Raw genomic sequence first — 222,219 nt, 5'->3', positions numbered from 1 at the left:
ATATTATTCTCTTAATTCAGTTCATTTTCCTCCACATTTATTGATATAAATCCTTTCACATTTCTCTATAAACTGTCATATTCATAATTTCTTACTGTACAATATTCCATTCCATTTCTATATCCCATATCCCCCCAGCCATTCCCCAGTTGAGAGGTGCCTACATTATTTTCAGTTCTTTGTTACCACAAAGAGTGTTGCTATGAATGATTTGAAACCTATTGGGCCTTTAACTCGGTTTCAGACTTCCTCTGAGTACTTGAACTTTCTTTTTTAAGTTTTTTTGAGATTGTAGACATTTGGTTTCTCCAAAGGATTTTGTGGTTATTTTTTCTTATTCTATAAAGTACTTCTTAGAGATTTGATTGGTATAGAGCTAAATATGTACACAAATGAAGGGAATATCATCATTTAAAATGTTATATGGGCCTATCCCATTAAGAAGGACTGAATATCACATTATTTGTCTTCCTTTATTTTTATAATGTATTTGTAGACATATTGATATCAATCTTGCTAGTGTCTTTATTGGTTAGATCCCAGGTATTTTTTGATGCATTTTGTAGTGCTTTTTTGAATGGAATTTCTTTTATCATTATTTTTCCTTTTTTTAAATATTAGAATCATTAAGAAATTCTGGTGCAGCTAGGTGGTGTGGTGGATAGAGTACCTGGCCTGAAGTCAGGAAGACTCATCATTCTGAGTTCAAAGCTGGCCTCAGACACTTATTATACACACACATATAAACACATACACATGTGTGTGTGTTATATATATATATATATATATATATATATATATATATATATATAATTTGTGGAAGGAAATGGCAAACTATTCCAATATCTTTTGCCAAGAAAACCCCAAATGGGGTCACAAAAAGTTGACTATAACCCAGGGCCAAACAACAACAAGGGATGCTTTTTATCTCCATATTTATTTTATTAGGGTCCTGAGACTTTGCTGAAGCTGTTAGTCTTCTTAATCAGTTTTTTCACTGATATTCTGGGGTTGAAACATATGCGTTTGTTGACTTAAGCTTATGAAAAAAAGTAAAGTCACTGTATTCATTATGCCACCATTATTTGATGCAAACATAAACTCTGTCTAATATTTCAATGGAAGCTCAATTTGTTAGCACGAGGGTAAAGGCTACCTTGAGAACCACCAGAGGGCAGCATTTGTGTTGTCAGTCTATAGAGAGAATTGGATTCAGACTTGAACAGAACTGAAGAGGGAGGGGAGGGTTGTGGGGAGGGAGACAGAAGGAGAGAAAGGGAAAGAGAGAGGGAGAGAGAGAAGGACAGAGAGAAGGAGAGAGAGAGAGAGGCAGAGAGAGATAGGGAGGGAGAGAGAGTAAGGCAGAAACAGAGAGAGGGAAGGAGGGAGGGAGAGAGAGGACAGAGAGATGGAGAGAGAGATAGGGAGAGAGAGAAGGAGAGAGAGGGAGAGAGAGAGGGAGAAGGAAGGAGAGAGGGAAAGAGAGAAGGTAAGAGAGGGAGAGAGAGAAGGTGAGAGAGGGGGAGAGAGGGGGGGAGAGAGAGAGAGGGAGAGGGAGAGAGAGAAAAAGAGGGGGAGAGGGATAGAGAGAAAAAGAGGGGGAGAGAGAGAGGGAGAGGGAAGGAGAGAGGGAGAGAGAGAAGGTGAGAGAGGGAGAAAGAGAGAGAGAGGGTGAGAGAGAGAGAGAGAGGGAGGGAGAGGGAGAGAGAGAAAGAGAGGGAGGGAGAGGGAGAGAGAGAAAGAGAGGGAGAGAGGGAGAGAGAAAGAGGGAGGGAGAGAGAGAGAGAGAGAGGAAGAATATAATAGGTCAATATTCCCTTTTACAAGAGGGAGAGTGACAGAGACAGGCAGACAGAGAGAGACAGATATAGAGAGATGGAGAGACAGAGACAGAAACAGAGATAAGGAGGGAGAGAGACAGAAACTGAGAGGAGAGAGACAGAGAAGAAGGGAGAGGGAGAGGGAAGGGAAGGAGCGGGAAAGAGAAGGAGAGAAAGGGAAAGAGAGGCAGAGAGAGGGAGAGGGAGGGAGAGAGAGGGGAAGAGTATAATAGATAAATATTCCCTTTTACAAGAGGGAGAGGGAGAGTGAGAGACAGACAGAGGGAGACAGAGACAGACAGAGACAGAGAGATGGAGAGACAGAGACAGAAACAGAGAGGAGAGAGAGAGAGAAGAAGGGAAAGGGAGAGGGAAGGGAGGAAGGGAGGGGGAGAGAGAGACAGAGAGAGACTGAGCTTTCCCAAATTCCTCTCCATTTCCTAATGCCTTCCCTCTGAGATGACCTCCCACTGGACAATATGTATAAGCATACCTTCCACATCTTCTGGGTTAGGGGGAACTTCATCCCTGGGATCTGAAAAAGCTGCTTATAATTTTTTCACCTTCCCTTCCTATCAGAGAAGGTCCAAAATTTTTTTTCCTTTTCTGGGATATTTACAGCACCTTATTGTAAAATTTAGATTAAGTATTTGGCCATAGGCTATATGTAAGTGAATTTAAGTAAAAGTACTGTCTGAAAAAACAAATTTAAAGTATGAAAAATATTAGAATAAAAATTGAGGAGAATAATACTGAATGTTCTGTACAGGTAATATTATACATAACAGTAATACATTTTATGGGCTTATGAGTTTCTAAACTTTTCAAGATCTCTCTCTGTTTTTAGCCTTTGTGTGTTGTCTGCTGGCTTTCCTGTTCTTTCACAAACTTTAACTCCAGAAAAGAAATTGTGTATATTTGTGATACTAAAAGATAAAATATGTTGACATTATAAAATATTACACATATATATTTATGCAGTTCTGAGTTTCTAAACTTTTTCTGTCATCTGCTGGTCTTTCTTCTGCAAAACTCTCCACCTAAATATTCCCATTTAATTTCTTAACCCCAACCATGATATATCAAAACTGTGATGGAAAAAGTCACCATGTGGCAGGGATATCTGTATTATGTAGGTACAAAGTTGTTTGTCTGTGGTTTTCCGCTTTAGAATGTGAGCAACAACTTGAAGACTCAGACCCTGTTTTTGCCTTCCTTTTACTTTGCTGTTGTTCTGCCACGTCTGCCTCTTCAGGACCCAGTTTGGAGTTTTCTTTGCAAAGATACTGGAGTGGTTTACCATTTTATTCTCCAGCTCATTTTACAGATGAGGAAACTGAGGCCAACAGGGTAAAGTGACTTTTCCAAGGTCACACAGCTGGTAAGTGTTTGAGGCCAGATTTGAACTCTTCTTCAGTCGAGGGCTCTATCCATTCTACCACCTAGCTGCCCAATATTGTTTATATACCCAGTGCCAGGCACAGTGTTTGTTGAATAACAAAATATTTTAGTGAAGGCAATGTTAGGTGGAGTATGCCAAGACAATTGTGAGATTTATTTTGTTTTTAATCATCGAGGAAGTAAAACATATACAAGTCACTATTTAGGTAATGATAAAAGACAGTATATGATCAAAGGCCCAAATGAATACACTTGGAGTTAAAAAAAAATGATGTAATAGTGAGGGAAGATTTTGTGGAGAAGGTGGTCCTTGAATTGGGCCTCAAAAGAGGGAAAGATTTTATAATTTGGAAACACAATTTGAGAAGGACAGATAAGTGGCTCAGTGGATAGAGAGCCAAGTCTGGAGATGAGAAGTACTGGATTCAAATCTGACCTCAGACACTTCCTAGCTGGGTGACCCTGAACAAGTCACTTAATCTCCATTGCCTAGCCCTCCCTGCTCTTTTGCCTTGGAACCCTTACTTAGTATCAATTCTAAGACAGAAGGTAAGGGTAAAAAAAAAAGGTTATACTTCAAATTGATTAGATATTTTAAAAATAAGTTATGCATAAAAGAGATCCACAAATACAAGTACATTCCTTTTTTTCCTGTTTTACTCTGGATATGGAGTTGCCTATTTTATTTGGTCTTTGTTAAATTAAGAATAAAAATACATTTTTAATTAAAATAAAAAAAAAAGCCAAAGGCCAGGTACAGATTCCCAGGTTGCCTGTTTTAGTATCAGTTCTAATACGGAAAAGTGGCAAAGACTAGGCAGTCAGGGTGAAGTGATTTGCCCAAGGACACCCAGCTAGGAAGTATCTGAGGTCAAATTTGAACCCAGGACTTCCCCCACTTCAGATCTGGTGTTCTATCCACTGTGCTACCTAGTTGCTCCACATCACTTAATTTTTAAAAAAACTCTTACCTTCTGTCTTGGAATCAATACTGTGTATTGGTTCCAAGGTAGAAGAGTGGTAAGGGCTAGGCAATGGGGGTCAAGTGATTTGCCCAGGGTCACACAGCTAGGAAGTGTCTGAGGTCAGATTTGAACCCAAGACCTCCCATCTTTAGGCCTGGCCCTCAATCCACTGAGCTACCTAGCTGCCCCTCACCTAATTTTTGATGGTCATTTATGTCTTTATAATCACTGCTTCCCTTTCTAGACATTCATTTTCCATCCCTTTAGTAATCCACTTTCCCAAGAATTGGAGTCAAGCTCACTGGTTGATAGTTTAAAGATTCCTTTCTCTTTCTCTTTAATAAAAATCAAAACAACCTGTCCTTCTACAATCTTGTGTCACTTCTCCTGTTTTATATGATCTTTCAAATAATTCTAATAACTATCTGAAATCCCATCACAAGCTCTACTAATCCCTGAGGATATGGTTCTTTTTGGATTTATTAAGGCCAGCTAGGTGCTGGCTCCTTGCTTATTTCTTTGCTTATCTTAGTAATAATTGAGTAGCTAGTTGGCACCATGGATAGAGTGTCCAGCCTGGAGTCAGGAAGACTCATTTTCCTGAATTCAAATCTAGCTTTAGACACCTATTAACTGGGTGCTGCTGGACGAGTCAACCCTGTTTGTCTGTTTTCTCAGCTGTAAAATGAATTGGAGAAGGAAATGGTAAACCACTACAGTGGCAAAGAAAACCCCAAATGGGTTTCACAAAATGTTGGACATTACCGAGCAACAACAACAAAACTAGTAATTTCCCCAATACTCATCTTGTGAGGTTTTTGTGAAGAGAATGCATTGGGATATTTTAAGTGTATTATTATTTGTCCTCTTTTAGTTTTGGTGTCTTCATTTGTAAAATGGGAATAATAATACCTATGAGAATTACTTAATTGGATGGGTATGAAGAATCAGCTTTATAAATTGCAAATTACTGAAGAAATGTGAACTTCTATTATTAATGCCTTTGCTACTAGAAAAGATTGTGAAATCTGCCTCTTCTCTTTATAAAGAAAGCCTGTCTCTCTTACTAAGGATGATCCCTAATGGAGCCTGCCTGGATATAAATGAATGAAGTCGACAACTGCCTAAAGGGTTTCAATTTCATTATCTGTGAAATAAAGGGTTATGAGTAAAGGTAGAGGTTCTCTAGGATTCTTTCTAGCTTTATCGATCTATAACTATTTATTTTCTAAAACTTCCTCAGAGGGGAGAGAAGCTTTAAGGTAGGAAGATAGAGACAGGATAGAAGTTTTAGATATCATGAGGGGAATGACGGAGTCAAATTAGAGATATGAGTGGCAGGAATGAGTCTTTATTAATTATCCATAAACCACAGCCAAGCTTTGATCAAAGGACCCTTCCAAAGGCTTTTACCAGTCCAGAGATCCAGATTCAATATCACACAGGTCAGAGAGATGATAAAGATTAGAAATGGAGCCTGGCCCAAGGCCAGGCTCCAGCAAGGATAGCCATCAGCTAGCCTGAAAGAGAGAGAGAGGAGGAGCTTGCTGGGCTATATATAATCTTTGATATGCAAATATACACAGTACATAGGGATGATTCTCATTGGTTAATGACAAGGTATAGGTGTGGTTTCTCTTAACCAGGTGAGCACAAAGAAACCTGTGTTACCGTCTAACCTGGGGGAAGCTGGGGTCAAGGGTCAGAGGTTTTCCCAGCCATGTGCAATACTGAGCATGCTCAAGACCGAGCATGCTCTCTTCTAAGGCAATCTGTACATACCAACTGTTCCCCTTGCCCATAGCTAGGGGTGGATTGCTACATTTTCATAGAATTTTGGATCTAAAATGGAAAGAGATCTTGGAAGCTATTTTGTCCATGCCCTTCATGAGATAGATGAGAAAACTGAGGCCCCCAAAAGTTAATGGTTTGCACAAGGACAATCAGGGTTTCAATCCAGGGCTCTTTATAATATGATTCCAATTTCCTCATGTGTCAAATGAGCTGGAAAAGGAAAGGTAAACCACTCCAGTACCTTAGCCAAGAAAATCCCAAATGGGGTCATGAAGAGTTGGACATGACTGAAATGACTGAATAATAAAAAATTATGGATCCAGTGGTTCCTATCAGAGACTCTACATGGAGTGCTTTCACTTAATTTGCTTAATGGGAATTGTTTTCCTTCCTCCCTCCCTCCCTCCCTCCCTTCCTTCCTTCCTTCCTTCCTTCCTTCCTTCCTTCCTTCCTTCCTTCCTTCCTTCCTTCCTTCCTTCCCTCTCCTAGGGCTACTGGCATGTTTTTAAAAGTGAAAACAAGATACAGACCCAGGAATTGAAAGAAATAAAGAATTGGTGATCATTATCTTCAAGGTTAACATGCTCTAATGTACTGCAAACACTCATTTCATGTTTCAGAATTTTTTTTTTAAACCCTTACCTTCCGTCTTGGAGTCAATACTGTGTATTGGCTCCAAGGCAGAAGATTGGTAAGGGCTAGGCAACAGGGGTCAAGTGACTTGCCCAGGGTCACACAGCTGGAAAGTGTCTGAGGCCAGATTTGAACCTAGGACCTCCCGTCTCTAGGCCTGGCTCTCAATCCACTGAGCTACCCAGCTGCCCCCTATGTTTCAGAATTTTTAAGTCAATGATTTTATGTGTGTTGGCATTTGGATTATTTGTAACAGCCTTTTGGGTAAAACCTGCTTAGAAACAGAACTGGTGTTGTCGATTTGGATTTCTTAGCTCTGTTGGAGGAATCAGCTTTAAATTAACAGTAGCAATCAGAAAAAAAGAGGCCTGTCATTTACTTTTATTTTTAAAACAGCTTGTAATGGGAATTGTTGAGGAGAAACACAAAAGGAAAAACAACATTAAAATATGAAGAGTTGACCTCAAATTTTTTCTTTTTCTTTTCTTTTCTTTTTCTAAGCAGGATGATATAGTAGAAAGAATTAGGAAAATGGAGTCACGAAAATTCGATTTGAATCCTGGCTGCAATACTTACTAGCTATATCATCCTGGGCAATCCTGTGGCTTCCATGAGTCTGGATTGCTCATCCATTAAAATGGGGATATTAGTACTTGAACTATCTATATCTACTTCATGGGGTTGCTGTGAGGAACATTTTTTATAAATGTCAAAATATTAACATATGGCTGATTTCATTCTCTTGCATAAATCCCCCCCCCCTTTTTTAAGCCTTTACCTTCCATCTTAGAATCAATACTGTGCATTGGTTCCAAGGCAAAAGAGTGATATGGACTAGGCAATGGGGGTTAAGTGACTTGCCCAGGGTCACACATCTAGGAAGTCTTACCTTCTATCTTAGAATCAATACTGTGTATTGATTCCAAGGCAGAAGAGTGGTAATGGGGGTTAAGTGACTTGCCCAGGGTCACACAGCTAGGAAGTGTCTAGGCCATATTTGAACCCAAGACCTCCTATCTCTGGGCCTGGCTCTCAATCCACTGCACCCAGCTGCCCCTAAAGAATTTCTAAAGAAATGTTTCTTACGATGACTTTTCTTTATTCTTCAAACTTTATTTAGAATTATAGAATGTCACAGATGGAATGTACTTAGAAGTCATCTAGGGCAAAGCCCTAATTTTGCAGAAAAAGAAAGTGACATAGATCACACAGCTAATTAGTGGCAGAAACTAGATTAGAATTCAAGTCTTCCAATTGCAAGTTCAGCTCTTTTTTTTAATGCTAGACTGTAATTTTTGTTCTTTTTTTCTTTCTGAATTTAACAAATACTCCCCCTGCTGCCCTGTGAACTTTTTAAAATATCAAGGAGAACAGATAACTAGGATAGTCCATGGAAACCATGAATTTCTGTGTTCTTTTTTTTTTTTTGAGAGATTATAGGAACTGCCAGCAGCTCCTATATAAGGAACCTGTGGGTGGTGACCTGAGAAGGATATTGGAGGCTAGAGGAATATGGATGGGAGGTATACAAGGCAGTTAGAGGGAAAGACCCAGGAATAAAGACTCAGAGACCACAAGTTAAAACACATGGGGAGCCGTGAGCTCCGTAATTACCTCTCTAGAAAAAGAAAGCAAGTGGAGAAATTACAAGTATGAGAAGCAAGAGAACATACATGGAGCTGAGAACTCTGGGACATCCCCCATGGGCCAGATTGGCCAAGAGATTAATGGGAAATATGTGGTGCAACTGCGTTACACGAATCAAGCAGACATGAGGAGCAATATAGGCAAGACCTAAGAGGACAGAGTGTAAGAGACAAGAGGGAGAGCGAGTGCAAGAGAGACAAGGCAGGAGAAGTAAGAGAGGGCTCACACATGTTCCCCAACTTTTATTGGAGATTTTAGGAATGCCAAGTGGGAGGTGATTAATGAATAGGTGACATGATGTAGGTTTTGACATTGATTTGACAATGATGGAATCAAAGAGGAGGAGAGTAATCGAACCCACACTTTGCAAATGAATTTACCCTGAGCCAGGGCATCATGGCTGGCAATGCCCAGCCCAGGAATTTGCTTGTCCTTTGCACTTGTCCTTTGGACTGTCCCTTTCCATACAATGAACATTAAGTGATCTGACCATAGGTCTGGTAAATGAATATACAGGATACAATATCAATACATCAATCATATTTCCAAGATGCTAACATGCCTGGTATGCTACAAAAGAACAAAAAGACAAAAAAAACCCTCACCTTTGGTCTTAGGTATCTATTCTAAGGTGAAAGAACAACTGGGGTTAAGTGACTTGCCCAGGGTCACACAATTAGGAAGTGTCTGAGGTCATATTTCTTTTTAAATACATGACTTTCATACATGCCTTGATAGTCTGTGACCTGGAACAGCTTATGAAACTAAATTTTAGTTCACTTCATGCCTTGATCATCTAACTGGTCTTCTTGCCTTGAATCTCTCTCCATTCCTTATGCCCTCCCATGTAACTCCAGTGGCTCCCTATTACTTCTAGGATCAAACATAAATTCTTCTCTTTGACATTTAAAGCCCTTCACAAATTGGTGCCTTCCTACCTTTCCATCTTTCTATATTTCCTGGGGGTAAGGGGAGAGGATAGGAGGTTGGAACCAGAGGCTGGCCACTCTGTTCTCTTCAAAGAGAGAGAGGCGGGGGCTGCGGGGAGGGGAGAGAGTGAGAGAGAAAGAGAGACAGACAGACAGACAGGCAGACAGAGACAGTCAGAGACACAGAGAGAGAGACAGAGAAAGAGAGAGAGACGGACAGACAGACAGAGAAAGACAGAGACATACAGAGAGAGACAGAGAGAGAGAGACAGAGAAAGAGAGAGAGAAAGAGACACACACACAGACACAGAGAGACAGAGAGACAGACAGACAGAGACAGTCAGACAGAGACAGTCAGACAGAGACACAGAGAGAGACACAGAGAAAGAGAGAGAGAGAGAGAGAGAGAGAGAGAGAGAGAGAGAGAGAGAGAGAGAGAGAGAGAGAGAGAGAGAGAGAGAGAGAGAGATTTAGGCTATAATTTATACCCATCTGCTCCTTTAAATATTGTTAGTCTACCCAGTGGAATTAGGGGAGGGGGGAAGGGGGAGAGGGAAAGAATATGATTCTTGTAACCAAGGAATAATGTTCTAAATTGACTAAATAAAATTTTCAAAAAAAAAGAAGGAATAAATAAGGATGAACGTGGTGAACTCCCAATAAAATAATAATTAATTGAAAAAATATATTGTTAGTCTAGGGCAAATAATGTTTAGGTTCAAGCTGAGCTCCTGATCTTTGTCTTTAATGGGAAAGGAGTTCTACAAGCACTCTATCCAAGGCTCAGGGAATTCTTCCTATCAGATGCCAGTTACACAATGAACACATGTAGCAAGTAGCAGATAAACTCATTTATTCAAAATATAGTCATCAGAAGTCAGAGAAAGTATACATATGAGATTCTATACCAGACAACAAGATTACATACCAGACCATACCCAGAGAGAATGAGTTCTCCCTTTCAGGAGTGAAATAATTTACCTCAACCAAGAGAGCATCTTAAAGCTCATCCAAGGGGAATCTTCCCAAAGTCTCTCATGTCCTAAACCTGGAATAAATAGGGACATGATGGAAATGCTGGCTTCTCTGAAGGTCTTCCCAGGTCTTTCTTTCTTCAATGATCTTAAGAGAATCTGGAATGGCACGACTTCTCTCAGGAAGTTAGAAGCCAGAAGACCAGGATTTCAGTTCTTTCTAGCTCATATCAACTCCATCACTGGACAGGTGGGAACATTGAATAATCAGTTTTCACCAAATTGGAGAGCCCTACGTAAAAGTGCTTTGAGGCTTGGGGTATGCCTGTATTTACTTGTGAACAAGTATCATTCCAGTGGAATGTAAGCTCCCTGAAAGCAGAAATTTTTATTATTTTTGTTGGTTTGTTTTTGTCTTTATCTACCCAGTACCTAGCAAGATGGCCTGTATGAGTGGGCACATACTTTGTTGAACTGAATTGGTTTTATTTATTTGAGATAAATCTCATGTATTAGTACTTAGACTTTTAAAAAAAATCACAATATGGAGGAATAGTGGAATGAAGTTAATGTATTGCCAAAGCCTTCATTTTATGAATTTAAACGTTCATAGGATTCAGTTAGAAGGAATCTTACAGTTCATCTTGTATGAAAACTTGCTTGTTTTGCAGATAAGAAACTGAGGCTCAGAATGGTTAAATAACTTATCCAAGGCTGTGAAATTGGTAAAGATCAAAGTCAATATTCAGTCTCAGGTCTTTCAGCTCAAAATTCTATACTTTTCCCACTATCTTTTGGCCAATTTGATTGCCTGCTTAGATGTCATTCTCATGGGTTTGTGATATCCTTTTTTCTTTTTAATTTTATTTATTTATTCCTTCATTTATTTTGTGATTTTTTTAGTCTTAAAAAATTTAAATTTAATTAATTTAGAATATTTCTCCATGGTTATGTGATTCATGTTCTTTCTCTCCCCTCCTCCCACCCAACTCCCATAGCCAACATGAAATTTCACTGGGTTTTACATGTGTCATTGATCAAGGCCTATTCCCAGATTATTGATATTTGTACTGGGATGATCGTTTAGAGTCTACATCCCTAATAAAATCCCCTTCAACCCATGTGATCAAGCAGTTGTTTTACTTCTGTGTTTCTACTCCTACAGTTCTTCCTCTGGATTATTTTGTGATATTTTAACACATATGCACACACATGCACATAATACCAGTTTTTGAGGATCTATTTATATTTGTAGTAATATACTTGAAATGAATATGGCATATGTTTTCTAGCAAAATGCAGAAATATGTATTCTTGGATTATATAAAATGAAGTATATACCTATTTGTGACATTGTGAATACAGCTATAAGCTATCTGCAAAGAGGAAAATGAATGTTAAAAGCAGCATATACTTTAGTATTCTTTGAAAGAATCCATCTTATCTTTAGTAATAAGCTCCAGGAATTTTTAAGTTATTTGAAGAAAATAATAAAGGACTTCAGCATCAGAGTCTGTCAGGATAGTATAAAGTATAAGAATCAAATTAAATAAATTTCTTCCCCTATCAGTGACAGCCCTGAATTAGAGCTGCCTTAGTCAAGGTGGCTCAGTGGATGGAAAGTCTGGTCTGGAGATAGGAGGTGCTGAGTTCTAACTTGACCTCAGACATTTCCTAGTTGTTTAATCTGACTTGTATCTGCCTTGGAACTGACTTCTGCCTTGGAACCAATACTTACTACCAATTTTAAGACAGAAGTAAGAGATTTTTTAAAACAAAGGAAAGAAAAATGGCCCTCTGGTGTGTCGTGCTATGCTCAGTTTTTTTTTTTTTATTTAGGTTTGTTATTTTATCTTCAATTTTGGTCATCTTCTCACTGCATTATTTCTAGGAGGCACAAGTTCTTGGTCTCTGAGTGTTTATACTGTTCACTCACTGTCCCTGACCAGCTGACCTCCCGCAAGGTATGCTTTAAAAGTTCAGCAACAGAGGCCTGGAAGCGAGCCTGGAACTTCTTACTAATCAAGACATAAAGAAGAGGGTTCAGGCAGCTGTTGAAGAAGGCCAGCCCGGTAGAGATGGGGAGTCCGGCCTGAAGCACGTGGTGGTAGGCGCTGCTGTGGTGAATGGACAGCTCCCAAATGCTAAAGAGGTGGAAGGGGGTCCAACAAATGATGAAGGCCAGCACCACGGCCAGGATGGTCCAGAAGTGCCTGCTGGAGGTCAGGGCGGCTCGTCTCTTCACCTGGAGGGCAAGAAGCGAGTAACAGATGATCATGGTGAGCAGGGGAAGCAGGTAACCCAACACAAATTTTATCCAGGTCAGAGCGTGATGCCTCATTAAAACAATGCTGTCGTCACTCTGGTGGAAATTGTTGTAGCAGATGGTGTGGTTGTTGTGCTCCAGGGTTTCTCGGAAGTACAGGGCAGGGCCGGCGATCAGACCGGCCACCAGCCAGATGATGCCAATGGCACAGAGGGCGTTCTTCAGGGTCCGGTGGCGCTGAGAGAAGACGGGGTGGATCAGATGAACGTAACGGTCCAGGCTGATCACCGTTAGGAAGAACACGCTGGCAAACATGTTCAGCAAAGCGATGAAGGAGTTGGCTTTACACAACCAGGTGCCAAAGGGCCAGTGGAAATTCATGGCCACGTAGGAGATATAAAGAGGCAGGAAGAGAAGAAAGACGAAATCTGCAACGGCCAGATTGAGGAACCAGAGAGTGGCAACTGTCTTTTCCCATTTAAACCCGGTGAACCAGATGACAATGGCGTTTCCTGGCACCCCAAGCACAAACGCTAGGCTATATAATACAAGAGAAATCCACTGCGCAGGTCCCAGGCGAGACCTCTCTTCCAATTCCAATTCCTGTTGGAAATATTCAGAGGCATAGGTGTAATTCTCGAATTCATCAAAGACATATTCAATCTCTTCCATGATAGTTTGCTGCCTGGAAAATAAGGAAATTGTAAAACGAGTTTAAAAAAGAGAGAGAGAGAAACTTCCTTTGATAATGAGTACAAACGAAAGGACATTTTCATCATGGTAGACTTGGAGGACCCAAGTTGGGATGACTTCCATGACGAGGACGCTAGAGGGAGACCTACTTCGCATGGTTGCTGGAATGGCTGACAAGGGCAGAATTTCTCACTTGCTGCATTTGTGTGTCCAAACAGAATTATCTGAGGAACTGCCTCTGCAACTGGTCCTTCCCAAATCCCCGTCTCCACAGCTGTCAATCTTAGAAATCCTTAACTCTTCAGCTGTCAATTATTGCTGGGGCCATCTTTAACTGCCTCTCCACAGTGGTCAGTCTTAGAAGCTCTTTCTCTATAGCCATATTGGACCCCAACCTCTTTTCTGCCATTATTTCCCCAGGCTTCCTAGTTGACTTTGGTCAAAGGTCTCTACAGTTCACCAGAACTGCTTAAGCTTTTAGTGCTTTTATTTTTTTTAAAGCTTTATACCATCGAAATCATATGCCAGATACCTGTAATCAGATCTAATTTTTTCTATGGCTCTTGTTTGACCTAAGAAATATAAAAAATGGCCACCCAGGCTGTGGGCCATATTTTTTCCCTCCCCTTCTACAAGTTGAGGTCCTCAGTGTTGACTCCCATCTAGATAAGAATAAATTATTTAAAATTACCTCACCCCAGGGTATATATAGGGAGATGAGACACCCTTAAAGGGTCTTCACTTTTTGCTGCCTCCTTCTGGGATTTGGAACAAATTCATTCTTCTCTTTCCTGTGGAATGGGATGGAATGTATGTTTCTCAAATAAAACATCTGACCTGTCTAAATATACCCAAATAAGACTAGGATGGCAGCCTGCTTTAAATCTCAAAGACCTTTTTGTTGATTATTTATCTATTATTGTTTATCTTCTTGGCAGCAAGTATCTGGGCACACAAATTTTCTGGAGACTTGGCAGAGCCTCCATTTGGGAGGTAAAAGGAAGAGGTATAGTTTGGCTCTCTATGACATTTCTGAAAGGTTTTTTTTTTTGTGCCTTTGACAATAAATTCTGACATAGACTGGACTTTTTTTTTTTTAGTTTGAAATTAGCTTTTATTTTTACCTTAAAATAAATGTGTTTAACACTTTTTTGCAAAATCAAAACTGAGAACATTTAGAAAGAGTGGTAAGCATTTTATTTTTCTCTGAAATCTAATAATATAAATATCACAATTTAATTTCCCTCTCTAAAAATCTCTCTCTCCATGTCCCCCTTATTAAGACATCAGTTCCTTCTTTTCCTCTTTGATGTTGCCTCCTTTCTGGTTTTTTCCCATTAATATCTCTAAAACATCAAATATTTTTGCATATATCATTTCTTCTTTTTATCGATATGGATATTTCACAATTCTATCTCTTTCTCTTTTCCTCTCCCCTGCGCCCACTACCTCCCCAAACATATTAAACACATATAGTTGTCCAAATCTATTAGAAAATTGTATAGTCTGAGTGGAATTCTTAAAACAATCCCTCCAAGTTGGTGGCCTGACCTGAAGGATTTGAAGAGGCCCACTTCCCAAAGAGACCCAGGTGCTGTGGGCCTAGAAAAATTGTGAAAGGATTCAATGTTCCATTTACCTATCTATACCCCAATGGTATTATTTCATTTGGAATACAATGCCATTTACTACTCAGAACCAATTAATTTCTGATCTATTTTTATTCATAGATGTAATGCTTATAGACTGCCTTCTGAGCAGGCATCCCAGAGAGTACATGAGCTGTAAGATATTGCCAACAGCATGGGTAGATGACTACAAATCTATAAAGTCAAATCTATAATAATAATCAGATCAATGACTAATTACATTTAGTCATAATTAGATTTTTCAGAGGCCAGATTGACATTTAGCATGTAGTGGGAAATTTGTTATTCAGAAAAAAATTCTTAAGGTTTATTTTAATCCCCCGAAGTTATGTTATTTAGACATAATCTATATTACTATACTCCAAAAATGTACTTGTCATCCTTGTACCAGTAAAGCTTACATCAGAATTTTGTGATAAATTTTCTGCATCTTACAAAGTCCAGACAGAATACATAGAAATTAAAAAGAAAAAGTAAATCAGACATTCAGACTTTATATAGTCACAATATTTCTTTCTCTTTCTAATTGCCTTCTTTTTTCTTTCTCTTTTCCTTTCTTTTTTCTCTTTCATCTTCTTTTTGACTGTTTCCTTACTAGCTCCCTCTCTCCTCCTTTCTTTCTTTCCTTCCTTCCTTCCCTCCCTCCCTCCTTCCTTCTCTCTCTCTTTCTGATTCTATCTGCTTATCTCTATCTCCCCCCATCTCTGTCTCTGTCTCTCTCTCCCTCATCCTTCCCCCCCTCTCCCTTTCTCTCTTTACTCCCCTCCATCATCCCCCCCTCTCTCTGCAGAGACCCAAGAGTTTAGTTTTAGGTCTCTTCTACTCTGGGGATCAAATCAATTTGATGCACTTTCCTTTATCCTAATAGCTTTTCTTTAGCTCTCTTTCTTTCACCACATCTTCTATCATCATTCTTGGCTAAGGTGAAGATTTGGATGAGAAGAGAGGAAAAAGCTTTTTCTTGAATTCTCAGTTAAATTTGAGAAAGTTTTTCTCTAGTGTGAGAGGTTAAATATTATAATAGCAGTGAGATAACTTTCCAAAATTTTGGGGATATAGCCAAAGTAGTCCTTGATGAAAAATGGAAAAACTTATTTAAACTAATACAGAGTGAAATCAGCAGAACCAGTAGAACAATTTATACTATAACAGTAATATTATAAAAATAAACAAATTTGAAAATTTATGTAAATCAATGAAGAATGAAATGAACCAAACCAGAAAATTCATACAATAACAACACTGTAAAGACAAACAAATTTGAAAGATATAAGAACTGTCAACAATGCAATGGCCATTCATGATTCTAGAAGACCAGTGATGGAATAAGTTTTCCATTACAGAGACATGGCAGAATTAAAGCAAAGAATGAGGTATGTATTTTTGCATATGCTCCTTGCTTGATTACCTATTTGTTACAAGAAAATTAAAATTCATTTTTCTTTTTAAATGGAATAGGGGATAGGAAGGAGATTAAATTGATTTCAGCTTAAAAAAAACAGATGGGAGATGTTACAGATATAAAATGTTTGCATTCATTTTCAGATAAGGTCAGTATATTTTAGATTTTCTTAATAGTTTTATTTTATTATAGGAGATCTCTCATGAAGGGAAAGAGAACTATAAATGTTTGTAATGTAAAAACAAGACAAATCAATAAAACTATTTAAAAATCATAATGTTTAGATTATACCATATTCCTAAAGTCACCCTGGGCAAGTCACTTATCCTGATTGGCCTCAGTTTCTTCACCTCTAAAATGATCTAGAGAAGGAAATGGCAAATCAGTGTAGTATCTTTGCTAAGAAACCCCCAAATAGGGTCACAAAGAGTGGGATACAATTGAAAAACAACTGAACAACAAAAAACAACAATAAAGATGCTAAAGACCCATGGCAGAGAATTTTTGAATTCTGAGTTCAGAAAATGAATGGTGAGCATGGGGATGATAAATTTATAGATATATGAGAGAAGCCTGCTTTGCTTGGTAAATATCAGATTAGGTTCATTTACAAAGAATTTCATTCTTGAGGATATAAAATACTTGATTAGTGAACTTTGTGGATAGCTTGTTTTGTAAGATCTAGGGGTCTTCCTGGGGAGGAGAACTTGACCTATTTTAAAAAAGAAGCATGGGTGGAGATCTGTGACACATAAAAAATATTTGGCATCAATGATGTCCTTAAGTTCTCTTTGGATGAATGTCCTGAGGGAAAGATTACAGGGTATAAGGGCAAAGAGATGTTTTCTAAAGGCACCCAGGCTAGCCACAAACAAGGAGGAGAGGATGTTGATGTTCAAGAACCTGAATTCCATTTCTATCTTTGACACTACCTAGATAACCTTGAACAAGTTGCTTAATCTCTTCAGGCCTCAAAATGAGGGGATTGGATGAGATGGCTTCCGAGTTAACCTCCAGTTCATTTCTGATTGGATGTTATTGTTTAGTGATTTACAATCATATCTGACTCTGTGACACCATGTGGGGTTTTCTTGGCAAAGACAATGGGAGTGGTTTGCTATTTCCTTCTCTAGTTCATTTGAAAGATGAGGAAACTGAGTCAAGCAGGGTTAAGTAAAGTTAAGTGACTTGCCTGAGGTCCCAAAGCTAGGAAATATCTAAGGTAAGATTTGAACTCAGGTGCCCTATCCACTGTGCCACCTAGATTGGTAAGTTACTCGAGGGTATTTCCTCAGCCCAGTGACAGTAGAACCTTGCATGTCCCTAATCATTAGATCTTTCTGTCTTTCAGCATCTTTGCTATCCATGCTAATTGATACCTGATAAATGAATGATCAATGTCTACCAATGAGACCAATGCCACCCTTGCTAAACTTGAGGCTACTGAGGACTAATGTTGCCAGGATTCAGTGGTGTCATCTGTGGGTGCTGAAACCTAAAGTTGGTTAGCAGGTTTCAATTCAGATCAAATGGCTAGGAATGTGTTTCCTCCTGATTTCCTTCATCTTTCTTATTATTCATTTTTCAGCTGTGTCTGACTCTTTAGGATCCCATTTAGGATTTTCTTGGCAAAGATACTGAAGTGCTCACTTTACAGATGAGGAAACTGAGGCAAACAGGGTTAAGTGACTTGGTCAGATTCAAGTAGCTAGTAAATGCAACTGAAAGGACAAAGGATATCCTTGCCCCCAGGAAACTGTTCCAAAGTCGGTTCAAAGACAACAATAAAAATGCCATTCCCCCTGGAACAGGAGGGTTTGGGTGTAGTTCTATAGAGTGGGAGTAAGGCAGGGAGTAGACATTGGTTGCTAAGAATAAGTTATTTTGAAGCTGGGATACATTAATAGAATTATAATGCCCAAGATGAAGGTAGGTAAGCGTGCCATTGTACTCAGACAACATCTGGATCTTTGTGCTTGATTTTGAGTGCCACATGCTACAGGGGACATTGACAAATGAGAGTATGTCCAGAGAAGAGAGCTGCCATGATGATGGTTCTGGAAACCACATCATTCGAAGAATAGTTAAGGGACCTGAGGGTGCATAGCCTAAATAAAAGGATGCTGAGAATGAGGGGAAATGAGAATGGTAATTATTTTCAAATGCTTGAAAGGTTTACTATATGGAATCAGAATAGATTTGTTCTTCATTGTTCAAGAAAGAACAATGATCACCACTGAACTGAACTATAGGAAAATAGATTTTAATTTACAGGAAGTTTAATGAAAAAACTTTGTAACATGAGAACTACCCAACAACAGAACGGGCTGCTTTATCAGGTAACTCACTCCAGTCACTGAAAGTATTTAAGCAGAGAATGGCCCTCTGCCAGGGATGTTGTACAAGGAATCCATCCATGGGATGAAAAGATTCTCTGATTGACAAGAAGTCTTCATTTTGACTTTTCCAGCTTCTCTTCCAAAGAAAGGAAAAGTTTTAGGCACTGGGAATTCCTTCAGGCTTTCTTCAACATTAAATTGGGATTAGGAATAAGGATATATACAATTCCACAGATAGGGGTCTGGAATAAAAGACAGTATGGAGTTAACTAGGCCAGTCCTCTCTTTGGGATACAGAGATTATTTTCATAGCTAGCATTTATATTGCACCTTCTATGTGCTAGGTAGGCACTGTGCTAAGCCTTGATACTTTCAACAACCCTAGAAAGTAATTGCTATGATTATTCCCATTTTATAGTCCAGCAAAATGAGGCAAATAGGGGGCAGTTGGGTGACTCAGTGGATTGAGAGCCAGGCTTAGAGACAGGAGGTCCTGGGTTCAAATATGGCCTTAGACACTTCCTAGCTGTGTGACCCTGGGCAAGTCACTTAACCCCCATTGCCTAGCCCTTACCACTTTTCTGCCTTGGAATCAATACACAATATTTATTCTAAGATGGAAGGTAAGGTTTAAAAAAAAATGAGGCAAATAAAGGTTAAGTGACTTGCCCAAGGTCATATACCTAGTGTTTAAAGTTAGATTTGAAATCAGATCTTTCTGACTCTAAGGGTAGTGCTCTGTCCCCTTACACCACCTATCTCAATTTTTTTTTTTGGTGGTCATATTACCACCTCCTTCAGTCAACTTGGCATTAAAATTTAATTCCAAAAAAGAATATTGGCTAGCTTTTGGGTACACAAATATTTCATTTAATTTTTAAGCAATGATGATTCCCTTGTTGGGCAGGAAAGAGGCTGAAGAGATTTCATTTGTCATGAGTCGGTTGGTTCTTGCTTCTAGCTAGGGTGGAACTAGATTAACTTCTCTTGATATAATTCTGGGATAAGGCTCTTCTCAGAAAAGGTCTTCGAACACATTGTGTTCAAAGACTGTGCCGGTCTACCATGCTCTTGAAAAACTAAAGAAAGAGGATGCGGTGAGAGCAAATTTAGAAAGCTCTCTCCCATCCCTCAGTCATTTGGATCAATAAATGCAACCTTTACAGTTGTCCAGACTGAAGTAAATAATGAAAAAGAGTAGTTGCTGGGGCAGGGGATGGAAAAGTGAGCAGGAATGACTGAAGGGATCTAGATTTAAATTTGTTTTTGTGAATCTTGCAGGTTAATCAAAATAAAAATTACTTTAAACATCATTGGGAACACCAATCAGGAAAAAGGAGGTCCAGGGTAGTGGTACATCTCTGTGTTATTCTAAGAGGGTGATGTATTATAGGGATCGAGGGCTTTTAAGTAGGATTCCCCCCCCCCCCCCACACACACACCTTATCTTCTCTCTTAGAATCAATCAATAATAAAAAGAGCAGAAGTCAGAAAAACAATAAGAACCAGGCAATGGGGATTAAGTGACTTGCCCAGGAACTAGGAAATGTCTGAGGACACATTTGAACTCAGTACCTCCAATCTCTAGTCCTGGCTTTCTATCCATTGATCCACTTAGATACCCCTTAAGAAGGATTAAAAAAAAATCCCTACCCACAGCTGGTAGCTTTGATAGCATATCTATTTTGGTGCAGCATCTTAACTCACGGCCTGATTACCATAATGGATCTAGAAAGGCAGGAGGGGAAATGTTTGGAAATATGTGTGAAGGAAATTACTTAGGGGATGTATTACTACTATTAGCTCCAGGGTGCCCAAACCTAAGATGATTCAGAAAGACCTTCCCAACATCACAGAGACTTTAGAAATTCTCCCCAGCATCACAAGGATTTTGGAAGATTGATCATTCTAGGATGACAATTTGGGGACTGGACTGTTCATAGACATTCAGGAAAATAACTTTTGGGGAGTCCTAATGGCCTTGAGGAAGAAACTTCTATTTGAGTTTTGGGGTACCACGTAGGTGAAGTGGAAAAGTGAGAGCAGGATAAAAACAGATGAATGCATAGACAAGAGAACAAGAGGGGATGAAACATAGATGAAACAAGGAAGAGTTGGCAGGGGTGGCAGTTGGGAAGAGAGAGGGCTAGTCATCAGGTCCTTTATTTTGGGGAAGAAAAATCCTTGTTTTTTTCAGGACACAGCACAGGAAAAATTTCAACCAGTTAAAATTTCAGTCCCTTTCATCAGCAATGTCCTCTCAGGTTTATGTGGGGAAAGGGCTAATGGTGGCCTTGCAGGTTCTGTTTATTTATCAGTGTTTCTTGTTTCTAAAATATAACATGGCCATTGATAATGATTCTCTTGAAGCCTTGAATCCTAGTGCCCCCTTTGGTACTTTTTTGGGCAGCTGGGTGACAGAGTGGAAAGAATGTTGGATCTGGAGTCAGGAAGACTCCTCTTCCTAAGTTCGAATCTGATCTCAGACACTTACTAGCTGTATGATCCCGGGCAAATCACGTAACCCTCTTTGACTCAGTTCCTCATCTGCAAAATAAACTGGAGAAGAAAATGGCAGATCAATCTAGTATCTTTGAAGAAAACCCCAAATGGAGTCGCAAAGAGTCTGACTTGACAACTCTTGAAGCCTTTACATCCACAATTTGCAATTCCATGGGAGAAGAGAGTTCCCAAATTTTACTCTGTAGTGGGGACCAAGATAAGTAAAGACTTACTGCAGCATGGGTAATTGAATGAGATTTTTCTGAAGCACAATCATTGGACTGAATTTGAACCTTGAGAGAGAATAAGGAAAAGAGCCATTGCAAAGAGGGATTAGGTTGATGTGGTTGTTTGTGAGGACAGCTGAAAGATCAGGAATCAAAGTGCCAAAACTCTAAAAGGCTCTACTACAAATTAATTATTTCACACAACAAAGTTTAGGCTATAATAATTACACTAATCTTGGGGCACTTACACTTGACTGTCTTGATGTGGCTTGCAGGAAAGCAAGAAAGGATCTCCTCTCCTCATTCATCAGGAGGTTGGGGCCAGGGGTCAGCCACTCATTTCTCCTCAGGGAGAGACGACCAGCCTAGAATTATATCTGTCTGCTTCCCTAAATATTATTAGTCTAGGGGAAATAATATTGAGGTTTGAGCTAAATTCCCAATGGCTATTCATTAACAGGAAAGAGTAGACCTTAACCTTCATATCCAAGGCTTGAGCCCAATTCTCACCATACAAATAGTCCTTCAAGCAAGGGGTTACATATTTATTTAGCACTTTACAATTCACAAAAACATATTGTCCCCTTTGATCTTCAGCAACAACTCTATAAAATGGATAGAGCTATTTGTTTGGTTTTTTTTTAAGATAAGAAAGCCAAGGCTAAGAGTGTTTAAATGTTTTATACAAGGTTACACAGCTAGTAAGTGGCGGAGTGGGACTTAGAATTTTGCCTGCACAATATGGACAAGGGAATGGATGATACCACTCTAATCAGGCTACTTTTTCACTTGAAAACAACAATAACCTAGCTGACAAATCCCATTTATTTTACTGCTGTTAAAATGAAGCTTTCATAGCTTAAAAGTGCATTTTTGGGATGCCCCCCTGTACCACACTGTCTTACCAAGATATAACATTCCAGGGGTTGGGGAGCAAGGTGACTCAATGGATAGAGCATCAGGTCTGGAGATGGGAAGTCCTGGATTCAAATATGACTTCAGACCCTTCCTAGCTGTGTGATCCTGGGCAAGTCACTTAACCTTCATTCCCTAGACCTTACTACTCTCTTCTGCTTTAGAAACTATACATAGTATTGATTCCAAAACAGAAGAAAAGGGTTAAAAAAATAGTACTCCCTCCCAATTCTAGAAAAGGATGCAGGTCAGTGAATAGAGTGCTAGACCTCGAGTCAGGAAGACCCGAGTTCAAATCTGACTTCAGACACTTACTATGTGACCTGGGCAAGTCACTAAAACCTCAGTTTCCCTCCGTTTTCTCATCTGTAAAGTAGGGATAATAATAGTACCAGTCTTCTAGGGATATTATGAGACTCAAATGTAAAATGCTTAGCACAATGCCTGGTATACAGTAAGTACTATATAAATGTTAGCTATTATTGTCATTATCATTAGACTCCAGACCAACTATCTTGTGGAAAGCAACAGGATATAGTTGGTGGAACTAGAGCTATGAGACATGAGTAAATTTCTTAATATTTGTGAACCTCAGTTACCTCATCTCTAAAATATAAGTTGTGGGTGGATGTGAAGCCCAAATGAATGAATATATTTAATGCTGCATAAATGGAGTTATTATTGTGGTATCCTACATTCCTGCCTAGATTTTTTGCTAATAAAGGTTATAGGAATTTGCTGTTTCATATAATATAATATATTTCTATTCCCTCATTTTTTGTTATACTTACTATCTTTGACTCAATGTCAAATTTTCTATATTGAAGATGATAAAACAAAATTTTTATTTGTGCCTAGTGATTTTAACTAGGTTATGGGAACTCACCTTCCTAAATCCAGTTTTCAATCTTGGTCATACATAGCAGCTCCTAATCCCCAAACATGCATTTTCATAGATAAAAATTTCTGGCTGGGAATATGAAAACTTTTTATCAGAGAGAATGTGATCATTGACTTTGGAAACCATAGAGATCCAGGTTAGAGCATGCTTACTTCTATGCAGAAGGCAGAATACTTAGACTCTGAGAAAAACCGAGTTAATTTAGTCATTTCTGATTCTGCAATCCCATTGGAGGTTTTCTTGGCAAAGATATTGGAGACTTCTTCTTCTCATTTTACAAATGAGGAAATGGAGGCAAATTGGATTAAGAGACTTCCCCATGATCACATAGCTGGATTTGAACTCAGGCTTTCCTGACTCCCAACACTATATCCACTGTACCACCTAGCTGACCCTAAAAAACCTGATTTACCTCTGCTATTGTATTATGGGTATTTCTCATATATAAACACAAGCTCATCCATAAAGAGAGTTTAATCCTGTGTGTGATTCTGGGCAAGTTACTTAAGACAGTAAAATGCAAAGAAAGTTCAACCTGTATTAGTAGAGGGTGTTTCCTTACCTAGGAATCCCTAATAGCAATGAGATCACAGGTCTTATCTCTATCCTACATAATATCTACCTAATAATGATTTGTTAAGGAACAGAGTCTCAGAGAAGTTAAATGATAAAGGAGGGACAGCTAGTGGATAGAGCACCAAGCCTGGAATTGGGAGGAGTTGGATCACACACCCAGTATGAGTCAGAGACAGGAGTAGAAGATATGTCTTTCTGGCTTCAAGACAAGACCAGAGGAGCAGCTAAGTAGCCCAGTGGATAGAGAACCAAGTTTGGAATCAGGAGGAGCTGGGTTCAAATCTGACTTCAGACACTTTCTAGCTTTATGATCTTGAGCAAGTCACTTAACTCTGTTTGCCTTGCCTTTGCCCAATTGTTACTAGGACAGAGAGGAAGAGCTATTAAAAAAAAAAAAGACTGACTTTCTATCCACCATATCAAACTGACTCTTTGTTGCCATTATTGAAATCATTTCAAATTCTAATCTATAAAATAAAGATGATAGTAGAATTGGTCCCATAGGTCTGTTGAAACAACAAAATGAGATAATGGATGTAAACCACTTTGCAAACCTGTCCTAGTATGGAAAGACAGAGAGTAGGGTAACCAAAAAGTTGATAACTCCTTAAAAATACAGCTTATTCTTTACACCTAGCAGATTGGCCAATATGACAGTAAAGGAAAATAATGAATGTTGGTAGGGATGTGGCAAAAATGGGACACTATTGGGACAACTGGTGGAGTTGTGAACTGATCCAACATCCTGGAAGGCAATTTGGAATTATGCCCAAAGGGCTTTAAAAGAATGCATGCCCTTTGATCCAGCCATAGCACTGCTGAGTCTGTATCCCAAAGAGATTTTTAAAAAATGAGAAAGGACCAGTTTGAAGAAAAATATTTGTAGCTGCTCTTTTTGTGGTGGCAAAAAATTGGAAACTAAAGGAATGTCCCTCAGTTGGGGAACAGATAAACAAATTGTCGTAGATGATGGTGATGGAATAGTATTTGTTGTAAGGAATGATGAACAGGATGATTTCAGAAAGAGCTGGAAAGACCTACATAAACTGATGTGGAGTGAAATGAGCAGAACCAGAACATCATACACAGAAACTGTATTATTGTGGGACAATCAAATGTGATAGATTTTGCTACTAGCAGCAATACAATGATCCAGGACAATCCTGGGGGCCTTACGAGAAAGGACATTATCTACATCCAGAGAAAGAACTGTGGGAGTAGAAATGCAGAAGAAAAATGATTTATCATGTCTTTATTTGGGTAAATGATTTGAGATTTTGTTTTTAAAAGTTTACTCTGTTACAAAAATGAACAATATGGAAATAGGATTTGAGTAATAATTTACAAAAATCCAGTGGAATTGCTTGTCAGCTCTGGTAGTGTGGAGGGAGACAACATGAATCATGTAACCTTGGAAAACTTAAGTGTAAGTTTGTTACTAAAATAAAATAAAGTTTTAAAAAATACAGTTTACTTCCCCCTACAATCCTGTCTATCTAGATATTGATATACTAGACATAAATATACTAGCCATAATTGAGATTGTTGGTCTATAACTCCTTAGCTAGGAAACTGTGTAGATAATAGCTTCCCCTCATAACAACCTTGGAAATGGCATTGATTCCATGGTGCATCTCAACCTTCTAAATCATGGTTAGTCTGTACTATCCTTGGGGGACACTTCGATTCTTGGCTATCTATTCTGCTACAAAAAAGTTAATGGGAAGCTATAGCCCACAATGTAAGATGGGCTCTGATCCAAGTTCCCACTTCTCCCCTTTATTCTAAACCAACCCCTTGTCTCCCAAAGAAAGGGAAAGCCATTTTCCTGAAGAGTAAGAAATTTCTGCGAATACTCCAGAACGTTCTGAATCCAAGCCAAGTCATACAAGTCATCCTGCTCAAGAAAATTGGTAAGTGAACTCTGTGATGGGTAGAGAAGAGGGAAAACTTCTATTTATAGCAAGAGCAACAAAAAAGGTCAGGAATTGAATGGTTTTGTCAGCTTGGCAAAGGGTGAAGGGATCAAAAAGAGAGCCTAGAAATTTCTGAACTTTGAGTAATTTCTGAACTTTGGAGTGGAATTTTTCAGAAAGTTTTTTTTAGGAAGAAGTGAGGGATAAAATGAGATGGTGGCAAAAAAGTCAACAAAACACTATACAGAGGATTAACTTGTCCAGCAAAGTATGAGTTCTCTGGGCTGATTTATTTTCTGTGAAGATTCAGGCATGCAAAAATAACATTACTAGTTTTGGTAGCACTGAAATTGGACAATGGATCTTAGGAAGATTCTTTCTGTTTTTGTTTGTTTGTTTGTTTTTGTTTTTTAATACAACAACTAGGTATCTGAAGCCAAATTTGAACTCAATCTTCCTGACCCCAGGCTTTTCACTCTATCTATTGACCTACCAATCTGTGTCCTATTCTGGAATTGGGAGGGAGTACTATCTTTTTTTTTTTTAATACTTAACTTCCATCTTAGAATCACCACTATGTATTGGTTCCAAAGCAGAAGAGCAGTGAGGGCTAGGCAATGGAGGGTAAGTGACTTGCTCAGGGTTACACAGCTAGGAAGTGCCGGGGGCCAGATTTGAACCTAGGACCTGCCATCTTTAGGCTTGACTCTCAATCCATGGCCACCCAGCTGAGCCCAGGGACTCTTTTTATAAGACTCAGATTGAAGTGTTTCTTAGAAGAAATATGAGCTGAGAAAGTAATATTTTCCCTTAGCATCCTCTCTCTCCTGCTACACTTAAGGGAAGGAGCCTCCCAATAGGATTAGAACATTGCAAAGGCAGGATAGCTAAATAGCTGGCTCCTTTTCATTCTTTTCTCTGTGGCCCAATCATCCCTTAGTCCTCTGTGGTTCCAAAGTATCTTTATTTTTTTCCCTGCCAGATAATAATAGCTGACTTTCATATAATATTTTAAGATTTAAAAGTACATGACATACACTTTCTCATTTGTACCTAACAGCACCCTTGTGGGATAACTTGTCATTATCCCCTTCCAGATGAGGTTTGAAAAACTGCATGTAATAATAACACATCAAAGAAGTGCTGAAGATGGAATTCAAACCCAAGTCTCTCCTGACGCTCAGTTCATTAGGTTTTCTATTACACTATTCTGACTAGATGTTCTTAGAACCGTGGATAACATAACCACAGGGATCCCACAGGTCCCACATGCAGATCAGAGTCTACTCTGATCCTGGGTTCTTACTGAGATGGTCAAGGTCTTATCTTGTACTGTTCTAGGGTTGTAGTCAAGGCCAGCACAAGCTTACCAAACTTCTGATCCCAAAACACAACAGAGAAATGAGAGAATAGGATATATAGGGTGTGGGGGTGATATTACTAGGATAACCCATCAAATCCTATAGTTCTAAGGCAGAAGAGCAGTGGGGTCTAGGCAATTGAGGTTGTGACTTGCCTGGGGTGGTGTCACACAGCTAGGAAGTATCTGAGGCCATATTTGAACCCAGGACCTCCCATCTCCAGGCCTGGAATTCTATCCACTGAGCCGCCCCTGCTCCTAAACTGTGTTTTTCATAGAAATGTTCTTATACTACTTTCTAACAGTTTGAGATTTGATTCACTTGTCATAAATCATTTCTATTCTCCAAAAATTAGAGCATCTACTTGGGAGTGATTCAATCCACTGCAATGCATCAGTGAAATAGAGCACTGGCTTTTAATTAGTCTGATGAACAAGCATGATTTGATGGGCAGTCTTAGTAATACCAGTACCTTACCCTATGTATCCTACACTCTCTTTTCTCTGTTGCTTTTTGGGGTCAGCAGTTTGGTAGACTGTAAGAGTTTCATTTTGTTGGGCTGCCAGGTATTGGTTTATTGGTATTGGCTTTGCATTTTATAGAGCTAAAGGATATGAACTAGAAATACAGACATGCCTTTGGATAGAATCTACTGATGAAGTGTAAGTGATCTGTGAGAGACTGAGAGTGTTAGGCCAGTCTGGATTGTTTAGGATTTGAACTCAGTGATTCCTGATTCCAGGTCTGGTGCTCTACCCTCTATGCTACCTAGCTACCCTATGCTTCTAGTAAGCCCATTGAGACAATACAAAATTAGAGGCATCCCAGCTTAATACACAGCTGTGATGGGAGATCTGTGACTTATTTCCAAGACTTTTCAGAATCTCCAAGGGCTCAGCTTATTCCATGTCCATCCAGGGTTCTAATGGTAAAATGGAAACCAGAAGTCTACTTCTTCCCTCTTGCATACATCTCAGCTAAAAAGTTTCCATTTTTTTTTCTACCTAAAAGAGACATTTAATCTGAGACCTTGTGAGACTGACTGGCTTTAGTTTCATCCTGCTGTATATCAGGCAAAATACTATAGTGGAAAGAGCAGCCAGCTGAGTGTCAGTAGAATTGGACTCTGGCTCCAGCTTTATCACCAACTAACTACCTTTGTGTGTGATCTTGGGTAAATCCTTTCCCCATTCTGATCTTTCGGTTCTTCCTCTGTATGTTCATGAGGGTTGCACATAGCATTTATAGAACTTCCCAGCCCGATCCTGGTCAGCTCATGCTTGGGGCTTGATTATTCTGGGGAGTACAAAGTACAAAGCTCCCTGCTGCTTCTGGCCAGGCATGTGTGACTTGGTGAAGGACAAAAAGATCTCTTCAGCAACCCTGTAGACTGATTTATATTCTGATCAAGTTAAGTCTCAACCACCTTGAAGAGCAAAACTGTAGCTCTAATTTAGTGATTCCTGTTTGAAGTCAGTCACAGTGCTCACTTGGGTTTTGCATTTAATGTTTCTTTTGGGTGTGTAGGAAATAAATAGCTGTCTCCTACCTACTTGATTATATTTCTGTTATTTTTAATCTTTCTATTTGAGGAGAACCTAGACATGAGTTCAAATCTCAGCTTTAAGTAATTTCCCTATGTCCTTTGACATGGAATATGTAAAGAGTGCAAGCATATAAGAAAAGGAATCTAATGCCCTTGTTAGCAGTCAGGCTCCTACAGGACTCAATTCAGTCCAGACTGCATGCAAAAATTCAGAGAAAAGGGACTTCTTAGTGGGTAGGAAAAGGGTTACAGTGCCCTCGTCCTTCTAGACTCATTGGTGTTTTACAATGTTATATATAAAGTGAAGGAGTTGTGGGAGATGGCCTCTACACTCCCTTTTGGCTATAAGTCTCCAATTCTGTCTTTGATCTTACTCAACCATGTGGCAAGCAAGCTTCACAAAGAGGAACAATGTCTTCTAGGTCTTTTGCTAGCTGTTCTCTTCCCTCCTCCTACTCTGAACACATGCATACACACACACACACACACACACACACACACACACGCACAGAGTTCATTCAATTAGCAATTCTTCAATAGTAGACTCATAGACTTAGAGCATTAGAGCCCAAAGACTCAAAGATCATTTAGTCTAACCTCCTCATTTACAGATGAGGAACTGATGCCTAGAGGAGAGGTGAATGACCCAAGGTCACAGAGGAAGAAAGCATTTAAGAATGATTTGTTAACTAATTTTTGTTCATTGGATCCAAAAGCTGTGGCAAGTATATCCACCAGGGAAAAACATTCTGCAAACCTAAAACCAGATCCCACCAAGCAGACACACTGCGCCTCATTCATAATGACCTTCTTCCACCTAGAAAAACATAGACAAGGCAATCTTCTTTCCCTGTTTCAATCAGATATGTGGGAAATGTCTCTGTCTCTTGTCTCTGGTCTCTGTCCCCCCCCCCCCCAACTCCCCTCCCCAACCTCACCTGTGATTTCATCATAATTCTTGATGAGAAAACTCTCCCTACCAATATATATCTGCAACAATTCCTGGAGAGCTGGTTGGGGCACTAAGAAGTTTGGGTGACTTACTTGGGATCACATAGCCAGGGGTATCTGGGATGGGACTTCAGGTTAGGTTCCTACTGACTCCTAGGTCAACTCTCTATCCCGTCTCTACATCATGCTGCCTTGCTCACTTTGTTTTTCTAGGAATATTTCCTGCACATATTTCAGGTTTTGAGAGAGCCAGGCTTGTGCAATCAAACAGCCCGTAGGGGATTTCATTCCGAACAGAAGATACTAGTACCACCCTGGTGAGTCATTTTTCATAAAATATAACATCTGCAAGAAAAGGTTATAAACATGCAGCAGTGCCCAAAACATTTGGAAAGAGAGCAGAATTATGCTAAAAAGAATTTCTACTTACCAATTAAATTATTCTTTAATGTTTAAATTTGTTGGCTGGATATCAAGAAAAGAAAACATTTGGACAAATGACTAATCTTGCTTTTTCCTCTCTTTTTCTCCTTTCCCAAATGAAAAAGACTTTGGTTTGTTTTTTAAAAGCTGAATTTGAACTCTATTTCAAAGACTCTTCCTTATGGTTAAATCATTGTTTATAGTACCCTGTTTTGTTCTCATTCTTCCTTGCTTCCATTTACCTACCTTCAGATCAGAGTTGGAATGAAAAGGAAGAAAGTAATTCTGGATTCTCTTGGCCATGCCATTATGCAAATAGTTGGCAAAGATAAAAGATTATGCAGCAATAATTGTCTGGGTTCTCTGAGTAAATCATTTAATTTTCCACCCGCCTTCTTTTTTCACTTTCAATATCGTTGCCTATGTCCCAAAAAGGACACTGACTTTGAGGCGATTGGACATAAACCTTCAAATATGGATAGTTTATGGTGGCGGAAACTCATGAGAGAGATGGATGGATGGCCACAGATTTGAGCTGTTCCCAATGGCCTCAGGGTCAGGGCAGCCCAAATACCAAGTTTTTTCTGGTCACTCTGGAGTCAAGAAAATATCCAGAGAGATCTTGGCACCTACACAAGCCACACAATACATCTTGGTAGAAATGAAATGCAAACATTTTATATCCTGGTTGAAAAGACTTATGGAAAGAACTTAGTAAAAAAGCCATCTTGTCCAATAGTTTAAAAAATGAATCAACTCAAATATTAGAACAATTTCTAACAGTTTACTCTGTAACATTTTCTCTCAAACAAGGCAAAGCAACCCTCAGAACTGAGGAGGATGTTAAGCTTAAAATATAAGCCTATTTCTCAGGCATCCCAGTCCAACAGGTCACCTGACAATTTGTTACAAAGAAATAGTTCATTATTTCATCTTTTAACTCTTCTGAAAACACCCCCAAAAGTAGTAGGTATTGCAGTTTACAAGATATATTTTGAGTTTAAAATGTTTTTTCATTCTCCAAGTTTCCAAAGATGATGAAAGTTTTATAAAAAGAGAGGTTTAGGACTATCCTTTCTCTTAGACCTTAAGTATGTATTCTGGAAAAGGAAATGGCAAATCAGTTATCTTTGCCAAGAAAACCCCAAATGGAGGCAGCGAGAGTTGGTTGCAATTGAAACAACTGAACAACAAGAAGTAGGTATTGCCACCACACTGACCTGGGAGGAATGATTCACACAGCACAAAAGCACCCCAGAGTTCTTCAGGCAATAACTATCATCCTTCTCCTCAAAACCTTCTTGATAATCATTTCTCCTGCAGCATTAGGTTCTGCATAATGGTTGCCTCTAGCTTCTCCTTCTTGACAAGTCCTCCTCCTTGGAATGGACATGGTAGAGATTTTCCTGAGCCAAGTTGCAAGCTCTGGACATTTTCCCAAGAGGCACTTACACAATATTATCTAATTCTTTGCTCCATGCTTCCTAGTAGTCCAAAAGAGTCTGTGTAGGTGTGTCTCAGGCCTGTCTCAACCACACCTCTTTTGCATTTTAACCAGCATTAACTATTCCTCCAGGACCCAGAGGGTTAGTGACCTGGAGAACCTCACACACTAAATTATTCAGTTTAAATACCTTTGGGAACAATCTGTCTAGATCCAAGATTTTGCTTTAATACCATGTGTTCAAGATGTCCTAGTTCTTATAGTTGTTGCATTAGGTGAATATGCATAATTCTAATTCTAATCCAGTTATTCTCTTACTGATCAATTTCTTCCCCCCCCCCCCCCAGTTTTAAAAATTTTCTTTCTCTTTATTTATTATCTTTAGAAAATCTTACCTTGTGCTGCCTCCAAATCAACACTAAGTGTTGGTTCCAAGGCAGAAGAGTGGTAAGGACTAGGCAATGGGGGTTAAGTGACTTTTCAGGGTCACACAGCTAGGAAGTGTCTGAGATCAAATTTGAACCCAGGACCTTCCATCTCTAGGACTGATTTTTAATCCACTGAGTCACTTGGCTGCCCCCCTTTTAAAAAATGTATTTATTTATTTATTACATGAAAACACCCAGTTAACTCCCTCTCTCTCTCTTCTACCCTACATTAGAGAAGGTATCATTTGCTAAAAAGAGTGTCTTCCTTATTTCTATTTACAGTTCTTTCTGTGGAGATGTCATGATTTAAACAATATTTCTGTTGCTCTGTATAATGTTCTCATTTCACTCTTAATAATTTCATGATTCTGTTTTTGAGAATTAACCTGTTCCTCATTTCTTCTAGCACAGAAGTGTTCCATCACAATTATATCCCATGACTTGTTTAGTCATTCCCCGATTGATGGGTATCCCTTTAAATTCCAGTTTTTTGCCACCACAAAGGGAGCTGCTGTAAATATTTTGGAATATATAGGGTTTTTTCCTTTTCCCCTGATCATCTTATTATCATATTAATTATTATATTATCACATTAAACCTAATAATGATATTGCTAGTTGAAAAGGTATATGTAGTTTTATAACTCTTTGAGTATAATTTTAAATTTTCTCCAAAATGATTGGATCAGTTCCCAGTTCTACCAACAGTGTATTAGTGCACTCATTTTTCCATTCCCTCTAACATTTGTCATTTTGATCTTTTATCATTTTATCAAATCTGATAGGTATGAAATGATATCTGAGTTGTTTTGATTTGCAATTCTCTAATATATTATGACTTAGAGCATTTTTATATAGTTATATATAGCTCTGAAAAACTATTTATTCATTTCTTTGACCATTTATCAATTGGGGAATGGCTCATATTTTTATATATTTGAGAAAGTTCTCTATATATTTTAGATATGAGACCTCTGCCTATAAAACTCTTTCCCCCAACTTACTGTTTTCCTTCTGATTTGGGCTACATTAGTTTTATTTGTACAAAACCTTTTCAGTTTAATGTATTCAAAATTATCCATTTTATATCTCACAATGCTTTCTGTCTCCTGTTTATTCATAAATTCTTTGCCTATCCATAAATCTTATAGGTATTATGTTCCCTGTTCTTCTGATTTGCTTATGATGTCTCTCTTTATGCCTAGGTCATATATTAATTTATCTTGATCTTATATTGGTCGATGGTGTAAGATATTGGCCGAACTAAGTTTCTGCCAGACTGACTTCCTGGTTTCCCAACAATTTTTACCAAATAGTAAATTATTATTCCCAGAGCTTGGATCTTTACTTTTCTCAAATACAGGGTTACTATAATACACAAAGTTACTGATCTCTTTCTATTGAGTGTCCCACCCAATGCTAATTAACCCCCCTCCCCAAAACAGCATTTTACATACTTTCTTAAGAGCAGAGAATTTTTTTTGGTTCTTCTTGTCTTTCTTTAGAACTGCAGTGCTTAACACAATGTCTGGCACACAGTAGTTGCTTAAATAGATGTTTGTTTAAATGACTAGATTTTTATTGTTGGGGATGAGATACTGAGAGAACTGAGAGGAATTTTTTTTCTAATTAATTGTAAAAAATAGAATTTTTATTAGTCTAGGTATTGGCTACCAAAGAACCAGATGAAATTCCTTCAAACTGAAATTTTCATTCAATAGGAAGGCTGCCTCTGAGGAAGACTATTGTTCAGATGAGGACTATGATGAACACATACCATCAACTAGTTCAGATACAGAGGCAAGGGAGAATGGAATAAGCATTTTTATTTGTAAAATTTTGTGGGGAATAAGTATATATTAAGCACCTACTACGTGTTAGGCACTATGCTAAACACTTTATAAATATTATCTCACTCAACAATCTTATGAAGTTGTTTAGATGTTTTTAATAACATCTAACTCTTTGTGACCCCTTTTTTTGGTTTTCTTGACAAAGATACTGGTGTGGTTTGCCCTTTCCTTCTCCAGATGATTTCACAAATGAGGAAACTGAGGCAAATAAGGTTAAATGACTTGCCCAGAGCCACACAACTCGTAAGTGCCTGAGGCCAAATTTGAATTCAGATCTTTTTGACTCCAGGCACAGGACTCTGCCACCCTATGAGGTAGGCGTTATTATTATCTTCATTTTATAATTGAGGAAACTGAGGAAAGCAGAGGATAAGTGACTCGTTCAGGATAACACAGCTAAGTATCTGAGACTAAATTGGAACTCTGGTTTTAATGACCCCCTCCACCCCACCCCCAAAACTCAAGCTATATCCACTGTGCCACCTAGCTTCTTGACTAGGCAGCTAGACACAAGGTCACAAGAAAGCCAGATGGAGCCAAAATATGTTTATTTATGTAACAAGTTTCCTGAATATAATCACAAATGTTGAATTATGTATATCCTAATTATAGCATTTCCTGAAATTTGCTACTTTTTATTGCTTTGCTATTTAGGTGTCTTTGACTATGTATCAGTGGTGTGTAAACACTATTGCTTCATTTGTCTATTATTCTGTTATTCATTGTATTGCTACTTATTTGCATGTATTTTAATATTTAATTAAGCATGATCTGTTATTCCATTGGCCTATTGATAAGGCAGCACCAGTGTGAATTGTTTTGCTGTGTTTTTTTGTATTCTATGGATAATGCATATATTTCTGGGTTATGTCCTTATAATTTAGACTAATAGTCACTGAAGCAGCTTGTCAAGTGATACTCTGCATTCTGCTCTCTCTCTCTCTCTCTCCTTTGACTTTCTCTCTGTCTGTCTCTCTCTGTCTCTCTGTCTCCCCTTCTCTCACTGAATCTCTCCTTCTCTCTCTCTCTTTCTCTATTTGCCTCTCTCTCATTTTCTCTCTCTCTCTCCTTCCCATCTCTGTCTCTGCCAACCATTATCTTCTGCCTTAGAATTAATACTAAGTAGAGTTCTAAGGCAGAAGAGTGGCTCTGTAATTGGGATTAATTGACTTACCCAGGAAAACACAACTAAGATGTATCTGAGGTCAAATTTGAACCCAGGACTTCTTAGCTCTCTCTCCACTGAGCCACCTAGCTGCCCCTGCTCTGTCTCTTGCAATTATTGGGGATGTATAGTTGCTGTGGATGGTATCTTGAGATGATCACTTAAGATAATGATGATTGGTTTTTAAGTATAAATGTTTATGACTTGTATATTTGCAGATATCAACTATCCACTTTTGATTTTGCAAGAAACTCAACTTTTTTTTTTTTTTGTGAAAGGCAACCCTTTGTTAGAAAGCAAACCCTTGAGGGGAAAGACTGATTTTTGGATGGATTGATTTTGACTCATAAGATTAGCTTTTCTTCCTTTGGCAAATGGAGTTATGGATAGGAGAATCAGAGCCAGGCAAGTAGAAAGGCTGGGTGTTTTGATCATAATATGGAATAGCTACTGAGAGAGTCTACAAGAATATTTGGATTCAATTTATACAGTAGGAGCATCAGTGCTGAAGACTCATATCTCTGAGGGAGCTAAAGTTAGTCCAAAAGATGGGCTGGATCTGGACCCCTCATACTTCCTAGCAAAGCCCTTTCCTTCCTTTCTAGCTAGCCAATCATGCAAGCCAGGGAATTCCTTTATCTATTGCTTTCAATTTAGATCTCATTTTGCTGTTGTTGTTGAATCATTTCAGAGTCTTCCTGACCCAATTTAGGGTTTTCTTGATAAAAATACTGGAGTGATTTGCTGTTCTCCAGCTCATTTGACAGTGACAGAAATAAAGGCAAATAGGGTTAAATGGTTTGCCCAGGGTTATATAGCTAGTGAGTTCTGAAGCCAGATTTGAACTCTTGAAGATGAGTCTTCCTGACTCCAGCCTTTGGCCAGAAGAAATGTTAACATGTGTATATTTTATTTACATTCAAATAGAGGAGTGATAAGATAGAGAGAATTCCTTATTCTAGAGAAACAAAAGCTTTGATCAACTGGCCTGATTTGGGAGCTCAGAGCTGTTAGGACCAAATGAGAGAACTGTAATTAGACTGTATAAGCCTGGTGTATTAATTTGGGATTCACCAGCTAGAGATAGATCTTGAGCCAGTGGGAGCAGCAGGGTGAGAGGCAGTCAAACATAGTAAGCTTAATTCCCTTTTTAAACCACTGGCTATCATTAAAAACAACAATAACACCCTTACCTTCCATTTCAGAATTAATACTAAGCATTGGTTCCAAGTCAAATGAACCATAAGGGCTAGGTAACTGGGGTTAATTGACTTGTCCAGGATCACATGGCTAGAATATGTCCGAGTCCACATTTGAACCCAGGACTTCCTGGCTTCTTGCCCTGGTTCTTAATCCATTGACTCCTGACTATCATTTTGGATGGGCTGATTTTGAAAGGAAATCATAGGAGGAAGTAGGTAAAAGAAAGCAAACTGATCTTCTAAGAGAAATAAAAATAAACAAATATACATAGTTAAGATACTGAGTGCCTCTGTTGTAGAGGAAGGGATATAGAAATCTTTTACCCTTGAATTTCCTGCTTTGGCCTTTGTTCCTCTCCTTATTCTCCAGTCCACTTCAAAAATCATCAGTTCCAATATTCTCATTTTGCAGATGAGGAAATTAAAGATTGAGAGGGTTTTCAGTAAAACTAGAGCAATTCTAGAGAAAAAAAATCCTGTCTTTAGTTCAAGTGTTTTAAAAGTAAATGATCCCTCCCTCATCAAGAATCAAGATTGGGATTTGACGTGTATATTTCTGACATAGAGTAATAGGCTTCAGAGACAATAGAGTCCTTGACTCCAGCTGATCTAGATGAGAAATAATAGCCTTGAGTCAGACCCAGCCTCAAGGAGAGTGTGGGACAGGAATGGCTTAGCAAAGGAACAAGAAAGGACCATAGATAGGGAGTCACTGAGAAGATGGATGTCTGACAGTGGGTTAGTACCTGTAAACACATGTGGTAACAAGTCATCACACCTGCCTCTTGAGAGAACTCACCTTTCCAAGGAAACTGCTGAGAAGCTGAGCAGTGAATGAATCCAGGGGAACCTGTGGACGAATGAAGAGAGTAGCAGTTGGGAAGAGATAAGGTGACCATGACTAGAGCAGAGAATTTCCTCCTACGGGACATTTGAGACAAATTTGGAAGGAGCCAACGAGGGCATTCTCATTGCAGCACAGAGACACTAAACCTTGTTACTTGCTTTGCCTTTATATGTACTACCATACCTCATCCTCAGGACAAGTTTTACAGGTTGCAGGGCTATAGGCCAAATGGAAAAATGAGCTCATTTGTTTGAAGAGGCAATGACGGAGACTGAGGAACTGGATGGATGTTGTTATTGAGTTGCTGGTCCCCAGGTATAGTCTGAGAGTCCCAGGATGCTTATTCCTTCCTTCCTGTGGACCATAGTTAGTAATTTCTGTGCAAAGACAGTAACAGCTCTGGGCAGGGAGACCGAAAATGACTGAGGTCCCATGTGAAGTGGCAGAAATGCAGGCAGGGGTGCTCAGCTTTCATAGTGAATGGAATAAAGATAGGTTTTTTGTACATCTATAAGCTTTCTTGACTAAATATCATGTTCTTCTTCAATATATTTGGGTCAGAGAGTCTAAGAATAGACTTGTTGACTATTCTAAAATTCCAGTCCTGACAAAAGTATTTGTTTTAAAGCAAAATATTTGGCAGCTTTCCTTCCTTTTCCCAAACATCCTTTAGGGATCATGGGGGATGGGGATGGGTGTGGAATCAAGATGGCAACTTAGTAGCAGCAAAAGCCAAAACCTCTCTGACTATCCTTCCATACTAATCTAAGTGCTTTAAAAAGACAGGAATCCAAACACCCTTTAGGTTCCAAGTCCCCTTAAGCCTTCTTCATTCCTATTTTTCCTTACTTTTTCCCTGACTTAATTTTCCCTAAAGATTTTTGACTTTTTGGTTTTCCAAATAAATTTTATTACTATTGTCAAGTTCTATGAAAAACATCTTGGTAGTTTGGTCTGAAACTAAATCTGCAAATTAATTTAGGTAATACCATAATTTTAATTGTGTTGGCATGACCTAATTATGAACAATGACTATCTCTCCCTAATAGATGTGGGGTCAAAGGAAATGAAAAGGCAAGTAAAAAAAAAGAAATGTAAACTATCAGCAACCATATAAAATAAAGCTCCAAATGATCGAAAATAAAAGTCAAAGAAATTAAACCAACTCTAACGTTTCACCCCATATTCATAAGACTGACAAAAATAACAATGGTAAATATTGAGGGGAGGCTATGATATTGGCACATTAATAGTCAGTTGGTGTGGCCACCGAGAGATTAAACCATTCTAGTAAACATACTATGAAGTACATTAAAATGTTTGAAACTAGACTCTAAGAGCTACTCTATAGCATATACCCTTTGACCCACTAATATCACTATTGAGGATATATCCTAAGAAAGTCAAAGAGAAGGAACATTTTTCATATATGAAAAAAATTTATAACATTTTTTATATGTAGTTAAAAATTAAAGAAAATTAGATTCTCATCAATTGGGGAATGGTAGAACCAATTGTGGCATATGAATATAATGGAATGTATTCTAAAAATGACAAAGATGAAGAATTTAGAAAAACTTAGAAAGATTTATATGAATTGATTTAGAAATAAAGTAAGAAGATCCAGGAGAACAATGAACACAATGACTACAATAATGTAAAGGAAAGCAGCACTGAGACGTAACAGAACTTTCATCAATTTTGACTTCAGATATATAGCCATCCCTTCTTTCATCAGAAAGGAGATGCTACAGACGAACTATTCAGCATAAGTTATCAGATGTAACCATATATTGAATTGTTTTGCTTAACTATATTGGTTATGAGAGAGTTCAAATGTGGAGGGAAGTGGAAGTGATCTTTTTATTTTTAAGAGTATTAATAAGACATTTGTTTAATAAAAGAAAGAAAATGGAGGAGTTGAACTTTGATTATCTCTAAAACTTTTCCTAGCTTTCTTTTTAAGCCCTTACATTCTGTCTCAGAATTGATACTAAACTGTACCAACTACCAAGGCAGAAGAGCAGAATTAAGTAACTTGTCCAAGGTCATACAACTAGGAAGTATTTAACGTCAGATTTGAGTCCAGATCCTCCCTTCTCCTAGGCTTGTCACCCTGTCCACTGAATCACCTATCTGCCCCTTTTCCTAGCTTTTTGATCTTATGTTCCTATGATTAGTAAGTCAATAAATCAATAAGAATTTATTAAGTGTTTGCTATGTACCAGATACTGAGTTAAGCCATGGGGATAAAAAGAAAAACAGAAATAGTTCCTAACTCCTTTAATTCTGGTGTCTTTTCACTGAAATTCTCTCCAATTTATCAGAATATACCTTGTTCAACATAAGTGTCTCCTTTAGATTGTAAGTTCCTTGAGAGTAAAAACTGTTTCTGCCTTTCTTTGAATCCCCAGGCACAGTGCCCAGCATACAGAAAGCACTTAATAAATGCCTGCTGACTTGAAGGACCTTACATTCTAATTGGTGAGGCTGAATGCCAATGATTTTACACATACAAGAAATTTATAGGACAAATAGGAGGTAAAGATGGAAAGTCTTCATAGTGGGGGGAGTTGGGGAGGTGAGAGAGGCCTTTTTTAGAAGGCAAAATTTAAACTGAGACATGAATGAAATCAGGAAAGCCGGGAAGAGGAGGCAACGAGAGAGAATATTCTAGAAATGGAATCCAGGAAAGGGAGTCAAGGATCTTATTAGACTTGCTAACTTGGCAATAGAGTGGAAAGAGATCTGCCTCTCTTTTAACTGTTATAATAAATGACTTAATATTTTTAAAGCTGCTGGAACTTCTTGGAATAGAAAATGGCACATTTTCTAGAACAAAATCTTTCTAAGAACTACAAAATGATTCTATTTGAGGTTTACATAGCACTTTTTCTCTGAAGATTAAGGAGATCTTATTTTTACTGGTAGCTCTTAAATATTAGAAGAAGTTAAATTTTTGCTGGGAGAGGGGAGGTTAAGTTGAAATTATCAGGTTTGTGGACTAATGGTGGGGGAGGGGTGGGGTGGGGAATTAACTAAATTCAGGGGCAGCTAATTGGTCAGTGAATAGAGCACCAGGCCTAGAGATGGGAAGTCCAGCGTTCAAATTTGGCCTCAGACATTTCATAGTTGTATGATCCTGGGCAGTTCAGCCCAGTTTTCTAGCCCATACTGCTCCTCTGTCTTGGAACCAATAATCAGGAAAGAAAGAAAGAAAAAGAAAGAAAGGAAGGAAGGAAGAAAGGATGGAAGGAAGAGAAAGAAGGAAGGAAGAGAAAGAAAGGATGGAAGGAAGGAAGGAAGGAAGGAAGGAAGGAAGGAAGGAAGGAAGGAAGGAAGGAAGAAAAAAATTTCTTCAGGATCCCTTATACCTACTTCTGCAAAGAAGAGAAGTACAAAAGTAAAGACTAAATAGATTAGGTTTTGAGACCTGATAATATTAGTTTAAATACCAAGACTGAAAGCATAAGAACTGAGTTGACTCCTTAGTGTTTATTGTTTATTTCCAGGAATATCACCAATATGGGTAATCCCTCCACTAACATACGTTGCAAACCTTCTATAACTTAGGGTACAGACTTCCTGAAATCCTGTGGCTAAAAGCAGTCTATTTTTAAAAAAAAAACTTCTCACCTTCCATCTTAGAATCAATACTATATATTAGTTCTAAGGCAAAATAGCAATAAAGACTAGGCAATGAGGATTAAGTCACACAGCTAGGAAGTGTCTGAGGTCAGATTTGAACCCAGGATCTCCCATCTTTAGGACTGACTTTCTTTCCACTGAGTCACCTACCTGCCCCACAAGGGTTAAAAACAAACTGTACCTTTGGCCAACCTTCTGGTGAAGAGCCCTTCAGCACCTAGTTCTGGCCAGGACTTGTATGACCAGTCCTTTTCCTACTAGGACGTAACGTGTCTTGTATGTCAGATGCGGAGTTTGTAACTGGGGCCAAATTCAAGTCTTTCCAGTTTATTAAGACCTGCTAGAACTTGTGTTTTGCTAGCATCATCCGTCAGAATGCAGTGCCAATTATACCTAAGAGTGATAATTTAGTAGAACTCCTACCCTAGTAGGTTAAAATGATAATAATTGGCATTTAAGGTTGGCAAAGTGCTTTTCTTAAATTATTTGATCAGATTATATATTTGATTAAATGCATTTATTTATTCCAACAAGCATGACATTATTATTGTTAGTCATGACAGTGCACATCTGAGTGTTTCTGAATTAAGTCCAAGATCAATGGTTCATAGCAACAACAACAATAGTTTCCATATACCACTTTAATGCTTGCAAAGCACTTTATATACTTTTTCTCTGGAGCCTGACAGCCATCTAAAAGGGTAGGTGATACAGGCATTATCCCCACTTTACAGATGATAAAACTGAGTCTCTAAGAGGATAAGTCACATAGCTAGCAAGTGCTAGAGGTGGAATTTACATCCATATCTTCCTGATTTGCAGTCCAGCAGTCTAGCCACTATACCACAAAAATCCTTTGAATATGGAGAGATGATATTTTGCAAAAGAAATGAGTTTGCAAGCAAGTGCCTTAGAAGCGGCGGAGCAGTGAAGACAGGAGAGAGCCTGATTGGAATCTTGGAGAAGGAGTTTCTGGGAGTTCCTCATGAACTCTGAGGAGGGAGCCAACTCTGAGACCTTTACTCCAGCACTTGGAAGTGAAACCCACTCCAGCCAAGGATTTCCTATCAAATTTGAGATCTACAAAGTCCTGAAATCTTTCCTGTCACATGGAGAAGAACAAGACCAAAGAGGGAGCAAATTCATACTGTTTAGTTTACCTTAAGGGGTAATTCCCTGAGGTAGACAGAGCCACTCCTAATTCCTGACTTTCTCACCTGCTTCAGCTAATATCTAGAGACTTAATGCTTTCGTTGATTAGCTTAGGATTAGACAGCACAGGAAAGACATTTTCCACAGAGAGGAGATCCTCTTTAGCTGAAGGCTGACCAGACTTGACATGGATGCTTGTTTCATCAGTTTAGGGAAACCTTACACCCTCTTTCCTGATCCTATCCCTGTTTACTTCATACAAATAAATTATATAACACTGAGAAGCAATCAGATCCATCAAACAGAACCGGAAGGGGGGGGGGGGAAGCAGTCTTTTGGTTTTTATTCTGGAGAGAGGGTTCTACCTCGACTGGGGTGAGCCAAATTCCCAGTCAACTGTCACTGACCTCTAGCTCTCTCTCAGGTTAGCACTCTGCAAATAGGGAGAACATCTTAAACTGACTAGGTTACATAAACCCCTCGTCCACCATCTATACCATCGCCCAAGGTGTTTAACTCCCATTTTACAGTGTGCCTTAGTATCCCCTTTTATAACATGAGGATTTAAAAGAAAATACAAAACATTTCATGACTTCCCCATATGGTAATCATTGTTCCCTCAGCACCACCTGATTTTCAAAATACTTAAGGACAAAATGAAAAAAAGCATGATATACCTCTGCAATGAAAGACTCTTTGCAATAATTTCACAGCACCCAAGGGATCTATAGTCTTTAGGTCAAGAACTACTATCAAGCACGATAGATATAATTGTAATTCCAAATTCTAGTTACTATCACATCTGGAAAACAGATAAAAAAAATGGGCAGTGATACTTTCTTATAGATGTGTTTGCAAGAGTCATAGTAAAAGAGATGATTAATTCTGCCTAGGCACTATTTCTGCAACTTGGGTAGCTGGAAGAGAATAGGTGGAACAGGACTAGATCCTTAGGTTTTCTCCATTAAAATACTCCTTAGGGGGCAGCTGGGTAGCTCAGTGGATTGAGAGCCAGGCCTAGAGACAGGAGGTCCTAGGTTCAAATCTGGCCTCAGACACTTCCTAGCTGTGTGACCCTGGGCAAGTCACTTGACCCCCATTGCCTAGCCCTTACCACTCTTCTGCCTTGGAGCCAATACTGTGTATTGAGAAGACAGAAGGTAAGGGTTTTAAAAAAAATACTCCTTAAAACAATGGCATACTAAAGAGACCAAAGATAGAGGAAAAGGACCTACTTGTACACAAATATTTATAACCACTCTTTTTGCAGTGGCAAAGAGCTGAAAACTAATTGGCTAAACAAGTTTAGTATGTGATTACTGGGTGGAATACTATTGTCCTATAATAAATAATGAGCAAGATGATTTCAGAAAATCTGGAAAGACTTACATGAACTGATGCAAAGTGTAGTGAGCAGAACCAGAAGAACATTATATACAATGGCAGCAATATTTTTTGAAGAATTGTGAATGATGGGGAAAGCTAGAGGGCTCAATAGAATGAAAGCCAGGTCTAGAGGTGGGAGGTCCGAGGTTCAAATCTGGCCTCAGACATTTCCCAGCTTTGTGACCCTGGGCAAGTCACTTAATCTCCATTGCCTAGCCCTTACCACTCTTCTGCCTTCCAAGGCAGAAGGTAAGGGTTAAAAAAAATTATTTTTAAATAAAAAAGAATTATGAATGATCTGGTTATTTTCAACAATGTAATGATCCAAGACTCATGATGAAAAATGCCATCTGCCCCCCCAAGAAAGAATGGATAGAATGTAAATGCAGACCTAAACGTACAATATTACACTTTCTTTTTTTTTCCATTTAAGAGTACTTCCACAAAATTACTAATATGGAAAAATGTTTTACATGGTTGAATGTGTAAAACCTATATCAGATTGCTTATCAGTGGGAGGAGAAAAGGAAAGAAGGGAGAGAATTTAGAACTCAAAACTGAAAAAAAAAGTAATGTTAAAAATTGTTTTTACATGTAAATGGTGGAAAAATAAAATGTTATCTAAAAAGCAAAAAAGGATAAAGGAGCTCCCAGGTCCAGATTCTGGTTCCTCAGAAGGAAGTAATGTCTTCAGCAAGTTCTTGGAGGCAATACCACCAAGATGATACTATAAATTAAAGGACTAAGAAAGCCAAATCCAGAAAATCTGGATCTTGAGTGAGTTGTTAGGACAGTATAGTTCTGAAGAGAAACTGAAACATCTATTCTTCAGTCCCACCAAGTGACTCCTGCTTTAATGTTTTAAGTATCCACCTCTTGGGGAGAATTTAATATATGATGGGCTACTGTATCATATTTTAAGGATTTTTTCCCAATGAACATGTGATCCTTTTTGCATTTTAAACTGTTCCTTTAAGGTGGAGGACATAAATAACTACTCCATACCTGAATTACTTTGTACACTAAGTGCCTTACAAGAAAGGTCTTTGTTATTGTCTAGGCATGTAATTAAAAAAAAAAAACCCTTACCTTTCATCTTAGAATAAATACTATATATTGGTTCTGTAAGAGCAGTTCCAAGTCAGAACAGCACTAAGGGCTAAGCAATGGAGATTAAGTGAGTTGTCCAGGTCACACAGCTAGGAAGTGTCTGAGGTCAGATTCAAACCCAGGATCTCCTGCCTCTAATCTTGATTCTCAATCCACTGAGCCCCACAGCAGCTCTGGACATGAATCATTCTTTTTTTTTTTAAACCCTTACTTTCCATCTTGGAGTCAATACTGTGTATTGGCTTCAAGGCAGAAGAATGGTAAGGGCTAGGCAATGGAGGTTAAGTGACTTGCCCAGGGTCACAAAGCTGGGAAGTGTCTGAGGCCAGATTTGAACCTAGGACTTCCTGTCTCTAGGCCTGGCTCTCATTCCACTGAGCTACCTAGCTGCCCCCTGACATGAATCATTCTTAAGCTTTGTTTTTATATTAGTTCCCAGAAATTCACTTAAAAAAATATATTCGTCTACCCACTCACCCAGAGTTCAACTCTGGGCTGGGGGTATAATAAACCAGAGAATGTGAGATTATGTCTGACCCTTTTCTTAGGGGTCAGCCACTTCCAGGACTAAACCTGGTCTTCGTGAGCTGAGCACTGGATCCCCTTGATGAAAAGTGAGTGACCTGCCAGGTTCTAGATTTCACATACCCTTACATGCCTTCACTTACATCAACTTCTTTCCTTTCATTGCCGCCTCCTTAGTTTTACCAGCTCACCTGCCATCATCTTGTTTTCTAACTCTTCCTATTTTCTCTGCCTACATTTTTGCCCTATTTGTTTCATCATCCTATCCTTCCCCTACTTAAAAAAAATTCATCCAGAGTTGTCAAAACCAAGGGCAGCTCTTGAAGCACAGTCTGAAAAACAACCTGAAACATAAACTGATTTTACTTTGCCAAACTGTTCTCTTCGGAATCTATTATTAAAGAGTCCTTACAGAAAGGGGGAAAACATCGGTATATCTATGTTGAAAAGCAGCAACTGCTTTGGGCATCCAGCTTATTTAATGTTCAACAGCTGTAATCCAAGAGCTGATTTTATCACATTATTTGTGGTTAGTTTAGATAATGTTTTTTGGATCTGTATTTATTACTAAAAGAAATGTCAGCTGAGTGATACTACTCTAAGTGTATTCAGATCATGGTTTTCTGTTTCTAATGTTAAGCTGTGTTCATCCTTTACGAAGTAATTACAATGTAATGATGCTCTGATTACCTTCTATTAAGGGGAGTTTATTTAGTTTGTACCAAATGATTTGTGTAGATTTATTTTTTCTCCCCAATGACTATTGGTTTTATAGAATTGAGTTTCTTGTTGTCACAATCTTCTATGAGAGAGAAAAGACCAAATGTCTGTTCCAACAAAAGAAAGCATTTTTTTTCCCCAAAAAAGTTCAGAGGTGGTTCTTTCCCCCTTTAATTTGACAAATGAATTCATTTTTTTGCTGACGTCCTAAAGATCACAAATCATCTTTTAAGAAAGTGGTGAGTCTGTCACTGAAAGAGTTGATCCCTTTGGCACAGAAATAAATAGACCATTAAAATGAATTATTCTGAATATTATTTGGAGCTGATATAAAAGTGAGAATAGCTAAAAGTAAGTTTAGAGCAGCACCTGGTAAGTCAGATGGTGAATAAGTATTTTAGTGCTCGCTGTGTGCTAGCCACCATGCTAAAGTCCTGGAGATACAAAGGCAAAAAGACAGTCCTATTGTTAAGGAGTGAACAGTCTAATGGAATCTCATTATCAAGTAGCCATTCTAATATAGAAGAGCTGTAAGGGCTAGGCAATAAGGGTTAAGTGACTTGCCCAGAGTCTCATAGCTAGGAAGTGTCCTAGGTCCTTCTGACTCCATACCTGTTGCTCTACCCACTAGGCTACTTACTTGGCCCTTCACTTTGTTCCCAAGTGCAAGTCATACAGGTATATGGATTGCAGCCACTTGTTTTTCCAAAGCTTTAGCAGTGATTTTGAGGAGACAAAGTAAGAAAATCCTAATTATCAAGTCTATTTGTTTTTGTTTTCACGGCCTTTGTTTTTTAAAGGTGGTAAAAATTTTTTTTTGAGAACTGAGAGGAGATATCTCTCATTCCAGAGAATTTGCTAATTCTTTTTATGTCTTTAGTTAGATCAAGAACTGTTATCATTAGTAGGGGAAAAGTGAAGATGGCTTCTTGCTAGGTAGATATTATTAATATCAACCAGGTATAGTATGAACTTTTATATATACCATGTTTTGTTCTTAGTAAGTAGAAATCCTTTCATGCCATTTCAGGTATAAAGAACAAATGATGGCTAGATGGAAGCTAGATGGCTCTCTAGATAGGGAAACACAGTTGGAGTCAAGGGGACCTGGGCTCATATCTGGTTTCAGACACTTCCTAGCTGTGTGACTTTGGGTAAGTCACTTAACCCCAATTGCCTAGCCCTTACCACACACTCTTCTGCCTTGTGCCATTGATCAAGACCTATTTCCATATTACTGATATTTGCACTAGGATGTTCATTTAGAGTCTACATCCCCAATCATATCCCCATCAACCCATGTATTCAAGCAGTTGTTGTTTTTTCTTCTGTATTTCTATTCCCACAGTTCTTCTTCTGGATGTGGATAATGTTCTTTCTCATATGTCCCTCTGGATTGTCCTGAATCATTGCATTGCTACTAGTAGGGAAGTCCATTACATTGGATTGTACCACAGTGTATTAGTCTCTGTGTATAATGTTCTCCTGGTTCTGCTCCTCTCACTCTGCATCAATTCCTGGAAGTCTTTCCAGTTCCCATGAAATTCCTCCAAATTATTATTCCTTTGAGCACAATAGTATTCCATCACCAACAGATTCCACACTTGGTTGAGCTATTCCTCAATTGGAGGGCATCCCCTCATTTTTAAGGAAGTTTCCCAAACAGAATATAATAGGATGATACATATTTTATCAAATGAATCAAGTTCATTTTCCAGTAGGGATTGGATCTGTCTCTTTCCAGTTTTGAAGTATGTCACCTGGCTAGACTGCCTTACTTAAGAGTCATGTATTAAGTGTGAGGCAGAGATTTCTCCTGAAATATAATCAAGTGATTTTTTTTTTCCATTGAAGTTTTGGCAGAAGAACCAAACTGAAGAGGACAATTTGGTAAAAATAACACAAAACAAAAAATGTCAGATGTTATTCAGTCTTTTTATGACAACTCACCATGTCTTTCAAACTGCAGTACAAAAAAACACAAATCACTTTCTTCAAGAGGAACTGAAATTATTTGTTTGATTATTTCAATTCAAACCCTGAACTCAATATTTTTCTCTTGCAAATTCAATTAGTCCTCCATATTTGCCTGCTTCTTTCAATGCTACTATTCAGTTAAATCCTTGGAGATTTAACTGTGTTTCCTAATTTCCCAGCCTCCCATAGTGAATAAATCATTATGCCAATTATTTTTTCCTAATGTCACTTATATCCATAAACTCCTCTTTCCATTTCTGTTGTTGCTATTCTAGTTCAAACCTTCATCATTTTTGTGCTGAGGTTTTGCTTTTTTTTTTTTTAACCCTTACTTTCATCGTAGAATTGATTATAAGTATCATTTCCAAGGCAGAAGAGCAGTAAGGCTAGGAAATTGGGGTTAAGTGACTTGCTCAGGCTCACACAGCTCAAAAATATCTGAGGCTCGATTTGAACCCAGGATCTCCAGTCTCTAGACCGGGCTGTTATTGTGCTACCTACCTAACTTCCCTACAGATGGGCCTTTTTCCTTTATCTTTGATCTCTTTGGTAATGGTACCGATAGGTCAAAAGGTATTCACAATTTAGTAGCTTTTTGGGCATAGTTTCAAATTGCTTTCCTAGAGTGACTGGGCCAGTTCAATGCTCCATTAACCATGCCTTAGCATGCTCTTTTCCTGTAACATCCCATAGCGTTAAGTTCTACAATGAAATTTGCAAAAGAAGGAGCAGAAGATCTCAAAAGTGAAATTCTAAGAACATGAAAATAAATGATTACAATTTAGAAGACATGAGGGAACTATCTAAAGAGATATGAAGATCAATTTAAATTTTTAAAAGAAAGACTATATGAAGTGATGCAAAATGAACTGAGCAGAACCAGGATAATGTGGCACACAGGAACAACAATAATGTAAACTGTGAATGACTTAACTATTTTTGACAAGGCAAGGATCCAGGACAACTCCAAGGTATTCATGGTGAAAAAAGCTATCCGCCATCATAGAAGGAAGAGACAGAGAATGAATGCACATTGGAGCAAACCATTCTTTACTATTTCCTCTATGCATTTTTCTCTAGTGTAAGTAATATGCCTCTTGTTTCACAACATATCAAAAAGAGAAGTACGTATTATATGACAATATATGTACAGACAGATTACCTGCCTTCTTGGGGAAGTGGGAGAGGTAGGTGGGTGGGGGGAGAAGAATGAGATCTATATTTGATTTTATTTTTTATTAAGCTTCTCCCTTCCTTCCCCACACCATAAATTGCATTATCTGGTAAACAGATTGCATATATAAATTTTGTCTTTTGTGTTTCTACTTCTCAGTTCATTCTTTGGAGGTGAAAATTCACAAGTTATTCTTCAACTATTAAATCTGTAACTGTATAAAGAACCATTTCCTTGGTTCTACTCATTTCACTCTTCATTATCTCATGTAGTTCTTTTCAAGTTTCTGCTCATCATTTGTTATGGTGCAGTAGTATTCCATCATCATCATATACTACAATTTGTTTAGCTATTCCTCCATTGATGAACATCCCTTTGATTGCCAATTCTTTGCCATCACAAAGAGAGCTGCTATAAATATTTTGGAATATGCAGGTTCTTTTCTTTGTTCCCTGATCTACTTTGGGAAATAGACCCAGCAGTGGTATTACTGGGTGGACATAGATTTTTTAAAAAAACTTTTAACTTCCATCTTGGAATCAATACTATGTATTGGCTCAAAAGTGGAAGAGTGGTAATGATTAGCTAATGGGGGTTAAGTAACTTGCCTAGGGTCCCACAGCTAGAAAGTATCTGAGGTCATATTTTAACTCAGAATCTCTCACCTCCAGGCCTGACTCTTAATCCACTGATTTACCTAGTTGCCCCATGAGACACAGATTTCTTAACATAGCTAATTTGAGAATTTGTTTCTCTTGGATAAGCATATTTATCATAATTTATTACATATTTATAACCAATCTATTAAATTATTATTATGTTACGTGTAAAAATAAATATGCTTAAAAAAAGAAACAATACAAAAAAGATTACTGGAGAAAAGGGGCAAATTTCTATAAGAATATTGAGTATAGGAGCACTAAAATTCAGAATGAATTTGGGTGAAAAATGAATTCTTAGGTAAGTAAGACTGATCTTTCCTTTAGCTCTGTCAGGAAGAATAGAGGATAGTGTGCAACAACAAACATTTATTAAATATTTACTATGTGCCAGGCACTGTACCTTGTGCTGGGAACACAAATACAAGCAGAAATAAGTTATTCCTGCCTTCAAAGATATTAATTTTAATAAGGTAAGACAATTCATAAAAAGCTATTGAAAAGATGTGTGTGAGGAAACAATGGAAAAATGATATAAGGTGATGGTGAAAAGGTAGAACCATTCAATGCTTATTTTCCTTCTGTATTTCTCTACTGAAAATTGCTCTTTGAACACAAAAGAACAGAAATAGATAACAGAATAATTGTTAAGATAGCCTACTTTTGATGTACTCAAGTTGTCAGGTCCAGAGGAAATCCCTTCTCCAAGTCCTCCAATATAGATATAATTGCTAAGTAGGCAATCTTTGCCAGAGTGTAGAGAATGGGAGAGGAGTCAGAGGACTGGAGAGAGCAAATATCTTGATAGTCAAAAAAACTTAAGAGAGTAGTGTTAAAGGGATTTTCTTAATTTCTCCCTCTGTCTAGTGGATCAAAGAACTGACAGGTTCAGTGAGCAGTGAGCCAGAGCTGAAGATTCAGTTATCAAAGAGACCGGGACACTGAGGAGAGGAAGTAGGAGCTGCTTTCTGGCAGGGAGGTTATAAAAGGGGAGTTGGTCAGTGAGGAGATAAAAAGAAGTAGCCACTGAAGGAAGGGGCCTTTTGTCTCTAGGATCTCTAGAGAGCAGGAGGTCTGACTCTCAGACAAGGGGCTGCTGGCAGTTGGTTGGTGACATGTTGGCTGTCTATTGTTTTAGGGAGTTAGTTAGTTAGTGAATATTTTACAGATAGAGTAGAATAGATTAAGCCTGGTATGCCAGGCAGAAGAACCTGTCCTGAGAAGACAGTTAGAGATAGTTTTAGGAAATTTTAGGTAGTTATTAGGAATTATTTATTAGTGAGACTTAGTATAGGTAGATTTATAGGGTATAAAATTAATAATCTCTCTTTTTCTCTTTTCTGTTTTTCCATATGTACTTCTTTCTAAATTAAACAAAGTTTTTATTAAAACTGCTCTCCTCACTTTGTCAAACTCCTTAATTTAACCCTTACAATACAGTAGGTAAACAATAGGTCAATGAGCTCAGCTTTGATTATTGACCAAATTCTAGAATATATTTTTATAAGATGATTGTTGTTTGTCCTTCATTATCAAAGAGAGCCAATGACATCATGAGTCTTGACTTTCACTTGAATTAGATTTAAGTGAGGCAGAACTGCATAAAGTCATCAGTCTCATTCCCTCTTCTAATTGTCCAGGCAGGGAGATTTGGACATAGTTGGAAGGCCAAACCTAAGGAATAGTCATTAATAACTTGATATCAATTTGGAAGGAAGTACCCAGGAAGGAGGGAAGGAAGGAAAGAAGGAAGGAAGAAAGAAAGAAATGAAGGAAGGAAGGAAGAAAGAAAGAAAAGGAAGGAAGGAAGGAATAAAAAGAAGAGAAAAGGAGAGAGAGAATTATTTTGTGTATTTTGTGTTATCTGGACATACTAACAACATAGAAATTCTCCTGACCACCTGGTGACCTAATTAGAAAGTCCCCAATCACTATGCAAGGACATAGTAAAGTGGATGGTCTCTTTCCTCCACTGTTGTAACTGTTATTTGTTGTCCTTGGATAAGAGACTGCAGTTTGGTCTAAAGGGACTATTTTCACAATAGTAAAAACATTTGGTCTTTTTTTGTTTGCTGTCCTTGAACAGGGAACATTTTCTTATTCTAATCATAAATCCTGTCGCTTGTTTTTCAAATATTCTCCTTTTCTTCCTTCTCCAATTCCTCTCTTTTGTCACCCACTCCTCTTCTGTGAAATGTTTTACTTTTTTTGTTGTTTTTAATTGTTTACCTTCTGTCTTAGAATTGATACTGAGTATTGGTTCCAAGGCAGAAGGGCAATAAGGGCTAGGCAGTGTCACAACTGGGAAGTGTCTGAGGCCACATTTGAACCCAGGACCCTCCATCTCCAGGCCTAGTCCTCTATCCACTGAGCCACCTAGCTGCCCTTCCTTTATTTTTAAAACCATTGCTTGCATAAAAGGTTTTAAAACTAAATCTCCACATTAGGATTTGAATTTGTGATCAGCACGAGTAGATTCACTTAAGACATTAATAAATCTCTTTACTTTCAGTTTGGTTCTTGTCTGATACAACACCACCTAGAAAAGATGGGTGGAAACTGCAAGAAACAGATTTAATGATTCTGTTTTGGAAAAACTTCCTAACAATTGCATAGCAGTTAGTGCCACTGATTGGGAAAAGTTGATTCATATGAATCATGGGTTGAATTTATGACTTCTAAAGTCTCTTACAACTTTGAGATTCTGTGATTCTCTGGCCATAGGAATTTGACAAAAGTGCACCACCAGAGCTTCTTGTCAGTCAAGTAAGTAGCCCAAAGAATAAAGACTGAGGACCCCATCAGCATTCAAAGCAGAGGGCTGCTGAATCAGGCAGGTACAGCACAGATTCAGGGAAAATCTGGGTGACAGTCTCTGGGGGCTGTGGCAGAAACTTCTAGCTGGACCAAAGCAGAGATTTATAAAAAAGGAAGATATATTGAGAGGAAACAGGTGAGGCAGAGATCTGGACCAGATATATAGCCAGTGGATAATTTGGTTTTGCTCTGTACTAGAAGCATGCCTTTGCCTCCGTGGCTAAGGGAGGTCCATGTCTTCCCATTCTGCTTGCCTAAAAGAGCTTAACTGAGTTTTTACTTGCAGTTACCATATCATACTTCACCTTATACTGTTAAGAGAGTTTTAATAAATTTCTCCCTTTTTCTATAAAAGAGGAAAAGGAGCAGTACGATTTCTCAAAAACTCCCACTCCCCAAATTTAACCCTGCCCAATACCTAGCTGCCAAATTGATTTTTTAAAAATAAACTTTTTTAAAAACCTTTCTGTAGGGTTAGGCAAAGGCTAGTGTCTTGCCCAGGGTCACACAGCCAAGAATAGTCTGAGACAAGCAGCTCTTCCCCATTAAAATAAAATTTAAACAGTTTTTCTTCTCTTTTAAGGGGAAGTTACTATGGGATTATTTGTTAAGTAATTGATAAGTCAAAATATATCAATAATGAAAAAAAAGAAAGCCATTTGTCTTAAAAATTTTTTAATCTCTATTTTCTGTCTTAGAGTGGATTGGAGTTAAGGAAATTGTCCAGAGGTTAAGGAACTTGGGGTTGAGGAACTTGCAATTGGGGTTAAGGAACTTGCCCAGCGTCACACAGTTAGAAAATGTTTGAGGACATATTTGAACCCAGGACCTCTCATCTCCAGTCCAGGTGCTCTGTTCACTGAATCACCCAACTGTCCCCAGTTTGGTCTTAAGATACCATTTTGCACAGTTGAACTGATCTACAGGAGCCCTCCTAGAGAGCTGCTTGTTCCTCTCTTGGAAACTTTTGGGGACTCTGAGGATGAGGTGATTCATCATTTGGGCATATCAGAGATGATGAACTTCTGGCTGCTTCCATGCTCCATGCTGAAGGGCGTAGGTACTCTGAAATAGTGATACAATCACTGGCTGCTGCCCTAGAGGAGGTGATGACAAAGTGGACCTTTTTAAAGGAAAGAAAACTTACATCACAATTTCTATTGCTTGCACTCTCCCATGCAGTAAGGAATGAGTTCTGTTTCTAGTCTCCCCTGAGGGGACATAGAGCCCCCCATCTTATCAGTGTTTGAATGGCCCTGACTGAGCTTTCCTCTTGTGTTAAAAAAAATAATGATCTGAATGGGGGGGGGAGAGTACAAGTCAGTTACCAACTGCCATTCTGGTCAGTTACAAACTGAGAGAGGAGACTGTACTAGGGCTATCAGCAATAGGTTCTAGCCATCTTGTATCGTGTCTAGCTGCAAGCAAAGCTTGTGGGGACAACAACCATTTTCTAACTGTTAACTCCTGGCAGTTAGAGCCTAGAAAAGATCTAATGGGAAACATGTTACAACTAATACTTTGGTCACCTGTGCTAGGAATAATTGCCATTTATTGGGGCTACTGTATCATTTATAATACAGTGGCAGGGATGATTGACAATGTTCTGGGGACATTAACCAATATGACTATGGGATCGACACAGTTGCCAATGAATTATCTAGATGTGAATTACCTCTGGCAAATCATACCCCAAGTCAATGTTGTGTTTGTGGCAGTGACTAACATCTTAACGAATATCAAAGCTGGTGCCAACCTGATTTTCCTAAAGAAAACTGTAAATGCTCTAGTTGTTGATAAAAGATTAGAGACATTGTTTGGTCAGATCCCTATTATAACTGAGATGTACCAGAATTACATGCAGAGAAAACAAAGCATGGGTAAGGGAACCGATGAGGAGACTGGGGACATGATGAGACAGACTAATAAGGACTATGTAGCTACTAATACTAATTCTGGGACATCATTAGGTGCAGTAGGGGGAAATGACCTTGCAAATAACATACAAGCACCAATTAATGCATCTGCTAACAATCTTGCAAATGTATCAAAAGCTCAAAAGATTATGCCTTTGCATGATGTAGCTAAGGTCACTGATAACTCTGGCATTTTACATGCAAAGGTTCATAAGTCATTCACCACTCATGACTTAAAGTCTTTACATAAACGAATGCCTAAATTTTTATTAGAGCCTCATCTCACAATTAAAGAACTGAAAAGAACATTTTGCCTCTATGAACCAGATTTTGAGGATGTAGAAATTCTTTTATCTGAACTTTTTACATCCCAGGAACATAAAAATTTTATTGAGCAAACTAGAAAAGATTCTTCACTCATAAGCTGGCTAGAAGTTTTTGAAGATCTGGATTTTTCTAATCCAAGATCAATGGCTTATCTAAGAAAATGCCATGAGGATCTATTGTAGGGAATGAAGCAATTGTCAGAAAGACCCAATGCATGGGGAAAATTTGACAGATTATTCCAAGAAAAATTGAACATCCAAGCTCATTTATTCATCACCTTATTGAAAAAACTGAGGGACTGTTAGGTTTTAGCCCTTATTCAAAAGAAGCAGAAGTACACACAAGAAGACAATTTCTCAAGAGCTGTGATAAGCACTTGAGAGATTTCTTCAAGAATTATTGCCCTTAGTTTGACACCATCTCACTTAATGAACTTAGAGATATTGCTACCTATCTTCATGATAACAAGGTAGATCAAGAAAGCGAAAAGAATGATCTAAAGAAAAAACTCCAAGAGACCTCTGAAATATTAAGGCAGAAAGAATTAGAGGAGGTTAAAAACCTGGCTACAATTAAGACATTTAACAGACGAACCACACAGTATAGACAGACACCCCAAAGTCAACAGAGGGTGCAAAGAGATAACAGGACTTGCTTTTTATGTTTTCGTCAAGGACACATAGTAAGAAACTGCCCGATTAAACATCGCTATGAACAAGGCCAAAATAAGAGAGATGGGAAAGGTAAAAATGCATATTATCAGGGAAAAGTATATAATAACAAAAACTATGGGAGACAGGACTCTAACAGCAAGCAGTGTTGCTCTCACTGCAGACTTAGAGAACAGGAGACCCCAGACCTGAAATCCATGGAAGCAGCAATAGCTTCTGGAGCAAAACCCTGTTATTCAGAAGTTGGAGGGAGAAATAAGCATTATACCGCATGATGCCAGGCTCTAGTACTATCTAGTAAAAAAGAGACAAATTTGGAGGGTACCCCAGGGTGGAAAATGAGGGCATAAGCATAAAGGGAAAAAAGGGAGATGGTAGAAAGGAAAATGAAAACTTTAAACTTTTAGTGGTGGAAAAACAGAGAGTTCAGCAAGATGCCAAGGGAAGCAACTTAAGTACAAACCAAAAAGCTATTATTAAAGAGGAAAAATGAAATTGCACAGATAATAGTAGACATGAAACATGACATTTATGGCTCACAATACATAGGCACACAAAACTGCATGGAGAACAGCAAAGAACAGATTACATCCTTTTTGAAATTTTTTTAGTGTGCAGAATGGATCTAGGTAGTGGAAAATCAAACAGGGCTAGCAAATGTTTCAAACAGCAACTTAATTATCCAGACCATTCTGACAAGATAGCCAAATGACACATTGTTACAAGAGACTTTGGAGCTGATACATTTGTACATCTAAGAGGGGAAAGAAAGGAAAATGAGGGAAGAACTAATTTAAACCCAAAAGCCAAAGACTTTTACCCACGAAATCCTATAACACTCAAAGATACCAGTTCTGGGGATGGGTTTAGCACAGATCAATATCAAACTTCCAATGACTTTATATTCCCTGAACCAGAGACTGCAAAACAATGTAAGGGAGTAGGAACAGAATAGTCTTTGATAGTGAAACCTCATCCAAGCAGTTCTCAAACTGAAATTAATACAAACACAAACCTTTCCTCTGATCAAGCTGTTAGCTCACAGACAGCAGTGGTCCAAAGTGATACAAGTGTATTACAAACCCTGGGGCAAGAAAGTAAAGATGATAATGGGAAACCTGTGCATGCAAACAACAGAAAAGCTAGTTTGCAATATGAGGCAGAGATACAAGAACCCTATGTATAGATCAAAGTGGGAGATTAAAATTACAAGACTCTCATTGATATAGGGGCAAGTGGATCTGTATTGAAGTAATTCCCAGAAGATACCACCATAGAGGGAATGGTTTCTATGTCAACAGATTCACAAGAGGGAGTAGATACACAAGGACCTGAACCAAAAGATACGGTAGAACCTGTGCACTCCAGTAACATAATAGCAGTTCTACAGGAAGCAGTAAACCCACAAGAATCAAATTTGTCACCACAGAACACAGAATTAGAGCATATTACTGGGCAACAGCTAGAAAAGGAATGTGGGAAAAGGGGGTCCCTATCTCTAAACCCTTTTCCTCCCTCCTCAAGTTTGGGGGGAACTCAGGCCTTGGCAGCCTGAGCCCCCCTGAGAGAAAGTCAGGTTGATTCACCCCTGGGCAACAGGAGTTGAGGTAAAGTCTGCTCAGGTTTCTTTTCAGAAAGTTCCTTCAATTGGGAAGTGTTGGGGGGAAAGATTTCTAGTCTCCAGCAGGAAAAATGGGTAACCCTCAGGAGAAAGTCTTTTCCCCAACATCTCTCTTTGAAGTCTCAAGACTGAAAGACCCTCACTGTTCTCCTCACCAGATTCTTCTCTCTTCAGTATTCCCACTCCTGGGCCCGTCCCCTGTCGAGGTGATCAATTTCATATACTCTTCAGTCTGGTACTTTTTCTCTAGTGCCAGCCTCTATCATACTCTGGGCCCCTGGCTGTATTTTTTACTTTCTGTTTTCTTTCCTGAGGAGACGACTGTAGCTCTAGATGTTGATATTTCTAGGCTTGATGGGAATCCTGAGAGTTTGAGAATCCTGGAACTACTGAGTCCAGTAGATTCAGCATATTAGCAGGTGGGGAAGATTCTGTATCAGAAAGGAACATTGAGACTGATCTAAGCCTGGCTTCTACCAGAAAACAGGTACCCAGAGTTGTTTAGAACAGGCATTACAAATTCAGCTTTTGTTTTTGTTTTTAACAACCAACAGGAGTTAAGAATTTTTTTTTAACTTTTAAATAAAGTTTTATTGTATTTAAAAATAGAAAAACCATTCTTAGCTATCAGGCCGTACAAAAACAAGCCACATAGTTTTCTGACTCCTGGTTTAGACAGTGCAGAGCAAATCTAAAATGCCTAATGAGTATTCACAAATGGCTTTCTGTACTGATGAGGCTTAAATATCTTCCCAGGGGATCGAAATAGTGGTTATAAACTAATGAATCCTGTTTTGAGTTGTTTTTTTTCATCAGGGGAGGTTCTGTGTATATCATTCCTTTTGTGTGAAGAAATAAATACCCATCCCCTACATCTGCTGTACATCGAGTACCTTTTTAACTCCCTCTCTTGGGGAAACCAAATTGCATGTTCATTTAAAAGTTACAAAATTGTGAAAGTAAACTGGATTGTATTCCTCATATTGACTTTCATCACAAAAGTAAAAGAACAGTAGCTAAAATGCATAGGAATCATGAGAAAAATGACAAGATGAATGTGAAATTGAATGAGGATAGGACAAAGTTATAAAATAGATAAAGAATTTGAATGGACAATAAATATAATAGTGCTCCTTACTTCACACTTGGTCTGTGTAAGCTCAATTATATACTTGGAAAATTGCCTAAAACTAGTCACGCTTTGAATCCTTCATATAGTATTGCTTTGGTAGAAATGCCTTATTTCTTATCAGTCAAGATATTCCCCTATTTCTTTGCAAAGAGTCTTCCGGTCTGGTTGTGGCCTTCAGACTTTTGTCTGCTCCTTGGCAACTTTGTTATTTTTATAAAACTTTGATACAGAAAATAGCATAGAACTAGAATTTTAGAGTTGAAGGTAGTCAGAGTGGTTTTGGCTTTTGTTGCTACTAAGCTGCCATCTTGGTTCTAGTCCTGAGAATTTTAGAGCTGAAATGGATCACAGAGATTATCTAGTCCAGTTCTCTTCTTTCATAGACTAGACCTGTGACTCCATTGATGTAGGGGGACGTCGGACGTGGGGAAACTCACTCCATCAGTGAAGGTCACCATCATCTCTGTTATTTATAGTATTAGAAAGTTGCCTAAAGAAGAATTATCAAATACTACATTGTGGCTCACAACACTCCCAAGTTCAGGCTGACTCAGATTAAAATGTAATTGGAAGGGGGCAGTTAGGTGGCTCAGTGGATTGAGTGCAAAGTCTAGAGATGGGAGAGCCTGGGTTCAAATTCGATCTCAGACAAATCACTTAACCCCATTGCCCAGCCCTTACCACTCTTCTGTCTTAGAACCAATCAATACATAGTATCGATTCTAAGTTGGAAGGTAAGGGTTTAAAATAAAAATTGTTTAATGTAATTGGAAATAGTTAATTTAAATAAATGGAAATAAATAGGACATAAATAATGTTAATATATGATTTTCTAAATAAACATGCCACCTCAGGGAACCTTATATATGATTTAGGGATCTTTATGTACCACTTAGGAACCCCCGTTTTTATCTGAGGACAGGTAGGTGGTGCAGTGGATGGAACACCAGACCACAAGTCAGGAACACCTGTGATCAAATCTGGCCTCATATACTTACTTGCTATATGACCCTGGGCTAGTCACTTTACCCCATTTGCTTTGGTTTCCTTATTTATAAAATGAGCTGGAAAAGGAAATGGCAAACCACTCTAGTATCTTTGCAACAACAACAAAAAAAAAACCCCAACCAAAATCCCGTATTGGGTCACAAAGAGTTGGACAACCGAAACTACTGAATAACAATACTTTTTTTTTTTAACCCTTACCTTCCATCTTGGAGTCAATACTGTATATTGGTTCCAAGGCAGAAGAGTGGTAAGGGCTAGGCAATGGGGTGAAGTGACTTGCCCAGGGTCATACAGCTGGGAAGTGTCTGAGTCCAGATTTGAACCTAGGACCTCCTGTCTCTAGGTCTGACTCTCAATCTACTGAGCTACCCAGCTGCCCCCTGAATAACAATACTTTCTATCTGAATTTGATACCATAGACCAAGAACATAGAGAGCTCAGTGATAGTATAGCAGAGTCTGGATTGGAACTAGGTCTGGCTGGCCTCAATGCCAATTCTCTATCCATGTAATCTCTCTCAAAATTATGAATCCAAGAATCCAGAATCCAAGACACCCAACCACTAGTTCAATGCTTCATCCTTTGTGTCAAAATCTGTGCTATATTTTGACAATCAGAATGATCCCACATTGTAATGCCAAATGATGCGACAAGATGTGAGAGTGCCCTGAAATTTTTCTGTAAGTGTTTATCAAAAGAGAGAATGTAAGTAAAGTGCTTTGTAAATCTTAAGTTATTATACCTAAAGGTTATTGTTGCAATTCAGTCATTTTTAGTCATTTCCAACTCTCTACAAACCCATTTGGAATTTTCTTGGCAAAGACACTGGTCTGCCATTTCCTTCTCCAGCTCATTTTACAGATGGGGAAACTGAGGCAAACAGTGTTAAGTGACTTGCCCAGGGTCACATCACTAGTGTTGGAAGCCTGATTTGAACTCACTATGATGAGTCTCCCTGATTCCAAGCCCAGTGCTCTATCCACTGTACCAACTCTCTGCCTCAATACCTAAATGTCGAGTATTATAAATGAGAATGATGATGAGGATGACCTGCTCCATTCTGGGCTCCGTGCTAATTGTTGGAAATACAAATTCAAAAGTCATTGCCTTCAAGGACCTTACCATATATTGAAGGGATGAGCAGGGGAAAGGACATCTTTACAAAAAAGTAAATACAAAATCATTTCCCAGAGATGGGTAGCAGTAACAAGAGAGAGGATCAGGAGATGATTTATTTAAGGGAAAAACTGAGCTAAGCCTTGAAGAGAGCTAGGGATTCCGAGAATCAAAGGGGAGAAAGGAGCACCTTCCAAGCAGGGAGTGAGGGTGGGAGGCAAAGGTGGGCAGTTTTGCTGGAAGTTAAAGCATGTAGGGCTTTATGTGAATGTGAAATCTGTCTAGACTAAGAAGAGTTTTTAAATAGCAAACAAAGGAGTTTCTATTTTATCCTAAGAACCACTAAAGCTTTGTGGGCAGGGGAGCAACACAATCAGACTTGTACTTTAAGAAGAGAGATTTAACAGCCAGCTGTGTCGAAGATGGATGGCAGAGGACAGAGACTGGAGATTAGGAGACCAATTAGGAGGCAGTTGAGCTAGTCCTGGAGAAAGGGGATGAGGTGGCATCATTAGGATGGAGACAGTTGTATGAGCTGAGACAAGGGGATAGATGGAAGGGAGGCTATTGATGTAAAATTGACCAGACTTGGTGACTGGCTAAGGTTGGTGAGGAAGAGTCAAGAGCATTGGAGGCTCATTTAGAAATCATTCTACTTTAAGAGAGAATGTTATTAACTAATCTATGTGTGCTTGAGATTTAAAGCCTTTTGTGGCTTTACTCATTTATTATATGTCTGTGTAAATACATATATGTCTGCATGCACAATAAATATATACCAACATATATGTATATATGCATATATGCACACACACATGCCCCTGCTGCCTGGGCTTATCTTTATTTCTCTGTCTTCCCCCTTACTCCTGCCCTAATTAGAATCTGGGTTCTAGTCTACATTTTGCTACTTGGGTAGGGTGTTCCTCATTCATAAAAAAAAAAAAAAAGTTGTTACATGGTATGATGGATAAGGAATTGGGAGGGTAGAAGGGATTTGGGGATTGAGAAACTGAGGAACCCCAGAACCCTTGGCAGTTTGTTGAGAGTAAAGTCCCTACATTCATGGAAGTTGACTGAGTATAGTCTTGTTATCAGAGGTTAAAATTGGGAGCAATATTTGAAAGGTGTGTTCACTGTATGTCCATATAAGATAGGTATGTCCACATGGGTTGTCTAAATGGGGCTTATAGTATGTATTCTAGATTCCAGATATCTCTGGAATCTTGCCCACCCTTCTCAAAGTGGACTTTGATTCTTCTCTGGAGGTTTCCAAAGGGAGGGCCATGAAACTGGCCATGAGGTTCTCAAGTCTCTTAGAAGAGGACTAGATTTTGATGATAGCTATTTGCTCACCTAAATATTGCTAGTTTAGGAGAATGACTGATTCAAAGCAAAAGCTGTTTCTTGGATGCCTTTAAAGGGGAAAAAGTCATCTCAAGTTTCTACCTGTAAATTTAACTGTTTCCGAGCAAATTCTAGTAACACAGAAAACCATTACAGATAATGAATTGCAAATAAACTTATTTATTCAAAGAAAGAACCAACAGTTAGAGTATAGCGAAAAAATACAGAGTGAGATAACACAGCTCTCAGAGAAAGGTCCTGAGTGTGTTCCAAAGTCTCTAGGGAGGCAGCTAGAAATCAAGGATGTGTTGAGGAGATGGCTCCTCTTATGGGTTTGTCACTTCTAAAATCATTGTTTCTCTCTTCATATGTCTACAGTTGGTCCTAAAGAGAGTTTGGCACCATGTTCCTTTTTGGAAGACAAATGTTCTCTTCTCTCTCCCAAACCTCTCTCATCAACTCTGTCCTTCACTTAGGCACAAGATTTTGCACCAACATTATCTTAACTAAGTTGGAGTCATGCCTAAGTAGTTGGACACAAACCACATCGGGCTTGGGTATGAGTCTGGTTACCCAAGGAGTGCTCAATCTAAGCTAGAATGAGGTCTACAACAGAGAGATTCTAGCTCTAGGAATTTAAACCTGATGGTACCAGCTGACTTGGAGAACCTTGCCCTGTAGCCTAGGGAGCTTGCCACCTGCCACAAATAATCTACTGGGAATAGAAGGCTTTCTTGCTAAGATTCTGAAAGATACAAAATTTTCTTTTTTAAAGAGTTGTGCTAGGTGACCTGTAAGGCCATTTCAACTCCATGTGAATTGTCTTCTAGCCACAGTTTTCTTGTCTTGTGCATTTATTTATTTATTTAAACCCTTACCTTCCATCTTGGAATCAATACTGTGTTATTGGTTCCAAGGCAGAAGAGTGGTAAGGGCTAGGCAATGGGATGAAGTGACTTGTCCAGGGTCACACAGCTGGGAAGTGTCTGAGGCCAGATTTGAACCTAGGACCTCCCATCTCTAGGGCTAGCGCTCAATCCACTGAGCTACCCAGCTGCCCCATGTCTTGTGCATTTAAAAAATGTAAATGTAAGAATAAATTACATTTTATTAGCTTTAGCATAGTCTGGCATTACTGAGAATGTCTTTTTTGATATGCAATGTATTAACCATTTCCAGTTTCATTTCATCGACAAATCTGATAAATATGCCACCTATTTAAAAATTGTTGAGTAGTATAAATGGCAGAGTATCATGGCAATACCCCAGAGATCTCATTTCAGGTTAACATTATTCATTAATAAATTCACTTTGGATCCAATCAATCAATCAATTAATCAGTGTTAAAGCTAATATGCTATTTCAGCATATAGTCCATGTCTCTCCATCAGGGGTCCATAAGGATAGTGTGGGGTTATAGATTTAGAGAGACAGCAGGGGTTTCAGGGGTCAATAGTGGCTACTCTTTAAGGAAAAACAGCTAGAAAGGTCCCTCCCTCTCCACTCCTTTTAGAGACATCTAGGAATATTTTATTTTGTTTTGTTTTTTGAAAAAAAAATTAAGTCAGGATTTTAAACTAAGAGATCATAGTAGAGTCCCCTCTTCTTCTGAGGAAGATAGAGCTATAATCAAGGGTTTTACCTGTATCCAACAGAAAAGAATGGAATAGTTTGCTATACATACATATAGCATTCCTGTGGATTTTGGTAACTGTATTTCAATATAATTTGTTTCTTTTGTTATCCTATATATTTTCTGCATGTATTTTATTTATCTCTTTAGCACTTAAAAATATGATTTTAAGATAAAGGGTTCCAGACTATACCAAGCTGCCAAAGGAGTCCATAATTGAATAAAAGTTTAGAAGTTCTGATTTAAAGGGTCATCTGACAATACAGAAGTGAATCAGGACGGAAAAGTTTGCACTAGTCTAAAGGCTTAACTTTTGAATGCCTCAATAAACATCAAGTCCAAATTGATTAATAAAGTTTCCATTATGATTTTCCTCATCAGCAGAACCTGAGAGCTGCACTTTAAACACTAAAAGGGAAAAGCAGTTAAAGAGACAGGCAGATTTTGAAGCAAGAATGTTAAGATATTTTGTTGTAAAGCCTTGAGAGAGTGACAGGGTGGCTTTATTTAAAAAAGGTAGGCAGGAAAAATGCTTGAAGCCTTTCCAAATAGACTTGCAGACTTTCATCTGATTCTGAGAATTTTAAAAGCCATTTAATGCCTTAGAAAGCACACCCTCTGTGAACTATTCAGAAAGGAATTATTGCTGAGAGCTAAGATAGGGAAATGACAGCTTTACCGGATTTGGGAAGAAATAAAAACAGATGAGTATCTGCTGGTAAAGACATCCTGAAAGAAATTTTGGAACAACTTGTGCATCCCCATTGAAAAAAGCTGATCTTAACCTGGAAAGACATATCATATATCCAAGAGAGAAATTACAGGTGAAATTTCTCTTTTTAGCCAGTGAGAGGCAACTAACTGCAAATGCCTTGAAAAGAGTGGGGCCACAGCAGTGGAGCTTGCAGTTTAACTAAATTGGATGCAAAAATGCCTTAACCTTCAGGTAGCCCCATAAACCACTGACTCATACATAACTGTTAGTCCTTTTTTAGAAAAAACCTAAACTTTATGTGCATGATTATTTTAGCATATTATTAATCCTGGGATCGAATAAATCCAGGTACACCAAAAGAACTGTAGTGAAGCCTTCTTGTAAAATTTCTTTCTACAATAACTGCCTATTAACTGGATTTAGATTCTTGCCTACATCATCATCATCTTGTGAAGATGAATTATAGTGCTAAATTTCACAATGATCAACTTTAGAAGTTATTTGATTATTTCTGGGATTGTACATATTCTAAATCTAAACTTATTGACTGTTCTTACTTATATAAAGGTTGAGAAAATGACTTAAAAGGTCTAATTTTTCTTCTTGCTCTATTTTTCTCTTTTTATGAAAATTTAAAGTTAATTTGCAGCTGCAGCAAACCCTATACAATCTCGCTCAACACTTTTGACATAAGATCAAGAATATGAGTCTGCAAATAAAGAATTCTTTTTCCTCTTTTTTTGTTTCTTTTTCAGTATCAGGATCTCTTTTCTGCCAGCTGTTACTCATTCTAATCCTGTTAGGTAAATAAATTGTCTCCAAAAATCATCATCAAGTTAACTGCAAATGTGTTAGCTTGTGAAGAAAACAAACAGGAAAGTACAAGAATGAACCCACTTACCCGTTAATTTTCTGTCAGCAAGAGAGATTATTGTGATCTTGGGTGTAACCTCTGGAGTCCAGAAGGAACAACAGCGTGGATTTCAGAACAACTCCAGTGCAGTTTTTCCCAGCCTCCTTCACTTGGCTTTGGAAATGACACTGTGGATGAGGAAGGATGCTTTTAAACAACCCTCTGGAACTAGTTTTGAATGTGGTTCTTCCCCTCCCCCTGCCACTCTCCATAATCATCTACTCTGGGAGACAAGTAAGCAGTACACATTGCAAAATGGAATCATTTTGGTCAGGGTGCCTGTGTATATGAGAAACATTGGTTGACTTCTTAAAAAGAAATGGACACTTTGAGCTACACGAGGCAGTTTTAAACAAGAGGGAAAGTCAACCGTTTTCCCTTTTTAACTTGCATTTCTGTTTAGGGAAAAATATATGTATGTAGACACATCCATTTATATGTCTACATGGAATCACTGGAAAAATTTCATAGCAAATGAGGAGGAACCAGGTGGCAAAGTGTTTTAGAAATTCCAGACAGGAATTTTACTTTTCAAAATACTTTTCAAAGTGATCTTTGAAATGAGTTTTATTTATACTTGCTGATTTCAGGAAATAATTTCTTCTTCTTTTTTAACTAGGAAATCATTTCAAAGTCAGGTATGTTGTTTTAGGCAGCGATAAAAATATACCTACAGATTTTCCAAACAAATCCAGGATTTCCTTGTGTTCCATCAATGACTAAAGAAAATATTAATTTTTGCTGATTATCTGTCAAAAGAGTATCCCCTGTCAGTGGGATTAATAATAATAATTTTTTTTTATTTTAGAGTTCTTTGAAGAAAGAATGCCAACACACAAGAATAAAATATGGTTTCATTTCTAGGGAACTGCCCTGTGTATTTTAGGAGTAGCCTTGGGCAATCTGGAGGATTTTACTGCTTTGGAAAAATTGAAGCCTTGCTTTTTTCATTGCTGAGCATTCCCACCTCCACCCTACCCATCCAGCACATTTGTCTGCAGCAAAGCAGAGAAGTAACTGATGGGGGTGGATCATTGGTCCTATGAAATCCCCTCATTAGAGGGTTATCTTGGCTATTGTGAACTTTTGTGTGTGTGTGCGCGTGGAAACAATAATCAGAGATTTAATAATGCTAACAACTCATATTTATATAGTACTTGTTGCAAAATGTTTTGTTCTTATTCAGTTCATCCTCATATCATTTCTATAGGGTTGGCAGCACCAATATAATCATCCCTATTTTACAGATGATAAAACTGAGGGTTAGAATTCAGTGATTTGTCTGGGGACACACCTGTATTAAATAATGGAGCTGGGATTCAAATCTAGGTTTTCTGATACCAAATTGAGTATTCCTTCTATAACCTTTACAAGAGGGACCTTAGTATCTTTGGTCGATGAGTTGGTCAGTCAATAAACAATTTTTAGGCATCTACTATGGACCAGGCACTGTGCCAAGTGCTTTGTAAGAAACAAAGTCTAAATATCTAAAGTATTGACCTAAAACAAGTGGTAAAAGTAGTAGGTTGGGCATATATTACATGGACGAAGGCTATTTGGGCCAGTTATTAGGACTTAAGAGGATTACACCGAGCCAGACAATCCAGTCACTGCTGAAAGCATAAGCCCTTTAACTAGCAGGTGCCTGATATAACACAAGTGCTTAATAAATGTTTCTTAGTCAGTCAATAAACTACTATGTGCCAAGCACTGTGTTAAGTGTTGGAGATCCAAATATGAAAAAGTCAGGCAGTCTCTGCCCTCAGGGAGCTTACAATCTAATGCAAGAGGACAATACCCAAAAGAAATCTGAAAAAAGAAGTTACTCAGTGTGAAGACACGATGGAGGAGTCCAGAAGAGAGCAGGTGGGTGGGAAATAGATGGCAGATCTGAGAGCCCCCATAAGGGAAGGTTTAGGGAAGGGCTTTCTGCTCAGACCTCCACTTAGAGGGACACAAGAGTGAGTCTAAGGCTGATGTAATCTGGTAGGACTTGGAGTACCATGGGGCACCATGAAGCTCAAAGGAGTTATAGTTATCATTGTTTATTGACTGACCCAGGTAGCTTAACTGGGGATACCCAAAGCAGCAAAGCTATTTTATAGGAAAGGATGGAGATGTCTAATGATGGTGCATCTGATTGATTTCTCACATCTGAAGTCAGACAGGGAGTCGTTGATCATTGAGGTCCTACAATAGAAGTTTCCATCAAGGAAGAATTCAAATATTTTAGAATTTCAGAGAAGGGTTACAACAAAGGCATCATCATCATCATCATTATTATCACTACTACTACTACTACTACTACTACTACTACTACTACTACTACCACTACTGTTGATTATCCACAGTATACACTATTATTTTTCTCATTATTTTATTTTATTTTACTTAGAACCCTTACCTTCCATCTTAGAATCAATACTGTGTGTTGGTTCTAAGGCAGAAGAGCAGTAAGGGCTAGGCAATGAGGGTTAAGTGACTTGTCCAGGGTCACACAGATAGGAAGTATCTAAGGTCATATTTGAACCCAGGAACTCCTGTCTTTCAATCCACTGTGCCACCTACTTGCCCCCTTAAAATTTTTTTTTAATATAACATTTCCACTTAAGTTTTCCAGAGTTAAATGGTATATGTCATCTTCCTTTCTTCTATCCTTCCCTCTTGGAGCCAGGATGCACCAATATAAAGCAAGCTCGTACAGTTGATCATTTACCTATTATATATAAGCTATATAGTATCATTAGTCACTCTAGATCAGAGGTTCTTAATCTGAGTTCCATGGACTTGAGTTTTTTTTTTAATTAATAGAGTAGAATAATTTTTAAAAATAATGAATAGAATAATAATAGAACTCATTTTCTTTGTAATCCTATATGCTTCATTTTATGCATTTAAGAACTTTCATGGCTTTACTAAACTATTAAAGAAGTACAAGATGCAAAAAAAGTGAATTAGCTCTGATTATATGATTCAGGCCATTAAGGTTTTGTTTGTTTGTTGTTATGAATTATCCACATTTCCTCCTAATTTTTTGACTCTGTTTCACTTTAGTCATGTTAATTTGTAGCCAGGGATGAAAAGGAAAAGGAAGCTTTCTAAAAAACCAGGTCAGTTAAAAGGGTGATTTGTTGTAACCTAATGGAAACCATAATTCTGCATTATGGATTAATATTTGAAGGACAGGAAAAATTTTCAAGAGAAAAAAATACAGGGTTAGCAATAACTTGGAAAAAATGATCAATCTCCTTAATAATCAGACATACAAAATAGCACTGAGGTATTACTTCATAGCTATCACATTGTCAGAACTAATTAAAAGTACCAAAAACCATGCTGATAGAGTTGTGGAAAAAGAAGTCATTGTTGGCAAAATTGCAAACTAGTAGATCTTTTTGGAAAACAATCTGGCAGTTCAAAGTGATAGTTACAAGTAACCTGAAAGTTTAATATCATGGAATGGGTAAATAAAACTGGGGTATATCAATTTATGAAATATTATCTATCACTTAATTCATATTGACAAATATACTGAATAAAAATAAACATACCAAAAATGTTAAGAAATCATAGAAAGTGACAAAGAACCAGAAGAATGGAGTACACAATATAAAAAGTAAAACAAATAGAAATGAAAGGACAAAGAACCAAACTAAACAATTATGACATTTTGTACCCTAAAATGAAGTTTGTTTAAATGAAAATAGTTGTGAAGCAAGTCTAATTAATTGCTTTGTTTTTAATATTAAAATCATAATAAATTATTATTGTAGAAAAAGAAAGCAGTGAGTTAAAAAAGAAAAACTACCTGAAATCAGGACTGAATTAGCTATTGTGTCTGATTCAAAAATCTATGACTAAGTTACTAAGCCACCAGCAAAAGACAATCTTGAGTTTACACTCATACTTTTGCTATTTTTTTTCAAGTTCAATGTGGGATATTTTGAATCATTATTTATGTAAAATATGATATGCGCCCCCCATTGGTACAGCACTTTTGTTTGGAAACCACCAAGTAAACCTAAATTCAATAGTAAAATATTGTTAGACATTAAAAATAGATAACAAAGGGAAAATAATGAGGTTGTAGTTTTGTTCTCAGCTTACCATTTACACGTAGACACAAACAACTACATCCCAGAGGTGGAGAGTAGGGGAAAAAGCCCAAGGAAAATTTAGGAAAGGGGTAGGAAAATTGTTCCTCCTGCAATTTGGTGAACAGAGGAAGGAGTGTCATTTATTTCCTTGTCTCCTCTTCATCGGTCACTTTCCATGACCAACAGGAAGATTTTCTACTGCTAATTGGGAATGTATTTACTTTGGCACTGGTTCTGGGTTACTAGTTCCTTTCATATGGAATAAATCTGATTTCCCACCCTCTGTAATTACGAAAGCTGAACATGCAGAATGTAGGATGAAATGCTAGCTTTTTTGGCTCATTAGACTTTGTCCTACAACAATGTATTGTTCCACTTCAGCATAGACTCCCACTTTGTCACCCACCCAAGCCTGTCTCCTGACTCATGCTTCAAACCTACCTGTCATACATGTAAAACTCAGTGGAATTGCTCATTGGCTATGAGAGGGAGAGGATGTGAGTCATGTAACCATGGAAAAACATTCTAAATTAATTAATAAAATAAATAAACTTAATTAAAAAACAAACAACTACTGTCATTCTCTCTCTCGTCTTCCCATGATTAAAACTTCTAATACTTTGTGTGGTGGTCCCTGAGAGAAAAACAGCCTAAATATCTGATTCTTGTAATTCACACTAAAATGTGAATAACTTATATGTTTAACCATGACTATGTATTTTAGAGAAAAGGTTGGTCAAAAGTTATTTTTCTAATTGACAACATGTGTGGCATATATTTTAGAGGTACAGAATATTTCCTATGTCCTGGTCCTTTCCTCTGCCTTTAGGGATTTTACTCTTGAACCCTGGCCAATTCTTGCTGCAGTATATTGATACCAAATAATTCATTACTTTTCCCTCTTAATGTTTAATACTAAAATAACATTCTTGCTTAAAGTACCCTAAAGCTTACATCACATTTCAGAAATTCTTTTCATCTAGGTTAAATTATTTTTATTAATTTATTATAAATTTCCATTTTCTCCTCTGTTTATCTCAGTACCTTTAACACTTGGCATAATTTTATATGTGGGCAAAAGGTCATTTTATCAAAAGAGCTATCTTTATCTTAAAAGGTTTGTTAAAATGGGAAAAAAATTTACTTTATTTTCTCTTGGCATAACAGTGGGACAGCTGTCTCATTATGTCAGTGCCATTCTTTGCCCTGTTTCTTCGGAACAGGCATGGTCAGGAAGCTAGACTTTGAGGCCTTTATCCTACTGAACATTGGCGCTGGCCCAATGCCAAGACTTTCCCCAGTACTGTAATGCCCTTATGACTGAAGGAACTCTTGGGATTTGGGAGTGGGGTGGGGATGACATGTGCCAGCAACCCCACGCTGGAGTTTTCATGCCCCCAGAAATAGTGTCAGGAAGAAGAGATTTAACAAAGGTCAGCGTGCTTAATGGCATTATTGACTACAGAAATCGATTTTATTTAGCAGCTCTCTTTATTATGAAAAAAAAAAAAACCAACAACAAACCAGTGGCTGAGGTCTGAGGGATGTCATCAGGATGCATTTTACAGGACATTTTTTATCAACGTTCAACAACTTTCTAATTATAACTCTAAAGTACTACAAAGCTCTTCTTAGCCAGTGAGAAGAACAGAGTTCTTGTATTCCTGCCTGACTTGAGTGCATTGTTACACATGGGTAAAATCTTTGGTGCTGCAGCAACTTAAAGAAGAGCTATGAGATGCTAGCCAGGATGTATGGATTCAGTGAATGTGTTTTTTTATTTTTATTTGTTTATTTATTTTTTGTTTATTTTTTTTTAAATGAATGTGTTTTTGAGGGATGGAGGGGATGTGGGAGTGTTTGTAGATAGCAAGAATGTAGCCAGTAGAGGGGAATGATGGAAGAAAAGTGAGAGATTGGGTATGATCTGCTAGAGAAGATGGGATGGAATGCAATGACTTTTGCTTGTGCAAATAGAAGGGTTTTCTTTGGCTAGAAGGAGGACTACTTCATGAGAGACAAGGGTGAAGGAGGAGAAAGTGGAAGAAGGCATCTGAATGAGGTGAGATGCGAAAGGAAAAAGAAGGAGCTCTTGGCAAATGGGTTTTGGTTATTTTTTGGTAAAATACAAGGCAAGGTTTTCTGCCAAGAGTGTAGGGGGCCAGAGAGCTGTGGAAGGTTTGAATAAGCATGAAAGGTCTGGAAAAGCTCCTATGATGAATGGGATGGAGATTTTGTTAGGGAGGAGTAAAAGGATTGCCTTGCTGCAGGGAGGGCACCACTGGGTTTATATAATAAACTTTGTAGTGGGCCCAGTTAGTACAATTTCATTATTTTCTTCATCTTCATTCAGCTGTACATGAGTAGGAGCAAAGGCAGCAGATGGAGGGAATAATTCAAGGCTTTTTTTTTTTTTTTGCAAGGTAAAACAAGGAGATAAGGGAATGGAGAGAAGAGGACAAGAGAGTTGAACTGATTCAGCAAGCTGACAAGATGAAGAGGGGATGGAGCAATGGTCTGGGAAAGAATGGAGGGGTGGGGGGATTGGAGGGCACAGCGAAGACAAAGAGCAGATTTGGGGAACGGAAGAGGGATGGATGGATGGACTGACAATAGATTGTGATCAGATAAGGAATTTCCAAGTTTATAAAAATAATTTATTATAATTAATAATAATAACAATAGCTAGCTAGCATTTATAAAGGACCCAAAATATGTGAAGTCTTTTACACATATTGTCTCATTTTATTCTCACAACAACCGCAGGAAGTATGTGCTATGATTATTCCCATTTTACAATTGCGAAAACGAAGACAAATGGTGTTTAAGTGATTTGCCAAAGCTCCTATGGCCAGTAAGTATAAACATGGAGGTGACACATTTGTGGTGATGGCAAGATCAAAGGTATGACCATTTGTCATCATAGCTATAACGAGGTAGAGGAGTAAGACTTGGGGAATAAGTAAGTTGAGGAATTTGGAGGTTAGCATGCTTGGGGGAGAATTAAGATGTATGTTAAAATTCCTTAGCATGAGTGCAGGAGCTAGGGAGGGGAGAAGGATTGTGATGAACCAGGCACTGACTTTATTTACTTATTTTTATTTTTTATATAAAACCCTTACCTTCCATCTTGGAATCAATATTGTGTATTGGTTCCAAGGCAGAAGTGCAGTAAGGGCTAGGCAATGGGGGTTAAGTGACTTGCCCAGGGTCACACAGCTAGGAAGTGTCTGAGGCCAGATTTGAACCCAGGACCTCCTGTCTCTAGGCCTGGCTATCAATCCACTGAGCTACCCAGCTGCCCCCCTGGCACTGAATTTATTGATGGAAAGAGAGCATCCTAGAGATTGGTAGACAACAGCCACTAGATATTGGGGGATAAATGTGAATTTAATGAACATCAAAGGAGAAATGGTTACTAACTGATGATGGCAAAGGTAAGTTTGGTGTAACAATGGGGAGCAAGGAATATTCCAACTGCCCTCCTGTGACCAGTGAGTCAGTGAGGCTTGTGTGAAATTGCAACCAGAATGGGTCAAGGAACCCATGAGTGTAAGACAGAAAGCCTAGGAAAAGGAGAAAATTCAAGCTGAAATCCAGATTATTATCTATGAAGCAGGCATTCCAGAGATGACATTACATGTAAAATTTATTTTATATACAGAAACAATTTATATACACATGGCTATTATTGAGGGAAATCCATGTATATAATTTCATCACAAGGCCCTCATAAAACAAAAATTGCTGTCATTTTCATCTTATCAAAGGATTTCTCTACCAGAAAGGGATGGTCAGGGGAACCCCACAAGTGAACCACACAGTCAGAAGACCATCTACATTCTTTGACATTCATTCCATTTTGCTAGAATCGACTATCTTGTCTTAAAAGGATGAATCTTCACCATCTCACTCATGATAAATCTAATCCTTTTTCAACTAGTTGAACTAATTTCTAATAATAGGAATAGCATATATTCTCTAGCTCTATAGCTAGTCAGACTACCTCTACTAGTAAATGAGTGAAATTCTCATCATTTATTAATCAATGCATATAATCATGTCTACTATTTGTATAATACTATGTTTACTCTCCAAGCTTTGAGTTCCTTGAGACCAGGGCTCCCATCCTACACATAAGATCTTAGAATTTTCTTCAATTTTCCATTGGGATATATCCATAAGCCAGGAAATTGGCCTCACTGTTGTCAAAGGTTCATTCCAATTCTGGAATTTGATGAGTCTAGCATCTAGCAGAGTGTCTTCCACAAAGCAGATACACAATATATATTTGTTGATGTAAATGCTGATGCTGCATAGTCCATTAATAAATGCAACTGAATGAATTGCAAAATAAATTAATTGAATGATTATTGGCAAATCAAGTTGGGGAAACAAGTCGTTCATAGTACAAAGAGGTCAATGATGTATTAAGGGAGAGTTAAAGGATGATGAAAGTTATAAGAGGAGATCAGAGTTAGGGGAAAAGAATCTTGGAGGAAATAGAACTTCAGCTGGACCTTGGAGAATGGGTGAACTTTGGAAGGTAATGAGGGCATAACAGGTGAGAGAAATAGCCAATTAACAGTAGTCTCTTCTTAAAAAATAAGATTATCCACAGGTCATATGGTCAACAGACCTGTAGATGCTTCTGATCCTTGTTAAGATAACATTGTTAAATAGTGGTTTTAAGGACTGGGCTCAGAAGGGGCTCAGAAGGAGGATTGGGAAGGAATAAGGGGGAAAAAAGTAAACTAATTAAGGACTTGAGAGTAACATCTATACATATATGTTTGGTATAAACATTTATATTTTAGCACTTATAAGGAATTATGTAGCTTGAGGGCAGTACAGTGGATTGAGAGCCAGGCTTAGAGATGGGAGGTTCTGGGGTTCAAATCTGACCTCAGATACTTTCCAGCTTTGTGACCCTGGGCACATCACTTAACCACAGTTGCCTAGCCTTTATCATTCTCTTGCCTTGGAACCAATAAACAGTATTGCTTCAAAGATGGAAGGTAAGGGCTTGAAAAAAAATGTAATTCAGAGAGCTCTTGCCACAGGTTTTGAAGGTCTTTTAGCAAGGTTATAGTTGACAAAGATCTAGGGCAGTGGCTCTCAAAGTATGACCCTGGAACACTTTCAAGGGGTCTTTGAGATCAAAGCTATTTTCATATTAATAATAATAATAATAATATGATCTTTACCTATTAAAATACTCCTCACTTTTCCCATTACCAATCTGTGTGAGGATGGAGTTTTCATAATCTAGTTCAATCAAAACAGCACAGTCAACAGACTGAATGTAGAAATATATATGAAAATCCACATGTCTTCTGTTAAGTCAGACATTAAAGATATTTGCAGAAGTATGTAAAGCAATGCCACTTTTCTCATTAAATTGTTATTTTTATAAAAATATTATATTCACATGTAATGGGTCTATTATTTTTAAAGGGAAAGTCAGGCATGAAAGATTTGCAGAAGTATGTAAAGCAATGGCACTTTTCTCATTAAATTGTTTTTGTTTTGAAAAGTTATTTTCATAAAAATGTTATTTGTATTCACATATAAGTTTGTCATTGTTATTTTTAGATAAAAATTCAGACATTAAAGAGATTTGTAGAAGTATGTAAAACAATGTCACTTTTCTTATTAAATTGTTTTTGTTTTTAAAAAGTATTTTCATAACATATAATGGAATCATTATTGTTATTTTTAAATGATTTAATAAGTAAAAATGATCAGTTAAAATTTAAATTATGGATTATATCTATTGATATTTACCAAAAGAACCAAAAGTTCTTCAAGGATCTCAATAAATTTTAAGTATGCAAAGGGTCCAAAGGTCAAAAAGTTTAAGAATCTCTGATTTCAAGAATGAAAACATCAAGAATGGGCACCTAGGTAGCACAGTGCTTGGAGATAGGAGGACCTTGGTTCAAATCTGGCCTCAAATACTTCTTACTTGTGTGACTCTGGGTACAATTGCCTAGTTCTTACCACTCTTTTTGCCTTGGAATTGATAATGGAAGGCAAGAGTTAAAAAAAAAAAGAATGAGAACCCTTGACCTTAAAAATCAGGTTTTCTTCTTGACTATTATATGCCATATGTTCATTCTGCTGATATCATATTACTTTTAACACAATAATTTTATTACCTTTTCAATAGATATTAAAAACATAGTCTTCCTTTTCAATAATTAAGTCTTGAGCTGAAATTTGAAAAAAAGTAAAATTGACTTTCATGTGCTCAGATATGACAAATTTTAGTCTCGAATATTAAGGCTAAAACTAAATCTAACCCCGAGCTGCTTTGAGTTTGTTTACTATGATGTAGGTTAGAAATAGGCACATAGACAAAGAATCTGGGATTATGCATCAGCATCCCATTTAGAAAATTTTTCCATAAAATTAGATAATGATGTGATAGGAAGATTCAGGCACATTTGATGAAATGTAATTACTGTAATGAGACATTTAAAATAATGAGCCATCATATTTCAACTTTTCAAAGCAGTGCCAACCATGCCGTTTGGTGTGGCTCTGCTATTGGTTTAGCTACTATTTTCCACTTGTTTTTAATGAGGTCCATGAATCTGGATGCTGAGGAATTTGCATTGATTTATGAACAGATTGAACTTGAATAATAATGACCTGTCTTGCTCTTCCTGGAAGTAGTTAGCAACAGTGTTGGGAACATGTAATCTCAACTGAAGTGAATAAAATGCCTCCAATGGATATGAATTTAGTGTCCTTTAAAAGCAAAAATCTATTTAGCATTTTGTTTCTGCTCTTGAAGCTTTAACCCCTCCAAACTATGTAATAATAATTTTCATAAAATTGCCCAATGAATAAAAAAATCACCATTGCACTATAGACCATTATGGTGCTAGGCACAAATTATAGGACTGAGATAATAGTCTGGCAGATAGGGGGGAAAATCACTGAGGAAATAAATTGCAGGAAGAAGAAAAAATCAGATCTCTTAAGCACCAATGGGTTTCTTACTGAATAAAATGCTGACCCCCCATTTCCTTTCCCCTTCCAAGTAGTGATTACCAGATGTCAGTGTTTTGAACGCTAAATTTTTTTAAAAGTTGTCAAACCCATCTAAGCTTAAGGGACTTAAGCATAACTTCTAAAACATGAGTGTCATCACCATCAACAAATCAACTAAGGAAAACTCACTGGCTAAAATGTTGATTCTTCACTTCTGTAGACTTACTAATAGAATGGGACCCCTACCCATTCCTTTGGCTTGAAGGGCTTTGGAATTGCAAAGAAGACCAGACATTTCATTTGGGGAGGAAAAAATTTGAAAGTTTTTTTTTTTATTTTATAGTATTTTATTTGATCATTTCCATGCATTATTCATTAAAGATAAAGATCATTTTCTTTTCCTCTCCCCCACCCCCCCATAGCCGATGCGTGATTCCCCTGGGTATCACATGTGTTCTTGATTCGACCCCATTGCCATGTTGTTAATATTTGCATTAGAGTGTTTGTTTAGAGTCTCTCCTCTGTCATGTCCCCTCAACCACTGTAGTCAGGCAGTTGCTTTTCCTCAGTGTTTCTTCTCCCACAGTTTGTCCTCTGCTTATGGATAGTGTTTTTTCTCCTAGATCCCTGCAGATTGTTCAGGGACATTACACCGCCACTGATGGAGAAGTCCATTATGTTCGATTATACCACAGTGTGTTTGTGTACAATGTTCTCCTGGTTCTGCTCCTCTCGCTCTGCATCACTTCCTGGAGGTCGTTCCAGTCTCCATGGAATTCCTCCACTTTATTATTCCTTTTTGCACAATAATATTCCATCACCAACATATACCACAATTTGTTAATTTGAAAGTTTTAAGGAGAAAATTGAAGGAGAAGAAAGTTTAAAGAAAAAAAAAGAGGATAAAATTGTGCTGAAGGGGAAAGTGAAGAATGGAAGGAAAAAAGGAAAGGAAGAATAAGATTAGGGAAAAAATGAGATAAAGCAGAACTTAGAAGTAAAGGGAATATGCCACATTGTTTTATTCATTTTTGGTTCCCTATCCTTTCTTCTATTTTCCATATGTATCTTTGAAAAAAAAAAATCTAAACTGATTGATGATTTTCCTGTACATCCACATAGATCTCTTTAGGCAGTTCTTTTTTTCTCTGTATCAGAATTGTTTCTATTCTTGTTTTTAAACTTTTATTCTTGAGAGTTTCCCATTCTGTCCAACCTAACTTTCACATTAGAATTTTAGTTAATAGGATCCTTACCACTTTCTCTTAACACTACACTTGGAAATCTAATCTCCTCAAATGCAGAGTGGAATTAATATTATACCCATTTTATTCTCTTCTAAGACAAATTCTTAGTGAATGGTTCAACTCATTAGTAAGAAACTCATCTAGAATAGGACTTTCCTTTGTTAGTTCCTCCATATTTTGAAGAATGAATTAATCATTAAGATGAGTAGTGGATCGAGAGCCAAGCCAAGAGATGGGAGGTTCTGAATTCAAATCTGACACCACACACTTCCTAGCTGTGTGACTCCAGGCAAGTCATTTAACTCCAACTACCTAGCCCTTATCACTCTTCTGTCTTAAAATTTATAGTAAGATGGAAGGGTTTTTAAAAATTATTAAAGTGAGTAAAAGAAAAAACCCCCCCAACAACTACCCACTTGGGACAAAGAGAGAGCTCAATCAAATGTCCAGATAATTGAAGTCCTTTTATATTCTTCTTCTGGGTCAAAGCACATGTTGTTTTCTGAACTCCTCATCCATTTCCCCTTTCTGTCCAAGTCTGTAGTATATTTAATGGCAATGCCATTTCTTTTTCTGCCTCTGTTGATCTTTATCCAAATGTTCTCCATCATGCTTCCTCATTCTGGCCTCTGGAAATCCTCCCAAGGACCTTCTTAATATGCAAGACGAAGCAATCTCCCTATTCTTGAGGAAGCCAAGCTAGCTCTTAGTGATCATCACTTCCTCTTCTAAATGCTGTTTCTTTAGTAATATTATAATAGAGAAGCATCTGAAGGAGAAGAACTGCATCTTCTAGGAGACTCTAGTTTCAAGGTTAGATCTGAACTTCATTTCCCATGGAATTGGGTGTTTCACGGAAATTGCTTCAAGAGAGAGACACACATTTAGAGGAGGGAGGAAGGGAGAGTAGGTCCATGGAGAGAATGATTATGGCAGAACCTGGGACAGAAAGGGACATCACCACAACTTCTGAGAAAGCTGAAAGAAAGACACAAAGGATCTCGTGCTGTGATTAGTCTGGGGAAAGACTGGTGAACATGCTGAGCAGAAATATAGAGAAGGTATGAATGCAATTTTCCATTGCTCTGCCATTCCCACACTAGAGTATGATGATCAGAGAATATTAATTTCCCTACAGTCTGCTTGGAGTTGAAACAATAACTCCCACAGTCTGAGAGTGTGTTGATAATATTTTGTTGATAATTTTTTAGCCATTTCTTTACTAATTATTTTATTCTCCAAAACACGTTTTCTTGCCATAATACATATTCCTTATTTGATCTATTAGCAGGAAGTAAATTGAGGTCAGACAATTTTAAAAGTTCCTACTGAGCTTGGATAAGGGAAATATACTTATCTTTTGAAAAAATTTACATTGAATCCAAAGCTCAATAATGTGGTTCATAATAGACTCTAAAATTTTGACAGGAATGAAAGTCAAGTTCACAGTTTGATTCCATTCATTTTCCTTTTTTTTTTAATTGGGGCATTTGTCCTTCTTCAGTTCCATGCCACCTTTTTCCTTCATGATTTTTCCTTTACTTCTTCTTTTTTTCTTTTCAGTATTTTGAGTGCTTATGTAAAAAGTATTTTTTAATTAATGAGAATTTATTTTCTCTTTCTACTACTTCCCCATCCTGGGGGAAAAAAGAAAAATCACCTAAACATTCAGAGTCAACAAATTCCCATATTATTCATGTCCAAAAATGTGTGTGTCATCCTGAACCATGGGGCCATTAACTCTTTGTCAAGAAGTAGGAAGTATGTTTCATCCTGTGTTCCTGATTTTTTTAGCAATCTGCCATTTCTTTCAGTACTTAAGGTTTCTCTGGACCTGGTGACTTAAACTGATTAAGGACAGTTAACTGCTCCTTTACAATCTCTTTATTCAAATCTTTAAGAATAATTTTTGTTCTTTCTTTTCTGGTCTCTAGTTCAAGATTATTTTCGAACAAAATGATATTTGAAAATTCCTTCTTTGTGTCACTTATTGTAGCCTCACACATTGTTTTAGAACAGTGGTCTTAACCCTTCTTTAATCTTCCTCTTTCTATCCAACAAAGTTTAAAAAAAGACTAAACAAAAACTAAACTAAACCTCTTTTTGTTATTCTTATCATCCATATCCAGTATCAGATGATTCTGAGCATCAGCCCTTATATTGCTATTCTATTTTCATTGTTATTGATATATTTTGTTTTAATGCCATTTTCTTTCCTAAAATATTCCTCCACACTCCACTACCCAGACATCTACCCTTTGTTACAAAAGAATAAAAAAGAGAAAGGAAGACAAATAATCATCACAATTAACCAAGTCCTAAGGTACATGGGAAATGACCTGCGTGCAAAGAAAGGAGGAAGTTACATTTTCTTATCTCTTCTTTGGGGTCAAGTTTGATCACCAGAATTGCATCACATTCAGTCCATTTTCTTATTTACATCTCTGTGGGGGCAGCTAAGTGGCACAGTGGATAGAGCTCCATACATCTTCCTGAGTTCAAATCTGACTAGCTGTGTGATCCTGGGCAAATCACTTAACCCTGTTTGCCTGCTTCCCTCATCTATAAAATGATCTGGAGAATATAAATAGAAAACCATTCTGGTATGTCAGTCAAAAAACAAAAAAAAATAGAACCCAAAATCAGGTCACAGGGAATAAGACATGACTAAAATGACTGAACAACAAACTTGTTGCATATATTATTTTCTTGGCTCTGTTGACTTCAGTTCGTGTGTTTTCACACATTTCTGTTCAGCTTTCATAATTTCTTACAGAGTAGTACTATATCATGTCATTTATGTGCCACAAACTGTTTAGCCTTTCCCCAATGGCTGGGTATCTATTTGGTTTCTTTGTTGCTACAGATTGTGCTGCTATAAATAGTGTGTTGTATATGGTACCTGACTTGATGTCCTTGGAGGCATATTTCTGGTAGTGAGATGGGTCTCTGGATCAAAGAATATAGACATTTTAGTCATTTTCTTAGCATAATTCCAAATTGGTTTCTAGAATGGTTGGCTCAATTCACAGCTCAACCCACACACAGTTCCTGTCCAACTACAATTCCCATTTTATATCTTTGCCAATTTGAAGTATGTGAGATGAAATTTTAGTGTTGTTTTGGTTTGAATTTATCTGATTGTTAGATTTGGAGCAGTCTTTCTTATAATTTTTCATAGTTTGCAATTCTTCTTTTGAGAATTTTTCATTTATATCCTTTAACCACTTATAGTGATATTCTTTTAAATCATAAAATGCTGTTTCTTTTATTGTTTTTACATAAGGTTCCCAATAATGAGATGTTTATTTCCCAACCCTTTCCCCTCCTAAATTCCATATCTTTCATTAGTAATAGTGATGAAAAGAAAAGCACATCTTTATCCCTAATATCCTCAATTTCTTGCCTTGGATTTTATAATCCTCACTGTCTTCTAGGTTCCTTCTGGCAGTATCCTTTATCTTCATATGACTTATCAGAATAGCGGTCATCAGTTTTGAGAAGTTTTAGGTGGCTTCCTGTCATGTCACAGATAAATGCCTTTGTAAGATTTTGTAGTATTCTATTTTTTATATCGGGTTGACACATGGCTGATACTCTTTTGAAGAGAATTCACTTATCTCCACTTATTTCTTTTTCCTCTGACCATTGTTGGATGACCTTGCTCTTGATGGGACATAAACATCTAAACATGGGTCGAAACATCATTCCTTGGAGCATAAATAAGTTGCTTTCTCCTTAAAAAAGCTTCTATCCTTATCTGGGGAGGCTCATACTTATAACTTAGTTACCAAAAAAATGTCTTTTATTCCTTCTTCCCTTATGTCACATTCTTGCAAGTTCTGGATACTTATTAGGGTTTCTCTCTGTCACTTCAAATTCTTTTTACTTTTTACATTCTTTCCAATATAAGGAAAATGGTGATTTTTGATGCTGTTCCGCCTCATCCCACTAATCTTCTTAAACAAAACTCGCAGGGTGATTTTCAAGGACTCAAGCTACCATCCAAGGGCATGATGGGAGTTGAAAAGCTTGTACTCACTTGAAATCAAATAGAATACTGAATTCAAAGAGTAGAAGCAGAAAAAGAAATGGAAAGGGAAAAGAGCAATTTAAAAACAACCTTAACAGTAGGACTTTTGTAGCATGGTGGGATGTGAGTCATAAATGAGCTGGAATAACCCATGAGACTATGGGCTAAAAAAAATGAAAGTTCCTTTCTTGCATAGAAAGTTGTAATTTATCAGAAAACTAGTAAATGACAACAAAAAATAGGATAATAAATGACTACCTCACAATGCATACAGCCTTAGCATCATAAATTGCCCTGGCTACACACATATTCCATATATATATAAATCACAAGAGCTATCAACAATAAGGACAAAAAGCCTAGGATTTTACTTTAATCAAACATGAAGGGCAAAGGGTAATTTTTCCACAATCTCCTAATTATATATGTTTTTTCACTTGCTTTCAAACCCCTTTTTTTTCCATCATAGATTTAAAACTAAGTAGTGGTTCCAAGGTAGAAAAGGGGCAAAGGCTAGGCATTTGGGATTAAGTGACTTGTCCAGGATCACACAGCTAGGAAGTATCTGAGGACAAATTTGAACCCAGGATCTTCTGTCTCCAGGTCTGGCTCTTTATCTACTGAACTACCTAGCTGCCCCCATATATGGTTTTTGACAATGAGTTTCCTTTATGCCTCTTCTCTCTCCTATTTTTGACATGAGAATCTGTGAGGGATTTTTTCCTAATTATTTATTATCTTGTCATGTAATTTAATTAAACAGTTTTTGCTTTGAACTAATAAGCTCTCTGTTGGGTCTATTAAGGGAAAAATATCAGTGAGAGATCATTATCTATTGGTTAATTTATTTTAAAATTATTACTTTCTCTTTCCATTGCTTTTTCTGCTACTACTCCTTGAATTCAATATTCTATTTGTTTTCAAGTAAGTACAATCTTTTCAACTCCTGTCATATCTTTTGATGCTAATTTGAGTCCTTGCAAATTACCCTGGGAGTTTTGTTTAACAAGGGTAGAGGGGTGAGGCAGAACAGAACCCCAAATCGCCATTTTCTTTATATTTGAAAGAATGGAGAAAGGAAAAATTCATAAGAAATATTGATCCAAAATGTGCCTTTAACTTGGCATATTTTTCAGGGGGTTCAGGCTACACTAGAATAGAGAGAGAACCAAGGTCTTTATCAGCAACTTCACCAAAGATCAGCCTTTCTTTTTGTTTATGAAGTTTACACTTGTCATTTACAGAAAAACAAACAAACTACACTCCCAAGGTCAGGGAAAAAATTATCCTTTGCCCTTCATGTTTGATAAAAGTAAAATCCTAGGCTCTTTGTCCTCACTGTTGATAGCTCTTGTGACTTAGTCTCATGGTGAGATGTTATTGCAAAATGACAAACTATCTATTTGCTATGCCTGTTAACCATGACGGAAGCTCCTGAGCAAGGCTTGATTTATAGAGGACTTCTATGACTTTTCTAGTGATACAAATCCAGCTTGCTCAGTTTTTTTTCTTTTTGGGGGGAGGGGGAGGAGTCCTGTATTTATCAGATTTCTGCCAAAGATCTACTTCTAAATAAAAAGTCTTCAGCTATTATTTGGTAAGTCCTAAATAAAAATCGAACTTGCAGTTAATTTTCTATCTCATTTCTTCTTTCCTCCACCAGATTTAAGAAATTTATTTAAAGGGGTATGCTGGTAACTATTTAACCATGGAAAGAAGTTGGGCCTATAGTAGGGCACATTTTAAGTTTAATTTGGATTTTTCACATTTTTTCCATTACTTTAAAGTCACTGTACAAAATTCAAACCCTGATCTCTAGCTTGCACATTTCTGAGGTGTAAATGCTCACAATGAAAATTTAACAATAACCTCTTATGAGGTGATTCAAGCTGGCTCCAGCAACCCCCTGTTCATTTTTTCTCTTGCTATTTCCCTTTGTCCTCTGAATCATATTCCTTTTTAAAAATTACTTAAATTTTAAACTCAACAAACTAATATGAAACAACTCAACATCTATTTTCAATTTTCAAAACTTTGTAATAATAATGCTTCCATCATTTCCTCAGACTCTCTTTCTGTTCTCTTCTTTTGTCCATTTGTACTCAGAAACAACTAAAAAAAATAGTTTTATTAAATGTGTATATGAGTTTCTCCAGTTTTTCTTTTGTTTTAAAAAATAAAAGAGAAAGGAAGGGAATGTACCCCCAAGGGGATGCTTGGACCCTGAGGTATGGAGAGAAAGGGAGAGAGGAGAAACCCCCCTTCCTCAAAAGCAGGGTTCAGGGGAGACAGCACATGCAAAGAGTTGGCTCAGAGAGAGGAGAGGGGGTTTGAAGATTTTCCCCTTTTCTGCCTTCCCTCCTTAGCTAAAGCTGCTCTCACAGTACACTCTTGTCCCTCTTATCCCCCCTCCACTACTCAAGACCCAAAAGTTTCCCCTGGATCCGTTCACTCACACTCAGCTTGGGGAACAGATAACTTTTAATGTTAACTCAATCAGGTAATACAAATGGAATAATGGGCGGGGAAGAATGGGAAAAGGAGAGTGGGAAAAGGGGGTCCCTGTCTCTTTCTAAACCCCTTTTCCTCCCTCCTCAAGTTTGGGGGGAACTCAGGCCTTGGCAGCCTGAGCCCCCCTGAGAGAAAGTCAGATTGACTCACCCCTGGGCAACAGGAGTTGAGGTAAAGTCTGCTCAGGTTTCTCTTCAGAAAGTCCTTTCAATTGGGAAGTGTTGGGGGAAAAGATTTCCAGTCACCAGCAGGAAAAATGGGTAACCTTCAGGAGAAAGCCTTTTTTCCACCTTCTCTCTTCAATTTCTTGACGGAGAGACCTTCACTGCTCTCTTCACCAGAGTCTTCTCTCCTCAGGATTCCACTCCTGGGGCCCCAATTTCACATACTCTTCAGTCTGGCACTTTTTCTTTAGTGTCAGCCTCTATCACAGATCCTCCATTTTCTGTTGTTCGCGTGGTACCACCCTGGCCCACGCCAGTCATTTATCTTCTATATCTATTCTAATCTATCTATGCTACTTATTGTTCCCATCTAACCTTCCCCCTCCCAAAATAACAAATTTTATCCTAATCTGTCTATTTGCTAATCTAAGTTCCTATCTTATGCTAAGACTGAATTATGGGAAGAGGGTTAGGATTAGGTGCCAACAAAATTTTTACAATATAACAATTTCTTAATACAAAAGTCATTCCTATTGCAATCAATATAAAATTTAAATCTTAAGAAAAAATGAACTATCCTATGATTTACATAATGCTAATTCCAATGTAAACAATTCATAACATTTATAGATATATATGTATATTTATATACATATATTAACTTGTATCTAAATGAAATCTGATTTATTCTGAACCTATGTTACCTCTTTAGTTACAATAGTCCCTTTTCCATACTATACTTTCCATACTTCCATACTTTCCATAAACTACTCTGTCCCTGTCTATTAATGGTTAGTATTTTAACTCTCCTTTCTATCTATATTACTGGATTATATCATTATTATGCTATATATATATATATGTCTGCTATTTTTACACATTTACATATGTCACATGCTATTTATATATACATATACATATATATCTTCTTGTACTAGAGATCTATTTACAAATATGCAATTTATGGGCTATCCTTATTTATGGCACAGCCCCTAATGTCAATGTGAAATTTGTTTGTGTTCAAAATATGTCATGGTGGATGCATATTTATTCCAATGTAAATGTGGATGTACTTCCCTATATGTGAAGTTCATGTGATCAGTGATTAATCTTATATGACCAATTTTCCCAAAGTCCATTTCCCATAATGTCTTTGATTCAAAGTTCTTTCCAGTTGTCTGTGTATCTTCCATCCTTTGGTGTTTCTTGAAGTTTGTCACAGGTCCGGGATGCCTTCTCCTTTACAGGATATATACTTGCCTGTCGTCTCACCTTGAAAGATGATCTCAGGTATCCAGAACTATAGGATAATGTGTGTTTGTAAGATTAACATGTGTGTGCATGTCAGAGTGAATATTTTGATGCATGTGAGTGAAACTTTATACAGGATGTATGCCATCCTCATGTGTGCAAGTGAGATTTTTTTTTTTATGTAATGAATATAGGTAACTTGTGTGATTGTAAGGCAATTATTTTATTCCTATGTGGCTGATTGTAGAGGTTAATGATATTTTAGTCTAGGGTTGAGATTGAAATTCATATATAGGTTTGATAATTCTAAGGAATTCTAAATCCACCCAAATAAACTCCCAGGTTCTGCAAGGAACCGCTTCTCCTGTGTTTCACAGGCTATACTAATCCTCCCTGATCTAACTAACCCAAATTTATACTATCTGTCTTGGGCATTATTCTATTTTGGTTTCATGTAATAACTTTTGTTTGGGTAAGATGTTCCAATAGCATCTTGGGTGGTTTTCATCTACATTTACTGGAGTTCATGGACTTGTCTCAGTTTTTTTTTTTTTTCAGCCAGGGATTGTCATTATGGTCTTAGGGGTTTTCCTGATTTGAAAAGTTTTCTTTGTGGATCATGTGTCAGATCCTATGCCTAGTACCAGTCTGGGTTCTTATAAGGTTATCGTGTTGTTTGCTACCCTATAGAACTCATACCAGTCCTGGTACCAAGTTCTCTATCATATTACTTGCAATTCAGTGTCACTGTCCCCTCATATTTCTTACAAAATTCTTCAAAACTACTGACTCCTGTAATATACAGTATTTCCTGTACTGATAATAAGTTTCCTATGTTTTCAATTGCTGAATCAGAATCAGAATCAGAAAAACTTGTTTGGTCTGAATTCAGGTGTTTACTATGCCAATTTGTGTTTCATTCATCTAAATCTTTGTGAACTTTATCATAGAGCTTGATGTACTCAGAGGGTTCCTGTTCTTCATCACTTTTCTGTTCAACTATTATTGTACCATTTGGTACTGTATCATTTGGGTATGAGTCCGACTCTTGGTCACTGATATCTGTACTCTCTAGGTCTTTCATTAGCTTTCGTTCAGTGAGTGTTGCAATTCTGTGTCAGGTGTTGTTAACACAGATTTTGTGTCTTGGTCAGACCCTATTTCAGTGATTTCTGTATTTCCCAATTCTTTTTCCAGCTGATGACCAGTAATATGCTCTAATTCTGAGTTCTGTGGTGACAAATTTGAATCTTGTGGGTTACTTCCTGCAGATCTGCTATTATGTTACTGGAGTGCACAGGTTCTACCATATCTTTTGGATCAGGTTCTTGTGTATCTACTCCCTCTTGTCAATCTTTTGACATAGAAATCTTTCCCTCTATGGTGGTATCTTCTGGGAATTACTTCAATACAGATCCACTTGCCCCTATATCAGAGAGAGGTTTGTGTTTTTGTTCTCTCACTTCTGTCCCACGATATGGTTCCTGTATCTCTGCCTCATCTTGCAAACTAGCTGTTGTGTTGTTTGCATGCACAGGTTTCCCATTATCATCTTTACTGTCTTGCCCCAGGGTTTGTAATACACTTGTATCACTTTGGACCACTGCTGTCTGTGAGCTAATAGCTTGCTCAGAGGAAAGGTTTGTGTTTGTATTAATTTCAGTTTGAGAACTGCTTGGATGAGGTTTTACTATCAAAGACTCTTTTGTTCTCACTCCCTTAAGTTGTTTTGCAGTCTCTGGTTCAGGGAATACAAAGGCTTTGGAAGTTTGATATTGATCTGTGCTAAACCTATCCTCAGGACTAGTATCTTTGAATGTTATAGGATTTCGTGGGTAAAAGTCTTTGGCTTTTGGCTTTAAGTTAGTTCTCCCCTCGTTTTCCTTTCTTTCCCCTCTTAGATGTACAAATGTAACATATCCCAAGTCTCTTGCAACATCTTGTCAGAATGGTCTGGATAATTAAGTTGCTGTTTGAAAGATTTGCTAGCCCCATTCAATCTTCCATTGCCTAGATCCATTCTGCAAGCTAAAAAGTTTTCTAAAAAGGATTTAATCTGTTCCTTGCTTTTCTCCATGCAGTTTTGTGTGCCCGTGTATTGTGAACCATAAATGTCATGTTTCATGTCTGCTATGTAGAAAGGAAACAAGACTGACAGTTGGTTGGGAAGGGGCATCTGGGAGTGGCAGTTGAGTCTTGTGACTAGCACTTCCTTCCTGCCGGGGTGGGACTTCCTTCCTGGTGTTGGAGGAAAGAGGAGCTTGTTCAGCCCAGTCTGGTGTGGTGTGCCGCCTCTTCTTGGTTCAGCCCTAAGATTCAGACCCAATCACTTCTGAAAATTAGACCTGTTCTTGTTTGCTTTCTATCTACTGCTAAGATTCTGAATTAGACAAAGCAGGATTGATATAGAGTAGATGGGAGTGGGAGAATCCCTACGCCAGCCTCTGGGCCTGGCCAAAACTCTGAAGCTAAGGAAAAACTCCAATCCCAACTGATTATTAAACTTTATATTATTTGAATTCGCAGTCAGATAAGTGGACTATCTTTCTGGACACAGAGGGAGATGAACTTCAGTTCAGTCATTCCAGGACAAACAGTCCTTATCGGACCCCTACTGCTTCCTCTCAGCAGGGGGCATCTCCCTCCTTTGCTTCACCTAGCGATATTCCCTCTCTCCCCTTAAACTCCTCCCCTTAAACTCCTCCATATCCTCATACCAACCTCCCATTATCCCCCTGTTTTCCAATCCTCTATTTCCTTTCCCAAATAAATATTACAGTTTTTATCTGTGCAATTTCATTTTCCACTTCAATTCTAGACTTTTGTACTTAAGTTGCTTCCCTTGGCATCTTGCCCAACTATCTGTTTCTCCACCATGAAAATTTTAAAGTTTTCATTTTCCTTTCTACCATCTCCCTTTTTTCCCTTTATGCTTATGCCCTCATGTTTCCACCCTGGGGTACCCTCCAAATTTGTCTCTTTTTTACTAGATAGTACTAGAGCCTGGCATCATGCGGTATAATGCTTATTTCTCCCTCCAACTTCTGAATAATGGGGTTTTGCTCCAGAAGCTATTGCTGCTTCCATGAATTTCAGGTCTGGGGTCTCCTATTCTCTAAGTCTGCAGTGAGAGCAACAGTGCTTGCTATTAGAGTCCTGTTTCCCATAATTTTTGTTATTATATACTTTTCCCTGATAATAAGTATTTTGACCTTTCCTATCTCTCTTATTTTGGTCCTGTTCATAATGATGTTTCATTGGGAGGTTTCTTACTATATGTCCTTGACGAGAACACAAAAAACAAGTCCTGTTATCTCTTTGCACCCTCTGTTGACTTTGGGGTGTCTGGCTATACTGTGTGGTTCGTCTGTTAAATGTCTTAATTGTAGCCAGGTTTTTAACCTCCTCTAATTCTTTCTGCCTTAATATTTCAGAGGTCTCTTGGAGTTTTTTCTTTAGATCATTCTTTTCTCTTTCTTGATCTACCTTGTTATCATGAAGATAGGTGGCAATCTCTCTAAGTTCATTAAGTGAGATGGTGTCAAACTTAGGGCAATAGTTCCTGAAGAAATCCCGCAAGTGCTTATCACAGCCCTTGAGAAATTGTCTCCTTGTGTGTACTTCTGCTTCTTTTGAATCAGGGCTAAAACCTAACAGTCCCTCAGTTTTTTTAATAAGGTGATCAATAAATGGGCTTGGATATTCATTTTTCTCAAAGGATAATCTGTCAAATTTTCCCCATGCATTGGGTCTTTCTGACAATTGCTTCATTCCCTGCAATAGATTCTCATGGCATTTTCTTAGATAAGCCATTGATCTTGGATTAGAAAAATCCAGATCTTCAAAAACTTCTGGCCAGCTCATGAGTGAAGGATCTTTTCTAGTTTGCTCAATAAAATTTTTATGTCTTGGGGCATAAAAAGTTAAGATAGAAGAATTTCTACATCCTCAAAATCTGGTTCATATAGGTGAAATGCTCTTTTCAGTTCTTTAATTGTGAGATGAAGCTCTAATAAAAATTTAGGCATTCATTTATGTAAAGACTTTAAGTCATGAGTGGTGAATGACTTATGAACCTTTGCATGTAAAATGCCAGTTATCAGTGACCTTAGCTACATCATGCAAAGGCATAATCTTTTGAGCCTTTGATGCATTTGCAAGATTGTTAGCAGATGCATAAATTGGTGCCTGTATGTTATTGGCAAGGTTATATCCCCCTACTGCACCCAATGGTATCCCAGTATTAGTATTAGTAACTATATCATCCTTATTAGTCTGTCCCATCACATCCCCAGTCTCCTCGTTGGTTCCCTTCCCCATGCTTTGTTTTCTTTGCATGTTATCCTGGTACATCTCAGTTATAATAGGGATCTGACCAAACAATGTCTCTAATCTTTTATCAGTGACTAGAGAATGTACAGTTTTCTTTTGGAAGATCAGGTTGGCACAAGCTTTGATATTCTTTAAGATGTTAGTCACTGCCACGAACACAACATAGACTTGGGGTATGATTTGCCAGAAGTAATTCACATCTAGATAATTCATTGGCAACTGTGTCGATCCCATAGTCATATTGGTTAATGTCCCCAGAACATTGTCAATTATCCCTGCCACTGTATTATAAATGATACAGTAGCCCCAATAGATGGCAATTATTCCTAGCCCAGAAGACCAAAGTATTAGTTGTAACATGTTCCCCATTAGATCTTTTCTAGGCTCTAACTGCCAGGAGTTAACATTTAGAAAATGGTTGTTGTCCCCACAAGCTTTGCTTCTAGCTAGATAATATCCAAGATGGCTAGAACCTATAAGCTGACAGCTCTAGTACAGCCTCCCTTTTATAAGAGACACTCTCTCAGTATTGTAACTGACCAGAGTGGCAGTTGGTAACTGACTAGTTTCCCCCCCCCCCCAAGGAATCAAGATGTTTTTGATCCTGTGTGGAACCTGCTAGGCAGAGTCAGTGACAAAGGCTGCTTGCTTCAGGACTTGTAATTGACAACTGACAGTTGATGGCAGTTGGTAACAATTAATCACTAAAGCTTTTTAAAAAAAATAAATGGGGTCTTTTTAAATCTGGGATGCCAACTGTTTTTTTAAAAAAATAAAAAAGAGGGAAGGAATATTACCCTCGATGGGGAGGCTTGGACTCTGAGGTATGGAGGAAAGGGAGAAAGAGAGGAGAAACCCCCCTTTCTCAAAAGTGGGGTTCAGGGGAGACAGCACATGCAAAGAGTTGGCTCAGAGAGAAGAGAGGGGATTTGAAGATTTTCTCCCTTCTGCCTTCCCTCCTTAGCTAAAGCTGCTCTCCCCAATACACTCTTGTCCCTCTTATCCCCCCTCCACTTCTCAAGACCCAAAAGTCTCCCCTAGATCCATTCACTCACACTCAGCTTGGGGAACAGATAACTTTTCATGTTAAATCAGGTAATACAAATGGAATAACGGGTGGGGAAGAATGGGAAAAGGAGAGTGGGAAAAGGGGGTCCCTGTCTCTATCTAAACCCCTTTTCCTCCCTCCTCAAGTTTGGGGGGAACTCAGGCCTTGGCAGCCTGAGCCCCCCTGAGAGAAAGTCAGGTTGACTCACCCCTGGGCAACAGGAGTTGAGGTAAAGTCTGCTCAGGTTCCTCTTCAGAAAGTCCCTTCAATTGGGAAGTGTTGGGGGAAAAGATTTCCAGTCACCAACAGGAAAAATCGGTAACCTTCAGGAGAAAGTCTTTTCCCACCTTCTCTCTTCGATGTCTTGATGGAGAGACCCTCACTGCTCTCCTCACCAGAGTCTTCTCTCCTCAGGATTCCACTCCTGGGGCCCCTTCCCCATTGAGGTGATCAATTTCATATACTCTTCAGTCTGGCACTTTTTCTTTAGTGCCAGCTTCTATGAAACTTTCTTTATTTTGCATTGTTTAGTATGTCTTTCTATTAGGGCAGATGAGTAGAATTAGATTTATGATTTTATTGGTTGCAGGGAGTTCTCAGTGAGGAACTTCTGTCAATGTAATTGTCTCTGCTGTAACTTAGAGTCATAGAACTTTCCTGGAATATTGACATTAAGGGACTTATTCAGAATCATAGAGGCAGTATGTGTAAGAGGAAAGAGTTAAATCCAAGTCTTCCTAACTCTAAAGCCAGTTCTCTATCCATTTTTCTGTCACATATTCCTTCATATTTCTTTTTTTTCCTTACCATGCTAAAATATTCCATTATACAAGTAGACTACAATTGGTTGTCATTTCCCTACTGTTGGAAATTTAGGTTATTTCGTACAAATTTTGGCTACAAAATACAATAAAATAAATGAATGTTTCGCTGATTTGATTTTGAAAAAAGAAGAAAAATCAAATTTCCCGTATTAAAAATGAAAAGTGAGGATTCATAACAATGAAGAAATGTAGGAAAGTATATTAGAAACTATTAAGCAAAAGCAACAGACAAATTAAATACATGTTTTAAAATTTTAGGCTAGCCAAATGAATAGAACAAGAAATAAAAACTTTAAATAACTCAATTTTAGTAAAAGGAATTTAACAAACTATAAATTAGCTCCCAAAGAAATGTACTCAGGGACTAGATGGGTTTATAAGCCAATTCTATTAGATCTTCAAAGAAATTAAGACCAATATTATACAAACTCTGCAAAAATAGAAAAAGGGATTTTGCTAAATTTCTTTTATGAGAAAATTTTTTTTTAATCCTTACCTTCTGTCTCAGAATTGTCACAAAATATCAACTCTAAGGCTTAGAAGAATAGTACAGGCTAGGCAGTTGGGGTTAAGTGATTTGCCCAGGGACACACAGCTAGGAAATGCCTGAGGCCATATTTGAAACCAGCTCTCTTAATCCCCCAAATATATTGTTGCTACCAAAACCAGGAAGCCAAAACAGAGAAAGAAAACTATAAACCAGTATCTCTAATGATCAATGACAACATTTTAGAGATAATCCAATGATTTTTTTTTTTTTATTAAACCCTTACCTTCCATCTTGGAATCAATACCAATGTTCTAAGGCAGAAGAGTGGTAAGGGCAAGGCAATGGGGTTAACTGACTTACTAAGGGTTACAGAGGTAGGATGTGTTTGAGCCCATGATTCTTACTTTTTTTCTCCTTAATCTGTTTTCCAGGTCAGTTGCTTTAACTATGAGATGTCATATATTAATTTATTCTTTTTTTTTAATCACTCTTTGGACTATTTTAATTTTTTTGCTGTTGTCAAGTCATTGGCTTCTAAATGATCCATTCTAATTTTCAAGGAGCTTGCTGTTCAGACAAGGTTTTGTACCTCTCACACCCAGTTGTTAATTTCCTTTCCAATTCTTTCTTCCATAGATCTCATTTCTTTTCCATTTTTTCACTGTAAAAACTCTCATTCCATTTATAAAACCATTTTTAACTCTTAAAAAAAAAAACAACCAAACTTTTTCTTTCATCAGTTCCATGAATTCTAGTTGTTTGTATCCAAGTTGTTTTCCTCCGAGATAATTCTTGTAGATGTTTTGGGGTCTTTTTCTGGTTTATTTCTTGAGTGTCCCTGTCACCATAAAAGTTCATTATGCTGGAGTTCTTTTTTTTTAATTATTTGCTCATTTTCTAAACTTACTTCCTAATTTTAAACTTGATGGTAGGGCTAAGCTCTGTGGCACTTCTGGAAGAAGGTCTAGGCTAGTCCTTTTGATAATTTTTGGGGGGAGTATTGAACATTATACTATTCCAAGATCTTGAGACTTGAGATACAGGTTGGGGACCTGCAAACTTTCAAAGTGGTCTGATCCAAGGCAAAGTCTGATTATTGCTCCACGCTGGTCTGAGTTCTGCAAATTTTTAACCTAGGTTTGGGTTTATGCAAGAGTTAACTGCTAGGAGCAGCTAGGTGGCACTGTAGATAGAGAGCCAGGCCTTGAGAACAGAAGTCTTGGGCTCAGATCTGAACTCATACTTCTTAGCTGTGTGACCTTGGGTATATCACTGGACCCCAGTTACCTAGCCCTTTACCATCCTTCTGCCTTGGAATTGATACTGAGTATTGATTCTAAGTCAGAAGGTAAAGGTTAAAAAAAAAAAGAGCTGACCGCTACTGAACTCTGTGGTCATTGACCATCTGGAAAAGTCTTTTGGCTCAGAATGGCAAATTTGTAGGTTCCCCTTTAGTCTGAGATTCTCCAGGTCTATCTGTCTGGTCAGATCCTGTGCAGACCTCCCCATCTTCCTTTGTCAAATGGAGACAGACAAAAGGCTTACTGTGACTTCTGGATTTCACCCTACAGGCTGGTTCATTTTCTAGATCTGTTTCGAGGTGTTTGTCCAAAGTTTCTTAACAATGTTGTAGACATTATATAAATTGTTCTTTTGCCCTCCTCATTCTCTTTTCATATGTCTTTTCTAGTTCCTCTGATCAATGGATCCTTTTTATCCTTTTCTACAGAAGAGTAATATTCTGTTACATTCATATACTCTATTTGGTCATTCCCTAATTGATGGGAACTTTCTTCATTTCCAATTCTTTGTAAAAACAAAGTGCCTCTATGAATATTTTTGTATATGTGGGTCTTTCCCCTGTTTCTTTGATCTGGGACACAGGTCAGATAGCATTAAATCAAAGGGTGTGCACAATTTAATGTTTTTTGGGATCAAGTTCCAAATTATTTTCAAGAATAACTGGATTAACAGTTCAGAATTTTGCTAACAGTGCATTAATGTGCTGGTTTCTCCCTATTTCTTCCAACAACTTCCATTTTCCTTGTTTGTCTTCATTGCCAACAAGAAAGCTTAGAGATGAAACATCATCACATATCAAGAATAATACTAAAACTTCTACCCAGAAACACTACTCAGTGACTTAACATCAAAGGAATTTTCCCAGGCTGTTGGACTAAGGTAGTTTACACTATCATTCTTTAGTAAAGTAGTATTTTCCATCGTTGAGTAGATAAATACATTAGCATCACTCAGTAAACATAGGTGAAATGCAGTGTGAAAAAAGATTGTCATTTGCAGTAATTTTCTTAGGAATTTATTTATTTGTAGATTAAAATAAATAAATGAAATGTGTTGATAGGAGTAACCCAAGAACATAAATCATAAGTAGCATCCAGTTACTAATCTGGAGAAAAAAATACAAGAGGATTAAAAATTTATAACTTTAGTTTCATGTGATATGTTTCAGTTCTTAGCAGGCAAAATTCAGGACTTTCCAAACTGGAAGCAGAATTAGAACTCAGGTCATTAATGATGGAAGAGGTAGCAGGGTTTATTGTTGGTTATTTTGGATCTATGATTGTCATTGATACAGGGAACTCTGTGTGAAAACTCCTTCCACCACTGTAAGTAGGAAATTCCTATGTAACTTGTAGTCTTAGGGAATCAACTAGGGAAGAAGAGAACATAAAGGATTTAAATTATTTGTCCCAATTCCAATAGCTAGTGTATGTTAGAGGCAGTGTATTAACTCAGGTCTTTCTGAGGCTAAAAGTGGTCTTAAATCTACCACACCTTTTTTTAAATTTAGAATATTTTTCCATGGTTCCATGATTCATGATTTTTCCCACCTCATTTCCCTCTCCACTCCTGGAGCTGACAAGCAATCCCACTGGGTTATACATGTATCGTTGTTCAAAACCTATTTCCATGTTATTCATGTTTGCAGTAGAGCGATCTTTTAACATCAAAACCCGAATCATATTCCCATCAAACCATGTGATTAATCATCTATTTTTTTTCTGGGTTTCTGCTCCCATGGTTCTTTCTCTGGATATGGATATCCTCATCAGTTCCTTCCTCATCAGTTCCTTAGGATTGTCTTGGATCATTGCATTGCTGCTAGTAGAGAAGTCCATTACATTTGATTGTGACCCAATGTTTCAGTTTCTGTGTATAATGTTCTCTTGGTTCTGCTCATTTCACTCTGTATCAATTCTTGGAGGTCTTTCCAGTTCACATAGGAATCCTTCAGTTCATCATTCCTTTAAGCACAATAATATTCCATCATCATCAGATACCACAATTTGTTCAGCCATTCCCCCTCATTTTCCATTTTTTTTGCCACCACAAAGAGTGTGGCTATAAATATTTTAATACAAGTATTTTTCCTTATTATCTCTTTGGGGTACAAACCCAGCAGTGGTACAGCTGGATAAAAGGGCAGGCAGTCTTTTAAAGTCCTTTGCACATAATTTCAAATTGCCCTCCAGAATAGTTGGACCAATTCATAATTCTACCAACACTAAATGTGTCTCAATTTTGCCACATCCCTTCCAACACTTATCACTTTCCTTTGCTGTAATATTGGCCTTTCTGCTAGGTGTGAGGTGGTACCTCAGAGTTGTTTTAATTTGCATTTCTCTGATCAGGAGGGATTTAGAACACTTTTTCATGTGGTTATTGATAGTTTTAATTTCTTCATGTGAAAACTGCCTATTCATGTCCCTTGCCCATTTGCCAATTGGGGAATGGCTTGATTTTTTTGTAAATTTGACTTAGTTCCTTATATATTTGGGAAATTAAATCTTCATCAGAGAGTTTTGATATAAAATTTTTTTCCAGTTTGTTGCTTTCCTTCTAATTTTGGTTGCATTGATTTTGTTTGTACAAAATCTTTTTAATTTGATATAATGAAAGTCATTCATTTTACATTTTATAATGTTTTCTATCTCTTGTTTACCATACTTTTAAATTAAAATCAGAACTAAATTTTGTCAAATAATGTGAAACTGTTTGAGATATGTTGGAGATGAGCAATGTTTAAAGAAGGTCTATATGTGTATTAACGAAACAGTGAAATATATTGAGAGAAAGATGTCACATGGCAATTAAAAATATAAAAGAATAAGAGTGTCTACATAGAGTCTAACACACAGCAAGGGCTTCATAAATGCTTCTTGACTATTTGCTTTAAAAGCAACGATGAAACTATTGGCATGCTTACAGTTTGGAAATGATATAATATAGGAAGAGAAAAATGAACAAAATGTTTTTCATCTAGGAAATAAGCTGCATCCTGGGATTGACTATTTGATGAAAAATCTAGAAATTGTTATTTTTCTGTGATGATGAATCCTGGAAGCTTTTGCTTCCTCCCTCTCCTCCTGTTTTGGAAGTGTTTCATAATCTACTACATGCTGGAAATTTTTTTCCACCTTTATTTGTGGTTGTGAAAGGCCAAATTGCTAAAATGTAGAATATGTTTTCTACTTTCTTGTTCTCTGAAGAAATTTAAGTTTTAAAGGCCAAAACTATTTTACAGGCAAGCTAGATAACTTCTCTAACAAAATGGGGGCATGCAGTGTAAATGATAGATTTTTATTTTAATCACAGTATCAATAAAAAAGCAGTTTTTTTCCATGATAAACAGTTTCATTATCATTTAAGTCACTAGTGGAATTAAAATGTAGTGGAAAGAACTTGGACCATTCTGCAGCTTCTGACACATCAAGTAACTCCTCCTCCAGGATGCTCTTTCTTTCCTCAGCTTCTGTAACAACATTTTCAATTGGTTCTCCTTTTACTTTTCTGACAGGTCCTTCTCAGTTTTCTCTACTACATCATCACCTTCTTTTCAATAAATATGGGAACCTTCCAGCATTTTGTCCTAGACTTTCTTTTCTTCTTGGTTCTACATATACCCTGGTACTCATTGGTTTGTATGGATTCAGTCATCATCCCTGTGCATATGATTCTCAAGTCTATACATACAGCTTTAACCTCCTTCTTGACCTCTAGTCCCCCACTGCCAACCTCCTATTAGACATCTCCATTGAGATGTTCTTTCACCTTAAATTCAACACAACCAAGATAAAACTCATTATTTCCCCCCAAACTCATCCCTCTTTCAAACTTCCCAATTTCTATTGCAGGTATTATCATCCTTTTAGGCATTTGAGCTCTAAAACCAGAGTTATCCTTGATTCTGACTTCTTCCTCACTTCCATTTCCAATCTGTTGCTGTCTTGTCAATTCTATCTTCACAACATCTCTTTCATCATTCCCTTTTGTTCAAATTCACATTCTCTATCCTACTTTAGCCTCTCATTACCTCTTACCTGAACTATTGCAATAACTTCCTAATTGTGCTGTCTGATTCCTTTCTTTACCCTTTGCCGTTCAGACCCCATATAATCACTTAACTGATATTTCTCAAAGATCTTTTTCTGTCACACCCTTGTTTAAAACAGAATCCATAGCATTCTTGCTCAAAAGAATTTTTTTGGGATAAAGTATAGTCTTAAGAAGTAGTAAGAAAAGGAAATTATTGAGTCTGATGAGACAGAAAGATAAACCCAGGTAGAACAATGGAAATAGAGAAAAGAACCTGTCAGAGAAGAGAGAACTGAGTACCATCTAGGTACCAACACCAAAAAACTCATGATATTTTGGAAAGAACATTGGATTTGGAGCCCTATGTACTTATTAGCTTGTGTGACATTAGATAAATGTTTCCATACTTCTATATTACTTAGACCCTCTATCAGATAAGAAGGTTAGATTAGATGACTTCTAAAATCTCTTTCACTTATAAATTTTATGATTCTCTTTTTCTTCTAGCTAAGGATCAGTGCCTAGGTTCCTCTTGGAAAGGATAAATTTTTTTCCTCCATCTCAGGCCACCACCGAGGTCAGCTGAATGTGCATGTCTAGATGGTAGGATTCTAAGCTCTGATCTTCACTCCAGACACAACCACTGACTTTAAGCTGAATAGGATCCTCATGGCATTCATAGAATCACACCCAAAGGATCTTGAGAGTCATGCATAAAGCTCTTCTGTAGAGATTCATTTTCTGAGTATACGCACATGTTAAGGAAATGAGCCTAAATTGGATGTTATTGATCTTCCAAGGGAGAATTTAAGCATAATCCTGAAACAAAGGTATAGACCAGATGACCACTAAGTTCCTAGTTCTAGAGGAACTGCTTTGAATTTGCTCATGATGTTCAGTGTATGCCAGACATAGCTTTTCTAATAATCCAGAAGAATGTTCTAGGCTTTGGTTCTTGAGGCAAGAGCTAAATAAAACAATTGTATTCGGAAGACTACAATTACGGTAAAAAATTGTTGGGACAACTGGAAAGTAGTTTAGTAGAAACTAGGAATAGACCAAAATCTTATACCATTCACTAACATAAGATCAAAATGGACACAAGTCTAGACACAAAAGGAGATACCATAGACAAACTGAAGAGCAAATTAGAAGAAGAACCATATTACCCATCAGATTTATAGATAGTAGAGGAATTTATGATTAAACAAGAGAAGCTTTATGAGATGTAAAATGGATAATTTTGACTATATTAAAAACATTAATTGCTCTTTGATAGACCAAGCTAATATAATAAAATGACAATTGTACTTAAATTAATTTATTTATACAGTTCCACACCAATCAAAATGCCAAAATTATTTTATAGAATTAGAAAAAATAATAAAATTCATCTGGAAGAAGAAAAGATAGGGAGTAATGAAAAAAAAAAAGGTAAAGGAAGGGGCCCTAGTTGTACCAGATCTCAAACTATGCTATACAGCAATATTCATCATCTGGTACTGGCTAAGAAACAGAATGGTGGATCAATGGAATAGATTAGGGGTAAATGATTTTAGTAGTCTTGTACTTGATAAACCCAAAGATCCCAGCTTTGGGGATAAGAACTCACTATTTGATAAAAACTGCTGGAAAACAATATAGCACAAATTAGGTATAGACCAATATCTCATGCCCCATACCAAGATAAGGTAAAAAATATGATTTAGACATAAAGGTTGATACCACAAGTAAATTAGGGGAACATAGTTCACCTGTCAGATCTTTGGAAAAGGAAAGAATTTGTGACCAAATAAGAGATAGTAAACATTATAAGCTATAAAATGAATAATTTTGACTATATTAAATTTTAAAAGTTTTTGTACAAACAAAACCAATGTAATAAAAATTAGAAAGGAAACAACAAACTGGGGAAAATGTTTAAACACATTTCTCTAATAAAGATCTCATTTCTCCAATAAATAGAGAACTGAGTCAAATTTTTTAGAATAGAGGTCATTTTATGATTGACATCATCAAAGGATATAAACAAGTAGTTTTCAGATGAAGAAATCAAAACTATCAATAATCATGAAAAAAATGTTATAAATCACTCTGGATAAGAGGAATAAATGTAAATTAAAACAAATATGAAGTACCACCTCACATTTATCAGGTTGGCCAACATGAAAGTAAAGGAAAGTGATAAATGTTGGGGGAATATGGTCAAACTGGGACAAGTTGAAAAGTTTTTTTTTAAAATAAAATATCACCAAGATTAGAAGGAAAGCAGAAAATTGGGGGAAATTTTTCATAGATAGTCTCATAAATAGAGGTTATATAGCTAAAATATATAGAGAACGTTGTCAAATTTATGGGAATAAACCATCCTTCAATTGATTAATGGGTAAAAGATGATGACAGTTTTCAGATTAAGAAATCAAAGTCAAATATGGGCACATAAAAATGTTTTATATCACTACTGATTAGGGAAATGCAAAAAAAATGATTCTGAAGAATCATCTCCCACTCATCAGATTGGATAAAATGACAAAAGGGAAAATGACAAATATTGATGGGGATATGGAAGACTAGGGACATTAATACACTATTGATAGAACTGTGAACCAATGCAACCATTTTAGAGAGTAATTTGGAAATATACCCAGGTAGCTATAAAACTGTGAACTACCTTAAACCATTTCCCAAGGAGATTAGGGGAAAAGGAAAAGAACCTTTAAGTGCCAAACTATTTATCACAGCTCTCTTTGTGGTGGCAAAGAACTGGACATTGAGAGGATGTCCATCAATTAGGGAATAGCTATACAAATTATGGTGTATATTGTGCTATAAAAAATGATGAGCAGATTATTAAAAAAAAAACTTGAAAAGAACTGCATGAGATAATGAAGAGTAAAATGAGTAGAACCAAGAAAATGTTACAGTCACAGATTTAGAATTTGAAGAATAATTTGTAAATGTTCATCTCCAGAAAATGAACCAAGAAATGGAAACACAAAAGACTTAATCTATATAAGGTCTGTTTGCTTATAATACCTTCTTTAGTATTTGGAGGGGAGGGAGGGACCGAGGTACATAGAAATAAATTTTATTACCAAAAAAAGTTATTTCAAAACAGAAGACAATTCTTTTTTCCAAAATACTTTCTGTAGAGGAAGAAAATTCTCTCCTTTCTGGCCTGCCATATAACTCAGTCTCTAAGAGTGCTGGTGGAGCTACTGATCCAATGATTTATTTCCATGAGACACCCTCTTCTTATTTGCTAGGTCAATCATGATCATTACATAGTTCTTGTTTGAGGGGGAGGGTTATTGAGATTAAAATAAACATTTTGGGGGTAATTAGGATATTAGTAGCTAAGCATAGGGTCAGATTACCTTTAAGGCACAGCTAGAATCTTGGAGACGATTCTTGAAGGGAATCCTGAGAAGCTTGAAATCTGTTGGGATCCAACTGCCAACTCTCTCTCCTGGAGGTGTTTTTGCCTTGGGAGGAAGCTAGTGGATCAGCTCACTGGGAAACTGGAAAACCTAGTGGCAGTTGAAGGTGGAGGCAGGTTGGAGTATTGGGAGTAAGGTTGTAGAGAAGACCAACAGAAAGCAGAAAGAGAGACTGTGTTTTGCCTCTGTGTGACTGCAGACAGAAGCAGGCCATTTTGAGACCTGTCTAAGGCCCAGAAGCCTAACCTAGGCCTGAAGAGCTGACAGTGGGCAGAGTGAGAGAACTATAAACTGATTCAAAGTTGGAAGAGAGATACAGAGACAGTAACTTAATTACAACTAAGAGGATTATTAATTAGTATATTGTATTCAGACTAGACCCTGAGAATTAGAATAGATTTAGGGACTTTAAGGAGGCTTGGGGAAACTAGAGCAAGAAGAGGACTCTCAGGAATCAGAGGGGCATGGTTTAAATTTAGTTCTTTTTTAGATTAGGGAATAAATCCTAAATACTTTGTTTACCTTTCCTTTCCTACCTTAATCCTTCAAGAATTATTAAATAGGTTTTGTTAAGACTGTCTAAGTAGTTTTACTCAGCCATTTTTAAGTAGGCCCAAACAATTATATTGAGCCTCAGCTCACAACAGCTGGCCATCAACTGTTTTTCACCATAATAACAACAAACAGACAACAAAGATACTGTATCCTAATTTCCAACTAACAGGGTACAAAGGAAAGGTTAAAGAGATGATCTGGCACTGTGATCTGCTTAATTATGCCCTACTTTTGGACTCTGGAGGCAGGATAATCAGGATTACCTCATGAAAGCTACTCTATCAGGTTAAGTAACCTCACTGCTTCTATCTTAGAAATGCCTTCATTTAGCAAATCAAATCTATACCTGTGATTTCATTGGTAAAGAAAACATCTAATGTGGAATTTCCCTCCACTGATCCAAATGGGCAGCCGGTCATTAGAGAATTGCTAGGATACCTGAGAGCTTGCATGTTTTTGCCTTGGCCATACAGCTAAATGTGTCAGAAGCAGGACTTAGAAATCAAATTAGGCTATTTCTCTCCACTACGTCAGACTGTCTCTATAAGAAGCACACTTCCAGGAAAAAGTGAATTCAAGGTCAGTAAATCTAGGGAAGGATGCATGAATTCAGTGGGAAAGGCAGAGTTAGCAGTCCAGGGATGCTATGGCAACAGGAAAGGGACAGGCTGGGAACAAAGTCTGAGTGAGTAACCTGAGGTCAGTATGAGGAGATCCAAACCAAGCGGTGAAGCTCACAGGAAGCAAGTCTGAGAAAGCACTATTCAGCACCCAGAAAGGAAGAAGTATGCCATTTCAGCCATCTGGACCATCCCCGAGACAAAAAAAGGATTTGGCCATAAACCATAGACAGAGGTTAATTATGCTATTGGCCTTTCCTTCTCTCCTCTTAGATAAGTAGGACATCATTTGAACTAAAGATGGGCAAAGCTCACTTTGTAGCTCCTCCAGGAGTTGGGGTAGCTGATAACAGCAAAGCTTATCCTGACCAGACAACAGCTAGTGGATGGAGTGTTGCATGTGGAGTTAGGAAGACCTGAGTTTACAGTCTATCTCTGAGGCATTTAGCTGTGAGACCAAGGCAAAATCATGCAAGTCCTCATCTATCCAAGCAGTTCTCTTAGACCAGCTGCCCATCTGGATCAGTAGAGAGAAATAAGCCACTTAACTTCTATTAACCTCATGCAAACTACATACCTCATAAGATTGTTCTGAGGAGAAATATGGTGATATGAGATGTGTTATGATAGGAATTTGGTGAGGAATGAACTAAAGGGAACATATAAAAATTCAGATTTATTGGTTGGGAAGGGGAGGAAGGAACAGGGGTTTAGGAGAAAATCTACAAGTTATCTTACAATCTAATGTCTATAAACTATCTAAAACTATCTTATTAAGCTAAGCAGTAATTTCCCCCAATAGCCAAGTCTCACACAAGGAGTCCAATCAAAAGGGCCAGGATGGATCTTCAGTTGATTAGTGTCCAAACAGGCCCAGAGGTGAAATGAGTCTTCAATCTTCTTTACTCAAGCTGCCAACAGCCAGATTCAAAGATTTCTTTCTTCAGTTGTTATTAGGAGAAAGCCAGAAACCTCTTTTTCCAAGTCTTCAACCAAGACCTTTCAGGAGAGAAGTCTGTCAGTTGGGGCACAGAACCTTTCCCCAGATCTCCAGCCTTAGGTTCCCATATGACTCTTAGTCACATGCTCCTGTCAATCACTCACTCTGACGTGTGCACCACTCAGTTTGTTGCAAAACATTCTTTCTCTAGCACAGATGACACATATGATAAAATTCCATATAAATATTAACTATTATTATTTGAGATTGCTGGTATTTATTTTAATAATTTGATTCTATGTTTCATTAATGTGAGTACAGTTACCACTGACACTGATCACAACTTTTCTACAAACTTTAATATATCATCTTTGTGAATTTCTTTCATTCAAAAACATTTAGCACCTGGTAATTAACTTTATGAACTTCACAGGGCTGGTCCTTGAATAACAAAAAGAGAGATCATAGCCAGGACTGTACTTGAAGCTTCTCTGGTTTGGTAGCAACTGGAAGAGTTTGCATACCATGCCATTGGGATTATTTCCAAAAGACTGGAGTTTTTATTTCATTGATGGAAAAAGCTTCCAGGGAGGGATTTCCCCTATCAATGCAGTGCAATTTTTCACTGACACTTAACTCTTCAAGAGTTGCTTGAGATACTAGGCGGCTAAGTGAATAAGTCAAGGTCATTTGACCAATATGTGTCAGAAGAAGAATTCAAACCTAGGTCTTCTTGAACCTGAAGTCAACTCTATCTTCTATGCCACATGGTCTTTCTGCCATTGTATAACCTTTGGAAAGTCAGGAGCACCTCTCCACCATGATGGAGAAGACCTGTGGGAAGGGGAATAAGCCCTCCTTATTCATGTAATCTTTGTGCCTTTAACTCTGTACTTACATGGATTAGGGTTTAAATCATGGAAATGATTCATCTCATATTTCCCCTATTAGTTTGTAAGTTCCTTGAAAATAGGAACTGTCTTAGGTTTTCATTTGTGTTCATAGTGCCTTAATGCAGTGCTTTGTACATAGTAAGTGCTTAATAAATGCTTCATTCAGTCATTCTTCTGACTTTTTTGTTTTGACCCAATTTGAAAATGATAGCTCCTAAGGTCATTCTACATATTCAGTTACTCACTATGTTGCTAGGGCCTTAAAAAAAAAAGGCAACATTAGATTAGGAAAATATTTAGTCAGGACTAAAATGAAAAATAAAATAACAGGGAAGCCATCATATACATTCCTGGGCAAGTACAGCACTCTCCTTTTCATTTCCCACCCAGCTTCACTCTTGGACTTCATTATGCCCTTTGGACTCATCTTCCTGGTAGGTCACATCAACCCCATAAACAACTTCTTCTATACTCCTTGCCCCTGGAATCCCTCCCTCCCTATAATTGGAAAGGGTAGAGGATGGATAATAGAGAGCTCTTCCCCAATCCCTCATTTAAAAAGTATCCTAGCTTTTAACTTCTTACCTGACTTCACTCATGCACTTCATTATGTCCCCAAGCTAGGTACCCTTCCCTGTCCTTATTTTCAGCTTTAAAAAAAATGTTGTCTTTTCCCTTTAGACTGTGAGCCATTTGAGGGCAGGGACAGTCTTTTGCCTTTCTTTGTATTTCCACATTCTATATGTTGAGTTTGAGATGCCTTTGGAACATCCAGGTGAAGATGTCAATCTGACAGCTGGTAATATGAAGTTTGGAGGAAGAGGTGAAGTTTGGGTTTATAGCTTTTAAGAGTCATCAACTTTTGCTTTTACAAACAAAGCCTATTCTTGTAGTAGTTAACTTTTTTTTTACTTTTGTAATACCTTGTGCATAAGATTTCCACCAACCCTTGTAACTATGGTTTTTTAAATTAAAATTTATTTGTTATATTAAAATATGCAAGGGTTTCTCTCCTTCCCCTTCCCACCATTAGAGAAGGTACAATTTAAGAAAGAGATATATGTACAAATAAAATGTCTTGCTCATTTTTTATTTATCAATTCTTTCAGACGAAGACATACACAAGTCATTCTTTAAACAATATTTCTGTTGCTGCATATCATGCTCTCCTGGGGCTGCTTGTTTCAACTCTTCATAACTTCATATAAGTTTTTCCATGTTTCTAAAAAAATTAACCTGTTCATCATTTTTTACAGCCTAGTAGTATTCCATCACAATCATATGCCACAACTTATTTAGTCATTACCCAATTGAGGTTCCAGTTCTTTGCCATCATCAAGAAAGCTGCTATAAGTATTTTAGAACTTCTGGTTCTTTTCCTTTTCCACTGATCACCTTAAATAAACCTAATCGTGGTATTGCTGGGTCAAAAGATACACACACACACATATATATATATATATATATATATATATTATATAGTGTACACAGTTCGATAATTCCAGACTGTTTTCCAGAATGGTTGGGTCACTTCATCATTCCACCAGCAGTGTATGGGTATTCTCATTTTTCTACCTCCCATCCACCATTTGTCATTTTGCCCTTTTATAATTTTAGGGTCTAACGCTTTTGTAGATCTCTTTCTCTGGGATTTCTGGAGAGATACCTAAGCATCTTCCCTGTGAGCCTGAAATACTAGTGGACTGTAGCACAGAGCAGTGGCAGCAGCTAATGCCCTCAGACACTGCAGAGCTGCCTGGTCCTTAGCCGATCTCACAGGGCTGCTTCTTTAACCGAGCTGCTCTGTAGTTTCTGCTGGGCTACTCTGAGTGCTGGATGTATCCACACCAGTGCGGAACATCTCCCACCCTTCCTGGCTACCTCTAATACTGCTGCTGCTCTCGGCTCCCCTCTTCTGGTCTTTGGCTCCTATGCTATCTGTGGGAGACACAATCTGCCAGATTTTTGGTTTGATAGTCCCCATTGGATGTCCTTAGCTCTTTTGGGATGTAAATTCTCTAGCCAGTCACACCCAGTCAGCTAGTTAGAGAATTCCTCCTGTGCATTAAAAAACAAAAACAAAAAACCCTTTACTTTCTGACTTAGAATCAATACTAAGTTTTGGTTCAAAGGCAGAAGAGTGGTAAGGGGTAGGCAACTGGGGTTAAATGACTTGCCCAGGGTCACATAGCTAGGAAGACTCAGAAGCCAGATTTAAATTTTGTCTTAAAACATCTTGTGATGAGACTGGAATCAGAAAGAGAGTATTGTTAAGTGAAAATCAATTAGAAGGAATCCTATCTAAACCTAAAATTTAAGTGAATAAAAATATATGGTTTAATTTTACTTGTGTTAGACTTTTTGGTAATGCAACTTGTTCAGCCATTTCCCAGTTGATGGATATCCCTTCGGTTTCTAGTTCTTTTCTACTTGCTATAAATATTTTTGTACAAGTAGGTCCTTCCCCTTTTCCTTTGATCTCTTTGGAATACAGACCTAGTAGTGGTATTATTGGATTAAAGGATATGTACAGTTTGATGGCTCTTTGGGCATGGTCCTAGATTGTTCTCCAGAATGGTTATATTAGTTTACAGCTCCACTAACAGTGTATTAGGGTCCCAATTTTTGTATATGCCCTCCAACATTTATCATTTTCCATTTTCATCACATTAACCAGTCTGATAGAGGTGAGGTGATGCCTCAGAGTTATTTGAATTTTCATTTTCATTTGCATTTGCATTTGCATTTATAGTACTAAAGCAAAGTATGACTTTCATGTTTTGGTATTTCTTGATTCCAGGACTGAAATGATCACCAATTAGAAATAAATTTGAAGTCTGAATTTTGTTTCTAACCTCCCACCCCCTTCCTAGCCTGTCTTGTAATTTCTGAGAGACCTGAGTTCAGGAGGGGTAGGTTGAGAAAAACCAAGAATCACCAAAACTCATTGTTCAATGAAACACAATAACTTTATTCTGGCCAGAATGTTAAATATCCACCCCAATCATTGCAAGCTAGTAGCATAATCAATGAGGTATGTATAATAAAAGCAGGAATCTGCATTCCAAGACAGTGGTATATTCCTTTGGACTTCACTTATCTCTTTAGTTTTTGCCTCTGGTTTTATTTGCATAATATTAAGGAAGAAGGCAGCTGGATATATGACTTCCAAATAAAGGATAATGCCATAAACAAATTAGGAGAGCATTAACAGTTTGCCTGTCAGATCTATGGATAAGGGAAGCATTCATGTCCAAACAAGATATAGAAAACATTATGAGATACAAAATACATAATTTTGACTAAAATAAATTAAAAAGCTTTTGCAAAAACAAAACCAATGCAACCAAGATAAGAAGTAAAACAACATACTGGGGGGAAATTTTATAACAAGTGATCCTGACAAAGGCCTCATTTGTCAAATATATAAAGATCTGAAGTACCTTTATAAGAATACAAGCATTCTTCAAATGACAAATGGTCAAAGGATATGAACAGGCAGTTCTCAGATGAAGAAATCAAAACTATCTTTAGTTATATTTTAAAATGCTTCAAATTACTGTTAATTAGAAAAATGCAAATGAAAATAACTCTGAGGTGTTATCTCACACCGATCAGATGGATTAATATAACAAAAAAGGAAAATGATAAATGTTGGAGGGTATGTGTGAAAATTGGGACACTAATGTATTATTGGTGGAACTATTAACTAATACACTATTCTGGAGAGCAATCTGAAACAAAGCCCAAATGACCATCAAACTGCATATTCTTTGACCCAGCAATACCACTACTAGATCTGTATTCCAAAGAGATCAAAGCTAGGGGGAAAGGACCTATTTGTGCTAATATATATATAAGCAGCTCTTTTTGTGGTGGCAAAGAACTGGAAATTGAAAGGATGTCCATCAATGGGGAAATGGCTGAACAAGTTGTGGAATATGTTTGTAAGTGGAATACTATTGTGCCATAAGAAATGAAAAAATAAGATGATAAAAAAACTTGGAAAGATTTATATGAATTGATGCAAAATGAAGTGAGCAGAATCAGGAAAATGTTGTACATAGTAACAACAATAATGAATGTTGATAAACTGAATGACAACTATTAGTAGCAATGCAAGGATCCTGTACAATTCCAAGACAAAAAAGTCTATCCACTGCCACAGGAGGAACTGATGGAGTCTGAATGCAAATTGAAGCATATCATTCTTCACTTTATTTCCTCCATGAATTTTTCTCCAAATTAAATGGTGTCTTTTTTTCACAAGTCGAGCATAGAAATATGTAGTGCAATTATAACACATGTACAACCTATATCATAATACCTACCACCTTGGGGAGGGGTGGTAGGGTGAGAGGGAGGGAAAGAACATGGCTTGCAAAATGTCAGAAAGCAATTATTTAAAAATGTATTGACATAATCTGGGGGAAAAATATTTAAAAAGGAAGACTCCACTTCCTGACTTCAAATCCAGCCTCTGACACTTACTAGCTTTGTGACCTGTACAAATCAAGTAAACTCTTTTTGTCTCAGTTTCCTCATCTGTCAAATGAGATGGAGAAGGAAATGGCAAACCACTCTTAATATCTTTGCCAAGAAAACCCCAAATGGGATCTCAAAGAGTTGACACAACTGAACAACTAAAACAACCACAGGCACTAAAAGAGCTTTAATTCTTGTTTACTAGCTACTGTATCCTGGCAGTTGGTGGAAGCAGTCATCAAGCAATCCAGAAGAAGAAAGAGGAAGCAAAGCAGAGAACAGAGAACCGGAAAAAAAGGTACAGCTTGGATAAATCACTCAGCATCCTCAATTGTAAAACAAGGGTATTAACTAATATAGCCATCCATCTCAAGATCTATGATATGATTACGATCATTCCAATTTATAAATGAGGGAACTAAGTCTAGGAGAGGGTAAATAATTTACACAGGGTTTCATATTAAACATCGGAGGTAGGATTTAAACTCAAGTTTTCATGACTTCACATCCAGTCTTTTATATGCTACTCCTACCTCTAATAATTGCTAATGCCTAGGCTACACTTTACCAAGTGGCATACATCCTAAGAGAACTGTGTGCCAATTAGTAAGTTATCACCTCCTGGGGGAATCTCTCTCCTTCAAGGAATAATCATTGCTGCCACAAAGACTATAGTGAACCAAGGGATTAAACCCTTTGGGAACCATGTGCCTTCTAGTACAGGATACAATCCTTGGGATGATAATCACTACCTTTACAGGTGGCATACATACCTTGTGGTTGTCTGCTGTTTCAAAGTTCAAAAAGCAATTATATAGTAATTAGTCCCATAAAATTTTTCCTCTGCAGGGCAAAAGGGAAGACAATTATTCCCAAAGAGTAACTCTGCTCCACGGTGATGGTGGTGAGGTGCCTATCCCTTCCTTTCCCACCTCTCTGCCATGATCCATGAATTGATTAGTGGTTTGGATATATACGAAGTTCTGCACATCATTCCAAGCCTCCAGAGTTTAGACAAAGAGCTGATGTGGGACTAATAGGAGACTGCTTGGTCATCCGTGGAGCAAGGCAGTAGGGTAGTCCAGTAGTATCAAATTCAAATAGAAACAAATGCCTACAGGTCACATATTGGGAAAGAAAACCACAAATTAATATTATTTATGTTGTATTATATTTTAAATTTTATTTTGTTAAATATTTCCTAGTTATATATTAGTTTAACTCAGGCTATATATCCGAGGGAGTTTTGAAGGCTCTTTGAGAACCATAGGCTGTGAGTTTGACACCTCTGGTTAGACCACTGACATCAGGATATTTTCTGAGTGGACTAATAAAGATTAAGGAATAACTTAACTGTACCACTGCAATCTAGTGGGTAGGGGATGAGACGTCGGGAAGCCGGGTAGTTAGTCAATTGGGACTTAGCATATATGATGGGGTCCGTACTAGTCAAACTGTTTTTTACCAATTCACAGTTCTTTCTATCTATCTATCTATCTATCTATCTATCTATCTATCTATCTATCTATCTATCTATCTGTCTATCTATCTATTATCTATCATCTATCTATCTATCTATCTACCTATCTACCTATCTACCTATCTACCTATCTATCTATCTATCTATCCCTCTGTCTATCTATCATCTATCTACTGGATCACAGAATCACTGAAAGTCAGTTGGGAGAGATTTCACAGACCTTTTAGTCCTATCTACATCTGAATTAGAATCTCTTCTCCAACTTCTTCATTGTAACATTTGAGATGCTAAAATGGTGAACAGGGGTCATAGGGCACCTATCAGAGAACCCTGTGGGATCAGAAAAGAAAGAAGCAGAAGATAATAATGGTTCTATTGAACTTAATAGAAAACCTTTTTTCCCCCCAATAAGAACTGTAGTAATCAGAGAATTTTGGTAACTGGTCATCAAATTTTGTTTCTTATAACTAGAAGGTCTCTTGATTCCATTAAAAGAAGATAGCTGAGCTGTTTGTCATTTGGCCTATATGATTTACATAAAATGGGCAGTCAGGACCACTCATAAAGTGTTGGTTAATAAATTGTTCACTAGACTTATTAGTGACTTATGATCAACGTATATAGACAATTATGGTTCTGACAGCTATATTCCTTAAAGAGCTCCAAAGAAGAAGATCCTACTATCTCCCAGGGTGTTCCATTCATTTTTAGGACAGTTCTCTTTGGAAGTTTTTCATTCTAGCAGACTAATTCCTTCTTCAATGTAAAAAGAACTGTTGAGGAGAGAAGTAGATTTGACAAAGCGTGGATCCTGGAGGAGAGGATTTATGTGCTGAAGCACATTAGAAAGTAGACTATATAGTTCTGCTCCGTATAGTTTGTATATCCCTTAAGGAAACTGTTGTAATAACTTGGTTGTAATTAGAAGATCAAATTGTTAATTTCTATAGCCTAAATATATGCCAGATTACTTATTTAGAACCTGGGAAAAGATTTAGTGTTAGATCACAGGAGTTCTTGTCTTTGAGTCCTTGATTTTTTAAAAAATTTGATATCTGTATTTCAATGTAAAAGGTTTCCTATGTAATGTTATGCCTTTTATTTTGTGTGTTCACCATTACTAGGTTAGTACCCCAAATAAAGGAGGGGGAGGACTTATATGTGCAAAAATATTTAAAGTAGTTCTTTTTAGAGGAAAAAAGATTTAGAAAGTGAGGGGATACTCATCAGTTGAGTAAGTTGTAGTAGATAATTGTAATAGAATACTATTGTGCTCTAAGAAATGACAAGTAAGAGGAGCTCAGAAAAACCTGGAAAGACTCACACAAAGTGAAGCAGAGTGAAAAAAGCAGAATCAGGAGAACATGTACATAGTGTCAGGAATACTTTACAATGAACAATTGTGAATAACAACAATTCTCAGTAATACAATGATCCAAAACTTTCCAAAAGACTCATGATAAAAAATGCCATCTACTTCCAAAGAAAAAGAACTGAGTCTGAATCCAGACCAAAGCAAACTTTTTTCACTTTCTTAATTTTTTTTCTATTTGAATTTCCTTCCACAAAAGGATTAATATGGAAAAATATTTTACATGATTACATATGTAAAATCTATATGAGACTACTTACCACATTAAGGGGTAGGTAGGGAGTTAGAGGGAGAAGGGAGGGAGAGAATTCAAGACAATATTCTTTAGAAAATGGTGGAAACTGTTTTTACATGTAATTGGAAAAAATAAAATAAAATTTAATATTTTGTGTATTAAAAATTTTTATTTTGAAAAGGGTTACATAAGCTTCACTAGTGAGATGCCTTTGTGTAAATTTATTGAGAATATCATATATAGTACAGAACAATTCCTTATTAAGGCTCAAAATTTTATTTTAAGATAAAAAATTGCCATTTTAGTAAGGAAGCCTGAGAGGGAGGAAAAAGGAATAATGTTTGTATTTATAGAAGGTAATTGCCTATCTTTTGACTGGACAGATAGATTTCACTCTGGACAAGAGTTTTAAACTGACTAATAAGGGTTGTTGAACTATGTATTAAGGGATTATTTAATTGAGAAATGATAATTCAAGATCAGATCTGCCAATCTCCCTTCCTCTCTCCTTTCTTCCTTCACCCTCCTTGTTTACCTCCCTCTTCCCTTCCTCCCTTCTTTCAGTTGATTCTTCTGTAGGTCTCACTGAAATCAACTCAGAGTAAGTATTTGGTTTATCATATAGTGTACTCTCTCTTTTCTAAGTTTAAGTAAGGGGTTTATTTGGGAGAAAAGGGAAAGATAAGAAGACGAAGGGAAAGAGGATTTGGGGTTTCCCTAATACTAAACAATTCCCAAGTTGGAGGGTGGTGGAAATATAGTTCAGATTTGGGGAAATGGTCAACAGATCTTGAAAATTCAGTCAATGTAGTGCAGCAGAGAGAAACCAGAGAGCAGGACTTCTTCTGTCCTTCCTCCTTTCTGTCTCAAGGCAAAGAGACTCAGTTTTTCAGTTTGCCTCCTCCTTTTTTCAAAGGTCCTTCCTGGTCCCCATTCTAAACAGAATGTTCATCTTGACTGACAGTTCTGGAGTCTTTGCTTTTCCAGCCTTTGCTGCAGACCTCTTTTTTTCCCCATCTCTCCACACACAACTAGCAAGCCCTTTTCTTCTTAATTAGGACTAGTTATATTTTCTTTACCACATTTTAGGAATTCTGTATTTCAAACATTCTCTCTTTTATTCTTTTTTTGTTTTCAACTTATCTTTAACTCTTTGCCAAGACCCATGAAGACTTGAAATAACAAGTTATTCTAAAGGAAAATTAATCAACTTCCTTTTAGAAATCAGAAAAATAGAAGCACTTCCATATGCACTCTGGATTACCAGGTTTATTGATAAGACAGACAAAATTTTAATTGTTTCTCTATTGCCTCTAGGATAAAATTAAAAAATCTTCACCCTGACTTCTAAATCCCTCCATAGCATGACTCCCAATTTCCTTTCTAACTTTGTTTATTAATTAGTTACTTATTTATTTATATTTGTTTATTAATGCCCTTCATGCAAACTAGTCTGATTGCTTCCTCCATCAGTCTGATTTTTCTCCCACCTATGCACCTTTACTCAAGAGGTCTCATATCCAGGATGCAGAACTTTATTTCCTCTGCCTCATAAAATCCCTAGCTGCATTGAAAGCACAGACATGGTACCTTCCTACAGTAAGAACTTTCCTGATTCCCCCAGTTATTAGAATTCTCTCCCTCTTGAAGTTACTTTGCATATTGTTTATATTTATATGAACATATTATCTTCCCCCAGTTGTAGGTAAGCTTAATGAGGTTAAGGATTTTATTTTTTTGGTCTTTGAATCCAGAGGGCCAATGCACATAGAGGCACTTAATAAATGATTGTTGAATTGAATTAAATTTAAAATATTTGACAACTTCTAAGATTAGAAACTGGTCCATCTATTTCTAATACTCATTTAATTAAGATTAGGAAAGAATAGGCAGAGTAGGGGCAGGAGCAACATTAATGTCATGCTTTTATGGTCACATGGAGCTAGGTGAGAATGGTCCCTCCTCTATTGGGATATGTGTGAAGAAGTTCTTCCTTCTCTTGCCACCAGGGAAAAAAGAAGCTTTCTTTTGGTGTTTCCAAATAGCAGCCAGTTAAGAGTTTTTGTCACCATTCAGTAGGCTAACAGGAAACAGTTAGGGGATATCTGTTCATGCTCTGAACCCCTCCATTATCAGTGTCCAGAAGGGGGTTCATCAAGCCTTTCCATGGATACTGACACAAAGCATAATGCATATACTCTAACGAAAGGACCCTCAGTGGCCAGTCTCCCCATTATGCTCTTCCTGTCACTGAAAAATTCATTATCCACAGCAAATAGGCTGGTGTGCATTTAGAAACAGTGCCAATTTCTCTGATCTACAGCAGCCCCCTGGCATTCCAAGAAGACATAAGCATTGTCTTTTCATATACAGTCAGGAAAGAGTTTCAAAAATCATCAATATGATGCAAATCTTCTATATTCCCATATATATGAACTCACAATTGTCTCCAAATACAGAATTTTACAAATTCAACAAAAAATATCTTACAAAATCTTATTAGACATTATTGTTTGCTTAGTACTTAAAAAGATACTATCTTGGTGCTTAAAATGGTCTTCCCCAATCCAAAGACAACTTAAAAAAAAGAAGAAAGTCAAGATTCTTGGCTCTCTGCAAGGCAGAAAGAGGGATGGAGACACGGATATGGACAGAAAGAGACAGAGACAGAAAAAGAGAGGAGGCAGCATGTGCCAGGCATGTGAAACAACCACCACCTCCACCACCTTGACCACCATTTATCCTCCCCACAACCCAAGAACCTTGGGAATAGCAATGTTTTAGGCTAAATGCCCTCAGCTATCATACCAGTGAAGCTCAATGTAGCTCCTGCAGGTGCTATAGCCATAGCAACTAAAGACCCAGAAAAGAAACTTTTGCCATTGAAATCCTTGGCACATTGGTTCACTATCAGAAACTGATATGTTTCATCAGTGGAAATGCCATGAAAGAAGAAGCTTTATATAATCTGTTTTGTTGCTACCCCTTTAGAACCATGGGACTTTTCCATTTGGCTGGTAGCTGTCTCCCCTGATAAACTGTGAGATGAGGAACCATCTCACTTTTCTATTTTTACCTCTAGTTCCTAGCACAATACTTTGCGCATGGTAAAGGCTTCATAAAAACTCCACTCATTCATTCTGAGGGAAACTTGGTGCCTACAAAATTTTTCAGAACATTTGGAGAAATTCCCACAAGGATTTAGGACTTGGGGTTTACTGGAAGTTATCCTCTCACCCTAATGTGCGAAACCAAACATATTTGACTTGTTTGTGTAGCACCATATGGTCAGGTACCAGGTGCTACAACAAACCAAAACTAGATACCAGGAGACATTGGGGCATTTAACTGTCTTACTCATGTACTATGGGACCCCCTTCTGTTCTGGGTCTACCTCATGGACAAGGTTTACTAGTATAAAATTCATTTGGGTTATTATAACAGCATAGGTCACTCAACTTTTATAACAAATCCAGCTAGAAGTCAAGACAAAAATCTCAGTGTTACTTCCCTCAGTTGATGATGCTAAAGTCCTCTGAAATGACACAAGGCACTTGAAATTTTCTCCAGGAATTGCTGCAATACACAGTGAAGGCAAATTAAGGTTAGGACAAAATTTCAAGGTATTTCTTTTCTACATAGGATCTCTGTATAAATTAAGCAGTTAGGTGGCATAGAGGTTAGATGGTTGGAGTCAGGAAGACCCAAATTCAAATTTCCCATCAGATACTTACTCATTGGGTGACCCTGAGAAAGTTGTTTAACCTCTATTTACCTCAGTTTCCTTAACTGTAAAATAGGGATAATGATAACACTTATCTCTTAGGGTTGTTATATCAAATGAGATATTTGCAAAGTGCTTAATACAGCCTCTGGTATATTTGTTGTTGTCCATTTGTTCAGTCATTCAGTCATGTAGTAGTACTCTTTCAGACCCAGGGACTATAGCTATCCTTGTTTTTGTTTTTTGTTTTTGGTTAGAATATTGGAATGGTTTGTCATTTCCTTTTCCAGTGGATCTAATGGCAGATGTCTAATAATACTTTTCCCTTTCTTCTCTAAAACAACTTAAGACATTCAACATTTCTCCAATGGATCCCTCGCTGCCAGGACAATACTAGTGGAATTCCAAATTAATGTGATGCATGCCCATTATTTGAGAATGGAATGGCTGAACAAATTGTTGTATATGAAAATGATAGAATACCATTGTGTGGTAAGAAATGAGGGAATAAATCATTTCAAATAGACTTGGAAAGACTTGTATGAATCAATGCTGAGTGAAGTGGGCAGAATCAGAAGGACAATTCATATTAGAAAATGAATATTATAAAAAAAGAATAATTTTTAGAACTTTTATAACTGTAAAGATTAAAATTTTAGGAATATGGGGAGACTGAGGTAGAAATTAGTTTCTCTCTGCAAGGAGTATTATATTTTATAGAGGTTTATTAAGGATTAAGGATTTAAGAATATACAAGTAAGAAAAAACAGGTGCCTAGGCCAGAGGCCTAGACAAAACCTCACCTACATTATGGAAAGAGCCTCTGCCCCAAAACGGAAGTCCAAAAGAGAGAGAAGAGACCCAAAAACCTTTGCCACCAGCTTAAATCCCTTTTCGATCTCGGCCCACCTGAGAATTTCCCTGAGATTACAAAGCATTTTGGGGAAGTGGAGCAAAGGCTTGTGGGGATTGTAGTCCTGTATTCGAGGCTATTTTTTACATAACCTAATGAAGAATGAAGTGGATGAGGTCAGTTAATACAATAACAAGATTTTAAATACAAAAATTTTTGAAAGCTGTAAGAACTGAGGTCAGTATAATGACTGTCCCTGAGATTATATCAAATTTACTCTCTCTCTCCCTATCTAGTATATACATAGTTATTTGCATGTGGTTTCTCTATTAGAATATTAGCTTACTTGAAAACTAGATGAAACCAAACAGAAATTAATGACTTGATGAGATAGTAGGAAATAGTAGGACAAAATCCTCAAATTGAAAAAATAGAAGAAAATATAAGAAACTAAGTATCAAGAACAACTGACCAGGCCAATATCTTAAGGAAGAGAGAAAAAAATCAATTATTATTGGACCCCAGGGGCCTCAAGGTGGCTCAGTGGATTAAGAGACAGGCCTGAGTTGGGAGATCCTGGGTTCAAATAGGGCCTCAGATACTTCCTAGCTGTGTGACTCTGAACAAGTCATTTAACCCCCAGGCCTGGCTCTTATCACTTATCTGCATTGGAACCAATACAAGTATTGATTCTAAGATGGAAGATAAGGGTCTTTTTTTTTTTTAAGTCACTGGACTCCCTGAAAATTATGATTAGAATTTTAAAAGCCTCGATGCTAATTCTAGGTGGAAAGAATCCAGATATAAAGAACTAGAAGGTAAAGATAAATAAGCATTCATCTATCACCCTCTAAGGCATGTTATAGTCAAAATTTAGGCTCTCATGTCAAAGAGAAAAAACCCAAAAGCATTCTGTAAAAAAGTAGTTCAAGTATCCAGGAATTGCAGTCAGGATCACATAAGGACTGGTAATTTCTAGTATAAGTGAGAAAAAACTTTTAAATACAATATGCCAAAAGGCAAAAGAGAGAAATTTTCAACCAAGTAAATGGAGGAACTAAGAAGTTGAAGTGTTTGTGGAAGAATTAATATGCATGTTGAAGACCCCCAAGTAAAAAAGTAAGAGTTGGGTGTGATAAAAAGACTATCAACCAGACACTGAGCTCACTGAGTAACACATAGGAGATGAACATACCCAGAAACACAAATACATACACACTGAGCTTGAGTTGACATTACATCAATCTAAACAGGGAAATAAGTAGGGATGGTAGAGGGAAAGTTAGGGAAAAGCTAAAGAGGGGAAGGAATGGTCACAAGTAGAACTAATTTCCTGATTGTGAAGGATTAGAAGATGGGGGGGAAAAGGAAAATAATAACCACCATTCCAACAACAGCAGCAGGAGGCTTCTCTGTCATTCTTTCTTTCAACTATATTTTCAGCTTGGGAACTCTGGTCATCAACCTATGGTAATAATGGACAAAAAAAAAAGAGAGCAGAATCTACAATTAGAAAGCTGAAATTCTTGCCTATGGGAGATGGGTATGGCTCAGAATTTTTGAAAAGTTACATCTGGTTTGATTTAGTAACTGCATCTGCTGATGCAGACATGTTTTTCAGGCATGCTTTCTATCAAATACTATGAATTAATGGCACCTTCTGGATCTAAGAAAAGCGTATAAGCATTGTTTAAAAAATAACGATGACAACAATAAATTAAAACATCCTAACGAAAGTGAACCCTTAATCTATTGACTGTAACACAGCTGTATTACAATAAAGTCAAGATCATGGATGGCGCCAAAATTGTTTAAGTTTGCCTCAGCTGTTGACATTTTAACATTTTTAAAAATTCATCTGAGACTGGATGGAGATCCTCATTCTAACTAATCAAAAGGCAGGATGTAGTAACATGGTACAATTTTGCCAAACCTCAAGTTGAAAAACAGCTGTTTGGAAGCATCCAGGGAGAAAACCCATCATCTTGTAACTTGATTCTAGTCAAGTTTCCTTTTACAAATTAGACCTGGCAGAAAGCTGGGGACATGATCTCATAAATCTACATTATAACAAAAATGTGTTGGATTTAGTAGAAGAGGTCTTTTTTTTTCTTTTTCCTTTTTTAGGGAGAAAGGATGAAGAACAGTCAGAAAGCCAAGTATGATATAAAGAATAATGAAGTTGTGTCCTATTTTAGTTTCTAAAAAGCTTTAAAAATTTTACTTGTTAAATAAAAAATTTTAATAGGACTTGATGGAAAAATAAAATGAAAGCATTTCCTGCATTCAAAGACTCCATTCAAGATATGTTCCTTTCCTAAACCTGGAGGGAATGAATGCTTGCACTTGTGCTTTTCCTACAATATTTGAAAATGGAACATATGTCTAAAATTTTATGTTCTTTAAGAAGGTCATCATGGGTCATGCTTATTAAATAGACAGCCGAAAATAGAAGTATAGGTGTGCTTTGATGTATGCCACAGGTAAATTCCTGAAAGTTAACTATAACCTGCACTTAATTTTTATGGGCTTATGTGTGCTAGTAAGTGAAAACTGATAATATAAACAAAGGGAAGAAATTGGAGATGACTAACTGCCATCTGGGATTCTCTGCTTGATTTGTAGATTAACTTGTTTTTAAAAGGGCCACTGAGCAGTTCCCTTGGTTTCAGAGATTCTATTTTCTCCTGATTTCTCTTCTTCCCTCTTAAGTTACACCTTCTGTCCTTGCCTCTCTTTTCCTACATTCTCTCCCCTGGCAAACTCATTTGGCTTCTAGAGTTTGAATTATCCTTTCTACAAAGATGATTCTGAAATCAACATCTCTATTGTCAACATCTCATTGGAATGTCATATCAGTATCTCAAGCCACATCTCAAATTCTACCATTTGCAAGAGATCTTTCTTAGTCCCCTGGGACTCCTAGTGCCTTTCTTCTGAGATTGCTTTTCATTTACCTTCTGTATATCTTATATGTATACAATTACTTGAATATTGTTTCCCACAGTAGAACTTGAGCTCCTTGAAGCTTTGGACTGTTTAATTTTTAAATACTCAGCATGTCTCACAGTTCCTGGCCTATAGAAAGTACTTAATAACTGCTTGTTGACTGACAATGCAGGTACTTGGGTGATAGCTCACCAGCACTTCAAATTCAAGCTTATCATAGTTTCAATGATACCTCATCCTTCTTCTGATTTCACTGTTTTATCAATAGTACCACCATTAACTAATTTCTCCTATTCAAAAATTTGGTGTTGTCTTTGACTTGTCCAGCACTTAGCACAAGTTCTTAATAAATGTTTATTGATTAAGTTGTGATGTCAATCAACAAACATTTACTAAGTCCCCACTATGTCAGACTAGGCATTAGAGATAAGAGAACACAAATATTTTGTTTTTACTTTCTTTTTCAAGAAAAGAAGATAGAGAAAATAAATACTTGCAATTTAAAAAATACCGTCTTGAAAATGGTTCTCAAGAAGCATTCAGAGAAAAGAAAATTTATAAACTTGTTTAATATAAATTGTACTTATCCATATTATGTAATATGGTAAGCATATTATTTGCAAAATAAACAAATTTTGTCTATTATACTTACACACTAAACTAAAAATGTAATATACTTTGAACTTGCAAAAAATCTAGCAAAAATGACTGCTTATGCTGAAGGGAAGATGTGCAGGCTTAAATCTTCCAAGTCTCCTGTAATGTTTCCAGTAGAAACATTCAGTTTGCTGCATTTCCTTATGGCAAGATTATTGTGCCATGAGCAAAAAAAAAAAATTTGAACAAAACTAACTTAGTTGTGGTTCAGTTGTTCAGTCATATCCAACTCTTCCTGACTGCATGGACCACAGCCACCATGGGGTTTTCTTGTCAAAGATACTGGAGTGGGGGCATCTAGATGGCTCAGTGGACAGAGTGAAGCCTGGAGATGGGAGGTCCTGGATTCAAATGCAACCCCAAATACTTCCTAGCTGTGTGACCCTGAGCAAGTCACTTAACTCTCATTGTCTAGCCCTTAGAGTTCTTCTGCCTTGGAACCAATATCTAGTATCAAGTCAGAGGGTAAGAGTTTTTTCCCATTTGTTTTTTAAAGGATACTAGAGTGGCTTGCCATTTTCTTCTCCAGTAGATCCTTTTATCAGGCAATCAGAGGTTAAGTGATTCTCCCAGGATCCCATAAGGGAGATCAGATTTGATCAGAAAAACTGCCTTAGTTTCCTTTCTCATTATCACCCAATTAATAAGGGTCAGAGGCAAGACTCCAAGGGTTTCTGACTCCAAGTCTCTTGTACTAGGTTGTGACTCCTTGAATCTTATATTCCTTTTCTAAATTTATAACATAGTTATCATATCACAAGCTGAGACCTTTAATTTCTCAAGCAGGGATCTGTAAGTGTTCTTTCTTCTTGTTTTTTGGTTTTTCCAGTTCTTTGGGTCCTGTATATGTTTGATTTGCCTGTTATCCAACATTCTCAAATCTGTCAGTCCCCTATTAAGGCCCTTTTCTCACAATTTCCTCAGCTGTTCATTCATTTAGAAATATGGTATATTATTGGTTCTCCACTCTGTTGTCTACATAAATAGGTTACCTGTTTGAACAAAGGATAATGATCATGATGGCACATATCTGTTCAAATCTGAATAACTATGGAGAGATGACATCTTGTGTCCAACCTACATATTTTTGTAAATGGATTTGAGTTTGTATGTTTTGGCTCAACCTAGCCTCTTTTATTCCTCTAAAAATCCTGAGTATTTTAAATTAACTTCTTATTTGATTAAATTAAATTATTAATTTAATTTTATATTATAACAATATAAATTAAATTACTAAAATATTTTAAAATACTATCATGGTATTTTAATAAGAAGACAATTTGTTTTTTTGTTTTTTTGAGGGGGTCAAAATATGGCAACAAAGCAACTAAGTTTTTCTGGGAATAGATCTACATAATAAAGGGAAGAAGTAGAGAATGTAGAAAAGAGTGACTATGCTTCCTTAGTTCCTTTTGTTCTGACTCAGAATCATCTGCATTCTTAGCTAGAGAGAAGCAGAAGAATGTCTAACCCTAAGTGACATAGTTGTCCAGAACAAAGGGCTATGATCTCTGCCTTGCAAAAAGCATCAACAAGAAAAGACTATCTTAGCCTTTTAGGTGTGAGTAGACTATATGGCTTTTGCTAGCTATGTATAGTAGCAATGACTAAAGAGTTTGGGGTTTACCCTTATCAAAAAGAAATTCTGTCTAGTCTTTCCTAGTAGATTGGAGCTAAAAGGGTAGCATCAAAGAGATGAAATCCAGAAGTAGGGAGTTATGCCCAGAAGAGACATCATGCCCAGTAGCCACCAAGAGACTCTAGAGATGTGAAACATGGCTCATAAGGACTCCAAGCCTATTACTAGCTGAGGAAATATGAAGTGGAAACATTCCTAGTGGACCCAGAGCATCACAATGGCATTCAGAGATAATCATCAGTTCTGTGGTCCTATGATGTCACAAATTGTTTCTCTATTAATATCTTCATGGTTTTCCAAATTAATATTTGTGATCCATATGCATACTACTCTCCCCACTATATATTTCTGGGAGAGTGTAAGCAGGTTTATAGAGAAAATATTATGCTGGGACTTTCTTTTTTTAATTTTTAAATTTTTATTTAGAATATTTTTCCATGGTTACATGATTCATAATTCCCCCTCCCCCCACTCTCTGCTCCCGTCTCCCAAAGCCAACAAGCAGTTCCACTGGATTATACATGTATCATTGTTGAAAATCTATTTCTATGTTATTCATATTTGCAGTAGAGTGATCAAAACCCTAATCAGATCCCTTTCTCACTATGTGATCGAGAGCATATGTTTTTCTTCTATATTTCTGCTCGCACAATTCTTTCTCTGGATGTGGATAGCGTTCTTTCTCATCTGAATTGTCCTGGGTCATTGCACTGATACTGGTAGAAAAGTTGATTACATTAGATTGTACCAAAGTGTATCAGACTCTGTCTACAATGTTCTTCTGGTTCTGCTCCTTTTGCTCTGCATCAATTCTTGGAGGTCTTTCCAGTTCATGTGGAATTCCTCCATTTCTTTATTCCTTTCAGCACAATAATATTCCATCACCAACATATACCACAATTTGTTCAGCAATTCCCCAATTGAAGGGCATCCCCTCGTTTTCCAATTTTTTTGCCATCACAAAGAGTGCGACTATAAATATTCTTGTGCAAGTCTTTTTCCTTATTATCTCTTTGGGGTTCAAACCCAGCAGTGGTATGACTGGGTCAAAGGGCAGATGGTCTTTTAGCACCCTTTGGGCATAGTTCCAAATTGCCCCCCAGAATGTTTGGACCAATTCACAACTCTACCAGCAGTATATTAGAGTCTCAATTTTGCCACATCTCCTCCAATATTTATCACTTTCCTTTGCTGCCATATTAGCCAGTCTGCTAGGTGTGAGGTGGTACCTGTGTTGAAGAGAGAAATTATAAGAAAATGCATGCAAAGGACAGAAGCTGGAGATGGGTCATCTGTCAGTCAAATGAAGATTCCATTTGGAATGTGACTGGGAAACAGTTGGAGGCAAGAGTCAACTGCTTGACTGAAGCTGAAGGTTTTTGGCTTTCTGGCTGACCTGAAGGAGGAACCTGGTTGTTTATTTCTGGGACTTGAGATCATCAAGTTGGAGGTGACCTGGCTGATTTGAAAGAAGAAGAGGAAAAAGACAGTAGTTCTCATATATCTCTCTGACTGGTTCTGTTTCATGCTAGTGACTGAATTGCCATTTCTCTCAATATTCTCCAATCCAACACTCACTATAGAGAATAGGGATATCCTACCCCTCTTACCTTATCCTCCACCCTTATCCTGTCTTCCCCAAATAAACCCCTTGTTTAACAAGGAAGATTAATAACTATTTCAATGAAACCTCACAGCTTACCCTGAGTGGCTTGAAGGAGACTGAAAAAGGGGATAGGGGAGTCTGAAAGCCTTCTGAAGAGGGAGAAAAAGGGAGGAGGTTAGGTAAAAAGAAGATAACTACCTGATCCATTAGTTATCTAGTATCCATCAAATATACACCCTCAAAATATCATCTATTACATACCTCAGAGTTGTTTTAATTGGGATTACTCTAATCAGGAGGGATTTAGAACACTTTTTTAAAATGTGTTTATTGATAGTTTTTATTTCATCCTATGAAAACTGTCTATTCATGTCCCTTGCCCATTTGCTGATTGGGGAATGGCTTGATTTTTTGTAAATTTGACTTAGTTCCTTATATATTTAGGAAATTAAACTTTTGTCAGAGAGTTTTGTTATAAAGATGTTCTCCCAGTTTGTTGCTTTCCTTCTAATTTTGGTCCCATTGGTTTTGTTTGTATAAAACCTTTTTAATTTGATATCATCAGTCATTCATTTTACGTTCTCTATCTCAAATTCCTTCCTTTCCACAGATCTGACAGGTATACTAATCTATGTTCATCTAATTTATTTATGATTTCACTCTTTATATTTAAGTCTTTTACCCATCTTGAATTTATCTTGGTATATGGTATAAGATGTTGATCTAAACTTAAACTCTCCCATGCTGTTTTCTAATTTTCCCAGAAGTTTTTGTCAAATAGTGAGTTCTTGCCCCCAAAGCTGGGGTCTTTGGCTGTATTGAACATTAGTTTTCTGAGGTCATTTACCCCTAGTCTATTCCATTGATCCACCATTCTGTCTCTTAGTCAGTACCATATTGTTTTGATGACCACTGTTTAAGATCTGGTACTGCTAGGCCCCCATCCTTCACTTTTTTTCATTATTTCCCTTGATATTCTTGATCTTTTGTTCTTCCAGATGAACTTTGTTATAATTTTTCTAATTCTATAAAAAAGTTTTTTGGTAGTATGCTGGGACTTTCTTACCAAGAAGTTTAAAAATTAATTGTATCCTCTGATTGACTAAAGAAAAAAGTTAATGTCTCAGTAGTATTTTATAAGCTATGATTTTGAATGGATGTAGCCTCACAGAGTACTTTGAATCTGTGCTATCTATTTGGGGGGGCCTATGCATCAGATAAGGGTACCCCAAATAATACATTTCTCTTATACAATGAGAACCAACTTATTCTTATAGCCCACTTCGTCATTTTGCACTTTCATCCCTTGAGTCATAGAGAACTCTATTTCAGAATGACAGCACTGAAATAGATTGCTGGAAGGGATTCTAGACATTATCTAGTTCAATTTCCTACTTTTATAGATTATACCCTGAGTGATTAACCCACTTATACATGCCTGAAGTCTTGGAGTCATCATTAGCTCCTCTCCTGTCTCCTGATAAAAGATTGGATCTGAAGTTAAAGGATCTGAATCTGAAACCTAGCTCTGATATATACTACTGTAACAGTTAAAATTTAGGGGAGACTGAGTCAGGTAGAAATTAGTTTCTCTCTACAAGGAGTATTATATTTTTAGAGGTTTATTAAAAGTTAAGGATTAAAAGAAAATACAGGATAAGGAAAACGTGCCTAGGCCAGGGAGGCCTAGACAAGACCTCCCCTACATTATGGAAAGAGCCACGTCTGCCCCAAAACAGAAGTCCAAAAGAGACCTGCAAAAGCTTTTGCAATCAGGTTAAATACCTTCTCAATCTTGGCCCAGGTGAGATTACAAAGCATTCTGGGGAAGTGGAGCAAAGGCTTGTGGGGATTGAAGTCCTGGATTCCAGTCCATTTTTACACTACCTGTATGAGCTTGCACAAGTTCCTTAATGGGTCTGGGCCTCAGTTTCCTCCTCTCTAAATGAAGGTTTTAAACTAAATGACATAAAAAAAATAATTCTTCCCTTCTGTCTCAGAATTGATACTGAGTATCCAAGGTAGAAGTACCATAAGGTCAAGGTAATAGGAAGTTAAGTGACTTGCCCAGGATTACTCAGCTAGAAAGTGTCTGAAACCACATTTGAACCTAGGACTTCCTATTTCTAGGTCTGGCTTTCTATCCACTAGGCAACCTAGCTACCCCTAGACAAAATAACATTTTATTGAATTTCTCTGCCATCTTTCAATATATGCTCTAATGATCTTTTCCCTAATCTCTTTCTTTCAAATTTGCCCCCTTCTTTCTATCACTCTTGGCAGTGCCACCATAGTACATGACTTTATTAGCATCTGTTTTCTAACTAGTGTAAGAGAGGAATATGGTAGCTCTCCCTGCTTTTAGTTTCTCTCTCCCAACATTGCCAGATTAATTTTCCTTATACAAAGATCTAAGTTCTTTACTTCAGTGCTCAAGACCCTTCAGTGGTTTCCTCCTACCTATCAAATAAGGTCTAAATTTCTTAACTTTACATTCATTGCTCTCCACAATCTTATGCTGTCTTTTCTTTCCAGTTATATCTCCTACTACTGCTCAGCTTCCTAACTCCTAGGCTAGTCACCTTTCCATGACACCATCATGCATCATGATATGAAAAAAAATAGGTCAGCACTATTTTTAGGCTACATAGGAAGTGTTCTTTATTGCAGAACGGAAAAAGGAAATCAGATGATTTTCATATGAGCAAACAGATACACTACAATGAAGGTTTTTTTTTTAAAATAACTTGGAAGTTGAAAGAAAAAATGATGGGAAGTATGAGAGGTGATTGGATGGGAGTTAGGAGTAAAAAGGGGAGACCAACTACTATGTGAAAGAATTTACTATAAAATGCAGATAGAATAATAATAGGTGATGTTTTTTACATTTTATAGTTCACAATGCATTTTCAAGTAAATTATCTTTTTTTTTCTCCAGAAGAGTTAAATATCATGCTGAAATTTAGATGACTAATAAATAGTCACAGGGGAACTAGGACCAAGATGTCCTGACTCTGAGTCCATCTAGTCCTCTGTCTACAAAATATGAGGGTTAGACATTTCATATGGGCTTCTCTCAATCTTTGTGGCTCAGATCATTGGCCATTGAAGGTGCTTATCCAGAAGTGTTGCACCCTATCAGATAGCCTATTGTTAAAATTTCAATGTGAACCTTTCTACATTGGAAATCTGTAAAAGCTACAAATCTAGGCTTGATTTATTGTCTTGTTGATTGCCTAGTCTTAAGACAGTGATAGAGAAAACATTAACAATCCAGATTAATCATGTTCTACTTTGGAGAGGCATACATTTACCAGAATAGCTCTGTGCCTAGCCTAGATATGTCTACTGATAGACCAACTGCACCTTAGAATGGGACTAGAGTAAATGGGCTGACTTGCATTTGGGAAGTCATACAATACTTTTAAATGTCCCCAATGGCACCCCAACATTTATCTTTTTTTAATACCATTGCTCTTAGTGATTCTATATGGTCATGAATCTGAAAAATTCTCTAAAAAATCAAAATTGCAAATGACTTGAAAGGCAGCCTAGGTTATAATGCATATCCAAGAATGATCTATACATATGAAATGACTAGGAAATGAATCATCTGAAAAGAAGATAGGCTGATCACACATCAGAGTAAGAGATACTAGATGGACCGTCTAAGTGCCACACTGGTATCCAGGACAGTTTTAAATATATATATATATATATATATATATAACATATTATACATATTAATATATAAATAAATAAATTTACTTTTTCAATTAATAAGCATTTATTTTATCTTTCTCCTACCCCCTCCCACCATAAAAAGTAGAAAAAAGAAAACCCCTGTAACAAATATATCCAGTCAAGCAAAATAAATTCTCAGGCAGGTGATGCCTCAAAATACTTCATATTTAACCTATTCCTTTTCTGTTAGAACAGTACTTAGAGAATTTTTAAAGACCTTGAGCAAGTGGGAGGACATGGACAAGAATTTCACATATGAAGGCTGTGTATAGGCTAGGACAGAAGGAATATCTACATTGATGAGTTCACAGATATATTAAAGTAAAAGTATCAAGCATGTGTGAGATTTAGCAGTAGTCAGCTTAGCTCTTTCTCCTTTTCTCTCTACATTCCTACTTATATGAGGGTTATATGACGAAGAAGAAAGTAGGAAGTCATATGCATTGATAAGAAAAGGACTTGATTCCCCATAATGCAGAGGGTAGAAATACATGTACAAAAGAGAACAACAACACCTTTTGCCAATTGGATTATTTTGGGAAGGGGAAGACTTCTGAGAGGCCATGCAGCAATGGTTGTGTTGAATAGATAGGATAACTATAGTTAGTGTCTGGAAACAAATGACCAGAAGTATCTGAGGCAAGTGGTAAAGATCTACAAAGTAGGTGAGATTGTAGACTTGGTCAGAAGATAGGTATATTTGTTATGGGAGTCATGAAAAGAAAGACACTGGTGGAGATTGCTGCAAAATATAGAAACAGTGGAAAGAAGAAGGTGTATGTCCAGTGGAGACACAGAACCTGAATCTGCCATAGGATCTAACATAGCATCCTGACTACCGAGATATACTTTATTGGTGCTGTTTGTGGAGTCCTAGATTGGGGTATGGGGGGGAGAAAAGGAATCAGTGACACTGAAATGGAAGTGGAAAATACAATTATGCCTTTGTGAAAGTGACTGGGATTCTAGTCTCTCCTCTGATCATTATTTTCCTGAATAATCTAATTTTAAATTCCTTGGTAGCTCCCATTGGTTACAGAATGAAAGTAAATGACCCTGGACAGCTAAAAGAGAAAAATCTGGGTCTTGGTTAGAATCAACTGGCATGATTATTGAGAAGCCCCTGAGACTAAATTCAGATCTATGAGAGTCAAGAGCTATTTTTGTCCATGGTATACATAACATCAATACATGTAGGCTTTATGGGAAGTCCATATTTCATTAAACTTATTAAACAAAGGCCACTTGAACTGACCCATCATTAGAAGAAATACGTCTTTTAGAAGGAGGCATACTAAAGGAATGAAAAATAATGGGGCTTCCAAAGAGATTCTAAGACCCACAGATATTTACCCAAGAAAATCTGTAAGCTAACTGGCACTTAGTACAATGATTGGCAGGTGGTAGGCACTTAATAAATGTTTATTGATTGATTGATCTTACTTCAAAGTATATACATTTTAGTAAGGTAAAATAGGCTATTTATAAGCTTGTTCCTGAATTCCAATCCATAGATTCTCTTACAGAGATGGAGCAGCACCTGACACCCTGAAAATGTGCTATTTTACTCTAATGTAGCTTGATCTCTTCAGGGATAGAGAGGAGATGGAGACCTTTGAATGTAGAGATGGAATCAGGGTTAATTTTCTGCTTTCTGATAATTGTCACTTGTTAATCCAGTTAGAAATATTAGATTTATATTTGAATTCCTTATTTTTCCTTTGCCAAATAGATAAATATTTCATGTAAAGTTATACAAAATATTTTGTTTTCTTAATAAATAGCCAGGCCTCTTGCCCTGTCACATTGACTCACATCCCTCTGTGTGTGTATGTACATATGTGTGTGTATGTAGGGAAGAAGGAGAATAGTCAATCAGATCTCAAGATAATACAGCAGTACCAGAAAAGGATGAGTTGATAAAGATGAGGGTAGCATCAATATGCTGGTTGTGAAACGTAGTTCTTTTCTTGAGTTTTGTGTTTGTCATTTTCACAAAGTAATAGTGGAAGTATATATAGTGCTTTAAAGTTTACAAATCACTTTATATACATTATCTAATGCTCACAATAGCTCTATAGAGAAGACACTCATTATCCTCATCTTGCAGATTTGGAAATGGAAGCTATAAGGGTAAGAATTTTGCCCAGAACCATTACAATCTAAGCAGGATTTGAACTCAAGTCTTCATGATTCTAACTCGAGGGATCATCTATTAGATCATGCTGTATTCTATCTTCTCTATTTGCCAGAGACAAATTGTAGTACTTGTCATTCTAACTTACAATAGTTTTATGGATTTGGTTGTATTTTTCAATTTTATATCTTTGGTTTAAAGCCAAAGGAACACTGGAAAATACTAACATACTACTTATTTCACACTTACATAAGTGAAATAAAATGATAGAACTGATGTTTTGAGTTTAAACATTACAGATCATTGAATCTCCAGTTGTTTCCACCATTTACCTCCCACTCTTTCTAGGCAGCTCTCCAGATTATTGGATTTTGGCCTCTGGAAAGGCCAAGAAAAGCAAACTTTGTTTAAACTTTTACATTGATTTATGTCACAATTGTCCTTTTATAATACAGGAATAAGTGCAAAGATCCTGGCTCAAGTCAGGAATTTAAATATATAATTGCATAACATTCAAATTGTTTCCATTTATCACATTAGCCAGACTATAAAATATCATGTAAAAATAATATACAACAACATTTTGGAAAAGAAACATTTAAAGATTTCAATAAAAAAGTTTTGGTTTATCTTATAAGAAATCATCCAGTCCCTAAATAAACCTGAATTTCTTTGATCTAGCATGACATGAATTGCAATAATCATTTTGAAATGCATTCACCATCCCCATAATGTGAGATTATGATAGACTTGGGATCCAGGACTTCTTCCAAAGTATCTACATTTCATACAATAAAAGAAATTATTTGGAAATTATTTAATGCTTCAGGATCACAGGAAATTATGTGCTTTAGGAGTCTCCACCCTATATTAACAATGACTTCTCACTCTTATTTCTCACTAGTGCCCTATATGAACTGTTCTAGCAAAAGGGAGTTAGTCATTGTCTCTTGGGTATGGCTTATATTATTTTCCCTCTGTCCTTTTGCTTACTATATTGTTTATTGACCTCCCGACTAAAGCCAATTCCTTCACCAGAATTATCTACTCTCTACTTCTCTCTAACAATAGCTAGAAATGATCTCACAACATCCCAGAACTTCAAATTTGGAAGGGACGTTAGAGGCGCTTCAACAATATACCTGATAAGTGGCGACCTTCTCAGCCCTATTTGTTAGTAAGAGGTTTTTTTTTTTTAACTTAATAGTTACCATAAATAATCCTATCTATGATTTCCATCTCCTTCTTTTCTCTCCCTGAACTCCAAAGGTATTTATTTTCTGTATCAACCATTAGATACTTTGACACTATTATACAATGTTTTTACCTTATTTTCCCCATTCAAACCAATCATGTGAAGAATACTGTGCAAAGCACTGAGTGAAATCCAAAATGTAGGTCCCTGAAGTTCTAAATCAATGATCCTATGATCCCTTCTCTCAGGTACAGTTCAGAAAGGAGGAAAAAACATGTACACAAAAGTAACTACTGTTGCATAAGTTTCCTTTGATTTTGGAACCCTTTGCTTCCCCTGGTTCAGCATGGGACAGTTGAGTTAATCATAATTATGTAAATGTGGCTCAAGCCTCCATCTTGTACATTCTTTACCAATAGACCATGGGGAAACCATCAATTAAATAGCAAGGTAAATAATGTGGAAAAATCAAGAGCATTATTTTTAGCTCCCATACAAAAATGAGTAAAAATCTCATGAATTTTCAAGCTAGATGGAGAAAAAACCCCAAAGGCAGCTCATTTCCTAGAACTGGAAGGGTTACTTCCTGGTTAAAACACCTCTTATGAAAGATTCCTTTCTCTGGCACCTGGCTGTGTCTCATTGCTTTCAGCTTTGCCTCTTAAACTTTTTTGTGTTCCAGATCTCTTCTTTGCCAATGCTATTCTATTCCAATAAAACTAGAATTCTTTAGGATTCATTGTCCATTACAGTATAACTCTCATTATTACTCTGACATGTTATCTTGTGAACCAAAGTTGGGGGAAACAACAAAATCCAGAAAGGTCGGTGGTGCAACAATTAATCTTTTAAAGATTTGGGATAGCATCCATCCTTGGTATTGTTTATTGTGCCAGTCTGGTGGATTAATCTTCTGGTGAAAAAGTACAGTATTCTCCTCTCAAATATGTATACACATCCTATTTGCAATTGAAGGAAAATGCAACTCAGTTTCTTTACCTGTTCCCTCTTGGTGGGCTGTCTCATTGTCTGAATCAAAGTTTCTTTTGTGCCTTTGGAAGAAATGACTCACAACGGTGGTCTGTCAGACAACAGCCTTGGTTATATCTACAATGTTCTCCTTTACTGCAGACTCAGGGGATGACATGTGAGACAATAGTCTGGAGTCTTGTGAAACTTTTTAATGCCTCAGCATTCTATCTGTCCCTCTTCTCTTTTACTTCTCGTCTACTTCCACCAGATTAAATGAATCAGTTATAAGAATTAGAGAAGCAATTCTATCACTCTCATAGCTCCTAATCAACTGTCCAATAATGGTCTAACCTCACCACTAAACATCAGTTCCTCTTCTGAGTAGCCTGTGACTATTCATCCCAACACAAGTATGCAAAATAGAATGAAATTGGGGCAAGTTAGAGCACCAGTTCTAGAGATTGGAAATCCTGGATTCAAATTTGACCTTAGATACTTCCTAACTGTGAGACCCTGGGCAAATCACATAACCCCAACCACCTCGCCCTTACTGCTCTTCTGCCTTGGGACCAATACTTGGTACTGATTCTAAGTGAGAAGGTGAGAATTTTTTAAAAATACTAAAAACAGAAGGCAACTTCAGGATAATTCTATACAAGTACCTTGCTTCAACTTACCTCCTGGATCTTAAAGGTTTTTCTAGAAAAAAAATCTTTTCAAATTAGAGTCCAGAACTTGAGGGTGGTTGTGGGGGGATGTTCTCAATACATTTTTAGCAATACAAATTCAGGTAGATTTCAACAAAAAGAAATGAATTAATGAATGACAAAAACTTTTATTAAGCCAAGTACAGTTTTAAGTTCTGGAGATAAAAAACACAAAATCCCTCCTAGAGTTTACATTGTAAAAGAAAGGAGATTGTGTTTTGGAGAGGTGGCAAGATTGTTGGAGAGGTTTTCGAGGTCTCTGGTGAGTGAAAGGAAGCATGGCTCCAAAGTAGTAGGCTAGGTGAATAAGTTATCAGTCAGAGCAGAAGGGCCCTATGGTGGAAAATCCAGAGGGGAAAGGGTTAAAACTTCCAGGGCATGTTTTCCAGTCTAGGTCTTTAAAAATCATAAACAACCCTAGAGGAGCAACATTACATGCAAATATAGTGACAGTTTCTCTCCATTCTAGGAGTTCTTTTTAAATTTGAAGTTCAGGGTATGCAAAGTGTTTTGGTTAATCATAGTTATGAGGATATTACTTTAGTCCTTTTCTATCAGCAGGAGAGGAATCATCATTCAAATAGCAAAGTGGTTAATTGAGGTAGAATAGCAAGGTAAGCAAACAAATAATGAAGAAAAAACCACATACTCCTGTGCATATTCTATCTAGCTCATGTTCTGAGATGAGAAATAGTTGTACCATGGCAGGAGCCCCTCTCCTGGTCCTGTATCCTAGCAACCAGCTGGATCTCATTGCTTCAGAACTCTTCTGCTTGTAATTCCCTCAGTGTATCTCAGAGCCATTTGTCACTGTCATTCTACTCTGCCTCTAGTATTCTATAAAATAATGCATTTTGAATGCATGAGTCATGAAGCAAAATGTGAGATATGAATCTATGTGAAATTCAAGGAAGGAAAGCTAGTACTAAAGGGAGAGATCATAGATTTCCCAGAGAAGCTAATACTTAATTTTAGGGATATGTAAGAATTCAATATGTGAAAGTGAGTGGTAGATGGAATACATCAGGTTTAGTGGGTGTGGTGTGAACAAAAAACAGAGGAAATAAAGAACTTGTTTGGAGAAAAGGGTATAGTCTAATTTTTCTAGAGTATCGAGCAAATGGCAAAAAGAATTATATTATGAGATAAGACTGGAAAAATAGGATTGTGACAGAATATCTAGAGTCTTGAATGCCAGGCAAAGGAGTATTAAATTTATTTAGTAGGCAATGGGGAGTCATTGAAAGTTTTTGAGCAGAGGAATCTGTCAAGTCAAAAAGCATTTATTAAGCATCTACTCTGTACCAGGCTCTGCACTAAGCATTGAAGATCCAGAGAAAGGCAAAATGCATCCAATCATGCACACACATACATATATTTATAAATAAAAATGTCTCTGCTATCAGGGAACTCACAGCCTAATGGAGGAGATGACATTAAAATAGCTAGGTATAAGATACAGACAGGATCAATTAGAGACAATCTCAGGGAAAATGCACTAAGATCAAGGAGGACTTCTAGTAGAAGAGACTTTCTGACATTTGAAGGAAGAATGAAAATGTTTCTAGGCATGCGGAACAGCCAGTGAAAATACATAGTCTGTGTGACCATGGACAAATCACTAAACCCTGATTGCCTGGCCCTTGCTGTTTTTCTGTCTTAGAAGGGTTTAAAAAAGGAAAACATAGTCAGTAGCAGCCCACAAGGGACAGATAAAGAAACCATTAAATTTTTCAGGGTATTTACACATTAGAAACATCAGGGTTTGGTTTATTATTTTATTGATTTTCTAGTCTTAAGAAAGTGATGGAGAAATAATACATATTAAATTTCATAGTAAATTGTGGCACATTTGACTCCATGAGATAGTGTTATACATGTATTATTACACAAAACATTTCCATATTATTCATTTTTGTAAGCAAATAACCTCATAAAACCAAAATTCTAAAACATATGCCAAAACAAACAAGTGATAAATCATATGTTTCCATCTACACTTTTACTCCAATAGTTCTTTCTCTGGAGGTGGATAATATTCTTTTTCATAAGTCCCTCAGAATTGTTCTGGCTCCTTGCATTTCTGTTGGTAGCAAAATCTATCACAGCTGATCATTGCACAGTATTGCAGTTACAGTGTACAATGTTGTCCTGGTTCTGCTTATTTCACTTTGCATCATTTCATGTAGATCTTTCCAGTTCTTTCTGAAACCATCCTGTTCATAATTCTTTAAGTCATAGTATATCCTATCACCATCATATACCACAATTTGTTCAGTCATTCCCCAATTAAGGGATATACCTTTAGTTTCCAATTCTTTGCCACCACAAATAGAGCAGCTATAAATATTTTTGTACAAGCAGATCTTTCCCGATTTTTTCTGATTTAAAAAACAAAGTAAGGGTACATTTGGAGGATTACAGAGCTGCAGTGTGTAAGTTAGATTATGTTTCTTATATCTGTAGCAAATGAGCTCAATTTTATGAGATTATTCCCTCATGCTGGAATCTAGAGCAGAGAACATGGGTGATAGGAATTACTCAGAGATAAGAATTAGTTTGGGAATAACAAGAGGCAAGGGGGAAAAAGATTCTAGGATTGGCTGGTGAAGCATCAATATGGAAAATCATGTGATCAAGTCTTGTTATAGAGGTATGGCAAATATATGGACTTATAATAAATATACATGTATGGTATAAGTATATGCATATAGCTTTCCACATCTATACTTCTAAGGAAAGTTTTTTAATGTAAAGGATGGACTCCTAGGTTTGAAGAGAGCTGTCATTTTTGGTTGATTTTTTTTCTCTTATCATATACATTTTTATTGTCATGCAAAATATATTTCCATATTGATCATTTCTATAAGAGCAAAGTCATACATAACCCAAACCCCAAAATAAAACCAAAAAGACACCAGTGCGAAAGATGACTCCAACAATTCTTTCTCTGGAGGTGGATAGAATTCCCTGTCATGTCTTTCAGGAATTGTCCCAGATCATTGCATTGCTGAGAGTAGCCAAGTTTTCACAGTTGTTCATTGCCCAATATTGCTGTTATTGTGTACAGTATTCTCCCAGCTTTACTTATTTTCCTCTGCATCAATTCCCACAGATCTTTCTGACATTTTCTGAATCCTCTTGCTTATCAGTTCTTTTAGCATGATAGTATTTCATTATTTGGTTGATCTTAGTATAATAATGGGGATAGTCTGAGAGTACTAATAATACATGTATCTAATGAGGAAGGTCTGAGTATAACAATAATATATGTATCTAATGAGGAAGGTCTGAGTGTAACAATAATACATGTATCTAATGAGAAAGGTCTCATTGTAATAATAATACATGTATCTAGTGAGGAAGGTCTGAATATAACAATAATATATTTATCTAATGAAAAAGGTCTCATTGTAATAATAATACATGTATCTAATGAGGAAGGTCTGAGTGTAATAATAACACATGTATCTAATGAGGAAGGTCTGAATGTAATAATAATACATGAATCTAATGAGGAAGGTCTGAGTGTAATAAGAATAATACATGTATCTATTTTCACTTGTGAGGCATGAAGGTAGCTAGTTGGCTTGGTGGTAGAAATCTTTTTAGCTAATGACTGGCTACAGCAAACCAAGCCCAAATAGCCAGAGTTCCACTCAGGAGCGACAGTATCCCTCTTCCTATACTCACAGTGACTGAGGGCTCTTTCTCTGTGGTTCATAATCTATCTCAGTGGTTACACTTACTGAGGGTCTGAGGTGTCTGAGGCACAATGACAAGTCTCTCTCTCTCTGTCCCTGTCTGTCTCTTCTCCCTTTCAGTCCTCTTCTCAAATCTTGCCATGAGAGTCACCATCATTAAATTATGCTAATCAGGTTTTTCGTTGCCACTAGCTTTTCTTTTGTATCACTGAGAATAAACTTTTAAGTAACAAAAGAAGAATAAAAGAAACGGGTTCTTCGGAATGTTGTCTGGCTGTGGCTATCCGAGAGGGAGAAGAGAATAGGTTTTTATCCTTTAAATCCTCCCCTTTTCAGGAAGAAGAGCCGGGAAGCAAATAATTTTGAGTGTTAAGGGATGGCCCCTTGCTGGCTAGGGATGGAGAGAGGATAAAGGAAGGTGAGAAGGGCTTGGTGTGTGCATTGCTGCCATCCAGACCCTTCCTGGCTCAGAGCCTTTTCTCATCTCACCACCATTTTATTGTTTAAGTCAGCCACCTGCACAGCAGTGTCTGAATTACTGCCTCCCTCCATGCCACAACACCCCCCCACCCAAACATCCATTCCCCACACCCCCGGGACTGGACAAGATGGATTCTCCACATCTTTCTTCTTCCCAGAGTTCTCTCCTCTGAGGTCGGCATAACAGGTCCTATGAAAAGTGGGTAAAAGCCTGTTTAGTTGCCATAGATACTTCCGGGCGTCTCCTGTTTCCATGGAAATGCTCACTAAAATGGCAAGCTAAGAGGGGTTACAGAGACAAGTGAAGCCATAGTAGAGATGAATTAGGTGAACAGGAAGGAATGAAGACAACAGAGGTCATGATCCAGGTGAAAGGTAGCTTTATTGTGAAGGAGGGGAGTGGGAAAGGTGGACAGATAAGGAGATGGTGATTAGAGAATGAAAATGGGAAGCTGAAGCTCTTGGAAGTGGTACAGTGGTGTGAAATGATGGGGTTTTAGGTGTGAGCCTGCTTGGTTAGAGTGGGCCTTGGGAGGAGCAAAGCTGATCTGAATAGGCATGAGGGTTCAGAAGAGGATGGTAGAAGGCAAATATCTGGTATGTAAGGGGGTAAGAGTGGATGATTCGGACTGGTGAGTGAATATGATAGGAAATAGATTAACATGGCATGTTAACTGTCAGAACAAATTGAAGGCAGGGGATTGTTTTTCTTTTTCTTTTTTTGCTTTTGCATTTCCAAGGTCTAGTATTGTGTTGTCATTTGTTTGTTTGTTTTTTTATTAGGGAATTCAGTGGGAAGGTAGTTATCAGTTTAAGTGTAACTTATAGTTGTCAAAAGGTAATGGAACTTAAATTACAAAACTTAAGAAACAAGTGCTTTTTTTCTATTTGTTAAATATGTCTTACTTGTGGTGGATGTTTTTATTATCTTTATGTTGCACCATGAAAAAAAAAATTGCTAATGTATTAATTTGAAGCAATACTATTATTTCTAACCCAGTGCTTCAATTTAATTAAGTTCAATAAATATTTATTAAATGCTTCCTATGTGCAAGGCATTGTGTTAGATTCTGAGAATTTACAAAAAACAAAATGGTCCCTGACCTCAAGGAGTTTACATTCCACTGGGGGAATACAATAAATATAGAGATATTCAAATAGATCTGTGATTTCATCCATTCACTGATTTTCACCAACAATGCAAATTGAAACCCATCCCTGCCTGCCCATCCTGTCCATCTCTTATCCATGTTCTTCTAGAAAATCAGCACCAAAGGTCCACTCAGAATGCTGGAGGCTTTCCTTGATTTATTCTGAAAGAGCACCAGTGGAGCACTTTGGCTATCCACGTGTCACATCTCATTCTTGCCATGTGACCAGTTCATTTTCTTTCCCTATCATATAATTCCTTTTCTTCTTATCCTACAATTGTTTGATCATGTCTTTTACGCCTGTCCTTTTGAGGTCCTCTTTGGTCTTATGTTGTAGCCTATTTCCACCCGTAATGACACTCCATTGCCCTGGAATTTGGCTCTGCAGAGGCAATCATAGTCCATGTTTTGCAGCCTGGTAGCAATACTGGTAGAATATTAGCACAGAAAAAAATAACCTTTTGCTTTCATGGGAAGCTTGTGTTAGAAAAAAGAGCTTGGCAGTTTTCTGAAAGCAATCCTGTTTGTTCTCCTGTTCAACTCTAGGCTCAACTCATTGTGTACCTGAACTGTTTTCCCCATATATAAACACACTGATTGACAAGTTCTATAGGGTATCAAGACAAAAAAAATGTTGAAATCTGGGCAACAGACATTTTTTGTTCACTTGGTCTTTCCTATGTGGATGGGCAGGACAAACTTTGGAATGATTAAAGATCTCTTTCAGGAAACTCTGAAATATTCTGAGATTTGATGCAATTAACACAATGTCGTCCAACAATAGGAGTATCTAGAAGACTTCACTATCTACAAAGAATTCCTATTTGACCTGGAATTTGGCCTGGATCTCCTCCATCACGGTGGCAAAACCTTTTGGTGAGCATGCATCTCCCTGTTTTATTTTTACCATATGTTTTTAATTAGAGAACTGTTAAATACAGTTATTTCTGTTAATATAGCTTCCAAGATATAATGATTGACATTGATGTATGAATGGGAGGAGGTACTTTGCAGTAAAATAATTTGTTGTCCATTTCCTATTTTTTCAATTATTTACTTGAAAAATTCAGGGTTATTTTAATTACATGCCATATTTGACTCATTCTTCTTTTTTTTTTAAACTAATTATGACATTAACTCTGAAGAGTTATGATGTTATTTGGTGCTTGCCATGTCTTACTAACTTTTTTCTTTTAAAGAAAGAAATCATGATATAGAGATGTGAGGCTTCTGTGTAATCTACAGATCTCTAGCTTTTCTCATTCTTCCTGAATCATCTTTTCTTATATGCATTTCTCCAACTCTTACATATTCCCATTTCTCATACTTTTTTATGTCTGTTTGATTTAGAGAGTTTTATCAAGTTCTTTGTAGAATTTCTCTGCCTCTTCATTTTCAGCAACTATTATTGGTACATAAGCATATACTTAGCATTAATTCTACTGTACATGGTGATCAAATATCCCATTAAAGAGTGTTTTTTGTTGCCTCTGAGCACATGATAAATCTTACTGTGTCTGTACCTTTACTTATGAACCATCTTTCCATTTAGCTGCAACTTCCTTCTTTCTTCTACTTTATAGCCAGAAGAGCAAGACTGATGAAATTCACTTATGAATATGTACACAACAAGGTAAACTTAAAGTAAATCAAAACAATTTCAGAAGGGAGAGCGAGCAAGTTGGGGTGAAGTGAGTTAGATCAGACAGGGTAGTTTATGAGCTGCACTTTGAAGATAGCTAGGGATTTTAAGAGGATAGAGAGAACATTCCAGACTCAGGACATAGAATATCTTATAAGGAAATAGCCATTGACTGAAATGGAGCGTGTGTGAAGGGAAAGAATAAATAAGTCTGGAATGGCAAGTGGAAGCTGTATTTTGTAGGGCTTTAAGTGCCAGGTTAAGAATTTTAAATTTTATCCTAGAGAAAGCTACTCAAGATTTTTGACATGAAAAGATTTTTTAAAAACAGAATATCAAATTGTCAGCAATTTGGGAGCTAGATTTTAAAGGAGAGAGAATAGAAGAAGGAAGACTAATTAGGTGGTGATTATAATAGTCCAAGTGATATGATTGATCAGGATAATATCCAAATAGAGTGGTAGTTGTAAGAATGTAGGGCAACAAGGATTTATTAGACATTAACTATATGCCAGGCACTGTGCATAGTACTGAGTATACACAGAAAAGTCCTACATGGTCCTTACCCTCAACCAGCTCATATTATAATGAGAGAAATTATAAAAATAATTAAGTATGTGGGTAAATACAGAGTGAATGGAAGTTAATGTCAGAGGGAAGGTACTTGGAGAGATGGGTGGAAAGTAGGGACCTGGTGATTAAGAAAGTTTTTTTTTTTTTAAGGTAGTGAGATGAGATTTGAACTGAGTCTTGAAGGGAGTGGGAAGCTAGGAGTTGAAGGGGAGGAGAGAAAACATTCTAGGCACGAAGAACAGTTAATGCAAAGGCTTAGAGATGGGAGATGGATTGTTGCATTCAAGGAATAGAAAATAGGCCAGGGTTGGAGAATGTGTAGAGAATGGTAAAAGGTAAGAAGTCTGGAAAGGTAGGAAGAGTCCATGTGGTGGAGCAGCAGAGCCAGAGCCAGATCTGGAGTCACAAGGTCCTGGGTTAAAATTTGGCCACATTCACTTCCAATGTGACCCTGGGCAAGTCACATAACCCCAGTTTCCTAGTCCTTATTGCTTCTCTGCCTCTGAATCAATACTTAGTATCAGTTCTAAGAAAAAAGGTGAGGGTTTTTTTAAAAAGTAAAGCAGAAGATTTTGTATTTGATCCTGGAGATAATAGCCAATGGAGTTTAATGAGGAGGGGTAGTGATATGGTAAGACTTTTGCTTTGGGAAAATTCCTTTGGCAGCTGAAAGGAGCATGGTTTGGAATGTGGAGATCCTGAGTTAGGGAAACCAATTAGTAGGCTCCCGAAATAGTCCAGGTGAGAATTCATGAAGGTGGTGGCTATTTGAATAAAGAAAAGGGAACTTCTACAAAAAATGTTATGAAGGTAGAAATGAGATTTGACAACTGACTAGATATACATGGTAAATGCAAATGAAGAGTTAGAATACCAACGTGGCAAGTCTGCTGATTGGGAAGATGATGATATCATTGACAATAATAGAAAAATTGGGAAGAGGGGAGGGTTTGGGGGAAAGATAATGAATTCTCTTTTGGATATACTGAGTTTGAATTTAAATGGAGAGGAGAGGATGGATGAGAGAAATATTGTGATGCTTCAGCGTAGGAGGTTGATTAGGGAACTTTCCTGTGAAAGGTAAGGCAGTATAGTGGAAAGACCTCAAAACGTAGAATAAGAGGAACTAGTTTTGAGTTCCAATTTGCCAAGTATTAACTGGGTGATTTAGTCACCTGCTCTGAGATCCTGAGTTCTCTTATTTAATGAAGGACTTGTACTAGATGGCCTTTACAGAGGTGAAAACAAATAAATATTACATGTTTGCAGCATAATAGTTTGTTTTGACCAGTGCTGAGAATGCATGTTAGCTTAGAAATGAGATCGATTTTAGGCAGCTTTGAAAAGCAAGCACAGTAGTTTTGACTGTACTACAGAAAACAGAAAGGCACTGAGGGTCTTGAATATGTTGTCCTATAAATGAATGTAGTGCTTCAAGGGCTTTAGTTAGACAATAATATAAAGAATGGATTAAACTTACTAGAGGAAGAAAGGCTAAAATTGAAGGTCTCTGTAGAGGAAAGGATTAGTCTATAAAACATGTGAAGGAAAGCCCAATAGTAACTGGTGGCTGATTATATAAGGGGAATGAAGAAGAGAAATGACTCAATGGTGACTGATAAGTTCAAACCCCAGTGAATGGGAGAACTGTGGAATCAAAGATAGGTTAATTGGAAGGGGAATCTAATATTTTTTTTTTTGGAGGAAAGGGCTGGATTATGTTTTCCATTTTGTAGACTAGATTGTTAAATCTCCTAACCCAAATCTTCAGCTTTGCCCCAAGGTACAAGCGCCACTTGTCTGTAACTCTAAAATAAAGTGGAGAATACTATAAATTCCTGTGATGTTTTGACATTTTTGTCAATGATTTGGATAAAGACATAGATCCATTTTGTATATAATGCCAAGCTAGATAGCTAATATGCTGGTGGGCTATTAGGATCCTTAAATATGCTAGAACATTGGGTTGAATCTAATAATATGAAATTTAATTGGATAAAATATTATACTTATACCCCCAAAATTGGCTTCACAAATAGAAGGTAAGGGAAGTATACCTAAAAAGCAGTGTATATGAAAAAGATATATGGGTTGTAGTGGACTAAAAGTGCAATATGAATCAACACCACTGAGAAAAGGATAGATGCCTGGGTATTCCACTAGAGATCTGTTTCTAAGTTGACACTCAATCATTAATTGCTACTTTTTGGGACTAGTCATTTGACTAATTGTAAATCCACTTAACTACACTATTGTCTATGCCACATCTATTCATTTTTTTCTAAAAGAATAGCATATGATACATTGAACGTATTGCTGAAATAAAGATATAGTAGGTCAAAAGCATTCTCTTCTCATTCTATAAACACTCTCCTTCAAGTCCCTAAAAATAAGGTTAGTTTGAAATGGCTTGTTCTTTTTTACAGTAAGTTTTATTGATGCTGTTGCTTTTTAATGAGGATAATTTCTAGAGATATACTTTGCTGCCTTCTTCCATAATCATTCTTCTGGCATTAAATACCCTGATGAAATAAAGAAATACAGTTAAGCAAAAACAACCAATAAGTTGATTGTTTATAATAATGCATATGATATATACGTATAGCTTTCATGTTACTAAAGAAAGAAGGGAGACTTTAAAAAATTTGTCTCTAGCACCAAAATGGGTCATTACAATTAACTCAAAACTTGTATTTCTTTTACAGTTCTTTTTATTATTATAGTCCTTATGTGTATCAATTTCTTGGTTCTTCTTACTTTATTCTCTAATACTTCACACAAATTTTCCCATATTTCTCTGAATTCCCAATATTTATCATTTCTCAGGGCACAATCTGCCATCACATTTATATTTCACAGTTTATTTAGTCACTTCCCAGTTGATGAGCACCCATTTTCTTTCCAGTTTATTTGCTATCAGAAAAAGTGGCTACAAATATGTACATGTTTTGATCTTCTTTTTTAATTGTTTCTTTAATCATGCCTTGTTATTTATTAAAATATACTGACTGGCTCTTAATGATCACCCAATAATAAGCCCTACTCAAGGATTTTGCCAAGAATCAAAGTCAAGCTCCTTAGTGTATAATTTGAAAACCAACACAATAGTGTTTCGTTAAATCCTCTCCCATTCTCCACTATTCCAAATATCATTTAAAAGCAGTTAATCAATTATATCGACTATTTCTCTTGTACTATATCTGTCAGTAAATTCATATGAGGTCCCCTGCGCCTTGGTGACTAATGTAAAAATTAAAATTAATCTCAATAATAAAAATATAGATTTAAGAGATTTATTATCATTAGAAAGAAAGGAATAAAAAGGCAACAAAATAAAAAAACCATGTGCCCATGACTAATCATCCTGTTCAAAATCCCTGCTTACCACCACAGTCGAAGACAGGAAGTAAAGAATGCCAGGATCCTCCACCCCACTGCCTAAAATCCCCTGTCTACAGGAAGTATGTAATGACAGGAAGTCAGGGGGCTCCCAAGAAATGTAGTTTTTAGGGTAACAGATTTTCAATTATACATTCTCCTCTGAGATCCATGGAAGACTGGTCTCTTCAAGGAATCTTATAAATATAACCAACTTTTAAATTATAATAATTTGGGGATAAAAGGAAAAGAACAAATCAATGATTGCTAGGCTCATAGACAAAAAGGCAGTTAGGGGGCAATCCCCTTTGGCACAAGAGAATACATACAAAAACAAATGCATTCATCTCCACACAGTTCAAATCACAACATCCCAAAGTTCACTCTGGATATTCTGGCGCAGTGTGTAGTCTATGCAGGCATCTTCATTGTACCTTCTCCAAAGAGTTCACTTTCTGGATTTGGAGAGGTAGCATGTTTCTTATCCTAAAATTACTCTCAAAAGAATTTAAATTTTGCATTTTAGAATAATAATATATCCCCCCTTGAAGATGATTTTGAAAAACACAAGGATCACTTAGGGATGCATGGCTGAGTTATGAGGTATATGAATCAATTAGCAAAGACATCAAAAGCATAAAAAATCAAAATAAAAGAGAAAAAATAACTTATGGATGAAATATAAAATATCAAAGTCTTATGTCTAAAAAATCTAAGTAAAGGAAAAACAAAGTTATAATGGTTCTTGAATCAGGGCCCAATTAAAATGATTTAAGCAATTATGCACTTACCCAATAAGTAGCCAGGACTACAGAAAGTTTGCCACACTATGAAAGACAGAACAAGGAACTAGATTTATAGGAGCCAGGTAGGAGTCATATTTGAGATACTTGGTAGAATGTGGGACAAGGAAGACCTGCCTTTGACATATGTCAAAGCAGTCACAACCTCAAACCCCAAACAAGTTTAAGTCCTCTTGTCTTGGCTCAAAATTATATCAATCCCACCAGAATCGGTCTCTGACTTTGTACTCAATAGGCACTATGCAGTTTAGCTTAGTGCTTCTTTGGCACTGTGCAATGGCTCTTTTTGTATTCCCTTTTCCTAGAATCAGACAGAATTATTAAGCAAAGTCCCATAATTTTTTAAACAATCAATGGGATCATTTTTATAGTCTAAAGATTTTTGGGTCTGTATTAATATTAGAGCAAATGTATTTTAAACTTAATATATTACTGCAAGATCAAAAAAGTTATAGAAAAAATCTTCTCAATACTGTTGACATATGCTTAAAATACAAAAGGAGAGAAAAATAAAACTGAAATACTATACTGCACATGCAAGCAAAAACAATAATAAGAAAGTTTTAAAAAATAAAAAATACATAGCTTACAATCATTGACACACTGTGTCATCTAAGAAAAGGCAGAATACAAAGGTTTCTCACCAAAAAATGAGATCCATTTCCTTTTTAACTTGGCCATGAACCACTGTTTGAATGAAAATGATTTTCATAAAGTAACAGTTGTTTTTTTTTTTATAAAGAACTATAGTACAATAGGTAATGTACATTCAAGAAGTATCAAAATACCCAAATTTATAATGGCCCATTTAATGACAATAGCAAACAAACCCACTATCATTAGGATTCAAATGAGTCTGCTGTATGACATTTAAAAAAAAAGAACCTTAGAAGCTAATGGATACTTATTACAAGTTTTACAGGTGTAGCAATCTTTCAACCTTAGCTGAGATTTTTTTTTAAAATTCTATTATTGCCATCATTACAAATGTGGCAGAGGACTCTAGAAAAGACACAAACCTCTGCACTGTTGATGTGAGTCTAAAAACTTCACCAAGAATCTAGATCATTCTGGTGGAAGGATAGAGTAAGCTGAAGAGTTACAGATGCCCTATACTATGCCCTACGAACAACTTACCAGCTCCTCTGGTATGAGACTGTGATATGCCCCATCCATTTACATTTTTACAAATGTGGAGGTGGAGATTATAATTGCACTTCACTTCAGCTACTAAATGGACCCTTTACCTCTTATTACAAATTACTCAGAAGCAGGCAAGATGATCAGTCAGAGATATTTAAGAAAAACAATAAGATATCTACAAATCATGTCTGAAGACTTCTTAAAATCAATTTGAGATATTTAACTCATTAAATTTTCCAAAGGTTGTTAACCAGCATTAATAAATTATATACTCTGTGAAAAGCACTGTGCAGACAGCTAAATCCAAATCCAAAAAACATTACCTACCCCCAAGGAGCTTAGGTTGGTAATATATATATATATTTACATACATATATACATATGTATATGTATGTATATATATATATATATTTTTTTTTTTTTAAAGCCTGCCTGTATCAATGTCCATCCTGAGATAAGTATTTAACTGAAGTATGGAGTCTAAAAGGAAGAGATAGAGTGCATTTCAGGCAATGGGGGACAAACATGGGATATAGTTTGTTAAGTTCAAGGAGTAGTTGGCCAGAGTATAGTCTGCATAGAAGGGAATAATACAATTATTAACTTTCTGACTTCATTTTCATCTTCTGCACATTATTAAAAAAAAATAAATCCTTACCGATATCTTTTTTTACATGTCTTCTACATTTTCTACTGTTTCTACCCAAAACTTATCCCAGAGACCCCCTTTTGAAAAATAAAGGAAAAGTGAAAAAATGTTCAGCAAAACTAAAGAACATATCTAAAAAGCCTAACATGACATATAATGTTTCCTATTCCTGGTTCCCAGTCTCTTCAAAGAAGGTAAAGGGAGTACTGTCTTCTCATATTTCTTCTTTGAGGCCAACTTGGTTATTGTAATTTTGCACCATTGAATTTTGGTTCTTTGGTTGTACTTCCTTTTTCCATTGTTGTAGTTTCTGTGTATAGTGTTTTTTAAATTCTATTTTACTACATTTGTTAGCTATTTTCCAGTCAATGAGCATTTATTTGTTTTTAGTTCTACGTCACTATATAAAGATGCTAAAAATATTTGTATATATAGGGAACTTGTATATTTGTCATGAGGTCTATATCATTTATCCTGACAGTCTATGCATAGCAGTGGAATTGTGGGTCAAAGAATATGGATCCAGAAATTCTAAATAAATATAGAATATTTTAGTTAATTTCTTCAAATAATTCGAGATACCTTTCTAGAATGGACATACTAATTTACAACTCCAACAATCCAAAGTATTCTTACCTTTGTACATCCCTTCCAACATTGACTATTCCCATCTTGTTATTTTTGCCAATTTTCTGGGTAAGGAAAACTGTGATATTGTGTTGATGTACATTTATTATTAGTGATAAGGACCATTCTTTCATATGGCTATTAATAGTTTTCAATTCTTTTGAGAACTATTTATCATATCCTATGACTATGTGTCTATCTTATCTATTTGTTAGTTGTCAACATAAGTTAGATATCAAAACCTTATATTTGATAGGAAGTTTTCCCTAAGGTGGCCATTCCTTTCTACTTCCTTATGTTTATCAAAAGCTTTTCAGTTTCATGAAATTGAAATGATCTGTTTTATTTTTTGTGATTGCTTCCATGCTTGAAAACTCACCATCTACCCATAGCTTTGACATGTATAGAATCTCATTCTCTTCTAAATTTTTATGGAATGATCTTTAGTATTCAGATAATGTCCACTTAAAAATTATTAAGTCTATTGTGTTTATGTTGTATATGGTATAAATATATGATATAAGATATTGGCCTACACCAAATTTCTGCCAGACTTATTTCCAATTTTTTTTCAGTAATTAAATAGAGTATTTTCCTCTGGTAATTTATATGTTTAGTTCTTCTTGTTCCATCTATCTAGTTTTCCATTTTTTAGGCAGTACCAATGCTTATGATTGTTACTACTTTATAATATAGTTTGAAATCTGTAAATGCTATTTCTTCATTATTTCCTTTGACAGTCTTGATCTTTTGATGCAGTCAAAATGATTTTCCTTAGGCATAGATCTGACCGTATCACTTCCCTATTGATTCAGACTCCCATTGACTCTAGGATAAAATATAAACTCTTCTACTTTAAAACCTTTCTAACCTTGGCCTCAAATGATATTTCTAGCCTTATTATACATTAATTCCTCTCCCATCCTTATCAAGATACAGTTAATATCTCTCTTCTCTGTTTCTCACATTTCTTACTTCATTTCCTAATTTTATGTTGTTGTACTAAATGCTCCCCATACTTTTATATCTGGAGTGTTTCCTCCAACCCCCCACCAGCACATGATGAATCTTATTTTTTCTCAAGTACCTATTTAAGGTGCTTTTATATGAAGCATTCCCTAATCACCTCAATTGCTAAACTGTTTTCTCAAACTACCTTGCATTACTCTTTGTATTTATATTATATATGCTTCTTTAAATTTTTTAAAAATAAATTTCCACATGTTTTTCAAAGTCATATGATCCATATCATCTCCCTCCTTTCTTCCCTTCTCTGTCTCAGAGCTGACAAGCAATTCAATCTGGGTTATACATGTGTTATCATGCAAAATATTTCCATATTATCCATTTTTATAAGTGAATAATCTTCTAGAGCCCAAACTCCAAAACATATACTTAAATAAAGTGATAAATCATATGTCTTCATCAGCATTTTTACTCTAACAGTTTTCTCTGGAGGTGGATAGCATTCTTTTTCATAAGTCCCTCAGAACTGTCCTGAGTCATTGTATAGCTGTCAGTATCAAAGTCTATCATATTTGATCATTCCACAATATTTCAGTGACTGTGTATAATGATCTCCTGGTTCTGCTTATTTTACTCTGCATCAATTCATGTAGGTCTTTCCAGTTCTTTTTGAAATCATCCTTTTCATCATTCCTTATAGCACAATAGTATTTCTTCACTATCACATACCACAATTTGTTCAGTCATTCCCCAATTGAGGGGCATCTCTTTAGTTTCTAATTCTTTGCCACCACAAAAAGCACAGCTATAAATATTTTTGTATAAACAAGTGCTTTCCCATTTAAAAAAAATCTCTTTGGGATACAGATCCAGCAGTGGTATTACTGGATCAAAATGTATGAATTCTTTTATAGCCCTTTGTGTATAATTCCAAATTGAACTCCAGAATAGTTGGATCAGTTCACAATTCCATCAGCAATGCTGTAGTATCCTAATTTTGGCATATCCCCTATGACATTTATCATTTTCCTTTACTCTCATATTGGCCAATTTGATAGGTGTGAGGTAGTACCTCAGAGTTGTTTTAATTTACATTTTTTTAATCAAGAGGGATTTAGAACTTTTTCCCATATGATTATTGATAGCTTTGTTTTTGTTTTAATTATCAAATTTTTATATTTTATTTTTCCAACTACCTATAAAAGCAATTTTAACATTAAAAATTTTTTGAGTTGCAAATTCTCTCTTTCCCATTCTCCCTTCTCTCCAACTTGAGAAGGCAAGCACTTTGGTGTAGATTATGCATATGCAATTATGTAAAATATATTACCATTTTACTCATGTTTTAAAAGAAAACAGACAAAAAAAGAAAAAAATTCAAAATATGCTTCAATATACATTCAGACTGCATCAGTTCTTTTTCTGGCAGTGGATAGCATTTTTTCATCACAAGTGTTTCAGAATTGTTTTGAATCATTGTATTGCTGAGAATAGTTGCATTCATAGTTAATCATTGTACAATATTATTGTTACTGTGTACAATGTTCTCTTGGTTCTGCTAATTTCATTTTACAAAAGTTCATGTAAGTCTTTCGAGTTTTTCTTTTTTTTAATTTCACAATTACAATGTTTCATTTTCCCTTATTTATGTGTAAAAACACCTTTTTTTGGCATTTGTTATCTGATATTTTGAGTTTCAGTCTCTCCTTCCATCTCTTTCCTCCTCCCTGAAATAGTAAACAATTTGCTTTTGGTTATTTAATAGGGATAAGTGTTGTATTTTGTCAAAAACTTTTTCTGCCTCCATTAAGATAATCATAAGGTTTTTTTGTTGTTATTGATATATCCAATCATGTTCATAGTTTTCCTAATATTGAATCAGCTCTCTATTCCTATTATAAATCCACCCTGATCATAGTGTATGATCTTTGTAATCTATTTCTGTAATCTCCTTGCTAGTACTTTATTTTAAAATTTTACATCAATATTCAATAGAGAAATTTCTTTATACTTTTCTTTCTTTGTTTTTGCTCTTTCTGGTTTGTGTTGTAAAAGGAACTTGGTAGGATTCTTTTGCTTATTTTTTGAAAGAGGTTATATAGTTTTGGAATTAGTTGTTCTTTAAATGTTTGGTAGAAGTCATTTGTATCCATCTGGTCCTGGCAATTTTTTCTAAGGAAGCTCATTCATAGCTTTTTAAACATCAGATTATTTAATTATTCTATTTCCTCATTTGTTAATATGGGGAATTTATATTTTTGTAAATGTAATTTCATATTATGGCAAATTCATTTCACTTAAATTATTATATTCATTGTCAGATAATTGGGCAAAATTACTCTTAATAATTTCTTAAATTTCCTCTTCATTGGTTGGGAATTTGTACCTTTTGGTTTTGATACTAATATTTTGGTTTTTCTCTTTCTTTCTAAAAATCAAATTAACCAAAGATTTATTTATTTTTTGGTTCATTTTCCCTGTAAAACCAGCTCCAACTTTTATTTATTAGTTCAGTAGTTTTTATATTTCAATTTTGTTAGTCTTTCCTTTGATTTCTAGGTTTTCCAAATCTGCGTTTAATTTGGAATTTAAAATTTATTGCTTTTCTAATTTTTAAAAATTTCAGGTCTGTCCAATATTTATTGATCTACTCTTTCTTTATTTTATTGATGTAAGTATTTAGAGATATAAATTTTCCCCTAAGTACTTCTTTGGCTGCATCTCATAAATTTTGGTATGTTGTCTCATTGTCATTCTATCTAGTGAAATTATTGCTTGTTTCTATGATTTGTTCTTTGACCCACTTAATCCATTAGGATTAGATTATTTAGTTTCCAATTGCTTTTTAATCTATGTCTGCACAGTCCTTTATTGAATGTAACTTTTATTGTACATATTGTATTATATGAAAAAGATGTACTTCTGCTTTTCTGTATTTGGTTGCAAGGTTTTTATGTCTTAATATTTGATTAATTTTTTGTGCTGTTTCCATGGACCATAAAAAAAAGTATATTGCTTTTTTTTTCTCATTTAATTTTCTCTAGAGGTCTATCATATTGAACTTTGCTAAAATTATATTCATCTCTTTAACATTTTTCTCATATATTTTTGGTTATATTTATCTAGTACCAAGAGGGGAAAGTTGAAGCATACTAGATTCTGCTCTAGCCCCTTATTCTTATTCTGTATGCATGTCTGCTTCAAATGTGTTTGTTGTAAATAATATATTTTTGTATTCTGGTTTTTAATCCACTCTGCCATCTACTTTCCTCGTATGGGTGCAATCATCCCATTCATATTCATAGTTATAATTATTAATAACATGCTTCTCTCCATCCTATTAGACCCCCCCTATTTATCCTTCTCTTTCTCTCCTTTTATTCTGTCTCTCCTTAAAAGTTTTTTTGATTCTGACCATTGCCTCCCTCAATGAACCTGTCTCTTCTATCTTCCATTTTCCTTCATTTATCACCTTCCTTTCATATTTCTCTGTAGGACAAGACATATTTCTATTTTTCACTAAGTGAGTTATTCCTTTTTTGAGACAATTTCAAGGCAAGTAGGATTTAAGCATTACCTGCCACCCTCTCTCAATCTTCCCTTTCATGATAAAAGCTCTTTCTTTCTTACCTCTTCTATGTGAGATAATTCATCCCATTCTACCTCTCTACCTCTCTCATCTTCCTCTTCCCAATGCATCTCTTTCTCACTCCTTAATGTGGGGTTTTCCTTAATGGACTTCCCTGACCAGCAGGGTCCCACAAGGGAAGGGGCTCACCTTTGTGATGGGACCCGAGGAGAGGTAGGAACCGAGAACCAGGGTGGAAATGAAAGACACGGACAAGTCAGTGTTTGAATAGGGCAGGCAATCCCTATGATACTCCCTTAGATAGGAGAGTATGAGTACAAAGGAACACGAGGTGGAGGAGGAGATTAAGATAGGAAATGCAGGCTGAGATGGTTACAGCCTCGGGGAAGGAGAAGGTCAAGAGGAGAGAGAGACAGAGTCATTGAGGAGCCCAGTGGAGCTCCATGGAAGGGGAGAGAAAGCCAAGAGCCAAGAGGAAGTTCATGGGATTGCCTCTGAATTTATTCCTGTCCTATTTGGGCAGTACTCCCAAGGACGTAGTACCCACATCACAAAGTATAGACAATTAAGATTGGGTGGCAAGGTAGAGGGAACACCTTTGGGCGTGTAGATTGCAAACTGTGCTTTCCCGGGGAATTGAGTCCGAGCATGTTAATGAGTTTGTCTTAGCCAAGGGCCTCATGGCCAGTTCAAGGTTACATTCACAAGCCTCATTGGTATAACCTTATGCTTGGAGACACAGTCGCCATAGTCATTTATATTTCATAGATGTGAATATGCTTGGGATGCTACACTTAATTTATTTTTTTGAAATCATTCTATCACAGTTAACTTATGTGTCCTCTGACTATGTATATACCTTCTAACTATCCTAATATTGTTAAATTTCTTAGTATCAACTAATCATATTCTTATATAGTTTAAGCTTATTGAATGTCTTTTGATTTATCTTTCATATTTACCTTTCTATGCTTCTCTGGTGTCATGTATTTAAAAGTTAAATTTTCTATAAAGCTCTGGTCTTTTCATCAGGAATACTTGAAAGTCCTCCATTTCATTAAATATTCACTCCTTTCCCCTGCCCCTCCCAAATACAATTCCTCCCAGATTATATGCATTTTCCTGAATAGATTATTCTTCGTTTTAATCATAGCTCCTTTGCCCACCAGAATATCATATTCTAAGTCCTCCAATATTTTAACATGGAAGCTGCTAAATCTTTGTATTCTTGACTGTGGCTCCATGATTTTAAAATTTTCCTTTCTGGTTGCTTATGGTATTTTTTTCCTTGACCTCAGAGCTCTGGAATTTGGTGATAATATTCTTGGGAGTTTTCATTTTTAGGTCTCTTCTGGAAAATGATTGGTACATTCTTTCAATTTCTATTTTATTCTAGTTCTAGTATATATATGGACAATTTTCTTTGATAATTTCTTGAAATATGATGCCCAACCCCCATCCCCACCTCCACCCCCCCCCCCCCCCCCGTTTTTATAAAATCGTGACTTCCAGGTAGTTCAGTTATTCTTATTTGATCTCTCTTTAATATATTTTCCAAGTCAGTTGTTTTTCCAATGAGATAGTTCAGATTTCTTCTATTTTTACACTTTTTTTACTTTTTCTTGTTTCTTGATATCTCATGGAGTCATTAGCTTCCACTTGCCCAATTCCAATTTTTAATGTATTTTCTTCAGTGAGCATTTGCACCTCTCTTTCTAATTGGTCAATTATACTTTTTAAGGAGTTTTCTTCTGTTAATTTTTGTACCTGCTTTTTAAGAAATGCCTTTAGTGGGTTTTGTGCCTATTTCAATTGGTCAATTTTTTTATTTTTTATTTTTATTTTGTTTGCAATTTTTCTGTCTTCTTTAACAAACTGCTGACTTCATAATTTTCTTCCATCACTTTCATTTTCCCCCCATTTTTTTCTTCTTACTCTCATTTGATTTTTTCCCTTTCTAAGCTATTTCAGGAATTGTTTTTGAACATGTGACTAATTTGTATTATTGTCCTTGTGTTTTAGGGTGAAATCTATTATAATTTTATCTAATATTAATCAAATATCCAGGAATATCTTGCTTGTGGAGAGAGATATCCAAACTGGCAAAGTCTTCCTTATACTCAGACATTATTCTTTACCTCAAGATGACTTGAGGCCACATTTATAGGAATCTTGCAAAAGGAAGTGAATTGGTAAAATAGAGTTTTGGTTAATATTCCAAAATGGTTGAGTAATAAAGTCACAATCCTTTTACTTCTTTAATCCTTTCTCTCAAGGAACCAATGATCTGGATTTAAAAAAAAAAGACATTCTCTTGAATCAGTATCTCAATCCTTTTTCAAATGGGGGATTGGGTCTCACTCAGTCCAATCACTTCTGGGGTCAGGACAAGGATGTAAACCAAAGAAAAGTTAAGTGTGGTTATGGTTCTCAATCCATTTCCATATGAAAGATCTTTGTCCTTATTACTCAGTTTTTCTTTTTTTTTTCTCCTTTCTTTACTTTTTAAATCATCCATATTTTCAAGGTACTTTGCTCAGGAGAGTAGAAAGTACTTGAGGGTACTTAGAGTGGGTTTTAATGTTTTTGGCTTTACTAAAAAGGAGGTTTTAAAATATGCTTTCATGGATACAAACTTTTTAACGTATAAAAAATGCTCTGCCTATGCTTTATAGAGTTTTATTTAGCATAAATGAGTGTTATACTTTGTCAAAGATTTTTCTGCACTTATTAATATAATTGTGTGGTTTGAGACATTTTCATTTTTAACATAATTGTTTGTCTAATGTTCAACAACTAGTCATCTCTAGTATAAATTCCAATTTAAGTATAGTAAATGAATTTTTGATAAATTGCTATACCATTTTTTTACCAGGGTTTGTTGTATTTAAAATTTTGGAATTGATATTCATTAATGATATTGGTCTATATTTCTGTCTACCTAAAAAAAAATCTAAGTTGGTTGTTGTGTCCATTGTATATCCACATTAGTCTCTTTATATTTTCCTTTTTTTCATCATAGAAATTGTTTGTGTCTTCAGAATTTCATCTTTGAGAATTTCTGTTCCTTCCTGGGTTCACTTCTCTCTGTAGAATTTTAGCCTTTGGGATGCTATACTTTCTCTAAGCTCTTTGAAATCTTTTATCACAAATTCTAATATATACTATGCCCGGCTTTCTTACCTTTATTATAAACTCTTAAGATGGAGTGACTACTTCTCTCTCAATGTTACTCTCATTTTTTACTTCAGCAACCAGTTCCTTCTTATTATGAAGACTCTATTTCAGAAGCATAGCAGTTTCCTTACCTGCTACTTCTATCTTTTTAAAGGATGAAACATCCACCAGGGCAAGATAGTGTAAGATTGAAAATTAATATCCAATAACTCCAAGTATTATATTTTATAAAATTTATTAATAATCACCTGAAGTAGAAAGAAAATGAACTAAAAGAGATAGAAGTTCAAACCTGATTATCTAACAAAAAGTGAGTAAGTTCTCCTGCCTGTCCCAAAATTTGCTTCTTCAGCTGTGATCAAGGGGAAAGAGAGTGGAAATTATTAGCAACTTTACTTTTGGTAGAGAGCTCCAGAAAGGGTCCCAATTTTTGAAGTCCCCTGTGCTTTTATACCTCAATATTGAACTGCTGTTTTTCTTAAATTTCTCATCTATTTCATTTGGCATATTCTTACCAAATAAGGCACTGTGGTTGACATTGATAACTTCAGAATAGAGCAACAACTAACTAGTTTCTAAACTTGATCTTTCAGCAAGAGTAGGATCAATTTGTTTTCTTATTCATCTTGTTTTAACATTTGAATACTACTACTGAATTTTATGTCAAATGTTCATAATATGTAATTTAATTATAAGTTTTTTCTTTTATCAATTTATATTCATATAAAGGAATCCTTTGCCTTTTAAAAAAATCAACAGTTTAAAAATGAATCTTATTATAAATCAGATAAGAGTATCATCATAGACTCTAGAAACCCCAAACTTGTAGCCTAGTAAGATCTGATGAACCCCAAGTTTTAGGACTACATTGTAAATTGGAGATCCCAAAGTTTGAACTTGTTCCCTTTTCCTGTGAGAATCCACCCTGAAGGAAATCTCAAGCTAGCAGTTTCAGGCTGAATAATGGATCCTAAGGTAAAGACAATCCACCTGAGGTGGAGGCTAAGCCCCAAGCCAAGTGACTCTTCTTGTCTCCAGAAACCTCTCCCAGTACATCACACCTTCCTTCTGAGGATTGAACTTGGGACCTTCAGTTTATGAGAGTGAAGTGCTGCCTACTGCACTAAAGAGTCACTTGGGGTTCATCAGATCTTACTAGGCTACAAGTTTGGGGTTTCTAGATTTCATGTTGACAAGAGACAGTATGGATCATTTTTAGGGGCGGAAATGAATTCAGTGGTTGTAACACATTACAAATGAGGAATTTAACAAGAGAAATGGGGTAAAGAATGTCATTGAATAAATGCATCACTGCTAAAAAAAATGGGTTGTCACATGACAAGAAAAATGGATAACTGATAGCTTACGTGATTTTTTTGGTGTCTACCCAACATCAAGAGAATGAGAAGAATGCTCCCAACACTTCTAATGAATTCTCTTACTGAAAAATGGTGGGAAATGAGAAATGAAAACAAGGAGAGCAGTTACAAAGCTATTCCAGTTATCTAAGTGAGAGGTAATGAGGGCCTCAATTAAAATGTAAGCACTATGAATTGAAAAAAAAAGGGGAATGATAGGAAAGATGTAATGTGTTACAACCACTGAATTCATTTCTGCCCCTAAAAATGATCCATACTGTCTCTTGTCAACATGAAATCTAGAAACCCCAAACTTGTAGCCTAGTAAGATCTGATGAACCCCAAGTGACTCTTAAGTGCTGTAGGCAGCACTTCACTCTCATAAATTGAAGGTCCCAAGTTCAATCCTCAGAAGGAGGGTTATAAATAAGTTATAAATAAGGAATATGGTTGAAGAGAGGAACTGGAAGTCAAAGATAAACTGGAACTACTGAACCTCCGTAATTAAAAGTGGTAGCATTCCCAACAAAACTAGGGAAATTTGGGTGAGAAAAAGATAATTTTAGTTTGGGATAAGTTATGAGTCGGTCATGGCATTTCTAGGTGGTATGTAGAGTTTACTAAATATTAATGGTAGATATAGAGATTTTGGAATTTTTTTCTGTAAGAGGTAATAATTGAACCCAGAAAGAAATGAGAAGAGAGTTCCGTTCAGAATTTTCGTATTACCACTGTCAGAATACTAGTTTGGCGGGAAGACTGCTGGCCTGACCCAATATATTTTTAGGTTACATTCTCAGATTTTTGTGCAACAATATCAGAAAAGGAACAGGATTGTTTGTGAATATAGGAACAAATGGGGCTGTAACACTTATTTCTACATAACAGTAAAGTTTTTATGTCATTTTACTCAGACGCAGGAAAACCTGGAGGAAAGACCTTAGGTAACAAGACCAATTAATTGGTAAAAGGAGTTTGCCATAATATGGTGGACAGAGATGTCCAAAAAGTCAAGAAGACTAAAGTCCAAATCCTATCTGTGATGCAAAGTAGCTGGGTGAACCTGGGCAAGTTGCACTAGGCAATTTTCTAAGATTATAAATTGTAGAAATGCTGACCTGCACAGAACAAGTTTCTTTACCTGTGAAATTGCAACTGTACTCCCAATCACTACTTTGCAGAATTATACACTAGGATTTATAAATGTAATAACTCAAAGCAATAGCCCTTACTTGGGAAATGAAGACACAAAGAAGCAGTAAGATCTCATAGAAAAGAGATGACGATAAAAAAAAGACTATGAAAGTGGAAAATGCCCCCCTCCTTCAACCCATTAGGTTATTTAATGACTATAAGTTACTCATCTGAGCTGAAAAAATAAAATAAATTTTCTGACAGATAAGCCTATCCATAGCCAAAGTACAATTTAGCACACGGATTTCTATAAAGAATGATAACTTGTTATTCATCTCTTAGTGGTCAAAGATTTGCATTAGTTGCCTTAAAGGTGCATTTGATTGTGCTGCTTAGAATTTATGAGAGGGTTATTTGAGTTCCCAGGGTACTTCCTAATCAGAAAACTATCCAGGTCCCAGATGAATTAAAAAAAAAAAACTATTTAGTAAGCATCTGTTCATTACGAGGTGCTTAGTGAGAGGCCCTGGGGATATAAAAATACTATTGTACACTAATAACAAAGAAACAACATGATTAAGAGCACAGAAGGGGTGGGAAACAAAGATCTGGGATTTGATAGGGATAGGGGAGAAATCAAAGGAAAAGGTAGCATCTCCAGCCATATAATAGCGGCTTCAAAGGTGCTTGTTTTTGTTACTAATTGCTAGCATTTATATGGTGCTTTAAGGTTGGCAAAGCATTTTATAGATCTTTTTCTCCCCACAAACACCTAGCAAAGGTGCTCTTGTTATGCCCATTTTATGGATAAGGGAGTGTTATTATTCCAGTTAAAAAGAAGAGGGAGTCGGAGATTTAATGATTTGCCCGGGGTCACTCAGGTGGTGTCTGAGGTCACGTGTGAATGTGCGTCTTTCTGACTCCAATGGTCCGGCGCCCTAGCTGCCTTCCTAAGAGTTATGACGCCAAAGAAATGTTCGCAAATGACGTCATAGGATTGCCTCCTTTTGGGTTTGGAGTTGCAGTCAGGAGGACCTTGATTCTAGCTGCATCGAGGGCTCGGTTTTCTCATCGGTAACCAGAAAGGTTGGCTGAACTTGGGGGGGGGGTTGTTTAAGGGTGTGTATTCTTAGATCCCTCTCTGGGCCTGTCCTCTTTTCATCAGTGCATTACGGGAGTAGACACAGCCACCTGAGGGAGAGGGGGCTGGGCCCAGTCTGCTCCGCATACTCGATGCTGATGCTGAGCGAGGCCCAGGGTATCGGCGAGCGCAGTTGGGGGCCGCCAGGCAGGAGGCAGAGCGGAGAGCCCAGGGGCGGCAGGCGGGGGGGTGGGGTCAGCCGGCTGAGAGCGCCCAATCCCGAGTGGCCCGTTAAGGCCGTTTTTCCCTTCATCCGGCTTGGGCGAGCAAGCAGGACTGCTACATCGCAGCCTTCCTCCTTCCCTCGGGGGGCGTTTGGGGTCGCGCGAGCTCCCCAAGGCTTGGCTCCCTCTCCTTTCCTCTTTCCCTCCCGCCCCTCTTTTCGCTAAACCCAGGCGCTCTCCGCCTCACTGACCCCGGAAAAGGAAAAGATAACCCCCCCTTTGCCCCCCAAGCTCCGACCCCTCTGCGGCCCGGAAGGAGTCCGCGAGGGACTTGGTGGAGGTGAGTGTTGGGGAGGGGGAGGGGATGGGGTAGAAGACCGGGAACTAAGTCCCCCTGACCCCGTGCGGGGGCTCCTTGGTGCTCGCGGGACAACCCCAGTCACCACCCGGGAAGGGGCCCAGCGTTCGTGGAGCCCCTGGGCGCGGCTACGAACGGCCTCCGGCCGACCACCCGCTCCGCCCATCGGGGGGCTCACGGCCGCCCCCGCGAGCGCACCGCCCAAGCAAGGGGGCGGGGCCTAGCCCGTTCCGGAGGCTCGGGAGGAAGCAGCTGCTTAGCCTTGATTTACTCTGTCTTCTGGCTCCGCGTGAGGGGCCTGTGCTCCGGGCCTCCTCCTGCTCGCCGGCCTTTTACACCGATTACCGATTCCAACCCCCCACCCCCCCGATTCCCTTCCCGGTGTCTAGCGGCTCTTCTCAAAACGAGGCTCGCGCCTGCGTGGGGAAGAGGGAGCAAGCCGGCAAGCAGATGCAGCGCCGTAGACCCCCCCACCGCAATCCCGCCTCTCCTGGCTCTGCCCACGGCCTCTGCGCTCAGCCTTGACTGGGTAGAAGGGGAGGGTCTGGAAAGTGAGGGGTCTCTTCCCCACTTTTCCCCATTAGTTTCCCCTTCTCCCTCCCCTCCTCCCCCCCAGTCCTCTGGATTTGGGGTCAGAGCGCTTGGGTGCCTTTCCCGGCTCTGCCACGTAACTACATGGGCTACCTTCTGAGTTTGTTTGCTTTTCTGGAAAAGCAGGTTGGGTCCGACTGCTCTCCAGCCTAAAATACACCTTGTGCTCCCCCTACCTCCCACCCTAGGTGGAAGCCTCCCTCGCCTAGGGCTAACCTTCCACCAGTCTCCTGGAGGGCCCTTCTTTCTATTAGGCGTCCCTGTTTTATCATCTGAATCATGAGTTAACTTCTCCTGTTCCTTCTTAGGGCTTTGGTTTCTTCTAGCCTTTAAAAACAAACAACCAAGAAAAAAAAGTTCCTCCGCTTCTGTTGCCTCTCTAGCTGCATCCCGGGCTCTGCTTTCACACCCCTCTCTCCCTCCAGTACGGGCAGTCTTTTCACTTTCTCCACACCCACCTGCAGTTTGGTTTCTTAACCGAAGTTCTAATGAAAATGGCTTTGCAGGTTGCCCATAACAAGTTATTGACTGAACCAATGAGGTTTTTCTCCTGACACTATTTACGATTGCTTCTTTACTGTACTTCTCTTTGGCTTCCTTTTACACTGTGCTATTTTTTCTATTTCTTTAAAAAAACCCCTTTTAATCGTCTTTTGTTTTTATGGCAGTCATTTCTCCTTAAATCTATCTCCCCCATATTTTCTTGTAACAATCGGTATACATTTGATATCTTATTGAACACTTTATATCTCTAGTCTCTCATCTCTCGAGCTGGAGAGAATCTCCATATTTATTATTTATTTATTTATATAAATCTTCATATTTATTATTTCTTAGAGAGTGGTAATATTGTTTAGTTGTTAACCAGTTGATGGGCATCAACTTTGTTTCTAGTTCTACAAAAAGTTCTGCTATGACTTAGTGTATGTGGGGTTTTTGTCTTTCACCTCTATATTTTTAGGAAGGTATATGCCTAGCAATGTGAGCTTTAGGTTAAAGATGATTATAAAAATATAACTAAAGGATATATAGATGATTAGTCATTTCAAATTGCTTTCCATAATAGTTGGAACAATTTAGAGATCTAGCAGCATATTAGAATGTCTTTCTTTCCAATGCCCCTCCAACAATGATTTTTGTATCTTGTTTCATCTTTTGCAATATGCTGGGTATGAAGTAAAACTAAAACTTAAGTTTTTTGATTTGCTTCTCTCATTATTAGTCACTTCAGACCACTCTTTCTATTTGTTCATAGTTTATAATTCTTTCAAGAGATATGTGTTCAAGTCCTTAATTCCTTATTAGGGATTGACTCTTGGTTCGATGATATTTTAGTATGTTGTTAACCATCCCTTATTAGATATTTAATTTGAAGATTTTTTTTCCTTTAGTCTCTACTTCCCATGTCTTATTAGTGTTAATTTTATGCATACAAAAACGTTTAAGTTTCATTTAATTTGAAATGACCTTTTTTTTTTATCCCTTATTTTGGTTATTTTGGGTAGGTGAGAAAGAACTTTTTCCCTAGTTGTAAACATGACTATACCTGATTTGATTTTCATAACTTTTCATGGTGTGATCATTAGTATTCAAATTATGCCCATTTTGCTTTTATTGTGATGTATGGTATGAGATGTTGGTTTGATGGAAATTTAATTTTTGCCCAACTACTTTCCAGTCTTCTCAGAAAATTTTTTTTCAGATAGGGAGGTTTTTTGTGAAACGATTTATGATTTATATTTTTTATAATACTGGGAGATTGAGTTATTTAGGATACTTATATAATCTATTCCACTGATCTGCTTTTTTAAAGCTAGTGTCAAATTCTTATAAATACTGCTTTGTAGCATAATGTGAGGTCTAAAAGTGCTCTTCCATCTTCATTCTTACTTTTTTCTTTTCCTTTGCAGATTATAGACCTTTAGTTCTTTCAAATAATTTTTTTTGTCTAGTTTTATAAAGTATCTCTTTGGGAGTCTGATACTGTACTAAATCTACAAATCAGTTTAAGTAATATAATTTTTATCATACTGATATATTCTAAACATGAGCAATAAATCATCACACCAATTATTTTTCAAACTTTATTTCTTTAAAGATTGTTATGTAATTGCATTTTTGTAAATCTTGTGTGTGCATTTTCTCATTCTCTAAGAAGATTTGGAATCAGAGGTTTCCAAGTCCAGTGTGACCACTGTGACTTTTTGGGAAAGTCATGTATCTGGGCTTCAGCTTCCTAATATGTAAAATGAAGGCACCTATAGTGTCTAAGGCCCTCTAAATCATACTAACAGTTGTTTTTTATACTTCTTAGTTTTTTTCTTTTTTAATGAACCTGGTCTTATCCCAAGGCTGTTCCTCACTCTCTTTTCTTGGAATTCTTTTCTGTGATATTCTCATCTATTTGTTGGCTTTATCTCATACTCATGTTTTCTATACATTTAATCAGAAGTCAAGACCTATTTTCTACCCTACTGTCTCACTTTCCTCCTGTTGATTACAACTATTGTCACACTAACTTAGACCCTCAGTTTATGTCAGTTGTAGTAAGAGCAACTGGTCTTGTTGTCTACAGGTTATCTATTCTCTATTCCATCTTCTGCATGGTTGCCTGAGTAACCTTCCTTCTAAATACCTTGCTTTATGATCCTTCACTTATCTGCTCAAAAGTATTCAGTGGCTACTAATTATTTATAGAATAAAGTATAAATTTCTGACTAACATTCAAAATTTTAGCCATTCTGGCTTCAGCTCATTTGTTTAAGTATCTCATTCTCATGAGATAACATGTAAATAATGTGAAATGCATTTTGTGAACCTCAAACCGTAAAGCACTGTATCAGTGCTAGAAACTTTTATTGTGGCTGGTGGTACAATGGCTAGAATTAGTTAGGAATATCTGATTCAAATATGGTCTTGGACAGATTTGTGAGGTGACCCTACACAAGTCACTTCACCTCTGCCTCAATTTCCTGATCTATAAAATAAGGATAATAATAGCACCTCTGGATGTTGTTTTAAGGATTAAATGAGATGACATTTATAAAGCCCTTAACATAGTGCTTGGTACATGTAGGTGCTTAATAAGTGTGTGTTTCCTTCCCATCCTCTCTCCCTTCTTTCCACTCTCCTTATATTTTATGTATTCCAAATTATAGCCACATTGGATCACTTTCTATTTCTCGTTCTCTTCATTTCTTTACCTTTGTGCTTGCTGTATACTTCTATCTGTTGAAAGTTCTCCTTTCTTTCAGGGTCTAAATTAGATGTTATTTGCTATAGTCTTTCCTGACTTCCCAACAGTGGACCTAATTCTGTTTCACAAGAAGTTGGTAAGGTAGTAATTTTAAAAAGTATAAAAACCAAGAAATATTCTTATGGTTGAACCAAAAAGAATAATGATTAGGATGAAATTGTCATTGGAAAGAATACTGGATTTGATGTCAGCAAACCTGGGTTTTGGAAAAGAAAGTGGCCATCACAAAGTATTTCAAGGGAATACTGTGCATATATTTTTAATAGTCTCTTATAATATAACTGATGATAATATGGAGTTATATGTGCCAAATCATAGTTCAGATATGTGAACCAAAAGTAATCAGATACCTAGACCTAAAGAGCAGCCATTGGCAATTCAAGAGGAGTTCCATACTCTAATGCTCCAGGAATTTTGTTGTTATTAATTTTGTGCTGTTAAACACTTTTTAACAGTGATTTAGATGAGGCCATATTCACATCACATTTTCAAGTGATACAAAGCTGGGTGTCATAATTAGTAGATGGGATGAATCTGAAGAAAAAAAGTCAATTTAGAATGTTGGACTGAAATGAATAAGAAAGGCTTTATTAAGAAGTTGGGCTTACATAATGAATTTTACCAAGTACAGATGGAGGAGACCACGTTAGTAGCAGCTCATCACAAGGTGATCTTGGGCTTTCGTGGACTAATGCTCAACAAAAGTTCAATAGTGTAATGTGGTCCCAGCTAAATGGGAACTTAGATTCTTTAATGGTTTCTCAAACTTTTCTTTATCAGAATTTAGCTAAGTCACTTAAAATCTGAGTGCCTCAGGCAACTAACCCTCTAAGATTCCAGTTTACAGAAAACTGTCTATGTGTAGTACCAATGGAAGGAGTTTCCACACCTAGTGTTCCCCAATCTCAAATCACTGTATTGGACAAAAAAATTCAGCGTAAATGATCTCCGAAGTGCTTCAAGATCTAAATCCTATAAAACATATTTTAACAATATCATATCATTTTACTTTTTTTTGTTTTTATTAAAAACAATTTTTTTTTCGGTAAATCAGAAAACATTTATTTAGCAGCTTTGTGGTAGGTATACATAAAAAACGTGAATGTTTCCATATACCAGAAATGGTGAACTTATAGGGCATGTACCAAAGATGGCATGCAGATCACTTTCTGTGGGCACATCTGTTATTGCCCACTTACTAGAAAGGCAGAAGGACTTGGGCAGAGCTGCTCCCCTACCCCTGACCACCAGGCCTGAGGACATTTTTTTCCACATCTGCCTCCCTTCTGCCCAGCAGCCAATGGGAGCACACAGCAGTTAAGGTGGGAAGCTCACAGGCAGCAGAGCTGGAGGGGAGCAGGGCGCTCAGGCCACTTCCCTTCCCCCTCTCTGCACTTGTTGAGGACATTCCTCACTTCACCTGCCCCTCCTCCCAGCAGCTCAATGGAAGTGCTTTCTATTTCCCTTGTGTAGGGTAATGGGGGGAGGGGGTAATGCCCAACATTTTGCAGGTAGAGCACAGCACTTGGTTTCTAAAAGGTTCACCATCATACCAAGAACAGAAATATGAACTTCTAATATGTATTATGTTTAGCTTAAAAATTTTAATAAGTTTTTGCTGATGCTTTTTGTTCTTTATATCAACTTAGTTTTCTCCAGAATTCTTCACCTTTCCCCTCCCAGAATGCCATCTCATGAACAAATTGTTGTTGGTCAGTCCTTTTCAGCCCTTGTATGGCTATTCGTGACCTCATTTGGGGTTTTCTTGACAAAGATACCAGAGTGGTTTGCCATTCTTTTCTCTAGCTCATTTTACAGATAAATAAACTGAGGCAAACAGTTATACATCATTCTTACAGCATAGCGATAATTCTGGTACATTCATGTACCAAAATTTGTTTACTATTTTCCTATTTATTGGCACCTACTTTGTTTCTAAAAAAGTGCTGTTATAAATATTTTGGTTTATATGTGAACTTTCTTTTTATCAATAGCTTTCTTGGAGTTTAAGACCAATAGTGGAGTCTATAGTTCAAAGGGAAAGAATATCTTGACCACTTTATTTGCATAATCCAAATTGCTTTCCAAAATGGTTGTACTGTTAAATATAGCTTCACTAATAATGCAATACTGTGCCATTTCACAATTATTCCAACATTGATCATTGCCTTTTGTTTCAGTAATCTTTCCCAGTTTTCAAACTGTGAGGTAAAATGTTAGGGATATTTTGATTTGCATTTCTCTTATTTGGAGCATTCTTTCATATGGTTGTAAGTAATTCAAAATTCATCTTTTGAGGAGTTTGTTCATATCCTTTGGCTAGTAATCTATTAGGGAAAAGCTGTTAGTCATATATATGTTAATTATATGTTTTGGATACCAACCGTATCAGAGAATTTTGATAAGATTTTCCCCCCATTTAGTTAACTTCCCTTCTTATCCTAAGTGCATGAATTTTGTCTATACTGAAGCTTTTCAGTATCAAGTAATTCAAGTTATTATTTTATCTTTTGTAGTTACCTCTATCTATTGTTTGATTAAGAGTACATCTCCTACTCTTAACTGTGAAAAAGGTATGTGATCTGCTTCCCTTTTTTATTAGTTTGATTGTTAATATTAAGGTCATAGGATATATTATAGAATATGATATTGGGCTAGGCATAATTTCTAAAGTTTTTCTGTTTTCTCAGTTTTTTTTTAATTAAAGAGATTTTTTTTCCCTAGGTAATTTATGTTTTCTACCTCTCAAACACTGAGTTAATTGAATTTTCTTGTTTCTGATTCTGCCTTGTCTGGTGTCTTCCATTGACTATTTCTATTTCTATTTCCTTTAGCCAATATCAGATGGTTTTTGATGACTGCTACTTTATAATGTAGTTTGAAGTTCTTCTAGAAAAGCAGTTGATTTTAGATTTATTTTGTAGCCTGCAACTTTGCTGAAACTATTGTCTCAATTTGTATTTTTGCTGATTACCTAGGAATTTCTATATATGCTATCATATATCACAGCAAGTGACACACATTAGTCACTTAATACTTTTTTGATTGTGTGAGTTTTAAAATTAATATTCAATAACTATTATATTTTAAAAGTTTTATTAATAATAACTAGGGCAAAAGAACTGCCTGAATTCAGCCTGTTCACAGGTCCAAAAAAGAGAAAGAGGGAGGAGTTACAGCCACTTGAATTCAAACAGGAAACATGGGGACTCAGGAAAAGGGAATTTTGGGAAATACTAAGGGTCTTCTGGGGGATGAAGTCCAAAGGCTCAAAATCTCCATTTATACAATTGATTGGTCTCTTTCATTCGTTATACCTTTAATATTCCCCTTCTTTCTTTTTGCTGTAGCTAGTAGCATTTCTAGACCTATCTCAAATAATGGTTGGGAGAGTAGGCATCTTTACTTTATTCTTATATTTATTGGGAAAGATTCAAGTGTATTCCTATTGCATATGATACTTGCTTTTTGTTTTAGGTAGATAATTTTTATATTATAAAAAGTTCTTCTATGCCCATTCTTTTTAGTTTTAAATATTTTAATTAATTACTTAAAAATATTTTTCCATGGTTAAATGATTCATGTTCTCTCCCTCTCCTCTTCACTCCCTCCTTCTGGAGCTGGCAAGCAATTCCACTGGGTTATACATGTGTTATCACTTGATACCTATTTCTATATTATTCATTTTTATATTCATATATTTCTCTATTTCAGAGTAATTTTTTAAAAACCAAAACCCCAAATCATATACCCATATAAACAAGTGATAAATCTTATGTTTTCCTTCTGAGTTTATACTCCCACAGTTCTTTCTCTTGAGGTGGGTAGCATTCTTTCTCATGAGTCTCTTGGGATTGTTATTGATCATTGCATTGCTATCAGTAGCAAAGTCAATTACATTTAATTGTTCCCATAGTGTTTAAATTACTGCTCATTTCACTCTGCATCAGTTCATGGAGGCCTTTTCACTTCTTATAGAAATCAAGTAATTCATCATTCCTTACAGCACAATAGTTTTCCATCACCATCATATACCACAATTTGTTCATCTAGTTCTCACTTGAGGGACAACTCCTCATTTTTCAATTTTTCACCACCACAAAGAGCGCAACTATGAATATTTTTGTGTAGCCATTTTTTATTATCTCTTTGAGGTCTTTTGAATGTTTTTTTTGTATGGTTAAGAATGTGTTGTACTTTTTCAGGAGCTTTTTCTCTATTTATTGAGATGATCATGCGGTTTTGGATGTTTTTTTAAATAACATTAATGATGTTGAACCCTCTCTGCATCCTTGATATAAATTCAACTTGGATATAATGAATGATCCCTTGGGTAAATTTTAGTAGTCTGATACATTTTATTTAAAATCTTTGCATCAGTATTCATTAATGATATTGGCTTATAGTTTTCTGTATTTTATCTTTCTCTAGTTTAGGCATTAGGACTATAGCTGTCTTATAAAAGAATTCTAGTAACGTATTTTCTGTCTTGGTTTTTGAGAATAATTTGTGAAGTATTGGTATTTTGTACTTTAAACGTTTGATATAATTCTCCTGGTGAATCCATCAGGAACAGTTTTTTTTAGTTCTTTAAAAACTAGCTCTATTTCCTGTTCCAAGATTATATTATTGAAGATCTCTAATTGGCCTTCTTTATATTTTTGAAGTTGTTCATCTATTTCTTGTGTGTTTGCTATTTTGTTACCAATATAACTACATATTATTATGTTTATTCTTTTTATTCTGTTTTCATTTTGATTTCATCATGCTCATTTGCTATTTTATTGATGAGATTTTCTGTCCTTTTTAATCAATTTGTCACTTTTAGTAGACTTTTCAAATAACAAGCTTTTATTTTATTTATTATTTCTAGGGGTTTTTTGTTTCTAATTTATTTATTTCACTTCTAATTTATAGTATCCCTTTTCATACTTATTGTAGGATTTTAGATTTAGTAAGGACTGCTTTTGCTGCACCCTCAAAAATTTGGCATTTTTAAAAGTTATTTTCTTAAATATGATTATTGTTTCTATGATTTGTTCACCTATTATTTAGGTTTTCTTTGTTAAGTATCTTTTTGACTCTGTCTTTTATTTGTTGTTCCCTGAACCAATGACTGCTTTTATTGCATTTTGTCTGTAAATATGTGTTTACTCTTTATGCCTTTCTTCATTTGTTTTTGCAATATTTCTGAGCCTTAATGATTAATAAGAAAAGTTCTGCGAAACATACACATGTTCTTTTGCATTCTTATTATAAGGTGCCATGTTTTTCAGCTCTAGATTCTCAATCATATTTTTCAAATCTTTATTTTCCTTTTTGTTTTATCTTAACATTAGATTTATCCAGAAGTGAGACATTGAAATCTGATGTCTTCTTGTAGATCAGGTAACATTTCCTTTATGAATTTCAATCCTTATTTAGAGTGTATAGATTTAATATTGATAATTGTTTTGTTGTCTGTGGTTCCTTTCAGTGTAATGTAGTTTTTTGTTTATTTTTATGTTTTGAATACTTATTTTTGCTCTTAGCATGATTGTAGCTACTATTTTTTGAATTTACTTAACACATAGTGATTTTTCCCAGTCCCTTATTTTTATTCTTTGTATGTTTTTAAAAAAATAAGAAAAATAAAACTTGTTGCAAACATTTTTAAGCAATGGCTATCCCATTTGTATCTATATTTATATCTCATTCTGTCCTATTGAGTCCTTCACCTCTATTAGAGATGAGTAGCATATTTCATTTCCTACTAACAAACTTATGTTCTTGTGGCAGAGAGCACGTACATATAAAACTATATAAATTATAAATATAAAGTTAAATCCGTATACACTGTCAGTAATTAGATAAAAACATTTGGGAAAGGAGAGCACTAGCAGTTGGGGGATCTGGATGTGCTGAGCTTTTATCTTGATAGAAGAAGGAACTCTGACATTAGAAGTAAATGAGGGCATGCTTCCTAAGCATGAGGGATAGTCAGGGGAGACAGACTGTGAGGAGCAGAGAGGGCTCGGTGGAATAGCAAGGGTCGGGGTAGATGACAGTTAAAGCTAAAATTTTTGGGTGGGGTCAGATTGTAGAGGGCTTTAAATTTTTAATTTTAGAGGTAATAGGAAACCACTGGAGTTGGTGGAGTTGGTCACATAATCAAATCAGCATTTAAAGAAAATTACTTTGGCGGGGAGAACATTTAGGAAGTGGTTGGAATAATTTAGTTCATATTCATCATTGCACTGATATCTCTTTGTTTTAGTGATAGACATGCATAAGGCATCTCATTGACTGGAGATGGAGAAGGCATCTTAGTAACTTTGATGAGGGAGTTCAGATGTTTTTGTAAATATTACTCCTAAATGAGCATTAACCAAAGCTGTGGCCCCTGGATCCTCAGATGTTTGAATCCAGGTGCATTAATTCTAGAGCCAGTGCTTTTTCTATTGTACTTACTGCCTCCTTTGGACAAGTATCATACTGGCATATTTATTGAACTGGGTCTGGAATTTAGAAGTGCTGAAGTGCATCTCTTAAAAGGCAGTTTTAGAATTGGTTTTATCTTCATTCTGTTGTTGCTATAGGTTACATACATAAATTGATAAATTGCATACATGTGATTGTGCCTCATTATTTTTCATTTTTTCTTCTTTTCCATTGCTAACATTACTGCCTTTTCTCAGGAATATTTTGTGCTCTTAATGTTGTCCATATTAGTGTATTTATGGTGGGTAGGGTGAGGAAGAGGTTGGTCAGGTTATTTGAAGACATTGCTAGTAACATCTCATTTAAAATCCTAATATTTCATGATTGGTCTGTAGAGGGAGCATTAGAACTATGTAAACTGCAGTCTTCATTAAGAAACCTTTTCTTTGCATTTACCTGCACCCAGGTAGGAAAAATTGAAGGGATTATTCTTTATTTCCAAGTGTGTTATTGATGCTCAGGGATATATTTAATGTCAAGTAATTTTTATAATTCCCCAGATAATATTTAATTTGTTGTGATTCCAGAACTAGAATTAACCTGTATCTTTTATGATGATTTATCATTTGCCTGCTCATAATTATCTTTAGTTAGTCCTATTATACATTAATTTTTTAAATTTGAATTAATGCTGCATGTAAAAACCCAAAGAAGCTATGTAATTCAATATAGGGAGTTTGAATATACTAACTTTGGGTATCTATTTTCTTAATTTTCTGTGACCTCAAGTAAGTAATTTAACTATTTTAGTATCTTTGCATCTTTGTAAGATGGATATAATTCCCATTTACTTCCTATGCTTCTTAGGAAAGTGAGAGAAATTATACATCTTTGTGTTGCTAATTTTATTTTGGTAAAATAAGTACATATAGAGATAAAAACCCAATATATGTATAAGTTGGAATTATAGCTAGTACTGTGTTTTAGTAAATATCCCAGATCTTTCAGATAGTATAAATCAGAGATAGGATTTATTTTTAAACCCTTACCTTCTGCTTTAGAATCAATACTGTGTATTGGTTCTAAGATAGAACAGCAGAAAGGGCTAGACAATGGGGGTTAAGTGACTTGCCCAGGGTCACAAAGCTGGGAAGTGTCTCAGGCTAGATTTGAACCTAGAATCTCCCATCTCTAGGCCTGGCTCTCAATCCACTGAGCCCCTCAGCTACCCCTCAGAGATGGAATTTAAACCCACCTCCTCAGAAACTAAAGCCTACTTACACGATACATATACAGAATGGATTAGTTCAGAATTGCCTTAAGGAGGTCTACTTTAGATATGGGCAGGAAAATATACAGGTCATTAGATTTCAGAATTCTTTGAAATTCTGAGACATTTTGGGATGAGAAGTTATTGTACTAGCTTCACCAAGATATCTTATTGTAGTTTAAATTAGAGTCTGGGAGAAAGAGTTCAAGGAAAGGAAGTTTGTAATTGGCTTCAGTTTAATCAGAAATCCTCTAGCAGTATTATTGTTTTACTAGATTAGATCATCTCTTTCTGAGACACTTGGGTGATTCTAGGGATCTTAGGGCTCCAGAACTAAGTGAAGTTCCAGGGTTATTCTGGGCATCCACATTTTAAAGGAGGGACTTGTTTGGGCTGAGGTGGATGTAGAAAACCTTTGGAGGAAATGGGACCCAATTCATCTAGTTTATGCTTGAAAACTATATGACTTTGATTGTCCTTTACCCCCCATATTCCAATTATTTACTAAGGCCTGTTGATTGGGCTTCTACTATTTTTCTCTCTTCTATGCTTTACTCTGAATTTCCATGGTTAGCATCTTAGTACAGCTGCTCATTTCCACATTCTATACTATTGTATCAACTGTTTACATAATGATAATGCCAGCATTTATATGGCAAAGGTTTTTTTTTTTAACCTTTACCTTCCATTTTAGAGTCATTACTGTGTATTGGCTCCAAGGCAAAAAAGTGGTAAGGGCTAGAAAATGGGGGTTAAATAACTTGCCCACAGTCATACAGATATAAAGTATCTGAGGTCAAATTTGAATGTAGGACCTCCTCTCTCTAGGTTTGGCTCTCAACCCACTGAGCCACCCAGCTTCCCCCAGGACTTAATCTTAAAGGAAGCTGGTTCTGGGGCTTGCATGGTCATCCATACAGCAACTATGATGTACTTGCAAATCCAGATGGATTTGAAACTTAGGTCTTTCTGATTTCGAGTCCTACACACTATCCATTTAGCTAGGATGTTTGTCAGTTGATCTTTTCAAAAATCTAATGAGATCACAGATCTAATTAGTTAATTCCTCTGCTCTTAACCTCTCAGTGTCTTCCTGACAATTTCACACTTTTTAAACCACTGTTATGTTATTATATTTGAAATAGCCTTCTGGCTCTGCCTGTTAACCTACTTTCAATTTCTTTAAAGTCCAACTCAAATGACCTCTTGTGAAGTTTTTCTTGAGCTCCTACTCAGAACTCCTACCTCTCCTTTCTCAAATATTTTTGTACCTCAACTCTATAAGCATATATTAATTAAGTACTTCCTATGTTCATGTCACAGGAATGGGAAACGTACAAGACAAGGGTGAATGACGTGACTTGCTTGGAGCCTGGGGCATGTGGAGGGGAGTATGCAAAGTATTGTTACTAATAGAAACATTTATATAGTATTGTAAGAATTGTAAAATACACCAAAGACAATAAAGTCTGTAGGTACTACAGATATCATTCTGTTTTACAGATGAGGAAACTGATATTCAGAGAGGTTAAGTAATTGACCATATAAATGTTAGACTCTTGACTGCAAGTCAAGCACTCTATCCAGTTGTTGTACTCTGATTGTAAGCTTTTTGAGGGCAGGAACCTTGTCCTATCTCTTTATCTTCCTCAGCTCTTAGCACAGGTGCTTATTAATAAAATGGCTATTAAGTGAAGGAACAAATGAATTATATAATTTTTTTGGGAAAAAAGTGAATTTTGTTATTGTTAAGCTTAGGTATATACATGTGCATATGTATAAATGTGCAGTGCCCTAAAAGTCCCAGTGTACTTTTAAAGCATTGTTAGCTCAAAACTCCACCAAAACCTTGTATATGTTTGTAGTCAAAATGATGTAACACACACACACTACTTGTAGTGCCTCTTTGGGTCAGCATTCATATAAAACAGTGTGAATAATAGACTTTTTAAAAATTGGAAGGAACTTTAAAGAAGTCCAGTTTCTTCCCCAAGTTCTTCCTTAATGCAAAAATGCCTCTTGTAGTATCCCTGAGAAAGTTATCTAGCCTTTGCTTGACTAGCTCTTTCTTGCTATCAATCTCAGTGTTTCTGTACAGTTTTTATGATGTATCTGGGATGAGATAAAAGAAAGGTGAGTAATTTACATTTGACAGAAGGGACAGTTTCAGAGAAATATGGGAAACTCATATGAACTGATGGAGTGAAGTGAACAGGACCAGAAGATAATTTATACACAAACAACATTGTAAAGACAATTTATGAAAGACAATTGATCTTTATAATGACCAATCAGAATTCGTAAAACCAGTGATGATATATGCTACACTTCTCTGACAGAGAGAAATTCAAGATGCAGAATGTGACAAACATTTTTGGAAATGACCAGTTGGGGGAATTTGTTTGCCTGACTATTTGCATTTATTTGAAGAAGTTGTTTCTTTTTTTTCTTTTCAGTGTAGTCAGGGAGGTTTGAAAGGGGAGAAAAGAAATGACAACTAATTGTAAAAAAAAAGATACAGCTCAGACATTATCTTCATGAAGCTTCTCCTGGTCTCCCCATCTGCTAGTATCCTCCTCCCTAAATTATTTTGTACTATTTTGTGTGTAGGTATATATACTATTTTAAACTTTCTATTTATACTACATATGTTTTATCTTATCTCCCCCATTAAAATAGGAGTTTATTGCAATGAGCTTATAAGCTTATTGGGACTGCTAGGTGATGGAATAGATGGAACACCAGGCCTAGAATCAGGAAGACTGGAATTCAAATATGGCTTCAGACACTTACTTGCTGTGTGACCATGGGCAAGTCACTTAACCCAGTTTTCCACATTTTTTTCATCTTTAAAATGAACTAGACTAGTAAATGGCAAACCATTTTAGTATCTTTGCCAAGAAAACCCTAAAATGGTCACAAAGAATCAAATGACTGAAAACAACTAAACAATAGATTGTAATTAAAAATTGTTTCTTTTACTTATATTCCCAGCTCCTAGCACAATGCATGAGGTAGTGGGTTCTTAGTACTTGACTGATTGTGTAAAATAAAAGTAAATTAACTTTATTTGAGAAGTCAGAGACGCTCACATATAAATAGGATGCATGAGCTTGGTTCATGGACTTTTTGATATCAATAAGATCCCTTTGAATTCCATTTAGCATTTTGTATTCAACATTGTTATATTCTCTAATATTGTTTATTATAGTTATCTGTGATTACTTTGATTATAGGAGTTGTGTCATATTTAAACTTTCTATTTATTTCATTTTTAGCCTAGTTATTTTCAAACAGTTGACACTTAAAAATGTTGATTTATTAAATGTATGTATGGATGCATTGCGCATATGGTTAGAGTACTTTTTGTTTGTTTCATGATCTTAGTTGTGGTCTAGATCTATAAGATTGGTAATAAGGTGGATTCCAAATAGGTGACTAGATATGATATTTAGCTTTATAATTAATTTATATCTTGCTTTCCCAAATAAACCCTTTAAAGACAGGTCATTAGGATATTTTGATACTATGCTTTACTAATAAACATTTAGTAAATATTGATTTGTATTTTATATAAAACTAATTAAATATCTTATTTACAAATTTTTCAAAGACATAAAGGAGATTTATATTTAGGACAGTTTTAAGAAATTTAATCTTTTCTTAATGATTGCTAGAGAACGTCTGTAAATAATAACTCCTATGTTTTTCTTCATTTTTAGGTTTTAGGCCAAGATGACTATCCTGACTTGATGCCCAAAGACTGATGAAGGCTATAACTTTGAAGTCTAATGTCTGACATTTTTGAAATAGTCTTATTTTGTGGGGGAAAGGGCTTTTATCAAGGTTAGTATCTAGTAATCCTCCTTTAGTTTCTATTTAAGACTTATAAAACTAAATTGGCAATTTGGGCCCTTTGTACTTATCTTTCCAACAGGTTTTATTGATGAAAATACCATCTCTGTATCATGCTCTGGTAAGAAATGTAAGGACCTTTTTGGTTCTTTGATTTTGCATGTGAAAATGAAGTGTGAAATTTGCATGTAGTGATTAACCATGCATAAGGATTACCTTTTTTTTTCCAACTTGAGTGTGAGTAGATTTATGATCTGAAGTTTTCTTTTTTCTTTTCTGGTTTTAAATAGTTATAGGAATATTCATCTCCCCAAAATGTTGCTAAATATAAGGGATTTCTCTTAAAAAGTTAAAGTTCTTTTTATGAAAAATTACCCACATTTGATTGGGATATTGTGATATGTTATACATTGCTAATTTGATACAAAGCTATTGGCTTTAATTTTCTTATGTGTATTTTAACATTGCTGGTAAGTCTCAAAGTTTTAGAATTATTGGATAAAGGAAAATATTTGGTGAGAACTATTAGGTAGACAATAAACAGAAATGTTTTGCTTTCTTGTTTATATTTGCTCCAAAGAGAAAACTATTTAAGACTACAAAAATTTCCATACAACTCCATTGTGTTATTCTGATTTTCCTCACAGATGTAAATTCCTTGAGAGTGTGCTATTTTGGTTTTTGTCTTTGTAGCCCCAGTGCTTGGCATGTACTTAATAAATGCTTATTGATTGATTACATTGTGATTTATATCCCTTTCTAATCCCATTGTGGTGCAGTGGCAAGAGTGCTGGGTTTAGTTAGAGGACCTGGGTTTGATTCCTGGTTCTCCCAATTCCTACCGGTAAGGCCTTAGGTAAGTTATTTGAACTTTTCTGTGTCTTAATTTCCTCATTTATAAAATGTTGAGATTGGACCTGATGTCCTCTTTAAATTCAACTTTGCATTTTTTCTGCTATGAAGGTTGTGATACTTGGTAGTTAAATTTCTTGAAAGCAAGGACCATGTCTTATTTATCTTTCTATCCCCAAGACCTATGGCAGATTGTATTGCACATGGGAATTTAAAAAATTTTAGATTTGAGGCTAGGAAAATGTAAAATTGTAAAGATGAGAACCTTAAATGAATTTTTTTTTTCTCTCAAGGAGTTAAAAGTATTCAGCAGCAACTTTCATTTCATTGAATACCTTTCATTTTTCTTTTGAAAAAGAAAAAATATAAAGCAGAGTTGGCAAAAAGCTTCCATCTGTCCTTAAGATTATATATTGGGACTTTTATTCCTAGCACCAGGGTGTTTTAAAATGTTTTTTTAATGTTTCTGGAAATTAGATCTCTCCAGGATGGAATAGCTTGCCTCAAGAGATAACCAAGTAGGTTTCCAGAACCTCAGTTCAAACTTTCCAGGGAGGAAGAATAATTCTCTTGTTGGAAATGTTGTAGAACAGGCTCTTGCTCAGTTATGTTTGGACTAGAAGGCTTCTGAGTTCTCTTGCAAGCTTGATGTTGAATGATTGTTAATTTTTTTTTTGTAAGAAAACATCAACATTAAAAATAATTAGAACCAGGCTCTATTTTTGCAACTAAAATCATAGGTGGCTTTCACCTTTTGGGCTGAAAAGCAGTGCCAGTTTTTCACTGATACATGAGTTAAGTGTAGTGTTGTCAACTCCAGACAGCTAGACTTCTGCATGATGGATAATTAGGGATTTTTTTATGCTGAATAGTTCCCTGATCTTTAAGAAGTGGTGTGGAAGAATTATTCCACTGAGTCAGGAGAGGACCAGTGCAAAAGAATCTCCCTATAATTCCATTTGATGCGCCTTGCTTAAAAAAATTACTCCCAGGGGCAGCTGGGTAGCTCAGTGGATTGAGAACCAGGCCTAGAGATGGGAGGTCCTAGGTCTAAATCTGGCCTCAGACACTTCCCAGCTGTGTGTCCCTGGGCAATTGTGGGATTGCCTCTCTAACCAGATCCTCTAGTTAAGAGCTATAGTATAAAACTTGTTTTGTATGTTTGGGAACTAGTTTCCTTCCCTAGAGTTTTGGGTTTTCATAATGAATTTGATGCTCCAAGCATTCTTACCCAGCATTCTTCTGCTGAAGTTATGCTATGAAACTTGGAGAAAAGTTGTTGAAGTGCTTTTTGTTGAAAAATAATCCTCCTAAATCTTGTCTAGGTCGAAATAATACCTGGTGGTTAGACCTGTCTTTGTTACTAGAGATAGCACTGGATTGACTTGAAATAAAAGTACTCCCAGTTGTGTCAGTGGTAAACTCAAGAACAGACTACTTCAAAGTATTCTAATTAAGGTTTTTTCATTGTTTCTTTTTAATTCACAGATGTCTTACAGGATTAAAAGTACGAAGGTGGCTTCTGCTTCTTCTACACAAGGTAAAGAATTTGTTAATTTTATTAAAATATGAAGTAGCAGTAGGGTGCTCTAAAGCTTGTGAGATCCACTGAAAGATATATTCATTTGAACCCAAGCATCTAAATTAGTGTAAGCAGAGCTTCTAAGTAAAATGCTTTCCCCCCCATTAGTCTTCATTGATTAATTAGACAGTTTCACCACTTGTTATTCAAATGTTGGGCTTAAAATCTTGTTTGCATTAAAACTTCTATGTTTATCTGATTGCCACTGCCTGTGATATAGTGCATAGAAGTGATCAGTTATTATCATTGTTATTTTTTGGCCATATTTGTGTTATTCTTAGTATCGCTAATGAATTTTACTCATTATTTAAATTCACATAGATTATACTTATAAATTTGGCAGTTATTTGCTTAATCTCTTGTTTGAAGAATAATTTATTCCTTTATTTCTTTCATAAGAAGTCCATTTTGAGCATTAAGCATATGTAAGAATTGTAATATTTAATTACTAGATATTTATTACTAAATAGAAATTATAATCTATAGTAGTAATTTTGTACTTTCAGTTCTGGTTTTGTTTATAATCAGTTTGTATGTAATCTTTGGTGTCATAGTAGAAAAAGATTTGCAGATTGTTAATTTAAATCATTAAAGCTCATTTTGAGGGAACATAATTTGAGAAAAACTTCAGGAATCTTATTTCTTTTTAAAAAATGCTTTTGTTTTAAATGGGTCCCAATTAAAATTAGGATTGAAAATTTCTATGTCTATAATTATAATTATTAAAGTGTTTTGAGGTGTCAGTTGGTGGTAGTAAGCCAGTATAGTGAAAGATAAACTTGCAAATCATTTCTTATGTCGTATTTTCACTGTAAGTATTGGTTTATATTTCTTATAGGTATAGGAGGACAGGCTATTGGAGGATCTCAGAGTAGAGAAAGAAATCTCAGGTAAATAGGTAGCAATGAACACTTAACTTACTATATATAAACAATTGAACATTTAAAGCTATTATATCTGGCATTTATTTTAATGATAAAATATTTTCACTTGCAAGATAAAGTCCTGTTTATTTTGTTCTGATTATAATGATCCAATGAAAGGATCATATAATGTTTTCAATGTTAAGTGAAGCCATTCGAAAATCAGGTGTCTTCTCAATGCAGTGACTTAAACATAGGCATTTAAACATGGGGAATCCATCACCTCCCTTGGGCCTCTGTTTCCTCGTCAGAAAACTTGATGAGGTGGATAGAAAAAGCTAAAACATCAATGCAAAGAATTCACCTATATATTATCCATATATTTTTTAATCAGAGTAAAATCATTATAGTAGAATTTGCCTAAAATTTCAAGCACTAAAATAAATGCAAGTCCCACTTGTGGGGCAATAGGGAATTGAGGCTACCGTTGGGGTCAGGAACAACTTGTGTTGGGTAACTGGGGCAGGTTACAATCACCTCTTGGTATCCTAAATAATTCTCTAAGACTGTAAGTTACAGATCAGTTTATTGTTTACATGGAGGAAATACCCTAAGGTAATGACATAGGTCTGCATCCTCTTCCTTCTCCAGTTATAAATATCCTTAGACATTTGTCTTCTTTATTTCTAATCTAATTAGAAAAGATCATGTGCCATGGGAAAGTTAACAAGGAATCAAAGATTATAGGAGTGAGTTGTTAAGAATATCACATTTATGGTGTTCACATGACATTATTGTATCACAAATCCTTTGTTGGAATATAATTTTTTAAATGCAAAGGAACTTTTGCAAATACAGAAATGTGATGCAAATATTTAAACAATTTTTAAAGCTCAAGACACATACTTTAAGGTGAGTAAACTCCTCAATGCAAATGCTCATTAGCATACTAATGTCATAGAATAAGTAGTTTTTCTTAAAAGATGGACATATTTTACAGTATTATGCATGTCTATATCAGGTTGCTTGCTGGGAAGGGGAGGAAACAAGCAATGGAATTTTTCAAACATTTTTATTAAAAGGAGGTTAAAAATTGTTTTCATATTTGAATAAGGGAAAAAAAAATCTTTAAAAAAGATTGATTCAGCTATTCTCCAGGACATTACTCCTACAGAATCAACCTCTTAATTATAAAAATGACTAGTTCCACTGATGATATTAACATTTTTTAAAAACTATGAGTAAATAAATCTAAAAAATACTTAGGAAATTTCTTATTGGTATTATGATGCTATTTATATCTTTTCATTTTAGTTTGAGGGTTCAGAGCCACGAGGCAGCTGACTTTAGGAGATCCATCATGCAGAACCGACAAGGATATTGCAACTGTTGCCATGTGCACTATATTAACCTTGAGCAGGTGAGAGGTGGCTGATAACTTGGCAGGATATAACAGAAACTTGCTCTTCATTCATGTTTTTTTCTTATTTCATTTTAAGTCTTGTAAAGATTTCTGTCTTTAGAAATAAGATTCGATTTTTATAGTTAAGGTTTTCTTTCTGTTCTATTTAGGACTCATACTTGAAAGGTTTTCTTAGTGTTGTAATAAAGTCCTTTCTCTTTTAATTTTAAATTCATATTAAAATGCTTTAATCTCACTTTCATTCCTAATCTATTTGTTATCCCAATCTGTTTACTTGGGGAATAATTAAAAAGCAAACCAACATATTGGCTACGTCTGACAGCTTTCACTCTTCCTTTAGTATTTCAATGCCCTTGGTTCCCCACTTCTGAAAAAAATAGAGGGAAGTTCATTTTTTCTCCTTGAGGCCAAACTTGATCATTTTAATTACATATAACACTCATTTTTCCTTTTCACTTAAATTATGGTAATCATGCAGTATATATGTTGTCCATGCTTCTCTGAATCCTTCATCTTCATTACTTCTTATGATACAGTAATGTTCAAATATATTCATATACTACAATTCCCCAATCAGTGGGCATTCATTTCTTTGCTACTACAAAAAGTGCTTCTGTTGCTATTTTGATGAATATGGTGCCTTTCTTTCTGTCTCTGATTTCCTTTGTAATATATGCTTGGCACTGTGTGGATCAGAGAATATGGACATTTTAGTCACTTTTTTATAGCATAATTCTAAGTTGTTTTCCAGATGAGTTAGACTAATTCACTACTCCACTAACAGTATGTCTGCTTTCCCTATTAAATCTTTTCCTTAGTTTTCCAATATTATCACTGGATAAAGAATTTGTTGTCTATTTGCACTTTTGCTAAACAAGCAGCTAGACATAATAGTTCAAGTATATATTCCCTAAAGTTTAGAATGTTAATGTTTTTTGTTAATTTTGATTTACACATGTATTCTGTTATATATATTTTTTATTTTATTTTTATTTTTTTTAAACATTATTTTATTTGGCCATTTTCATACATTGTTCATTGGAAACAGATCATTTTCTTTTCCTCTTCCCCCAACCCCCCCACCCCTTCCTTAGCTGAGGCGCGATTGTCTGGGTATCACATGTGTCCTTGCTCTGAACCCATTTCCTTGTTGTTGGTATTTGCATTAGGGCACTCATTTAGCGTCTCTCCTCGATCATGTCCCCTCAACCTCTGTAGTAAAGCAGTTGCTTTTCCTCAGTGTTTTTACTCCCTCAGTTTGTCCTCTGCTTGAGGATAGTTTTTTTTTTTTTCCCTCGTAGATCTCTGCAGGTTGTTCAGGGACATTGTAAAGCCATTACTGGAGAAGTCCATTACATTCTCTTGTACCACAGTGTGTGAGTCTCTGTGTACAATGTTCTCCTTGTTCTGCTCCTCTCACTCTGCATCACTTCCTGGAGGTTGTTCCAGTCTCCATGGAATTCCTCCACTTTATTATTCCTTTGAGCACAGTAGTATTCCATCAACAACATATACCACAATTTGTTCAGCCATTCTCCAATTGAAGGGCATCCCCTCATTTTCCAATTTTTGGCCACCACAAAGATCGTAGCTATGAATATTCTTGTACATGTCTTTTTCCTTATTATCTCTTTGGGGTACAAACCCAGCAGTGCTATGGCTGGATCAAAGGGCAGACAGTCTTTTATTGCCCTTTGGGCATAGTTCCAAATTGTCCTCCAGAATGGTTGGATCAATTCACAACTCCTCCAGCAATGAATTAATGTCCCTACTTTGCCACATCCCCTCCAGCATTCATTACTTTCCTTTGCTGTCATGTTGAACAATCTGCTAGGTGTGAGGTGATACCTCAGAGTTGTTTTGATTTGCATCTCTCTGATTATAAGAGATCTAGAATACTTTTTCATGTGCTTATTAATAGTCTTGATTTCTTTAACTGAAAATTGCCTATTCGTGTCCCTTGCCCATTTTTCAATTGGAGAATGGCTTGATTTTTTTGTACAACTGGTTTAGCTCTTTATAGATTTGAGTAATTAGAACTTTGTCAGAGGTTTTTGTTATGAAGATTGTTTCCCAATTTGTTGCTTTCCTTCTAATTTTAGTTACATTGGTTTTGTTTGTACAAAAACTTTTTTCTGTTATATTTTTAAAAGTCTATTTGAGGAGTCTCAGTATTTTCTTTTGAGGTAAATGGTAGATCTTTTGGAAAAAAAGGGTTAGGAAATTGAAGTTTGTAGGTGAGTTTTTAGGTATGGTCTGTTGTTACTCATTATTATTTTTATCATTTGCTCATATAGATATAATCTTTCTTGGAAGAACAAGGTGAATATAAGAAGAATTAGAGTAGGGTTTAAATGTAGCTTTGCTTACTTTTTTCCTCTCTGAGATTGTTCTCTTCATCTCTGAGGTTACTCCTGGAGTGTCAGTAAGCAGCTGTGGAGGCCTTGAGCCACCCTGGGAAGGAAGTGCTTCTTATAATTCTCTCTATAGATTACATTTTGGAAAGTACATATATCCATTTATGAGACAATTCAATTTTCAGGATTGTTAATGTGACTTAAATGTAACACAGCTTTTGTTTGTCATATTACCAAAGATAGTCAAGTAAAAGTGACTCAACCTTTAAACATTATGTAGTCAATTAATTTATTTCTTTATTAACTACTTTAGCTAGACCAAAGTATGTTACAGATTTAGGAGTCCAAAGATGAAATTGGACATAATTTTTGCCATCAAGGAGCTTGGTCTGTTGGGAAGAGCATTGAATTATAAGAAATGCTTGATTTAGCACTGACTCTGTTGCTTCTCTTGGTGGACCTTGATTGCAACTGTGATTATTAGGTTAGATTCGACATAATTTTAGGCTTCTTCACTTTTAATTATTTGTATTTACAGTCTAATAGGGAAAACAAGAACTTTATAGCAATGAATATAATGAAAGGCAGAATGTATAAAGTGCCAAGGAATGGTCCAATGTATGAGACATTCAAAAAGAAAGTAAAATAAAAAAAAACACACACACAAACCTTTTCTAGCCTTTTAGATTTCAAAATCAGGAATTTTTATTTTCAACATCAACCATAGTAACTCTGTAAAGGGTAAATTTATGGTTGAGACTGAATATAAATATTATTGGTCTCCAAGGATTTAATTTCTTAAATCTTGAATGAAACACTCAAGTCAGAATGGAGTTTTATGGTGATTTAATTACAACAGGAGGAAGAAATTGAGAGAGAGAGAGAGAGAGAGTTGAGAGAGTGAGAGTGTTAACGCAAACTGCTTCGACTCAGACTGAGCCAGGCAGGAGTTCAAGGCTCTGGCCAAGGGCGGCCTTCCCCTGAGAGCCAAGGAAAAGGGGAGTTAGTCCTTTTCACTCACATGACCGATTGAAGGAAAGCAATCTGTGGGAGCTCCTCCAAGCTCGAGTTCCAGGATTGAACTGTTGCCTAGCCCTCTCCACAGGAAGTCATGAAGACTCCAAAGGCAGTTCTCTACCTCACTTCCTGCATCTCACATGTGCCAATGGTGGCTCAAGGACAGCCTTTGGGCTTAGGGCTTAGGGCTTAGGACAGCCCAGGGGACAGTTAGTTGTTTCTGATTTGTCATTTGCTAGCACATGCCCATGTAGTGTGGGTGTGCACATTCCTGGGTGTTAGACCAAGCAAGATGGGGAAAATCTAAAAAAATCACAATCCCCCCTAATGATGATTGGGGGACTAGTCTCCCCAATTGATCACTAAACATAAGCATCCTGCACCCGCAAAATTTTTACCTGCTTAGAGATAAGAGGGAAATAGAAGAGAGAGAGACAGCAAAACCAATGTTTTGCTGGGCGCATTGACACAAGCCAATTAGAGGGCAGTCCCCTTTGGCATAAGAGTGTACATTCAAAATGAATGTTCAATCAACCTTCAGTTCAATCAACTGGACCCCAAGGTTCATTCTGGACCTTCCTGTAGTGTAAGGGTTTAGGTATCTTTCTGCAAACGGTTCATTCTCTGGATTTAGGAATTAGCAAGCTTTTTCTCTGAAGATACTTCTCGAACAAAATTTTAAATCTTGGATTTTATGAAAATACAATCTCCCCCCCCCCCAAGAAGGTGTTGAAAAACACCCACTTCAGCTCAGGATGCAAAGTTTAGTTATGGGGGTGTGTGAGTCAATTAAAACAAAAACAAAAACAACAAAAACAAAAGAAAAAATAATGAAAGAAAAATTAAACCCTTTTATATATATATATTTTTAAAAAGAATTCAAAATGAGTATCAAAATAAAAATCTATGTATACAAAATTTTGAGTAAGCAAGAATAAATTTCTAACAGGCCCTTGTATTAGGGTCCAATCAAAGTAATTTCTAATTCCACAAGTCTGTAGGATAGAATGCAGTAATATTTTGCTTACCCATTTGCAGCCAAGGCTACAGGAAATTGCCATACTATAGGAGAGAAAAAAAGGACCAGATTTTTATTTTGATAGGGAAATGTCATTCCCTGGTCTGATTTTACCTTTATTCTCAGGGATAGAGGGAGCCAGGATGATACCCAAACTTTGGTAACTTGTCTATAAGTATTTTCACAAAGAGTGTGGATACAAGGAAGGCCTATGCCTTAATATATGTCAAGCGTCGCAACCTTGAGTCTCACACTAGGTTCAAGTCCTTAGTATTGGCTTAGAAGTGCATCAATCCTACCTGGATTGGTTTCTTTTTTTTTGACCTGTGTGCTTTTTGGCACTATTCAGGTTAAGTCTGTGCTCCTTTTTGATCCTGTTTCCTAGAATCAGACACAAACATTAATCACAGTCCCATAACAATTATCAATAAATGGCAGGTTCCCACAGTCTAAAGCTATTTGGGTATGTATTAATATTATAGCAAGTATATATTTATATATTTAAACTTATATTATTGTAGAATAAAAATTGATATTGATTGTATGTAGCTGAAGTACAAGAAATGAGAAAAAGGAAAAATCAGATATTCTAATCAAAATAAAAGAAAAGCAATAATAAAAATAAGGAAAAAAGAGAAAAGAGAAAAAAATAAATTCAGGAATTCAAAAAATGTTGGTTGATTTGAATGGAATTAAACTGTATAACCTTTTCATGAATTCAGCTTTGTATAATTTGTGTTTCCCTTTGAGTAATGCCCATCTTTCCTTTCTTTTCAGCATATAATCAGCCCCCAACACAGATACTTTGCTACATATTGTAGATATCGGATGGGTACCAATAGCCTTTTGGATCGTTTCCTTCATGATGTCATGCAGTATCACCCACATCAGTATTATGATAACAGGTAAAACAGGGTGGTGGTGGGTAGGATGAAGGAAGCTATCAATAGTGTATTGCTATAGTCCATATCATAGTAAATAGAAGTATGAAATGTTTCAGTGGAATACATCTCTTAAGAGTTAATTTTTATATCAAAGAACAAAGGATAAAGTGAAAAGTTTGAGTAGAAAACTTTGGTAACTATTTCAGGTGTTTAAAAATAAGAAATTTCACTGATTCAGACTTGGTTTCTTCTCTTGGTTTTTCCTAAAAAAAGCGTTAGCTTAGTACCTCATTATAGAGCACTGGAAACAAATGTGTTATCATAAGAATATCATTCACTGTCAACTTAGGATTCAACAGGAATAAATAATGTATTGGAAACCAGCTTTTAAAATATTAATAACTGAAAATCTAGTGAAAAAGATTAATTATAGGCCAGAAGTCTTTATTAAGTTTTGTAATAGTAGAAAAAACAAAAAAAGGACACTTTGAACTACCTTTATGTAAGCTCCTCTGTGGCAGGAATTGTCTTTTTCTTTTTATTCCAAAGATTACCTAGCATGATATTTTATATAATATTAGCTTTAGATGAATGGGTAAATATTTGTTGAATTAAATGATTATATTGTACTCATTGTCTTGAGTTTTTTCTTTTTTGCAAAGTCCTGGAATAAACAAAAGTCTTACTCTGTTCATCCTCTACAGTTTAACAGTAAACTTGTGTTCTTGAAAGCTACATCATTGAAGCACAAGGTCTGGCAGGTCTTACCAAGTGAGAAGATTTTTACCACAGTCCTCATTGTGTTTGAGGACTGTCCTGGTTGAGTTAATAGAATTTTAGTATCAGAAAGTTGACTAAGAGTTGATGATTAAAAAAAATTAATAGAGAAACATTTAATCATTTAGTTACACATTGGAGGGCTTGAGGTCTACCTTTTGTAGGGAGGACTTATGTAGATGAAATCACACACACCCTTGAAATATGTTGAAATGTAAAAAATCAGACTTGTGGGTTTGCCACATTTAAACTAGTTGTCACAGACAGAAGATAAGACTGAATAGGCTATAAGCAGGTCTACCCAAAAATATGGGCTAGAAGTATCAGGAGAATTTTTAAAAAATTTGAATTAAAAAATTCAGAACATAGTATTATGGTGAAAATAAACTGCTATAGAAAACTCTTTATGGATCATGTAGACCTAACTGTGATAACCTTTTGGCACATTCTACAACCATATAGCAGGACTCAGATATAAGTGCATTTAATGGAAATCTTTCAAGAGATAGCTTGAGAGACATTTGAGAAACAAAGAATCGTATTCTTTGCTCATGGCCAGTTTTATTAATAAATACTGTTAGCTTATTTGTTGAATGACCAGTGTGTGTTCTTCAGGATATGAATTATATCAATCTTGACGTTCTTATTACAAATGAAAGCAGAGGGCAAAAGAAAATTACAGCAAAATGGAAAAAAAAAAGGCTCACAATTTTTCCTTCAAGTGACAAAGAAGTTAGAATTGGTTTGATCATGTATCCAAGGATAATAGTAAGAAAAAAATAGATGTAGAGCTTGAAGGATTCCCCTTCATTTAACAAATGAAGGAATGGAACCCTGAGAAGTTAAATGACTTGCCATATAGGTGATAAGCAAATAACAGTCACTGTTTGAATCTAGATCCTTGCTAAATCCAGCATTCTTTAGTAAAGATCAAGTTGTTATTGATTAAAGCATACTCTGTGTTTCTTGTATGTACCTCTTGATTTAGGTATTTTCTCTATTATTAGAAAGCAAATTCCTTGAGGGCAGGGGGACTGCCTTTGCTTTTTTTTGTAATTCTACTACTTAGAGCAGTGCCTGGCACACAGTAAGTGCTCAATCAATGCTTTTTGCTTACTTGGAGAAATAATAAGATTTGGTGTGTGACTAAAACAGTTATCTGATCTACTTAATCAAAATGTTGAAGCTAATAATAAATGGAAATTAAATTAGGGGACACAAATGGACCCAACTGCCATTTTGTCTTAAGGAAGTTGAGCCAGTGTATTACTATTGCTGTGCTCTAATGACATCCAAAGAATCTAGAAACTGCCTGTGCCATCAAACCTCTGATTGCATTGCCTGGAGAGACAACAGTCAAGGGCAATACCAGTTTGGAATTTTAACCCATTTGTGAAATTTAATAGAAGAGAAGTGGTATGGAAGATTATAAGTAATGTTTTCTTAGCAGAGGGAAGCGGTAGAGAAGCTCATTTAAAGAAAGCTTGATGAGAACAAAGTTATTCCAAGGGCATTTGAAAATGAAAATAGAAGGATAAAACATTAATGAAAAATTGAGATCTATAAATGGTTTCATAACTTTTTGCCCTAAGTGATAATGGAGCTGTACATTTGGATTCTAGCATTATTATCCTGGGTATGCTACATTCTGCTGGAGATCTTTCTCCAAATTCTTTTCTCTTGTGATTATCTTCCATTATAGGGAATATATTTCATCTATATATCCTGGGTATGCTAAATGAGAAGCATCACTGAAGAAGAGAACGTGGTGGTGGGGAGCTAGGTGGATCAGTGGATAGTGCCCTAGGCCTAGAGATAGGTGGGAGGTCCTGGGTTCAGACACTTCCTAGCTTTGTGACCCTGGGCAAGTCATTTAGTCCAATTGCCTAGTCCTTACTGCTCTTCTGCTTTGGAACCAATACTTCCTATCTATTCTAATAATGGAAGATAAACGTTATTGTTAAACAACCAAAAAAGAGAACCCAAATTAGAGTAAAGGTACACTGAGGGAGTCCATTCTAGAAGTAGTACAATTTGAATGATGTTGAGCGGTCATTTGTCAAAGGATCTAAAGGAAAAGGCTTAGAAAAAATTTGGATCTTGTTACAAAAAAAAGGATGACTGCGTTGTTGTCTCTTCTCCCCACCCCTACCTCCTCCCCTTGATTTTTCAAACCTTTTATAATTTGGTCCTTCCTACCTTTCCAGTATTCTTTCACCTTTACTCCACTTTGCATACTTTATAATCTGGCTAAACTGACCTACTGTTGGTGAACGTGACACTTTATCTGCTATCTCTTTGCCTTGACACTAGATGTCCAGGTACTGTGCCTGGAATGACCTCTCCTACTTCCAAGTCTTAGCTTCTCAGTCTTCCTTCATGACAAAACTAAAATCTCACATTCTGCTGGAGATCTTTCTCCAAATTCTTTTCTCTTGTGATTATCTTCCATTATAGGGAATATATTTCATCTATACATAGTCATTTGTGTGTTGTCTTCCCTGTTAGAATTTGAGCTCCTTGGGAGCAGGGGTTGAGCTTGCATAGTAAATCCTTATTAAGTACTTGTTGGTTGACTGACTCAGAGAAAACTCTTACTGTCAGACAGTGCAGCCTGGTAGCCCTCTGGAGAGCCCAGTGCATTGTAAAATAGTGAGCAGGGGCACAGAACCAGGATGTTCCAAAGGGGAAGCTTCCATCTGGGTCTTCCCTACACTGGGCAAGTTACCTAACCTCTTAGTGTCCCAGTTTCTTTCTAGAATTTACTCATGCAAGTGAAATCAAGGTTCTGATCTAAAACACAAACTCACATGTGTGCACTCAACACTTCATTTAACTGTTTCTGCTAAAAGGTCCCTATTGTCTTTTGTTTATTGTACATTTTCTTTTTCTAAGACAGTTTTTTTTTTTTAACAAATCATGTGGGTAGGCATTTAAGTCTACAGAAAATTTTGTATTAGAAGAGATGGGTGCCATGATTGAGGTAGTCTTAGTTGGTTTAATAGTTATTGGTAAGATATATCCTTAAAGAAGTGGAACTTTCAAGTTTTCTTCTCTTTTACTTTGAGCTAGTCTAATTTAACAGCTAAAATTAAAACAAAAAAGAAAGCGATCTAAATAAGCAAAGAAGACATAAGAATTTTTTCATAGATATAGGTTTCTTTCTGATGTGATTTTGAGGGAAGACAGTCTCAAAGTGGTAAAGCGGAAAAACAAATCTTAACTAAGGTGTGCTATCTCCCTCCTTATATTTTGTGTGTGTATATATGTGTGTGTGTGTATACACACATATATATGCATACATTTATATATATCCCCCCCTAGCCATGAATGTGCTGTAGCTTGTTTTTATCACACCTCTATATATTGTTTTAGCCCCTTATAAATTTTTCAGAATGGTTTTAATTTTAAAACTCTATAGAGTAAGAAGTTGTCTAATAAGAGCTATGATTTCAAGACCACAGGAACAGATTCAGAGCCCTGTTGGGATTAAAAATAAATAAATAAAGCCTCCTTCCATTCTTCCTTTCTTAATTTTTCTTAGTGCTTTGGCTTGTATACATGTATGCATGTGTGTATGTGTATGTGTACTCACATATACATCTGTATGTGTACATATTCTTTTATCAGTCATCCTAATGTGGTCCTAAATCTGTACATGTTTTGAAATGGCAGCTCTTTTTAGATTTCACTTTCCTCTTCTAGGGCTTTAATTTAAAACCATACTAAGTAACTTATAAAGGACTAGTTAAGTGCTAGAACAAAAAGCAGAGAGGCATAATAGACAGAACAAGCTGCAACCCATGAACAACTAAGAAATGCATGTAATATAGGGCCTATGTAGTGTTTCTGAGAATTATGTGGCCAGAAAAATGGATCACTCATGTAATACTTTATTTTGAGACATAATTTATGGAAAGACCACAGACAAGGTGGTCCCAGAGCTCTGCCACAAGTAGAAAAGCAATGAATAGCACCTGGTGCAAGGCAGTGCCCAGAGACCCATGATAGCAGGAGGATGCCTATCCGAGGGGGCAGCAAAAAAGGAGCCCTACCAGTGGGGAAACTCCAGAGCCCTGCAGAAATGGAAGAAGAGCACCGAGTCAGTATCTGTGAAAACTCTTGTTAAGTCATAGTTGATGATTCAAACAATTTATTTAGTAGGTTGGGGCCTGCTCATACCATACAAGAATATATTAGTTGAGTTTTGTTATTTAAACCGTTACCTTCTGACTCAGAATTGATATTGAGTATCAGTTCCAATTCGTGAGTGGTAAGGGCTAGGCAATGGAGGGTTTAAGTGCCTTGCCGAGGGAACATAACTAGGAAGTATCCAAGGCCAGATTTGAACCCAGGACCTTCTCTCTCTAGGCCAGATACTCTATCAGGCCACCCAGCTGCCCAATGAGCAGAGTTGTATTCATGCACAGACCCCGCCCCCCATTTCCCACAATCTACACCTGATGCTCTAAATATGAGCAAATCAAAGAAAACGACAAATACATTAAAGAAATATCTTGAACCAAAAGATCACTAAAGCCTCAATCAGAAAAAGAGAGTGACTCCAAGTAGAAGTTCAGAGAAGAGAACATTCATTCCATGAGGAATACAGAAGTACTTGTAAGAAATGAAACAAGAGGTACAAAATGGAATAGCTAGGGAGAAAAGAATGGCAAGGAGGATCTTTACAATAGATGGTGGGAAACTATACCCAGGAATTAAATACTCTGAAAATTAAAATGTACTAAGGGGGGGGGGGGGAGAGTCACTCATTGACCAACAAGAAAGATTAAATAAAAATATTGAAAAAGCAGAGGAAATTGTAAGGAATATAATAATAAAAAAAATTGGCTTGGAGAACAGATAAAGGGAGAGTCCAAATCCAAGAATCTTTGGACTACCTGAAAATTGTGTCCTAAAAAAAAAAAAAGACAAAAATCTTGGACATGGTATTTTAAGAATTCACAAATGGAAACTATCCAGATCCCTAAGAAACAAAGCTCAAAATGAAACACCAAAATGAAAACATTAAGGAATATTTATAGCCCAAATCCTAGTGCTTCCAGATCAAGGAAAAATATTGTAATCATCCAGAGAATGGGATGAACCAGTGAGGACCACAAAAGACTTGGCAGAGAGAAGGGAGATGAGAATGATATTCCTAAGAAATAACTTGTCAAAATTGAATATAATATGACCCAAGAGAAAAGGGATCTTTAATGAAATAAGTCTTTTGGAATTCTCAATGAAAAGTCTAGACTAGACTCTTAAATGGAAGTATAAGGGTAAAAAAACCCAACATAGAATAACACATTTGTTCATTTGGAAGGGACCACATTGGATAAATGACTTAAAATGCTATTAGGACAAAAAATGTATTTTTAGACTCCTCATGTCTTTAAGGGATCCAGAGAAAAGTGTGTAAGTCATGCAGAGGGCCTAGGAGTAGGGTGAGGTTAGTTTTCCTAGGAGAGGACTGAAATGAAAGGGATAGGTGAGAGTACTGGGAAAGAAGAAAGGGAAGGAACTCACTACTTCACAAAATAAAGGTATATGAAAGGAAGAGCATTTAGACATGCAGGAAGACTTAGGAGAAATAGTGTCCCATGAACCTCACTTTGTTCTGAATTAGTAAAGGAAGATTGAACATAATTACAAGTGGACACACAGAGATCATGGGATAGAAATGCATCAAATGCAACAAAGAAATAGAAAGCAACAAGGGATATATAAGAGGAGGCAATAACAAGGAAGGTAGGATCATAAGGACAAAACAACCTCCGTTGTTGGGAGTAGCTATGAGAAATTTAAAGGAAAGGGGGAAAAAAGTTAAAAATCTGTGGTTATGGGAAGGGAAATCACTTCATTTATCAATCATAGGTGGCTGGGTTAATGCCCTATTTTTTACTGCCTTATTTGTAAAGATTGAAGTGGGGTGGGTTGGGGCAGAAAGAAACAAGTACAAATAGGAAATACATAATTAATAGCTATAATTGTAAACTCAGATAGAATGAACTCTGCCATAAAATAGAAGATGATAACAGAATAGATTTGGGTAACAGAGCGGATTTTGTTTAGAAGAAACACATTTGAAACATTAAGATTGATAAAGAGTTAAAGTAATTGATTGTAACAGAATCCATTATGTTTCAGGTGAACTCAGAAAAGCCAGGGATACCAGTCATGATTTCAAATAAAGGTACAGTAAATGTAGACATGATAAGAGATAAGCAGGGAAACCACATAAAAGCTCACACACACACACACTCCACATACTCTGAATACCATAGCATCTAAATACTTAAAGGAAAAGCTTATTAAATTATAGGGGAAATGGACATTATGACCATAATAGTGGGGGCCCTTTATGGTAACTCTTTCATATTTAGACACAGCTTAACAAAAAAAGTTAAACAGGCAAGAATTTAAAGACAAATAGAATATTAGAAAACTTAAGAGTTGAAAGAGCTTTAGTGATTATTTGATGGGAACAGAAAGGAGTTTAAATATATCAGTTGTATATACATGACACCTTTACAAAAATCAACCCTATATCCTCAGGAAAAAAATTCAGAAAGGCAGGAATACTAAATCTATTATTTACTGTTCACAGTGTCATAAAAATGTATTCAATAAAAAGTCTTTGAAAATAGAATTAAATTCTGAGGGACTTATGAGAAAGAATACTATTTTCATTTAGAGGAAGAACTGTGAGAATAGAAACACAGAAGAAAAACAACTGCTTGAACACATGGGTTGATGGGGATATAGACTGTAAATGATCACCCTAGTGCAATTATGAATAATGTGGAAATAGGTCTTGATCAATGACACAAGTAAAACCCAGTGGAATTGTGCATCAGCTATGGGGGGGGGTGCATAGGGGACGAGAGGGAAAGAACATGTATCATGAACCATGTAAAAATATTATAAATTAATTAAATAAAAATTTCAATTAAAAAAGGAAAGTAGAATTAAAATTTAAAGTAGCTTAATTCTAATAAACTGTTTATACCAAACAGTATATTATAGGAACATTAGAAAAATGTCAAATAAAATTTAAAGAATGAGACAGCTAACCAAAATATTCCTTTCTGATAAAGTAATCCTGAGGGGAAAATTCCTATGCTTAAGGGCATATATTGATAAAAGAGGGAAAGAAAAAATCAATTAGTCATACAACTAAAAAATGAGAATACTAACTAAACTAAAAACTGCAACTAAATAGCAAAATATGAAAAGATCAAAGAAGAGATGAGCAAAACTGAAAGGGAAAAACAACTATTGCATTGATACATAAAACTAATTTTTTCGTAAAGTACAATAATATAGACATAGCTAAAGCGATTAAAAAGAGAAAAAACATCCTTCTTATCAAAAATTATGTAGGAAATTCCATAATAATTGATGAGGAAATAAAGGAAAAAATAAAAATCTGTTTTGCCTAACTGTTTGTCAAAACCAATAACTTACATGAATTGGTGAAGAGATAAGAAAATATAAAATGCTCAGAATAATAGAAGAAATGGGTTATTTAAATATTCCAATATTATGAAAAGAAATTTAACAGCTATAAGTAATCTTCTAAAGTGGGGGAGAGGAGAACCAAATGTCAGTATCAGATGAATTTACAAGCGAGATTTACAAGTGAATTCTATTAAATAGCCAAAGAACAATTATTTTTATTATTGATAGTGTTAGCAAAAATTTAAAGATGGATACCTCTGTTCTCATCCTAATATACCAATATGTCTTTGATACCTATACCAGGCAGATAAAAGAAACAGAAAACTATAGAGCAGTATCCATAATCAACATTGACGTAAATTTTTTTTAATAAGAGCAAATAGGTAACAACAACATGTTTAATATTTATGCTATGATCATACTAGATTTATATGAGGAATTAAAAATTGGTTAAATATAGAACATAATAAATCTTAATGATATGATTAGCATTGAATGCTAAAAATATCTTTGACAAAATCCATTGTTTCTCTTAAAAACATTGGAGGGGGCAGCTGGGTAGCTCAATGAATTGAGAGCCAGTCCTAGAGATGGGAGGTCCTAGGTTCAAATCTGGCCTCAGACACTTCCCAGCTGTGTGACCCTGGGCAAGTCACTTGACCCCCATTGCCTAGCCCTTACCACTCTTCTGCCTTGGAGCCAATACACAGTATTGACTCCAAAACGGAAGGTAAGGGTTTAAAAAAAAAACATTGGAAGACTTTTCCTTAATAAAGTAAATAGTATCTTTCAAAAACCAAAGGTAAATACATGTGATCGACAAAGATGTGAGCATTTCTAATAAGAGCTAGCAAATAAGAAGGATGTTAATTGGTACTGTTCCACACAATACTAGAATTTCTTCGGATACCAGTAAAGGAAGGCAGATAAATCAAGGAAATAAGCATAGGCAAAGAGAAATTAAAATTGTCACTTTTTGGAGATGATATAATGGTCTATACAGAGAACGTTGAAGAGTCAGAAACTTACTGAAATACTAAATCAGCAAAGTTTTAGTATATAAAGTAAATCATCGTAATTTATATATTACCAATAAAATTCTACAAGATAGGAAAATTCAGTTAAAACTAACTGGAATGTGTAAAATATCTGGAAACTTATTTACTAAAATACAACCATTATGTTTCTGAATTAACTCCAAAACACACTTTGCAGAAATAAAGACCCAAATAATTGGACAAATATTGCTCATGGGGAGGCTGACATATAATTAAAATGTCAATATTACTGAAATTAATTTATTCAGTGCCATACCTATCAAGTTACCCAAATGTTTTTTTAAATAGAATTAGAAAAAAATTAATGAAGTTCATCTAGAGGAGCAAAAGTCTCAGAGGAAAAAGTGAGGAAGGAGTCCTAGCAGTACCAGCTCTCAAAATATACTAAAAAAAAATAGTAATTTTCAAAACAATTTGGTATTGGTTAAAAAATAGAGGTTGAATAGTGGAGAGAGGTACATATTATGCCCATTACATATGAAAGCATATTAATATGGTAGCATAGTATTCAGTTAGCCCCCAAACTCTCCAGTTAGTGAGATGAGAACACATTCTACCAAACAACTGGGAATACTAGTAAGCAGTCAACCAGCATCTCATACCATATACCAAGATAAACTCCACATGGATATGTAACTTAGAGAAGAAATTGACCTTAAAATCTCTCTATAGAGAGGAAAGTATTCTTGACCCAATAGAGATAGAGGCTCACAGAAAACAAAATGGACAGTTTTGGTTATTTAAAAATTTTATAAACAAAGCTTATGCTCAAAAGGGAAACAGCCTGGGGAGGGGGGTCGTCTTTCCATCAGTTCCTCTGATAAAGACCTCATATCTCAGATTATAGAAAGAAATGATTCAGGTTTGTAAGAGTTCAACCATTCCTAGTTAATAAATAGTCAGAGGATATGAGCAACCAGTTTTCCGTGTATACAAACAGGATTCAAATCATTAATTAGATAAATTTAAATGAAGGTAATTTTGAGCTACTGTAATAATGGGGGGTGGGGGGAGTGTGCTGAGAGAGAACAGAGGGAGAAAATGGAGAGTCTTCCTTCCCTCAAGGCAAGGACAAAGGAGGAGGAGATGATGTTGTAGTTAAGTCAAGAGATGAGTCTGTTTTTTTTCCCCTTCAATCCTCTTTGGTTATGGCCCCTCACTATGTCTACCTTTTTCTTTCTCTATTACCAGGTTCTTCCTAAATTATAAGCTTCTTCTAGGGAGAGAGATCACTTCTCTCCCCCCTTAGCTATGACTGAGGCTTGAGTCAGTTAAAGGATTTCGTAACAGGTTTATTCTATGAAAACAAAAATGAAGGACAAGGTTGAAATGGTGGATTGGGGTTAAAAGGAAAGAGGGAGGAGAAGGGATCCCTATCTAGATACCCTTCCCCCCAAAGTTAGGTAACTCAGGTTTGGTGGCCTGAGCCCATGAGAGGTTCAGAGCAGTGAACCCTGGCTTTTGACACAGCACAGCAGATGTCTTAAGTTCAGGGTAAAGGAGATTGTGACTGGTCTTGTGGACTTCTTCCTTCTCCAGGTCTTTGCCCACTTGTTGATGTGGGATGGTTGGGATCGGGTTTTAGGGAGAGAGGTTTCTGGGATCAGGATTCAATCAAAGAATGGACCTTCTCCTCAGCAGGTCTCAGTCAAGAGAGCAGAGCCAGCTGACTCTCAGAGTTTTTTTCCTTTCAGAGTTCCAAACCTCTCTATGCCCAACTCCCACTGCTAATGGAATCCTTGCAACTCCACCAGGCTTTCCTTCCAAAAGTCTGGATTTTCTTTCTCTCACACTAGTTCACAAACACTGGCTTGGTAAAGATGACCAAAAAAAGAAAAATGACAAATATCAATGGTGCTGGGAAAACTGGCACAGTAATACATTGTTCATGCTGTAATTGGTTTAACAATTCACTGAGTTAAGGACTTTATAATTATTATCTCATATGATCCTCACAACAAACCTGGGAGGTAGGTGGTATTATTCTTATTTTTCCAGATGAAGAAACTGAGATAAACAGGTTAAATGACTTGCCTCTGGACCCAATGCTCTAACCACTGAGAGGGAAGGAGAAAAAAATGGATGTTTGGGAAAAAAATAGGATGACAAACTGTAAGTCTGTGTAGAACAAGTATTCTTTTTTGATAATAAACAATATCAGAACTGATGCATTCTTTATAGTTTAAGATAGGTTGCTTTTATTTTTATCACTTTAAAGCCGGAGTTATCCCAGTAATACCACTTATTTTATGAACATTAACTTTGAGATAAGATAGAATGCAATAGTAATGCAAAAAAACCTTTATAAATTATGTGTATACATATAAATCTTAATAAATTTTAGTTATGATACATGCTTTATACACATACACAGAGCACAAAATCACTCATGCCCAATTGTTTATGAAGCTGTACTATCCTATTTGATTTATTTTTATGATTCTTTCCTCTTCTAATTGTGCTCTTTGGGACCTATGGTTATTATCGAAATGAAGATTAATAAAATTTTCAAATAAATAGGGACATTCTGGGGAATTAGCCAGCACTAGTAATAAGTACACCAAAGTTTATTTTGTTATGAATTAAGATATGAACATAAATTAATTTTTAGAAAGTACAATGCACTGTTAATAAACATCAAATGTAACATCAAAATGCAACCTAATGTTAATGAAAAAAACAGACTTCATAAGATAGGAAAGGTAATGACTGTAATTAAAGTCATATTAATAAATTACAGATGATATTCACAAACACATTTATACACATACCCCATGACAATTATCTTCAATTTCAAGATTAAAATAATTTCACTTTTTATATAGTGATTTTGTAATTAGTTTACAATGAATAAAAATAAATATTGCTCTGAATATTTTATTACCACTTTGTTTATCTATTTGGGTTAGTTCTTAAGCACAGTCTAGTCAGTGGGAATTTAGGATTACTTATCAAGAAGGGTATTTTGCCACATTAGGTTTTGAAACTTTTTGCTAAAAGAACAGTGATTGACTTATTAAAATATTTTGATTTTTATTTAGTGTTAATGTACATATTTACATATTTATGTGTGAATGAATACATGCATAAATGTATGCATGATTGAGTGAATTAATGAATAAACAAATGAAAAAGTATTTGAAGTGCTTACTTATGTCAAGCACTATACTAAACTCTCAGAATATAGATCTAAAATTGAAGACAGTCCCTGCCCTCAAGGAGCTTCTATACTAATAGAGGGATATAATATATAGGTGAATGATCACCAGGGTTAGGTATTTTGGAAAGTTATGGGACTGATTAGTAATCTGTAGAAGGGTATGTCAATACACCTTTTCCAGTAACAATTACAGTATTGATTTGATTATAATTCCATTAATGAACAGAGTAGTTGGACTGTTGAAGGGCATCCATGTTGGTAAAGTAGAGGGTGACAAGATGGCCAGAGATTATATAAGTAGACAGAGAAATCTATACAGTGCATGCATATATACCTTGTAACTATGTAGAGAGATAGAGAGATATATAATGGGCTATATAGATACAGATCTAGGTATATTTTTATAAAAGAATATGTATTTTCTATAGACAAATTTTATTAAAAAATAAATATAAATAAAAAGTTATTTAAAATTCTGAAGTGTGTTCTCTACAGTGATTGTTATTTCATTCATTTATTTATTTATTTATTTGTTTTTTAAACCCTTATCTTCTGTCTTGGAATTAATACTATGTATTGGTTCCACGGCAGAAGAGTGGTAAGGGCTAGGCAATGGGGGTCAAGTGACTTGCCCAGGGTCACACAACTGGGAAGTGTCTGAGGCCAGATTTGAACCTAGAATCTCCCATATATCTAGTTCTGGCTTTCAATCCACTGAGCTACCCAGCTGCCCCCTCTACAGTGATTTTTATGATGACCATAATCAATTGTAGCTGCAAAACTGTCCTATTACATGAAAACTTCTCAGCAGCAAAATACTACACCTTTGGAATTCAAGGAAACTAACCCATAAAAGATTGGAGTCTCTAGTCACTGTTTTCTCCAAAATAATTGTCATAAGAAAGTATTTTCTTAGTTATCTTGGTAGTTTAGATCTCAGTTAATCTTAGTGATTGAGATTCTTGGCATCAGCATTGGTTCTTTTTTTTCCCAATCTATTCAAATATTTTAATTCCTTTTTGTAAATGTCAGTATTCTTTTTTTTCTTTTTAAACATTATTTTATTTGGTCATTTTCAAACATTATTCATTAGAAACAAAGATCATTTTCTTTTCCTCTCCCCACCCCCACCCCTCCCATTGGTGATGCGTGATTCCTCTGGGTATAACATGTATCCTTGATCAGAACTCATTTTCATGTTATTGGTTTTTGCATTAGGTTGTTCATTTAGACTCTTTCCTCTATCATATCCCCTCCACCCCTGTAGTCAAGCTGTTGCGTTTCCTCGGTGTTTTTACTCCCACAGTTTGTCCTCTGTTTGAGGATAGTGTTTTTTTCTCCTTGATCCCTGCAGGTTGTTCAGGGACATTGACACTAATGGAAAAGTCCATTACGTTCGATTGTACCACAGTGTATCAGTTTTTGTGTACAATGTTCTACTGGCTCTGCTCCTCTCACTCTGCAGCACTTCCTGGAGGTTCCAGTCTCCATGGAATTCCTCCACTTTATTATTCCTTTCAGCACAATAGTATTCCATCACCAACATATACCACAATTTGTTCAGCCATTCCCCAATTGAAGGGTATCCCCTCATTTTCCAATTTTTGTCCACCACAAAGAGCGTAGCTATGAATATTCTTGTACATGTCTTTTTCCTTATTATCTCTTTGGGGTACAAACCCAGCAGTGCTATGGCTGGATCAAAGGGCAGACAGTCTTTTATCGCCCTTTGGGCATAGTTCCAAATTGTCCTCCAGAATGGTTGGATCAATTCACAACTCCTCCAGCAATGAATTAATGTCCCTACTTTGCCACATCCCCTCCAGCATTCATTACTTTCCTTTGCTGTCATTTTAGCCAATCAGCTAGGTGTAAGGTGATACCTCAGAGTTGTTTTGATTTGCATCTCTCTGATTATCAGAGATTTAGAACACTTTTTCATGTGCTTATTAATAGTTTTGATTTCTTTGGCTGAAAACTGCCTATTCATGTCCCTTGCCCATTTATGAATTGGAGAATGACTTGATTTTTTGTACAATTGATTTAATAACTCTTTATAAATTTGAGTAATTAGACCTTTGTCAGAGGTTTTTGTTATGAAGATTGTTTCCCAATTTGTTGCTTCCCTTCTAATTTTGGTGACATTGGTTTTGTTTGTACAAAAATTTTTAAATTTGATGTAATCAAAATTATTTATTTTACATTTTGTGACTCTTTTTTATATCTTGCTTGGTTTTAAAGTCTTTCCCTTCCCGCAGGTCTGACATGTATGCTATTCTGTGTTCGCCTAATTTTCTTATAGTTTCCTTCTTTATGTTCAAGTCATTCACCCATTTTGAATTTATCTTAGTGTAGGGTGTGAGGTGTTGATCCAAACCTAAACTCTCCCACACTGTCTTCCAGTTTTCCCAGCAGTTTTTGTCAAACAGTGGATTTTTGTCCCAAAAGCTGGGGTCTTTGGGTTTGTCATAGACTGTCTTGCTGAGGTCATTTACCTCAAGTCTATTCCACTGATCCTCCTTTCTCTCTCTTAGCCAGTACCAAATTGTTTTGATGACCACTGCTTTATAGTATAGTTTAAGATCTGGGACTGCAAGTCCTTCTTCCTTTGTATTTTTTTTTTCATTATTTCCCTGGATACCTTGATCCTTTGTTCTTCCAAATGAACTTTGTTATGGTTTTTTCTAATTCAGTAAAAAAAATTTTTGGAAGTTCAATGGGTATGGCATTTGAATAGATAAGTTTAGGTAGGATGGTCATTTTTATTATATTGGCTCATCCTACCCATCAACAGTTGATGTTTTTCCAGTTGTTCAAGTTTAGTTTTAGTTGTGTGGAAAGTGTTTTGTATTTGTGTTCATATAGTTCCTGTGTTTGTCTCAGGAAATAGATTCCTAAGTATTTTATTTTGTCTAAGGTGATTTTGAGTGGGATTTCTCTTTCTAATAATTGTTGCTGAGATGTGTTGGAAATATATAGAAATGCTGATGACTTATGTGGGTTTATTTTGTATCTTGCAACTTTGCTAAAGTTGTTGATTATTTTGACTAGCTTTTTTGTTGATTCTCTAGGATTCTTTAAGTAGACCATCTTATCATCTGCAAAGAGTGACAGCTTGGTCTCCTCATTGCCTATTTTAATGCTTTCAATTTCTTTTTCTTCTCTAATTGCTACTGCTAGTGTTTCTAGTACAATGTTAAATAATAGAGGTGATAATGGGCATCTTTGTTTCACTCCTGATTTAATTGGGAATGCATATAGTTTATCCCCATTGCAGATGATGTTAGTTGATGCTTTTAGATATATACTGTTTATTATTTTTAGGAAAGACCCTTCTATTCCTATGCTTTCTAGTGTTTTTAATAGGAATGGATGTTGTATTTTATCAAAGGCTTTTTCTGTGTCTATTGAGATAATCATGTGATTTTTGTTGGTTTGCTTGTTGATATGGTCAATTATGTGTATGGTTTTACTAATATTGAACCAGCCCTGCATTCCTGGTATAAATCCTACTTGATAATAGTTAATGACCCTCCTGATCACTTGCTGAAGTTTTTTTTGCTTGTATCCTATTTAAGATTTTTGCATCTATGTTCATTAGGGAGATTGGTCTGTAGTTTTCTTTCTCCGTTTTTGATCTGCCTGGCTTTGGAAATAGTACCATGTTTGTGTCATAAAAGGAATTTAGTAGAACTCCCTCTTTGCTTATTATGTCAAATAGTTTATATAGTATTGGGATTAGCTGTTCTTTGAATGTTTGATAGAATTCACTTGTGAATCCATCAGGCCCTGGGGATTTTTTCTTAGGGAGTTCTTTTATGGCCTGTTGAATTTCTTTTTCTGATATGGAATTATTTAACAATTCTATTTCTTCTGTTAGTCTAGGAAATTTATATTTTTGTAAATATTCATCCATATCACCTAGATTGGCATATTTATTGCCATATAATTGGACAAAGAAGTTTTTAATGATTACCTTAATTTCCTCTTCATTGGAGGTAAGGTCCTCCTTTTCATCCATGATACTACTAATTTGCTTTTCTTCTCTCCTTTTTTTAAATTAGATTGACCCGTACTTTGTCTTTTTTGTTTGTTTTTTCAAAGTACCAGCTTCTTGTCTTATTTATTAGTTCAATAGTTCTATCACTTTCAATTTTATTAATTTCTTCCTTAATTTTTAGGATTTCTAATTTGGTTTTCTTCTTGGGATTTTTAATTTGTTCGCTTTCAAGTTTTTTGATTTGCATGTCCAATTCATTGATCTCTGCACTCCCTAATTTGTTAATATATATACTCAGGGATATGAATTTTCCTCTGAGTACTGCTTTGGCTGCATCCCATAAGATTTGAAAGGATGTCTCACCATTGTAATTTTCTTCAATGAAATTATTAATTTTCTATGATTTTTTCTCTAACTAACCGATTTTGGAGCATCATATTATTTGATTTCCAATTGATTTTTGATTTTGCTCTCCTTGTACCCTTACTGATCATTATTTTTATTGCCTTATGATCTGAAAAGTTTGCATTAATTATTTCTGCTTTTCTGAATTTGTATGCTATTTTTTTATGACCTAGTGTATGATCAATCTTTGTGAATGTACCATGTGCTGCTGAAAAGAAGGTATATTCCATTTTGTCCCTATTTATTTTTCTCCATATATCTATTAACTCTAATTTTCCAAAGATTTAATTCACCTCTTTTACCTCTTTTTTATTTATTTAATTTATCTAAATTTGATAGTGGTTGGTTTAGATCTCCTACTAGTATCATTTTATTATCTATTTCCTCCTTCAATTCTCCTAAGCATTGGTTCTTATTCTGGAAATAGTACTATGATCTATTCCTTGAAGCAAAATTTTCAGAAAATTTACTCCTTTACTCATTTTTACAGAAATTTCTTATTTAGAGGATATGGTCAAAAAACTAAAGTTACCAAAAAGGGAAATTTCAGGTGAAAGCTGTTGTCTCTCCTAGCTCACAATTTAATTCAAGGCATTAGAATCTAGGGAGTAAGTGGAAACAGCACTAGATTTCAGGTTGATCCCAGTTTTGCTTCTCAAATACCTATGTGACTTTGAGCAAGTTAACCAGAATTTACCATGTGCCTATATATTCCTTACGTGTAAAAAGAAGGGATTTTATTAGAGGCACTCTGAAAATTTTTTCTGGTTCTAAATATATTATCCAGTGATTCATTTGTAAAAGAACATACTTTTATTCTGTTGATAACAGTAACTTGTTGTTTCATGATAGTAATTTACATAATATTTAATGGCAATTTGGTTTAGAACTAATATAGTTTAAGTACCTTTGCCTTCCATTCTGTTTTTCAGGTAGGATACTGACAAAACATTTTGTAAACATAAGAGAATATACATCTTTTTATGATGCAAAGTTTAGATGACCCCATAATATTCCAGTGTTTAATAGCCCTCACTATTGTGTAATAATTCTTCATATCTCACCTAACTATCTCATGTTGTCATTTGAGCCTTTTTTACTTCTGCAGTTCTTTGTTGGAATGGAGAATGAATAATTACCATAATAAAAATGGTAGTTCATAATCTTGCCATTTTCTGGTAGTCATATTTTTCATAGGTCTGAGCCTTTTATGTATGAGTCTTTATGCAGAGTTGACACTAATTGGTTCAAATTCTTAGTAATAAATATTCTTTTAACATTTACTTTGGATCCCTTTAACAACACCTATGGTTATATAACTTTTAAAAAAATATATCACAAAACAGAAAAATTCCCTAAAGTTGAGGATTAATCATGATTTCTGAAATTTTAATCTAGTGCTCAATATTATTTCCTCTTTAGTAATATTGACATATTTAAGGTAAGTGAAAAATTGCTAAACTGGTTCTTTCACATGATTAGATTAAATGTCCAAATGGTAATTAGAAGAATTCATGAATATTTAGCAAATTTTCAAAAATAATCTTATGATCTAGATCATTACATTATATCTATCATGTAACTGAAAAGAAATTTTGTGATGTTGATTGTGTCTAGTACCTCAGAGGAGGCAGAATTACCCTTCCTGGACTCTCTAGCAATGGCTGCAACTCTGCCTAAAGCTTGTACTGCAGCTGAGAAACTGAGGTTCAAAGGGGTTATAAGTCATCCCAGTGCTTTAGATTACTGTGTTTGGTTGAGCACACCTTAGCAGATTAGAGAGTAGTAAAGTGACTGGGAAAATCCAGAAGTTCCAGGAGAGTTCATCAGATTTGGGAGGTAGACAGGAACTATGCATGAGTTCAGGGGATCTGGGGAGTCACAGCCACCTGAACCATATGCATCTATTTGTAGTAAGGTTTATCCAAACTCCATTTGCTTCCCTTTTTCTTTAGCAGACTTCTAATGTGGTCTGAGCTGGCTAGCCTGAAAGAATAATAATAGTTAACTTTATGCTTTGAGGTTTGCAATGCACTGTGTATAAATGATTCATTTGATTATAGATAGGAATTGATATTATTTGGTCTAACTATTTCATTTTACAGATTTCATGATTTAGACTTGGAAAGGTTATGACTTTTCCAAGGTCATATAGTAGTCCAGCTGGGATTGCAAACCCCAAAATTCAGTGATGTAAAAAGTGTTGGTCTTAAATTCTATTACATAATAACAAAATATCCTGGAAAATTAATGCAACAATTTAATAACAAGTATCCTGTGGGTAAAATTTCTTTCCTTTGTCTGGAAATAAATTTTTTTAGTACTCATAATTTTCTGTTTTTAAAATGATGATATTAAACTATTCTTAACAATTCTGAAAATTCCTTTGCAGTTGATGAAAATTATATTGTAGTAATTGTTATCTTGATCAAATTCTTTCCAATTTATATCTGATTATTTGGATAGTAAGTGCTTGCTTTACATTTCCAATGTAGTTATAGTAACTTGTGCAAAGTAAATGCTTAATTAATGATTTTGTTGAATTGAATATTGTTCAACTGAGTATAGTGTTAGGACTTATTTTATAGCACCAGTTGGAGAAATCATCTCTTCCTTCCATTAACAGGTTCCTTGAATTGCCCAGTAATAGCACAAAGACTGATTCAGTTCCCTTGCTTTACCCTTTCTACATAGAGTCTTCATTTCTGAAGTTCTTTGAAAACCTTTTATTTAAAAATTTAAATGTACTTTAGAATATTTATATGAAAATTTTTTCCCTCATATTTTAGACCAACATATGATGACATACCACTTCTCAGCCGTCTGTCACCTCCCAAGGAGGCTCAGTTGGATGTTGATCGGATTCCAGAAAAGGGGGTTGAGAAAGAAACTATTGGTGACAGAGAAGATTCACCTACAAAGAACTTGAAATCCATTGCAGATTCATGTTCTTTTTCTTATAAATCTCAGAAGGATATGGAGGAGGTTTCTCTTCGACAGTCAGTTATCCAAGCAGCAGTGAATGAACAGCAATTATCTACAGAAGACCCTCAGGAGGAGACTATGTGCATTGATAACAACATGAAAAAGCACATTCCTGAGGAAAATTTTCAAACTACACATAGTAGCCATAAAATCCAATTTACACCAGTGTTCCCCAGTTCTGTTAACTCTTTACCTCAAGATCCTGCTGTTAGTCCAGTTGTGACCGAAAATGCCAGTTCATCATCCCCAGAAACTCATTCGATTTCTGTTATCAAATGTACCCCAAACAGGAAGGATACGTGCAATAAGGATGTACACTTGGACAAATGTCCTAACTCTTTTGAGTCATCACTCCAGTTAGGAACCTCTTCAGTTTTACGTCAGAGCCCTAAAGTTGGACAAGGGAACTCTTTGGATTTGACCTCAGGTAAATCATTTTTGCAACGAGATGGTTTACGATCTCAGGGTAAAACTTGGGAGGCTGACTTCCGACTCAGGAAACCCATGGGTACTGGTGGCTCACTAAAATTTGAGTCAGTCCCCAGAGTAGGAGAAAATGTAGGGGAAAAGTTGAGCAGTGTGGGTATGGGTATTGATGGCTCACAAAACTTTAAGTCAATCATCAGATTTGGGAAAAGCTCAGACACAAAGTTGAGCAGTATTGGTGTTGAAATTGGTGGTTCATTAAGAATTGATTCAACCCCCAAAGTAGGAGACAATTCAAAAACAAAGTTTAGTAGTATTGGTATGGGAACTGGTAGTTCATTAAACCTTGATTCAACTCCTATTTTAGAAGAAAAATCCCCCCCAAAGGTGAGCAATATTGGTATGGGAACTGGTGACTTACTAAATATTGGTTCAACCCCTAAATTAGGAGAAAACTCGCAAACAAAATTGAGAAATATTAGTATGGGTATTAATGGCTCACAGAACTTTGATTTAACCCTCAAGCCAGGAGAAAACTCAGAAACAAAGTTTACTAGTATAGGTATAGACTTCCAGAACTCTAAGTCAATCATCCGATTTGGAAAAAGTTCAGAATCAAAGTTGACTGTTCCTGGTAAGGGAACTACTAGCTCACTAAACTTTGAGGCAACCCCCCAAATAGGAGAAAACCCCCAAATTAAGTTAAGCAGTATTGATTTTAATAGTGGTAGCTCACTAAACCTTCACTCAACACCTAAATTGGGAGAAATCTCAAAAACAAAGTTGAGTAGTATTGGTATGAGTACCAGTAGCTCACAAAACATTGAGTCAACCTCCAAAGTAGGAAAAAATCCAAAGACAAAATTGAGTGGTATGGGTATAGGTATTGGTGACTCACAAAAGTTTAGATCAATCATCAGATTTGGGAAAAGCTCAGAAACAAAATTGAGCAGTATTGATATGGAAAGTGATGGCTCACTAAATTTTGATTTAATCCCTAAATTAGGAGAAAACTCAAAAACAAAGTTAAGCAGTATTGAAAAACATAAGAGGGACTCATTAAACTTTGAACCAGCCTCAAAATTGGGAGAAAATATAGAAACAAAGTTGAGGGGTACAGGCATAGCTACTGGTGACTCACGAAACAAATCAATCATCAGATTTGGACAGAGTTCAGAAAAAAAATCGGCCCATAAGGGTATGGAAACTAGTGGCCCAGGAAACTTTAAGTCAAACTCTCAACTAGGAGAAAGCCCAGAAATAAAGTTAGGCAGTTTTGGTAAGGGAATTGGTAGCTCACTTAACTTTGAGTCATCCTTCAACCTAAGAGAAAATTTAGAAATGAAATTCAGCAGTATGGGTCCTGGTGGCTCAAAAGACGTTAAAGTAACTCCCAAAGTCGGAGAAATCTCAAAAGAAAAGATGAACATTATTGACATGAGAACTGGTAACCCACTAAACTCTGAGGTAGCCCTAAAACTAGGAGGAAATTCAGAAAGAAAATTGAGCAGTATGAGTACTGGTAGCTCACAAAATTTTAAGTCAATAATCAGATTTGGACAAAACTTAGAAACAAAATTGAGTAGTGTGGGTATGGATACTAGTGATTCAGGAAACTTTAAAAGATCAATCATCAGGTATGGAGAAAGCCCAGAAACAAAGTTGAGAAGCATCTATCTAGGAACTGGTAGCTCAAAAAACTTGAAGTCAGCTTCCAAATTAAGGGAATACTCAAAACCAAAATTGAGCAGAACTGGTATACCTGCTGGTGGCTCAAGAAACATTGATTCAATCCCTAAAGTTGAAGAAAGCTCAGAAGCAAAGTTGAGAAGTACAGGTATGGTTGGCTCACACAATTTTCAATCAATCATCCAATATGGAATAAGTTTAGAAAGAGAGTCAAGTAGTATGGGTATGGGTAGTGGTGGTTCACCAAACATTTTGTCAACTCCAAAATTAAGCGAAAACTCAGAAACAGAATTGACCAGTATAATTTTGGATATTGGTACCTCACAGAACGTTGAATCAACTCCAACATTAGAAGAAATCTCAGAAACAAAGTTGAAAAGTACAGATATAGGTGTTGGTGTTTCTCCAGACACTGAGGCAACTACCAAATTAAGGGAAAGCTCAGAAACAAAATTGACCAGTATTATTTTGGATGCTGGTACCTCACAGAACTTTGAGTCAATTCCCACATTAGGAGAAATCTCAGAAACAAAGTTAAATAGTGTAGATATGGGTATTGGTGCTTCTCTAGACATTGAGGCAACTTCCAAATTAAGGGAGAGCTCAGAAACAAAATTGACCAGTATTATTTTGGATGCTGGTACCTCACAGAGCTTTGAATCGACTCCCACATTTGGAGAAATCTCAGAAACAAAGTTGAACAGTGTAGATATGGGTATTGGTGTTTCTCCAGACATTGAGGCATCTCTCAAATTAAGGGAGAGCTCAGAAACAAAATTGGCCAGTATTGATTTGGGTACTGGTAGTTCACAAACCTTTCAGTCAATCATTAGATTTGGAGAAAGCCCCAAAACAACGGTAAGCAATAGTGGTATGGGTACTAGTGGCTCCCTAAACTTTGAGTCAACACTCAAACTAGGAGAAAAATCAAAAATAAAGTTGAGCAGTCTTTCTATGAGTAGTAGTTACTCAGGAAACTTTGAGTCAGGTTCCATGTTAAGAGAAAATTCTGAAGCAAAATTGAGCAGTATTTATAAGGATTCTGATGGCTCGCTAAACTCTGAATCAACCCTCAAACTGGGAGAACATTCAGGAACAAGTTTTAGCAATGTGGGCTTGGAACCTAGTGGCTTATTAAATTTTAAATCTGTCATCAGACTAGGAGAAGGCTCAGAAAGTAAATTGACCTGTATGAATATGGGAACTGATAGTTCATCAAAATTTGAGTCAACTCCTAAATTAGGAACAAAGTCAGAAGGAAAGTTGGGTAGTACTAGTATGAGAATCGTTGGCCCACAAAAATTTGAGTCAGTCATCAGATTAGGAGACAGTTCTGAAGCAAAGTTGAGCAGTATTCCTAAGCATACTGGTGGCTCTCCAACATTTGGATCAGTCATCAGATTAAGACAAAACTCAGAAACAAAGTTGAGCAGTAGTGATATCAGTTCTGGTGGCTCACTAAAGGCAAAGTCAGTCATCAAATTAGGACAAAGCGCAGAAACACAGTTGAGTAAAATACCTGTGGACACTGGTAACTACTTAAATTTCGAGGCAACCCCCAGATTGATAGAAAATTCAGAAAAAAAGATGAGCACTTTGAGTATGGATACTGGCCATACCAGAAAGCCCAAATCAGTCATCAGATTAGGAGAAAACATAGAAACAAAGTCGGACCCTACAAGTATGGGTATTGGTGGCTCAGCAAACTTTGAGTCAACTTCCAAACTAGGAGAAAATTCAAAAACAAAGTTGGTCAGTATGGATATGGATATTATTGGCCCACTAAACTTTGAGCCAGCTTCCAACCAGGAAACAAAATCAGAAACAGGGTTGAAAAGTATTGGTATGGGCAGTGGTAGCTCAATGAAATGTGAATCTACTCTCAAAACAGGAGCAAACTTAGAGACAAAGGTGAATTGTATGCGTATGGGGGCTGGTGAATCACTACATTTGGAGTCAACGCCTAAACCAGGGGCAAGTTCAGAAACAAAATTAACCACTATGGTTATGGGGACTGGTAGCTCACTTAACTTGGAGGCTTCACGGAAATTAGGGGAAAACTTAGAAACCATGTTGAACCCTATGGGTATGGGTACTGGTAGCTCATTAAACTTTCAGTTAACTCCAAAAGTAATTCCAGAAACAAAATTTGTCAGTATGGGAATGGGGACTGGTAGTTCATTAAATTTTCGGTCAGTTCCCAAATTTGGAAAAATGAGAGGCATGGATATGAGTACTGATAGCTCACTAAAATTTGAGTCGACACCGAAACTTGGAGCAAAGTCAGAGACAAAATTGTGCCGTATCAGTATGAGGACTGGTCGCTCAGTAAAATTTCAATCAATTCCCCAAAAAGGGAAAAACTCAAAAACAGAGTTGATCAGTATGGATATGGGGACAAGTGGTTCAATAAACTTAGAGTCAACATCCAGACTAGGAGAAAATCTAGAAACAATGTTGAGCCGTATGTGTATGGGAACTGGTGGCTCTCTCCACATTGAGTCAACTCCCAAATTAGGAACAAACTCAGAAGCAAAGTTTGCTGGTTTTGGCATGGGAACTGGTGGCTCAATAAAGTTTGAGTCAACCCCCAAAATAAAAGCAAAATCAAAGACAAAATTGAATCATATGGGGATTGGTCACTCACTAAAGTTTGAGTCAACCCCCAAACTTGAAGAAAACTCAGAGATAAAGTTGATTAGTATGGATATGGGGACTTTTCATTCAGTAAACTTTGAATCAACTCCAAAATTAGGAGGAAACTCAGAAACAAAATTGATCAGTGTGGGTGTGCAAACTTTTGGTTCTTTGAACTTTGAGTCAGCTCCCAAGGTAGGAGGAAACTTAGAAACAACATTTAGCCGTATGAATATGGGAGCACATGGCTTGGTAAACTTTGGGTCAACTTCCAAATTTGGAGCAAACTCAGAAACAAGATTATTCAGTATGGGTATGGGGACTGCTTTTTCAGGAAACTCTAAATCAACTCCAAAATTAGGGGAAAACTCAAAACCAGAGTTGAACTATATGGGCATGTGGACTGGTAGCTCACTTAACTACTTAACTACATCTACCCCCAAACTCGGAGCAAACTCAGAAACAAAGTTTACCAGCTTTGGTATGGGAAATCCCAAATTAGGAACAAATTCCCAAACAAAGTTTACTAGTTTTGGTTTTAGGGCTGGTAGCTCACTGAATCTTGAGTTGGCTCCCAAAGTAAAAGACAACTCAGGAAAAAAGTTTCCCAGTGTTGGTATAGGGACCAGTAGTTCATTAAAATTTGAGTTGACCCCCAAATTAAAAGCAAAGCCAAGGTTAAAAATGAGCCGTTCAGGTATAGGAATTTGTTGTTCACCTAAGTTTATTTTCACTCCCAAACTTGGAGAAAACTCAAAAACAACAATGACCAGCTTTAGCATGGTGACTGGTAGTTCAGTAAACTTTGGGTCAACCAAACTGGGAGAAAACTTTGAAACAAAGTTGACCAGTTTTGGTATGGGGACTGGTGGCTCATTCAACTTTGAGTCAACTCCCCAAACAGGGGAAAACTTAGAAACAAAGTTGATCAGTGTGAATTTGAGGCCTGGTGACCCAGTAAACTTTGGGTCAACTCCCAGACTAAGAGAAAATTCAGGAACAAAGTTAATCAATGTGGGTATAGGAACTAGTGGCTCCCCAAACTTTAAGTCAGCTCCTGAAGTAGGGGAAAGCTCAGAAACAAAGTTAATTAGTATGGATTCAAGGAGTGGCTCAGTAATCTTTGAGTCAAGTCCAGAATTAGGAACAAACCCAGAGGCAAAGCTGGTCAATACAGGTTTGGGCACAAATGACTCAGTAAACAAGTCATCTTCTCCCAAACTAGGAGAAAACTCAGAAACAAAGTTGACCAGCATTGGCATAATGACTGATAGTTTAGTAAATTTTGAGTCAACTAAGCTGGGAGAAAACTTGGAAACAAAGTTGACCAGCTTTGGTATGGGAACTAGTGGCTCACTCAACTTTGAGTCAACTCCCAAAGTAGGAAAAAATTTAGAAACCAGTGTGAGTTGTATTGTTATGGGAACCCATTGCTCCTCAAACTTTGAGTCAACTCCTATACTTAAAACAAACTCAAAACCAGTGTTAACTAATGTGGGTTTGGGGACCAATAATAGTTCATTAGATTTTGTATCCACTCCCCAAAAAGAAGAAAACTTAGAAAGAAAGTTTGTCATTACTGGTGTAGGGACTAGTGACCCACTAAATATTGAATCAACTCCCAACCAAGAAGAAAATTCAGAAACAAGATTTATTGATATGGATATAGGAACTAGTGACTCAGTTGAGACAACTCCTAAAGTAGGAGAAAATTCAGAATCAAACTTGATAAGTTTGGGGACTAGTAGCTCAGTAAATTTTGAGTCAAGTCCTAAACTGGGAGAAAACTCACAAAAAAGATTTGTTATTATGGCTGTGGGGACTAGTAGCTCACTAAATGTTGATTCAACTCCCAGATTAGAGGAAAATTCAGAAACAAGGTTAATCAATTTAAATATAGAAACTAGTGACTCACCAAATTTTGAGACAGCTCCCAAAGTAGGAGAAAGATCAGAAACAAAATTGATTAGTATGAGTTTGGGGGCTGATAGCTCAGTAAACTTTGAGTCACCTCCCAAAGTAGGAAACCACTTAGAAAGCACGTTGAGCTGTAATGTTACAGGAACTAGGAGATCACCAAATCTTGAGCCAACTCACATACCTAAAACAGATTCAGAAACATTGTTTACTGATATTGGATTAGAAACTGGTAACTCACTTAATTTTGAGTCAACCCATAGACTGGTAGAAAACTCACAAAGAAGATTGGTCATTATGTGTGTGGGAACTAGTAGCCCACTAAATGCTGATTCTACTCCCAGATTAGGAGAAAATTCAGAAACATGTTTAATCAATATGGGTTTAGGAAATGGTAGCTCACCAAACTCCCCCAAAGTAGGGGGAAGCTCAGAAACAATCAGTATGGATTTGGGGAATAGTGATTCAGTTAACTTTGAGTCAAATCCCATATTAAGAGAAAACTCAGAAACATTTTTAACCAATATTGGAATGAGAACTGATAGTTCCTTAAATTTTGAGTCAATTTTCAAAAAAGGAGTAAATTCAGAAACAGCATTACACAGTATGGATTTGGAGACTGGTGGTTCACTAAATTTTGAGTCTACTCCCAAACTGAAAGAAAACTCAAATAGAAGGTTAGTAATTATGAGTGTGGGGACTAGTGATCCACTAAACTTTGATTCAACTCCTAAACTAAGAGAAAATCCAGAAACAAAATCTATTGATATAGATATGGGAACTGATGACTCACAAAACTTTGAGTCCTCTCCCAAATTAAGAGAAAACTTGGAAACAAAGTTGATCAGTATGGATTTGCTGTCTGATAGCTCAGTAAATTTGGAGTCAATTCCTAAAGTAGGAAAAAACTTCGAAACTATGTTGAGCTGTATTGTTATGGGGAATACTAGTAGTTCACCAAACATTGAACTAAGTCCCATACATAGAGTAAACTCAGAAGCATTATTGGCTGATGGAACAGGGACTTGTAATTCACTAGATTTTGAATTAATTCCCAGAGAAGAAGTAAAGTCAGAATCAAGGTTAATCAGTATGGGTATGGTAACCGATGGCTCTCTAAACTTTAAGTCCACTCCCAAACTAGAAGAAAACTCAGAAAGAAGGTTGGTCATTATGGGTAAAGATATAGATGACCTACCAAACTTTCAGTTAGCACCCAAACTAGGAAAAAATTCAGAAACAAGGTTAATCAACGTAGAAATGAAAACTGATGGCTCACTGAATGTTGAGCCAGCTTCCAGAGTAGGAGGAAACTCAGAAATAAAGTCAATTGGCATAGGTTTCCAAACTGGGCGCTCAGTAATTTTTGAGTCAAATCTCAAATCAGAAGAAGTCTCAGGAACGAAGTTGGTCAATGTGAGTTTAAGGAATGGTAGCCCAGTTGGAAAAGACTTACAAACTATGTTGAATTCATCAAAACCTCAGCCAACTCCTATACCTGTAGCAGATTCAGAAACTTTGTTGACTGATATTGGAGTGGGTACTGATAGCTCACAAAATTTTGAGTTAGTTCTCAAACAAGAAGAAAATTCAAAAATGGGGTTAATCAGTGTGGGAATGGAAACTGATGGCTCACCAAATTTTGAGTCACCTCAAAAAGGACAGGTAACAGAGTTGATCAAAATGGATCTGGGGACTGGTAGCTCAGTAATCTTTGAATCAAATCCTAAATTAAAAGAAGACTTAGAAACAAAGTTAGTCACTCATGGCTCAATAAACTTTGAATCAGTACCCAAAGTAGAAAAAGGCTTAGAAACTATGTTGAACTCAACAAAACTTGAGCCAAGGCCCATACTGCCAACAGACTCAGAAACACTATTGACTGATATTGGAGTGGGTGCTAATAGGTCACTAAATTTTGAGTCAGTTCTCAAACAGAAAGAAAATTCAGAAGTAGGTTTAATCATTATGGGTCCAGAAACCAATGGCTCACCAAACTTTCAGGCACCTCCAAAAGTGGGGGAAATAGAGTTGATTAATAAGAATCTAGAGACTGCTAGATCAGTAAACTTTGAGTCTATGTCCAAAGTAGGAAAAAATCTAAAAACTATGTTGAGCTCACAACTTGAGCCAAGTTCCATACCTATACTCAGTAATTCAGCAGACTCACTAACATTGTTGACTGATATTGGAGCAGGTACTGATAGCACACTAAATTTTGAGTCAGTTCTTAAACAAGGAGAAAATGTAGAAACAGGGTTAATCAGTGTGGGTATGGAAACTGATAGCTCACCAAACTTTGAGTCACCTCCAAAAGTGGGGGAAGCAGAGTTGATCAGTATGAGTTTGGGGACTGTTAGTTCAGTAATCTTTGAGTCAAATCCCAGATTAGAAGACTCGGGAACAAAGTTGGTTAATGTGAGTTTAAGAATAGATAGCTCTGTAAACATTGAGTCAATACCTAAAGTAATGAAAGATTTGGAAACTATTTTGAATTTATCAAAACCTGCACCAAATCCCACACCTGTAGCAGACTCAGTAACATTGTTGACTGGTATTAGAGCAACTACTGATAGCTCACTAAATTTTGAGTTAGTTAACAAACAAGAAGGAAATTCAGAAATGGGATTAATCAATATGGTTGTGGAAACTGATGGCTCACCAAACTTTGAGTCGCCTGCAAAAGTAGAGGAAGCAGAATTGATCACCATGAGAACCAGTAGTACAGTAAACTCTGAGTCAATGTCCCAAATAGGAAAAAGCCTAGAAACTACATCAAACCCATCAAAACTTGAGCCAAGTCTCATACCAATAACAGACTCAGAAACATTGTTAATTGATTTTGGAGTGGATACTGATAGCTCACTAAATTTTGAGTTAGTTCTCAAACAACAAGAAAATTCAGAAATGGGATTAATCAATGTTGGTATGGGAACTAATGGCTCACCAAATTTTGAGTCACTTCCAAAAGGAGAGAAAACAGAGTTGATTAGTATGAGTTTGGGGACTCGTAGCTCAGTAATCTTTGAGTCAAAACCCAAATTAGAAGACAAAGAAACAGAGTTGGTCAATGTGAATTTGAGGACAGATAGCTCAGTGAGCTTTGAGTCAATTCCCAAAGTAGTAAAAAGCCTAAAAGCTATGTTAAACTCACCAAAACTTGAACCAAGTTCCATACTTGTAGCAAACTCAGAAACACTATTGACTGATATTGGAGTGGGTAGTGATAGCTCACTAAATTTTGAGTCAGTTCGCAAACAAGAAAATTCAGAAACAGGATTGATCAATGTGTGTATGGAAACTAATGGCTCACCAAATTTTGAGTCACCTCCAAAAGTGAGGGAAACAGAGTCGATCAATATGAATTTGGGGACTCGTAGCACAGTAATCTTTGAGTTAAATCCCAAATTAGAAGACAACTCAGGAACAAAGTTGGTCAATGTAGGTTTGAGGACTGGTAACTCAGTAAGCTTTGAGTCAATGCCCAGGGTAGGAAAAGACTTAGAAACTATGTTGAACTCACCAAAATTTGAGCCAAATCCCATACTGATAGCAGCTTCAGAAACATTGTTGACTGATATTGGAGTGGGTACTGATAGCTCACTAAACTTTGAGTCAGGTCCCAAACAAGAAAATTCAGAATCAAGGTTAATCAATATTATGGGGATTTATGACTCACTAAACTTTGAGCCTACTCCCAATCTAGAAGAAAACTCAGAAAAAAGATTGATCAGCGTATCAATGGGAATTAATGACTTGGTAAACTTTCAGTCAGCTTCCAATGTAGGAGAAAATTCAGAAACAGAGTTTATCAATAAGAATATAGGAACTGGTGGTTTGCTCAACTTTGAGTCACCTCCCAAATTTGGAGAAAACTTAGAGAATATGGCAAACTGTATTGTGATGGGGACTAGTGATTCAGTAAAACTTGAGTCACCTCCTAAACTTGGAGCCAACTCAGAAACAAATTTGACTAATATAGGTATAGAGATTGGTGGCTCACTAAACTTTGAGCCAACTCCTAAACTAGGAGAAAACTCAGAAACAAAGTTGACCAATATGGATATAGAGACTGAGGGCTCACTGAACTTTAATTCATCTGGCATTTTAGACGAAAATTCAGAAGCAGTGTTGGCCATTATGGATATGGGCAATGATAATTTACTAAACTTTGAGTCAACTCCAAAAGTAGGAGAAAATTCAGAAACAATATTGGTTAGTATTGGTGATATAGGGACTGATGACTTACTAAACTTTGAATCAATTGCCAAATTAGGAGAAAACTCAGAAACATTGTTGTCCGTTATGGATATAGGGAATGATGGCTCATTTAACTTTGAGTCAACTGCCAGACTAGGAGAAAATCTAGAAGCAAATTTGACCAGTATGGATATGGGGACTGATGACTCACTAAACTTGGAGTCAACCACCAAATTAGGAAAAAATTCAGAAATAGCACTGATCTGTATGGATTTGGGTACTGATGACCTATTAACTGAATCTACTTGCAAACTAGGAGAAAACTCAGAAACAATGGTGAGCAGTATGGGTATGGGTTCTTATGACTCATTAAATTTTGAGTCAATTCCCAAACTAAGAGAAAACTCAAAAACATTGGTGAGCAGTGTGGGTATGGGTACTATTGGCTCACTAAATTTTGATTCAACTCCCAAAGTAGGAGAAAACTTAGAAACAAAATTGAGCATTATGTGTATGGGTACTGGTGGCTCACTAAACTTTGAGTCCACCCCCACATTAGGAGAAAACTCAGAAACAAAGTTGAGCAGTATTGGTACAGTTCCTGTTAACGAAGTCGTTGAAGACGTCATTCTGCCCAATATACAGTCCAGCCAAGAGGAGGAGAGTTCCTTTTTTAATATATCTGCCATTTTGGATCATGACAGAACAACAGATTCTGAAATGAGTTTTGATTGTGATGCCCCAATTGAATCAATAACTGACCAGCATACATTAGCTATGAAAGAAATAGACCTTCTGACAGAGGTGCATGTGGACCTGGAAGATGCAAACTATCAATCTCGTTTGAGCTCTGTTCTTAAAGTTGGTTCCTTAGAGGATACCCAACAAGTAAACCTGAATACAGTGGAATGCTATGATGAGCCGGTGCTTCCTGCTCTTCCTCATGTGCCTCCTTCCTTTGTGGGAAAAACATGGACTCAAATAATGTATGAAGATGATTTAAAAATTGAAGCTCTGGTGCGTGAATTCCGGACAGGCCGGAATTTCCGTTGTTATTTTAATGATGAACCTGAGACTAAGAAAACAAGCAAAAATAATCAGAAAGGTCAGACATCAGCTAAAGCACTGCCAGAATTTGATGATACTGCAAGTGTTTGTAGTTTTGGCAACTTTTCTGAGGCCTCAGATACGCTATGCAAAGCTCCACCAGCCAAGAGGCCTAAGAAGCGAATGTGGCGTATGGCTTCTCGATGCCAAGTTGTTAAAGTCAGCCATGGGACTCAAACCAATGTGGTAGACTATTCAATATTTGGGAGACACGCATTTAGTGAGCAAGAGCTATTGGACAATGAGACAGGTATTTGGTTGGAGAATGATAAAACACCAAACACGAGTACCAGACTTTGTACACTTAAACTCCCTGAATCCTATACCAAAATTTTGAGTCCCGTGCAACCTGAAACAGTAGTTTATGTTCTTTCTTGCCCAGAGACTAATCAGAGTAAAGGAAATCTTGAAGATCTTAAAATGAGAAGAAACCATAATTCCATAGATAATAAAGATTCTATAAAATATAAATACAAACGGTGTTCTTTTAAGTATTATGATCCAATGACTAATAAAGTCCTGAAAACAATTCCTACTGACTTAGGGGAAAAGGACAAAAAACCTGCCCATGTGAGACAGCTGTTTAAAAGTCTCAACCTAAATGTCAAATTGAACAAAGGTACTGCTTCTCACACAGAATGTTTACCAGCTAGCCAGCCTTCTGACTTGTCAGACCTTGATACCTCTACATCAGACCCTGCTAATGGAGATGATTTAACATCAAGTCAAAAATTGGATGGACCTTCCCTTTCCTCAGCTAAAGGAGATGATTTAACATCAAATCAAAAACTGGATGGACCTTACCTTTCCTCAGAGGATTGTGAAGTTTTGATTGACAGTTCTATAGATAAATTTTATCAGCAGTCAGCAGTCTCACCCTTAGCCACCATGCAAGTTCAAATAGAAAATTATTCCAGATCAGCCTCATATAAACAGAGGGTTACCAGGACACCTGTAAAATCAATCAGAAGTAAACTACAAATGAAGAATCCAAAGAAAATCTGGAAAAGGAAGGAGGCAAATAGTAAGGACCCAGGTTTTTCCAAAAAGGCTTCTGGACTGATGGTTCTCCATCATGGAATTGCTAGAGTAAGAATTAAGAACACTTCAGGCAAAGAAATACCCTGGGTTAGGAGCAGAAAGAGTGAGATAATAAGAAAGTATATATCACCTTTGCTCTCCAAATATTCTGCTATTTTGGGTTGTGGACATCTAGCTAGAAAAACTATTGTGGGAAAATACCTGAGGACGCAAAAACTTGATTTTAAAATGTTAAAGAAGAGGAAAAGACCCAAGAAAATGTTTTTGAACTCTACAGTCACATCAGGTGCTACTGAAATACCAGAGAGACCTTCAGCAGAGTCTATTCTGGAACAGTCAGAGTGGACTTCTTCCAAAGTTACAAGGTGGGAGGTGAGTGATAATCAAAGACTACTTAGCACAGAAAAACAGCCTTCTAGAACTGCTACACTACCTGCTTTATCTTGTCCTACTACCTTATTTAACACAGAAACTCTTTCCTTGCCAACAACCAGTGGCAAGTTGAATGAGAAAATGAACTAAAGATTTTTGTGCTGTCCAGCTGAGGATTCAAAAACCTTGGCTAAATATATATTTTAAATTAATAAGCTAATAACTCAGTTCACATGGCTGGGATATGGGCACAGTACACATTGCACTGTTTTGCTATAAATGTTTTTTCAGAAGTTTTGTATTTGTTTGAATTTAGCAATTAGGGCCTTATTTTTAGACTTAAATGCACTTGTTGTCCACCCTTTTCTGCAGAAAAACTGTGATCTTGTATAATATAATTTAGTATAAAATATTAAAATTGGCCCCCAATTTGATGCTCTCCCTCTCAGTCTTTGTGATTGTACCTCTCGTATCCTCAGATTATAATAAATTGTCAAAATGACACCTAGGAAATATAGTGAAACAAATCTTGTCATATTTTTTATGACAAATTAGTGGTTATATACACATAAGTTATATGTGTTTAGGACTGCTTTAGGAGCAGTGTCAGTACAGAATGAGATTAGTAAATGAAAATGAAGTACAGTTCAATCATAAGACTGGAAGGGACCATGAAATGTCAAATAGAGAATTTCCCTCCTTTGTTGGTAGAATCTCAACTAAAAGATTAAGCAAATGAAAATTAACCTTGTTTTTAAGTCTCTAGGAAAAGAATTTCCCAAATATCCCAATTAACTAAAAATTTTTCATCAGTTTTTCATCTATCAACTATGCCCTCTCTCATGCCCTAATTTCATTCATTTGGTCCCACCGCCCAAAAAAAAAAAAAGCTCAAATCCTTGTGAGTTTCCAGATAGTAACAATTTAGGTTTGTGGGTGGAAGGAAAATCCCATTCTTTCCAGTTTCTTTGTCCTTCTACTTCTTTCTTTCTTTCTTTCTTTCTTTCTTTCTTTCTTTCTTTTTTACCTGCACAATGAAAAAAATTACATTTGACTTTTAAACCCACAGAGCATATAGTTAAAATATGAAGATTCAGGTTATCTTAATGTTTTGTTGTCCAAAAATAGAGATAGGGAGAGAGACTGAATTTATTGATATTGGGAACTCCATGATGAAGAAACCCTTTCTCACAGTGCAAGTTGCCACCTTTTTTGTAAAAGTCTTAGAGAGCTGCCTAGAATGCACAAAGGGTAATTTACGATTTGCCCAAGCTCACATGGCCACTATGTGTCAGACTTGATCCCATGTTTTCCTTGTGCTGAGACTTTATCTCTTATAACACATTGCTGCTCATATTTCAACAATATGTGTCAAAAAAGCCTACTTAGTTGGTTTTGTTTTTAGCTCTAATCAAATTTCATTGGTCAGGTGACATAAGCAGGTCTTTCTTAAATGATTTGTTAATTCAGATAAAAAAAACCCAACAACTCACTATTTCAAAAGACCTAATAATTGACTATTGACATTCAAATGCTGAAGTCTATTTTATGAACACTCACATTCTTTCATTAAATATCTTTAAAATTGTTAACTAATTCCAGGGCTCTAGAGACAAGCAAAAAGAAGTATAATGCCTATAGTTTGTGGTAACAACATGGACTTAAATGTTGTTTAATATCTTTATTCAGTAAATAACTTGGCCTGATAAATGTTTCATCCTGGTATATGAAAACTCTCAAGAAGTCCCCTTTTAAAAATAACACTAATATTCGGGAATAAGAATAATTAATTTTATAGGATAACTTGCCAGCATACTTTTTAATGTATGCAGCTATGTTTCAAAAGACACGATCTTAATAACAATGGGATTATATTGTATTTTGAAAATTCTTACATTGAATCAGAAATAAGATGTAAAGAAAAGGTAATATCTTTTAAAAAATTTATATGTAAATGTGCAAAACATGTTTTAATTTCTTTGTCTAAAATGCCATGGACCACTAGACCATAATGACCTATAAAACTTAGGTCTCAGAAGACAAACATATCCTTTTGCAGATGGGAAGTAAAGAAATTATTGGTATGTAAAAATATTCCTGGTGTGGGATGGGGTGGGGGGGGTCTCAAATGCACATGCATTATTCAATTAAGTACTCTTAATAGTAATTCTGCATGCTTTTGTTATAAGAAAAAAAAGAAATAATATATGTGAAAGCACTTTGGAAAAAATGCGCTACATAAGTGCAAGGTATTATTATACCTGTTAAGAAGGAGAATTCTTAATAATTTAGAAATGACCAAACATTTTTACATTTGCATATTAATAACTTTTTTAAAAGAGAGATACATTTTAAGTCTCAGTTTGAAAAAGAGTATTATGGTTCTCTAAAATTATTAAAAATAAGAGCTTATGATACAGTATTGATTATTTCTTTTGACAGGTTAGAATTCTGCTAATTTAGTAATAATAATAGCTTCCATTTATATAGCGCTTGATTACAAAGCACTTTACATACATTATAAGAGTGTTTTAAAATACAATTCTAATTTAACTCAAAATTAATACCTTGTGAAAATTTATTGCTAGCAGAATTTTGTATGATACAAAAAATGCCTTTTCTGCCAAAATATTTTCTTGCCCATTTTGCAGATTACACATTGGGTCATCATGGTAGAGAATATGTAATTATTTTGTATGTTTTATTGAGAATACACATGAAAAGTTTAATAGTAAACATTTGAGTGCCACTGTCATGAATAGTTAATTAACTTTGTCCCTGTCCTATAATAGAGCTTTTTGTTAACTCCAGTAAGATACACAAAGTATGTGGACCTTGTGATGTAAAAGATTGTTTTCCTTTTGTGCATTTAAGTCCTTAATGTAAATAGGGCTCTTAATCAGGGTAACACTTTTTTTTTTTATAAAGATCAACTATATTTAAGTAAACATTGAAATAATTATATATTTTCTTTTAAAACCAGTATAAAGACTAACAGTGTACTATTTTTTTAAAGAAAGACATTTGAAGGGTAAGTCTTGGTAAATTTTTGTTTTCAAAGATGTCCAGATAACAAAATGTATTGTTGTGTGTTGAACATTGCCTATATTTTTTGTACATATTAGAAACCTTTTCTGGGAATGCTCAAGAAATCTGAGAATTATAATAACCAAAGTACATTTTAAAGTTGGTTTGACAATAAAGGAGCCAGTAACTTAAAAAAAAAAAAAAGAACACCTTAGGAAGTATGGTGAGTTGTGAACATTGCTGATGTTGTAAAAAATGCAGATACACTAAGAGAAATAATTTTTAAAAGAGATGTTCTTGCCCTAGTCAAATTGTCCCTAGTAAAATTAGTACTTTGTAATGTTTCACTTCATTTACCCATAATAAAATTTCTCAGTGTAACAGTGATTGGTTTCACAATTCAAAATATCCTGCATCAGGGGTATCTTCAGTCCTATTGCCAACTGGGTTGTAAAAATGTCATTTGGCATTGATTTAAATAGAAGAAAGTAACTATATCAGTACAGTGCCTTTGGCCTCGACAGTAGTTGTTTTAGAGGTAGAGAGCCCTGGAGGTCTGAGGGTTCCTAAAGCAAATAATTTCCATTCCCATTCTTACTTACATAGGAGAAATTATGAGGGGGAAAATGGATTAAAATTCACTCAAGGAAAGACTTAAAAATTGGAAAATATCCAATATAAATGTTTTGGAAATATGGTACCAAAATGTAACTTGGAAAAGTAGAGGTAATAGTCACTTATTTAATACTCCATTTAGATATTAGAATAATAGCATATTTATCAAGCTGTGCCTTGAAGTATTCATGTATCTTATGTGTATATAGTACATATATAAGTTTCTGTATGTGTGTTTGTAAATATATATGTGTATGTGTATATATGACATATATATATATATATATAAAATAGACCTCATCCAGAAGTTTTTTATGGTATTTTCTTGCATTACACACACACACACACACACACACACACACACACACACGAAAATCTGTGATCTGATTTTTTTTAGTATAAATATTTTCTTTTGTTTATGTTCAGTGCAGTTTGCCCACAGACTTTTCATTCTGTTTCCATCATATCTGAGATAGACTCTTTTTTGTTATTCATTTTCAGCTATAAAAGAGGAAGAATTGTAAAGTAATAGAATTTTAGGACTAGAAGAGTTCTTACAGATTATTTGCTCAACTTGCTCATTTTTAAAATGAGGATCCTGAGGTGTTGAGTGGTGACCAACTTGTTCCAAGCCCCCAGCTTCTCTGTGGCCGAGCCAGTTCTAGAACTCGGTGTCCTGAGGCTCCTTTTGGATAAGGAAGCAGCCATAGGAGAATGATGGAAGTGAAATCTGGGAGCTCAGGTACTTGTTGAGTTTTCTGAACATTTCAAAGCACTCTCATGTCTGAGAAAAGATCATTTTAATTATGATCTTATTTATACAATGTTGTGGCATGGAAAGAGAAAGACAAATAAATTTGGATTAAAAGAACATGTATTTGAATCTTGGCTCTACCAATTACCATCTGTGTGACCTTGCGAAAAATCACTTCAGCTCTGGGCTTCAGTTTCTTTATCTCTAAAATGAGGAAGTTGGAGTAGATCATGTCTGAGCTTTCAGCCTATATCTTCTTGATTTTTTGTTTCTTTTCATTAATCATAGTTTGAGAGCTAGAAGGGACTTTAAAAAGACCATCTTATATAACTCTTTCATTTTACAGATGGAAAAATTGGGCCTAAAATAGTTTAGAGACTTATTCAGTCATACAGCTAATAACTACAAGAGATAGAATTTGAACCCAGTTCTTCTTGGCTAGAGCCAGATAGAACCTCAGTGGCAAGTAGTCCAACCCCCCTCATTTTATAGATGATGAAACTGAGGTATTTCATGTTGAAAAGTAACCAATTTTTGTTTCTCTAAGCACTAAGGATTATATATTCATAAATTTAACATTGTACTTTAAAACACCATTTGGTTCTCTTCTCCCCCTCCTGCCCTCAGCCCTTCCCAAATCTCCTGCTTCCCTTGGTTGTTCCTTAGATTACTTTTTCTTCTCCTTCCTCCTTCATAATTTTCTTATTCTCTGTTGTACAACAAAAATCCTCAGCCCTTCCCTGAATCCATTTTTTGCTGTCTATGGCTTTGTCAAAAATGGACAAGTAAATTACCAAGTTAAAGTCATTAAACATATCACTGATCTGAGTGTGTATAGATTTTTTCCTTTTAATAAAAGGAAAGATTTGTGGAAATCTCCAGTCTTTCACATATTTCAAATATAGAACATTTAACTCTTTTTTATGTCTCATGTAAAATACTCAACAAAAATTCATACACAAGTTTGAATTCATGAGACAATTTATTAAAATTTCTATAGGAAAATTTTTGTGGTGTTTTTTTAACTTTGCTTTTTTGATAAATGTATTTGGTATGTGGCTTATAAATTATGAAACTTACTTTTGTGTATGTCTTATGGAACCAACCTCACTCATTATTTCATAGACACATATGCCCAAGACCACTGCCTTAAATTGATAAATGTCTTGTTTTTCCTTTTCTTTAAGTTACTGTTTTTACTCCTTTAAAATTTTTTTTGTCTTAAAATCCTTTGATGATCTATTTTCAGTTATTTATACCTCTAAGCTAACATTTATTAAAATTTTTTGGCCTGTTTAATTTGTAAGATTGTTTTTATATTCTCTTCTTAGAATTTTTACTATCTCCCCCACACTTCTTAAAGATCTCTTTTGTTCCCTCTATATATCAGAACTGATATATCAGTTTTTCTTTCCACACTTCTAACTCATTTTTTCAATGAACTCCACTTGGCATTTCACCTATTTGGGGTCTTTGTGAATACTATGTTTTTAGTCCTTTCACTTCAAATAAATTTTTTTTAATCAGACCTTTGGAGGGTTATTGACTATTTTTCCTATTTCCAAATTCATCTTAATATTTAATATTGGCTTATGTTTTTCAAATTTGTTAGTATTGAGGACAGTCACCAAATAGCTACTGGACTATACACATATCTGTGCTTCATATATGATAGGCAATTCATTAATAAATATTTATTGGTTTGAATTCTGGAAATTTTGTTTTGTCTTTGGAGGTTCCCAAAAACTGTAACAAAATTTCTTCCTAGAAAATTTACTCAAAGAGCACCTCATCAAATTAAAGTATTATCTAGACTTATGAAATATTTAATTTGCTCTTTAGAAAAGTGTTGCAACACCAACAGCCACACTTAGAGAAATAAAAAATAGGAAGACAGTTTTGGTAGTCATGGGACTTTTTGTAGTAGGTTACCTAAGGATTTATTAGTGAGCATACTCAGAAATTATGGTTTTTAATCCTGCAGTATTTTAAAGCTATGAATCAGTTTATTCCTCTAACCAAACATATTGAAAAAATCATAAATTTTAATTTAATAATAAAAGATTCTGTTTTGGATGTTTGTGTTTCCTTCATTATTAAAGTATCTATTTCATATTATTAGTCATGTAAAAATGAGGCAGAGTTTCCAGGCTCTTTAAAAGAAAATTAGTTTTGTTCCATTGCTTTAGGTAGAGACTATAGATTCTTTAACATTTTATACTTTGCAGAAATTACTTGACTTTACTTCATAATCATATAATAAATATGAAGTAGCTATGTAACACT

The 222,219-nt window shown here is 36.3% G+C and overlaps 2 protein-coding genes across 43 annotated transcripts; one reads left to right on the top strand and one right to left on the bottom strand.

The window, feature by feature from the left end:
• Positions 1-10,025: 10,025 nt before the first annotated feature.
• CMKLR2 (chemerin chemokine-like receptor 2) lies at positions 10,026-83,586 on the bottom strand. 5 transcript variants are annotated; one of them, XM_056806908.1, is made up of 5 exons: positions 83,373-83,586; positions 64,321-64,460; positions 36,721-36,771; positions 21,007-21,059; positions 10,026-13,114 (listed from the first exon to the last, which is right to left on the bottom strand). In XM_056806908.1, the coding sequence occupies exon 5, from the start codon at positions 13,099-13,101 to the stop codon at positions 12,037-12,039; it is 1,065 nt and encodes a 354-aa protein (XP_056662886.1). In that variant the 5' UTR covers positions 13,102-13,114; positions 21,007-21,059; positions 36,721-36,771; positions 64,321-64,460; positions 83,373-83,586; the 3' UTR covers positions 10,026-12,036. The 5 variants fall into 5 exon arrangements, with proteins under 5 accessions (XP_056662886.1, XP_007501931.2, XP_056662887.1 ...); XM_007501869.3 differs by lacking the exon at positions 21,007-21,059 and having other exon boundaries at positions 83,373-83,585; XM_056806909.1 differs by lacking the exons at positions 36,721-36,771; positions 64,321-64,460; positions 83,373-83,586 and adding an exon at positions 31,051-31,313.
• On the top strand, positions 70,318-222,009 carry ZDBF2 (zinc finger DBF-type containing 2). 38 transcript variants are annotated; one of them, XM_056806896.1, is made up of 14 exons: positions 70,318-70,491; positions 107,807-107,899; positions 136,991-137,082; positions 163,272-163,328; positions 166,095-166,143; positions 169,769-169,845; positions 172,168-172,291; positions 172,383-172,421; positions 173,080-173,156; positions 174,641-174,692; positions 175,573-175,624; positions 176,912-177,017; positions 182,190-182,317; positions 201,953-218,951. In XM_056806896.1, exons 10-14 carry the CDS (start codon positions 174,641-174,643, stop codon positions 215,685-215,687), a joined length of 14,073 nt encoding a protein of 4,690 aa, XP_056662874.1. In that variant the 5' UTR covers positions 70,318-70,491; positions 107,807-107,899; positions 136,991-137,082; positions 163,272-163,328; positions 166,095-166,143; positions 169,769-169,845; positions 172,168-172,291; positions 172,383-172,421; positions 173,080-173,156; the 3' UTR covers positions 215,688-218,951. The 38 variants fall into 38 exon arrangements, with proteins under 38 accessions (XP_056662874.1, XP_056662876.1, XP_056662851.1 ...); XM_056806898.1 differs by lacking the exon at positions 172,383-172,421; XM_056806873.1 differs by lacking the exon at positions 173,080-173,156.
• Positions 222,010-222,219: the final 210 nt, after the last annotated feature.

This window comes from Monodelphis domestica, chromosome 8 (assembly GCF_027887165.1).
Source record: "Monodelphis domestica isolate mMonDom1 chromosome 8, mMonDom1.pri, whole genome shotgun sequence".
NCBI classification, from domain to species: domain Eukaryota; kingdom Metazoa; phylum Chordata; class Mammalia; order Didelphimorphia; family Didelphidae; genus Monodelphis; species Monodelphis domestica.
The sequence above is the reverse complement of the archived record's forward strand: the minus strand, read 5'-3'. Positions and strand labels throughout refer to the sequence as shown.

What these genes read in the sequence shown, in the direction of transcription:
- ZDBF2 (XM_056806888.1), top strand. Translation starts at nt 172,392, where the DNA reads ATGAAAATACCATCTCTGTATCATGCTCTG. An exon ending in CATCTCTGTATCATGCTCTG is followed by an intron (nt 172,422 to 174,640) that starts GTAAGAAATGTA and finishes TTTAATTCACAG; the next exon opens with ATGTCTTACAGGATTAAAAG. An exon ending in AGTAGAGAAAGAAATCTCAG is followed by an intron (nt 175,625 to 176,911) that starts GTAAATAGGTAG and finishes TTTTCATTTTAG; the next exon opens with TTTGAGGGTTCAGAGCCACG.
- CMKLR2 (XM_001370733.5), bottom strand. Translation starts at nt 13,324, where the DNA reads ATGCAGCAAGTGAGAAATTCTGCCCTTGTCAGCCATTCCAGCAACCAT. An exon ending in CATTCCAGCAACCATGCGAA is followed by an intron (nt 13,115 to 13,271) that starts GTAGGTCTCCCT and finishes CTTATTTTCCAG; the next exon opens with GCAGCAAACTATCATGGAAG.